The sequence below is a fragment of the Onychomys torridus genome, chromosome 18 (genome assembly GCF_903995425.1).
Source record: "Onychomys torridus chromosome 18, mOncTor1.1, whole genome shotgun sequence".
NCBI classification, from domain to species: Eukaryota; Metazoa; Chordata; class Mammalia; order Rodentia; family Cricetidae; genus Onychomys; species Onychomys torridus.
This window is the reverse complement of record NC_050460.1, coordinates 41,478,572-41,695,533: the sequence shown is the minus strand read 5'-3', so window position 1 is coordinate 41,695,533 and position 216,962 is coordinate 41,478,572. Positions and strand designations below refer to the sequence as shown.

General features: G+C 43.5%; 3 protein-coding genes and 1 long non-coding RNA gene across 8 annotated transcripts; 2 read left to right on the top strand and 2 right to left on the bottom strand.

The window, feature by feature from the left end:
- Window positions 1–564: 564 nt before the first annotated feature.
- On the top strand, window positions 565–19,682 carry Oit3 (oncoprotein induced transcript 3). Its single transcript, XM_036168379.1, has 9 exons — window positions 565–680; window positions 3,429–3,803; window positions 4,528–4,635; window positions 8,878–9,000; window positions 11,932–12,054; window positions 13,338–13,498; window positions 15,173–15,588; window positions 17,837–17,936; window positions 19,199–19,682. The coding sequence occupies exons 1-9, from the start codon at window positions 620–622 to the stop codon at window positions 19,370–19,372; spliced, it is 1,641 nt and encodes a 546-aa protein (XP_036024272.1). The 5' UTR covers window positions 565–619; the 3' UTR covers window positions 19,373–19,682.
- A 579-nt stretch (window positions 19,683–20,261) lies between these two features.
- Window positions 20,262–39,312, bottom strand: Pla2g12b (phospholipase A2 group XIIB). Of its 3 annotated transcripts, none has more exons than XM_036167569.1 (4): window positions 38,951–39,254; window positions 30,772–30,860; window positions 27,027–27,192; window positions 20,262–21,656 (listed from the first exon to the last, which is right to left on the bottom strand). In XM_036167569.1, exons 1-4 carry the CDS (start codon window positions 39,168–39,170, stop codon window positions 21,538–21,540), a joined length of 594 nt encoding a protein of 197 aa, XP_036023462.1. In that variant the 5' UTR covers window positions 39,171–39,254; the 3' UTR covers window positions 20,262–21,537. The 3 variants fall into 3 exon arrangements, with proteins under 3 accessions (XP_036023462.1, XP_036023463.1, XP_036023464.1); XM_036167570.1 differs by lacking the exon at window positions 38,951–39,254 and adding an exon at window positions 36,100–36,149 and having other exon boundaries at window positions 20,262–21,659; XM_036167571.1 differs by having other exon boundaries at window positions 21,146–21,659; window positions 38,951–39,312.
- Window positions 38,759–74,285, top strand: LOC118569587. Of its 2 annotated transcripts, none has more exons than XR_004943082.1 (4): window positions 38,759–39,343; window positions 61,847–61,949; window positions 71,733–71,968; window positions 73,821–74,285. It is a non-coding gene; the product is annotated as an uncharacterized LOC118569587 (long non-coding RNA). The 2 variants fall into 2 exon arrangements; XR_004943083.1 differs by lacking the exon at window positions 38,759–39,343 and adding an exon at window positions 53,918–53,940.
- On the bottom strand, window positions 63,130–121,223 carry P4ha1 (prolyl 4-hydroxylase subunit alpha 1). Of its 2 annotated transcripts, none has more exons than XM_036167567.1 (15): window positions 120,979–121,223; window positions 104,013–104,115; window positions 102,421–102,517; window positions 99,980–100,131; window positions 96,640–96,777; window positions 91,691–91,930; window positions 88,602–88,798; window positions 86,050–86,226; window positions 83,616–83,686; window positions 73,884–73,983; window positions 70,693–70,746; window positions 69,295–69,360; window positions 66,118–66,186; window positions 65,337–65,433; window positions 63,130–64,012 (listed from the first exon to the last, which is right to left on the bottom strand). In XM_036167567.1, the coding sequence occupies exons 2-15, from the start codon at window positions 104,086–104,088 to the stop codon at window positions 63,942–63,944; spliced, it is 1,605 nt and encodes a 534-aa protein (XP_036023460.1). In that variant the 5' UTR covers window positions 104,089–104,115; window positions 120,979–121,223; the 3' UTR covers window positions 63,130–63,941. The 2 variants fall into 2 exon arrangements, with proteins under 2 accessions (XP_036023460.1, XP_036023461.1); XM_036167568.1 differs by lacking the exon at window positions 83,616–83,686 and adding an exon at window positions 82,608–82,678.
- Between the last annotated feature and the right edge of the window lie 95,739 nt (window positions 121,224–216,962).

Genomic DNA, 216,962 nt, shown 5'->3' with positions numbered 1-216,962 from the left:
AGAAGAAGACAAAACCAGAAATTCTTGGAGAGAACACCAGCCCCTCTCAGGCCCGTCGAGACCTGATGTGTGATCTTATTGGCTCCTGGACCACCAGACGGCGGTGACAGTCCCCCAATAACCAGTCAGACTACGGGGCTTATCCCATCCCCACTGAAGGAGATTGCACAACATCATGGCTGCGGCTTCAGGAAGCCGAGTTCCTAGAAGTCACAAAACAAGATTTTGACATGAGGGGATGTCCCTCCATAAGAGTTCCCTTCTGGATAAGATACCGAAGGCTCCGTGACAGGGAATTCTTCAGGGGAAGAAAAACAAAAACAATAGGAGGATGAGGAATGGTGAGGGTCCCCCCCCCACCCCTAAAGAAATCTATCAGTACAATAGCTCTGTTGACAGTGAAAAGCAGGCTTCTATCTGGAGTCAAGGCCAGAGCAGCAGACTCCTTGTCCCGCTCACCAGCTTCTGCTGCCCCATAAGGTCCCAGCCAACGCTGATGCAGATTTTCTTCCTAAGAGCCCAGAGGGATTTTTTTCCCCTAAGTGCTTGAAAAAAAGAACAAAGAAAAAGTAGCATTAAGAGGGTTTTCCATTCTGTTCCTGGCAGCTGGATCAGAAAGATGCCCCTGTTCCTGTTGCTCACCTGCCTCCTCACCACCAGCACCCCAGTGTCGCCCATAGGTGAGTGTCAAGAATTTGATACAATGTACCTTTTTTGTTGCTGTTTGCTGTTGTATACCGAATGGTAGGAACTAGATGACCAGGCCTAAAATACTGGTCCTACAGCTGTGTCAAAAAAGTCCTCAACCCACAAGGCTATGTGCCATGAGACTTTTTGTTGCATGTTACTTTACTGTCCTGCCTGAGGGTCCAGAAATTCCACGGCTCTTTGTCTCTAAACCTTCCTACGTGTTAAATAGTGCTTGGAGTTCGTGTGAAAGGGAATTCTAATCTCTTTGTAGTGTAAGCATTTTAGAGTTTCAGCTTTAGGAATGGAAAGGATTTTTTTTTTCTTTTAGAGATGAGGGTAGGGCCTTTTCCTTCATGAATAAAAGGGACCAAACGTTCAGTCCCTGGAAAGGGTAAAGATCTGGATTAACTGTTTTTTAAGTTTGACCTTTAAAAATAAGAGTGACTCTTTGCACAGAGCAAGCAATTCTTAAGCTGTTTCTCTCAGGCTTGGCAGAAAACTGGCCAACGAGGATCCTTCTGGGCACGTCTGAGTAGCTCAGTATGTGACTGGCCTAGATTTGTCTCTCTGAGGTAACTTGGGCCATGCCCTGGCACCTTTAAGTATATACATTAAAAACAAATTTGAAGCCTGAGGAGATGTGAAAGCTACATGTAAGGCAATGTTCTGGATGGGATCCTGGGACAGGCAATGATGTAGATAAAAACCAAGACAAGGTGAATGACTCTAGGCTTGAGTTAATACTATACCAACCGTGCCTCACTGACTGGGACGCAAGAAAGGAGAGGAGAGCTGGGCGGTGGCGGCGCACGCCTTTAATGCCAACACTCGGGAGGCAGAGCCAGGTGGATCTCTGTGAGTTCGAGGCCTGCCTGGGCTACAGAGCAAGATCCAGGACAGGCTCTAAAACTGTACAGAGAAACCCTGTCTCGAAAAACCAAAAGAAAAGAAAAAGAGGAGAGGAAGAGAGAAAGGAAGGAAGGAAGAAAGGAGGGGAGGTAGGATGTAAGAAGCAAGGGTTGGGGAGCTTCCAGACACAGCAGAGGTACGGGCTGCAGAGAGTACAATCTGGACTGTGTAGGGCTCACTGGTATACCAGCCTCCAGGATGATGATAATATGGGGACTCAGATATGTCTGCTCACGTCCTGTGGTTGGACCTTGTACAGGAGCCAAGATGCCCCCGAGTGTCCTGGTGAGCCCCTGAACCTTCTTCTACCAGGTAGGGGGACTTTGAGGGGAACACACGGGGCTGTTCTCTTTCAAGCCCTGAGGTTAAGGATTGTATGAGCTAATTAGGATCCATTTGGAGAACACCACATTCTTGGCTCCACACTGAGACTCAAAACGGGATTTGGCACCGAATGAACATTTGAAAAAAGCGTGGAAGCATTTAATGTTAGAAAATATCCAGTGACTGTGTTCGCGGGACATCCTATGTGGGGTTGCACAGCAGACGGTGGGTCGGTTTCTCTTCTTCATGCCTCTGCCGTTCCTCTACCACGGGGAGGCAACTGAACTTTTCAGCAGTGTAAGAAATGACATTTAACTTTAAGGAAAACTTTAGAAATCATGGAATAGTCATCACAGGAGCTGCTGTGGATGCCATTAAAGGTTGAGCGACTAACCATTTGTTGTAAAATTAGAGCCAGGCAGATGAGTGGGATGTCTCTATGGATTTACAGTCACCTGTGGAATGTCTCTGGAAGCCTTGCTTGGCCAGAGAGGCACAGCCAGCGGGGCAGAGGAGGAGATTTTTCCCTTGGAGAGGTGAGGGAATTTGGGGACATTTCCTCCTCTTTGGAGGACACTGAATTGCCAGCTAGCACTCAGCCAGGACAGCTTAAGGATGTTTTAAAGACTTTGGGAGGAACCACAGAACTTGAAGAGAAGGTTGCTTGTACCACCTACAACTCTGCAAATGTCGTTTCCAGAAAGTTCAATATCCTAATCATTTCTTTCTCCAGAATGTCCAGTTATTCCCCACACCCACTTGCCAGGCTGCTGTGTATTCAAAGCAGCCGGCTGTGTGCCTCGGACCTGCTCCCTTTCCATGGAATGAGCTCTCCACATTCTTTATTCGGTCAAACTGCACACTGATGCAAGATGCTGACTGTCATTTTTGCAAAAGTAATTCAAGGCTTCCCTCCCTTCTTTTCTTTTTTAATTTCCAAAAACGTAACACAGTCTCTCCCATGCCTGGATAGCTGAACTGCAATATGCTTTTCCATAATCGTCTGTCCTTATCTTTATAACAAAATACCTGATTCCTCTTACACTTGATTCACTTGGTATATTGATTTAGTTTCTCATTCTTTTGTTCATTCATTCTGGTGCTGGTTGGAATGCAGGGCCTCTTGCACACCAAGCTCCGGCTGGGCACTACCAGGCATGGCACAGGCTTTTAATCCCAGCACTAAGGAGACAGAGACAGGGATTCCTGAGGCTCACTAGCCAGACAGCCTAGCCTAATCAATGGGCCCCAGGCCAGAGAGAGACCCTGTCTAAAGAAAACAAAGTGAATGGCTCCTAAGGAAGGGTGCCTGAGATTGACATCTAGCTACACACACATACACACACACACACACACACACACACACACACACACACCACACACACACACACACACACACACACTTTTTGTTTGAAAAATCAAAATGTAAGACTGAGGTGGATGTAGCTGTTGGCCTTGTGACCTGAAACACCACCAGGTGTCTCTGAGACCTCTCTCACTCCCAGCCCTAGATCCTTGTTCTGCTTACGTCAGCCTGAATGAGCCCTGGAGGAACACTGACCACCAGTTCGATGAGTCTCAAAGCCAACCCCTTTGCGACAACCATATGGACGGGGAATGGTATCGCTTCACAGGGATGGCAGGAGATGCCATGCCCACCTTCTGCATACCAGAAAATCACTGTGGGACCCACGCACCCGTCTGGCTCAATGGCAGCCACCCGCTAGAAAGCGATGGCATTGTGCAACGCCAGGCCTGTGCCAGCTTCAAAGGGAACTGCTGTCTGTGGAACACCACGGTGGAGGTCAAGGCCTGCCCTGGAGGCTACTACGTGTATCGGCTGGCGAAGCCCAGCGTCTGCTTCCACGTCTACTGTGGCCGTAAGTTCCTTCCTGTGCTCTCTTCCTTCCCCAGTAAGGCCACAGATGGAGTGAAAGGAGAAAAGCACCATTTGAATCCAAGTTATTGTGACCCAGCTTTATTTTATGTTCATTCACTCAAACATTATAGAATTAGAAGTGATGCATTTCCAAGAGCCCTCTGTTGCCTACCTGTTGACCCGTGATCAATAGGTGGACAGACAGGTGCCCAGACAGCTCACTGTCATTGCTTTTCAGAAATGATAGACAATGGGAAGAGGCAATGGGACATCAATAATACCTTTAAGTTATTTCTCTATCAGTAATACCATTAAAATCCAGGAACTTTGCCAACATCCTTGATGGCAGAGCTCAAACCAGGGCCTCACAGAAGCTGGTGTCCGCAGCTCCTGTGTACACTTTGGAGATTCCACAGTGGAGCATGACCTCCCCTGTAGTCCCTAGCTCATATGCCGTGATGTTTCTAATTTGCTGACGTCCTGGGGCCACCAGTGGGCCACTCCCACTCTGTAGCTGGGAGTCGGTTATCTGAAAGGCCCAAAGCTGCCCCCTGAACAGCTGATCTCTCTCCACTGGGTGATGTAGCCCTGAACCATGAGAAATGTCAGGATAGTGTTCTGGGAATTTGGAGCCCGTGGCTAAAGAGGAGACTTCAGGAGACTACTCGAAAGAGAGGGCCCCCCGAGTCTCCCCACTCACTGAGGAAATCGTTGTTCTTCCATAGATTTTTATGACATCTGTGACGAGGACTGCCAAGGCAGCTGCTTGGACACCACCGAGTGCGCATGTGCTCCGGGAACCTCGCTGGGCCCAGATGGACAGACGTGCTTTGGTAAGAACTACTCACCGGGTGGAAATGAGCCTTCAGGAACGAAGGAGACCTCTCAGGGCCCCGCTGCCAGCCCAGTTAGTCTCTGAGCATTTGCAATTGAGCTTGTCATCACCGGTCACAATTGAAGTGAGTTACAAGTTCATGCTATGATCAGGAGCAGTCTGCAATTAGACTGTCGGCTCTTGTGGCCGCTGGTCCCTTATGGTTATGGGGCCATTGAAAAGTGGCCAGTGTGGCCATACTTTCAGGAGGGGAGGCTAAAATCTTCTTAGACTATGGATTAGCCTATAGAAAAATGTCTGCCGTAAATCAAACAGTGAAGGGGAAAATAAATAGGAATCTCACTTACACAACTTAAGTAAAACATGGCTCTCTGAACAGATAAAAGAAAGAAAGAGAGAGAGAAAGAAAAGAAAAGCAGCCAGCATGCCTGAGGATCTGAATCTTAATTTTACTACATTTTACTATAAAAACTGACTTTTGATTCAGCCATTGGCAAACAAAAAATGCCTGGGATAACTTGAATGATTAAATTTTGTCTGTTTTTATCAACTGTAAGTACAGATTAAATGTTTCCTCTGAAAATTGGCACCCAATAAGGTGTGGTGCATTCCTGTAAATCTAGCACTGAGGAGGCTGAGACAGGAAAATGGTGAGTTCAAGACCACCCTGAGCTACATAGACAAGACTGTCTCAAAAAAATAAAAAAAGGAAGATTTGACATTCAAATTGAAATGTGTTATAATGTCATTTCAAAGTAGGTTCTAAAAACATGTATTATTTTCTTATGCATATTTCCTTTAGGTAAATATAAAAATGCAAATATATATATTGGTTTTTCAAGACAGACTTTCTTCATGTAGCCTTAGCTTAGTTCAGGCTGGCCTTGAACTCAGAGATCTACCTGCCTCTGCCTCCCAAGTGCTTGGATTAAAGGTATGCGCCACCACCGCCCAGCAATGCAAATATATTTTTATTTATTGACTTTTTCGTTTGCAATAAAGGTGGCATGCCATCACACCTATCTCTGCTGGCACTGTTTATTGCTTACACATCTTTGCCTATTAAAGCCCCAAGTTCCTACTAAGTGCTATGGGCTTCAGCGCGATGATGGTAGGCAGACTTCTGTGTTTATGTACACAGGTCAGTTTTAGTTTATGTTTAGTTGTCTTTGTAAATGAAACAGTTTTAAATTTTTGTTACACTTATTTACTGTGTATATATGCTAGTTTTCATGTAAATGAAACAATTTTAGAACTTTGTTCCACTTATTTACTGTGTATATGTGCTAGGTCACGGACAACTTGCCAGAGATGGTTCTCTCTTTCCATCAAGCTGGTCCCAGGATCAAACTTAGGTGGTCAGGGTTGGCAGCAAGCGCTTTTACCCACTGAGCTTGCCCAACAAATTTAATTAGTTTTTTAATTAGTTTTTTAATTAGTTTTTTTCAGGCAGAAAGGGAGAGAGTTAGAAAATAACAAAACAGATACACATGAACCCAGATGTAACAATAGTTAAAATTGGTTTACATTTTTTAAAAATGAAAAGAGAATTTTGATGTTCAAACCAAGCCATCTTGCTGGACCCTACCATCCTCTGCCATCCTCTGGGGTTGGCTGCGTGCTCGAATGTCGGCCTGTTTCCTTCCCACCCCATCTCCATGTTTTATTATTGCTGTGTGGATGTACCACACTGTACCATACAGAATTATTCTATCTGTACTGAAAGTTAATGTACAAACAACACCTCACTCCATGTGCAACATTTTCTCTAGGGTGTAAATGTGCAGATGGAATTGCTAGTGTCAAGATTCCTACACTGGCTAAAAATAGCAGCCCTGTGTAACAGTAGCCTAAATAAGTAGAAGTTAATTTGTTTCTCACATTAAAAGATAAAAAAAAAAAAAAAATCAAAAGAAGAAGCAGTCCCAAGAGTAAGGAGGCCAGGAGGAAGCCTTAGCATAGCTGGCCTCCCGCCCTCCCTGGTGCAGGTAGTGGAGTGGAGGTCAGGGTCCAGTTACAACCAAGCTCTAGGCAGGCCTGGTGGCACACAGCTGGTTTCCCAGCCTTGGAATGTGGAAAAAGGAGGATCAGGAATTCAAGGCCAGCCTCTTCTGCACAGTGCATTCTGGGCCATCCTGGGCTACATGCAGTTCTCCTCTCATCTACTAAACTAAAGTAGTTTTTACTTCTGCAGCTGTACATGCTGGCTTCTTTTCAGTTGTGATTTATTTGGTTCCTTTTATTTCATTCACTTTTTTTTTCTAGTTTAAGAAAATTCGTGTATGGTTTTCTGGATTGTTCTTTTATTTACCAGTTCAAAGCCTCCATCCATGCTTCAACTGTGCAGTCCACAGGCCCACTGGTTCCATTGTATGAACGTGGATCTCTCTCCCTTTGGGCCTCCGACAGGGAGCCTCCTAAATTGCTGTTGTATTTTAAAAACAGCAGGAAGGAGTCACACCATACAACAGGGCCCACGTAGGAGGTTTATTGAGAGGAGGGGAGAGAAAAGGCAGAGAAGGGGGCAGAGACAGAGACCGGTCCCTGGGGACAAGGAAGAGGGAGAGGGAGAGGGAGAGGGAGCGAGCCGGGAGGTGTGCAAGGCCCATACAGGAACCTTAGCGAATGCGCACAGGAGGTGTTTTTGGTGGCTGCAGCTGAGGTATACCCTGTCGGGACCCCAGGGCAGGCCAGTGCAGACGCCTAGATGCTGACAATTGGCACTTGCAGCAGAATCCCACTCAATTATACTGAAATGTGTATTAGTCCTTCTTGTTATGATAATGAAACTGCCGACACACTCGGTAGGTTACAAAGAAAAAGAAGCTTAGTTCACAATTCAAGGAGGGTCAATGGTACACTGTCAACATTGGCTCAGCTCCAGGGAAGGCCTGGTGGGAGATGGTATACCAGCAACACAAGCAAAGACAGGAAGGGATCCCACAAGAACCACATTGGTCACCTCCAATGGCAGTGTTCCCGGCTACCCCACTAGGCCTTGCCTCTCAAAGGCCCACCACTTCATCACATCACACTGGGGGCCAAACTTCCAACACGTGAACCTTAGGGCTTGCTTAAACCATACCCAAAGCCTAAGAGGGAGGCGCCTGTTCCAGGGCTCTGAGTGTTAAGTGGAGCTCCGCCCAGCTCATCTCCTTCCTGGGTCCAAAACCATGCTCTGGTACACTGTGAACGTTTTAGCTCCGGCCCTGGACTCACATGCTGAATCCAGGTTCCTTCCGAGGAAATAAGACACACTTTACTCTCTGCTTCCTTTCCTCTGTAGGAGAGAGATGACATATATTGTCCGTTTTATATTTTTTACAACAAGAATCCACACATAGCTCATCAGATGTTTTATAGACTGAAACCATTTCTTAAATATAATATGAAAACATTTCAAAAGAAAAATTTTTGAGACAGGGTATCACTATGTAGCCCTGGCTGCCCTGGAACTCATTATGTAGACAAGTCTGGCCTCCAACTCACAGAGATCCACCTGTTTGTGCCTCCCAAGTGCTGGGATTAACAGCATGTGCCACCACCACACCCAGCTGAGACGATTTCAGTTTTTAAAGTTGGTTTTTGAGGGTGATTTGTCATACAGTAACAGAAGAGACTGTCATTCTGAGTATTTTACTAGATATTTCCTTCTGCACTGTATCTATATTTATATTTATATATCTGCACTGTATTTATATTTAAAACAAAATATAATTTATAACCTTGCATTTAGCATTTTTTCATGACCTCATTGGAGAAAGAGGAATTCATAAAAACAAATAAGTTCACCCAGCACACAAAAGGAACCTCATTCCCCCAATAGCCTCACCTTATCACATTTATGTATGTATTGTGCATGCATGCCCCTGTGCCATGCTGTGCATGTGAAGGTCACAGGACAACTTCCTGATGTCAGCTCTCAGCTTCCACCATGTGTGTCCTGCTCAGGGGTAGCAAAAAGTGCCTGTATCTGCTGAACCATCTTGCCAGCCCCATAGTTCAACCCTGAAGGATAGGAACTCACAGGCACTCAGGCACTTTCTGCTCGGCTGAGACTGAATGAACAGAAGACAGATGGACAAACAGCTTGCCTGGGGAGACCAGGCCCATCCATGTGTCATCCATGCTGATTCGTAGGAGGGGACAGGGGTATCCAACAGCTTCTGAGAAGAGGTGGGGGATTCGGTTCAGGGGCTGGGGACAGCGATGCGGCGGTGACTCGGTTTCCCTTCTGCAGATGAAAATGAGTGTGAGCAGAACAATGGTGGCTGTAGTGAGATCTGTGTCAACCTCAAAAACTCACACCGCTGTGCATGTGGGGTTGGCCGCGTGCTGAGGAGCGATGGGAAAACTTGTGAAGGTAAGCTGGGCAAGAAGGGGGGCAACACTTGGGAAGCTGCCCTGGCGGTAGAGGCGAATAACAGTCTGTCAGCATAAGGCAGTGACAAGGGGCTCCTGGGCACAGGGGTGCTTAAGCTGTGGACAGGATTCAGTACTGATTTTGTCTTCAAGGCTGAAGAGGAGTGGGTTTTGCCTGAAGTAGAACGCTGTGGGGAATCCAACGTGGGGTAATTAATACTCATTTTTCTCAAACTTCAGTGTGCCCACAAATCCCATAGGATCTTGTGGAGGTGCAGGTTCGGACTCTGTGGTGTGGGGTCCAGCTGAGGTGACTGAGTTTCTAGATAAGGACTAAGTGCCTGAGGCTGCTGGCAAGAAGCTCAGAGTGGCGGGGAGCAGAGCATGCTCTATGGCTCTCAACCTTCCTGGGCCTGAGACTGGCCTCCCACCCAGCCCCCACGGGACCTCTGGTGGGCGGGGAAGTCTGCTTCAGCAGGCTGGGATGGGGCCTCAGATCTTAGAATTATAACAACTTCCATGGGTGATTCTTATTGTCTTAGAAAATTTGAGAAACTGCTTTTACACTGAATCATGTTTTTCTTCTTGTTAGGGGAGATTTGTATATTTTTAAAGATAAAATTATTTACTTAAAAATTTTAGGCTTTTTTATTTTATGTGTATGAGTATTTTGCCTGCATGCGTGTATTTATACATACACACATGCATGCCTGGTGTCCACTGGGGTCAGAAGAGGGTGTTGGATCTCCTAGAACTGGAGTTACTGACGGTTGTGAGCCACCATGTTTTCTGGGAACAGAAAAACAAATGTTCTTAACACTGATCCATTGCTCCTGTCCCCAAATAATCTACTTAAAAAAAACAAAAAAAGATTCATTTCTTTTTATGTGTGGGGGTATTTCGTCTGGTCTGTGCCCCATGTGCATATCTGGTGCTCAAAGAGTCCAGAAAAGTGTGTCAGATCACCTGTAACTAGAGTTACAGACAGTTGTGAGCCACTATGTGGGTGCTGGGAATCCAACCCAGGTCTTCTGGAAGAGCGGCCAGTGCTCTTAACCACTGAGCCACCTCCCTAACCCCATTGTCTACTTTTGATAACAGAGATGCTGTGTGTGTGTACACAGCTTAGTAACCAAAAACTTATTGATGTATTTCAAGGAATTGAAATGAAATTGTCTATTATTACCCTCTTACTTCTTAATTGATATAGCATTTCACATAGTTATGGGATACTAGGTATGATTCAGTAATCTGCCACTGTTTGGTGGGACTCAGGTCGTGTGCTTGTTACAGCTAAAGTGATGCCGTATCTGTTTTCACAAATCTGAGTTCCCCTAATGTTCTCTGCAGAGTGTGCCATGGAGAGGTAAATGGCATAGTTGTTATTATTTACAGAGGTCACATGATTTGTCCTTCAGGAGACAAATTGAGCTTGTGTATTAATAGAGCTCTAATTTCTATATTAAAATTTGTTGTATTCTCAGCACATACAAGATAATAAAATACCATCCCAAAGAGAAAAATTATGAGTCATGTCCAACAAAGTTTGCATTATTAATGCAGAAAACATTAACTGGAACACTAAATTGCTGTCCTTATAACAAGGCTAAATTATTTTAAATTTTATTGAATAAAGATAATGTGTGGATTCTTCCCTAAATCTTAATAATTTTGTGTAATAATTTTTGCATATTTGAATAGTAATAAAATATTCCTTGAAGAACATTTGTAATTATTCATGAGTACTTTATTGAGACTATTATGGTTAGTACTCATATAACCTTAAAACCTAATAACCATAACTGAAAAATATTTAGCAAATGATAAAAATTTTATGTGTCCATATGAGCAATACTTTAGGAATACTGTTTCTATTTATAACATTTAACTTTTATTGAAAAGCTAAAGGTATCTGTTTATTTGGTGTGGTTATTAAATGGTTATAGCTTTTTTAAAAATTAATTATACTTTTAAATTTTCAAGTAAATTTGAATAGTTTATGATATAAATAGGAAAATAGAGAAAAGTGAAGGGGGCAATACAAATGATCCTCAATCTCTGTCACTAGGTGTTCCCACTCTGAACATTTCGCTCCACCAACCCGAGGGGCTGAAATCTTTTAAGGCAATTTGGATTTTTTGGTCTATTTTTCCTTGTGCATTTTTACATCTGAAAATGCGCCGTGTGATCAGTTAGCGTTACCCCTTCATCTTACAAATATTGAAATTGCAACTTAGAGAAATAAAATGACTTCAGAAGGGGCCATTTTTCAGGTGGAGGCAGCAGGGTGCTGAGTGAGTGTGGTGAGCACCCCGGTGATCCCCAGCGCTGAAGAGAAGCCTTCTATTAGAAAGAAAACACATATTAATGTTGGGGGTTTTTTTTGTTGGTTTTTGTTTTGTTTTGTTTTTTGAGAGAGAGAGAGGCTCTCTTTATGTACTCTCAGCTGGCCTGGAACTTGATATATAGACCAACCCTCCTCCGCCTCCAAAGTGCTGGGATTAAAGACCTGTGCCACCACTGCTCGGCCCTACTCAGTCACTTCTTATTCATCAATATGTCTATAGAATTTTAACGTATATGAATATATTAAATGGTACAACAGTTAAGAAATGGCTTTTGGGTCTTAGTCATAAATATCCATGACCTCACTCTAATCATGAGAAAAACAACAGAAAAACATGGGAGAAACTGAGAGACACTCTACAAAATGCCTGGAGCGCCTCGCTGAGTGTTGCTGTGGATGGAGGGTCAGGTCACTCTTGGCGGTCACAGCCTTTAACGGGTGTTTTCTGGGTTTGCCTCGTGTTTCACCTACCACATTAGAGCGCAGGGATTCTGCCATGAATCCAGGATCAGCTCTGGTGATACGCTAGGATTCCTGCAGCAGAGGGTCGCATGGTGACGTGTTTGTTGTTGGTTCCCTTTGCAGACATTGAAGGATGCCACAATAACAATGGCGGCTGCAGCCATTCTTGTGTTGAGTCTGAGAGGGGTTATCAGTGTGAGTGTCCCAGGGGCTTGGTGCTGTCTGAAGATAACCACACCTGCCAAGGTAGACATGACCTCTATGTCTTTCTAAATCCATTAGGTGACTGTGTCAAAGTTAAAGTATAGACTGCAAGGTTTCACTCCCTGTGGATCCACACACCCTCCCCCACTCGACCTTTGCCCTCCCTCCTCCAAGACGGTCAGATTCTTATCTTTCAGAACACTGACTCTCTGAGCGCCATGAGTTCCTGAGTCACCATTCTGGAATCATTCAGAGCACTCCTGCAGGGTGTGATGGCGGCTCCTATCTGTAATCTCAGAACTTGGGAGGTGGAGACCAGAGCCCTGCCTGAGGGCAAGGCCAACCTGAGCTACACAGTGAGACTTGTCTCAAAAACAGACAGGAGTGAAAGGAGGTCTCTCTTTTTTTAAAAGTCAAAAAAAGCTAACTTTCCTTTGCTGTTGGCCTCTGAGTCCTCTGATTTCTATAGCACGGTACAACTACCGCTCAATTTGGAAGTGTTGACCCAGTCCTTATTCAACAGTTTCATGGGTCCAAACTAGATTGAAAGATGATAAATGATAGATTCTTCCCTCATTGATATGTTCTGAAAATTGTTTTCTAGTTCTCGGTGTCTGGGATAATAATTCCAGCAGCCAGCAAACACTGACCAAGCTCCTCCTGTTTCTGATTTCTTCATGCATCTCACTGCTGAGATGTATGCTCACAGGTTGGGGGGGCAACGAGGGGGGACCGAGTCTCCTTCAGGGTGTTTGCAGGGTCAGAGGACACGGGGCAGGAATGCTACAGAAAAGCAAACTCTTTTTATTATTAAATTAAAGTGGAATTTATAGTCAGACTTTACAGTTTATTGAGTAGCTCAAGGACAATTTGAAAGGTTTCCAGAGTGCAGGAACACTGTTTATCACCTGTTTAATGGGGCGGTAATTAATGGTCAAAACACAGCAGGTCTGTTGTGCCTTTTAAATCCATGTTGGCAGTGACTTTCCTGGGTTGCCAGTAAACTGTGTTGGCATTAAAGTTTATCCTTGGGTGTCTCACTCCATGGAATCATGCCAGCCACACTTTGGACAGGAGTTTGTTGAGCTGAAGCTTAATCACACTATTTCCTGCTAAAAGGAATATGTGATTTGAGGAACATCATTGACCATAATCTTGGGAGTTAGTGATCCCGACTATGTGCATCAACTTGCTTCAAGCCCTTTCCTGGAGGAAGGAACAGAAAGTGCAGGTTGCATGGAGGAGAAAGCTTTCCCCTAGAAGTCTTCCTTAGCCTTTTCCCCCAAGCCACGTTTCATGTTCTAACAGAATCCCCTCTCCCACAGTCCCTGTGTTGTGCAAGTCCAACGCCATCGAAGTGAGTGTCCCCAGGGATCTGGTTGGTGGCCTGGAGCTCTTCCTGACCAACAACTCCTGCCGAGGAGTGTCCAATGGCACCCACGTCAACATCGTCTTCTCCCTCAAGACCTGCGGCACAGTGGTTGATGTAGGTGCCCCAGTGGATACTTAGGGAATGACCCAAGTTCCCTACTTGGGAAGGCAGTTGACAGAGGGCATAAAGTGTGGCTTGTGTCAGTGAGACAGGTTCCCACAAAAGAACTGAGCTCCAAACACATGCCCTGCACCATGGTCCTGGAACTGTGAGGTATGGAATGAGCAACTCAGCCATCCCTGTTCTTACACAGCCCTGAGCAACCTGTATGCAAGGTGTTTTCCTACATCAACTCCAGTGGTACCAAGAGGCAGGATCCACCTTCTGTAGTCAATTATTTGGAGACTAGGGATGATAGGGACCAAAGGGCTGGTGGTTCTTTTGTGATAGGCTGAGGTTAAAAGGTTTATGATTTGTTTGTTTGTTTGTTTTCCAAACATGCTCAGACCCTCATACTGGAAACTCAGAGGGTACCTACCTGAGGAAGCTCACAGCAGTACTGAGATGTCAGTCAACACATAAAATGTAAATAAGGGGCTGGAGAGATGGCTCAGATGTTAAGAGCACTGACTGCTCTTCCAGAGGTCCTGAGTTCAATTCCCAGCAATCACAGGGTGGCTCACAACCATCTATAATGAGATCTGGCACCCTCTTCTGTATACATAATATGTAAATAAATCTTTTTAAAAAATCATTAAAAAATGTAAATAAGGGCTGGGCTGTATGACACATGACAGGGACTCCAGGAGTCCATGAAAAGGACGTCTGGCCTAGATGTGGGTAGAAGTGTGTGTAGCTCCCACAAGCAAAGAGGCAAAGAACCTTTTGATGGGGAACACAGGAGCAGAATCTTAAGGGATTCTCCAGGTCCATGCTAGGGAAAATTCCTTGCAGCCTGCCCTACAAGGAATCCTCACCAGAAAATGACATTGGAAAGGACATGGGGTAGAGATTGCTTCCAAAGGCTTGCTTTGTGTGGTAGGAAGAAATAGCAGGTTTGAGTCCACAAAAATAGGATTCAGCTGGGGGCTGTGATCCTGCAGTGTGCAAGACGGATGATGTACAGAGGTCTGCTTACAGGTCAGTGCAGAGGCCTTAGTGATCATTTATGAGTTCTGAGAAGTGAGTCAGAGGGCAGATTGCTGTGGGTGAGATTCAAGGTAGCTACTGGAGGAACATGGGTTCCCCACTGAGGCAAGCTGTGTGGATGGTTTCTGTGGATAACCTGATAGAATAGCCCCGGTACCACTCCCTGCTGGGAGAGTAGAAACAGGCCAGGGTAAACAACTGAAAATCCTCAGCACCAAGGCGGGTGCAGATTCGGGATGAATCCAGGGATACTTAGAAACAGCGAAATCCTAAGTCTGGAATTCCTGCCAAGAGAGCATGTAGTGCTGTCCTCTTCTGGATGCCAGAGCTTGGGATTTGCTGGTTATCTCCCTGGATCAGTTTCATACCTAATGCACCAGAGGGATGCCTGGGCCAACCAAGAAGTAGCCAGCATGCTGGCTTAGTCCGACTGTCTTACTAACCAACAAAGAGAGAAAGGGCCTGGGCGACATAAACAGCCCCCATCTCAAAACGCATTCACTCAAACCCAAAGCCCCTCTGGCATAAGGAACAAAATCTGTGATATTTGACATATCAGGTGTTTGGAGGATGTTAAGGTAAGAAGAAAGGTAACTAGAAATAAATCTCACAATCTCCATTCACCTCGGACTGGCACAGGTGGTGAATGACAAAATCGTGGCCAGCAACCTCGTGACAGGGCTGCCCAAGCAGACCCCTGGCAGCAGCGGGGACATCATCATTCGGACCAGCGAACTGCTGATCCCAGTGACCTGTGAATTCCCAAGACTGTACACGATCTCTGAAGGATACGTGCCCAACCTGCGCAATGCGCCTCTGGAAATCAGGAGCCGAAACCACGGCATCTTCCCCTTCACGCTGGAGATATTCAAGGACCACGAGTTCGAGGAGCCGTACAGGGAGACTCTGCCCACACTCAAGCTTCGCGACTCACTCTACTTCGGCATTGAGCCCCTGGTGCACGTGAGCGGCCTGGAGAGCCTGGTGGAGAGCTGCTTCGCCACGCCCACTGCCAAGATGGATGAGATACTCAAGTACTACCTGATCCAGGACGGGTGAGCACTGCCTCACTCTGTGTGTGTGTGTGTGTGTGTGTGTGTGTGTGTGTGTGTGTGTGTGTGTGTGTGGTGTGTGTGTATAATATATGGTATATTATATTTTCATAATAAATAACTATATTTACTAATAATAAATGATAAAATAATTTAATTGCAATTATTATATTTTTTAAATTATTATGTAATTTTTAAAAAGCAGATTTGAAGTACAATTGAATTTGATCATAAAACATAGCGAATAATTTTATACTTGAAATGCCTACAGAATGCCTAGGGAGAAGTTCAGTGGGGCCACTAGAAATGTGTGGTAGTCTCACGAACAAAGTCAGAACTACAGGCAAAGGACATATGACTAGGATGAGCTAACTTGCTCAGAGGGGCCAGAAGTCAGGGAGGGGGAGGGCTGTGGGAGACACTGAAACAGCTCATCTAGACTCCACTTTCAGGAAGTTTGATAGTGGGGACTGGGAAAATGGCTCAGTGCCTGAAGTGCCTATCACAAGGATGAGGACATGAGTTCAGATCCCCAGAACCCAGAAGCCCACTGCACCTGGGTTAAACAGTCTACCTAATCTATGAGCTCCAGGCTCAGTGACAGACCCTCTCTCCCTAATCTATGAGTTCCAGGCTCAGTGACAGACCCTGTCTACCTAATCTATGAGCTCCAGGCTCAGTGACAGACCCTGTCTACCTAATCTATGAGCTCCAGGGTGAGAGACCTTGCCTCAATAATTAATGTGGAGAGAGACTGAGAAAAACACCTGACATTGACCTCTTGCCTCCACACATGCACACGTGTGTACCCACATGGACACATGCATACACCCATATGAACATGAACATACATCAAACATACATACACACCAAAATAAAAATAAGAAATGAAGTGAGTAGTGTTGCAAAGAGAAGAAATTCTTGGTTGATTCTGGGGAATAAATATCGAGATTTTGGTGGCCTCACTGAAAGGTTGGGGTTTGTAGGTATGTGGTGGCATCAACAAAAATCTAACTGCTCCTCAAATTAATATCAAGGTTCTGTTCTTTCTTGGCCTAAATGGCAGCTGGGACACATCTCCTGTGGTCAGGAACTGCAGCCTCCTGAATGGGAGAAGGGTCGAGTGTATGCCACACAACATTTCTCCGGATCTTCCCTTCCCTTGTTGGCCCAGTTCCCCTGGAAGTTTCTCGTCTGCTTCAGCTTCTAGTTTTCCTTTCACCACAGCTACTTCCATGCTGCCTTGAACAGTGGGTTCAGAGTCCTTGGAGCATTGAGATCAGCTGAGAAGCCGATGCTGTTACGCTCGCTGGGGATGAGTCACCTGCTGTCTCAATGCTGGGGAAATCTGCTTATCTAGATGTTATTTGGACTCCAGGTGAAGGACTGTCACCTTCTGTTAGATAATTCAAAGAAGCTGTGCTGTTTCTCCCTTGATCCTTAGTACATACAAAAGAGAAAAATCTGTGTGTGTGTGTGTGTGTGTGTGTGTGTGTGTGTGTGTGAACATTCATGTACATGCACACATGCACAAAGACACAAAATGGGACAAATCACACAAAGGTAGTCTTGGCTTCTCAGGAGAAAATGTGCATTAATACCTAAAATCACAGCCTTAGCCTGTCAGTTAATGTGTCCCTTCTCCAGTTGACCATGACAGGAACCTCATAGCAATGTGTCAACCTGACTGAAGACAAAGACCACAGACTGTGAAGGGCAGCTTGCTGTTACATTTGGGAAAAGAAAAGAAACCATTTGAGGCCAGTTGTCACCTGAGAAGCTTAAATGTGGGTGCACAGATGGCTCATTGTCCTCTGTACCCCCTCCTGGGGCCTGTGTCCCTTATAGGATATGGGTGTTAAGTTAAAGAAGAGCCTTCTCACACTGGGAACTATATTAACCAGATTCCAACAATGTATCACCAATGGAAAGACAACCTGAGTCGCCAAGGGTCTCTCTGAAAGACACTTTGGTGCTTCTAACACATAAAGCCTTTAATCAAGCAAGAAGGGCTGTACTCTCTGAGGCTCCATGAATAAAGGATAGGAAGACATACTTAGCCCTAATTAATGAGGTCCGAAGATGCCTTTGCCAGGAAGGGCTGCTGTTCACCCTTTGTTCTCCTGAGGCTGGTGTGCAGCCCAGCACGCTCCACCCACTTTACCTCTCCCTGCACCAAATGCCTTAGCCGGGATTGTTTCCTACTCTGTGGAGGCAGGCAAGTCTGACACACTATCTGTCCCACTTTCAGCTGCGTCTCCGATGACTCAGTGAAGCAGTACTCATCCCGGGATCACCTAGCAAAGCACTTCCAGGTCCCTGTCTTCAAGTTTGTGGGCAAAGATCACAAGGTAAGCTGAACACCTTTGTCTCACAGCCTCATGCCTGAGCCTTCCTTCTCATTGACTTGATGTGTTGACATTCTAAGAGCCTGTGGTTAGCTTCTGCTATTCTCTGGGGGAATATAGTTAAACTGGCTACCAAGAAACTCGGTGTTCATACATGTTACAGTTGCCTGCCCCACCCAACTCCTGCATAAAAGGACTGTGCACAGAGAATATTTTAAGACCATAGTTTGAAATCTTTGTGGGCAGGTAAGGGGGGAAATCCAGTGTTAATGTCAGTTCAACAAAAGATTTAGACAGGAATCTCCTAGAATGGCAGCAACGGACTGGGAAGAGACTAGAACTCACAATGCTAAGCATAGCACACAATAATATGGAATGTTCCCCATGGAATGTGTGGGAAACAACCAATTACCAAGCCATAGGAAGTGAACAGCAACAGTGTAAATTGAATTTTTTGGAAGTAAGTTACCTGCTAGTAAGCCATAATCATTAACTCAGCATAAGGCTTTGTCTAAATACATTTTTGGCAATGTCACAAAAACAAAACAGTTTGCTGGATATGTTTATAGAACGTGGTCATAAGAGGGAGAAAGGGGCCCCCAAAGAAGCATAACTGTATCAATGTAGTACAACATTAAGGAGTTTTTAAATTAGGAACATGAGAAAAGCAGGCATGCAGAAAGTGTCATAAGAGCATGTGTATGTATGGGTCAAGCTGGCAAAAGGCTGGGATTGACCAGATGGAGCTTTTGCTGCTGTTACCCATGTGGAAACACAGCCCAAATGAAGCACAACAAAGCAGTATTCTTTTCCACGTTGCCACTAAGTGTCCTTTCAAGCTGTGTTGTTGTTCCAGAACTCCAGCTCAGTAGCTGAACCTGCTCTAGGCAGATCCTTCTGGAAAGGACTCCCTCCTTTACAAGAGAAGTCCTCGCCCCCAGTGTTACTCCAGCCCAGGAACTGACAGGAGACATGCTCCCCTAAGGTCTCTTCAGCATGCCAAAGTTGTGGGCCTAGGTTTTGAGGTCACCCACGTGACTGCCCCCCCTCAACTTGGCCACATTTCTCAACTTGTAGATTGGGCAATTTCCTTTTCCTAAGTCTCACTTTTCTGTCCATGAATACAAGACTGTCACTGCCATCTTGAGTTGTTGCTGCCGTGGCCGAGATGGCACTTGGGGAACATGGGGTACTGTGTATGGCTCTCAGCCATCGCCTACGTGACAGTTGGCACCCCAGCTTTTCCATCATTACCTTCCTTCCAGGAGGTATTTCTTCACTGCCGTGTCCTTGTTTGTGGGGTTCTGGATGAACGCTCCCGCTGTGCCCAGGGGTGCCACCGGCGAGTGCGTCGTGAGGTGGGGGAAGACGAGGACTCTGCTGGGCTGCAGAGCCAGACACTGACTGGCGGCCCCATCACCATCGACTGGGAGGACTAGTCCCTGCTTCCAGCCACCTTCCTCTCTGGAATGTCCTCCTAGGTCCTCTGAGAACAGCAGAGAACCTCCCAGAACACCTGGCTTCTTTAAACCATGTACTGTGAGTTAAGACAACCCTCCTACCACATGAAAGGATTGATTAGCTGGTTTTGTCTCTGGGTTTTGTCGCTACTGACCCGTGACCTAGGTGGGCTTCAGTTTCTGGGTTTGAAGAACTATGTTGTCCTCACAGAAGGACAACTCCCTCATGTTCTCTTTTTCTTTCTCACAATAAAATACCTCATTTATGGTAAATGAGGTGCTGGGAATAGTATTCTAATTTAAAAACCTAAAAAAATGAATTACTAAAACTATAACCCATGATCTCCTTAATATATAATAATTATGCCCTGAAATTCCAACCCCAGTACAGAATATTTATAGGAGAGTTGAAAGTTTATTAATAAAAACAAATTCATAAGATGCATAAGAACATTGGATGCTCTTGCAGAGGACCTGGGTTCAATTCCCAGTACCCACATGGTGGCTCACATCTGTCTGTAACTCCAGTTCCAGGATATTCGATGGCCTCTTCTGACCTCCTCCCTCAGACACCAGACATGCATGTGGTGTGTAGACATACATGCAAGCAAAACATTCATACATATGAAATAAAACGATTTAAAAAATTGTCAGCATGCATATAAGTGGTTCGATGGCTGGATTGAACTATAAGCACAACTAAATTTTGGTCCCATATGCCCTGAACATTGATATTCTGTGCCTTTGGTTAGGTAACACAATAGGAAAGGGTATCAAATTATACCATACTCTTACTTTGCAGGTGCTCAATAAATTTTATTGAAATAAATATCATAAACTACAAAGATAAATGTTATCTGCGGTTGAATACGGCTCCTTGACATTCCAGTTAACAACTGACTTTATAAGATGATAAGCAAAGATTTCTTTTTCTTTCTCAAAGCGGTTGCAATGAACAGTTCCTTCTTTTTCTCTTTAATTACCGTGGGGGTGATTGGCAATTCTGGTTCAGCTTAATGAAATTAGGAAGAGAAGAAGTGGGAATTGGGGTCAGAGAACAGAAATGCTTCTCTATAAATGGTCAATGGTGACTATTTTAGACGTTGGGATCTTTGGTCTCTGTCATACCTCTCTTTCTCTGATGTTACAGGGTGAGAGCAGCTTTAAACAAATAGAAACAAACCTAAACAAGTGATCATGGCTGTGTTCTCAATGGCCACACAAAACAGCGGGCCTTGGACTGAAGCTGGCCTGTGTGACTTTGTTGGCTAATTATGGTCCAGATTCTCAGGGCAACAGGACACCTGCAGAGTGTCATAGGTGGCCCAGGAACAGCAAACAGAGTCTTGGCTGCCTCCATTTAGAGGGTCCACACGAACTCCTAATCCATGGTCAGTACTGAGGGCCACAATTTAGGGACTGGCCTGTCACTCCCTGTCAGCTGCAAGCATGTCTTCTAGCCCTAACCAGACACATCTCAGATCTTCAAATGATTCTCACACAGCTAGGAGTCTGAGCATACCAACCAGGGCAGACCAAACTTGCCACCTGAGGCAGGCTACTGGAGGGAGAAATGGAACCTCGGGGCCCTAATTCCAGCCCACCTTCATCAGCCAAGCCTCTGCTCTCCCACCTGTTGTCTCTCGAGCCCCCGTGAGAATCCTCATTGGCAGAACTTACCAGGCCAGATTCTGTTCTCGGTAAGTGAAATAGAACTAATGGTGAGAATGGAATTCATTCATCTCTCTTCACGTTTTCTAAAAAGTGCACTTTATTAAATGTGAGGTGCTCACTGGCAACTGAAACATGGGCCAGAGGAAAGTCATTGTCTCCCAAATGTTTGGGTTCCCCCAGATTTCGCTTGTGACTATCGTGATCAGATCTAGGAATGGCGTGGTATCTGCTTGCTGTTCTGAGAACTGAATTTCCAGGCTCATGAGTCTTGACTGGGAGACCAGTGTTAGAGTGGACAGTCTTCAGCCTCTGCATCTCTTTTTCTTAACTTTCCTCAAAGGACAAGGCTTGCTGTCTCCCTTCTCCAGCCCATAGTCTCCAAAGGGTTGGAAGAAAGGACAGCCCTTCTGTCCACCACCATCTCTGAAACAGAGCCATGGTGTCACTCAAAGCCTGGAAGAATCATGTCTTCATAACTCTTCTTTCTCCTCCTCTGCACAGATGCAAGCTGCCCGCTGACTGTTCATAAAGGGTCGGCAGCCCAGGGTCCACACGGTGTTGAACACGGTGTCAGCCAGAGAATCACAGGCTGCTTGAAAAAGAGGAATAGAGACAGGTCAGCAGACGCCACCTCGTAGCATGTGAGACAGCGCATTTCCTGGGTGATCACCAGAGGATGACAGACAGAACACAGAATTGAGAGGACCAGCATACCTTTAAGAGAGGTGCTTTCAGAAAAGCCCCTCTTCAGTCCAATAAGGCAGATGTGCTTTCTGGTGCCTCACATTTGTGGTAACCCTGGGGAAAGTCATTGAAATCCCACACCATCTTGATTTTATAATACTCACTCACTCAGACTATACTACTTTGTTTCTCATAGCTTGCCCTGCTCAAGAGTGGGGTACACAATCATTTGTTGGTTGAAGAATATGTGTATGAGAGATAGGCTCATTCTCTTGGGTGTCAGAGATAAACAGAAACCAATACATCATCCCCAACTCGAGGATCTCATAGTTTGGGCCAAGAGAAGGATCAGACAAACAGGACAGCAGCTAATTATACTCTACTATGAAAACAGTAACCATAAGATGGCTGGGAACTCACGGAAAGGTTCCTGTCCCTTGGGAGAAGGTGCTCTGAGGGAAGGCATCCCAGGGGAAGACCTCTGGTTCACTCGTATAAGGGACACCATGACATGCCAGGAAATTTAGACAACTTAGAGGAAATGGAAATTCCATGTTAAACTGACTCAATAAAATAGAAAATGGAAATAGTGCTAGTCCCCCAAAAATACATCTCTCAAGGAAATCCACTTCCATGTTGCTTCAAGGGGATTTTTGCTAGATATTTAAAGAACTAACAGCTGGGCGGTGGTGGTGCACGCCTTTAATCCCAGCACTCGGGAGGCAGAGGCAGGTGGATCTCTGTGAGTTCGAGGTCAGCCTGGTCTACAGAGCGAGCTCCAGGAAAAGGCGCAAAGCTACACAGAGAAACGCTGTCTCCAAAAAAACCAAAAACAAAAAAGAACTAACAGCAATCCCTTCTAAATGCTTCCAGAAATTAGGATTATGTCTTTCATTTTATGAGGTCAATATTATGTTGATAACAAAAATCAGATGAACCAGAGGAATAATAAACCACTCATAGGTATCTCTCATGACTAAACATAACATCTTCAGCAGATACTAGTCAACTAGCCTCAGAAACACATAAGAGGACTCACACCGTGCCCATGTGGGGTTTATCCTAAGAATGCAAGCTGGTTTAACACACTAAAATCAGTATAGCATATGACCTACCAATAAAATAAAGCCACAAGCCACATTCTGCAGAAAGACTCCAACCCCTTTCCATGATAGAAACACTCAACAACCCAGGAGGATGACTTCCACACCTGCCAGAGTCACCTAGGAAGATGCAGGGCCAGTCTCGTGCTCAGAGCTAAGCTGATTCCTCTTCCCTGCAGGACAGGGAGAAGATACAAGGATATGCCGTCCTAACACTCCTGCTGGGCATTTGAAGTTCTAGCCAGAAAGGCATTCAAATTACAGTGGGAAAGGATGTGCTGGTGACATCTTATGTAAATATTCAGAGATGCACTGAAAATTTATCAGAACTAATCAATTAATTCAGTCAGATCGCAGGATAAATCAATAGGCAGAAACCAACTGATTGTCTTTCTGTATAGCATCAATAAATCATCTGTCAAGAAAATTAAAAGGGCAAGAGAAAGGGTCCTGTGGGTAAAAGCCCCTGCCTGACATAGCCTGAGTTTGTTCCCTGGAGCCCACATAAAAAAACTGGAGTCAGGAGTGGTGGCATCCACCTTCAACCCCAGCTCTGGAGGTGGAGCCAGGTGGATCTCTGAGTTCGAGGCCAGCCTGATCTACAGAGTGAGTTCTAGTCCAGCCAGGGCTACACAGTGAGACCCTGTCTGTAGCAAACACAAGCAGAAACAAAAGCTGGACCCAGTGGCTTACAGCATCATTTCAGCTTTCTTAGAACGAGGTGAGAGGCAGGCACAGGAGAATCACCTGGGACACCGACACTAGGAAGTTGTCCCGAGACCTTCACATGGGCTTCGTGATGAACACACATGCAAAAAATAAGACCAGGGCTGGAGAGATGGCTCAGTGGTTAAGAGCACTGACTGCTCTTCCAGAGGACCTGGATTCAATTCCCAGCAACCACATGGCAGCTCACAACTGTCTGTAACTCCAAGATCTGACACCCTCACACAGACATACATGCAGGCAAAACACCAATAACATAAAATAAACATAAATTAGATAAAACAAATTAAAGTTTTAAAAAGGAAATGAAGAAAACAGTTCCATTTACTGTAACATTACAAAGGAATTACCAAACAAAGTGCAAGACCTATGCTGTGAACAGGATACCACTGTGGGAAGAAAGGGATGGAGAGATGAGCAACTGGAAAGACATTCATAGTCTTGTACCGGAAAACACAATTTTGTAAAAGTGGCAACATTGGGGTTTACCCACAGATCAGACAAAGCTCCGAGAATGGCAGCTGTCATTTCTTGCGGAAATTAACAAGCCAACTGTGAAAATCCATAGAAATGACAGGAATCTGGGGTCCAAAGAGATCTGGATAAAGAGCAAGTCAAGCACACACCTTATCTCCCAGATTCACTGCAACGCCGTGGAGCTGGGGACATGGGGTGCTGGCGCAGGTCGGTGGAATAGAATCAGGTCAAAAGTTGCTAGACTACTGTCTACAGTTTAATGTGGGAAAGAACAGTATTTTCTACAACAGTGCTAAATCAGCTGGAGACCCACACAGTGAAGGTGGACCCCATTCTTCCACCATCTACAAATAATCCTCAAAATGGATCACAACCCTATACCAAAAGCTAAGATAATAAAACTCTTAGAAGAAAAGATCAGTAGGAACTTTTGACCTTGGGCATATATGACATACCACATATGACAGCAAAAACACCATTGATGTAAATTAGTAAATTGAACTTACTCAAAATTCAAGCTTTCTGGGCCTCAGAATAGTAACATTGAATAGAAGCTGCTGTGGGGGTGCCCACCTGTAACTCCAGACCAAGGAGACTGAGGCAAGAGGATCTGGGAGTTTGACATCAACCTGGGCTACATGGAGACCCTGTCTCTAAGTGGGGCAGTGAATACTTGTAAATCACTCATCTGACAAAGGACAAGAAACAAAGGGCTCTCTGATTCAATGTCAAAAGCAAATACAAAATCTGGGTGATGGTGGCGGTACACGCCTTTAGTGCCAGCACGCGGGAGGCAGAAGCAGGTGGATCTCTGTGAGTTTGAGACCAGCCTGGTCTACAGAGCAAGTTCCAGGACAGCCAGGACTGTTACACAGAGAAACCTTGTCTTGAGGGGAAAAAAAAGGCAAATAAAAAAGGTAATAAACCTGGATAGACACATCTCATAATCACATATATGTTCCACATCATCAGTTGTCAGGGAGATACTCAAGAATCTGTGACAAAAATGATAATGAATGTTGGCAAGGATGTGAAGAAACTGGAGGCTTGGGGAGATAGAATATGGTACAGCTGTTAAGGAAAACAATTTTCAGGTTATCCCACAGTTCAACATATATTAACCACATAATCAATCCATTTCTTATATATATGTATATGCAAATATATGCAAAAAATGAAAACATGGTTCCTGCAGATATTCCTATGTCAGTGTTCATGGTAGCAGTATTAATGCCAAAGCCAACCTGAATATCAATCGATGGACAGACAAAGATGACATGGGAAGACACACAGTAGACTATTATTCGGCAATAAAGAGACCTCCCAGTACGTTCTACAACAGTGGTTCTCAATCTGTGGATCGAGACCCCTTTGGGGAGTCAAATGACCCTTTCATAGGGTTTGCCTAAGACCATTGGAAAACATGAATATTTATATTTCCATTCATAACAGCAGCAAAATTATAGTTACAAAGTAACAAAAATAATTTTATGGTTGTGGGGGTTACCACAATCTGAGGAACTGTATTAAAGGGTCACAGCATTAGGAAGGTCGAGAACCACTGTTTTACAGCACAGATAAATGAAAGAAAATGACCACAGAGATCCATGTATTTTGATTCCATTATAGAAAAAGTCTAGAATAGGCAAATCAATATAGGTAGAAATTAGATTGATAGTTGCCTTGGGCTGAGCAGGAGGAATTGGAGGAAAATGGCTGTGAGATTTCTTTGGGAGATGATAAATATGGGGTTGAGCATGTGACTCTGTAGACATATTCAACTAGTATTTGAAAGAGCTAAATCATATGTAAATTACATCTCAAATACACTGTCTTAGTACCACCAACAAATACTCAGAATTTTCATGCAGAAGGAACTTGAGGGTGGAAAGCCTGGGTCTTCAACCCTGTTAGATTTCAGTGTGGGGGTCCAAGGGGAGATCTGGATGTCTGAATGATGCTAAGGAGGTAGCCTAGGGCCGACCTAGAAAGAGCTGGGCAAGCCGAACTCCAGAGTTTTATTTAGTCTATAGGGAAAAATTTTTTTCAAGTGGCTTCAACTGTAGGTGGAGACTGTCAGATTTAGGTGATATTCAAATGTAGTTGGTCCCAGAGGATGGCCCTCACTTGGATAGAACATAAAAACGGAATTTACAGTAACCTGGCCAGTGGGAGAGCAATAAGATACGTAGGAAGAAAAAATCAATAGGACATTGGCCTAGAGCAGTCACCTGACCTGAACCTACATCAACAACAGTTCTTTCCTACCCTTTGTGGACACAGGATAGAGAGTTCTCCCTTTTACAAGGCCCAATTCATTACCCGTATTCCCATATTGTAGACACGGTTCTATGAGCCACATCCCAGATTGTTCCCACAGTTAGTATCTCTGTGGCTCACAGGACCCTGGTTTTCAAGCTTTCCCATCTGGAAGCTTTGAACATTAACACCAGGTTACTATGTTCTGGCATCAGAAGTGGAGAGATTAAAACCTTTTAGACAGTAAATTAGGAAAAAGAAATTACAGAGTTGGAGCTGGGAGCTCAGTAGTCAGGCAGTGTTTAAAAATAATTATCCGAAGCGCACAGAAACCTGGAAACACACAGAAGAGGGTTTTTAAAGTTCCTACCCAGAGTAAAAGCAAATAGGAAAAGGGGGTTTAGCCAAACCACGTGGTCCTGTAGAGAGGGACTACTGAGTGGAAAGTTATTTAACAGGGGCATGGACGCTTTTTCTCCAGTCTTAAAGGAAAGGTTTTTATTCCCAGGAAGCATTGCTGTGGCCTTTTCCAGCAGGGAAGGTGCCAGCAGTACATGGACAGCAAGAACTTTCATAAAAGAGTGCCTCGACTCTCCTTCTGCCTTTCCAGCACGTTCTGACCATCTCTCCCAGTAAAGGGCACCCTGGCTCTCAGTGTGAAGACAGGAGCGAAACTCGCTGCCACCAGGAAGTGTCCTTAAGAGACCTACCTTCCACGTTGGAGACAAAGCCGAGGCTCCGCTTGAGGTCAGAGCAGATGGAGTGGAGACACCATCGGAATTTTGCATCACAGCGGTATTTGTTGGCTCCGCAGGTGTCATAGCAGACATCCAGCTGGTTGCAGCATTTGGTCATTGCTGGGATGCCCAGGTCCATCTGGAAAAGTGAAGCCGGAGAGTGCCACGTTTAGACCAAGGACCTGAGGCAACCCTGTTCACCTCACTCTGAACTAGCCACTTCTCAAGGGTGTGCCACACATAAGATCCGTTCAGAAACACCAAGGACTCGGAAGAAGAAGCTCCAAGTCATTGGATGCTGAATTTTGATGTTGTTATTAGCTTCATATGTGACTCTATCCTATTTTTTTTTTTATCTTTCCTTTTGTGAGATTAGTTATTTTCACATCCACAGCTAGATGTGGTGTGAAAACAGAAACCAGAGGGGCAATCGAGATGATGGCAGAGCACCAGGAGATTCACATTTGGTCCAAACTTTACATCGAGAGTCTGCTGAGGAAAAAGATTCTGTGACTACTCTGAACAATTCAGCTTCAAGTAACTGGGGCATGGATGGCCTTTCCAGGACCTGTCCTCTCTAGCACTGTTTTAAGGGTGTATGTGAGTTGGGGAGAAAAACAGGGTGCAGGACACTAAGTGCCCAAACACAAGAGGAATGATGTCAGAGCACAGCATGGCACGCACTAAGCATCCTGTCAACAGCTGTACCGACTGTGGTATACCATGGGAGAGCATCACACAGTTAGGACACAGGGATTGTGGGGACAGTAGAAGACTCAGAGCATCATGAGAAATGAGGGTACATAGGCCTGGGATGTGACTCAGCCTTGAGTTTTATCCTCAGAACTGAATAAACCAGGCCTGGCAACCTGTATCCCAGCATTTGTGAGGCAGAGGCAGGAGGACCAGACGTTTAAAGTCATCCTTGTCTACATTTCAAGCTTGAGGCTAGCCTGGGCATAAGCCCCTGTCTTAAAAGAAGGAGGAGGAGGAAAAGGAGATGAAATAAAATTCAAGTAGACTCAGAGCAGAAAGAGAGAATGAGCAGGTTAACGGTCAGTTTATTTAGTGCGTCAAAGGTTTTAGCAGGAAACATACAGGCATACACAGGCAGGCAAGCATGTGTGTGCACGGAAGAAGCTTTGCTGGCCTTAGAGTCTAGTTCACTGGCAGTACCTGAAGCACCGGGTTTGGGTCTCAGCACCTCAGAACAAAACTTATTTGCTGAATTGATAAATAGCTTTGCCTTCTGAGTTAGAGTTACCACATAATCCTGAGCAAGGAGGAGATAGTTTTAAAAAATAAAAACATGGGTATGTGCACACTCGGTGGTATATGAGCTCATTCAGTGATTCATGAGATCATTCAGTGATGCATGAGAGCATTCAGTGATGCATGAGCCATTCAGTGTGGTACATGAGAGCATTCAGTGATGCATGAGCTCATTCAGTGATTCATGAGTGCATTCAGTGATGCATGAGCCATTCAGTGTGGTACATGAGAGCATTCAGTATTGCAGGAGAGCAGTCAGTGGTGCAGGAGACCACAGAGCAGGTGAGCTTAGTGCTAGAGAGGGCATCTTAGCCACTTTTGCAGTTTCCTGGTAATCTGGGATTGGTTTCTTGTTTGCTAGTTTTTCCAGATGGGTTCTTATGTAGCTCAGGCTGGCCCCAGACTCATTATGGCCTTGACTGAATCCTCCTGCCTCCACACCTGGCTTTGGAAACTGGGATGTGGATGGGAGATGGTGAAATCTGCTTTCAGGGCTCGGGTGAGGAGAGTCATCCGTGATGGGAGAGCCTCTCCACCTAGTGCCTTTCAGGTCCTCTGACTAATCCAAGGCCACCTGGTACAACAAGGACTCCACTGTTTAAAATGCCCTTAAGCAAAGCAAAACAACAAAATCACATTGAAGACAGCCAGCTCTTTAGATGGGGTACAGACTGGGTACAGTCTTGATAGGCTGTCTGATGCCTGAGGCGAAGGATTCTGTCTGGACACACTAGACAAGGCAGCTGCCCATCACTGAAGTGTAGTGACTACCACTCCACTGGACTGGATGGGAGATTCCTGAACTACTTCTAAATAGTGTGAATCCATCTGTTAGTTTGTTTTTTGAGATGGTTTCTCTGTGTAGCTCTGACTGGCCTTAAACTCACAAAGATCCACCAGCTTCTACCCCTTGAGTGCTGGGATTAAAAGCATGCACCACCACTGTACTGCATTAACTGGTTGATTGATTGATGATTGATTTTGGCAGCACTGGGGACTGAACACAAGGCCTTGCACATGCAGGCAAGTGTTCGACCACTGAGCTACATCCTCAGTCCCTGTGCATCTCCTTCTAGACTGACTAAACTCACGGTTGAAAATAGGTCATTTCTCTAATCCACTCAGCTGAGAGGATGGTTTCGCTTGTGTATATATCCTTACTGCTGATGGTGAACAGGCTAGCCCCAGGCATTCTAAGGGACAAGAGCACTGTAGGGAGAGACACACCTTCCTTCAAGACATTTTAGTTTCACATACTTAAAACATGTCCAGCCCATGGCAGTCAAGCTTCTAACAAAACCAGTGCATGAATACGTATTTCTGACAGATGCATGAAAATTGCCCAGAAGATAGAGGACCTTTCTGCAGTTGGTGTGGAAATGTCAACAGCTGATCTTTTGAATGGAGGCCAGAGGACAACCTCAGCTATTATTTCCCAGGTGCTGATACTTGTGTTGTTTGTTTGTTTGTTTGTTTGTTTGTCTGTTTGTTTGAAGTCAGGGTCCATCTTTGGCCTGGAACTTTCCAAATAGATTAGTTTGCTGACTAGGGAGCCCCAAGCACCTGGCTGTACTGGCATTACAAGCAAATGTCCCCATGACCAGACTTTTTATTGTGGGGTCTGGGAACCAAACTCAGGTTCTCTTAGTTGCAAGGCAAGCACTTGCTGACTGAGCTATCACCCAGCCCAACCCCTAACTTTTGAGACGGAGTCTCTCGTGTAGCCCAGGCTGGCCTCAGATTCACTGTGTAGTCAAAGATGACCTTGAACTTCTGAGCCTCCTGTTTCAACCTCTGGAATGGCAGAATTACAGGCATGTACCGCTACACCTAGCTTATGTGGCAGTACCTAAGGGCTTCTTCATGCATGTGGGGCAAGCACTCTACAAAACCCAGACCCTTCCAAGAAACCTTCAAGGAGATCAAGCCATCGCTCGCTCCTAGAAGCTGGCAGCCTGAGAAAGGGTCAGTGGTGTGCTAACAAATCTCAGTAGACAGCAGCTGCATCAAACCCCAGACTCTGTTGATCTGACACTTTGAACAGGAAGTCTGCCTGCAGAAGTCAGCCAATATAATAATCCCTTCTTTCTGGCCAGTACCAGCCACTCCAGTCCATCACCGGAATGAATTACTAGCTTAAATAACTCAACATCATCTAGTCACCTTTACATTGTATCTTGATGCCATAAATCATAGCCAATGTTTATAGAGATGATTTTGAAGTTCATGAATACCAGAAGCTTAGCTGAGGAACAGCAGGCTTTGGGAGAAAGGACTCAAGTGTCTGCCTTGAAAATTCTATCATTTTCCCTAGATTCGTTTAAAATACCAAATCACCCTGCTTGAGTGGATTCCATAAATGATCGCTTCCATCAGTGATCATAGCTCTTGGATTGCTCTTACTCAAAAACACATCAATCAAGAAGGTAATAATAGTGGTACATACACTTCCTGGTACCTTGATACCCAGGAAATAGGAACCGCAACCATTGGGCTCCTGAGGTTTGTAGCCAGGCCTGGGCATCGGTGCCTTTCCTAGCAGGAAAAAAAGAGAAAAGTAGAAGAAATATTTAGAAGTCAAACATTTGACATTCATTCATCAAACAAAAATTTCCTAAAAGCACATTCCATTTTTCCTTTAAATATCACTGTCCCACATAAGATATTCACATTAGATTGGTAGTGAGAAGGAGGTCACCAAAAATTTCACTTTACCCTTTTACAAACTGAACTATCTCCTCCAGACAGTGTGGGGCCATACCCCACAATTCAGAATAGCACACTGTCTGGTCACACATGGACAGAATCGGTGTCATGCTGTGCCATCAAAGAGATTGACTCCACACTGAAGGAAGCTTGGGGAGTCTGGGCAGGTGCAGACCAAGCAGCACTGACCACAGAACAAAGCAAACATCCAGTGTTCAGAAACTTGGAGGAGACAGTCTGGATGCTTCACTTGTTCATGGAGCTTGAGAATCATTTTAAGATCTTGCAAATGTGTCAAAGGAGCTGGTTCAGTTGTACTGGGGGTGAGGAGGAGTCATCACATAACCTTGACCTGACTGCTTCCTGTTGTGACAGAGCAAGGGAACCACTGCCACATGCTCCTGTCTCCATGAGCTGCCCTGTCTTCCTTGCCACAGGGAACTGCCGATCCCTCTGAGACCATGAGCCAAGATAAGTCCTCCCGGTTTGAATTGCTTCTCTAGGGTGTGTATGGCAGAGATGAGCCATACTGAAGGAGTAGGATTTCTAGGTCGTGTGATGACCCTGTGTTTAATTTTTTGAGGAGCCCCCCTAATGCCATTTTCCCTAACAGCAGTACTATCCTCCATCCTACACAGCAATGCTCAATGGTTCCACTTCCCCACATCCCTGTTCTTCACTACAGGGAAGCTAGAAGGGGAATCTCTCTTTTTCCTGCTTCCTGGAGCAGAAGACTTGGGTGCCACTCATTCCCAGTAAACTTGCAGTTGCTATATTGCATACTTTCTTTGCCTCACTTAGCTTCTTTTTTTTCCTCCTGGGCTGTATATTTCCTTTCTATCCTTCATATATCTCCATACATATCAATCTCCCTTTCATATTTTACTTTTCTTTTTCTCTCTCCTGGATTCTGGCATGCCTTATCAAATATATTTTCTGGGTCTAATTTAAAATATTGAATTATGTTGTTCCATGTACTAATTTTCTTTAGATGGAATAATCTGTTTAATCAACCCATTGAAGTTTTTCTTTCACAAGTGATATTTTTCATTTGAATTCTATCAATTTCTTCCTTCAGGCTTGAGCATTCACTTTTCATTAGGTTTTGTTTGTAAAACAATACTTTCTGTTTATTCAATAATTTGAAATATTATATTATGACTTCTAGTCCTTGGGGGTGCTGATTCTCAGTTTGTTTTGGTTTTGTTTGGGCTTTGGTTTGAGTTTGGTTTTTTGTTTTTGTTTGGTTTGGTTTGGTTGGTTTTTTTTTTTTTTTTTTTTTAAGCCAGGGTCTCACTATATATAACCCAGGCCAGGCAGGCCTTGAACCAAGAATCCTTTTGCCTTAACCTCCTGAATGCTGGGACCTGTACAGGACTCTTGAATGCATGTGCCACCCTAGATGGCTAATTATCACATTTTAAATGCTGATTGACTTTTTCCCGTGATAGATTATTGATATGGAACGTAATATTTTTAGTAAGAATTATTTAAAACAAAAAGATTGATTTTAGGGCAAAATAGATGCTCAGTGGTAAAGAGCACATACTGCTCTTGCAGAGGACCCAGGTTTGGTTCCCAGCACCCAAATCCTGTGACTTCCAACAATCTGTAACTCTAGCTCCAGGGGATTCAACACCCTCTGCTGGCCTCTGCAGGTACGACATCCAAGTGCACATACCTCACAAAAACACATACATACAATTTTAAAATAAAATTAAAAAAAAATTAAAACATTTCTTTTGTTTTTAATTACCTGTATGTGTGTGGCTCTGTGAAGGGGTATGTGCACATGCATGCTGATGTCTGTGGAGACCAGAGGTTGGGAACATGCTGGGAGCTGGAGATACGGGCAGGTATGGGTACCTTTAACTACTGAGCCATCTCCCTGCTCCCTCAGTTCTTGTCCCGGGTGTATGGCTGCAGATCAGCATCAATTGCTTTTGGTGGCGATTGTTCTAGAACTGTACAGGGCCTTGAGTACTGTGAGTGTGCTCCGCCACTGATCTATGCTCCATTCCTCCACAGACGGTTTTACTATGACCGCCAAAGTCTCAAGCTAGTTAAATCCTTATAGTCACTGCTCAGCTCGGGGCTCCTCAGGCCGCAGTGAAATACTGGGTGAACAGTGACCATTTCCTGTGTCTGAAGTGTGCTTGGGTTGGAAACGTTTCAGGTGGACACTCTTCACCTTCATCACTAAGTAGATGGAAGCATCTTGATTCTTCCTTGTAATATTTGGGTCGAGACTGTATAATTTCTTTGCACATGTGGGTGAGTTGGTGTGTGTGTGTGTGTGTGTGTGTGTGTGTGTATGTGTGTGTGTGTGAGAGAGAGAGAGAGAGAGAGAGAGAGAGAGAGGCAGACAGACACACAGAGAGGTGAATGTGTGTGAGAGAGTGGTATGAGAGAGAGATAGACAGACAGACAGACAGAGAGACAGACAGAGAGAGAAGAGAGAGAAACAGAGTGTGAGAGTGTTGTGTGTATGTGTGAGCATGAGTATGTGTATAGGTGGGTAAGAGAGGGTGATGGGTGGGTGTATGGGTGTATCACAATGGGGAACAGAGTCTGATATCACTAACTGAGTCACATGGGCAAACAATTGAACTGTGTGGTATCATTCAATGTAGTCATCTCCTAAGATTAGGGGCCTTTTATCTGTTCTTCAGATTGTCCTTTTCCAAGTGTTCTACACAAGTTACCTTTTTGTATATCAGAGAAAACTTAAAGAGACTAAGGTCTGAATTCACAGACCATGCATTTTTAAAATTTTCTTCTTAAATTGTTTCTTATTGTATGTGTGTGGATGTTTTGCTTGTGTGTTTGTGTGTCTATATACCACATGTATGCCTGGTGTCCTTGGAGACCAGTTACAGATGATCGTGAACCATCCTGTGGGTACTGGAAATTGAACCCGGGTCCTCTGGAAGAACAGCAAGTACTCTTAACTGCTGAGCCATCTCTCCAGCCCCAAAAGGCATCTTTTTAATGAGTGCTGGAGAAGGTGCTTGCTGAAGACTCTGGTCACCCCTGGTCTTTTTGCGCTTAAGAAATCACAGAAGAGAAATCTCTGTGTCAGTTTGGAAGATGATGGGATGGCCGTCCTGCCTGCAGTGCTGGTGACTCAGGGTGGAGTATGAACTGTAAGAAGCTGCTTCGGTGAGAGTCTTGAAGTCTACGTTTTTATTGGGAGTGACAGTTAAATCTAGGCAGAGATAACACACCCTAGCCTCGAGCTCTGCTTTCTGGCTGGATGCTCTGAGCCTAGGCAGCAGCCACAAGCTACGTGGACGTGGAGCTTCATTTCCTGGTGTGGCTGACAAGTTGAAACTCTAGTTCCTTGGCAAATGGTGCCAGCCTTTTGTAACCTGCCAACTAGGAATGGGCCTCATCTATTTTAATGATAGGAGGCGGGAGTCAAAACAAGAATAATATTTTATGATGTGTGAAAATGATATGAAATTCAAATTTTAGTGCCCATAAAGAAGTTTTACTGGGCACAGCCACACTCATTTATTATGCGTCAGCTGTGGCTGTTTTCACGGGAAAAGGAATCAGAGACTATTGCTACAGTCTTGAGCTGAGGATGCTTTTCTAATCAAGATGCAAAAGTCAGAGGCCATAAAGAGCTTGACAAGTATGATCTCATAAAACGTCAAACCTTCTAAACAAAGTTGACATCCTAGAACACTCGAGAGACTTCGGGAGGGAGGTTCAGGGAACCCAACATGGCCGCCCCCAGCCATGAGTCCTGTGCTCCTGGCCAACGTTTCTCCTCTCATTTCGGTCAATAAAAAGACGGGGAGAAAGGTATATCACGTTCACAGAATGTCTCTTGTGGAGGGTGAGGCTGACCTCGTCTCTCTGCTTCCCCCGAGGGGCCGGCAAGGGCACCATGTGCACACACCTGGCAACCTCCAGGAATGCCCAAATGAGCAGCGAATTGATGGGAGGCAGCAAAACAGTGTCCAGTCCATCAACACATAGACTTTTTTTTCATGTCAAGCACTAAAATAGATGAAGTTGCTTCCTGAATCAACTTGTCTTGGTCTACCTAGTCCCATATCTGTTTAACTACCCAGAACCTCAAATCCTAGGACCCCCTTCTTCAGCAAACTGTGAGATCCATCACCCCAGCACTGAGACAACCTGTTGGCTCCTAAAACTGTGGGTGTTTTTCTTTTCACAGGCTTCTGAGAACCCAGTGAAGGCTGTAAAGAAAGTCCTTTGCGAGGAAAGTAGACAAACTCACAAGAGTATAGAGTTCTGTGAAATTCCAGACAGATCAAAACATCTCTAGAAAATACAAAAATGGGAATGGGACTCAGGTGGTAGAGTGCCTGCCCACCGGAATCCTTGGATTTGATCACCAGTACTGAGTGAGTAAGCCTGGGCTTGTTGGCCTGTGTTTATAATCTCAGTAGGAGATTGGAGGAGGTGGAGGCCAGAGGATCGAAGTTCAAGGTCATCCTTGGCTACATAGAAAGTTTGAAGGAGACACTGTCTCAAATATTTAAAAAGGCAGAGATTTGCTGGCGTGAAAAGCTTTGGAACGGCAGCAGGAGTAAATGGTGGAGCAGAGACAACAGAGGAGCAGCTAATAAAGGGTTAACATCCCAAATACAGAGAGAAGCGGTAGTGTCAACACAAGTGGACTTTAAAGTGGCCAAAGCTGTTTCTAAAAAAAAAAAAGAAAGTAAGAAAGAAAGAAAGAAAGAAAGAAAGAAAGAAAGAAAGAAAGAAAGATAGAAAGATAGAAAGAAAGATAGAAAGACAGACAGACAGATGGGACTGAAGAGACAACTCAGCGTTTAAGAGAACTGGCTCCTCTCACAGAGGACCTGGGTTCGAGTCCCAGCACTCACTTGGGACTCTGGTGCCCCCTTCTGGCCTTCACAGCCACCAGACACACGTGTCATACACAGACAAGCAAGCAAAATACCCATATACGTGAAACGAAATTTCAAAAAGGAAGTTTGAAGAAGGCAAACAAGCGATGGGCAGACCTGAAAAGACGCAACAAGCCGGGAAACAGAAATGGAGAGCACAGGAGGCATCACCTTACCTTTGCCAGGATGGCTTAGTGACAGACAGAAGTGCTGAGGGTGAAGCAAAAGGGAACTCGGTCCCCATTGGCGGGAATGTCACTGAGTAGAGTCATTTGGAAAGCACTGTGGAGCCTCCTCGGAAGACGGAAAACCAAGAACGGAACTGCTCCCCGGGCCAGCAACCCCACTTCTGGTATAAATCCAACAGAATTGAAGAGAGAATCTTGAAAAGAAGTCTACGCTCTCTTGCTCATTGCAGGGTAATGAATAAGACACAGAAACAACCTAAATACATGTCACCATGGGAGTAGATAAGAAAACGTGTGCACACAGTGGAGTGCTACTCCACCTTAAAGAGGAAACCCTGTCATTCTGGAACTGGAAATCATCGCACTGGGTGAATTAAATCAGAAAAGCGCATACTCTGTGATCTCAAATAAGAAAGAGAAGTCAATTTTTTTTGGAATCAGGGAAAAGAGAGCCTGAGAGGAGGGGAGATTGAGAAAAAGGAGGTCTTGGTCTAGGGGCTCATAGAAGGAGTAAGTTTTATTAATCTACTGTACAATGTTCTATGGGAACTGGGGAGATGCCTCAGTGGGTACGGATGTACACCTGCTGCTTGGTGTGCAGCATCAGGACCCGAGGGCAAATCTGTAGCATCTATGCAAAAAGCTGGGCACAGCTGCTCATGCACCTATAACCCCAAGGCTGTAAGAATACAGAGACAAGATGGCTGTGACTTCCTGACTGCCAGTGTAGCTCCACATTCAGTGAGAGAACTGTCTCCAGGAACAAGGTGACGTATGATAATTCGACACGTGGATGTCCTCCTCTGGCCTCCATGCATATATATGAGTATGTACACACACACACACACACACACACACACACACACACACACACACTGCTCCCCACGGGTTCAGGTTGTGAGTGTCAGTTTTCTGGTTGATAATACTGTCTGGGGAGATGAGAGAGGGTCTGTGTGTCAGAAGTAGCTGTCCAGGATCAGGCCTCTGATAAGCCCAGCCTGGCTATCTCTGATTCCCAATGTTGCCTGGTGAATCAGCCTCCACTTCAAGCTCCCTCCCCCCATACTTCCTCCTCAGCTTTGCCTTCCCCCGTGATAAGCAGAGATCTCTGAAATCCTGAGGAGAAACATAAGCCCTTCCTCCCTTGATTGTTTCCAGCAAGCGTATCGACCCAGCTGTAGGCAAAGCAACACATTCTGAGCACTGCTGAAAGACTAGACTTTTAACATTCTCACCACAAATAAAAGGAAAGTTGGTCAGAGCCAGTGGATATGATAATCAGCTGTTAAACCTTTCCACAATGGATCAAAGCATCAGGTTTTCTCCATAGATATCCACTATTATTTTTGTGGATTTAAAGTTCTTTTTAAAGATTGATGTTTAAGCGTCCTTTGTAGGGGAGGTGGGTTAGAGGGAATCACAGGGCTCTCACTATGTAGCTAGGCTGGCCTGGAACTCCAGCCTGTCCTGTCTCAGCCTCCCCAGTAGCCGAGATTGGATGGGGAGTCGGCTGGCCCTTCCGAGTCACAGGCTGCCCAACCAAAACTGGCTGAAGTCTTTTGATGCCATTTTGCTAGAGAAGGAAGAACAGGGTTGGGTTTCCTACTGTTTGATGTTTGCTAAACCTTGGGTATTATTGACAACGTCTGTGTTGATTCAAATGGCAGGTATTAACCCTTTGCTGCCTCTTCAGGGGAAACTAGGCGGCTTCCTGCAGTGACCTGGCCTCTGCATTTATGCACCCAACTTTGGGTAAATATGAGGGGCCCAGAATTTGACTCCATGACGTCTTCCCGGTGAGCTGAAGCACCGTTTTGCAGGTGCCTCAGTGACATTAAGCCTACTGAGAACAATGGTTTAACCATTATCTCCTGGTGGGCCGCTCTTAGTATGCAAGGACGCCATTTTTCTCTCCCCAAAGATGAGGGCCAGAGGTGCAGGCCATGCAGCATGTCTCTGGACACTCATTCTGAGTGTCTCTGGAAAGCTAGTGTCCGCTGAGAAAGTGTTTCGCAAGCATTTTTTCGGGCTAGGCTAAATAGACTTGGCATTTCCACCTGTGAGCCTACTGCGGGGCATTTGCATAAACTAAACTCAGAGGTGTGTGAAGAGCATTTGAAGGCCCAGGTGCAGCTCAGGGGTGGACCACACACTTGGCAAATAGCCCTGAGTTAAAACTCCCAGGGCCACATTAGGAAGCTGGCTTTGCAAGGTAGGCATGGGTGCCCACCTCAGTTCCCAACTCTGCCTCTGGTGTCTAGCTCTGGGACCCCTGGTGGGCAGCAGTGATGCCTGGCCTTACTGAGCGGGGCAGGGCTGGGACCCCCTCCCTTGGAAGAGTCTAGGCAAATCGCGGCCAGTCAGAGGTCTGCGGCAGAAAGACTTCTTTCCAGGCTTCCAAGATTCGGAGTTGTTTGACCGCAGGCAAAAAAAATCTCCAAAATTGAACACCAGGTTCAATTTCCTTCCCTAAGAGCATCTCAGAGACCTCGAGGTCCCTCTCACCATGCGCTCCCGTTCCACACTGCTCACTACCTTCCTTCAGCCCCAGCCTCCCAGCAAAACTCACCAAGGGCCTCTGCGAAGACTCCCAGGAGGCTGAGCGGGCCTTGAGTTGCAGATAAATCATAATCGATCGGGAGATCGAGATCCCAAATGTCAGCCCCGGCTCCTCGTAGGAATTTGTTGTCTGCCTGGATTTCTGATGTCACTATACCTGATTCGCTCAGTCTGGCAACCTGGCCTACCCGGTCGGTGTAGGACAGATGTGACCTGCTGAGCCGCTGGTGACCCAACCCCCCTCCCCTCCCCTCCCAGAGTGGGCACCCGGGGTACTCACCATATCGGCACCGGTACTGACAGACTCCGTTCTTCCCTCCCAGCAGCTCCATGAAGGAATCCACGTAGCTGTTGACCGACTCGAAGCTGCCCCGCAGCTGCCGAAGGCCCCAGTCCGAGTAAGACTCCTCTCCCTTGAGGCTGGGGTCGCTCTGAGCCAGGCTGCCCGCCAGGCCAAGCCACAGGAGGAAGAAGGCGCAGGGCAGCTCCATCCTGCACATCAGTAGGACGCTGCTCTCGTCCCCCCACCCCAGCCAGGGTCCCAGGAAGCCTGGGGACACACACAGCCCCGTGCCTGGGCTTATCGGAACAGTCAGCCTGTGTTCCCCAGAGGTGGACTTTAAACACAGCCATGGAGGCCGGGAGCAGATCTGAGCGATTAGAGAGGGCAAAGGTAAGACCGTGGGAGGGCCTGGATGAGGATGGCCCACGAGGGGACTTCCCGGAGGACCCCGAAGAGCTGGAAGGCATGATTTCACTCTGGGAATGGGGGAAGGGAGCCCCGGGATCCTCCTGCATACTTGGCTCCCCAGGCTTCTTGACTACAGAGCTTGTCCCAAGATCCCAGGCACACCCCTAAGCCACTTCCTCCTCTACACCTGTCCTGGGGAGGCTCAGGAAGGTGTGTGCAAGGCTCAGGCAGCCTGACTTAGGGTCACCTTCTCCAACAGACAGGTTGCCAGAACCTAAACTCTTAAGTGTGTCTCTGAGAGCTCAGGTTTTGAGCTTGGTTCCTGCCTGAGTCTCTCCTTGTCTCTAAGGCAAATCCTTCCATCTGGTAAGGGTCCTGATAGTCTCCCAGGGAATCTGCAGGCTACTCAGCGCTGTAGCTGTATCTATCCTAAGATCCCTAGGCCTGCAAGGTGGCCCCAGGTCTGTTCTGGGAACACTCAGCTCTCTGGTGGTGGTGTTTTTCCTTTGAGGCAGATAAAAAATGTCCAGGCTATTATCAGAAAGCCTGTTTGAGATTCCAAGCTTGGAGACTGCTCACTGAAGTCCGGTGTTTGGGTATCACTCTCGGAATGGTTTGCTCTTGGCCACGTGAAGAAATACCTATAACATCACTAGTCTGGAAGATGACACCATTGTGTACCAAGTAATCATTCGGCTGCTTTCTCGGACATCATGAAAGCTCTGTAGAAAATGTTAAATATATAACATCCTCATTTTAGATAAAAAATGTGTTTGTCTAAAGACTTAATGTCCAGAAAGGGTAGTGGTTAAAATGCATTTCCAGTGTATATTATTACTGTGTGAATTTTAAAAGAAAACGGTCTTGTCTGTCTATGCCTTTCCTGTCTCTCTCTGACTTCCTGTTTCTCCTTGTCTCCGTCTCTGTCTCTCTCTTCCTTCCCCTCCCTCCCTCCACACAGTCATACCTGTTCTAGGCAAGGTTCTTATCATTTCTATTTGAGGCATAACAAATCACGCAGAGGTTAAATGACTTCATCAAGTTGGGCCCGTGTCCAGTCAAGGCTGGGCGAGGGCCAGTGATATAACTGATGAGATCATATCAAAACAAAACTGTGGAACTCTTTTTTTCCAAAAGTAAGGAAAACTGGGGGCATAGCTCAGTGGTGGGCCACGTGCCTAGTGTGTACAATGCCCTGAGTTGAATCTCCAGCAACCCAAAAAAGAAAAAGTGTCATTAAAAAAAAAAAAGATAAATACAAAGGCTTTGTAATTTTTTTATAATTTTATTATTTTTAGTTATGTGTATTCATGTGTATGCACATGCATATGAGTACTGAAGCTGTGGAGGCCGGAGGATGTCCTGGAGCTGGAGGCTGTGAGTCACGTGACACAGGTGTCAGGAGCTGAACTCAGGACTCTGTAAAAGCAGTGTGGGCTATTAGCTGCTAAGCCCTGACTTTTTTTTCCCTTAAAAAAAAAAAGTCTGCTTGTTTGTAAATGCCATAATAATAGTGATGCATGAGAAACATGTATACAATACATAATATTTTAATAATATATTGCTATGCTGGTCATGAGAACATTACTGAAAATTCATTTACGCCACCAAATTAGACTTACCACTGCTTCAGTTCCGATTATAACTGAAATTACAACTTCAAGAAATACTTGTAATTTTTAGTTTTAGTTTCTTCCCCCCTCCCCTTTTTTTTTGCTTATGTAATTATTAGTGGCACTGTTGATAGTATTTTCCCTTCTTTTTTTAAACCTAAATATTTGTTGGGGGGGACATATTTATTATTTTAAATATTTTTGAGGGTATAGCATATGATGTTAAGGATATTAATATAGTGTTATGTGACCAGCACCAGGACTATCTCCAAAGCTTTTTTACTCCTGATGTCCAGTTTTCCCAGCATCGTTTGTGGAAAAGGCAGTCTTTTCTCCAGTCTAGCTTTTGTAGATTTGTCAAAAATCAGGTGACTGTGGTCCTGTAGAGTTATATCCATGTCCTCCATTGCTCTGGGCATCTGTGCTGGCACCGTGCTGTTCTTATTGTGTTAGATCTGTGGCATGACTTGGACTATAATGATACCTTCACAGTGTTCATTTTTATCAGCATAGCATAGGCTATCCAGGGCCTTTTGTGATTCCACATGATTTTAAGGGTTTTTTTGGTTTTGTTTTGTTTTGTTTTGTTTTTTGTTTTTTCTATGTCATTAAAGAATGACCCTGAAATTTTTATTGGGATTGCACCACATTTGTAGAATGCTTTTGGTAGGGATGGCAGTTTTTACAATGTTAAATTTCCTGATCCATGACTATGGGAGGTCTTCTAGTGTCTTCTATACTTTCTTAAACTTTTCATTGTTGAAGTCTGTTCTCCTTGTTTCTTTTTCCATTGTTACTTGTATATATGAAAGCTACTGAGTTTGTATTTTGTATTCTGCCACTTGGCTGAAAATGTTGCTCAGCCTCAAGAATTTTCTGGTCGAGTCTTTAGTGCCTCTCAGGTTTGGGTGTCTATCATCTGCACATAGGGATACTTTGACTTTGTATCTCCTTTATTACTTCTCTTGTCCTGCTGGTCTGGCTAAGGCTTGACTTGCGGCACTACACTGAACAGAAGTGGAGAGAATGAACACTCTTGTCTTGTTCGTGGTCTAGTGGGGATGCTTGCAGTATTTCTTCAGTTAGCATGATGTTAGCTATAGGCTTTTCATATATAGTCTTTATTATATTGAGATATGATCCCTCCATCCCTAGCCCCTCCATGACTTTTTAAAATAAATTTTAAAAAATTATTTACTTTTATTTTATGTGCATTGGTGTTTTGCCTATAGGTCAGATCTTTGAGTTACAGACAGTTATGAGCTGCCATGTGGGTGCTGGGATTTGAACCTGGGAGAGCAGTCAGTGCCCTTAACCACTGAGCCATTTTTTCAGCCCCCCTCCATGACTTGTAATGTGAAATGATACTGGATTTTGTCAAAGGTCCTTTCTTTATTTATTGAAATGATTAAGTGATTTTTGTCTTTGAGTCCATTTATGTGACAAGTAATGCTTACTAACTTCTGTGTGTTGAAACATCCCTGCACTTTTATGGAATGAAGCCAACTTGATCATGATGAATGATACTTTTGATGTGGTCTTGAATTTGATGTGCCATTATTTAGAATTTTTGCATCTATGTTCATCAGGGAGATCAATCTGTAATTTTCTTATTTTGTTGTATCTTTATCTGGCTTTGGTATCAAGGTAATACTGGACTTAAAAAATCATTTTGAGCTGGGCGGTGGTGGTACACGCCTTTAATCCCAGCACTCAGGAGGCAGAGCCAGGCGGATCTCTGTGAACAAAGTGAGTTCCAGAAAAGGCACAAAGCTACACAGAGAAACCTTGTCTCGAAAACAAACAAACAAAAAACATTTTGAAGCTTTTCTTTCTTTTCTGTTTTACAGAATGACTTGAGTAGCATTGGTGTCCTTTTTAAAAGTCTATTACAATTCTTCAGTAAAGCTAACTGACCTGGTTTTATTTTGTTTGCTCTGTCTGTGGTGATTGAGAGTTTTGCTGGGTATAATAGTCTGGGTTGACATCTGTGGTCTCTTAGTGTCTGCATAACATTTGTCCAGGACCTTCTGGCTTTCATAGTTTCTATTGAGAAGTCTGGTGTTATTCTGATGGGTCTGCCTTTAGATGTTACTTCTGAGCTGGTTTTAATTGGGGAAAATTATTACTGCTTCAATTTCATCCCTGGTTATATATGTAGTTTGATTTTATTTCATATTGATTTAATTTTTGGTAAGTCATATGTGTCTAGAAATTAACCCATTTATTTCAGATTTTTCCAGTTCAGTGGATGATAAGCTTTTATGGCATGTCCTTATGCTTTTCTGAATGTCATTGGTATCTGTTGTAATGTTTCCCTTTCCATCTTTAATTTTGTTAATTTGGGTTTTCTCATTTTCCCGTCTAAGTTGTCTAAGGGTTAGTATCTCTTATTTATTATTTCAAAGACCCAACTCTTGGCTTCATTGATTTTCTATGTTTTTTATTTTTGTTTCTATTTCCTTAACTTTGGCCCACATCTTGATTATTTCTCTCATTCTACTGGTGTGGGTTTAATTTCTTGTTTTTCCAGGGTTTTAAAGTACATCATTAAGATATCAATTTGAGATCTTTCTGATTCCTTTTTCTTTTTATAGGCACTTATCGATATAAAGATTTCTCTTAGGACTTCCTTCTTTTGTGTCCCATTGAACTTAGCATGTTGCATTTTTATTTTTATACCATTCTTGAGAGTTTAGAAATCTCCTTCATTTCTGCAGTGACCCATTCACCAGTCAGTAGTGTGCCATTCAGTCACTTCATCTACCTCTATTCCACTGTGTCAGAATTCAATGTCATTCCTCTCACTTTATCTACTACCTCTATTCCACTGTGTTAGATAGAAATCAATGCCATTCCAATTTCCCTATGCTTGTGGAGATTTGCTTTTATCCTAATATGTGACCTATTTTGGAGAAGGTTCCATGGACTGCTGAGAAGAATGTGAATCCTTTAGTATTTGGATGGAAAGTTCTGCAGATGACTATAAAATCCATTTGGTCCATGATGTAATTTAATTTGAATGTTTCTTTGTTGATTTTTTTTGGATGGCCTGTTTCTTATTGAGAATGGGGTATTGAAGTCACCCACTGTTACTGTTCAAGGTTAGTCTGTGACTTTATATTTAATAATATTTATGAAATTTGGTGCATTTGTGTTTGGAGCATATATGTTTAGAATTCTCTCTCTCTGTCTCTGTCTGTCTGTCTGTCTGTCTCTTTCTGTCTGTCTGTCTCTGTCTCTCTCTCCCTCCCTTGGAGGGTTTCTCTGTAGACCAGGCAGTCATGGAACTCACTCTGTAGACCAGGCTGGCTTCACACTCACAGAGATCCACCTGTCTCTGACTCTGGAGTGCTGGGATTGAAGGAGTGCGCCACCACCGCCATGCCCAGTTTGTTAGGGAAAGTTTTATTTCCCCTTCAATGATGACAGATAGCTTTGCTGGGTATAAAAGTCTGGGTTGGCAGCTGTCATCTCTGGGACTCTCTAGCTTTTGATGTTCCAGTTACCAATCTACTGAGGCTCCTTTATATGTGACTTGGTGTCTCTCTCTTGTCACTTCAATATGCTTTTTGTTGTTGTTGTTCAGTGTAGTTAGTTAGTATTTTATTCTTCCCTGGTCTTGGGGTATTTGATATCTGAAATACCTCCTGTTATCTTGGTACTTAACTCTGCTCTTAACTCTGGGATATTTTCTCTTATGATTCTTTTGAAAATGTTTACTATGCTTTTGGACAAGATTCTTCTTCTATGACTATCATCCATAGGTTTGGTCTTTTCACTGTTGGGATCCCTACTGGTATCTTATTTTACCCCTGTCTTAGTTTGATGTTACAGCCCTTCTGCCTTGCCTTCAAGCTCAAATATGCTGTCCTGTCTTGATCCACCATTGCTGACACATTCCACTGTTTTCTGTGTTTTAATCTCTTCCTATGTTTTGCTCCATCTCCAGCATTTCAGGATGGGTTTTCTTCAACAGTTCTTTGTTGAATTCCTCTGTCTTTAAAGAATTTCCTTTAACATTTATTGATTTGGGAGAGGGGCATGCACATGCCACTGTGCACCTGTGGAAGAAGTCAGAGGCTCAGGAGTCTGTCGTCCCTTCCATTGTGTGGGTTCTGGGGATCCCACTCAGGAAGTCAGACTTGGCACCAAGCACAACTACCCACTGAGCCATCTCACTGGCCCCTGAACTTGGTTTTCTTACCTTGTGTCATTTTTCTTCCTTCTTCCAGCTGTTTCTATTCCATTGGGGTTTATTTTCTTCTTAGTTTTTTTAACATACTTGAAATTGTTATTTTGAGTTCTTTGGGATTTCACTTAGCTCTCATTAGATTCCATTACCGTAGACATAGTGATTTTGGGGGGCATTGTCCTGGTGTTAGTGCTTCAGGTGTTACTGTGTTGGGATTATTTTAGCCAGTGTTATTTTAGTGGCTGCTAATGAGATGTACTCTTTCAGTTTAAATATTGGCAAAGTTTGTGTAAGGCTCGCAAGTGGCAGAGCTGAGAACGGTTCAGAGAACTCAATCCAGGGGTTGGTGCCCGGTGTAAAGTTTATATTATTTTCTGAGTATTAACTGGAAGGGCACCCACAGCTGTGTGACATCACCACTATGCAAACTCACACTAGCCAATGAACAGCAGCAGCCTCTTTAACTCCAATAACTGTTGGAGGATCAACACCCAAGGGCCATATGGTGTCTGCTCAGATCTCAGTTAATAAGGTTAGGAGTGGGAGTAGAGAATGCTGGGTAAGGATAATGGGAAGTAGATTGACTTTGAAAAGGAAAAACCGAGGCTAGTAAAGTAGCAGAGGGGATGGTTGGGATGCTGTTAGGACCCACAGATGACAGAGATGGTTAAAGTTATGGAAGGGTCTTATTAAAAAGAGGGAAGGAGGGGTTGGGGATTTAGCTCAGTGGTAGAGTGCTTGCCTAGCAAGCACAAGGCCCTGGGTTCAGTCCTCAGCTCCAGAAAAAGAAAGAAAGAAAGAAAGAAAGAAAGAAAGAAAGAAAGAAAGAAAGAAAGGAGAAAAAAAGAGGGAAGGATACAGATGAGAGAAGTAGACAAAAGAGAGCAAATGCATGAGGTATCTGAGACCATAAGAATAAAACACGCCTTGTAGTAAACAGCTGTGTTAAAATGCATGCTGTGGATATCGCTCTGTATAAATAAAACGCTGATTGGCCAGTAACCAGGCAGGAAGTATAGGCGGGACAAAGAGGAGAATTCTGGGAACAGGAAGGCTGAGGCAGGAGATGCTGCCAGCCGCCACCATGAGAAGCAAGATGTAAAGTACCAGTGAGCCACGAGCCACGTGGCAAGGTATAGATTTATAGAAATGGGTTAATTTAAGATATAAGAACTAGATAGCAAGAAGCCTGAGCCACATGGTCATACAGTTTGTAAGTATTATAAATCTCTGTGTGTTTACTAGGTTGGGTCTGAGCTGCGGGCTTGGCGGGTATTGGTGAAATTATTCAGGCCACTCCACGTAGTTAAAAGGGAGGTTTATTTTGTGGGGTAACTTACAAATGAAGGGATAGGTTGTAGGGTCTGGCAAAGGTATGGCTCAGTCCGGCGGTGTTCTCTGGAGAACTCTGCTGGGTCTACCTCCAGCGTCCAGGGTCCCAGAACCAAGAGATACCTCTCCTCTCGATCCTGGGTCTTCAGCGTCCTCCCTCAGCCCCGCCTTGTGGGCGTGACCATTACCGAAGCCTCAATGGGGGTTGGAACTTCCAGGCCATTGCTGGGATGGCTACCCACTGCAGGTGGGTGAGAGAGATTTGTCCTGACCGTGGACCATGCAGGACTGGAGAAAACTCCAGCTACAAATACAAATGCATGAGATTTGTGAGACCACAATAATAAAACAAGCCTTATAGTAAACAGCTGTCTCAAAATACAAACACAAAACTGTCATGAGACATGCACATACGAGGAGACATTCTGTAATAGAAAAAGATAACAAAACTACACTTTACAGAGTGAATGGCTGGCACAGCTGTGTGATTTGAAACGCAGTGTTCTCGGATCTCTATGTCTCCAGCAGGCTCCAGGTGGCTCTGCAGGGGAGGGGAGGTCTACATTTTTATATGTGTGCACATCTCACTTCCTTAATGCTCTTCCATCTGTTTGAGCTGTCCTTGATTGCAAGACGAGTTTTGAATTTTGAAGCTATGACTGTAGGACTATTTGTCTCTTCAATTCTGTCAATATTTACTTTATTTTTTCCATGCTGCGATGTTAGGCAATTGTGTTTGTATTGATTTCATCTTATTGAAGTGGCTGCTTTATCAGATATAATGGCCTTCATTACTTGTAATAGTTTGTTACCTTTTCACTCTCCTTACATGAGCCAAATAGGAATCCCATTATAACAGATCAAGGACGTTATAGTCTATTCATCTCTGCATTGGATATTTTTCTCAGTCTTTTCATTTTCAAACCATTTTTGTTTTTAGACATAATTCCCATCCCCTTTCCTTTTGAGACAGGGTCTAACTATGTAGCCCTGTGTGGCCTGGAACTTTCTATATAAACCAGGCTAGCCTTGAACTCACAGAGATGCCTCTGCCCCCTGAGTGCTGGCATCCAGGCATGTGACGTCACGTCCAGTACTTTTTTTTTTTAGTTTTAATCATATGATGTGTGTATGTGAGCCGTCATCCAGTGTGGATGCTGGAAACCGAACATGGGTCCTCTGCAAGAGCAGCATGGACTCTCAACCACCAGGCCGGCTCTCCAGCCCAATGAAAGACGGCAAGTATTGGATCAAGTTGACTTGAATCTGTTTCGCCAATCTTAGCCTTTTGATTGGAGGCCTTAATCCCTCCTCCCATGACTGCTGAGGATCTGCTCTGGCTATGTGCTATTGTGTGTGTCACTGCTTTTTGTCCTTCCCGTCTCCCCCCCCCCCCATTGCTTCCTTCTTTGTGTTTAGTTGATACTTTTGTAATGACACATTTTCATTCCCTTGTCATTGTGCAAACCAGCAGTTCTCAACCTTTGGGGTGTGCATATCAGATATTTACATTATGATTCATGACAGTAGCAAAATCACAGTTACAAAGTAGCAACGAAAGAATTCTATGGTCGGAGGTCACCACAACATGAGGAACTATGTTTAAGGACCACAGCATTAGGATGGTTGAGAACCACTGATGTAGGACCTTTAAGTAATTTGGGAGATTTGTGTATAGCTTACTTTATTTGCAGTTACCAGGATTTTACATAAAATACACTAAAGCTATACTGGAACAGTAGTAGCTCAGCAGCAAGAGGGCTTACTGCTCTTGCAGAGGATCCAAGTTTAGCTCCCGGCACTCACATTGGCCTCCTGACCCTCTGTAACTCCGGTTTGGGGGAATCTGATACCTTCTAGACCTGGCAGGCACATATGCTCAGGTACACGTATCCATACACAAGTATACAAACACACACACACACACACACACACACACACACACACACACATACATATACACACACAGGCACACACACACACACACACACACACACACACACAGGGCACGCACACCTAAAGATACTGAAGCTCTGTCTCAGTTTATCAATATCACAAATTGCATCTCTATCTGGTTTATGCCCCAAAACAAATTTATAATGATTTCCTGGCATTGTCTTTCAAGCCTTTTAGAAAAGTTAAAATCAAAATTAGAAGATTGTATATTTGCCTTCGCTTCATGTCGTTCTGAATGACTGTCTAGATTCGGCTTGTGGAGTCCCTGTGGTGTTTCCTGCAGGTCTGGTCAAGGGGAACGTCTTCCTTCAGCTTTTATTTTCCTAGCAATGTGTTCTTTGCCTCGTTTTTTGAAGGATACTTTTGTCAGCTGTAGAATTCTCAGCGGATGAGAATCTCTTTCTTCTTCCCACACTTGAGATATACTGCTCCTGTTGTCCACTGCAGCCCTCTGCTGAGACACTGCACGATCTTGTTGAGGATGAGCCCTGCTGGGTTCCACGAAGCCCTGCACAACCCTGGTGCCAACTGCTTGGCACTGGGGACTCCTCCCGTGTCCACAGATTGGGTCCCATCACCAATGCTCAGAGCCATGTTCCACTGCCATCAGAATTCACTGATAAAATGTTAAGTTCAAAGCTAACAGCTTTAAAAACATGAAGAAAGCTGGGGGGCTGGGGGGTGGCGCACACCTTTAATCCCAGCACTCAGGAGGCAAAGGCAGGCAGACTTCTGTGAGTTCAAGGCCAGTCTGAGCTACAGAGTAAGTTCCAGATCAACCCAGGATTATGCAGAGAAACCCTGTCTCAAGAAACAAAACAAAATGAAAGAACACGGAGACAGTGGTCTATTTTAATTAGCTTGCAAGGTACACACGACAGACAGGAGACATTCAAAATAAGTTCTTGCACACAGGACAACCTGGCTAGAGGTGGACAGTGATGATGGGGTCTACACAGTACAAACACCCTCTGCTTGCTGGCACCAAGAAGTCAGCTTTTATTTCATTTCATTTCATTTCATTTCATTTCATTTCATCTATTTATTTATTTATTGCATAGGATTTATGTGTGTGTGATCAGTGTTCCATAAGGAAAAAAAAAAACCCAACTGCTTGAGTTTGATTTAAGAAGTATATCTATAAAGCTCAAATAGTACAATTTTGATGTAAACCTTGTCATTTGCTCTAACTTCCCATTGTAAATTTACAAGCAGAATTATGTAAGAAAATAACCATTTAAAGAATTTACAACTTTTAGATTTTACAACTGAAAATGAACATTAAAAGTATAAACCTGGAACACATTGGCGTTTTGTTATATAACGCTTGAAAATATTTTCAAAAACTCCTTCAAACATTTTATAGCTCAGTGTCCAGGCAGGGCTCAGGAGCTTCATTTTACCCCCCTTGACTCAGACACCCAAATCTAAAAACAGAACAGTCCACAACACTTCAGCAGGGCCATAGAAACTGATGGAAGGTTTGTGTTGGTTGCTTACTTATTTAGAGACAGGTGCATATGTAGCCAGACTGGTTTTGAACTCCTGATCCTCCTGACTCTGCTCCTTGGGTGCAGAGTTTATAGGCTGCTGTCCATCACAGAGACATGACATAGAGACACGCCCACACTGGCCCGAAACTTGCTCTCCACCTTTGCATCTCACTTTGAAAGCCCTCCGATACTATTTTCCTTCCCTGCTTTCCCGGTAGACCCGGGAAGAGCGATTGAGGATTTGTATTTGAGTTTATAGCTCAGAATTTTAAGAGGGATATAATCAGGGGAAAACCAAGCCCAAAGTTTTCCCGGGAGCTGAGTCACTCACTCTAGGGACTCTGTCTCAGATTTATCAAGCAGGTGGAGGGCAAAGTCGGCATACAAATGCCAAGGAGGTCTTCCCAGGTTCCTGCATCTTAGTGCAATGGCTTTCCCCTAACGCTACTTGTGGTACCAGGTGTGGGAGCCGGGACCTCCGGGACGCAAGCATGCGAGGCAAGGAGCTGGTTTGATTCCCTTGACCATGGATGGAACTCTGGGCTTCAGGTTTGGAGGCAAGAGCCTTTATCGGCTGACCTTTCCCAGCGGCCCTTGCTTGCTCGTACACAGGTTATTAGAAAGGACACACAGCTCAACAGCCTCAAAAGTTTTATTTCACAGACCCAGGGACACCACCATTTCCGCCACACCTCTATCTCGCTGCCTCAGTGTTGCGAGATTCTCCACTCTTTCCCATCTGGATCCAAATGGACGGCATCTCTGCTCCCAGACCCAAGAGTGTTCTCAACCTACTTTTTTTTTTTTTAAAGTCCAAATAATGGTATTGTCCAGAAAAACTCATGGTTGAATGAATAAAAGAAGGAAAAGAAAGGACATGACTGCTCCTAGGTATGGTGGAGGAGGAGGTTTATTATAGACAAAAGGGAGACAGAGCCAGGGGCAAGGGCATCTGGGAGAGTCCAGAGTGGACATGACCAAGCTGAGCTGGGCCATGTGGGAAGAGGCAGAGGGCAGAGAGGGGAGCCAGGTGCAGCAGCCCGGAGGTCAAAGGTACACCCGGGAGGTCAAAGGTACACACGGGACGGGTAACCAAAATGTCTGGATTATATAGGGAAGAGCCTCTGGGGGAAGGGCAGCCCAGCCCCCGGGCTGGATCGGTCAGGGTAGAGTAGAGGGTGGTGTGTGCCAACCCTCATGCCCTATAACAGGTATGGACTGAAGGATGCTGGGAGAGCCTGAAGGCCAGGTTGCCTTTCATATGTTAAATAATAGGCACCCCAGCTATTTGTTCTGGCTTTGAAACTTAACAGTGGTTTTATTGAAATTACAAAGTTGAGTTGTAAAACCTTATTCTATCTATCACCTATCGATCATCTATCTATCTATCTATCTATCTATCTATCTATCTATCTACCTACCTACCTACTTATCACTCATATGTGGAGTTCAATAATAATGATCATCACTCACTGAACATTGAGTCTCTACATGGCCTGGCACTAAAAATGTTCTGTTTGTACTTCCGGTGGATTTCTCAGAGCTGGGTACAGTAGATATTGTCACCACTGTTTGTGGGGAAGCACAGTGAGGCATGCCCACAGGCTGAGGGGTTTGAGGTCAGGTTATCCAGTCCAGCCCTGCCTCATTTCCAGGCCTGTTCCTGATACTGCAGAGTGCAGACTCCTGGTCCACGGGTGCCGCCTCAGCACCACTGAGCATCTCACTCCCGTGAGGGGAGGAGTCTCCCTAGAGCAGCAGCTGTGGCTATCCCCACTCCCTCCTGTGCCAAGGTCTGATCCTGGAACCAGGCTGGCTCCAGTGAGCGCCTCTGTTAGCCTGGCTGGAAGCAGCCTAGGAATCGGTTACCCTGGAGCAGCCACTATCAAAAGGGAGATTGTGTATACTCTCCTGGTCCTTTGCCCTGGGCTTGAGAGACCTCTGAGGAGTATTTTTAGAGTATAACCGAAGGCTCCCTGCCAGGTCCTGTAGTAGCTTACCATTTTGGTTTCTCTCTCTCTCTCTCTCTCTCTCTCTCTCTCTCTCTCTCTTTGTCTGTCTGTCTCTCTCTCTCACCTTACAAAGAACTTACTGGCACACCCCCATCCCCACCCCACCCTGCCTCTGCCTTAGGAACTGCTACTGGGAAACTGAAACTGAGACCCCACCCCCCCCATGCTCTACCCCCACCCCTCATCCCCCACCCCCGCCTGTAGTATGAATCTTAAAAGGTCTTATTAATAAGATCAAACCCGAGCCGGGTATTGGGGTGAATGCTGGAAGATCAGAGACACAGAACAAGCCAGTTTCCTCACCTTGCTAGTTCCTCAGGTGATCCTGTTTCCTCAGGCTGGAAGTTTCTGAGTCCTCCTCCACATGAATCTCAGCTGAACTGTGCTCCTCCAAAGCCTGAATGTTTAACCAGCCAAATGCTTAGCTAACTAAATGCTTAACTAACTCTGGTGCCTGGTTTTCACGTCTTATATATCTTTCTACGTCACTCCCTGAGATTAAAGGCATGTGTCACCTTGCCTAGCTGTTTCTACAGTGGCCTTGAACACTCAGAGATCCACCTCCCAAGTGCTGGGATTAAAGGCGGTGTGCGCCACCACCGCCCAGCTTCTGCTAGCCACCATTTCTGGCTCTGTATCTAGTGGCTGTTCTGTTCTCTGACCCCAGATAAGTTTATTAGGGTGCACAATATTGTGGGGAACACAATACCACACCCGCCTCCTAATATTGCACCCTATTTCACTCAGCCCCCCCCACCCCAAGGCAGATCCTTACCCTCTCTATCTCGTCACCCCATCTCCCTGCAGAACAAGAGTCAGCTGGGGCCCTGGGGTGGTGACTCTGAAGAAACACATTTCACTTGACTGACAGGCTTTGGTCTGTCTCTTATTTTCTTTGATCTGGAGAGCTTTGTGTCCATGCACCGGCACTAGAAACTGTGTGGGTGAAATTCAAGGAGAGACTGAGAGGTGAGGCGCCAGGACTGCCCGGGGCAGCGGAGCGGGGACGGGGACTGACTGCAGGAAGTCTGCATCTTCGAACATCTGAAGAAAAGCCAGGACCTTGCCTGTGTTTGCCAAGGGCTTAAGTGAGGAGACCGAAAACACCCACTTCCTGGCTCTGGTTAAAAGGACTAAGATAACTAACGCCCTTAGGAGGCAGTGGGCTGCAGGGGCTGGGGGTACTTGATATTTGTTCTTAAAGTTAACTGTCTCCAGAGTGGCCCGTTGGTTTTCTTCAGCCCTTTGCCCTTCTTCCTCCATTCTGCCTCATGACAGCCTTGCTTGAGTGTTTGAGAGTGGACAGCACAAGATGGTGATGGGAGGAGAAGGCAAAGATGAGACTTCTCTGGATTTTAGGATGTGTCTCTTGCCTGATTATGTTCACATTGACTGTAGTTCCATCTTATCTAGGTCATTGTCCCTCATTACTCCTGGACAATATTTGATAACCATTCCTTTGTACATAGTCTTGTATTAGGTTAGAACCTTCTTATTTAGACAAAAGGGGGAGATGTAGTGGGTAGCCATCCCAGCTTTGACCGGGAAGTTCCAACCCCCATTGAGGCTTTGGTAATGGTCACGCCCACAAGGTGGGGCTGAGAGAAGACACTGAAGACCCCAGTTCCGGATGCCGGGGCTCTCTTGGTCCCTGGGCTCTCTTGGTCCCTGGACCCTGCACGCTGGAGGTAGACCCAGCAGAGTTCTCCAGAAAACACCGCTGGACTGCACCATACCTTTCCCAGAACCTGTAACCTAACTATCCCTTCATTTGTAAGTTACACCACTAAAAAAACCTCCCTTTTAACTAGGTGGAGTGGCCTTAATAATTTCACCAATATCTGGCTCCCGAACAGGGACATGAACCCCGGACCATGCCTTTAATCCCAGCACTTGGAGTTTGAGGCCAGCCTGGTCTTCAGAGCAAGTTCCAGGAAAGGCGCAAAACTACACAGAGAAACCCTGTTTTACAAAAAAGGTAAGTTGATTTAATAGCCATGCCAGGGTTGCAAATCAATCACTGCTCTTGGTTGTGAATGGTAGAAACTCACGTTACCTTAGGGAAAGAGGATCTACTGAAAGACTTGCTAGACAATGAGTGAGCATAAGGAAAGGTAGCCCCTGCAGGAGTGCTCCCCTCACATAGTAAGTTTCCGCAAGTGCACCCCACCCCACTGGTTGATTTTTTTTTTTTTTAAGATTTTTATTTATTATGCATACAGTGTTCTGCCTGGACTATCCAGAAGAGGGCGCCAGATCTCATTACAGATGGTTGTGAGTCACCATGTGGTTGCTGGGAACTGAACTCAGGACCTCTGGAAGAGCAGCTAATACTCAACCTCTGAGCCATCTCTCCAGCCTCCACTGGTTGATTTTAACCATTGGAGAGCTGCCCTTAGGCACCCCTCCATCTACGGTGCCCCGCACCCACCCCCCCGCATCTCCCTGTATTTTATTTTTGCTCAGCTTATGAACTGCCATCAGAGCATCAGTGTGTCTCTGTCAGTCTGTCTGTCTCCACTCTGTGAGATGCACATACTCACATGTACACACAGGCAGGCAAACAAGCACTCTATTCTCCCCTCAGGTCGAAGTGGAATTTCCTCACTTTTCCCATTGTTCCTTTGCAACTGTCTCCTCTACGTTAACTTCTTCCCCACTAACAACGTCCCTTCACTTCTTCTCTGTTCCTGTTACCTGTCGGCATTCTGAACCTCAGGCATCTCTTAGCAGCCAGCCTCCCTTCCATCCTCAACCTCTCCCAGCACTACCGGCCCCCCAAAACTAGGGGTTATCATTTTGTTCTGAACAACCTAACATTTCACCTCCTCTTTCTTAACACCTTTTAATCCAGATACTGTAATGATTCACTTGGGAGGTGTGGTTATGTGTGTACGGTATATGTGTGTGGAGTGTGCACGGATGTGCATGTGTGTGTGAAGGTCGAGTCAGCTGTCTTCTGTCACACCCATGTTACTGTTTGAGTCAGAGGCAACCCCCCAACCTGGCAGGACCGATCCGGGAAAGCTGTCTGGTGAGCAGCTCTGGGGATTGTCTTGTCCTTGCCGCCTCAGCACAGGGATTACAGGTGGGTGCTGTCCCCCTAGATGGTGTGTATGATGGGTTCTGAACTTGGGTCCTCATGCCTGTACAGCAAGCATTTGCCCTATGGAGCTCTCCCCAAGACCGCTACAACTATTTTTTTATGGCATGTAGCTCAATTTTTTTCTATATATACCCAGTCATGGGATAATGCAAATAAAGAGAAATTAATATTTTCTTTTAGTTATTATTACTTTTCTTGGTTAAGACTGCTAACTTCTTGTAACTCTTTAAACAAAATAATTAATAATAATAATAATAATAATAATAATAATAATAATAATGACAAGTTGAAACTTACTAAGGAGCTAGGGAGATGGATCAGCAGTTAAGACCACTTGCTGCTCTTCAAGAGGGCTAATGTTCAGTTCCTAGTACCCATATTGGATGCTCACAAGCATCCTAACTCCAGCTCCAGGGATCTGATGCCCTCTTCTGATCATTTTAGGCACTGCATGAAAATTCACAAACCTCATCCCCACCCCTCAAAAAAAAAAAAAAACCAACCCGCCAATGGCGCACGCCTGTAATCCCAGCACTCAGGGAGGCAGAGGCAGGTGGATCTCTGTGAGTTCGAGGCCAGCCTGGTCTACAGAGCTAGTCCAGGACAGGCTCCAAAGCTACAGAGAAATCCTGTCTCGAAAAACAAACTAATAAACAAACAAACAAAAAACAACAACTCATGACTGGACATGTAGTTTAATGCTTGCCTACCATGCACTAGTCACTGGCCCCACAAAACCAGGCATAGTAGCAAATATCTGTAATCATAGTACTTGGGAGGTAGTGGCCAGAGGATCACAAATTCAAGGGCATTCTCCACAACGTAACAAGTTCAAAGATGGCCTGGGATACATAAGAACCTGCTTCAGAACAGAAAACAATTAAAAACCCAGATTAGGTCACAAAACCTGTGGACCTGTTGAGCTTGAGCACTGCCTAGTAAAATGTCCAACCTGCCACTACTGCCCATTGGTATTTATGATCCTAAGGACAATATCACAAACTGGCTATAGAAGTCCTGGAAGATCAAGATGCCACCACCTTGCGGCTTCCCCAAAGATCAAAAGCTGTGTACAAATCATTGCCCATAGGGGCGTCTGTGTGAAGAAATCTAGGCCAGTTCCTACAATCCGTTTGGAAGAGAATCGGAGAGTGCAGAATGAGCCCTTGGAATTATGTTCCTGTTTCTTTTTATACTTGTGATTTCTTCCAGAGCCATTTTTTGATGCCTGGGATGTGGTTGGGTGTCTCTTTGACATGTCTGAGGTCCTGGATTTAATCCCCAGTGCCAGGGAAAAACCAAACCAAACCCCAGAACCATTCCAGTGCGGTCATGAGTCCTGCCCCTATTCCTGGTATGAAGTAGGATATTTCAAAATTAGCTTCACAGCCTAAGGTGATACTTGCCAGGAACTTAGGGCAGGCTCCATGCATTTGATTAGGGAGGTCCTGTTCCCACTGGGCAGTGAGGTAGGACTGTAATCCCAGCACCTGGGAGATAAAGACAGGATCAGGAGTTCAAGGTTGTCCTCCACTACAAAGCAAGTTCAAGGCCAGCCTTGGGCAACTTGAGAGTCTGGTTAGTTAGTAGGACTCTAGTTTTGTTTTCTTGGAGACAAGCAAGGTGGTTCCTGCCTACCAGCTCTAAAGTTGTTTTTTTTTTCTTGGGGGAAAAATGTCAAATACCTTTACCTAACAATAACATTTGTTCAATAGGGATTTTATTAACAAATACTTATATTTAAACTATTTAATATTTTAACCATCATTACAGAATCATGGAGCAAACAATACTTGTTTCTGATTTTTCTTTTCTTTTTCTTTTTCTTTTTTAAAGGCAGGGTCTCACTATGTAGCTCTGGCTGGCCTTGGAACTCACTCTGTAGACCAGGCTGGCCTCAAACTCAGAGAGATCCACCTGTCTCTGCCTCCAGTGCTGGGATTTAAGGCGTGCCTGGCTATTTCTGATATTTTTAAATCTTGAACTGCCTACCTGTTTGCTAATATATTTGAATGTTTTATTGGCTTTGATGTGGTGATTCACACGTGTAATTCAGACACGCAAGAGCACACACACACACACACCCCAAACCTTACTGACAAGTTACATAGAAAAAGAAATGCACATATTCGGAATACACTATCAAAAGTTTCTGACAGATGCAGATGCCTCCGTACAGCCGCCAGGACGCTGGGCAGTGGCCCTTTCTGATCTACACACTGCTCTAACACTTCAAGCATACAGCTCTCATTTGTATTTTGCAAATTTTAGTTGCAAGTCCACTTTTGAGGCCATCGTACACTGTCTTTAAAAATTCAGTTTGTTGCTCATTTAAGTACCCAGAGTCTGTGTGCTGCATGCTTCCTAAGGTCTGCAGGAGAATTCTGCAGAACTCTGGGCGGTTTTACCAACCCGCTCATGCCACTGAGGGGGAAGCTGCTTCCTTTCCAGTGTGTGAGCTTTCCTCTTCCTTACTGTCTGGACCTCCAGCACAATGCTAAACACCCCTGGGGAAAGTAGACACTTTACCATACTGAAAGAAGCATCCAGTCTTTCACCGGAAAGTGAAGCAGAGCAAGATTTCTGAAAAGCTACTAATTGGTTCAGGAAATCTGTGTTTTATTTGAGGCAGGGTGTGGCTAGTCTGAAACTTGCTATAGAGCACGGGCTGGCCTTGAACTTGGGGCAGGCTTCCTACCTGAGCCAAGGATCACAGACATGTGTTATCACACCTGGCTCACTTAAAAAAAAATTATCAGCAATACTGGAATTTGTCGTATGTGTTCTGTGCATCTTTGAAATGATCACATTTCTTTTTCCTTCCTTAACCTGCTAATATGATGATTTACCCAGGTAGAATTTGGACCATTAAACCAACCTTAGTTTTTTGAGATGAACGTGACTTTGCCATTTTTATTGCATTAATTTGTGTGTGTGACAGGATACTTGTATGTGCCCAGTGTGTGTAATGGTCAGAGTACAACATGTGGGCATCAGTTCTTTGTTACCCTGTGAACTCCTATGACTGAACTCCGGTGGTCAGACTTAGCAGCAAGTGTCTTTACCCACAGAGCCATCACGCTGGCCCCAACTTTGTGACTTAATTGTTGGAACAGGACTGGTTAGTGTATTAAGCATATTTCAACAAGCTTTGTTTTTCAGTTAAACACACATTTTTCACTCATTGTTGGTTAAATGTAAGACTATTTTTAATCTACATTCCTGAGAGATACTGATCCTTAGGCTTCCTTAGTCTGGCTAGAGATCAGGAACAATCTTTATTTTTGTGTATGTGTATGGGGGGGTAGGGTGGTTCGAGACAGCATTTCTGTGTCTCCCTGGCTTTTCTGGAGCTCGCTTTGTAGATCAGGCTGGCCTCAAACTCACAGAGATCCTCCTGCCTCTATCTCCTAAGTGCTGGGATTAAAAAGCATGTGCCACCACCGCCTGGCCAGTTTTTTTCTTTTAAAGATTTATTTATGTATGTATGTATGTATGTATGTATGTATGTATGTATGTATGTATGTATGTATGTATTTATTTAATGGATGTGAGTGCTCTATCTGCATGTATACATTTGTGCCAGAAGAGGGCATCAGATCCCATGTGGTTGCTGGGAATTGAACTCAGGTCTTCTGGAAGAGCAGCCCTGTTTTGCAGGTAGAACACTGTATGCAAAATAAATAAATCTTTAAGAAAAAGTTTAAAGAAGCAGCTTTGAGATATATATTTCATACCATCCAACTCACTAACTTGAAGTATATGTGTTTTTTTTTAAGATTTATTTATTTATTTATTTATTATGTATGTAGTATTCTATTTGCATGTGTCCTTGCAGGCCAGAAGAGGGCACCAGATCTCATTACAGATGGTTGTGAGCTACCATGTGGTTGCTGGGAATTGAACTCAATGACCTCTAGAAGAACAGACAATGCTCTTAATCGCTGAGCCATCTCTCCAGCCCTGAAGTATATGTTTTATATAGTTATTAAACACTTTAGTTTTAACTCAATGGCTTAGTCATAGCATTGCACAGTCATCAAAACTTAAAACATTCTCACCCAACATTTATCGTTTTTTGAGGCAGGGTCTTGTGTTCCAGGCTAGCCTTGAATTCACCATAGAGCAGAGGACAACTTTGAATTTCTGATCCTCCTAGCTCCACCACCCCTGGTTCGCACAACTTAGAAATGTTTTTATTACCAGCTGAAGAGGACTCAATCCCTCCACTATGGACCTCTAATCCCCCCCATATACACACACACACACACACACACACACACACACACACACACACACACACACACGGTGATACTTTGTTGTACTCTAATAAAACTTGCCTGAAGACAGAGCCAGCCACAGTTAAACATAGAGGTCGGGCATTGGTGGCACACACCTTTAATCTTTAATCCTAACACTCTGGAGGAAGAGGCAGAGTTCCACCTGGATCTCTGAGTTCAAGGCCACCCTAGACTACACAAGATTAATCCAGTCTAAGAGAGAAACAGCCAGGCAGTGGTGGAACATACCTTTATTCTCAACAATTGGATCTCACGCCTTTGCTCCCAGTATTTGGGAAGCACACAGGTCATTAATCCCAGCACTGGGAAGGTTGAGATAGGAAATGAAATGGCAGGGTGGAGTTCAGACTCCTTTCAGCTGAGGACTCAGAGGCATTTAGTCAGAGGATTTGTGGAGTTGGTGAGGTGAGAAGTGGCTGTGGCTTGTTCTTTTGTCTCTCTGATCTTTCAGTATTTACCCCAGTATCTGGCTCCAGGTTTTTATTATAAGACCATTTAGAACTCACGTTACATTCCCCCACCTCCGCTTTTTCTCTATACATTGGCTTGGTCTGGACATTTCAAACATCCAATCACACACAGATTCTTGGTGACTTCAACTTCTCTCACTTGTTATACTGTACAATAAAAAAAATCCTGTCTAGTGCTGTAGGGTAAAAACCATGGTTCTTCTAACAGCTCTCTTCTAAGCTATTCCTATTCCACTAACTTGGGGTGTCCTCTGTAGTTTATCAGGCTACTATGACACAACACTAAAGACAGATTTAAAACTCAGAAACAGTAGCTGAGCCTGATGGTACAGGCCCACAATCTCAGCTCTGGGGCCAGGGTTTTCATGAGTGAGAGGATGGCCTCAACTGCATGCTGCAAAACATTCTTTGGTGGCGTATACCATTAATCCCAGCACGGGAGAGGCAGAGGCAGGCAGATGTTCTAGTTCAAGGCCAGCCTGGTCTACATAGCTAGTTCTTGGACAGCCAGGGCTACACAAAGAAACCCTGTCTAGAACAAAACAAAAACTAAACAAAAAACCCACCTCTCACTACCCCAAATCACAAAACACTAAGAGCTACCATCCTTTGTGAACACCGATGTACCCACAGATCTGATAGCTATCAACTGTCTTTGGAACCTAGTCCACAACTTCTACACAGCACAACTTGTCTTCTAGCAGACTCCCTGGAAAAAGGATTTATCATGTCCGGTCCTGTATCAGCAGATTTGTCTATGTGCCGAGTGGATGTAGATCCATTTGTGGGTTGTTTGTGAGCAACTTACATGTGTGTGAGAGTGCAGGTGCCCAGGTATGCACATGTGGAGGCCAGAGACTGGTATAAGGTATGGTCCGAGGTGGCTTTGTTATGACAGGGGTCTGGAACTCAGCAGTTCTGATGGCTGGATTGTTCTGGAAATTACATCTCCATCTTTAAAGAGGACTGCCATGCCCGCCTGACATTATGTGGGTTCTGGGGCTCCAAACTCCAGGCTTGAGCTATCATCCCAGCCCATACTAAGTATATTCTTGTTCTATGCAAGGGTTGCTGCCAACGCCTTATATTCTAATTTCCTCTTTTCTAGGTCATGAAGTCCACTTCTATGTCCCATTTTCATTCTCTAAGATCTGGTAAATTCACGTGTATTCATGTTGGCCATTCTGACTCTGTTCTCAGATATATAGTGTGTTTCTAAACCATATGTAGTGTTAAGTTGTTTATTTTTTTTGTTTTGTTTTGTTTTTTTAAGAGTTGTCTTGAATGTCTATGTGAAGCAGTCTCACTATGGAGACTGGGCTGGCTTCAGAGTCTGGTATCTGTCATGTCTCTGCCTTGAGTGTTTGTCAGTTCTCTTGAGTTCTGATTCCAGATTGATTTTAAAGCCTATCTTGATTTCTATTTTGCTCATCCCTTCAATTGCAGGTATATCCTTAAAGGGGTTGCTTCTGCCTGTGGCCAATGTTAACTAATGCTGCTATAAATTCAGATGCTCTTGCTTTCAATTTAGAGGGCTTATAAAAAGAGCTGGTTGGAATGTAATCGTTTAAATTGTCAAATTTTTAAAACCGTAATACTGATTTTTCTTTTCTTTTTTTGGAGCTGACTGAGGATCGAACTCAGGACCTTGGGCACGCTCAACCACTGAGCTACACCTCTGGCATGTTTATTTTTAAGAGTGTATTTAGGGACTGGAGACATGGCTTGGCTCACAGGTCTAAGAGCACTACCTGCTGCTCTTACAGAGGACCAGAGTGCAATTCCAGCACCTACATGATGGTTACCAACCAACCATAATCGGTTCTAGGGAATTGGATGGCTTCTTCTGATCTCCAAGGGCACGTGGTGCATATATTCATGCAGGGAACACACTCATACTACAAAATAAGTCTAAAATCAGAGTCTATTTAGATCGTATTAAGTGCATATTGTGCACCATACCCATTAAGTACTAACTCCCAAGTGTCTCTTCTCTTCTCCACCCAGGCAAGCACCTACTTCTTTCGCATGTGATTACTCGGGGTATCTCATGAAGTGGAGAAGAGCATTTGTGTGACTGACTTCACCAAGCTTCATCCATGTTGAGCGCGTGAGTATTTTTCTAACATATAACCACCTTGTCCCCACACCTAGCTCTGTACTTAAGTGGCCTCCGCTACATGGTGATTACAAATACTCCTGTTAGGAGCCTGGGTGGAAACATTTCAACTCTCTGCCTTCTTTTCAAACGCAGAATCAGAATTTCGGGATGTTAACTTCTATGGGAAATCAGGTTGTGAAGAACTTTTATACAATGGCGGTTTTCATACATCCTAGACAACACACTTTATTTGCCTATGTTAACACTGCTGACTTCCTTAAAAGAGCTGAGGACCGAACCCAGGGCCTGCGCTCGCTAGGCAAGCACTCTACCACTGAGCTAAATCCCCAACCCCCCCCCCCCCCAATTTATAATCTAGTTGCTAACACATTGTGACAAAACTGTTTTCTGGCCTTGAATTCCCATTTTCCTTGTAGGATTTGTTGCTTCCACGTTAACTGGTGTGGGGTTTTGGTAGCGGAATGGAACTCAGGGCTCACACATGTTGCTCTATGCCTGAGTTATACCACCAGCCTAAGAGAAGTTGATTTGCTGGTCTGGTTTTGAGACAAGATCTCTCTACATAGCTCTGGCTGACCTAGACCTTACTGTGTAGACCAGGCTGTCTTTGAACTCAGAGATCCTTCTACCTCTGCCTCCCAAGTGCTGGGAGCAAAGATGTGGGCCATCATGCCCAGACAGTCCCCCACCCCCCTTTTTTTAAGTATCTTTGGCTGCAAAATCAGTTTAAAGTGCTGAACTTATTATTTGCTAAACTCTTTATGATTGGAACAGTTCACTTTAATACCTACTTTCCCAGAGAATTAAAAAGTCTCATACACATCAAGACCACACCCAGGCTTTTGAAGAAAAGAAAGTGTAAGTTTCATTATTTTAACAACTTACAATCAAAGCATGACTGTCTGAAGAAGTACACTTTTTGTTAGTGTCTCAGAGTCTGGAGCGGGTCAGGCATGCTCTATCCCAAGGAACCATGTTTTGATTGACTAAATGTCTAACCACAAATATTAAACCGTAATGTATATTAACCTGTGAGCACTGTTACTTTATATTTGAATTTAAACATGAAAAATACCACACAGAAACATTTTTTTAAAAAAGATTTAAGATCATAAATAGGTCACTGTTATAACACATTTCAGAATTTAAAAGAAAAACACATTTTGGCTTTTTATAAAACAGATTTCTCTTTAAAATCCACTCCCTCACTCGTCGTTACAAGGGCCTGTATATTTTAACTCCCAGTCTTAAGGCACAGTACTGAATCAGAACTCCAACATCACCAGCCGCTGTAATAGGACACAAGGCAGGGTGCTGGCACATGGAACAGCAAGTCTCTGGACACTATCAGTCATTGAAGAACAAGCCGAAGTCTGAGCATTTTAAATTGTGAGGCCAGGTCTGCTATGCAGAACTTTTTCAACAAAGTAATTTTCTCTAACCAGCTCAATTCACCACTGGTGAGGAGGGGGATTTGTTAGAAAATATGGTTTCTTTAACCAGTAAGAAGTATGAATGTGGAATAATAGATGGAGGTAAGCCCCTGAGGACCCAGACTAGGGTCCTAGTTGATTACTAGTGCTCAGCAACCCAGCAAAGAAAAGCGGGGTACAAGCATCTGTACCCCATGTACAGCCTCGCTTGGCCCACCATCTACTGAGATGTGGAAAATCTACAATTGGATGTTTTGTTTTTTAAATCTAACCAAAATGCTCTTAAACAACAATTATGATTCCTCATTTTAAATGTCCTGTACCCTGTGATAACTGAACTGTAAAATTTTACATAATGTGGTGATTGAGTGTTAATTAAAAAACAAAAACCCCCACAAAATAAGTGATTGTCCACCGACAAAACACGGGATGAAGTTCATGACCGAATGAATCATGGAGTGTTAGTCAGCTGTAAACTTCAGAAAGTTCTAGTCAGCAATTGTGCCAGGCATGTTAGAGGACATCAGGAGCGAGGGGAGCCTGTCTATCATTCCAATTCTGACAGGGTGCACGGCCTTCGAAATTCTTGTCCACGTTCATGCAGCCATTTGTTGGATACTATGAGGAAAAAAAATAAGATTAAAACCCAGATAAAGGCAGATGCTGCATAAACTTGACAACGTTAGAAACATCAGATTTCATGTATGTGTATCTAATGAGGCCTAGAGTGAGCTACACGTGGAACAGCATGGTTGGAACAGAATGCTTTCCCCTGCTTCCAAGTGCTACCTCCAAAATCCAAAGACCGTAAAGCGAACACGATCCTCTGATCAGCCGTTGCTATCACATACACAGACAGTTACCTTGGTTCCAAAAAGTTTTTGAGATGGGTTTTTCTGCATAGTCCTGGCTGTCCAGGGATTCACTCTCTAGACTAGGCTAGCCTTAAACTCAAAGATCTGTGCCTGATTCTGCCTCTTGAGTGCTGGGATTAAAAGCATGTACCACTAAACCCATAATATACTCTTTTAAACTTTCTACCCCATTTTCTGGAATTGCAGAATAAGCCAACGTCACTGATTTATACAAAATATCTCAACTAGGTTGCCTGCACTCGTTACTGTTACCTCCCAGGTACCCAGTCTTTAGTCAACAGTTGGCCACTTTTTCTTAGGTCTTTGAGCCCAAACCTTTTGCTGCTGCTTTAGACCACTCACATGATGGAGAAGCTCAAGCATCACAATCAGCAAGAGGATTTTATGGTCTTGCTAAACAGGCTTCCTTGCAGTGGTTATATTATAACCACTAGACACATGTAGACTGTGAGCATTTGAAATGTGGCCGCTGACATACTGTAACTCACATACTGATTAATATATATTAAACGCGTTTCTTTTCCTATTTTAGTTGTTAATGGGGGCCCATCCTATACCTGCAAGGTCTGAGAGGAGGCCTCTTAAATAATACACTAGAACCAAGTGCTGTCCCAGCCTTAGGCCAAATCTATTCCAGCACTTAACATGCCTGAAAAGTAACTGCTGTGTGCTGAGGACACAGAGACTAAGCTAAGGCAGGCCCCATTAGCTCAGGGAGAGACACTCTCTCGTCTTCCGTCTCAGTCACTCGTCTGCACTGTGCCCCGTTCTGCCTCACTCATCACTACATGCTCTCAGACTGCGACCTTTCTGGGGAAAGAAGTCCACTGATCTAATACTTCTTGGAAAACTCAAGTGAAATGGAGCACCTACCCTCAAAAACAATCTCACTAAAATGCTCATCTATGGGATGCAAATTTATATTCATATCAGGCTTAGCTGAATCCCATACAACATGAAGCCATATGGCAAATCATGGGAAGAGGCAGTTTGTTTTAAGGTGCAGGTTATAAAGTTTCAAAGTGAAATAAAGAACTCATTTTTCAGAGACTACAGGAACTATTTACCCCATTTGTTTCCAACTAGCACGGGACAGGCTGCATGGCGTGTGCTGTAATCTCCTTCTCCACTGGCAAACAGATTATACCAGAAGACAGCGGTGCCCTGTGGATAATAATCAAAATTATCACCAGACAAAATGCTAGGTCTTCACTTTTCACAGCACATACACTTTCCTGTTCCTTCTACAGTAGCGAAGAGTGTTCTCTAATTCCATGAGTCTATCACTTTGAAATGTTTTCTTACTCATATGGAAGTTAACATGGTTGACAAAAGACTGTTTAAGCTGGACATAGTGGCACACGCCTTTAGTCCCAGCACTTGGGAGGCAGGTGGATCTCTGAGTTCAAGGCCAGCCTGGTCTACAGAGTGAGTTCCAGGACAGCCAGGGCTATACAGAGAAATCCTGTCTTGAAAAACCAAAAAAGAGTTTTAAAGAACAGTCCAGCAATATGGAGAGAATTATACAAAAATCAAATCTTGGAAATTAGATCTCAATTATCACCCTTGTTCCTTGCCCAGCCTTTACTTGGAGATTAATGTAGTCTGAAAATGTAACTTGGGGCTGGAGAGACAATCCAGAGGACCCAGTGCAATTCCCAGCCCCCAGATGGCAGCTCACAACTGTCTGTAACTCCAGGATCTAACACATATGTACAGGAAAAAGACCATATAATAAATATAAATAAAAGAAAATGTAATTCATTCCTGGGCCACCATCATCTGTAGGTGCAGCTCTACTTCAGGAAAAAAAGACCCATAAAAACAAGCCCCACAAAGTGAGCTTACTTTTTTGGGCCAAACACTAGCTCCTACTTCAGGAAAAACAGTAGCTCCTCCAGCAGACACATCACTCATCTACAAGAGAAAAAAATTTTATCTTAGGTAAAATTTAAATGAAAAAAAAAATCAGAAGATTAAAAAATATATATAGTTATCATAAAGGTAACCTAGAATAAAAACACAAACTTTAATTAACTGAAAAAGCACATGCACAAGGAAACCCATCATAGTGTGAAGATTTTAACCACCACCACAAGCAGAAAATACCAAACAAAGCCCGACTATGTATTGCATCATAACGTCACCTCTAAAATAAGTGACTAAAAACATTGTGTCACCATGCCCTGCTAAACCACATATTTAAAAAATAAGGGTTATACCACTAGCCGATTGTATTTTTCAGATGTAATGACATCCTAACTACATGTTTTTGTTTTCCCAGTGCTCAAGATCCAAGCCAGGATTCTGAGCCTCAGTCACTACCTGCTCTTTTGACATAACTTTGGAGTCCCTTCAAGTGGTGCGAGCCCATGTTCCCTTACCCTGAGGCAGGTAGAACTGAGGATGGAGTTCAGAGGTAAAGTGCTTCCTTAGCAGGTGTGATTTAGAAACAGAGGAGGACACTGTATGACTTCTAAAAACAGGCTGTAAAAATGTCATGTTCATGGAAAATTTTCTGTTTGGGAGGCTGGCTACTCTCCAAGTGTGAAGATGCCCAGACCACATGGATTGGCTACAATGCTATGGGATATCTTTCTGTATGCTGTGAATATAGCTATTCACACTGGTTAATAAATAAGTTGCTTTGGCCTGTGGCAAGTCAGCTTAGAGGTAGGCATGAAATCCAAGCAGAGAGACAGGAAAAAGACAGGTGGGAAGAAGAGATGCCAGCCTGCTGCTACGTGGCAACATATAGATTAATAGAAATGGGTTAATTTAAGATGAAAGAGCTAGTTAGCAAGAAGCCTGAGCCATAGGTCATACAATCTGTAATTAATATAAGCCTCTGTTTACTTGGGACCAAGAGGCAGTACATTTGGTGTTCAAACATGGGGCAAGAATTTCCACCTAAAACTTGAGAAAGCTTTAAAAAAGAGTTCTAAGCCAGGTGGTGGTGGTGCACGCCTTTAATCCCAGCACTTGGGAGGCAGAGGCAGGAGGATCTTTGTGAGTTCGAGACCAGCCTGGTCTACATGAGCGAGTTCCAGGAAAGGCATAAAGCTACACAGAGAAACCCTGTCTCGAAAACCAGAGTTCTAAAACAGAGCCAGAGCAGCTTCCTAGTTTGTGCCTCTCATGTAGGCTATGGCGCAGAGATTCTGTGACATCTGAGCTTGGCCTACAGCATGAAGGATTCCCACCATGGTACACAGAGGCATCTCCAAGCAGATTTAGCTTTCGCTAGTACAGACAAAAAAAAGGGTGGTGGTGGTGGTGGTTTCTGGGCTACACGCTGTTTGATGGAGGCACAGACTCACTGCTTCCCAGAGTTGGCAGTGAGCATGGCTCCCAGAGCTGATGGTAAGTGTACCTCTGCCATGTTGGGAAGCTGAATGGGGCAGAATCAACAGCCAAAGCTGCTGCACAGCTTAGCAGTTTAAAATCTCTCCTGGCCAGAAAAGGATTACAGATACACAATAAGACAGATTTGGATGGAATAAACATCTAAACGGTTTACAATGTGTGTAAAAATGTACGTAGGCCTAAAAGGGAGAGGAAAATGAGTATAGGCAGTTATATAAAGAAATAAATAGTTTAAAAAAATAGTCTTTAAAGAGATAATAAAAGTAATATAAAAAATAGCCACATAAAGATAGAAAATACACAGAGTCTGGATTAAATACATTGTGTTTTCTTTACAATTTTGGACAGCTAATGAGCTAACTTCAGGAAGGCATTTGACTGTAAAGGCTGCTAAGTTAAACCAATATACATACATATACATATATAAACGCATACATACACACACACATTTTTAAAGGCATCCTGACTTCAAAATTTGGATGTAAGGATTGTTGCTTTGGAAAGGAGGCTCTGCTTTTGTTCCCACAGGAAGCACTCCAACTATACTACAACTCTAAGTATGGAAGCCCACAGAGACCATCTGCTTAAGCCTCCAGAAGATCCAAGTGCTGTGCAAATGAATGCAACAATATGAGAGATCTGAACAGGTTTCATGACATTAAGACCAATTAACATCTCTGCTACAGGAGGAAATAAGGACTTATTTAAAGCCATTCAGAACACGAATGAGACCCTAGGTTTGACCCCCACCACCACCACGTCCACCAAAGGGAAGAACACTTGGGGGTGATCTGTCATAGAACAGAAAAGTTTGATGAAATGGAACAAATATTAATTTTGGAGTTGGGCGTGTAGCTTAGAGACAGTGTTTGCTTAGCATATTTTAGGCCCTGAGTTTAATCCTCATATCTCTCTCTCTTTCTCTTTCTCACACACACGCACAAATTCTAACAAACATAATTTTTGAAACTTCAACCATGAAAATAGCTACTGTTTTGTGCTATGTCCTAATCTGAGTGCTGATTACCAGACATGTTCAGTTTGTGTAAACTGTAAAGCTACATGTTTATAATGTGTGCATATGTAGATATATTCTAAAATACTGAACATCTCCAAGTGCTAGGATGATCAATAATTTTTTTGTTGTTTGGTTTCTGGGGTTTTTTTCTGGTTTTTCAAGACAGGGTGTCTCTGTGTAGCTTTGCGCCTTTCCTGGAACTCGCTCATGTAGACCAGGCTGGTCTTGAACTCAAAGAGATCCATCTGCCTCCCGAGTGCTGGGATTAAAGGTGTGCGCCGCCACCACCAGGAAATAATTTTTAAACAACACCCTTCCCCCTCTGAGACAAGGTCTCATAATCAATGCTGGCCTCAAACTTGCTATATACCCAAGGATGACCTTGATCCTTCTGCCTTCCAAGTACAGGGACTGCAGGCATGCAGCCCTATGTCTGGCCTATGACATGCTAGAAATCAACCCAGGCCTTCCTGCACACTAGCCAAAGCATGGAGCCTCACCCCCAAGCCTTTTTCTGTTTGAGACCCAGGCTGGCTTTGACATGACTATGTAGTGGACAGGAGTGAGCCTCACAACAACTTCATGGAACACACCAAAATTAGGAAGTCATGCAATCCAATCTCAATTTAGCTGTAACTTACATAGAACAGCCACGTAGCAATTCTATTTCCTGTCCCAAGCTCTCTGAAAGCATCCGGCTCATCTTTCTGTGGATAAAGCAGTGAATATGATGGTATAAAACTCAGTAATATGAACACTCCAGGGACACAGTAGTAGTAAGTTAAAGAACATACTCCAAATGTATTACCACTGAGCTGTGCCCACACTAGCCTCAAGTGCTTATATCAGCTCACACTGGATACTTTTGGCAAAATTCAGAGAAAACAAACTCTAGACCTGTTTTTCTGAACGAATCAATAGTGTGTTCTTCTATGTAATGGTGTTAGCAGAAATTAAAGATGGGAGAAGGAAGGGAGTGTGTGGTAACAGAACAGTACTTTATGGGAGGCTTGTGACGTATAGTGATATGCCTTGGACATGACGGGAATTACATAAAGTCACATGTATGAGAGTGCAGAGCCATATGCAAAAATAAGCAGACTTGGTGACATCATACTGAGTGTTGTGAATGCACCAATGGTGCATTCTTGGTGTGCTCCACTTAAACAAGACATCAACCTTGGAGATGGCTTATTCATTTGTAAGGACCACACATGGTACACAGCGACTGAGTGAGCGTCTGCCTGCTGCCTGCTACAGTCTCAAGATGCACCTTATCCACAGATTATTTTTTTTTAATTTGCTTCTGCCATACTGAAAACCATTACCACACTGAGCAACCTGAATCCTTCTCATGAGGCCAGGTCTACACTCTAATCAAACTCCTAGAGAACGGTTCCCCTCTCTGGCAGGTGTTCAGCCAGTCTTTTCCTTCCGAAGGATGTGATGGGACTAGAGTCTCTGGGCAAACCCCTCTCAGAGCTCCAGGTGCTGACAAGAGTGTTCCTTCACACCTCATCCCCAACTGTCTGTGCAGTGTGTCTGCGGGAAGTAACCTTTCATTCTTCCGGGCTCACAGTGCACTGAACCAGTGTCTTCAATGTTCCTGAGTGCTTTTGCTATTGTTTTCTTTGGAGACTTCTCAAGATCTCCTGGCACAACTTTCAAGCAGTCAACGGGTTTTTATATGAAGACAAGACCCACAGAGGCATTCTTCCTGATCACACCTCAGTTCCTCTGCACCCTCTCCTCAGCTGGGCCCTGGTTTCGGACCTTTTCATGCTTATCTCTCCACCCTAGTATCTCATCTCCCATCAGGCTCCTGTCCCTGTGCAGTGAGATAGCCCAATCACTGCTCAGTCATTGGCTCCCTACTGCCCCCTACCCCATAACCTGCAGTTGAGCTTAGTCTCTCACTGAATTCCTCATTACAGCTGCACCATCCCCACACCCCCAATAAAGTCTGCCTGTCTTAATCAAGCAGCACGAAGATCTGTCTCTAAACATGGGGTACCTAAAGTGGATTCAGTTTCACATACCCGTGCAAAGTCAAAATGGGGTTCATACTGTCCTCCAACTCCATAATTTGCGACCTGAAGGAAAGAAACAAAACATGAATGAGAACTATTAATATTACCATTCAAGAGCCCAGAGGTTTGCAAAGATTGAGTTCCTGAGTCCAACATCTAGTATCACAAAGGGGGGGGGGGCGCGACCAAGATTAATATTCAAAAAATTCTTAAGAGCCCCCATTTTCACCTCTTATATTGTTAGGTAAACTTTAAAAACTATAAAAACTATTTTGCATGTGTGCATGTCTTCATGATTATATGTGCATCATATGTGGTGGAACCTGTGGACGCAGGAAGTGGGCATTGGGTCCTCTGGAAATGGAGTTACAGGAGATTGTGAGTTGCCATGTGGGTGCTGGGAACTGAACCTCTGGAAGAGCAACCAATGCTCTTAATCACTCAGCCATCTCTCTAGCCCAATGCACTTTAACAAACATAAGTTTTCTTTTACGTAATTTTTATCATTTTAGGTTAAAGGGAAGAAGTCCATACCAATGTAATCATTCCTGCTGGAGGGTCCTAATAATTCAGATGGTCCCCATGATGCCCCAGTAAAAGAGGCATTTGGTCTAAGTTCACGTGACAGTTATAATGTAGGACACAATATAAAACGAAAATGTAGTTTTCTTTAACCCTATCCTCCATCACAAAATCAAATGCTGACAAATGAACAGTTAAGAGCACCACCATGACACAGAAGATGCCATCTGTAAATTATACACTGTGTCCTTTACTTATGTTGTGGAAACAATTGTATCCTCTAGGAAGGAGAAATGTATCAATTCTCTAGTAGGGTAGAAGATTAGGCAAGAAAAAAACACATCAAAATGACTTTTAAAACAATGAGATAAAACACCAGGAAGATGATCCGAGACTCAATGACAAGTTAAGGGCTCTCCCCAGGCTGCCCTGCTTTGCAGTGACTGTCTGCGCAGCTGCTGTGGGAGACTGACAATACAGCACAGAAGCTGCTCTAACTCTCCCTGTAACAACTTACTACCCATCAGGTCAGGAGCAATCCCATCACCCCTCTCAAAGGCTGTCAGAACTCTACTGCGCATCACAGACAGCACAGCCTGGACCTGTGTCACCTGCCCATCGCAGTGACACACCCATGTGGCAGTCGACAGAGAGGGCAGGTGCAGCACAGACGAGAGCGAAGGTACAAATGCCGGAGAGGGACATGTGTCCGCTCTTGTCTGAGAGACTCCAGACGAGCAGCCTGGGGACTTCCTGATGGCAGGTGAGTGGAAGGAGGAGGAAGTCACCTCAGATACCTCCGAGTACGGGGAGCACAAAGGAGAAAACCAACTCAGAAGTACAGCATGTCACAAAATGGAAGTCCATACTAAAACTGGGACAAGTACATTCAAGCTTTTTTTTTTTAAATAAAAAGTACAACACGTTGGTTCATTATTTCTAATGTTGTGAACTGTCAAGACAAATAGACTCGAATACAAGTGATAACACAATTCTTCAGGGCCAAGGGTAGAGTGTGTGGTCACATGCTTGAGACTGAAGACTTAGTTGCTAGAGCACCGAGGAAGAGAACGGAAGTTCTCACTGCAGGAGGAAACTCAAGTGTTGGCTGTGGGTCACGTGACACATGCAGCAGAAAGTTGGAGCAAGCTGCAGCAGTGAGTGAGACTTGTGGGTAGAGAGGGCTCGGGTTAGGGTAAGAGTGCTTGCTGGCAGGTATGAGGCCTCGAGGTCAGGGTCCTGGCATCCACGTTTGTAAAAGCAGGGCCCAGCTGCGACTATGGAAGCCCAGCACTGGGAAGTGAGGTGAGGATTTGCAGCAGGGGCAGGAGGATCACTGGGGCTCACCGACTAGCCAACCTAACCTAGGCTCCAGCTTTAGTGAGACCCCATCTCAAGGGACGCCCAACACCTGACTTCCTCATGGTGTGCAAATACATGAACCACACATAGATTAAAACTCTATGTGTTAATGGACACCACTGAGAAAGTGAGGCTAGGTCACAGAACAGGATTTATCTACAAGTCAGTTGTCTGATGAGGGAGCAGCATCCAGAATATATAAAGAAGAACACAGATTAACAGAACAGGAGAAATGACCAATAAGCCTGTGAACAATGTCCAGTATCACATTATTCATCAGGAATACGCAAGGGAACCCGGAAACAGCAGTTCACATTCACTGTGCATGCTGCACTAACACCGGGAAAGGACAGTGTTAATTAAGGAGGTTCACGTGTTGCTGCCGCACCCACTTTGGAAAACAACTTGAATGCTCTTCAGATGTTAAGTGCAGGGCTGTCACATGAGTTCACTCTCATTTGTACACACATAAAACGTGGGAATTTCCCATGTTTTGTCCTATAAAAACTTGTATGCAGAATTAGTCACGGCAGCAAAAAAGCAGAACCTAGATATCCATCAACTGATGAGCAGACAGAGAAAAGGTGACTCCGCGAAAGGAATCATGCTGTAGACAGAATAAAGTAGGGATACATGCTGCCACATGCATAAACCTTAGCAACATAATGTTTACTGAAAGAAATCTGATATAAAGGTCACATGTTAAGCAATTCCTATATACAAAATAAGTATATTCATAGAAGTACAAAGTAGCTAATGGTACCAGGGGCTTGGGAAGGGGAATAGGAAGTTACTGCTCAGGGTATGGACAGTTTCTTGCTAGGGTGATGAAAACACCTGAAATTAAATCATGGTGATGAGGTCACAACCAAGTAAATATACCTAAACCAAGGTAAAATGTATGACACCCAATTATACCTCAATTTAAAGAATACCTTTTAAAGAGCCAAAGTTACCCCAGCCATTCATAAGGAGGCTGGGTCCAGGAAAAATTAGGGACTAGTATGATGGCTCAATGGGTAAAGGCCACCATGCTGGGTAACTTGAGTCCAGTTCTGAGAACCCACAGCATATACATGAGTATGCATATACCATGATAAAATAAATATAATTTGGAAATTTAAGAGTACGCTTAATATTAAGTTTAGTAATAGGTATCTTTCAAATTTTCAATTTCTGCAGTGATAAAGTGTTTTGAATGCTTTGGCTTACAGGGTCGCTTGTACAAGTAAAGCACTGTCTGTTCAATGCAGGAAATGTAAAAGGAAGAGTCTCCTGGAGAAGCAGGAATAACTTCAGATGCTGCGGTTGCTTACCTGTAATTCCTCTGCTGTGGAAACATCTAGTCCTGTGAGATCTTGTATTCTCATGTTAATTCTAGACACCACAGGGTCTTCATAGCCAGCCAGCCAAGCACTAGGACAAGAAAATATCAGTTTTATGGCTACTATTTCATTAGATAAAAGCCCAACAGCTGCCACTTTCAAAGCAACACAGAGGACATTAGACTTCTTCAACACAGTGTTAGAGATCAAATCCAGCCAGGACACTGCATGCTAACCCAATGTCTATCGTGACGCTTCCTTCTCATCCTTAGTTTTCTGAGTTTCACTGTGGAGTTCAGGCTGGCCTTCATCTGCAGTGCCCCTTGATTCAGTCTCCCAAGTACTAGGATAACTATGTAAACTACCATACCCAGCTGGATAATAAACTTAATAAACTCGTCTGCTTGATCTGCTCGTCTGACGGATGTCCACTAATAGTTTCTTAATGGTGACACACTCTGCAGTTAGAGGAAATCCCATGTTGCACTTCTATAAAATACTGCATTCATGGAGGGAAACTATTAATGCTGCTTCCTATATTGGGGGTCCTCCTCTTGCCCTCCCTCCTTTTCGCTCTTGAGACAAGGCCTCATTTTATTACCTCATCTCCAACTTCTGGGTTTGAGAAATCTTACCCAGTCTCCTGAACAGCTGGAACTGCAGGGGCACTCACTTATTTACACTGAAAATTTCTGAACATTTCAGAAAAATACATATTAAGCTGGAAACAATTATTTCTTCTACATACAGTATAGTAGCTGACTAGGTCAAAGGGTTTGGGGGGCTGCTCTACGATGGTGTTTTACTGGGAACAAATTCATGCATTATTTGCTTAATAAGTTTTATAATACATTGCTGGCAGGAAAATAAAATGGTGCAGACCTTCTAGAAATCATTCTAGCACTTCCTTTAAATGTTAGACATAGTTTATCACCAGCAATTCTACTATTTAGATACTCAAGAAAAACTAAATCATAAAATACAGAAATGTTCATAGCAACATTATCAGCCAAAAAGTAACAACCTTATTAATGTTCATCAATTTATGAACAGACTCATTACAAATGTAGTAAATCTAAAAACATGAATTATTGTGCCATTAAAGGAATAAAGCAAGGATACATGCTGTAACATAAAATCCTAAAAACATGTTAAGTGAAAGAAACTAGACACAAAGAGCCTCACGTTCTATGACTCCACTTATGTGAAATATGCAGAACAGGCAAATCAGTATAGAAAGCAATTACTGGCTGCCATGGGGTGGTATGGAGTGGGAGTAGGGTGGGTAGTGAGTTAACTCCATTCATGGATTCATGATTAGGGGTGTGCATGAAAAATGTTTAAGGAGTCTGGGGAAATGGCTCAGTGGATAAAGTGTCCAGGTCCTTAAGAGACAGACTGAATCCTTAGATAAGCTTGCTAGGTAGACTAGCCAAATTGGCAGACTCCAAGTTCAGGACGAGATCTTCAGTTTAAAAAAAAAAAAAAAAAAAATACAGAAAACAAAGACTCCTGATGTCAACCTCTGCTCTCCACATGACGCATGAAAAAGGAAATCCATGTTTAGTGAACGTTACTATATAAAAATGCCTGGGATTAAATGATAACTGCACAACTAAAGGACTTAGAACTGAAGTACACACTTCTGAAAGGTGTTTGACAGCTGAGGCTGAAGTGGAGGCTTCAATCCCAGGATCTGGGAAGCTGAGATAGTGCTGAGAGTTTGAAGTCACCCTCAGCTACAGAAGAAAACCCTGCCTGAAAGAACAAAACTTATAAAAATTTAAAAATAAAAACAATGCTGGACAGTGGTGGCACACACCTTTATCCTAACTCAAGAGGCAGAGTCAGGTGAATCTCTGAGTTTAAGGCCAGTCTGGTCTACAAAGAGATTTCCAGGACAGCCAGGGCTATTACACAGAGAAACCCTGTCTCCAAAAACGGGACTAACTAAATTAATAAAATTTTAAAAAATGCAAAAATAAGGCTGGAGAGATGGCTCATCAGTTAAGAGCATTGGCTGCTCCTCCAGAGGACCTGGGTTTGGTTTCCAGCAGACATGGTAATTCCAGTTCCAGGGTATCTGATGCCTTCTTCTGGCCTCTGCTGGCACCAGGCATGCCATGCATTTATGCAGACATATTTGCAAAATACCCATATTCATAAAGTAAAATTAAAATTAAAAAATTTTAAACATAAAAATAAAAAAGTGAATTTTGTGACTTGGAAGCTGTACTGCCAATGTAAGGCTGAGGTTAAACCTCAGATCTTAAAACAAGATGGACCCCAAGTTCCAGTATGTCCTTTGTTCGCTTCTGACCAGTCCATCAACATTTTCTTCTTTCTCATTAAGCTTTGATTCTACAGTCCATTGTTTTAACAGTATTCTTGCTAACCTAACTGTCCAGTAAAAAGAACAACTCTGTATCACTTTTCTATCTTTTTTTATTATATTTCATTTTGTAGTACTGAGGATGAAACCCAGGACATTACATATGCTAGGCAAACATTTTAACACTGAGGGGATATACCCAGCCCTAATTTTCTTATTTACATTAATCACAAAATAAGGCGGTATGTTCTAATAAAGTTCCATAAAGCCAGCTTTTATCACAACATGAAATTTACTGCCCAAAGACAGAAACCAACTTCTCCTTCCACTTCTCTGACAGCTACCAACTTTTTAAATGTCTACTGTTTGTTTTGAGAACGGATCTCAAGTGGTCAGGCTGGCCTTGAACTCACTATGAGCTGAACCCCCAATCCTCCCGCATCCACCTACCTGCTCTAGTAATTAATTCTACATGCACTACATCCTCCATTAAAAATCAAATAGCCAAATATCTTTCTTTTGAACTCATAACAGGGCTTGTACTTTCAATTACTTCAATTAAAAAATTACATTTTTAAAAAGCAAGATTCCTCTACTTTAAATAATCCCGACTTTTCTTTAACATACAAATCTTAAAAGCATCACAGGAAAGTTGGCTGAGGAATAAACAACAGCCTCCATTTTGGAGAGAGTTACAGACCACCACAGGAAGATGTCAGTAACACAATCTGAATACTATCACACCTCCTTCCACAACACAGCTGTGAAAACCAACATCTTACAATTAGCTAATATAAAATCATTATACTGTTCCTTTGTAAAGGCAAATCATAATGCTGGGCTTATAAAGTACTAGTTCCTAAGAGCAACATTTCCAATTTCTAATAATTTTTTTTTTTTTTTGAGACAAGGTTTCTCTATGTAGTTTTGGTGTCTGTCTTGGATCTCTCTCTGTAGAACAGGTTGGCCTCAAACTCACAAGAGATCTGTCTGGCTCTGCCTCCCAAGTGTTGGGATTAAAGACATGTGTCACCACCGCCTGGCAATAATTCTTTAAGTGCTTAATGGTAGACAAAGACTAATTAGCCAGACTGAGAATTTTAGTCTTTGTAGGATAATTGAGCAATAATACTATACACCTGCCCACTTTGATGCTCTCCCATTGAAAACCACTGTTTAATCCATTAGAGGGCAGTGGCACTAAACGTTAGGGCAGTTTTAAACAGTTTGAAATCATTAAAATTTACGCCATTCTGGCGGGGTGTGGTGGCTCCTGCCTTTAAGCCCAGCACTCTGGGGGCAGAATGAGGAGGATCTCTGTTAGCTTGGGGGCTAGTCTGGTCTACACAGCAAGTTCTAGAACAGCTAGGACTACATAGAGACCCTATCTCAAAAAAACAACAAACAAAAACCCCAAATTCTGCATATTTGCTTTAGTATTATAAAAATACTTTTAGATTCTTATACTTGCTCCTTAGCAACATGAGTAAGTTAATTTTAGGCATAAATGTCATGTTTATGACATATAAATATAATTATAAAATTAAAATAAATAAATGATTGTTGGAAATAAATCATTACTTCAGAGTGAAAAACTGAAAATTGTTTCCAAGAATAATCCACCAAAAGCAAAGACCCTTCCTCCTAGTTTAAGCAGACTGTTTACTTCACAGCAGGATCTGTGCCACAGCAAGCCGACTTCAGAGTTCACCCAACTTAACTGTCTTTTCACAGCACAGAACCAAACCTTTCAAACCTTAAATCCATCTCATCTAGCCATTGATCCAGCCGGAAATAAAAGGTAAGTATTGTTTTGGTTTTTGTTGGGGGTATTTGATTTTCCTATAGAAAAAGACAGACATGATTTACCTGCTCAATGTTACCTATAGTTTGAATTGAGACTACAGGTACCCATCATGGCCAGCCTGAACTTTTGTAAACAGTAGCAAACTTCCATGAGTGCTCTGCCAAAGAAAATTCCATTTGCTGGAATGCTGGAACCTTTCCTTCTACACAAAATGATATAATCACTTGGAAATATCTCCTTTTTGGAATGTTACAAAGTGCAGATGTTGCTAGAGCAAAAGGGATTATTACATTAACTAAAATCAGAACATATATTTTCTCCTATGAAACCTTTTCCTCATAACTTATAAGGGAAACAAAATGTTGGTTTATTTAGAACTTCAAATGTTAATAGAAACTTCAAATTTCAGGTTTCACAACTGTGTTCAGTGGCTCAGGCCTATACTAGGGTACTCCTAAGTATTAGGGAGACAGGAGGATCACATGGCAACTGTGCATCAGTAACTTAACTGAACCCCGTCTCTACACAGAAGAGGGCCAGGGACACAGTGCAGGGTACAGCCCCTGCCTAGTACATGATCCCTGGCACCACAAAGAAAACTTGACTTCAACTGGTAATGACAAGTATCTGGATCTACCTACCCACCTACCCACCCATCCATCCATTCCTTCATTCATCTGTGAAATTCTTCCTCTAATAGTAAAAAACTTATTTGTTAAAGTATACCCAATATTTCCAGTGGGAAGCTTCTTTAATGGCTAAGGTCTGTCTCTCAAAGCTTATTTTTATTTTGATACATTCCTTTAAAAATAAATATTAAAGTCACTGAAATATAAAGTTCATTTTTCACTAGTTCATTCAAAACACACCATACTTTGCCAAGACTGGTCAAAATTCTTCTCAGGCATTGGATGCTACTGGCTGGAAGCCTTCTGTTGCCACTTAGAATGTACAACATCAAGTATGATTATGCTTTTCTCAAATAACCCGACAAAGCCACTTCTCAGGGTTATAAAACTAGAATCCTTAAACAGTAAGTCTGAAATTTTGAGAGTAGTTAGCTGTAAGAAAACAAATATTTGTGAATCACTTTCAACACAAGGTATTTGAAACCAGTAAGAGTCCAATGATGTCCTTGGCTGAGAATTCCTTCACTGTGTCATTTTATATATAGAAAGTTTTTTAAAATGTCATCCAAAGCACTTCATTCATGAGAGTTTGGTTTTTTAATTTTTAAGATTATAATAGAACTGTATCATTTCCCCTTTCCTCCTTTGAAATTTTAAATATTCCTTAGAAGCATCCAAATCAGGAGAACCTAATACTTACTAGCTTTCTGACTGTGAAAATGTCAAACCCATGCGCAAGTCTCTGAAATGTAGAAATAGCTTTTGAGGATACTTTGTTTTGCGTCCTCTAAGTACACTAGGCTAACCTCAAACTCACAGATTCCCTGGTCTTGGCCTCCTGAATACTGGAATTACAAGCATGCACAGGCACACCTGGCCAAAGAAGGTCATATTTGGATTCAGTGACAGAATGGAAAATCAGTTTAGGATTAACCTGAAATCAAGATTGATTACAGTTCACAGAAGCACAGTAAATCATGTCTTAGAACAAATTCACCCAAATTAGTTTTTGCAAATCCTCACTGTCTGTTCATGTTCCTTAAGGATAACTGCTCTCATTATGAGTAGATCTAAAGCAGACCATGGCTAACTTTACTTCATCCACGTCTCTGCTAAGTTTGTGGCAAGCAGGCCACAGAAGTCTGAGCACTAAGACCTGGACACAGAAATGCTAAGTGTCTGGAGAAGCAGACGCAGCTAAAGTCCCTCCAGTTTATTACTGTTAGAGCACGTCACCATTAGTCAACCATTTACATTATCAAATGGTTTTCTGTTTCTTTGGGTCTTCATTTCTGAAAGCCTTAAGTCATGAAAAAGTCTTAAGTAACTCTGTACACTTCTCTCTTGGTAATCCATCTTCTGCTGTTAGAGAGGTCTCAACCACGGGCATGCCAGAAAACCCACAACTCTTCTTTCCTCTGCTCTTTTTGGCACAAGAGCCAAGGAACAACAGTACAGAGAGAGACAGAAAACCAGAACATGTACGCCACATTTATGTTCATGCTTAACACATGAAGGGAATATTACTTTGCCAAATAAATCAATAAATAAAAGGATTATGGCAATGTTGAATTTGTTCACCTAGCCAGCCTCTTTGCTTTTGCTATACCAATAATCTTTGTTTTTTTTTTTTTTTAAGTACTTTCTACATATTTCTTTGTACTGTTTCTTAACTGATAACTTTCAATTTAACTTTAATAGTTTCAAATTATTTCATCCTGTTACTTTGAAAGTGTTGATAACTTCTAGGAAATGATCTTTATGTTAAATATATTTAACACACAACACCACACAGATTTGTTGCTCACAATTATTTAGCGTTAGAAAACCATGAACAGGACCAGTGAGGGGTATAAATGCTGCCTAGCCTAATGTCCCCAGCTACCCTGGTTTTTTGTAATCCTGACTACTTTGCAACCAGGGTGGCCTCAAATTCGTAGAAATCCTCCTGCCTCTGCTTCCTGAGTGCATGCACCATCACAGCAGCTTACAAATTGTCCTCTGGTCTCCATATGTGCACTACATGCAGCATGTATGTGACTGCACACACATGCACACAAACATGCACACATACACATAAATAAAATGTAATTTGTCACATTTTTAAACAATGAACATAATACATGGCAATCCTACACCATTCCTCCTGCCTGCACCCAGAACCTGATTCATCCCAATCTCCTAGTCAGTGGTTCTCAGAGGAGGCAGAGTAGTAGGTTTTGGGGACTTGTCCTACCACAGCACTAACAAGCAACTTAACTTTTCCTACATTTAGTGAGTGCCAGAGATGGCACTCACCGTGCTCAAATAGCCAACAACAACAAATGACCTGATTCAAATCAACTGTCAACCACTGTGGCACTTGCCAACAGGAAGATGCTGAAGATGATGAAGCAGGATGACCATGAGTCCAGTGATAGCCTGGGCTACACCTTAGCCTGGGAAAATATGAGAGGCCCTGGGTTCAACTTCCAGTGCTACAAATAACAATAAAAAAGTTTTTAAAGGTCAAGCATGTTAATTTGAGAAATCTTATTCTAGAGTTTTAATCTTATACCCAAAAGTTCATTCTTCACATTCTGGTTCTCTAAGACAAAAATATTTATAACTGATAAAACTATAAATTTCCTGTTACATAAAAGCTTGTGTTAAAAATACTATCTTTAGCTGGGCAGTGGTGCCACACACCTTTAATCAATCCCAGCACTTGGGAGGCAAAGCCAGGCAGATCTCTGTGAGTTCAAGGCCAGCCTGGTCTCCAAAGTGAGTTCCAGGAAAGGCGCAAAGCTACACAGAGAAACTCTGTCTCAAAAAATAAAAAAAAGTCTGTAAATTCCAGCCCTCCTATGCAAAGATGGGACGTAGAGACAGGAAGACTCAATTAACTAAAAAATTCAGAGAACATCTGACTTCTACATGTCTACTCTGGGATGCGCACGCGCGCACACGCACACGCGCACACACACACACACACACACACACACACACACACACACACACACACACACACACAATTAATAAATCAATCAAAAAACCCCTTTAAAACAAATTTTAAACCCGGTGGTGGTAGCGCACGCCTGTAATCCCAGCACTCGGGAGGCAGAGGCAGGCAGATCTCTGTGAGTCTGAGGCCAGCCTGGTCTACAAAGGAGTTCCAGGACAGCCTCCAAAGCTACACAGAGAAACCCTGTCTCGAAACACACACACACACACACACACACACAAAAAACAAAAACAAACAAACAAAAAAAACCAAAACCACAAATTTTAAAAGCAGTAGCTTCAGACTGAGTTATTTTAACTAGTATTAGTACATATTAATCTAAGCAATTGATTAAACAATTACTATCAAATATATTTAAACATTTATAATGAGATGAGGGCTTATATTTATCTCTAATTGTTGCATCTGTGGAAAAGTTTAACTAGGTTTAGAATCAAACAGAATCATTTTCTGATCTGAGAAACCTTTATCACATAGGTGAGTCAATGCTGTACTAACCTTACTCAGCTGAGCTGCACCATATTCTTAAAAATTACTTCAAATGTTGCTAAAAGCAAGGAATTTGAAACTGACTTGTAGACGCTTCACTGTCCTTCCAGGCATTTCTTTCACAGTTTCTGGTGACTCACAGATGAACTCACAGCTGAGTCTACCTTGGCCCTTGCTCTGTGCAGCGCCTTTAAGGCATTCTCTCAACATGAGACACTCAGGTGGCGGTGAGCACTGCCAGAGCCTCACCAGGCACTTTACCCTGAGCAGTGATTTGGGGAACACCTGTAACTGCCTGTGTCTGCTTACTGGTCCATCATGGAAATTGAGCACAGATATCAAGACCTTCCCCTGACATCTACATCTTAGAAACAAAAATGATATTTTGTCAAAATTAGATTGTCAAGAAAGACCACTCCAAGAATTCCTCAAGTTCTCTCCATTGCTCCCTTACCTCTTAGATACTCTGTACTGTGCTGTGGTCAATTTCCCCGTCTCAGGGTCATGTACTGTAGCTCGGCTCAGCTACAAAAAGAAAAAAGAGAAAGGACAAGGGCTTACACTCCAGCAGGCCGTTTGGGCTCTGTTCATGTAGGTTGGTTTTGCCAAGCCACAGGTGATTGGAAGGATTCCGATTGGTCTGCATGGTGGGTAATGGTTCGAATCAGCAAAACATTCAGGAAGGTGGCAGAAGACCAGCCACTCCTAAGCCAGGAGGAAAATGGCCGACAGAATTTGACTGTACATGTATTTATTGTCCTTTCACTTTTTTGAACTAAAATCATTTGAGGCTGTATGGAAACGATCTGCAGCAGAGGGTTTCACAGGAACTTTCCCCCAGGTCTAGAAGTTTAATGTTCTTCAAATAGAGTTTAAAAAGTATTCTACGTGAGATCATCATTTTAAAACTTCCACCAAGACAAAACTGTTTTTCAGGCTCTCTGCATCACCTAGATCACAGAGATCACAAGTCGTTTGGAAGACTGAACTGCTCTTTCCACAGCCAACTTTTGGGCTAGTGACTTTCTTTTTAATGAAAAACTCCAGTAAGAACGGATTACTTCCCAATGGCCATGGCAGGCTAAAGTGCAGTCGCCACAGACGAGGGTGGGAGGCTCTGCAGCCCTCTACCCCAGATTAACCCACTGCTTCTTTCCTTTATTCCCACTCTCACAACAGAGGGGAAAAGAAAAGGACCAGGTAATTTCCTGGTGTTTAATACCTGATCCTAAAAATACAGAGCACTCAACTCCCGAGACAGGAGACCAGACAGACATAAACAGAACTTCTAGTTAAAGGGAGCCTGTGAAACACAAAGCATGCGTCCATGCATCACTCTTCGTATGTGGAAGGCGGCCACTTGAGCTGGAGACTGGAAATGAACTATCTGTGAATGATAAGACTTCCGGTAGGATGTTCAAATACTCTTTAGGAGGAAAAATATGCAGCATACATCTCTTACCTTTTGCTAATTCTGTAATGTACCGTCTCCAAGTCTCCTGTTATTGGGTTTGAAATGGTGGCTCGCCTCAGCTGTGAAGCCAACCATCAAAATAGTTGCATTACAAGACAAAAAATGAATCACATTTACCTAACCAGTCAGAACTTTCGGTTTTCTTTTCTTTTTCTTTAAACAAGAGGATGAATAGAGAAAATAACTCAATACCCTTCCAATCACCTTGTGTTGACCCTTGAAAGCCATTTAGTTTTTTGGTGTGTTTCTTAAAAAGTATTTTACTTGCTTTTGCACTACATGAAACACAAATACAGGCCACACAAATAGAAAAGACTGGAAATTAAATTTCTTCAATAGTTAGAGAATGTGATAAGAAGAAAAATTCCTAAAATGTAAAAAACAATTTATAGCTGTAAGAATGGCTGTTTAAACAGTGCAGGGTGGTAACACACACCTTTAATCCTAGCATTTGGGAGGTAGAGGCAGGCAGATCTCTGTAAGGTCAAGGTCAGCCTGGTCTACAGAGCTAGTTCCAGGACTGACAGGGCTATATAGAGAAACCCTGTCTGGCAAAAGAACAACAACAACAACAAACCCAAAGGCTATTTATAATTAATCATCCACTCTAAAACCTCTGATTGTAACTGCAATGAGACATGTTCACAAAGGTTAATGTCTAAAATTTAAGGTCATTTATCTTTTCAAGAGATGGTATGTCCTCAGAAACATACACAGTCAAACGGCCTTCCCGCAGGAGCTAGAAAAGCAGTGCAGCTAGGCTCGAAAGGGAAGCTGAAGGCCAAGACAACCATTTCAGACTTTCTATATTGGAGAGGATTCTGAAATGACTAAAAAGTAACGTTGTCACTGAATTTATTGATCCAAAACAATCCCAACTAAAGTATTTCCTTTGGAGACTTAGGCCTTGCATCTCAAAAGTGAATTCTTCACAAATATCCTACCAAGGAATACAGGTAAACTGGGTCTGACTACAAATAAAGGGCCAACTTAGGAACTCAAGAGCGAATGAGGAAATATGGAGTCACATTAAGAGGCATTCTGCCTGGCCGCTGACTGGCGAGAATGGCCCTGGACAGCACCCATACGCACCACATCAAACTTTGCACCTACAGTGCCATCTTTTCTTCTTTCTTTTTTTTGATAAAACCAAAAAGTATAAGTTTGGAAAAATAATAAAATTTAAAAAATTTTAAGTTTATATGGGCAGCACAAGTTGGACTTGTGGTTTTTTTTTTTTTTTCTTTTTTGGGGGGAGGCCACAGGGTGGGGGACATCTGGGAAGACTGGGTGCATGATGTGAAATTCCCAAATAATCAATAAAAATATTATGTTTAAAAAATTTAGAAAAAATAAAAAATTCAAGTTTATCTAAGTACATATACACACAGCCAGGAAGCCGACCAGCCAAACCAGCTGCAACCAACTCTTAGAAGTAAAAACCTGACGGTACCGTAACCACTACTTTTACCCACAGGCTCTCTTTGGCGGCTTTTACACCAGATGGCAGAGCTGAGTAGTCAGGACAGAGACCCCACAGCTGGCAAAGCCCAAAAACACTACCTCGACTTTTACAGAAATGTGTCAACCCCTACATATTACAAAAGAAATAATAATCAGAATTTATTTAATAACTCTACAAAAGCTTGCATTTTACCACTAATGAAATGTGCTGTTTTAAAGAACAAAATGATCGGGAAGGGCAAGGACAGAGAGATAGTCTCCACGTTCTCACACAAAGACAAGCTTCCATGACAAACACTACCCGTGTAGAGTCAGGTGTAACTCGAGCCCGACTGCTCTTCTTACTAAGATAGATGAAGGGGGCTGCAGAGAGGGCCCTGCAGTTCTGTAGAGCTTTGCTGCTCTTGCAGAGGACTGAGGTTCGATTCCCTGCACCCACGTGGCAGAACACAACAATCTGTAACTCCAGTTCCAGAGGGTCTGACACCCTCAAGCCTCTATAGGCACAGAGTGCACGTGGTACACGGACACACGTGCAAACAAAACACATACAAGAAAATGTCAAAAAATGATACAAACTAACATTAGGGAACATTTTAAAATTAGCGAGATTCCTATAAAAATATAGTATGTGTGAGACGTTTAACTGTGAGCGGTAGGTACTGAAGGCTACAAAATATGTAGAAAGAAAGGAAGAAAGAAAGGTTCTCCAGTAAGACAGCATCAGGTTTCTCATGCATGAAGAAACATCTACGGTTTTCCTTACCTACTGTTTAAAGCCCAGCCATAGGGTGTGTTCCTGGTGCTGATAACAAATGAGGACAACTAGTGTAAACCACTATGTTGGGGCAATAACACTTACAACCATCTGAAGTTATGGCCACCTTAGTTCTCCTTCCTGTCACTTGGCAAAGAAGAGATTATCACAGTCACTCAACTGAGAAGAAAAAAAAGTTACCCTTGGTTTTGCTAAGTCTTTGACAATTTCAATCTCTGCATCAGAAATAATATCGTGGAAGCGAATAATACGAGGTTTGTCCCACTCATCCTCTTGTTTGGCCGGAGCCAGAATAAATTTAGGATTCCGGTTTCCATCGTGGTAGCGGCAGAACAGCTTTTTCTGTCTCCGAGGAGTCTAAATGGAAAGAAAATAAAAAATATATTAGACGAATACCTCACTTTCTATTCCTATATGGGTTAGAAACAATAATTATGTTTGCACACACATACACAGATGGAAGAGCACATAAAGCAGCAGTATCCTGCAAATGTTTTGCATCAACCACACATTTAGGATCTTTAAAATGTTAATAATGATTCGTAGGGTTTGTGGGTGCAGCATGGTGACAGAGTGGTTACCTGGCATATGAAAAGCACTGGGTTCAATCCCTAGCACTGAAAAAAAAAAAATAAAAGATAATTTTCTGGAGAAGAGGGAGGCTTCAAATAAGAAAAAAAAAAAATGTTTCTTATTTCCATCATTCTCTTATCAAATAAATTTTAGGTATTGTAAACATCGAGTAACATTTAAATGCTTATTTAAAAGAAAAAAAAAAAGTATGTCCAGCATTGCTCCAAAATCCAAAATAACCAGGAGGTACCCAGAAAAATGCAGTTTCAAGAAGGGACACACACACACACACACAAAATAACTAAACTAAATGAAATATCCATAATTATTCCACAGTTAAAAGCTTGTGGTAAAAATAGCAGTTATGATAATATTGTGTGTGTGTAATTTTTAACATGTATATATGGGTGTATGTGCCTGTGAGTGCAGTGCTCATACAAGTCAGAAGAGTGTGTTAGTCAACTCTCCTGGAGTTACAGGTGGTTCTGAGTCACTTGACATGGGTACTGGGACCACACTCAAGTCCCCAGAAGAGCAGCAAGCACTCACAGCCACTAAAATCTCTTCAGCCCCAGTAATAGTGTATTTTTAACAGCAAAAGTAAAAATGAGTACTCATAAAAAGAGGAAGTAAATTCTTAAAGAAACCAGGCACTTGTATTATTGAGAATGAGAACAGACAACAAAGCAAATGTTTCCTTCGATCATCTGTGCACATACAGTAATGAAATGAGCTATTGTTTTGTTTTAAAGGCAAGGTCCCTCATACTCCAGGCTGACTTCAAACTCCAAAGCCATTGGCCTCAGCCTCTTGGATGTTTGAGTGATGGTTTTACACCCATGTGCCACCATGATAAGCTTCTGGATTCTTATCTTAAACATATATGTCACATATGACATTTAACTGTTAGATAACAAATAATTTGTTTTTCTCCATGTACTTCAAGAGTCAAATCCAAGGCTTTACAGCCAATCAGTCTTTTATAATGACGAATTTAACAATCTGAAAAAGGGATGCTTCTCTGACTATGGGCAGAGCTGACATTCATGAGGCATATTAACAAATGTAAATTAGCAGGATTCTATATGGATTCATAATTCCCCTTTGCTGGCTTAACCAAAGTTACTAAGGACTGGGCATGTAGTTCAGTTGGCAGAGTGCTTGCCTAGCATGCACAAAGCCCTTCTAAGTTGAATCCCTAGCAATGTATTAACTGGGTGTGGGCATAAATGCAGAAGAACCAGGTCAAAATTCCTTAGTAAGATACAAGAGTCACAAGCCAATAGTCTGTGATATAGAAGATCCTGTTTCCAAAACAAGTTCAGACAGTTCACCATGGAAATTTGAAAACTAACTAGACATTTGATATTATTATGTAACTTCTATAAATCTGTAAAGATATGTTATGGCCTCTAGTGAGTTTGGGTTCTTAAACGCCTTTAAAAGGAGGGAAGATTAATTTGGGCTCATGGGCTCAGAGATTTTAGTCCATAATCCACACCACTCACTGCATCCTTTGGGACCATGGCAGAACAGGATGCCTTGGAGAGAGTATGTGGTGCTTATATCCCCCAACTTCTGGCATTTTATCAGCGACACAAAGGGGCCGGGCCTACCACACACACTAGCGTTAGAAATGAAATGAACAAAACAGCTCCAGAAATCTAACAAAGTCTTCCTATTCTTGCCTTGCTCATTAGCTCCCAAAGCAAAAGCAAAAACTTGTTGCTCGGCATCTTTGAACCTGTCCATAATGACGAAATGTACACACCTGTGGTTAGCCTGTTAGCACTCTGCAGTGCCGAAATAGGAAGCCTAACTTTAGTTTCTCAGTGGAGAAAGAGAATTTCAACATTTCTTCAAGCGTTTACACTTAGAAATACTTACTCTAAATACTCACTAACAATGTATGTCTGCACACCGAACAGTTTTAAAGAAGGTTCCATAATCAATTCATTTGGAGAAATAATGTCTAACGTACACGTAGAGATACATTTTCATCCATAGTAAATACAGTACACTATTTTGTGCAGTCATTCTGATTTTTATCACATCTCTAGCACTATGTACAAGCACACACACACGCGCACACACACACACGCACATACACACACACACATACACACACACACACACACAATTGACTTTTTCCACTTTACCATTTTGACACCCTCCCCACGGCACAGCATTTCGTACTTCTTTCTCTCTGGCAGATAATCCACAGCAATCCCTTTTTTCCTTGGTGTAGTTTTCTGATCAGATTGGTCATCTGAAGAAGACTTGTTGGTATCTTTTTCTTTAGTCATAATATACTCAAAATATCTTAAGTTACCATTAGCTCTCTGATGTTCAGGATCTATTAGAGAGAGAGAGTATACATGGTCAAGTTTCCAGTTGTCCAATCATCAGAAAACAGTAACATAAACACAGGGATCTAAAGTTTATCATCTTAACTAAGATGCTTTTGAGAAAGACACTAATACAAGTTATATTGTAATTTATTAGTGCCAAGACAAGATGTAAACTAGTCAATCAGGACAGAGCTGCCCTATACAGAAACAGCTCTGGCAACAGAGCAGTTTTACCTTTAGGCAGCAATTCTTTGAGAATTGCTCAATCTCAATCTACTTTGAGAACTTTACTGATCAGCCCCAAACAATGTTCAATTTGATGTCAAATGACACTTTAGAGTCTTACTCAGCTAGGCACAGTGGCACACACCTTTAATCCCAGCACTTAGGAGGCAGAGGCAGGAAGATATCTTGGGTTCGAGGCCAGCTTGGTTTACAAAGTGAGTTCCAGGACAGCCAGGGATACACGGAGAAACCCTGTCACGGGCGGGGCATGTGTGTGTGTGTGTGTGTGTGTGTGTGTGTGTGTGTGTGTGTGTGCAGTCTTTCTCATCCAAGTATTTTAAGTAAGGGCAAGATCATTGTGTGGCTACAAAGTAATCACTATGGTAAAGACAAAGCAGACCCACTTTAACTAATATTCACCACAGAAAATGCAGACCCAGCTTACATCTGAGGCCTGAGTAGACTTCAGCTCTAAATTTCTAAGTAAGAAGAAAAAAGAAAACTGAAGAGATATAATTTTCAAACATGCCAAAATTCACTAACTGCCCCAGAAATTGCTAGTGATAATTTTTAGCTACTTTCCATTCAGGAAAAACCAATCCTAACAACCACAGAGACAGAAATAAAAAAGAACAGGAAGTGGATGCATCCCTTGTGGCATTAATCAAAGTGTTCAGTTTGTGAAGTATTTTAGTTCTTCTGAAACAGATCACGATATACGTTATGGTATACAATAAGAGAGAAAAGTAAATGTGTGTAGAGAGGGAATATATACTACATGGAAAAAAGTTGATACTTTTTTTCTATTAATAAATTTTCTACATGGAATATATAAAGTATAATTTAAACCAAGAGAAAAACATACCAAAAGAAAAACAAATGTTATTTGACCTAATATCTTGATTTAGTCATTAACTAAGAAATAAACCAATTATCATAAAGTTCACTTTCAGTTCATTAATCTTTTGGAGCAGAATCACTTTTCTAACATCATCTTAATCATAAAGTAATGTATTAACCCTCCTGAATGCTTAAGGGAAGCTCCTCATCTGTGAATCCAGCATATTGGGCGTTAACTGCTTAGATGCAAGATTGTAAAACATCAGAAGCAGGGGTGGGGATTTAGCTCAATGGTAGAGCGCTTGCCTAGCAAGCTCAAGGCCCGGAGCTCAATCCTCAGCTCAAACAAAACAAAACAAACAAAAAACATCAGAAGCGAACTTCTGCCATCCGGGGTTCCCCCATTGTGCTGTAAGTCTGTATTTAAGACCTCCTCCCTCCTTCAATAAATGACATTCGACATTCAAAAAAAGAAAGAAAGAAAGAAAGAAAGAAAGAAAGAAAGAAAGAAAGAAAGAAAGAAAGAAAGAAAGAAGAGGGGGCCAAGATCATGCTGGGGAAACCCACAGAGACAGCTGACCAGTACCAGTTGGAGCTCACTAACTCTGGACTGACAGCCCGGGAACCTGCATGGGACTAAACTAGGCCTGCTGAATGTGGGTGACAGTTGTGTGGCTTGATCTGTTCGTGGGGTCCCTGGCAGCAGGACCAGGACTTATCCCAGATGCATGAACTGACTTTTTGGAGCCCATTCCCTGTGGTGGGATATCTGGCTCAGCCTTGATACAATGGGGAGGGGCTAGGCTCTCCTTCAACTTGGTATGCCAGACTTTGTTGACTACCATGGGAGGCCTTACCGACTCTGAGGAGTGGATGGGGGTAGACTGGGAAGGAGGTGAGGAGGTGGGAGAAGGGGAGGGAGAAGGAACTGGGGTTGGTATGTAAAATGGAAAAAAATTTTAATAAATCAACATATTTAATAAAAAAATGTATTAAATGTTCCTTCTTCATATCGTATCAAAGGCTGCCTGAATGATTATTTTGTACATTCTGAGACCGTTTCCAAAGACTCCACCATAGCAGTCTTGGGTAGAAATCCAGGAATCGGGGCGGCCAGAGCAATGGCTCAGGGCTAAGAGCAGGCTGCTTAGAGGGCCAGGGCTCAGTTCCCAGCACCCACGTGCTTACAAGGGATGTGACAGCCTCTTCTGGCCTTAGTGATCACTACACACACACACACACACACGCAGGTGAGTACTCAGACACACAAGATACATCATTTTTTAAAAATTCTCCTATCATTTTTCTAGCGTTTGAAGAGGAAATGCAAAAAAGGATGTTCTTCCAAGGAAAGTGGTTAGCAGTTACTATGGCCACATGGTAAGTAAACATTTTCAACTGAGTTTATCTAGGTTTGACTTATTTCTCTATTTTACTCTTTTTTTTTTTTTTTTCCTGAGACAAGATCCCACCGTGTAGGCCTGGCTGTCCTGGAACTCACTCTATAGACCAGGGTGGCCTTGATCTCACAGAGATTCACCTGCCTCTGTCTCCCAAGTGCTGGAGATTCAAGGAGTGCACCACCATGGCCTGGCTGCTCCAGTTTTTAAATTCCCAGAGGAAATGGCAGTGGAGCAGAGCAACTGCTGTGATACTATCAGGTGACTGGCTCAGTTCCGGCTTCCTCTGAGAGTAAGTAGTGAGAAGCTAAAGTATGTCTGGGGAGCAAGTGCTAGACTTCTGATGGAAAACACAGGCTGGCTCTGTGGTTGGAGAGACAAGTCAACAGATCTGCAGAAAGATCGCTGCGCACCATAGGCCAGATAACATACCTAGTTCAAGAAGCTTCTTTGTGAGCAAAAGTGCCTTATCCAGGTCTCCCTGCTGGTAGACGGCATAGCTCAGATAATCTAGAACAGAGACTTTATCCAAGGCAGAAACCTCGCCTTCCTCCAACTGCATTAGAGCTTGTTCCATCCACAACTCCGTGTGGTAGTAATCTGCTTCTGTGTAGGCCACTTTGCCCAACTCAAAGCAGTCCTCAGCTGTTAGGAAAGACTTGTGTTGCACTCCTATGGAAAGAAAACACAGAGCATTGGCCATCTTCACACTGTACAACACTCACTTAGGGTCACACAAACTCTCCAAAAGTGCTGCTTCAGCTGGATTTGAACTTCTTAACCATCAGTGATAAGAAAAACAAAACTCAGCTGAGTGTGCTAACACATGCTGTTAATCCCAGCACTCAGGAGGTAAAGGCAGGCAGTGAATTCTGTGAATCCAAGGCCAGCCTAGTCTATAGAGCAAGTTCCAGGGCTGTCAGAGCTACAGAGACCCTGCCTCAAAAATCAATCAATCAATCAAAGCAAAGATTAGCCTAATTTTAAAAACAAACAAGAGAACGCAGCACAACAAGGATGACACAGCTGGTATAGAGGATGTGCCTAAAGAGCCTAAGGCCAGCCGGGCGATGGTGGTGGTGGTGCACGCCTTTAATTCCACTCGCAGGCAGATCTCTGTGAGTTCGAGGCCAGCCCAATCTATAGAGTGAGTTCCAGAACAGCCAAAGCTGTTACACAGAGCAACCCTGTCTTGAAAAAACAAACTAACTAACTAACTAATTAAAACTACGAGCTGGCTCAGCAGGTAAAGGGACTTCATCCCTAAAACTCAGAGTGGAAGGAGAGGACTGACTCCACAAGTTGTCCTCTGACTAGCACATGCATGCCATCGTACTCACATGATACACACACAAAGTAAGTAAATGTAAAAAAAAAAATGAAAAAGAACCCAAGATTTAGAGGAAGTCATGTAGCATCTATGTTACATTATTATTATTATTATTATTATTATTACTACTACTACTACTACAACATTAACATCTGTGTACAGGTTACGGTGTGGGCAGGTGTTTTCATTTATGAAGTATATACGAAACAGATGAAATTACCAAAAATGAAACATCAATCAAGATAAAGTATGCTATTGTATAACACAGCAGGAATCACACTGTCTCAGAAGCAACAACAAAAATGAGGTATCTATCTTATCCTTAAGGGGCAATCTGGGCAAGAAATGAACAGAAAGAAAAGCAAGCACTGACTAGTTCATTTTGCAAAACCAGTCCTCAGTGTCTGCTGGCCCTCCTCCTTTAGGTCTCCACTTGAGTTATGCGGACCTCCTCTCTCTGTTTTTAGCTCATCTGATAAGGGTTTACCGGTCTTCCTGATCCTCTCTTGTTTCACTGACTCTGTGTTCTGTTGCTGTCATTGCTATTTACCAATTTCAGCCGAGTCCGTCCACTCCTTTTAGGTGTCTTTCCTTCTTTGGGCATCTACCCGAAGGACTCTACATCAAGAGACACTTGCTCAACCATGTTCATTGCTCTCTGTTCTATTAGTAAAACAGCCAGAAATTGGAAACAGATGTCCATCAACAGAGGTGGTGGTATTTTATCTATGTACCCCACTAAAGTTTATCTGAGGATCAGAGGGAAAAGCCAGCCACCACAGTAAACACTGAGGTCAGGCAATGGTAGCACACACCTTTAATCCTATCACTCTGTGAGTTCAAGGCCACACTGGAAATAGAGCCAGTCTGGTGGTACATACCTTTAATCCCAGCATTAACCATAAAGGTCTGGAGGTCTCTACAGACAGACAGGAAGTGACAGAGCTGGGCAGGAAGAAGAAGTGATGTAGCTGGGCAGAGAGAGGAAGTGAGATGGCAGAGCAGAAAGGCATATAGGCGTGACTATACAGGAAGGAGGTCTCTTTGGACGCTGAGGTGTTGGTGAGGTGAGGTTGTTATCTGTGGCTTGTCCTATTCCTCTGATCTCTCAGTTTTTCACCCCAATATCTGGCTCCAGGTTTTTATTAGTAAGACCATTTAGTAATTCGTCTACAGATGACTGGATAAAAGAAAATGTAGTTCACTACTCAGCTGTTTAAAAAAAAAAAACTTAAAAAAACAAAGAACATAGCTAAATGTAACTAAATGGATGGAACTAGAAAAAATAATCATCCTGAGGGAGATAACCCAGACTCAAAAAGACAAATGTGGTATGTGTCTGAATATATGTGGGTATTAGCTGTTAAATCAGTATAAGCAGAGAGGTTAGGTATAGAATAAGGGACTAGCGGGGAGGAAAGGATCGCCCTAGGAAGGCGAAAAAGAATAGTTATGGAGGACCAGGGAGTGTGGGGGTGGGGCAAAGCCAACTGGAACGGAAGAATCAACCAGGGAAGGGAAAATTAAGGGAGGGAATACACTTGTTTTGCCCAACTTTTTTTTTTTTTTTTTTTTTAAGAAACCTGTTTGTATTCTAATGGGAGAGAGAAAGAAAGTGCGGATTTGGGTGGGTGGGGAAGTAAGAAGGATCCTGGAGGAGCTGAGAGAGAGGAAACATATCAGAATATACTATATGAAAAAAAAAAAAACAAAAAACTATTTTCAATGAAGAAATAAAATGACAAAAAAATTCCTATTAAATTTATACATTACCCCAGTGAGGGAATGAACCCACCTCTCGTGGGCAGCTCTTCCAATTTCAACTTAGTATTAAAGACAGTCCCCCACAGGCCAGCCCAGAGACCCATCTCTTCCCAGGGCATTCTACTTTGGTCAAATTGACAATTAGTACTAACCAACAAACTGATAAAAGAAACAACTTTGCTATATACATCCTTGTGCGGTCTGGTACTTGTTAATGTGCCCAGGCTGGCCTCAAATTCATGGCAGTGAAGTTTCAATCGCTGGAACTGGCCAAGACACATTAACCATAGCAGATTAAAAAAAAAAAAAAAATCCTACTTCTTAATAGTTTAGTGTGATAGAATTCCAGAAACCAAAGAGTCATATTAAGTTTTGACCCTCACTGCTGTGCGGCTGGTACATGTGTGAAATGAGCTCATGATGGACATCAACACATGGAGACAACACAGTAACAGTCTAAGTGATAATATGTGGCCGTGTTGGATGGACAAGCATGATGATAAAGGGCAGAAGGTCTTCAGCTATTCTGCTTTGGTAAGGTGATTATGATTGTTTTAGCTATTATCTATTCACAATTATTACAGAAGACTGTATGGAAACTGGGTTTTTAAAACAGGAAAGTGAGGGCTGGAGAGATGGCTCAGAGGTTAAGAGCACTGACTACTGTTCCAGGGGTCCTGAGTTCAATTCCCAGCAACCACATGGTGGCTCACAACCATCTGTAATGAGATCTGGTGCCCTCTTCTGGTCTGCAGTCCTACATTCTGTATACATAATAAATAAATAAATAAATCTTAAAAAAAAAAAAAAAAAAAAACAGGAAAATGAAAAAAAAAATCAGCACAGCAGCTGAACATGAGAATATTCCATGGTGGGCATGAAGGAACCAAGAGCAGCAAGGAAATGGAGAAATAATACAAGCCCTCTATGGGGCGATGTTCACTTCCCTCTTTAGCCTCATGTCTCACCACTCTCACAAACCAAATCCCACTCCTGATTCATGCAGGCTCCAGTGGAGCTGAGTGCTCAGTCACAGAAAGCACTTCTTAGCCGGGCGGCGGTGACGATGCGCACCGTTAATCCCAGCACTCAGGAGGCCGAGGCGGGCGGATCTCCGGGAGTTTGATTTCAGTCTGACCACAGAGCAACACATTTTACTTCTCCAGTGACAGTGGAAGAGGACAGTGAGCCATGGACTCACAGAGAAAGGGACAGAAGCAAATCATAAAATCAGATGTAACTCAAAGTTTCTCACCAAAATAATTGTGTGCTATATATAGTGGGTTTCTTCATACTGCAGAACTTTTTTTAATTACAAAAATTATGTGTATTTTGCCTGCATGTATGTTTATGTACCACATATATGCATAGTGCCCATGGAAGGCAGGAAAAGGCATCTGATCCCTTGGAAGTGGAATTACAGATGGTTATAAGCTGTCTTGTGTACTTAGAAACTTAACCTAAGTCCTCTGGAAGAATGGCCAATGCACCATCTCTTCAGCCCCATACTACAGAATATTTAATATGTGTCCATATTTAGAACATTTTAGCTTCTAGTTAATAAGCATAAAAAAATTTTATGATTAATCATCTTACAATTTTATCTACAAAGCATTTATAAGGAAAGACTGGAAAAATGACTTTTCTTCTATACTGGAATTCCTTCCTTAGCTATACCCTGCCATCAACTCCTAGAGAAAGGGAGAGTTTTCTTTTGTTCTCAAAGAATACAAAGTAGGGCTACTGCCATGGCCCATCAGGTGGATCACCAGATCCCTCCCTCCCACGGAAGGAGAGAAGCAACTCCCAGACTGTTCTCTGACCTCTCAATGTGCCATGGCACATGCAAGCACCCATATACTCTCATATCCTTGCAAATACCAACAACCAATAACTTTCTTCATAAGAAAAAAAGAAAAAGAAAAACCAGGTGTTGGTAGTCCAAGCCTTTAATCTCAGCACTCAGGAGGCAGAGAAAAGGCAGAGCTCTGAGTTCCAAGCCTGCCAGGACTAAACAGATCCTCCTACTTAAAAAAAAAAAAAAAAAAAAAAAGAGCTACAAAAGCTACATTTGAAAACTTTAAGATAGAAAAGCCAGGTGTAGTAGTATCTGCTTGAAATCCCAGAGGTTGAGACAGGAGGACTGCCATGAGCTTGCATTAGAGACCAGCCTGAACTGCAGGAGACCCCGTCACAACCTTCAAGATACAAATTACTCACATTTTCCTAGTGGGCTGAAGAGAGCAGCTGGGCCACAAACACCGATGGAGGGGAAGAATTCCCTTACCTGGAAGATTGCCCTTTGAGATGGTGTCTGTGTCCAGATTGTAGGTGTCTTGCAGACGAAACAGAGCTTTAGCGGCCCCAACCTGATCTTCATCATTAGGGAAGTACTGTCTCTGAATGGTCAGGTTAGAGATAAAGCCTTGAAACAGAAAAAACAGTGGGGAAGGCTAGGCTGTAAAAATTCACTGACTTTTAATAGAAATGCACTGACATTCAGGAGAGTATAAAAAAAAAATCTTAGAATTTTTCTACCTTAACATGAAATTTCCACATGTACATCAAGAAGAGAAACACACTGACATTGATGGAACAGACCATTAACTTCAATTCCCTAGTCCCATTAAAATATAAGCAATCTGAGGTCACTTCAGAATTACTTCATTAGTAATTGTTACACAGCACAACACAGGGAAAAGCAAACAACCCAGAGGCCAGGGATGGTAGCACATGCCTCTAAGTCAAGAACTCCTACAAGAGGATGCCAAGTGTTTGGGCCAGCCTGGGATACATAGTAAGACTCTGTCTCAAAATGCCCAAACAAGCCAGGCATGCTAGCCCGTGCAGGCCCTTAATTCCAGCATGTGGAGGCAGAGGCAGGCAGAGTCTGCAGACCAGCTAGTACTACACAGTAAAGACCCTGTCTAAAAAAATACACAGAAGGCCGGGCAGTGGTGGCACACGCCTTTAATTCCAGTACTCGGGAGGCAGAGGCAGGCGGATCTCTGTGAGTTCAAGGCCAGCCTGGTCTACAGAGCAAGTTCCACGAAAGGCACAAAGCTACACAGAGAAACCCTGTCTCCAAAAAAACAAAACAAAAAAACAAAAACCACAGAAGAGACACACAGAAAATACAAAGTTGGTGGTGTAGATCAATCGTAGAGTACCTGTCTAAAATGCACAAAGCCCGGGGTTCCATCCTCAGGACCCTTTTCCTGACAGACATAAACACTACAGGATTTATATAAAATATATTAAAATCAAACTAACAAATGAGTTACCTGATAACTATATAGCCACTAAAGAGAATGGATTATAAACACTCCTTAAAAAAAACAAAATCAAAATGTGATTAAAAATTTTAATAATACCAATGTCACCACTGGAAATAGTTTCATTAATTTACTGTCCACTACATGTATTTTGATCACTAAATATATTTGTTAATGGTAATGTACAACTGAAGACTAGCATTTATATCAATACTTTTTTTTTTTTCTCTCGACACAGGGTTTCTCCATGTAGTTTTGGTGCCTGTCCTGGATCTCACTCTGTAGACCAGTCTGGCCTCAAACTCAGAGATCCGCCTGCCTCTGCCTCCCAAGTGAGGGGATTAAAGGCGTGCACCACCACCGCCTAGCTAATATTTTCTATTTTAAAACCAACTTTTCCACATGAAATTTCTTTTTTTTTTTTAAGATTTATTTATTGATTATGTATACAGAAGAGGAAAATGTATATGTGACTTTATATATATATATATGTAAAATGTGTTATATTACATATTATATATCACATATTATTCTATTATTGCTATAATTTTTATATATAATATGCATAACTATTTACAGTGGTGACATTTGTGTTATTAAAATTTTAAATCACATTTTATTTTGTCTTTTTAAAGGAGTGTTTATAATCCATTCCCCTTAGGAGCTATATAGTTATCAAGTAATTCATTTGTTAGTTTAATTTTAATAAAATTTATATAAATCCTACAATGTTTGTGTCTTTTGGGGAAAGAGTCCTGAAGACGGAACCTGGGGCTTTGTGCATTTTAGACAGGTTTTGTTCTCTCGTGCTCTCTCTCCCCCTCACCACCACCTTCTATATATACGGGTTTGGCTGTGTGTATGTGTGTGTATAATTATGGGATGACTACCACACACAAAAAAGCCAAAGTCTCAAGGTTCACATTATAAAAGAACTATAGGCCATTACTGTAGAATGGTGTCTGTGTGTGTGTGTGTGTGTGTGTGTGTGTGTGTGTGTGTGTGTGTACACGTGTACAAAAGGTCTATTTCCTTATAAATGGTCTCAGGTGTTAATAGAACGGCAAACCCTGCTCATGGTAAAGAAGCATCCACAAGCATCTGTCATTACTTTTCATGGTCCTACAGGTAGTCATGTTCTTTCCTTACCCACAGGAAACTCACTGCAAAACTTTTGGTAGTTGCAAGAAAGCATGGCTAGTACCAAAACCTTCTAGACTGTTTTTTTTCTACATACATATACAAGTTCAATATCTTTTCTAGCTAACTGAGGTGCTCATCATGCAGCATGTGCATAGCTTTTGTAACTGAGGTACAATAGCAAAACTGTACGAACTTAGTTTTCCTTCTTCACAATTTAATGAATGAGACTTATTCTGACCAAGGATCTTAGGGACTTCTAAGTCAAGAGCTTTCACTTACAGGAACACTGTATTGCTTCTAACACATCCAAATTGCAGCATCATTACGCTTGCACTTGTGGATCATGTGTGCTCCAAGGGTTACTTAACACTGTGAAATGTGAGACCACAACAATGCCCTGAGAACAGAGGGCTGCTAAGGACTAAGGGGGAGGCGGGGAGAGATAAGGAAAGGGGGCTCACATCCCAGCAGGGCAGCAGGAGTTCATCTCACAGTCAAAAGCCACAAAACTCCAACTTACTGTTCACTTTTGAAGTTTTCCACACTTTGGAGCTATGGCTAACTGTAACTATCATGACAGAGAGGTTTCCTTTACTGCTCACTAACACTGGTAAGCAGTCTAGACAGTCTTTTATCTACACAGTTCAGCTTGCTCTCTTTTCTTTCTTCTTTAAATCAGTCGTGCAATCAACTCAGAGTTGAGCTTCTACTGCAAACTACAAAATCCCTTTACCTCCTTAGACTCCAGGCGTGGTTTTCTTTGTTATCTAGAACAACAACATTCCAACTACAATTTTATTATTTCATGTACAAAGACTTGTGAGTATTAATGCCTGTAGTTTCGGTTTTTTGTTTGTTTGTTTGTTTTTTAATTTATTGCTCACATTAAGTAAAATAACTCTAAACACAAAATACTGGGTAGAACACAGCTAACATTCCTCTTTGTAAAGACAATTCCCAATTGTTCTTACCCTTAGAAATGAAGTTATATTCCAAATAATCTAATCATTTCTGTAGATCAAAAGGTAAAACCACCCACATTGTTGCAAGTATTAGGAGTTACTATTTTTTTTTTAATCAAATGCTCCAGATTTCAACTATCTCTAGTCAAACCAAACATACTTGCAATAATTCAATTATCAACATAAACATCTGCTATACTAAGAAGAACTGGATTAGTTTTTGGTTCTCAAGTCTCTTTAAACTTACCATCTGACATATCCTTGAGGACCAGATTCTCCAACTCACTCCACTCAGTGTTCAGACGTTTCATTAACTTGAATGCATTTACAGGATGCCCAACAAACCCTTCTGGATCTTTTGTTGCTGTGTTGGTTAGTCGGTCTAACTTCTCCGCCCATCTATGGACATAAGACATAAAAGCAGTATACTAAGCCAGGCATTGTGGCACATGCTTTTATTGTTTCTGAAAATCCATTTTTTTCCATACAATATATTCAGATTTCCCCTCCCCCAACACCTCCCTACTTCCCCAGCCACCCAAATGTGGCATGTGCTTTTAATCCCAGCACTCAGGAGGCAGAGGCAAGTGAATTCAAGACTAGCCTGGTCTACACAGCAAGTCCCTCCCCATCCCCTCAAAAAGAGGGTACCAAGGAAAATCACACACAGTAAAGAACTTGGGAAAAGGGACTAATTATAAACTTTTCATTTAAAGCTATTGTCTACAATTTCCTTTTAAAATAACATTATAAAGACTCTCTAAAACACAAGATCTTACAGATAAAAATCTAACTTAATAGAATCAAAAATACAACCATACAACTTTTTTTAGATTATTTCTCCAAATGGATCTCATCTCAAAGCTAAAATTTAATTACTAAAAACTTTCATTTCCCCATACGTCCTAGAAAGCTTTAATTACTATTATAATAAAAATGAACTGGCCCTGCCTAAATTCTGTTAAGTATGCATTTAAAACAACGTAAGATTCTTAAAATCAAATTTGTATTTTTTTCTTATTTTTATATTGTGTATGAGTGTTTTCCCTGAGTGAAGGTATGTTTACCATGTGCAGGCTTGGTACTTGACAAGGCCAGAAGAGGATATCAGATCTGGAACTGGAATTACAGACAATTGTTAGCCACCTTGTGGGTGCTGGAAATTGAACCTGAATCCTCTGAGAACATCCAGTGCCCTTAACTGCTGAGCCACCTTTCTAGCCCCTTATACAATGGTTTTTTTTCTTTTTTAAAAAATACGTTGCCACTCAGGCTAGCCTTGAATTTCTGAACTCAAAAGCTCTCCCTGCTTTTTCCCCTGGAATAGCAGTGAGTACTGGTACATGCCATTGAGTCCAGCCCAATTCATGCTAATTATTTATTATTTATTATTATTATTATTTGCTTTGTTTTACTTTTTGAGAGGTCTTACTGTATTATGCAGTCTAGACTGGCTTTCATTATGATCCTCCTGCCTCTACCTCCCAAGTGCTGGACTTAGGTGTGTGTGCAGCCACGTTTAGCTAAGTTACAGCAAATCTTTAAACTCTATGTAGAAAAAGCGTTTTAAAGTGGAAACCTCAGCCAGGAGCACACCTTTAACCCCAGCAGCACTCAACAGGCAGAAGCCGGTCACTCTCAGTGAGTTTCAGGTCAGCCAGTGCTACTACAGTGAGACTGTCTCAAAACACACAAATAAAACAAGAATGTCAATACTAAGACATCAATTAAACAAAGCACAAATTCTCAGGATTAACTATAAACCTGAGTCAATAAAATTAACATTCAAGAAAAACCACACGGTTTTTTATATTAGATACCACTAATTATGCTTATCACTGTAAGCTCTACAACAGAATCTCATGAGTAGAACTAGAAAAGTAGTCAGCAGGTGGCTTATTTGGGAGATTATGGAAGATATTAGCCTGACTTCTACATCCTCATACATCCATATTCTTCTACACTGTGATGGTTAATCTTGACGGTCAACATCATGAGATAGAGAAGTTCCTCTTAAAGGATAGCTTTGGGTGTATCTGTGAGATGTTTTCAGAGACGATTAACTAGGCAGGGAAGACCTACCCTGAATGCAGCAGCACCTTCCTAAGTCAGGGAAGGAGGAAGCCTGCTATCCCCTCCATTCTCTTCCTCTGCTGCTTGTTTCAATGGAATGGAAGTACACATTTTCTCCAAGGAGTTTTTGTCAAGTTACTTTGTCACAGCAATGAAAACGCTAACTAGGGACTAGGAGATGATGGCTCAGGTGGCAGAAGTGCTTGTCACACAAGGATGGGCACTTGAGTTCAGATCCCTCAACACCCACACCAACAGTGCTGTGTGCCTGTAATTCTAGTGCTGGGGAGGTGGAAACAGGAAGATCCCGGAAAGTTACTGGCCAGCTAGTCTTACCAGGTTCAGTTAAGAGACCCTGTCTCAAAAAAAAAGTAGCCAGCCATAGAGGAAGGCATCTAATGTCAACCTTTGGCCTCTACCCTTGCACCTGCAAACATAAACATGTACATACACCTAACACACACGCTGACACACATGCACCTGGCCCAGGATTAGCCCATTCTCCCGGGCTCACTGCTTCAGACGTTCTAACTGGCTTTCATTTCCACTGGATGCTTTAGTGCAAGAGAAAACATTCAGGTAGAGGTGGAGTGACAGCAAGGAAAACACACTTACTTCTTGATTTGCTCTAACTTGTCCTCTTCGGCTTTGATATAATCTTTTAGTGATGTCACCAGGTCTTTCTCAGTATGGATCAAATCAGTCATCTGACCTACATGGGAAGAGAAAGGTTACTAAATATTCATTACTATAAACCTTTAGCTACAGGAGAATTTAATTGGAGTGGAACAGATATGTTATAAAGGATCATTTTCCCTCCTTTTTTTTCATTCACCATATAAACCAAAATTAATCCAAATAAAATTCTAGCAAGCACAAGGCCTGGGGTTCAATCCTCAGCTCCAAAAAAAAATAAATAAATAAATCAGAAGCAAACTTCTGCCCTCCGAGGTTCTCCCATTGTGCTGTAAGCCTGTATTTAAGACCTCCGCCCTCCTTCAATAAACGGAATTTTAAAAAAAAATTCTAATCATGAGGGGCTAGAAAGATGGTTCAGAGATTAAGAACAGGCGCCCTCTTCTGGCCTACAGGCATACATGGGGGAAGAACACTGTATACATAATAAATAAATCTTTAAAAACAAATTCTAATCATGGGTTCCAGTTCCAGTTTTTTAACTAATAAATTTTGCGCACTTAGATTATGTTGGGAAGTGGTACTTTCATTTATTAATTAACAAACACTACTTTCCAAGAATTACTGTTTCTTCTTTACTGCCTCTGCTCTTACACCTCAGCTTTTCTGTTCAAGGTTAGTTGGGATCAAATTTTGATTAAAAAAAAAAAAAAAACTACACACACTTGAAAAAGTTGCGAACATTTTTTAAAATTTTTATTTTTTGAAGAATAAGAGAGCTCATCATTTTATATACTGAAACCAAGTGTTAGAAATATTTATACTTGTTTTAGTTCTACAATTTTAAAAGGGTCAAAATGGTCACTAGAATGAAGAGAGACATCTCTTTTAACACTTATATTATATTATATATATGAAGTGTACAGAGACGAAATTACAAAGAGATATAGCTCAAACTTTAGGCAAGGCCTATTCTGAGAACAAGGAAGGGCAGGAGATCTTATAGTCTATGCATTTGCTCTTTTAGAGCTCCCACCACACACACACACACAAACTCTGCTTTAATCCACATACTTTGTTTGAGACAGTTTCTCTGTGTAGCTCTGACTGTCCTGTAACTCAATCTCTGTAGATCAGGCTGGCTTTGAACTCACAGAGATCCACCTGCCTGCCTCTGCCTCCAGTCCTGGTATTAAAGTCATGCACCACCACACCCAACTATCAATAACTCTTTGGTATGTTTTTCTAAATTCTCCTAAGTTTCTGAGCATAAAACCCGTCACTTTTGTAATCGGGAAAAATTAATTTAAAGGACACCAAGGCAGGCAATACTATAGTTACTGCCCAGGCACTACCCTCTTATAGTGTACTCAATAAACTACCTGTAAAAAAGAAGAGAAGCAAATAGACATAACTGGTTGTTTTTAAACTGACCATTTTAGATAGGCAAGGGGTAAACCAAGGTTAGTCTTCAGGAATAGAGTGCAATTGTTTTTCACTAATTTGAAAATACAAAAGCATTTACATTTAAAATGTAGAACACAGTTAAGTCATAAATGGGAAAGACTTACCAATTGAAGTAAAAAAGCCTGGGTGGGCTGAAGACTGAGGAAGTAGAATCCCTATCATTAAAACACACCAGATCATCTTGGAAGACTTCACAGAGTCACACACCTACAAGAACATAGCCATTAGTCTCCAGGCTAGAACTGATGTTACTTTTTTATAAATCAATTTAATAATAGCTAATTTATGATTTTAAGTTAGATGTATGGAATAACTTCAACCCGTTTGTTTTTCCTGTTACCATTAGAACAACTAAACAGTTGTAGTTTCTTTTTAAGATTTATTTTTATTATTCTTAGCTGTATGTGTACACACTGTGTAGTTATACACACAAGTACACGTGTCCTTGCAGGCCAGAGGCATCAGATGCTCTAGAGCTGAAGTTACAGGCAGTTGTGAGCTACCAGATATGGGTGCTGGGAACTGAACTCAGGTCCTCTGGAAGAGCAGAAAGTATTCTTAACAGCTGAGCTATCTCTCCAGTCCCAACTGTGGCTTTTTATTTAGTATGAAAAATAGTTTTCCCTTTGATCTAGGTCTAAAACACAAATTTCCCACAAAAATATACTTTAAACATCACCAATATATTTTAAAGATGTTAAAAATGGTTTAAAAGAAAAAAACATTCAGAGCTCTCTAGTTTTTTGTTTTTGTTTTTTTTCCTTTGGATTTTTCGGGATAGGGTTTCTCTCTGTAGCCCTGGCTGTCTGGAACTCACTATGTAGACCAAGCTGTCCTCGAACTCCTAGGGATGAGTCTGCCTCTGCCTCTTGAGTGCTGGGATTAAAGGCGTGCGCCACCACTGCCAGCCTCCCAAGTATGGTTCTAAAATTTAAAACCCAAAATTGTGGATTTGGAGGTGATAAAAATGTCCTAAAACTAAGGTGACTGAATATTTCATAACTCTGTGAAAGTACTAAATCATGAATGACGAAAAAGATAGGATTGTATGGTATATTAATTAAACATGAATTAAGCTATGCTATTTTTTTGTTTGTTAGAGACAAGGCCAGACAGGCTGGCCTTGAACTTACTATGTAGCCAAGGATGACCTGGATCTTCTGATCCTAATAACTAGGATTACAGGTATGTACCACTATGCACTGTTTATGTGGTACTGGAGATGGTGGAACTCAGAGCATGATAAACCCAGAGTAGGGTAAGTACTGTATCAACTGAGCTACACCCCCAATCACAACGTTATTATTTCAAGTTGTGGAGAATACCAAAGAATTAACACCCCTGTATATTTAAACTAGTAATTTCTCTTAAAGACAGTTTTTGAGGGCTAGCTTTGGAGGAAGAAGGTTTTGCTATTACTTTTAGGAAGGGCTAAGTTCTCTTATTATTGTGTTCTATGTTAAAAAAAAATCCAAGCCTAGTAGTACACAGCTGTGATTTCCCCCCTAATTTCAAACTTGTAGCAAAGCTTTTCTTTTAAATTTTTTTCTTTTTCCATTCTTCTGTGTGTGATGCAAATATGCATGCATGCATAGCCTGAGGCTGATGTCTGGAATCTCTTAATCACTCTTTTAATTATTCATAGAGGCAGGTTCTTTCAACCAAACCCAGAGCTCACTCATGGCTAGTCCCTGGAGCCAGCTTGCTCTAGGGATCAGGTTTTTGCCATCTAAGGCTGGAATCACAGGCAGACCGCCACACCCACTTGGCATAATACCTGCATTCTGGGGGTCTGAACTCTGGTCTTCACAGTCCTTTAACCACAGAGCCTCTCCCCACTGCCTCCTGTCTTTCTCCCCAGTCCCTGGAGCAGTCTTTCCTAGTGAGACCTACTCATGATAAGGAGGGTCTTAGTAACTACTGAACTGAACGGCCCACCTCGCTTCCCCACCCACTACACTAGCACAGTTCCTCCTCCGTAGCTACTGCATTACAGCCCCCCACTACAGTGGGGCTTGCTCCACAAGCAGGTTCCCATCCCTTAGGCTGACCTGCCAACCTGTTCTTGTAGGCATCTCACTGATCTGTCCCATGTGAATCTGTCTAAACCAACAGACTTTTCAGATGCTTAACTGAAAGCCCCCCTATTTCATAAAAGCTGAAAAGTACTTTCAGCTTCACACTTATGTAGAATCTCAGTAAAAATAGATCACAGCAATAAAATGGCATTCTGGAAGAACTCCTGTATCTCCTCCCTCAAGTTTGCTACAAGTTTCCAGATCCTTCCAGAAGCACACAGTAGTGAGATCCAGCTTTCTTGGCTGCCTTACAGTGAGTGATCTAGGGAAAGCTTCTAGAATGTAGCAGATGCAGGCACTTCCTCTCTTGCGCTCCTGCCAAAGCACAGGGCTTTTTCAAAACACTGGGCTATCTGAAAAGTCTAGAATTTTCTCAGTGTTTAATCAGATTTCTGCCATAATTCTCTTAATGAGTAAATGCTTATTTCTAGAAAAAATTACACATTTTGATTATATTAACAGAAGGCTAATCACAAGTATTGTGTAAATTTTTAACTTACAATAAATTTGAGATCTGTCAGATTAGATTTTTCATTACTAAAATATAGTTATTAAAGATTCTTTGTTACTTGCCATTTTCTTTAAACCTCACAGTAAATCAAAAACCATTAGCTTACAGAAATAACAAAAAAGCAGTTTTAAAATGGCATTTTCTTCCAGTAACTATGTTTTTTCAAACGTTTCCCTTTTTAAAAAAATATTGTTTTAGATTTATTTAAATGTATGAGTGTTTTTCTCTGGAGTATATATGTGTACTGCATGCACTGGTGCATCAGATCACCCGAGACTAGAATTTACAGCTGGGACTAAACCCCAGAGCCTCTGGAAGAAGAGGCAGTGCTCTGAAGCTCTGCACCACCTCTCCAGCCCTGAACAACTATACCTTTAACTACAGGGCCTATATAAAACCCCAAAGCACTAGGAATATGAAGAATAAGTGTCTGCTTCTTCAAAATAAACTCTGCAAAGATCAAATAGCTATAATCAAAACAGTGTAAAAAAAACAAGTTATAAAGTCTTTAAAAGCTGGGAATTTATAAGCTTAAAAATAAAACAGGTGCCAGTAAGATGCTCAGCTGGTAAGGCACTTGCCAACAGACCCGATGACCTGAGTTCAGTCCTCAGACCTCATGTGGTTCAAGGAGAGAACAGCTCCAGTTAGTTGCCCTCTAGCCCCCTCCTATAGTGATATTTTATTTGTATTGAAATGTGATTTTATTTGTATGTTAATAAAGTTGCCTTGAGGTCAGAGCAAGCCAGAACAGAAGCTGGGCGGTAGTGGTGCACGCCTTTAATCCCTGCACTTGGAAGGCAGAGCTAGGTAGATCTCTGTGTGTTCAAGGACACAGCCAGCATGGCAGACACACGCCTTTAATCTCAACCATAGAAGACCTGGAGGTTTGTTCAAACAGGCAGTGACGACGAGGTCATGTGGCTGAGTTTACAACCAATGAGAAAACAGAACAGAAAATCTATAAAAAAAGATAGGACACAGAGGTAGCTCTCTTGCGGAGAGGAAAAACAGCAGAAGCAGTGAAGGGTAAGGTTTTCCGCTCTTGCTCTGACCTCGTGGTTTTTAACTCTGCAATTGGTTCTGTGTTTCTTATTTAACAAGCCGGTTACATCTACACCCTCCTCCCCAAATATTGATACAAGCCCCGCCCCCAGTAAGTTAATTAAAAAATAAAAAGGAGCTAGGTGTGGTGGTGCACCTTTAAATCCCAGAAGGCAAGGAGGCAGGGGCAGGTGGAGCTCTGTCAGTTCAAGGCCATCCTTGTCTACACAAAATGAGATCCTGTCTCAAAAATAAGGGGCTAGAGTATGTAATGCTCTTACAGAGAATCTGAATGTGGTTCCCAGCACCCGCATCAGGTACTTCATAACCACCTGTAACTCCAGCTCCAGAGATCTGACTACTCTGGCCTCCATAGGCACCTGCACTCATAAGCATGTACACACACACACACACACACACACACACACACACACACACACACACACACACGAGGGGGAGGGGAGGAGAGAGAGAAAACAATCTATCAAAATCCAGATGGTATAAAAATGAATAGGTTTGTATGGACCACTGAAGTGGCCCAGTGGGTAAAGGCTGCCAGCAGCCTGAGAACCTGAGTTTATTCCTCAGGACACACGTGGTGGAGAAGAAAAGTGACTCTAAGTTATCTTCTGACCTCCACTGGAGCACCATGGCACATACAGGCACACAAAGTAAATAAAGTGCAATAAAAGAAAAATTTAGATGAATCTGTATTTTATAATTCTACTGACTAAAGATGCTAATAGGTAAATGGATAAAGAAATTAGAAATTCAAAAGGAGAAACTATGCTTAACAACAAAAAAAAATGTTCAAATGTATACATCTGTGATCCCAGCACTTAGGAGGCTGAGGCAGAAGTTCAAATCCAGCCTGTGCTATATAAATAGTGAAAGTGTCTCTAGCAAAACAAAAGGGGAAAAATAACCTGTAACATAGTTGTGACTATGTAAGAAAAGATGCAGAAGGAATTCATGGGAACGTAAGAGAACATTAGGTGACTTTCCTATCTACCGCTCTCTGCATATTCTGTTATGTATGTGTATGTGATGTATGTGGAGGAGAACACACATTTGGAGGTCAGACAACTTTGTCTATTTAGTTCTCTCCTTCAACCTTTACAGGGATCCTGGGGTTCAAACTCAGGTCCTCAGCAGTGTGGCAAGTGCTTTACACACGGAGCCACCTTGTCCCCTACCCATTTTCCAGGCGTCTTATCTGGAGGTCCATCTGAGGGCACACCAACTATGAAGTAGTGAGCTACGCTGTCATGGTGGCATGCCTGCCCGTTCTCCTTCTTCCCGGAAATAGACACACAACCCAGAGCAAACCAATCACTCATGAATGTAAGTGTTAAGAAATGGGGAGAAAACAGGTCTTCATGGAACTGCTTAACTCACACGTGAACTGAGTCGGACCTATGACTACTTTTCCTAGTTCTCAAGGATGTATCCAACCACTAAAGACAAAGTAATGCAGAACCAAGTATTTCTAACCACAAGGTCTCTTATTCTTTACAACTGGTGCACTGAACCAGTGAGATACCCCAATAACTTCCCAAACACCGAAGGAAGCCTCTTATAGAAGTCTTTTTTTCCAGGCTACTTTAAATTGGATTTTATCATTTGCAATATAAAGTTCAGGCCTATACAGCATCACTCCAAACAACCAGCAAGAAAAGCTAATTGTTGCTGTATAGCTATGGTTCTCAAACTGCCAAATCAGAACCATCCAAAGATCTGAGATAGGCAGGTAATTTGTACACATATCCACGTGCTGCAGACGTTGCTGGTCTGCCGACAATACTTGGAGAGCCACTGGATACAGGAAAACATTGAAATCACAACAACAGGACTCTTTCTTTAAAATGGTTTTAACTTCATCTTTCAGAAAAACAGACTCACTCTAATCTGTTTCAATATTATATCTCATTTACCCACATTCACTGAACAACCTAAGTGGCATGTTAATAGGCAGACATAGCTTTATTAATCACAGTTTTAAAAAAAAAAAAGCATAATGATTTTCTTAATTACTATGTCCTATTTCCATTTATTTTTACCCTTCAGGTCTGCAAAAGCAAATCACCACAGAATACTTAAGAGTCAGGCCTCCCAAGAGCTAATCCAGCATTAAGAAAAAGTGAGATATAATTGCCTTCTGCTCTAAATCTTCAAGTGGGGGGCAGAATTTAAATAAGCCAAAGTAAATGCAATCTCTTTCATTTTATGATATTTATTCATTTGGTCTTTCTGAGACAGAGTCTCACTATGTAGTCCATGCTGGCCTTGTGGAGTACTGAATGTAATCTCGTAAGAGGAAAAACTAAGTCTCGGGATTCCTGAGAAGACCTGCAAAGAGAGGAGAGAGAGGAGAAGATTTAAGGGATGGAAAGAGAAGACAGAAAGGATGCCAAGATAAACCTGGTATTGTGGAATAGGAATAATTTCAGGCCCAATGTGGCACTGCAGAGCTGTAACTGCAGCCCTGAAGAGGCTGGAAGACCGGAAATCTGAGACCAGCCTGGGCTACCGCTACCATGAGTTCTCGGCCAGCCTAAGCTACAGAGCAAAACCATGTATCAAAAAAGAAAAGGATTTGATTACTGCTTAGACAGTAGATTCATGAATTTTTATTATACAATCCTGTAACATACATGTATATGTTTAGTGTGAATGTTGTAATTTTAAAACAGAAGAGAAGCAACCAACTTTTCTGAAGACATTCTCAGGCAGGCCTGGATAAACATACACTGCTATCTACCAAACATAACTTTTCTGTCCTGCTTCTTACAGGAAAAGTCCAGCCCCACACACTCATCGGGTCAATCAAACCTAGTAACAGGTTTTGGAATAGTTCTACTACACTGCAAACATTTACAGTGTTATCAGCATTCACTGAGTTTCAAGTACAAGTTATTTAATGGATTACTAGAACAGGACATCTGGCAGATCCTTTCAGCCTCATATTTTTCTTCTAAAAAAGTTGCAACGTTTTAAGAAAATTCCTCCTTCCCAGACACATCACCCAAATCTTAACGGAGATGAAAGAATGCTTGATATTCTAACCTAAACTTTGCCTGACATTAAAATTTTCCACAAGGCTCCTTTTAAGTCTCTCCCTGCCTCCCACACTTTCGTCAAAGCTTTTAGAAAGCCCTAGCAGATCTCACACTACTGCTCGTTCTCCTGCCTCTGGGTTCACCTTTAATCTTGTGATAGTTTTCACAATCAACACAAACTCTGGTTCCTAATGGAGGACACTACAACGTGCTGCGTAACTGGACTTGGCATGCTTTCCCATTCCAGTAGGACATGTTTTCCAAAACAACTAAACAATTACTAAAAGAACTGGTTAAATTTCTAATCTTCCTTGCAATCCCTCAACAAACTGTAATTTGTCTTAACTTTATTCTATAAATTTCCATCATGCTTCTGATGGACAGTTATTTTAATGCTATGATCAGATTTTTAATAAAAATTTAGGAATCACTATTAAAATGCTCTTGTTCTTGACTTTTAGACTGTCTATTTTATTTTAGAGAGAGGGTCTTCCTATGTAGCCCTGGTTGTCCTGGAACTCACTCTGTAGACCAGGATGGGCTGGAACTCAGAAATCTGCCTGTGTCTGCCTGAGTCCTGGGATTAAAGGCATGTTCCACCACATCTGGCTTAGATTGCCTATTTTAAACTAAACAATAGATTTTAATTGTTTCAAGCACCTTAGAAACACAGGCATTTCCTGCCAGGTGTGGTGCCACACATCTACAATTCAAGAGACTAAAGCGTAAGATTATGAGTTCTAAACCAGCCTAAGGGTGTGTGTGTGTGTGTGTGTGTATCCTGTCTCAAAACATACCTTTCCTAATGTAGAAAAAAGTTAGAGCTCTTTTCCCAGGATACAGAGCCTAAAAATGGCAGTGTGATATATTACAAGCATTCTAAATTAATAAGATTTATCAATAATGTCTACTTTATTTGATGGCCTTTTAATTGGAAGGAGAATAAGCAACTTAAAACATGAGGCTAAAAGTGACCACCACCAAGTAATTAAAAAAGCAGTGTTTCAGGGGTGGAGAGAATCCAGCAGTTAACAGCACTGGCTGTTCTTCCAGAGTACCAGGGTCTGATTCCCAGCATCCTTATGACCACTTGCCTGTAACTCCAGTCTCAGGGGATCTGCCACCCTCTTCTGGCCTTTGCAGATACTACACATACAGTGTACAGATAAACAGGCAAAACACTGACACACGAAATAAAGTAATTTTAAAAAGCCTTAGGTTTATGAAAACAACAATAAACCCACGTAACGTAAATTAAAGCACTCAGGGTGGTGTCAGGCACACAGAAGACACTGAAACGCCGACAGTGGGGCAAGAACTACAGCTGGGTTTGTTTCCAAGGTGTCCTGAGGGACATGGAAAGAAAAACAAAGACTTGGAGAGGGAGAAGAGGACCTGACTCAAGCTTCACCAGAAATCAGATGCAGACTGTACTTTCAGAGGGAGCAAAGAGTGGAAGGAGGCTGTGGAAAGGAAGGAGGAAAAGAAACATTAAATTATGCATGCAATGCTTGATGCTGCTTAAGGATCCTGCTATATACAAACAGTAACGTTTTCTAAAATTTCTCCTACAGATAAAACAAAGATGCCAGGTGTGGTGGCACACACCTAAAATCCCAGCACCAGGAGGTAGGGGCAAGAGGACCAACTAAGAGTTTGGGGCCAACCTAGTCTACATAGTGAGTTCTGGGCCAGCCAGAGCTACTGAGACCTTGTCTCAAAACAACCAACAAACAAAAACACCAGAAAATAAGAAAAGAGCCAATAATCCCTGCACTCAGATGACTGAACCAGTAGACTCTTGAGTTTGAGGTTCATCTGAACTACCGAGTCCAAAGTTGCTGGCCTGAACTATACAATAAGACCCTGTTTCAACAAAACAAAACAAACAGAAAACCTTACAAGGACTCTCTCCTCCCTTTTTTGCCTATAATTAAGCCACTGTTCCAGACTTCTCTGTATTGATTTGCTTTTTAGCTTCCCAAAAAAGGAACTGAGTTGAATGTGTAACATTCAAGCAGCTGAGACAGGAGAATTCTGAATTCAAGGCAGTCTGGTCTATGACTTTGTCTCCAAGGGTTTTTGTTGTTTTGTTTTGTTTTTATTTAATTGGCCATGTTTGTTTTGTGTGTGAACTGTTTTGTTCACTGACTATATCTTTTTCTACTATCAGACTGCCTGGAGTACGGTAGCTTTATAGCAACTTGGCTCTTTCCAAGGGTTTTCACTTTTCCCCATCTTTAGAATCAGCTCCTCAGTCTCTGTAGGTACACTGCTGGGATACAGGCTGGTTTGAGAAGAGTGAGCATCTTAATAGTCTGATCCATGAAGATGGTATAGCCAGAGTTTTGTCATTTCAGCATACTCCCTTGTACAGTTCTGAGAAGCTGCGTGTTTCTGTGGCCATTAAGATGGTAACTGTTCAGGTAACCACCAGATGTTAAGTACCCATTAAGGAGAAGGACAACTGACCAGTGTATACTGACTGACTTTCTATCCTGTAAACTTGCTGAATGCACTCATTTGGAGGACTCTGCTTTTTGAAACAGGACCACCTGTAGCCCAGGTTGACCTCAAGCTCATCATGTAGCAGAAAATGACCTTGAAACTCCGCATCTTCCTGCCTCTCCCTCCCATGTGCTGAATTACAGGCACAAGTCCTCTTGAGCCTTTTAAAATTATCTTTCCGATCTTTTACAGATATGTTGTCTCAGAATAGTAGTAATTCTTCCCTCTTCAAGCATACTGTTAAAAAAAAGAGACAAGCCAACAACGGGAGGAGACTATTTCCTTATCATTTATGCTCTAGTTCTCCTACATATTAACCCGGGGAGAAGTATCCGCCTCCACAAAGATCTTTACACAAAAGCTCACACAACACAACACAGAAAATGGCCCAACTGTCCATCAAAATACCATTCACCAATAAAAAAGAATGTACATGGAGCAACATGGATAAATGCCAAAAGTCAATGTTAACTTTAAGAAGTCAGACTCACACCTCCACACAAAATTATTTTATATAACACCCACAAACGAATCTTAAGTCACATAGAGGAAAGGTCTCTCAGAGCAGGAAACAGAGACCTCAAAGAGCCATGAGGAAAAGTTTAAGGGTGATGGACGTTCCTTGTATTGATTATATTGACATTTTAAGTGTCTTTGCCAAACTTACCAAATTGCACACTAAACATGTGCACTTTATTGAGTGTCTGTTATTCCTCAGCAGAGTTGTTTAAAACATGTCCATTTCTTCAGATTACTATCACTCTGCTTGGTACCTATAACAACTGTTCACTGTATTCATAAGTGAGGTCAGTAGTGTTTTTCATTATTCAAGCGTAAGTAATTTATTTTCAAAATACATTTGTGGTGAAAAGAGATGACGAATATAATCTGAAATCATGCAAATTTGACAACTTCATGCAATCTTTGAATATAAGTGAAATCTTTGTATTTCTTATACTATTTATTAATGGGGGCACATGCCATGGCATATGTGAAGGTCAAAGAACAGCCTGGAATCGGTTCCTCTTCTGCCATGTGAATCAGAGGATCCAACTTAGGCCACTGGACTTGGTAGCAAGTACCTTATCCTGCTGAGCACCACCTTGCCAGCCCTGAATATGAGTAAAATCTTATGCAAGTTAAAAAAAAAAAAATAGGTGGAGGGATTCATGTCACAGATATTGAAGGTCAATCTATAACCACTTCATTACTAAGCCAGCAGCATCCCTAATAACAATCTATTAACATCTGTCCTTATGTCCACAGAGAAGAGTAGTCTTCACTCCTCAAGGAAAGTTCTCTGAGCAACAGAAGACCGCAACAGAAAACCATAACCAATCAAAACTCAAGAGCTGTGGAGCCCAGTCACAGCCCATACATCTAAAAAACACCCCTACATCTAAGGCTCAGGGAACATGGCCCAGGAGGGGTCAGAAAGATGGTAAGAGCCAGAAAACCAGGGAATTTGCCGTGAGACTCTTATCTCCTAGTAAGGTCAAAAGCTCCACCCATAAACTCCCAGCATGACCTACCCAAACATGAGCTGAGCAAGGACAACAGAATGGACAGGGTGTGGGGAGGCTCTACATAACTAGCTATAGGCAACTAAGGAATGCCGGGAGCAGGAGAAATAAGTCTTCCCCAGGGAAGAGCACATCACTTGGTTACCCAATACCAAGTGGTCAGCCCTGCAAACATACATACAAGCAACATTATACAGACTGAGGTTTTACATGTGTGTATGTATATATACACACATATATAGTCATATTATCTATGTATGTGTGTGTGTGTATATGAAATGAAAATTGATGAAAAGAGGCTATGAATTTGAAAAATGAGGATTATATGGGAGGATTTGAAGGAAAGAGAAATGTAATTATATTACAATATCAAAATTTTTTTAAAAGTTAAAAAACATGAGGTGCCAGGCAGTGTTGGCACATACCTTTCATCTCAGTACTAGGGAGGCAGAGGCAGGGGAATATATGTGAGTTCAAGGCCAACCTGGTCTACAGAGTGAGATCCAGGACAGTCACACAGTTCCAGGGCTATACACTGAAACTCTGTCTCAACCCCCAACCCCTCAAAAAAAGTGTGAGGGGATTTGTTTGAACAAAGGAGCAAAAGCAAAAGTCAACATAGCAAGTCATGTTTGGAGCCCTAAATTCAGCAAATAGGGTTCACAAACACTATAGGTTCTTGTTTTTAGAGAACTGGATATGAAAGTCCAATTAATATAAAATTAGAGTAAAAGAGAAGCCTTCAGCCTATTTAAAATGAGTTAATATTTACTAGATATTTCTCAAATAGACATATAAATACATGTAACTGTTTCCCATTCTATTTCAAATTAGAAATTATAATTCTTTCAGCACAGTAATCAATATGTGTGTGTGTGTGTGTCTATATCTATATAACACAACAAATGCTTACTTACCTATACAGAATCAAAGACACCTTCAAGACAGTGTCTCTAAGATCCAACACTAGAGCATCTCAATATATGTATTTGCCTTAGCTGAAACAATTATTTGGTTATCAAATGTCTGTACTTCCAGTTCCAGGTAACCCGATGCCTCGTGCGATCACTGTGGGCACACTGGTACACATACAGACAAGCAGACAAAATACCAATACATATAAAATAAATAAACCAACCCCCTCAAAAAACAAACAAACAAAACCACTTTTCAAAGACTGAAAAAAAAAAAAATCTGGAGAACTGGGTACAGTGTAACACACTGTAATCCTGGCACTCAAGAGGCTTCAGAAAGAAGAACCTCAATTTGTGGTCAGTCTAGACTACACATCAAGAGACTTGTGTCAAGCAAAGGAAAAGGGGACAAAACAACAGTCCAACTCCACAGCCCTTGCTCACTACATCTCAATAGAGTCTACAGCATGTGGGCTGCATTCACACAGATGAGTTTTCTTTGTAAAATGGAAGAAGCTGAGGACTAAAGAGAGCTTATGTAAAGCTCCAGGCAGCTGGTGTCACAACTGCTATCTACTACTACTACTGTATTTGGGTCTTTTGAGGGGGTGTAAAATAATCCAAAGAACAATTCATGATTAGAAAACTTGGTATGTTTCACTAACATGAAACACGAATCAAGAGAATGAACAACCTGCAACCAACCACACCCAAGTCCCAGCTTCGCCACTTACTATTCTTAATCAAATGATGAGACCTTTCTGAGTCTTTCATTTGTAAAATGGAGCTGACCATAAAAGCACCTCACAGAATTTACTTAAAAGAGAAGTTCTACAGCACAGGGAATGTGGCTCAGTGGAAAGAAAAAGTCCTTGCTTAGCATGCACAAAACTCTGGGTTCGATTCCCAGCATAGAGGAAGGAACATACACAAGTTATGTATGTGTATATAAAACTACATAGTAATTTCCAAGATAGCCAGGGCTACAAAGTGATGAGACTTTGTCTCAAAAATAAATAAAAACATTTTCCAGAGCACTTTCTGAATTACTTGAGGACTGAGTACAATGGTTGGTATCCATGGTTTGGATCTAGTTTTACAGCTCAAAGGTTCCTGTGTAGGAAGCTTAGTCCCCCAGTTCGGCTATAGACAGGGAGTGAGAGGAAAGATGAAGGACATGCAAGATGAAGGAGGTGCAGAGGTCAACTGCCAGGAGTCAGGTCTCTCTCCTAATATGTGGGTCCTGAGGACTGAACTCAGGTTTCCAGACTTGATGACAAGTGTCTTTACCCACTGAGCTATCTCATCACCTGAAGGGTAGAACTTTTAATGTTTTTGTTATTAAGATTTTAAAATTTATATATATATATATATATGAGTATTCTGGCCACATGTATGTATGTGCACCACATGCATGCCTGGTATCCTCAAGTCAGAAGAGTGCATGCAATCCTCTAGAACTGCAGTTACTGACAATTGTGAGCCACCATGTGGGTGCTGGGAATCAAACCTCAGTCCTCTTAAGTAGCAAGTGCTCTTAACCACTGAGCCATCTGCCCAGGCCCAGTGGTAGAGCTTGTAAGAGGTGGGGACTAATAGGAGGAGGTGAAGTCACTGGGGGCACCATTTTCAGAAGGGACCAATGAAGTGGTTAAATTACTGGGATGCCACTCAGAAGGGATAACGCTGTTTCAGGGTATATCAGTTCCCTCAAGAGTAGATTGTTAGGGAAAGTGAACCACACCCCTGGATCTATGTGGCTTCCTTCCTTATCCCATGATTACTTTCAAATACACTCAGCATTGTGAGGCCATCTGCTGTGAGGCCATCACTAGAGCTGACCACAAGTCAGAGCCATGTTTCTTTTCTTTTCCTTTTTTGTTTTTGTTTTTTTGTTGTTTGTTTGTTTGTTTGTTTTTCAAGACAGGGTTTCTCCATGCAGTTTTGGAGCCTGTCCTGGATCTCACTCTATAGACCAGGCTGCCCTCGACTCACAGAGATCTGCCTGGCTGGGACTAAAGGCATGTGCCACCACCGCCCAGCCAGAGCTGTTTCTAAGACTTCCAGACTCATGAACAAAATTCTTTTCTTTACGTATTATCCAGTCTCGAGCATTTTGTTATAACAACAGAAAAATGGCTAAGACAAGGCTGAGCACAATGGCATATGCCTTTAATCCCAGCATTTTGGGAGGCAGACTCAGGCAGATCTTTCTGAGTCTGAGGGAAGTTCTAGGTTCAACCAGGGCTATAATAGTGAGAACCTTTCTCAAAATATTTAATGAATTACAGAGATGAAAAGAAAACCAGTTAAAAGTTAACTGCAACCATCCAAATAAATGAAACAACTACTGAATTATAGTCTTCCCTTTATATTATTTATAATACACAGCTCAAATGTAAAATACCAGAAGCATGATATATTAATTTGATTTAATATTACTGAGAAAACTGTAAACCATCAAAACATGGACACATTTCTAAAAACAGGAAGCAGAAGAAATCTAAGGCAGAATTTATTCTGATGATAGTTATGTAAGAAGCATGAATCTTAGCACTGTATTTTTAGCCAACATCCAGCCAAAGATACTAACAATCATCCTGGGCATCCAAAAGAAAACAGGAAGAGGAATTTGCTTCAAAATTTCTATACTACTCTAAATGAGAATCTTTTATAATTTTCTAGGTTTAATCAGGCATAACATCCATTTGGCTAAAGGAAAACTAAAGAGAGGAGGATAGCTTCAATTTATATAAAAATATTTCCCTGAACACAAGTTTTAACTGATTTCACTTATCTTTTTTTTCCCCAGAGCTGAGGACCAAACCCAGGGCCTTCAAGTGCTCTACCAATGAGCTAAATCCCCAACCCCTGATTTCACATATCTAAGTCCCCATTTTTTGCATATATTTATACACATGCCACAAATGGTTTAATTTTAAGACTTAATATCTTACCACAAGAAAGGCAATAAATTCAATGTCAAAGACCATTCAAGTTATTTTTCTTATCTTCATGTTTATTTCACCTTCAGTGTTACAATACTGGAGGGAGAGGAAGGACCATATACAACATGATATGTTTTTATTGACTCACAGTACCACAGTTGAACACATTCTAACTTTCATCAAGTTTATTAGAGCGGCAGGGCGGTGGTGGCGGTGGTGGCAGTGGTGGCAGTGGTGGCAGTGGTGGTTGCGCACACCTTTAATCCCAGCACTCAGGAGGCAGAGCCAGGCGGATCTCTGGCATCAACGCACATGTTTGAAATTAACTACTCCATGCTTGTCAAATATGTAACCACTCTGCAGCATCAGAAAAATAGTAGTATCCCCCTACCAAAGCTGAGACTCACCTGCAACAATGGAACACACAGGTGACCTAAAGCTTTGTTCTTCAATGCTTGTTTTTTACAATTACAAGTTGTACCTATTTTTCACCTGCTTTGCTGAGTTAGCAAGGGACAAAATGCTCAATCCTTTTCTATCCCTGTCCCTGTTTTCAGTGTTTCAAAATGAAACTCATTTCAGTCGAACAACGTAAACAGCTTTACCCACCTAAAAGAGAAATAATCATTTCCCTAGTCTGAAAACCCAAAAGGCATTTGCCCTCAGAAAAAAAAAAAACACTAGACACAATATTCTATAATCAAACTGTCACAACCTTTTAAAGTAAGTAGTAAAAAAAAAAAAAAAAATCTATGCTTCCTACAAAAAAAAAAAAAAAAAAAAAAAAAAGGCAAAACTTCAAATGCATATTTAAGGATCTGATCTGAAATGACACTCAGGCTGAAGTCCAAAGTTAAAGAAAAATCAGAGGCCGAGGAGAAAAAAGAAATCACAGCTGTTCATATTTCAAATCAAGACAAAAAATTCAAGCTTGTACACTTTCAGCTTCTTCACTATTTCCTGCTTAAAAAATCCATTTTCTCCACAGAAATAGTCAAAATAACCCTTTTATGTGTTTTTAAAATTAATTTTCAATGTTCCTGCTATGCAGGCATGACTTTTTTATATGGTTATTTTAGGAAAAGACTAGCTCCATTCATAAGCTACATCTAAACCTGAGAAGGGAAATACGTTTTTTCCCCTCAACCTTAAAAAAAAAAAAAAAAAAAAGGCAAAAAGTTGATGAAAGAACGCTGCTGCCACGTCTCCCCCCTCCCCCTCTCACGTAGTGGCGATTCCATCCCTCCCGAGCGCATTCCAAGGAAAAGTCCAAGAGCCTCGGCTCTGGGAGAAACAGTTAAGTCGAAACTGGCAAGTTCCTTTTAATTTTTTTTTTCAGCTCGCTTCCTAAAAGAGGACCCAGCAGCTTCTCCATTCCTTTCTGTGGGAGGCTCTGCTCTCTAACCGACGGGGCAAAAAAATCCAAGAGTCCTCATTCGGTGCGGTCCGCTTAAGATGCCAGCGTCTAAAAAGTGCATTTGGATTAAGTCCCCGCTCTTGAAAGAGTCTCCTATTTCTCGTACCATCCTTCCCCCGCCCACACACACACACACTAAACATTCATCGGGAGTGGGGGGGCAATCACAAAACTTAAATTTAAAACTCTCACACAACCACGGAAGGTTTGCCTGCATGCAACAGACTGACTTTTCGACCCTACAAGGGGAGGGAGGGACGAAAAGGGGTGGGGGGAGTGAGCGGAACGAGAGGAGTGGGAGAGGAGGACAGGAGGGGGGTTGGGGGGGAAGGACCGGGTTCGTGCGTCCTTAAATTGACTCCCGGGGATGCAGAGGAAGCCAGCTTCCCCGACGGTGTGGAATGACAGCCACTTCTCAGCTCCCGCAGCCCAACTCCCCGGGCTAGGTCTAACTGCTGAGGCAGCACCCGCGACACGCCACGGACAAGTTCAGCCCTAACTTTCGACTAGGTCCCACGTCCCCGCTTCACTTCCCAAAAGCGAGAAAGGAAAAAAGAAAAAAAGGCGGAGGAGGAGTGCCCAGCCCCGGCTGCAGGCAGGCGCCCGCCGCAAGCTGCTCCCCAGCCACATGCTAACCATCTGCGGCCGTGGCAGCCCAGAAAACCCCGGCCCGCCCTGGCCGCCTTCCTCCTCCAGCTTTGGAGGGAGGAGGACCAGGTACCGCGCGCGACCCAAGGCCACAGGGAGGCAGGCTGGCTGCCCCCGGGATGGAACATTCAAGAAGGTCCCAGTCCCGGGGCGGGGCAGAAGCCGCTTTGCAGCCTTAGCCGGAGGCAGGACGGGGGCGGCGAGGGGAAGCCGGGCGAGCGGCGGGGAGGCTGGGCCTCGGGGGAGGGGTGCGTGGCCGGATCCCCCTCCCAGAGGCCCGGGGAGTGGGGTGGGGGCGGCGGCGGGGGCACCGCACAGAGCCCCCCGCCGTCGAGAGCGAGGGGACGCCCTGCACCCCCCCGGCGGCCCGCGGGGACCCGGCTCCGGTCCCCAAGGTCGGAGGAGGAGCGCCTGCCTCACCTGGAGAGCGGGCCGTGCGGGCGGCGACAGCTCGGGTGCGGCGGGGTCCTGTCGGGTCCTGTCGCCTGCGCTCGGGCCGCTACCTCGCCGCTACCCGGAGCCTGCTGCTAGCCGTGCCACTGGGCGGCAGAGGGAGCCCGTCGGCCCTTTTATAAGCCCCGGGCCGCGCCGGCGCGCCGGGGAAAGGGCGGCCGCAGCCCTCGCTACGTGCGCTCGGTCACACCAGCGCCCTGCCCACTGCGCAGGCGCGCGCCGCCCTTTCTCCCACCCACCACCCGGAGTCGCCCTCGGCCCCGGGGAGTTCCAGGCCCGGGCCGGCCCACGCGAGGACGCAGTGCGCCTGCGCAGGACTCCCGCCACGCCGCCGTTACCGTGGTTACCAAGGGGGTTCCTTTCCTCCCCCCCGCCCCCAAAGTTTCTCCATTCCGTGGAGCGCCTTGGTTTCAGGGTCAGCCGTCCGGTCTCAGAGCGTCGAAGGCAGCGGGACAGACAGAGGTGTCTGGAAAATTGGGAAATCACGCGGAGTCGTGGAGTGGGAAATAAGACGTGCGTCCCGGATGGCTGTCCGGGCTTTCTTGGCCCTTATGGTGTTTTGGTTTAATAAATGCCTATTTATACCTTTAAACACGAGGATTCCGCGCTGTCTCCCATCTATATACTTTATCAGTGAATAATAGATCCAACCCAGGCGTTGTCTGGGTTTAAAAAGATTGGGCTTTAACCTGCCTGTATCTTAGGCTCCACATCTGCAAAGGAGTCCGGTATTACTTATTATCTGTCTCTTAGGATGGGTGCGAGGATGAAATACGATTATGGATAAAAAAAAAAGCACTTACTTAGCACATGCCAAGGATTCAGGGAGTTGGAAGCTTATGTAATGGGAGCGGCCGGGGGTGTGCCAGACTGTTTAGCCTTTGAGCATTTGCCTGCCTTGGAAGAAGGCCTTAGATTTTGTTACCTACACCCAAACAAACCCACACAAAACAAACAAGCGTCAACAACAATAGAGCAGTTTGGAGATGGGGCACAACCGCACCCATGCTGGGACACTCACAAGGGCCAGCAACTCTAGCTCCAGGGGATCCAACACCTCTGGGCCTTCAAGAACACCTGGACTTACCCACCACACACACACACACACACACACAAAATTAAAATTAATAAAAGTAAATCTTTTTTAAAAACCCACTATTGAGCACGCTATATGAAGCACCTAAGTTGTGTTTGAGCTTAGTCATGGTTTTAAAGCCTTACTAACTAGAAGTAAGGACAATGTGGGAGATAATTTACCCATTGTCAGTGAAAGAATAACTTCCCTAAGACTTGTTATTCATTAAAAACTGTCTGTAAAGTTTCCCGTGTTTGCTAAAGTATGGAACTGATTGGCACTTATCGGGGAGGTGGGGTTGATTAAATAGATAAATAGCTTCAAGACCCAAAGGAACTGACTTCTGAATGTGTGCTTCTGCAAGCCTAGTCAGGGTCAATAAAGCCAAAAGCATTTTTGTAGGAAGATTCTCTTTCACTATAATGACAACACAGCTGAATTGTCCAGAGACTAGTGCACCTCTGTAATAGTTTAAGGGTAGGGTTGGGGATTTAGCTCAGTGGTAGAGTGCTCAAGCACAAGGCCCTGGGTTTGGTCCTCAGCTCCAGGGGGTGGGGGGTGGGGGGAGTAGTTTAAGGGTAAAGCATATCCCAACCAAGCCACAAATAAGAGAATTTACAGAAATATAAACAAAAATAACACACACATCTCACTAATACTTTTAAAATGTTTTTATTAAAATGTTATTCTTGCTGGGCCGTGGTAGCTCACACCTTTAATCCCAGCACTCTGGAGGCAGAGCCCAGGAGGATCTCTGTGAGTTCAAGGCCTGCCTGGGCTACAGAGTGAGTTCCAGGACAGGCTCCAAAGCTACACAGAGAAAAACCCTTTCTTGAAAACAAAACAAAACAAAACAAAACAAAAAACAAAAAAACAGTTATTCTTTTAACTTGTAATATAATTGTTTTAAAATGCATTAATAAAAGTATTTTACATGCTTTTTAACTCCCACTGTAGTAAATGCTGACAGATATGACCCATATAAAAGCTCCTTTCATCCTTAATATGTTTTAAGAGACAAGGACCAAAGACTGACTCCAGACCCTGAAGACAGTCGGTGAAACTTCACTTTCAGGAATTGACATGAACCGTGCCCCCTTCTAAGATCCTAGAAGGGATCTTAGCAATATGCCTTCGTGACTACATGCTCTTATAAACTTTGTAAAGAGTGAGGTATTATTACTGTTCTCGTTCATCCTCAGTGACTCCCCCTCTGCCCCACTTCCTCCTCACTATAGGTGGTGGAGTAGCTGGCAGGCATCTAAAACGTTTTGCTAAAATTGAACTAGGGTTACATTTGGTTTGCATTTAGTAAGATTTATTTTTGTAGCCTAGAGTCCCTTTTATATGTGGTTAGGATGTTGCCAGCTGTCCCAAGCTTCCAAGAATACTCTTCTCGCCCATTGTGCTGGCCCTCCCAGGATTATGAAAGAAAGGTGCAAGACCAGAGAGACCTCTTATCGTGTGGATGTGTGCTTTGTTCCAGAGTCAAAAGTGTGTGGCTTGGAATGTGGACCTCGGTAGTAGAGTGCTTGGTAGCATGTGTGATAGATACTATTGGTTCAGACCCTGCACTGAAAAAAGAAAAAAGAAAAATGGGAAGATAATGGAGGAGAAAGTAGAATTGAAATTAAGAAAGCATGAGGCTAATCCATGGTAATTTCTCCCCCCCCCTCTCTGTGTGTGTGTGTGTGTGTGTGTGTGTGTGTGTGAGAGAGAGAGAGAGAGAGAAAGAGAGAGAGAGAGAGAGAGAGATTTTATTTATTTTTGTTTGGATTTTTTTTTTTTTTTTGAAGCAGGGTCTGACTCTATAGGCTACAACACTGGGAAGTTACTATGTAACTAGCCTCAAGATAGCGATAATCCTCCTGCCTCAGCCCTTAAATTGGCAAGTTCCTTTTAATTTTTTTCAGCTCAGTTCCTAAAAGAAGACCCAGCAGCTTCTCCATTCCTTTCTGTGGGAGGCTCTGCCCTCTAACCAATGGGGCAAAAATCCAAGAGTCCTCATTCTGTGTGGGCCACTTAAACTGTTAGGACTAGGATTATAGGGACTGCCACTATTTTAATTTCAAGATTTAATGTTAATCAGTGCTTAGTTAAAAGGAAGTTCTCTCCTGTTAGAATTTAAAGGACTTTCCAGCAAACTAGAATGCTGTCCATTTGGAGAAATCTGATGTGCCCCAAAATTCTTTTTAGATTTATTTATTTATTATTTACACAGAGGAGGGTGCCAGATCTCATTACAGATGGCTGTGAGCCACCATGTGGTTGCTGGGAATTGAACTCAGGACCTCTGGAAGAACAGTCAGTGCTCTTAACCTCTGAGCAATCTCTCCAGCCCACCAATTTTTTTTTAAGTCATTAGATAAAACAAACTGTTGGTGATGTCTCCAGATTTAATGGCAATCTGAAAAATGAATGTGATGTCATCAAGAAGTTATAAACAAGGGCTAGAAAAGAACAATCAGACTGCAACCCACAGAACCAGGGAGGCTACATAGCAGGGGGGACCCTAGGATGACTGTGGCTTATAATAAGTTTTATAATAAGTTTTGGTTTTGCTTAATTACTGGGCAAACTTCAGTGAAACATTTCACTATTAGGATAACAATCTGTACTATATCAAGCTGATAATAGAAAAAATAAAATAAAATAATTAAAAAAAAAAAACCAAAGCTACAGAGATGGCTCAGCAGTTAAGAGCACTGGCTGCTCTTTCAAAGGACAGTGATTTGACTCCTAACTCCCACAGAGTGGCTGACAACCACCTGTAACTCCAGTTCCAGGGGATCCAACACTCTCCTTGGGCCTCCAAGGAGAACAGGTGTGAACATCATGTACAGACATGCAGCCTTTCTGAACTATTTCTATAGAAACTTGTTGCCATGCTCACTTCAGCAGCATATATACTAAAAAAAAAAAAAAAAAAAAAAAAATTGGAACAAGACTTGTTGCCAATTATTATCATATTAAGAGACAAAGAGGCCAGGCAGTGGCAGTGGTGCACACCTTTAATCCCAGCACTTCAGAAGGCAGAGGCAGGCAGATCCCTGTGAGTCCCAGGCCAACCTGGGCTACAGAGCGAGATCCAGGATAGGCACAAAGCTACACAGGAGGGAGAGAGAGAGAGAGAGAGAGAGAGAGAGAGAGAGAGAATATCAAGAGTAAAAATGATAAAGAAAATCAATACAAATCTGTGCTGGGCGATGAATATAAAAATTGCATTTTGGAGCTGGGGATTTAGCTCAGTGGTAGAGTGCTTGGCTAGCAAGCCAAGGCCCTGGGTTCGGTCCTCAGCTCCCCGCCCCCAAAAAATGCATTTTGTCAGGTAGGTATAGTTGCACTTTTCTGTAATCCTACCTTTGAGGAGGTTAAGGCCAGAAGGTGATTCAAGACCGGCCTAGGCTACATAGTGAGAGTACGTCTCAAAATTATTGTCTTCTTTTTCAGTTTGATGATGATGGTGGTGATGACGATTGTCTTAGTGCACTGACTGTTGCTGTGACAATATCTGAGGCTGGGTAGTTCATAAGTAAGAGGTTGATTTGGGCTCACAATTTTGAAATGCTTAAACTCAGCTGGCTACCTCATGTTGTATCATAACACATAACAACAGATGGTATGACATGGGACATGGGGAGGAAGGGCGAAGTATAGAGAGAGGGAAGGGAGGAGATGGGAAGAAGGATGTAAGGGGGAGATCTCTCCCCTCCCTCCCTCCTACCCTCCCTCCCTCCCTCCCTCCCTCCCTTCCTCCCTCCTTCCCTTCCTCCCTCCCTCCCTTCCTCCCTCCTTCCCTTCCTTCTCCTCCCTCCTCCTCCTCCTCCTCCTCCTCCTCCTCCTCCTCCTCCTCCTCCTTCTTCTCTCTCTCTCTCTCTCTCTCTCTCTCTCTCTCTCTCTCTCTCTCTCTCTCTCTGGTTTTTTGAGACAGGGTTTCTCTGTGTAGCGCTGGCTGCCCTGGAACTCTGTAGACCAGGCTGGCCTCGAACTCAGAGATCTTCCTGAGTGCTGGGATTAAAGGTGTGCGCCACCACCACCCTGCAAACTCTTTTAACACTGTTGTATTAGGTTCTAAAGCTCTAGTATATGACTTTGGAGGGACAAAATATATCCAAAAAACAGCAATGGTGTTCGTAACTGTTTAAAAAAAAGTCTGCCTTCATTTGCCCGGGAAAGATACTTCCTAGTAAGTCTATGTCTGCTCAGCCTGATTATCCCTGCTCTGCTAGAATGAAATTGAAAGTTACAGGGAGGTGGTGACAGGAGGCAGCGACCCTGGACTCTCCAGCCCCACCCTAAACCTGCAAGAACTCCAATCCCCGAGAACTTAGAGGAGTTGGATGTTCATCAGTCAATGACTTTTTTTCTTTTCTTTTCTTTTTTTTTTTTTGTTTTTCTTTTGTTTGTTTGTTTGTTTGTTTGTTTTGTTTTTCAAGACAGGGTTTCTCTGTAGCTTTGGAGCCTGTCCTGGACTAGCTCTGTAGACCAGACTGGCCTCGAACTCACAGAGATCCACCTGCCTCTGCCTCCCGAGTGCTGGAATTAAAGGTGTGCGCCATCACCTCCTGGCCAGTCAATGGCTTCTTGAGTAGAATGTTTAAAAGTTACAGATATCCTTAGAAAGAAAGACTCTTCTTTCGGAGCTGAGGACTGAACCCAGGGCCTTGCACTTGCTAGGCAAGCGCCCTACCACTGAGCTAAATCCCCAACCCCGCAGGAGTGATTTTAAACTGAATAGGCCAACAGCAACTCAAGCTAGTCCAGACTAGAAAAGAATCCCCCAGGGACAAGCTTCCTAGTTTTTGAAGTCAATCTAATAAGAAGTCTACTGTCAATTGTCAGCTCTTTCTCCACCCCAGGAATCATGCATGCTTCTAGGCTATCCACCCACTCCTACTTTTGAAAACTTGTTCAATCCTTGAACTCTACAACTTCCTCAAAAAACTATAAAAGGATGGTGAACGTGGTGACCCATGCCTCTAAACCCAGTCACCTGTGGCACTGGGCAGAAAGTTAGCCATTAAGATTTGTCTTCTCTTCTGAGCTGGGCAGTGGTGGCTCATGCCTTTAATCCCAGCACTCGGGAGGCAGAGGAAGGCGGATCTCTGTGAGTTCGAGGCCAGCCTGGTTTACAGAGCGAGATCCTGATACAAGGTAGACTATGCTAAATGTGATTCAGTGTGGGAGATCTCAGACTTCTTCTAAGGAAACCAATAGCATACAAGATGAGGAAAAATACACGCATTTTTAAAAACATTATTTTGTAGCAGTGTATTAGCACGGGTCCTTAATCCTAGTACTTGGGAAATAGAATTGGGGGAATCTCTGTGAGTTTGAGGCCAACCTGATTTATAAAGCAAGTTCCAAGCCAGCTAGGGCTACATATTGAGATCCTGTGAAAGAAAAAAAAGATTTATTTTTATTTAAAGAAATTGTGTATGCATGTACTTGTGTGCATGGGGGGGGGGGGGGGGGAGCTGGGGAGAAGGGGAGAGAGAAAATTTGAGCAGGCACCAGCCAGAGGAGGTCAGAGGATTGGACTTCCATGAAGCTGGAGGTACAAACAGTTGTGAGCTTCTGGTTGTGGGTCGGGAGTCTTCAGCTAGAGCAAATATTTTCATAAGCACTGAGCTGCCTCTCCAGGCCCCTTACGCATATTCTGATTAGTGAAAACATTAAGGAAATATCAGGGGGGCTATGAGAAAAGATAAAGACCACAAGGGACCTGGCTCAAGAAGTGACATTTGAAGTCAGGCCTGACTATGTGAATAAGAACAGTCTGAAAGGGGGAAATAGTGTATTCAGGGTCATATCTCAAGAAATCAGCAGACCCCTTGAGGAACTGAAAGAGCTTCCGGATAGCTGTAGTACAGTCAAGAAGGAAGGAAGTCCTAGGAGAGATTAGAGAGGTAGAAAGGGCTTATAAACATTGCTTTTTGGTGCTGCAACAAGTATAATGAGAAGGCACTTAAGTATTTTAAGCAGCAAGTAGCGTATTATTTACTTTTGACACAGGAAAATGAAAGAGGAGAAGCTTTCTTGTGACGACGAGTCACTGAGCCCGCCCGTAGGGATAGACCGAGGGAGCAGGAATGGTGGAGCCTTTCTCCCTTCTCATGAAGGTGAAGACATGAGGGGTGATAGGGTTTAGCTGCAATGGGGGAAAATTGTAACATCCTGGTACTGGGACACGGAGAAAAATGGCCGTGCTGGAACAGGGAGCTCACCACATCCTGTTGCCTCAGCAGGAGTGGATGCCACCGTGGGAGCAATAATGACTCTGTAAAAGCAGTCACTTGCTAATCCCTAGAACCCAGCATGTGTGCAAACGTGATTAAAGTAAGGACCTTTGAGCTGGGAATGCGAGCCTGGACCACCCTGTGGAGCTCATCTGAATACAGGGCTTCTCAATAGCCACAGAGACCCCGCTGTGAAGAACAAAGCAAGGTCAGGTAGATACTCTCTGTTCCTGACTCTGTTGGGGTTTTTTGTTTGTTTGTTTGTCGATTTTCGAGACAGGGTCTAACTCCAGCCCGTGCTGGCCTTGAACTCATGGCAATCCTCCCATCTCAGCTTCTCAAGCACTAGGATTATAGGCAAGATCAATATACCTGACTTTGAAGCTAAGTACCATGGTAGCTTCTAGAAGCTGGAAAGGCAAGGGACTGTATTCTCCTCTAGAGCTCCCAGAAGGAACTCGGTCTTGCTAAGGTTTTTAGATTTTTCTCTAATGAGACTTGGGCCAGAGATCTGGCATGCAGAACTGTAAGAGGGTAAGTTTAGATCAAGACACCAAACCCCGTGGTCATCTGTCATGCCATCGATAAGAAGCTAACACTGTCGGTTTTTGTGACCATGACGAAGACATGGGCTGCCGATGTTTCTGGAAGTTGTGAGTGAATTTCCTATTAATCTCTCCTCCTGGACATGGATGCCATAACTAGGATTCACCTCATACACTGCGTAAGTGTATGTGAGTTTGTGGGAATTAATGAGGAAAAGGACCCCGAGAAGAAAAAGACCCTTCCAAAAGTGAGACAGGAGCATCGAGACCTTTGATCTTAATGTTCAAATGTACATGACTTCACATATCCACAAGCTGAAGCACCAGGACACATTAGCGATGTAGAAACTGGAAACTGGCAGAATCGTGGTACCAACAACCAGCCAAATTGTTGAGACACTGAAGAGCTGGCCTCTCATCAACCGTATTCACTTTGAAGTGACCAAGGCTTTTCCAGGGATGAAATATACTCTGATGTGTTTTTTTTTTTTTTTTTTTTTTTTATCAATCTGAAGCAGATTTCTACTCCACAATAGAAACTGATCTAAATGCTAAACTTCTGACTAATCTATTCACAGTCTGGGTGGGTGGTACACTTCTGTAATCTGAGCTACTTGGGAGCCATCGAAGATAAGCTTGTAAAGGGGGCTGGAGATGCAGTTCAATAGTAAATAAAGCACTTACTTAGCATGCATGAGGCCCTGGGCTCAATCCCTAGAGATGAAAGGAACCATCGGTGATTTGTTGTGGATGTGTCTTAGTCAGTATGCTATGATGATGCATTTATCTAACTATTCTTTATCAATAAAAAATTGGGAGTCAGATATCAGGACAAGAACCTGAATGATGAGAGAAGCAGTGTAGAAGCCTCCAGTGACCTCCTACCTCTTCCATTCCTCCATCCAAAAGGGCTGAGATCCTCTCTCAGTTACACCTCACTACTTCCTGACTCTTATCTGTCCTTGGTCCTCCAAAACCTCTATGGTTAATTTTGGTCAGCTAGTGGCTAGCTCTGCCCTCTGACTCAAAGTAAACTTCATTGTCAGAATTCAGTCAAAATATCACACAACACTGTAAAGAGACACCATGAGCATGACAGCTCTTACCAAAGAAATAATTAATTGGGGCCTGGTTTACAGATTCAGAGGTTTAGCCCATTGTCGTCAAGGTGAGAAGCATGGCGGCATGCAGGCAGACGTGGTGCTGGAAAAGGAGCTGAGAGTTCTACATCTGGATCTGTAGGCCACAAGAAGAAAGAGCCCCTAAGCCTGGCTTGGGCTTTTGAAAATCTCAAAGTCCACTCCAGTGACACACTTCTCCGACAAGGCCACGCCTCCTAATCCTTTCAAATAGTGCCACTCCCTGTTGGCCAGGCATTCAAATCTCTGAGCCTACAAGGGCCATTCTCATTCAAACCATCACAGGCTATAACTGCACTATTTGAACTAACTGAATTTCTGCTCTTGGTTGTCTTGGCAAGGCCACCTCGCTAAGGAAGTCATTACTGTTATTCATCAACTGTGTCTAGGGTTTTTCTCTTCCAGACTTGTCTGCTCTTCTTTATTGTCTCTTGAAATTAGCTGTGGCCAATTAATTTGTTTGTGCATGAACTCAAAGCAGCATGTCACTGAAGAGTCTCACCCAAGTACGGATGACGACTTCCCCATAGCTGTGATAATGGAATGCCCTCCACAGTTAACCTCCCACACTCTGTATACTCTAGCACTTCCAGAGACCACTGGACCACGCTCATCTTGGCAGAATTACCTACAGCCGAGATGGAGGGAAGGGAAGGTGTGGCTGGAGTCTCAGCTCAGGGTCTAATGACCCTCCCTACCCACTCCTTTGAGGAAACATCAACAGGGATGGTTCTAAGGTTCACCTGGAAGTAGTCACAGTTGCTCTGAAGATGACGATAATAGCTGTTATGATCAGAGAACAACGTTCTACAACATCTTGACTCAAACCAAAACAAGATGAAGCCACCCCTTCTGCCACGGAGCAGGAAACAAGTAAACAGTAAACAAAGCCTGGAAGATGACAGACACTACCTTGACAGTCTCTACTAGACATACAGCTTGAGTGAAAAAAATAAAATTATAATGAGACACTAAAGTTGGGTTGTTTATAGCTGCAGCATCACCTTTTCTGTCTTTAAGGCTTCTATTCTTTATGTTTATTTCATGTGGACAAGTGTTTTGCCTGCTATGTATGTCTATCACATGGATGCCTGGCACCCACAGAGGCCAAAGAGTGCATGGGATCCCCTGGAGCTAGACTTACAGACAGTTGTGAGGCCATATGTAGGTGCTGGAAACTGAACCCAGGTCCCCTGGAAGAGCAGCCAGCGAGTGCTCTTAATTGCTGAGTCATCTCCCCAGCCCTGCCTTGTTTGCCTTAACCTACATACTTCACAAAATCTATTAGAAGAATTGTATTTGTCAATCTTTTTTTTTTTTTAAGATTTATTTATTTATTATGTATACAGCGTTCTGTCTGCACATATCCCCGCAGGCCAGAAGAGAGCACCAGATCTCATTACAGATAGTTGTGAGCCACCATGTGGTTGCTGGGAATTGAACTCAGGACCTCTGGAAGAGCAAGCAGCGCTCTTAACCTCTGAGCCATCTCTCCAGCCCGTATTTGTCAATCTTATTTGCATCTGGAATATAGACACTGTGCATTGCCTGCCTAGTGTTTATTCCCCCTCAAACTATTAAGGCTTTCCAAACTTCCCAGTCTTTCAATTTAGGGCTTAATTCCACTTCTGGCTTAAAATGTCAAAGAAGCAGAGTGTGTTGGCAAATGCCTGTTATTCCAGCACTTGAGAAGAAGAGGCAAAGAGATTGCTATCCAGTTTGATTCCAGTTTTGTATACATAGTGAGTTCTAGGCCAGGCAGGGCTACCTAGTAAATCCCTGTCTCAGAAATCCAAAATAAAGAAAGAAGGGTTGGGGAAAGAAAGAATTGCTTAAATTGGGAGTAGGGTGCAATGGTTAGTAAAATAATTTTGGGGCATATAAGACACCCGAGGCCACAAGATAACCACATCACCTGAGTTCCAAGAAGAATTGGAACACACGACTTAGACTTTAGAAGAGGAACAGGAAGTCAGCAGATGTTTTAATGAACTGTGGATAGTCAAATGAAGGCTTGCATGTCATGTCCATTTAGAGCTTCCTGAATATCTAGTACTGTAGGACCACACAACCATATGCAGCTCCTAGGACTCATACAAAGAGCCATTAGATGGTGTCTTAGGGTTACTATTATTGTGATGAAACACCACGACCACAAGCACCTTGGGCAGGAAGGGTTTATTTAACTTAACACTTTCATACCACTGTTAATCATGAAAAGCAATGAGTGCAGGAATTCAAACAAGGCAGGAACTTGGAGGCACGGGCTGGTGTAAGGAGCAATGGAGGGGTGCTATTTATTGGCTTGCTCCCTTTGACTTGCTCAGCCTGCTTTCTTATAGAACCCAGGACCACTAGCCCAGGGGTGGTACCACACACAATGAGATGGGTACTGTGGAACAATCTTTGTAGACTGTAAATATGTATTGCTCTTATTGTTAATAAAAAGCTGATTAGCCAATGGCTTGGCAGGATTTTTCAGGGCAGAGAGAATGCTGGGAAGAAGAAGGATTGAGTCAAAGGAGTTGACAGCCAGATGGAAAGGAAGCAGGACATGTAACAGAGGTAAAAGCCAGGAGCCTCAGGGCCTTACATAGATTAATAGAAATGGTTTAATTTAAGCTGTAAGAGCTAGTTAGTAATAAGCCTGAGCTATTGGCCAAGCATTTATAACTAATAATAAGTCTGAGTGGTTATTTGGGAAGTGGCTGCCAAGACACAGAGAAACTCTGCCTATATGTGGCACCCAAATGTCCAGCACCTAAATCCACATAAGACCTGAGAAAGCTTAAAAAGGTTCTAAACACACAAAAATGGAGCCAGATACAGCTTCCTAGTCTTCATTGTTTCTCATGCCAGCCGCAGTACAGAGACACACATCTCCTGGCAGTTGCTAGCATGAATAGAAGGTTCCCCCAGTCTCTCATACAGACCTCGGTATCGAGAGGCATCTCCCAGCCTTTACCCATGGGCCAGAGCCACCAGTGTGGGCTCCACCAGTGTGAGCTCCACCAGTGTGGGCTCCACCAGTGTGAGCTCCACCAGTGTGCTGCATGGCAGGTTTGAGGTTTTGCTCATGCAGACAGAAAAGGTTACAGATGCTCAGTAAAGACAGATCTAGATAAAACAAACAACAACAAACAAAAACTCTAAATGGGTTACAGTGTGTTTAAAAATGTACAAAAGCTTGGGAGAGAAAACAAAAGGTATAGACAGTCATCATATATATATATATTAAACACACACACATATATATATAGTTTTAAAATAATAAAGTAAAACCCTTAAAAAGAGAGTAAATTAGTATAAAAGAAAAAAGATGGGAAATACACAGAGTCTAGATCCTGTATGTTATTGGGTTGTTTTAAAATTTTTGACTATTAATGAATGAGTGATAACTGTTAAGAAACATTAGATTATGGAAACCACTAAATTAAACCAACCTATATATTTTAAAAATAGCTTGACTTTGAAATGGAAGTCAAAAGGTGTGTTGCTTTGGAAGAGAGGTTATTCATTTATTTCCACAGGAAATGAGAGGCTGTGGATTCATTCTAGGTTAAAGATGATCAGATTTGATGGAGGAAAATCCTGACTATAAACATAAAGAAATAAATATAGAAAAACCACAACACATGAAATGTATATTTTACCTGCTCAAACATAAAATAACAACAACAAAAAATCATCCCTGGCTAACTAATGTACAGCATACAGTCTATACTTGTGCTAATACAGATATGTATGTTACCTTTAAAAGTTTATGTATTTTCAGAGCAAAGGGATGAGACACCAATGAAAACAAATGGCCCAGGTGATCCAGCATCTCACAATGTCTCTGTTGCAATTTCCTTAGAGTTCTACATTCAGAACAGCTTCAAGACTGCTGGCTGAGATGCTCCAGCCTCACAAACTACACCAGTCAAGACTTAACCATTATCTTGATTTTTTTCAAGGTTCCTCCAAAGATACCAGCATCCACAGACAGTAAGAAGTAGTCTAGAGAACAATGCCCATATTCCCAAAAGATGGGGTATGAGTAGGTTTTGGTTATTCAGTGGATTATGGATGTTTGTCATTGTTTAGGGAGGTTGGTTAAAAGTTGTTATTGGCCATAGTCAGAAAGAAAGCTAAACAAAAGATCTCTTTCTTTTCTTTTTTCTTTTCTTTTCTTTTCTTTTTTTTTTTTTTTAACTCTGGCATGATTGGATGATTGGACACTGAATGACCTGGGAATTGAACCGAGGTCCTCTGGAACATCCATCAGTGCTCTTAACCGCTGAGCCACAAAGATCTCTTTCTGAAGGAAAAAAGGGGGATATGCTGTAGGAATGATAAAGAAAAGGGTAAAATATCAAATCTACTTTAATCTAAAATAAACTATTAATCTAAAAGTATTTTACATTGGTATAGATTTTGGTTTATTGATACAAATTCAAAGTTATTTTTGCTATACTGTATGTATGTTTCTACTTTTGTTTAGAGTATTGTGCTTATGCAGCTCATTTAAAAATGTAATGTATAATTAAGAAATACAGTTTAATAGTCATTTATAATAATCAAACTTGTAGTCATATTAGGTATGTTTTCAAGGTTAAACAGATATATTTAGGTAGATAGATTGTCTTCAAAACTTCAAACACCTACATTTAAGATGTTTAATAACATAAGGCTTTTTATGACAGTAAGACATGTCTGCCCCTGGCAGCACCAATTACCTGAACAAAGATGATGGGCATCAAAGAAACTCTATATGTAGCTTGCTTTCTTTATGGCAAAAGCTGGCCATTCGGGGGGGGGGGAAACTGCCCTTGCCTCAATTGCTGACAGTATACTGTCCAAACTGGACCAGCAGAACTAAAAAAAAGAAAAAAAAAAAAGGTGACTGCCAAACTTTGCTGAGACAAGGTAGGATAGTTCTTCATATACTAGGCCTGTAAGCCAAAGTTGGATGCCTCAACATTACAGAAGAACTTTGGGTCCAGGCAGTCAGATGTCCCTATCATTAGGTAACATTTCACCCTGCTGGGATCTTTGATGGAGTTGAAGACTAGATAGTCATAGTTAAAGTTTTCCTTAGTTATGATAAAATTATGTATAAAACTTTAGACTCATAAGATAAATAATAGAGTATTTTCTCTAATTTTGCTAAATACAAATGGACTGGATATTGTAACTGTAATTCTTATTTGATAACTATTTTGGTGCATATAATTTTACTATTAAAATCTTTCTTTTTCATTAGGCAAAAAGGGGGAAATGCTGTGGAATAATCCTCTTGCATAATGTAACTATTTGTCACTTGAATTGGTTTAACAAAATGCTGATTGGCCAAAGGCTAAGCAGGATTTTTGGGGCAGAGAGAATGCTGGGAAGAAGAAGGGCAGAGTCAGAGGAGTTGCCAGCCAGATGGAAAGGAAGCAGGATATGCAAGAGAGGTAAAAACCAAGGCAGCACATAGATTACTAGAAATGGGTTAATTTAAGTTGTGAGAGCTGGTTAGTAATCATCCTCAGCTATCAGCCAAGCATTTGTAATTGATGATGAGTCTCTGAGTGATTATTTGGGAAGCAGCTGCCAAGACACAGAGAAACTCTACCTACTGATGGGAGTCCTTCCCTCATCAACCACTAATTTAGAAAAACAAAACACCTACAGCTGGATCATACGGAGGTGTTTTCTCAGTTGAGGCTCCCTCTTTTTGGATAACTCTAGCTTGTGTCACGTTGACATAAAACTAGCCAAGACAGCGAGCGGTGGTGGCACACACCTTTAATCCCAGCACTCGGGAGGCAGAGCCAGGCAGATCTCTGTGAGTTCGAGGCCAGCCTGGTCTACAGAGTGAGTTCCAGGACAGGCTCAAGAGCTACACAGAGAAACACTATCTTGAAAAAACAAAAACAAAACAAACAAACAAACAAAAAACTAGCCAAAACAGATGGTATTATAATCCTTAATTAATTTTAGAGATACGGTTTTGCTGTAGAGACCAGGATGGTCTTGAACTTCCAGCAATCCTCCTGCTTCTGACCTCAGAGTGCTAGGATACAGGTGTGCACCACAAGACCCAGTTGCAAATGCAGCAGACCCTGGAAGGAGGGGTATCTGTTTCCCAGTGGGGAACCAGTGGTGTCAGGAGCATACTGCTTTTTAAAAAACAGTCATTACTATGAGAAAACCTATTTCAATTATTCATTCATTCAACAAACATTTGAGCACATACAATGTACTAGGAACTGTGTTAGTGTTATAAACATATTGGTGGTAATATCGCAGGTGTCTATGGAGTTTGGTGTATGATTCGTACGACAGCCCGAGCCAAATCACCTCTCCTCTTCCACCAGGCTCTGAGGTAATACAGCATCTACTGAAAATATGGAGTCGTGAATATCAAATATTCAAGTTCTATAATTAGCAGGGGAATATCTAATGGCTATTCTATCGAGCGTAGAAAATGCTTTCCATCAAGCGTTTTGGCACAAACACGTTACATTGGAGAAGAATGATTCTGTTTAGAAACAGATCTGGCTTGGCTGACTGAAAGATTTGTAGAGCTTGGCAGCTCCATGCATTCTTTCACCCAAATGAACTTATCGAGAGTTCAAACTCACCCGGCAAGAATGCCAGAAATCTCAGCTTTTTATTCAGTGAAGCGAAACTGGAAACATTTCAGGCAGGAAGGTGGCTCTTGTTTCAGAGGCCGGAGAGTCAGTGTGTCCGTGCCTGGTCTGCCACTGAGCATGGAGAGGAGATCCCTTCACGAACGGCTCTCTTTGAAGCGGTTTCTTCTTTCCTCAGATGGTTGCAATAGCATGCCCTGTGCTAATAAAATCATGCATTCCCATTTTGACCTTGGAATACGCTAATTGCTCTTTGTCTTCTGGCCTCCAGCTGAGTATCACTTTAATCTTGGGGTCTGTGAAGCATTACTGCCTGTTTGGAGAAAGTGTAGGGACAGACACCACCACCGCAGTCTACCTTTAAGTGGGAGTACAAGGCCTTGAGTCATAGCCCAGGCTTCCTTTCTAACTCTCAGGTTCCTCCCTCTGCCTTGAGAGAGGTGGCATTACAGGTGTTGACCACCAAATTCGATCCTGCAGTTTGCTTTTGAAGAGAAGCATTGGAGCCTCCCCATGTTTACATTGCAACTAGGCAGGGCTCTTTGCCAGTGGCCTACAGTCATCTGGAACCATTTCCTACCCCTTTTTACTAAGAGGTATTTCTTGTCCTACATCACATAACACAATATCCAGCAGTCTGCTTAAGGCTTACTGAACAAGCTTGCAATGTTCCAGGGTATGATAGTGTTGTTTGTTTGAGACAGGGTCTCATGTAGCCTAAACTAGCTTGGGGTTTGCTATAGATGACCTTGAACTTCTGATCCTCCTGCCTCTTCCTTCACAGTGCTGGGATTACGGGTGTGGGCCTCCATGCCTAGTTTATGGACTGTTAGAGATAGAACCTAAAGCCTCCTGTATGCTAAGTGAACATTCTCCCAAGGAACCTACACCCCCAGCCTTCTTCCGTACCTTTCTTCCTGATGTCCCTTCCTGGAATTGATCAAAGGCTGATAAATAAGCTATGCTCTCCTGTACTTGAATGCTCAAACTGCTTTATCTGTCGGCACACACACCACACAAACACTCTAGCTTTTTATGGCAGGGACAATTATTCCCCAAGGGATCTCCAACTCTAGAATGATGATGCTTGGCATCTATACTCACCCTCACACATGAGCAGTGCCGCCACAGTACTGTGCCCTGGTGGCATGTACATGCCTGTGCACAAATGAGATTGCCATTAACAGCATTCTGTGCAGCACTGGCATGCTTGGTCACACAGGAGCTGTGCTGAAGCACCATACTGGGTAGTGTGGGCGTATATGGCCATACCCAAGATCTGCTACATGATGTGCTGCAGCAGCATTGCATGTGATCTCGGCCTTTGCTGCAGCATCGTGCCATGGTAGTGTTGCCACGTGTGTTCACATGTAAGACACCCTGTGGCATCATGCTGTGGCGGCAGAGACAACACTGCCACCTGGTGGCCTATCTGCATGCATGCTTTGTCCTAGCTCTGGAATGTTGCAGTGCAGGCTTGCCTGTTGGCATGCCTGCTATATCCCCAAACTGCCATGTGGTGACATGGGCATGCCAGTGTGTATGCCTCCTGTGCCCCATGGTGGAGCATGTAGGCCTATTTGCATGCCCTCAGTATCCAGTGCCACCATGTGGAGGAGCAGGCACGGCTGCTAGGGCCTGCTGTATTCCGGTATACCAGGCTGTGGTACAGGCACAGCCGTTCTGGTCCAGTGTTGTGGCACAGCACCGCCACCTGGTGGCGTATGCATACCTGTTCATGTACCTGGCATGTTCCATTACTGCCACCTGGTGGCATGGGCATATGTGTTCAGGTCTGCTGTGTCCAAAATGCTGCCCCCTCCCAGCACGACACCCCTGTCCACTCGCCTGTGGTGTCTCATTGTGGAGTGTGCAGGCCTGTTTGCACACTTTCCATGTTCAGTGCCCCCACATGGTGGCATGGACGTGTTATTTGCCATTGCTAGATCCCCGAGTACCAGGTAGGTGCACGGACACGCTTGTTAGTATGCCGGCTGCGTCTCAGCACCGCCACCTGGTGGCACGGGAATGCCTGTTTGCAAGCAGATCATGTCCAGCTCTGCCATGCAGCTGCAGACAGTGTCCTACAGTGTCCCTGCAATGCTACATATTATGCCACAATTTGGGCACGCCTATTTGCACACCTGCTTTGTACAAGTGATGCCACATGGCTGTGTGGGCAGGCTCGTTTGCATGCCTGCCCTGTCCCGGTGCCACCACAGGGCAGTGCCGACACTTATTCCCATGCCTACTATGTCCCCATGATGCCACTTGGTAGGCATTCCTGATTGTGTGCCTTCTGTGTTCAAGCAACACCACAGGGCAGAATGGGCGCGCCTCTTTGCACATACCTGCATGTCATAGCACCTCCTCATGGCAGCATGGTTATGCATGTTTGCCTGTTGGCTGTGTCCCAGTCTTAACAGGTGGCGGCCTGGAATGCCTGTTTACACACTTACCGTGTCCTGGTGCCGCCATGTGGAGTTCAGCACACCTGTTTGCACATGTCTCAGCACCTAACATGTCTCAGCACTGCCACATGGTGACGCAGGCATGCTTGTTTGCACACCTGACATATGTTCCACCGCCGACATGGTGGTACATCACACCTGTTTGAAAATCTACTGTGTCTGCCCCCACCATGTGGCGGTGTGGATATGCCTTGCTGTGTCCCAGCACAGGCCTGTCCCTATCTGTCATGTCCCAATACAGGCACATGGCTGCACCGGCGTACCTCTTTGTGCGCCTCTGTTCACGTGCCTGCCGGATCCTACCCCTGCCACCTGGTGCCTGGTTTGCATGTCTGCTCTGTCCCAGAGCTGCCACATTGGACACATGTTCCCACCCACCACGTCCCAAACCACTCCATGACCTCTACCACACGCCAGTTTGCACACCTGTCATGTCCCAGCAATGCAGTGTGACGGCACAGCATAAATGTTTGCACACACTTCATGTTCCAGCACGGCTGACACACCCGCCAAGTCCCGTGCCACCACGTAGAGGACCAGGCATGCATCGCCATGCCTCCTGGAAGCACCGGCATGCCAGTTTAGGTATAAGCTGTGTCCCAGCACCACCATCCGGTGGCATGGGCATATCTGTTCATGGGCCTGCGATGCTCCATCTCTTTTATAAGTGTGTTTGTACTTGCTGTTTCCCAGAACCCATCCTGACAGCCAGAGTATGTATGTCTGGATGAGGGACATGTCCCCCGTGCTGGCATGTTGTGGCACAGACTCACCATGTTCCACCACCACCACATGATGGCACAAGCACACCAGTTTGTTCACCTGCAGTGCCCTGCAATGCTTCATGCCATGTGTCCATCCATGTAGGCACTCCTGTGTGCACACCTACTGTGTTCCAGCAAACTGGTAGCACAGGCATGCCTGTTTACACAAGGGATGTGCTATGTGGCAGTGTGTCATACCTGTTCTCACACCTGCTGTGTCCTAGTACAACCATGTTGTTGTGTGTGCCCTCTTGTTTGAGTGCCCGCCATTTCCCAGGACTGAGCATGATGTTTTAAGGACCTTCTGTGTCCTGGCACTGACCCCTGGTGGCACGGCCATGCCAATTTGCATGCTGACGTGCCTTGGTGAGACCTCATGGTCACATGAGTATGCCGTGTGGCAATGCAGGTACACCTCGTCACACACCTGAATGTCCCAGCACTACCATGTTGTGGTGAGGGCACACTTGTTTGCATGCCCGCCATGTCCCAATGCCACCACAAGGTGGCAAAGGCCTGACTGTTTGCACTTCTGCCATGTCCAGAGCTGCCACGTAGTAGTGTAGACATCCATGTTGGTGCACCTGCTGTGTCTCAGCATCACCATATGGTGGTGTAGTCACATCTGTTTGCACCCCCGCCATCTCCCAGCACTGCTATGTGCTGTCTGGATTCACCTATTTGCACACTAGCTGTGTGCCATCATCATCATGTGGCAGCCTGTTCTATATCCCAGTGCCACCGCATGGCAATGTGCACCAACCTATTCCCATGCCTGCAATGTCCCAGTGCACAGGCACACCTGCCGGCACTCATGCCATGTCCAGTGACACTACAGGGCAACATGAGCCTGCCTGCTTGCACACGTGTCCCAGTGCTACCTAGCATGAGCATGCCTTTTTGCTCCCATGCCATGTTACAGTGTTGGCACTGGCATGCCCGTTCTCATGTTTGTCACGTGCCAGAGCTGGCATATATGTTTGTACACTGTCTGTGCCCTAGCACTGAAATGCAGTGACCTGACCAGGCATATTCACACACTTGATGTGTCCAGTGCCAAAACATGGTGGTCTAGGCATGACTGTTTGTGGTGGTATTGTGTTCCCCAAAATATTGTGTACCCTAATAAACTTATCTGGGGTCAGAGAACGGAACAGCCACCATATTAAACATGAGGATAGGCAGTGGTAGCATACACCTTTAATCCTAGCATTCCAGAGGCAGAAATCCATCTGTTCAAGGACACAGCCAACCATGGTGACTCACACCTTTAATCCCAGGAAGTGACGGCAGAAAGCAGAAAGGTATATAAGGCGTGAGGGCCAGAAACTAGAAACATTTGGCTGGTTAAGCATTCAGGCTTTGGAGCAGCAGTTCAGCTGAGATCCATTTGGATGAGGACTCAGAGGTTTCCAGTCTGAGGAAACAGGATCAGCTGAGGAATTGGCGAGGTGAGGTAGCTGTGAATTGTTCTGCTTCTCTGATCTTCCAGCATTCACCCCAATACCTGGCTTGGGTTTGTTCTTATTAATAAGACCTGTTAAGATTCCTGCTACAACTATTTACATGTATACTACATCCCAGGGCCACAACATGGAAGCAGAGTACACCTGTTTGTATGCCTGTAATGTCCCAGTACCGCCATGTGGCCGTGAGGGCACACCTGTTGTGTCTTTGCACAGCCAGGTGGTGACATGGGCACACATTTTCATGCCTGCTCTGTTCCTGTGCCACCATGTGGCCATGCAGACACACCTATTTGCCCATGTGCTGTGTCCCCTACCAAACGCTGGCATGGCATACCTGCTCATGGACGTGGCACATGTCAGTGCCACCACACTGTGGCACAGAACACTTGCTTGTTCCTCTGCTGTGTCCACGAGGTGCCACATGAGGCAGCCAGGCCTGTCCACACATGCAGGTCCCTGCACCCCTGTGTGGGGGCATGGGCCTCCTGTTCACACGTTTGTTGTTTCCCAGGGTCACCATAGGGTAGCCTGGGCTCTCCTATTTGTGCATGTGCCATGTCCCAGCCTCACCACATGGCAGCCTGGACCCCCATCATCCACGTACCTGCTGTGCCCGGGGACAACATGTGGAGGCATGGGCATGCCTGTTCATGTGCCCACCCAGTACCCCACATGGCAGTAAAGGCACACCTGTTTGTGCTATTGCTGCATGCCAATGCTGCCTTCTGACAGCCTGGACTCGATTATTTGCACACCTGCTGTGTCTCAGAATGGCCGTGTGGCAGCCTGGCCTTAACACTTTGAACATGTGCTGTTTCCCAGACAGTATGGGTTCAAGCTGTCTGTCCACCTGCTGTGTCAAAGTACTGCCAGGGTGTCATGGGTACAGTTGTTTGCACACTGGTTGTGTCCCTGGACCACCCCATGATAACCTGGACATGACTGTTTTTGTATATGCTGTATCCCATCACAGCCACACGGAGGCCTAGGCTGTCTTGTTCACATGCATGCCGAGTCTCAGTGTCACCACAGGGCAGGCTGTGAACACCTGCTTTCATGCGTGTGTGTATCCATACCACCATGCAATGGTATGGGCAGGCTTGTTCACATGCCTCTTTGTCCCAGAGTTACCATGTGATGGCACAGGCATACCTTTTCATACACATGACATGTCCCAGCCCTACGCCATGGCAACACTTGCACACTTGTATGCATGCCTACCATGTCCCTGGGATGCCACATAATGGCCACCTGTTCACAGACCATGTTCTCGCACCTCTATGTGGTGGCTTAGGCAGGTATGTTTTCACACTTGCCACATCTCGTTGCTATAACATGATGTGGGCATGTCTGTTCACACATTCCATTTCCAAACACACCGTGTGGCAGTGTATTACACATACCTGCCATGTGTTAGTGCAAACATAAACCTGCATGGGAAAACTTGTTTGCACATTTGCCATGTCCCAGCACCAATACATGGGGACATGGGCAGGTTTGGTTGCATGTCCGCCAACTTCCAGTGCAAACTTGTTGGCACAGCACACCTGTTCACACTAGTGCCATCTGGTAGTGCTGGCTCACTTGTTTGCATATTTTCCATGTCCTGATACTGGCATCAGGTGTGGTATCCCAGTGGCATGATAAGTGATGGCATGTCTGCTTGCACCCCTGCCCTATCTCACACTCCACAGAGTATGACTTGGGTTTAAATGTCCAAAAACTTGCTGTATCCCCCGCCCCTGCCCAACCCCCCCCCCCCCCCCCGCAACGGCCACACATAGTCCGGCCTCTCCTGTTCCCATGCTTCTGTGCTCCCGGGTCAAAACATGATGGATTGGCTCATTAGTTCACATGCTTGCCATGTCCCAGTATCACCACATGGCAGCCTGGGCTCACCAGTTGGCATGCATATTTCCTGGTACCACCATGTGGTGGTCTGGGAATGCCTGTTCACATCCCTGCCATATTCTAGTACTGTGATGTAGAAGCCTGGGCATGCCTATTCACACATGTGCCATGTCCCACTGCCACCATAGATCGGCACAGACACAACTGCTCACGCCCATGCTATGGGTGACCACCAGGTAGCACAGGCATGCCTACCTGATCAGACACTCCGGCCATTTACATGTGCCTCTCGGGGATGGCGCGGGCTTACCAGTTCACACACCTGCCATGTCCGAGTGCCACAAGGGAGCAGTACAGCCATGACTCTCTGCATACCTGCTGTGCACATATGCACAGTATATATGTGACTATGTGCACTGCTACATGACAATCTGGGCATGCCTGTTCATCATCTGCCATATGATGGCATGGGCAAGTCTTTCAGCAACCATGCCACGTCCCCGTGCTGACACATGGTGGTGCAGACACACATGTTTACACACCTGCTGTGTCCCAGCACTGCCACTTGCTGGTGCAGACCCACCTGTTCATGTACAAGCCCTATCCAAGTATTCACATGGTGTCCTGGGCATGCATGCTCACACACCTGCTGTAGCATAGAGCCACCCTGTGCCAGCATGTGCATGCCTGTTTGAAGACTCCTGTTGCATGTCTACTGTGTCCCAGCACCTCCCTGTGGTGGTTTGGGAACACTGTTTGCACACCTGCCATGCCCAGTACTTCCATTTGGAATTGTAGGCATGTCTACTCATTCACTTGCTGTCTGCTGGTCCTACCACATGGCGGCCTAGGCAGGTTTATTGTTGTGTCTGCCATGTGAACACCTGTTTGCATGCCTGCCATGTTCCAGCACTCCATGTGGGGGCGTGGACTTACATGCTCAGATCTATGCTGCCTGCATTCCAACACTGCCATGTGGCAGCACATGCATGTCTTATTAGCATGCTTGCCATGTCCCAGGGCCACCACATGGAGGCATGCCTGTATGCACACCTGATGCTCACACACTTCACCGTGTGGCAGCCGAGGCTTGCCTGTTCACGTGCGTGCTGTGCTGGTATCCACCATGTGGTGTTCTGTGAACACCTTTTTTGTGTGCCTGTCATGTTCCAGGGCTGCTGTGTGGTGGCTCAGGAATGTCTGTTTGCATACCTGCTATGCCCCCTCGCAGCCACAGCATGAGGTAGTGTGAGCTTGAACCTGCTGTGTCCCAGCCCCACCACCGTGTGGTGCAGGCATGCCTGTTCATGCACTCACTATGTTCCAGTGCTGACATGTAGCAGCAAGCAGGCCTATTCATACACCAGCACCACCACATGGCAGCACAGGTGTGCCTTTTGTATGCCTGCCCTATCCAAATGGTGTTATAAAACAGCATGGGCATGCCTGTTTGCACACCTGCCATGTCTCAGTGCCACCATGTGGTGGTACATGCACAATTGTTTGTGCATCTATGGTGCCCCCATGATGCCACATGGTGGCACAGGCATGCCTGTTCATACTCATCTGTGTCCCAGTGCTGTGTTTGGAGGCATAGACATGTCTATTTGCACCCCTGCTATATCTCAGTCCTGCCACATGCCGCCTGGATATTCCTGTTTGCACACCTGCTGTGTCCCAGCACTGCAGTATAGTGACCTAGGCATACCTATTCACATGCCTGTCATGTACCTGGCTACCACATGCTGTTCTGGGCTTTCTCCTTTGCTTGCATGAAGTGTTCCAACTGTGCTATGTGGCAGCCTGGGCACAACTATGTGTATGCCTGTGGTATCCCAGCATGGCCATGTGGCAACCTGGGCTATTCTGTTCACACACATGCCATTTCCAAGCACTGCCACATGGTGTGGATTCACCTCTCTGCTCACCCGCCATTTTCCAACACCACCACTCAGGCTCATCTATTTGCATACCTGCTGTGTCTCTGGGCTGCCACATGATGGCCTAGGTACAACTCTTCACATACGTGCCATGTTCTACCAGCGCCAAGAGGCTCACCTGTTTGCACATTTGCTGTGTCCTATGGCCTGGTGGTGCTGACTCGCCTGTTTGCACATGTCCCAGAGCCAGCATCTGGCAGGGTGGGCATGTCTGTTCACAACTGTGCCGTGTCCCAGGCAGAGCAGTCATGTCTACAGGCACCCCTGCTATATCTACACACATGTACTACCATGTGTGGCCTGGGCATGCCTGTTTACAAACTTGCCATGTTCCAGTGCTGCTTCATGGCTGCCTGGGCACACCTATTCACACACCTGCCATGTCCTAGCACTTCTACACAGTGGCTTGTGCTCACCTCTTTGCATATGTACAATGTCCCAGTATCACCAGGGGCATGTGACATGGACATGTCTGTGTGTGCCCCAGGTCCACCATGTAGCAGCCTGGGCATGTATGTCACACATGTGCCGTCTCTGAACACCAACACATCAAGGTGCGGGCACACCCGTGTCATGTGTGGCTACAGTGGTACAGGTACGCATGCTCTCACTCTGGATGTGTACAAACTCTGCCATCTCATGGCATGTACTCATATATTTGTATGTAAGCCAAGTCTTAGTGCTATCAAGTGGTGCCACATGCATGCTTGTTTGCAAAATGTCCAACCCCACTATGTGGCAGCCTAGGTGTGCCTGCTCATATGCATCTTGTGTCAGTGTCCACCATGTGGTAGCCTGTGAACACCTGTTTGCACACCTGCCACGTCCCAGTGCTGCTACATGATGATATAGGCATGCCCATTTACACACCTGCCGTGTCCCAGCACCGCCATTTAGCAGTTAGGGCAGGCCTATTTGCACATGTGCCGTGGCCCCGTTCCCACTGGGTTAGTGATCTGGTGCTGCCACGTGGTGATGAGCTCCTGCCTGTTCACATGCCTCCAGTAGGCTCACCTCTTCACACCAGTACCATGCCATGTCCAGTGCTGCCACACAGCCACGTGGTCCTCTCTGTTCACACCCCAGGTGTCAATACACGGCAGATCAAGTACACCTTTCCACACCCGTGATGTGTCCCACCACTACCACAGGGTGGTGCCTGCATATCTGTATGCACGCCTGCTATGTTCTAGGCACATCACATGGCAGCCTGGGAGCACCTGTTTACATGTCTGCCATACCCTAGTCCTGCCATGTGATGACCTGGGCAAGCATGTTTGTACACTTGTTTTGTCCCACTGACACAATGTGGCAGGCCGTGCACACTTTTTTTTGCACCGATATTGTGTCCCAGTGCCAGCACATGGTGGTGAGGGCATGCCTAACCACACCCCTGCCATATCCCAGTGCCACCATATGGTAGCACAGGCACACCTATTTGTGTGCCTGTCATTTCCCAGCACTGCCACAGCGCAGCATATCACACATCTGCCACATCCCAGATCAGCCAAGTGGTGGTGTGGAAATGCCTATCTGTGCCTGCCATGTCCCAGTGCCACACCTGCATCACACACATCTGTTCATTCACCTGCCATGTCCCAGTGCTGCACCTGGCATCACACACACAAACACACACACACACACACACACACACACACACACACACACACACATCTGTTCATACACCTGCCATGTCCCAATGACAACACATGACAGCATGACAGCATGGGTAGGACTATTCATATGTCTTCTGAGTCCCAGCGCTGCCATGTGCCAGTGCAGCCTCACCTGTCAAACCCATTCTGTGTCCCATTACCGCCACCTGGCGGTGCTGGCTTGATTGTTTGCACACTTTCTGTGTCCCAGGGCTAGCAACGTGGTGGATGGGCATGCCTGTTTGCCATGTCCTGGTGCTGTGATGTAGAGGTATGGGGGTGCCCTTTTGCACCCCTGCTGTATCCCTGTGCCACAGTGTGAGGCCTGGGTATACCTGTTTGCAAATTTGCCATGTCCCAGCACTGCCGCATGGAAGCCTGCACATGACTGCTCACACATCTGCAATGTCCCAGGGCTACTACATGGCACCCTAGGCTTGTGTGTTCATATGTGTGCCATGTCCCAGGGCAACCACCTGGAGGCACAAGCATGCCTGCATGCAAACCTGAGACTCGAGGCACAGCTCCGCCAGGTCAAGTGCATGGCATATGGCTTTATTTTGAATTACATACATTTTTTTGTGTGTATGGGAAAGGACGGGTCAAGCATGTGTGGAGGTCAGAGGACATGTTGCCGGAGTTGATTCTTTTTCTACCTACTGCCTGGGTCCTGGGGATTGAGATGAAGCCGTCAGGGGTTTTGGCAAGCACCTTTCCTCCCCAAGCCGTCTTGCTGGTTCCTGGTGTGTGGAGAGTCCTTGAAATTCCTGGCAAACAGGCTGCCTATACTTTCTAGGTTGCATCCTTTATCCTCCCTGCCTGGAGCAGCACCTCCTTACCACAGAATCCTTAGAGCTGTAACTGTTCAGAGACATGGTGTGGTTGGCATTGCAGAGTGCCTCTTTTGTAACTGTTGACCAGGATGAAGCCGTACAGAAGAGCCTTGAATTCTGTTATGGCGACGTTGCTTCCACCAGCCCCGCTGGATGACAAGGCATTTCTGTTGACTTTTCTTCCTGACAGAAAATGTCCTGCTGGTGGATTGCTTGGCCCACGAAGGACTTCCCATCAAAGGCTCAGGAGAGCAGAGATCTGGGCAGTGGGTGGAGCTGTTGGTAGAGTGCTTGCCCAACATGTCTGGCTTGCAGAGCTCAGCATAAGCTGGGCATGGTGCAACATGCCTGTAATTTTAGCTCTAGAGAGGTACAGGCAGGAAGCTCGAAACTTCAAGGCCATCCTAGAGCCAGGCGGTGGTGGCGCACACCTTTCATCCCAGCACTCGGGAGGCAGAGGCAGGCGGATCTCGGAGTTCAAGGTCAGCCTGGTCTACAGAGCGAGTTCCAGGACAACCAATGGTACACAGAGAAATTACATTTTGAAAAACTAAAGAAAAAAAAAAAACTAGCAAGATCATCATGGGCTACAAAGGAAGTTTGAGGCCAGCCTGGGATACATTAGACCCTGTTTCAGGATGGAGGGAAGGAGGGGGAGGGAAAGAGAGAGGAGAGAAGATGAGGGAAGCAGAGGAGAGAGAAGGCAGAGGAGAGGAAGAGAGGAGGAGAGAGAAGGCAGAGGAGAGAGGAGGAGGAGAGAGAGGAAGGGGAGGAAGAAAAGAGAAGGGAAGACAGCATTGTGGACACCTGACCCAAGTGGACAATTCAGAAACCCCCCTCCCTCTTTTAAGATTTATTTATTATGGACACAGTGTTCTGTCTGCATGTGTGCCATGCAGGCCAGAAAAGGGCACCGGATCTCTTACAGATGATTGTGAGCCACCATGTGGGTGCTGGGAATTGAACTCAGGGCCTTTGGAAGAGCAGTCAGTGCTCTTAACCTCTGAGCCACCTCTCCAGCCCAATTCATGCTCTCTTGGGAATTTGAAACCTAAATGCAGAGACTCAGCCTGCCCAGTGTGCAACAGCATCAAGAGTCAAGGTGTTTTAGAAAGAGGGTCCGGGCTGCCCTGGTTCCTGCCTGTCTGCTGTACCAGCTCTTCCTTTCACCTTCTGAGGCACCCCAGTGTCCTTCCAGTTTGTCACACTTGCTCCTGGAGCCCTGAAAACCAAGCAAAACACCCAGGCTGGGCTTGAATGTGCAATGTAGCCAAAGATGACTTTGAGCTCCTAATGGCTCTTGCCTCCACCTCCCATATGGCGGGAATCTAAGCATGATCCATGTCTTAGTTACTTTTCTATAGCTGTGATAAGACATCATGGCCAAGGCCACTTATAGAAGAAAGAGTTTATTGAGGGCTTGAGTCCAGGACCATCGTAGTAGGGAGTATGGCAGCAGGAAGGTAGGCATGGTGCTAGAGTAGTAGCTGAGAGCTTACATCTTGGAACACAACCACAAGGCAGGGAGAGCTAACTAGAAATGGGATAGGCTTCTGATATCTCAAAGCCCACCCCCAGTGACACGCCTCCTCTAACAAGGCCACACCTCCTAATCCTTTCCCAACAGTTCCACCACCTGGGGGCCCAACCATTCAAACAAATGAGCCTATAGGGGCCATTCTCACTCAGACCACCACATTCCCCTCCCCGGCCCCGTATGTGTGTGGCTATATCATAATACAAAAGGCATTTAGTTCAACTTCAAAAGTCCTCCTCGTCTTTAACAGTCTCAAGACAGTTTACAAGTCCAAAGCCTCTTTTGAGACTCTTCTGGGGTTGGGGATGTAGCTCAGTGGTAGAGTGCTTGCCTAGCAAGTGCAAGGCCCTGGGTTCGATCTTCAGCTCCAGGCGGCGGCGGGGGGGGGGGGGGGGGAATGGGGGGGGGGGGGGGGGGGGGGGGGGGGGAAGAGACTCTTCTGAGACACAAGGCAATCTCTTAACTGTAACTCCCTGTTAAATCGAAAATCAATTTGTGTGGCACAGAATATGCATTATCGCCAGGCTGTGGTGGCACATGCCTTTAATCCCAGCACTCGGGAGGCAGAGCCAGGCGGATCTCTGTGAGTTCGTGGCCAGCCTGGGCTACCAAGTGAGTTCCAGGAGAGGTACAAAGCTACACAGGGGAACCCTGTCTCGAAAAAAAAGAAAGAAAGAAAGAAAGAAAGAAGGAAAGAAGGGAGGAAGGAAGGAAGAAAGAAAGAAAGAAAGGAAAGGAAGGAAGGAAGGAAGGAAAGAAGGAAAGAAGGAAAGAAGGAAAGAAGGAAAGAAGAAAAGAATATACATTATCATTCCAGACCAAAGAAATTGAGAGCATAGCAAGGAAATATTGGGCCAAAGCCAAATTCCACTTCCTGCTTGGAATGGCTTGAATTATATTTGCCTAAGCTTTCCCTTGTTGCATAAGCTCTCCTTTTTACAAGTTGGAAGCTTAGTTGGGTGGGGTCTAGCCTTGGGACACCACTCCCATTATTCCATTTCACATCAGGACTTTTTTTCTCTCTTTCTGCACAAACCTGGGCTACAACATTAAATTCCCTGGTGCTCTTTTTCTCCTCAGACTGTAATATACATATTACAAATGTATATATTACAAAAATACAAAAATATATTACAAATGTATATATTATAAATATACAAATGAATTTACAAATATACATTCATATGCTCATAATAGGTATTTTATATATTCTCTTCAACATAGAATATATATATTAAGTAGAGCAATAATTATTATTAATATATTATATATATAGCTCTATTTGCTCTATTTTATTATAGCTCTGTATAAAATTATAAAGAGTAATGATCATGTGACGGAGTCAATATTAAACTGTCTTATTTTGATATCCCTTTCTGCTAACAAAATTAGTTCAAAACTATTTAATTTAGTTAGCCCCAGGAGAATTTTTAAGACTTGGGCAAAGCCAGCCATAGACTTTGCCAAATATGGCAAGAATGGTCTCTAGCCTTTTGGCTAATATTGTTCCCCTCTGAAACTCCTTGAGCTGGGGGTGAGGGGTCCATAGTCCACATTGCTTTCTGTGCTATTGACTTCCAAGCTCCTACGAAGATGGCCCATTAAGCCCCACTTACAGCGTTCAGCCACAATAATGAACTTAGATTTAAATGAAAACCCAAACAAAACATAAACCGTAGGCCATCTTTATACACAGTGAACTTTGTCTTCTACTTGTTACTATAAACAAAGCGATCATCATCTTTAACTTAGGTTTAATTAACTTTAACTTAATCATCTTTAACTTAGGTTTGTTTCCAATGCTCTTGAATTTTAAAGAATATACTAAAACACACAATTCGAGTCATTTCAGTTGAGCGATTCTCCTTAACAGACATCAGAAGGCAACAAACATTCGGAGGCTGAAGAAAAATTAGCGCTTAAGAGCATTCCCTTCCAAGGAGCTATAAAAAGATAAAAACTGAATAGCTTTCACTGGAAACAAGTTGGGTTGCTGTCTTAGCCACTGTTCTGTTGCTGTGAAGAGACAAAGTGACAAGGTGACTCTCATAAAAGAAGGCACTTACCTGGAGGTTTCTTACAGTTTTAGAGAGTGAGTCCATGATCATCACGACAGAGATCAGACAGTCATGGTGCTGGAGTAGTAGCCGAGAGCTTTACATCCTGATCTACAGGCAACAGGCAGAGAGAGAAAGACACTGGGCCTGGCCTGGGCTTTTGAAACCTTAAAGCCTTCCTCCACACACTTCCTCCAACAAGGCCGCACCATCCCCAACAAGGCCACACTTCCTAACCCTGCCTAAACAGTTTCACTAATTGGGAACCAAGTCTCTAGGGTCCATTCTCACTGAAGCCGCCACAGCTGCAGACCCCACCACCTTGCAGCTTTGTTTTATCCCTAGTACATTCATGAAATCTGGGGCTTCCATGAAGATAGCCTAGATCTGTGTTTCAGAGGAAAAAGTCTGAGCCTTAATCCCCCTTGTAACTGGTTTATTTGATTTTTACCTTCTTGCTTTGTTGGAGGTGGGGTGCATTCAGACAGAGTTTTAAGTAGCTGAGGCTAGCATTGAATTCCTGATCCTCTTGCCTCTACTTCTCAAATGCTGAGATACAGACATGTTGCCCTAACTTCTGGCTCTGTAGCTGGTAGAAGAGTTATATAATTTTTTGCTTAGACATGTGTATGAAGTGTTAAGAATGCTATCATTAATGTTTATGATTGCTGTGTGGATAGGATGATCAAAAAATATCAGTTCATTTCACTTTTAAAATTAAACATAAGACAACCTGTGCCATGGCTTTAAAAAAATGGGCATAATAGCTGTTTCCAGACACTGACTTCCAAAAAATCCAAGTTTATTAGTTCCAACTGGCTCCTGTGGTTTGTTTTCCTCCTGAGTATTAGTGTCAAGTTCCTTCTTGTCCCCGAGGGTTCTAATTATGGCTCACTACCATCTTTATTAAATCTATACACACACACATAACACACACACACACACACACACACACACACACACAGAGGTTTATTATGAAAACCTCACAATACATAGCAAATATCCCATGGTTCTTATGTTTTTCTTCCCTGGACAAAGGTAACAGAAATGACTGAACACTCGGTTTCAAGTTCAGATAAGATGGGTGAAAAACACTACCATCTATTAGGAGGATCACAGTAATTTTTACGTTGGGGCTTTTTTGTTTGTTTTATTTCTTTTTAAAGTTTAATTTAATTATATTTCTCTTACAATTACTGGGAAAACCTAACTAGTTTTCTCAAAGCAAATATTCTTGATATAGTGTTTGTAGGGTTATCTTAGTAGTTTTAGTTCCTTATTTTAAGGTGATGATGGTAGGTGGGGGGTACACGTTGAAAAAACAGATTTTTGATACCTTGGTTAACTTTTAGAAAATGCACTTGTACGGATGGTTGATTTGTACCTTACAGAGGATGGGATGTTTACTCTCTTTTGACCTAATAATGACAGGCACAGATCTCGCATTAAAACTCTAATTTTGTCATATGATGGTCAAAAGTGAAGCTTCTGGGGATGGATGTCTGAATTAGCATCTCAGCCCCAGGGATGCTGAGATGACTCAGCAGATAAAGGCACCTGAGCTGGAGTCCTGGGACCTACACAGTGGAAGGAGAGAATGAAGTCCCATAAGTTCTTTGACAGTGAGAACACCCCAATGCCACAGCAATACATAAATGTAATTTTGTGGAGGGCATGAGTACTCACAGATAAACACTGGAGAAACCAGGAATGTTAATCACACAGGCTTGCCTCCTCAATGGAGGAAATGAACACCTCTTTTCTACCAAAAAAGCTGAGAGTGGATGTTATTAATGATTTGGTGACCTTTGCTACCTGTAGGGCCAGATCTTACCCAGATCCCCCAGACCGTTTATCCCAGACTCTCCCTCTTGAGACCTTTAACTTTGTTTCTAGAACTCACCCTTAGGGGAGATGTCCAGTGTACTTTATAGCCTGATGACCCTTACGAATGCTATTTTGGCCAGAGACCACACCAGATCCTAGGCCCTTAAGCTATAGAACCCATCTTCATGGTGGAGGTCACATGTATTTTTCATAAGAGTTTTGATATGGTCACACCTTAAGCTTTACTGTGCACACGGGAGTGAGTAATGGCTACCAGGAAACTTTTTTCCAAAATCATACTGTATTTAAATATGTCTGAAATAAACTACCCTAGTTCAGACTCCAGAAGTTTGAGCCAACACTGCCTAACTAAGTCATGCTGAACTGGGTTTCCTTCCTGCCTCTTGTGGCTCCCATCTCTGCTGTTAGCAGAGCTCACAGGGATCCCCCATAATTTGAAAAAAATTAAAAACACCTCGGCTCCACTACTGACCATGTGCAAGTTAAGTTTCATTATTTTTTCCTTATCAATGAAGTGGAGATAATAATTGTTTCATTCTTAGATGTTTAGTGGGAAGACAGAATAAAGCTAGGATGTTAAATGCTCAACAGTCTGCCTGGTACACAGTAAGCATTCAATAATAATTTAATAATAATAATTGGCATTTGTGCACTGGTGACCATCCATAGTGACATTAACTACAGGGAACCCTCTTCTATGCCAGACCCTGTGACATAGACACCAGCCCTATCCAAGAATTTACCCAAGAACAGAATGAAAAAGATTTGCAGGCTGAACATGGTGGCTCAGGCCTGTAACCTCAAGACATAGGAAGAGACAGGAGGATTGCCATGCATTCTAGGGCAGCCTGAGCTACAAAGGAAGACCCTGTCTCAGAACAACTAAAGACTTACCTGCTGTACTGAAGAGATATTTGTTAAGGTGTTGGTGCCAAGAAAGGGAACCTGGGCATGCTAAGATCGTGTTCTCACATGGAGCTAGCCTCTACAAGTGCATCCTAAGTTAAAAAAGATTCATTTTATGAACTTGGGTGAGGACAAAAGTCTTTATTTACCCTAATCTCTAAGTGAAATTTAGTATTTCCTTGAATTATTAATGTGGGGATATTACAGTTTTGTTAGTCATTTCTGCAACATTGTTACCAAGAGAAATAACAGCTATTTCTTTTTTTCCTTTTAAAAAATCATGTATTTAAATTTATTTTATGTGCATTGGTATGAAGGTGTCAGATCCCCTGGAAATGGAGTTACAGACAGTTGTGAGCTGCCATGTGGGTGCTGGGAATTGAACTCAGGACCTCTGGAAGAACAGCCAGTGCTCTTAACCACTGAGCCATCTCTCCAGCCCGTGAAATAACAGCTATTTCTATATTGCATTATAGTTCTTTCAGTATTTCCAAGTGCAATTAGTCCTTGTCAGCATTTTTCAGCTTTGATAGTTAGATTGACCTGCTACTAAATCTTTTTTACTATATTCATAAAGAAACACGTAAAACCAGGTGTGCTGGTTCATCCCTTTAAGCCCGCACTCACGAGGCAGAGGCAGGTAGATCTCTGAGTTTGAGGCCAGCCTGGTCTAGAGCAAGTTCCAAGCCAGCCAAGGATACAGAGAAACCACGTTTTGACTCAAAACAAAACTGAAGATGGGGAGGGAGGGGGAACTGGGGTTGGCATGTAAAATGAAAAGAAAATTAATAAATAAATATATTTTTAAAAAATGAACAAAAAAACCCAACCAACCAAACAAAAATACCACTTAAAGCATTACATCACAACTATAGCTTTTAACTATTTTGGCAATAGTATTTTACAACCTGTTTTCTATTTGTGTACTTTTATGAAACCTTCCCTACATCGCCAATGGCACAAAAAATGTTAAAGGCCTAGCACAGAAATCTACATAAAGCAAAACACAGGCATTAATATGAGAGCACATCAGACAGAAGAACACACAGATTCTGTTTTGGTAAGAGAAGCCAGATTGCCCTCATTTGAAAGGCATTTTAAAAATAGGCTATGGACTTTACTAATTTTACTCGGATGGTCAAAACGAGCATGGAGAAACAGTACTGAAGTCATAAATGAGCAAGCCACTAAATAAACAAATCATTTCACTGCCCTCAGCTTGTGTCAGCTAGGAAACGGAAACAAGGCCAGCATTGGAGTATCATTATCAAAAAGGGAATTAGTGTCCATAAAAGCATACATGTGGCTGTGATAAAACAATTGTTATCCTTCTCCTCTTACAGACACACCTGATCACGTGTCAGGAAATGAAAATGAAACAGAGCACGGCCCTTTTGACTTTTCATAGTTTACACTTCAAGCCCAGATAGGACATGAAGGTAAAAACCAAACATAACCCTGGCAAGCCACCCACATTCAACGTTTGGTGCCGGGATTAAACATCCTCGTTATTGACAGTAAATTGGCACCACAAATCTCAAAGACACTTGTCATCTCAAATGTAGAAGCAGCAACATAAAAACCCAGCTACAGACAAGACTAACTAACCTAGGGATGGTCTGTAAATGTTTTACCTCTCTGATTGAGATGATAAATGTAACTAAAATGACCCAAATCACAGGATCAGCTCCTTCCAAGATTATTTGACAGTACAAGGAATAGATTCTCCAGAAGTGTCCATGCTTGCTGTCATATAATTCATCATAGGGGGAAAATTTTAAGCATTTATTTTGTTCCTGTCATGTTGAGAAGCTACAATCTTACTCAGTAATGATCCAGAAGCCTCATAGCATCGAGAGAGAGAGAGAGAGAGAGAGAGAGAGAGAGAGAGAGACAGAGAGAGAGAGAGACAGACAGACAGACAGAGAGAGAGAGAGAGAGAGAGAGAGAGAGAGAGAGACAGACAGAGATACACTTGCTGCAATCCACCTCTCTCCCTTTAGTGGGCCTCTGATAGCAGTCCCTGCAGCAAGCCTGTGCCTGTGCAGTGGATTTCGGCCATAAGCAGCTTGGAACACGCCAGGCAGTGGCAAGGGAACCACAGGGGACCAGATCTCCGATCCCCTCAGCTACTCACCAACCCCCGAGCAGTCCACTTCCTGAGGTCCCATGCCTTCAGCCCTCAATCTCTCAGAAGCCACCCTCTCTGGGGTCCTCTACCCCCCAGGGGTGGAGACTGGCGACTGAGGATGCTCTCAAGGCAAGAAAGGACCCTCTAATCCTCTCACTGGTCCCTCTCTGCACTGGGGCCATCAGGAAGGCTGCCTCCACCCCTAATTTTCTCACCAATTCAATTAAAAGAGGTGGCCAGACCTGGTGATAGTCAGCACTCACCCTCCAACCAGCGCCTAGTCTCCTGGATAGCAGGCTGGGTGTCACCCCATCTCTCCGGCCAATCAGAGCGCTAAACAGGGATGTTTGTGGACTGATACCAAGGTTCAGAGGCAGTGACCTTTCCAGCAGAACAGGGCTCTGAGACACTTTTTCCCTCTTCTTGCTCCCTTCCCTCTCTCCGTCTTTCCTCTCCTCCCTTCTCTCCTCTATCCCTGCTCAGTCCAGATCCCCCAGAGCCTGACTGGGAGAGCAGTTGGTGATGCGGGAGCTCACTCTCAGAGTGCTGCCTAGCAGGTAGCTGGCCCAGGAGGAGGCAGTAAAGGCTAGGATGCCTCAGAAGTGTGGAGGTGGGAGATGGGCATCTGTGAGCCAGATCAGGGCATCACCTGGGCAGAGCCAGGGTTTCTTTAGCAAGAAAAGGAAGGAGCCATGTAGGTTTCTAACTGAAGGACACTCCAAGCAGAGGGAACAATACAATGCTGTAAAATAGAACAATGTAAAATCCTGAAGCATGACTGTGTGTGCTTACCATCTCCAAGAACCAGCCAGAGTCAACCTGAGAGGGTGGTATTTGAGATGACGTGAGCCTTCATTTATATGGATTTTTTGGATCCTCATATTGAAGCAGGATAGAAAGACAGGGACATTCGGGGGACATGGGCAGTAAAAGGAAATACTCAGAGCCAGTTGAAGCTACTTGCCAGCTGAGGGACAAGAGTTATAGACAGTATTTACTATAAAGGTTGACTCAATAGAGACAATATTTCATTTACATAAATGTGGTTGAATGAAACTCATGCTTTGGACACTTGTTACCCCATAGGTGGCACTGTTTGGGGGAAGTTATGGAACCTTCTAGAGGAAGCGTGTCACTCAGGATGGGCTTTGGGAGTTTATAGGCTGGCTCTACTTCCAGTCTGCTGTTTTTCTTGTGCATACAGTTGAGATGTGATCTCTCAGCCTCTTCCTGATGCAAGCCTTCCTCTCCACCATTATGGACAGCCAATCTTCTGGAACTTAAAATCAGAGTCTTCCTTAAGGTTTTGGTCACGATATTTTATCACAATGACAAAAAAATTAATTAATACAGTAAAGACTTTTCAAATAAGAATGTAAAACAGCAGTGAATCATGCTTATGGCCCAAGTATATTGCCTTTCTCTTTTCCTATCAGGAAGCCTGAGTTTTTCCAAGAATCTCACAAGAAATCCCACATATAATAAGAATTATGTCGTAACCATCCTTCCTCCTGGTATTTATGGCTACTGCTGACACTTCATGTGTCCAAAGCATGAGTCACCCATGAGGAGCCTACATCCATGTTGTTCTAACTCTGAAGGCCTCTCTGTTAAAATTCAGGCTTAAGCCTATGCTAAACCTGTTCTCCCTAATAACTTCAGTTCTGCTCAATTCATTTGGAATCCATCCACACATTTCTTCTGTGAAGTCAAGAATCCTTCACCTGAACATAGACCTCTGAACGGGACTCCACAAATTGCCACAGGTGGCAGCACGGAGCTGTCTCAGGCCCATACCCTCCTGCTACTAACAATAAAAGTGAATGAGGTATCAATTCCAGGTGTGAACAGGGCCTAAGTTACAGCACTCAATTGTGGGGGGTCCCTGCAAATGCCATGTGAGAGGCAAGACATGAAACCCAGTTTGACACAATGTAGCTGGGCTGGTTCCAACTTCTGGAGTCTGATCCCAGGCAGTTTATTTTTTAGGCATCTAAGTATAGTGCAATTTTGGAAAAAAGTTTCCTGGTAACAATGATCTCAATCCCATGTTCACAACAAAGTTTAAGGCAGATTAAGGGTGTAGGGTCAGGTGTGGTCTCGGTCATATAGATATCAGGTCACCAAGCCAGCATGGTGACTCTGCTCATGGGAAAACATAAGACTCCTTGGGCACCAAGGCTTTGACTGGTGATCCAAATTCAAATGTAGGAGTGATTTTTGTGTGGGGCCAGAGTGTTACCTGGATTTCATTCCTTTTGATCTTCATAAGTACAGTGTAGGAGACAGGTAAGACTCACTGCAGAGAAATGTAAAACAGGTTGAGACTGGACAGTAGTCAGGGAGGTCATTATGGAGGGAAAACAGTCACTTGTGGGATGAGAGTGGATAGGATAGTCGGTAAAGGGCCATTGTGCAGACCCGCAAGCTAAGATAGGCCATATACTATCTTTATAGTTTCTGGGGCAGACAGCCTTCACAGGAGGTGTTTTCTCACCCAGGTGGTCAATTGTTAATGGAGAAAACAGTAGCATGTTTTTGCTTTCTGTCCTAACACTTCCTGCTAGATAGTAATCTTAAGATTTTCCTGACAGTTCAGAAATTCATGACCCTTCCCAGAGCTGGAGATGCATTTAGATCCTATTCTTTCAAGCAAAAAAGAAAAAAGAAAAAGAAAAAAAATATGCATTGGAGTAAATTAATAAGAATTAAGGAAAGAAAAAAATTAATAAACTATAACATTTGAGTCTTTCTTAAAGTTAATACTATTTGTTTGGTATGTAACTCTGTTCCCTGCTGGTTTGGCTCTCAAGTTATTATTTTTGTCACCGCTCACATTAATTATCCACACTTCCTGTGTTTGTCGGCTTCCCATCACTGTGACAATGTATCTCAGATAAACAACTCCCTTGACTGCTTAATGACACACACATATCATGACCCCCTATTTGAGCACGGGTGTCAGTAGCTTTGATGACGGACGTGCATATTGGAGCTGCTGGGGCAGGCTTCATTCATCTTGGTTCTGTGGTAAGCCAACACACATCACGGTGGTAGCATGAGGCAGAGCAAACTGCCTACTTTGAGGTGGCCAGAAGGGAAAGATAAGGAAAAAGGAGAGGCCAAGGTGCCCATATCCTTCCAAAGAGCAAGTCCTGGGATGGGGATCTAGCTCAGTGGTAGAGTGCTTGCCTAGCAAGCGCAAGGCCCTGGGTTCGATCCTCAGCTTCAGTAAATCAATCAATCAATCAATCAATCAATCAATCAAACAATAAAACAATAAAAAAAAAACAAAAAACAGAGTGGAAAAAAAAATCAAAATGGTGACAAAGAGCAAGCCCCCTATAACTAACTTCCTTTCACTGCTGGAGCATGCCGCAGGCTACAGACCAAAACTTCAGCTCTCCAAAACTTCAGCATCTTCACCAATGTCTACTTTTCAGAATGCAAAATCTTTTAAAACACTCTACTCCTACCTCTACCCCAAGTCTGACCAACAGTCTTTGCTATTTTTGTAATATAATTAGCATACTATTCTGAGGTTGGGATTTGGAGTATGAACAGAAATCTGATGAGATAGACTCATATAAGATTTAAAAAAAAATCTTACAAGAACAGCCCTAGCTTGCCACACTTCAGTTTTTCACTAAGGAAAATCCAATGTATCTATGTCATTATAGTAATTTAAAATATGTGACCATGCTGGGTGGTGGTGGCGCACGCCTTTAATCCTAGCACTCGGAGGCAGAGGCAGGAGGATCTCTGTGAGTTCCAGGCCAGCCTGGTCTACAGAGAGAGTTTCAGGACAGGCTCCAAAACTACAGAGAAACCCTGTCTCAAAAAAAAAAAAAATACTTGAATGAATGAATGAATGAATAAATAAATAAATAAATGAACAAATAAATATGTGACTCAGAAGTCAAAAGATATAGTCCAAAGAAGGAAAGCTATGAGGAAGTGAACTAGCCATGAAATTCAGTCTATGACTCCCAGAGACCAGAGAAATCTAAACCCAAACATTTTACTAATAAGTGCTCTGGCAATATTACACAAAGTTAGGTACTCAAGAAAAGCTAAGGTTAGAACAAGAAGGAAAGAATACTACAGACTGAATTTCCTTGGTGTGAGTGCAGGGCTCTTCCTTATATATGGCTCACTGTCTTTTTTATGCCGTGTGTGATGAGAGGCAGGACTGTGTCCAGACCATCTTTGTACACTCAAGTGTCAGAGAGCATGTTCTAGCCCATTGTATAAAGTCTTCATAACAGCAGGACTGGTAACATCAGTCTAAACTGTAAGGTGGGCCAAATGTAATTGTAAACCAGTAGTTAAAAATGAAGTAGTATGCTGGGCAGTGGTGGCGCACGCCTTTAATCCCAGCACTTGGGAGGCAGAGCCAGGTGGATCTCTGTGAGTTCGAGGCCAGCCTGGTCTACAAAGCGAGTTCCAGGAAAGGTGCAAAACTACACAGAGAAACCCTGTCTTGAAAAACCAAAACAATTTTTAAAAAAAAGTAGTATAATAAAGTAATAAAGGAAAGGAGGCTATCTATTTGGGAGTAGTGGAGGGCATAGGAGGAATCAGATGGAAGGTATGTGGGAGGTCCTGGTAGAAAGAAGGGAGAAATTGATGTAATTCTATTTCAATCAAAAACATTTAAAAAGAAGTAATTTTTAAATGAATTACCAAACTAAGGCTGGGTTGGTTTTGCTGTGTCTTCTTTTGGATACCATCTTAGTTTGGGTTTCTATTGCTGTGAAGAGACATAATGACCACAGAAACTCTTATAAAGGAAAACATCTAATTGGGGCTGACTTACAGTTTCAGAGCTTCAGTCCATTATCATCATGGTGGGGCGTGGTGGTGTGCAGGCAGACGTGGTGCTGGAGAAGGAGCTTAGAGTTCTACATCATGATCTGCATGCAGGCAGTAGAAAGAGACTGTCAAGGCTGGGGATTTAGCTCAGCGGTAGAGCGCTTGCCTAGCAAACACAAGGCCCTGGGTTCGGTCCTCAGCTCTGAAAAAAAAAAAAAAAAGAAAGAAAAGAAAGAGACTGTCACACTAGACGTAGCGTAAGTATATATGAGACCTCAGAGCCTGCCTCCACAGTGACACACTTCCTCCAACAAGGCCACACCTGCCAACAGTACCACTCTTTATGAGTTTACAGGAGCCAATTACATTCAAACTACCACAGATGCCCTAGGTTGTTTTTTTTAAATTTGCATTTTATTTGTTTGTTTGTTTTCGTGGTCATGTGCCCCAGTGATCACACAATAGTCAAAACACTACTTGTAGAGGTCATTTTATTCTTCTACCATATAGGCTCCGGGGCTCAAACTTAGGTTGTCATCAGCCTTAGCACCTGTCCTTGTTTGCCTTTTATTTATGAAACACTAGGACCAAAAGCAACTTGAGGAGAAAGGGTTGTTTTTTTGTTTTGTTTTGTTTTTTGTTTTTTAAGATTTATTTATTTATTAGTATACAGTGTTCTGCCTGCACGCCGCAAGAGGGAACTGAATCTCATTGTAGATGGTTGTGAGCCACCATGCGGTTGCTGGGAATTGAACTCAGAACCTCTGGAGGAGTAGCCAATGCTCTTAACCCTTGAGCCACCTCTCTGGCCAGAGAAAAGGGTTTATTTCAGCTTACAATTCATGGTGAGGTTATTATGGAGTCATTCTGGAGATAAGTCAGGGCAGGGACTCAAGTCAGGAACCTGGAGGCCGAAACTGAAGCAGAAGCCATGGAGGATCACTGCTCACTGACTTGATCTTCTTGACTTGCTCGGTTTGCTCTCTTATGCAACCCAGGACCACCTGCTCAGGGATAGAACCAACTATAGTGGGCTGGACCCTCCCACATCAATCATTCATCAAGAAACAGACTTGCCAATCTAGTGGAGGCATTTTCTCAATAAAGGGTTTCCTCTTCTCAGATGACTTTAGATTGTTTCAAGTTGACTAAGAAAAAAAACCAAAAACCAAAAACCAAAAAACCTACCCAACACAGTATGGTTGAGCTGTCTCAACAATACCTTTTTTTGGTTCTTCTAATCTTATACTCCCATGGGATTTTAGGCTCCCAACTTGCCAGATTGTAAACTACACTTGTTTCTTTACCTCCCATCTAACAGGTATTTCCTCCACATACTGATTTCGTTTCTAATGAGAACTGGAACCCAGTACATTATGTCCTACTATTGTGTGACCACTGGTCAGCCAGCAGCAATGTCTCCCTTCTCAGAAGGGTCATAAGGTAGCTTCTGATTGCTATAAAAACCTGAGCTAGCTATGGGGAGCAAGCTAGTAAGCAGCATCCATCATGGCCTCTGCATCAATTCTTGCTTCAAGGCTCCTGCCCTGGCTTCCTGGGATGATGGACTCATAAGGTGAAATAAACTATTCTCTCCCCAAGTTGCTTTTTGGTCTTACCACAGCAGTAGTAACCCTCCATAAGACACCACCCAATTGCTTTTGCTCACTTCCAGAAGGCAATGTTTGGATGACACAGGGAAGAGAATCTAAAGATTCTCACAGGGATAAAAGAACAGCACTAAAATTTGAGAACACCACAGCCAGGAAGTCCAGGGTGTAATACTAAAAGAAGAGGACTTTTCAAGGTCAAGTGTTTTGTAGGTCTGCAGAGGAGTCCACTTGCACTGAGTCTTTCACTGGGGATTAACTAGTGTAAGAAAAGAATGAAATTCCACAAAGGACTAGGCAGAGAATAAGCACCAGATGAAGACACATACTAATACACAGGACACAGGATAAAGTCTCCATAACAGTCACGTCTTAAAGGGAGGATTTAAAGTCTGCTGAGCATAAGCAATGCCTTACATTCCCCTAAGTGAGACTATGCAACCAGCCCACAGAAGATCTGCTCAAGAGTGATATGAAGGGGGAGATGAGAACCATAGTTTTTATTTCCATTTCCATTTATATTTACATTATAATTGGATGTGTAAAGCAAAAAATAATAGCACCATGCTTTGGAAATAGCATTGTAGAACCAAAATAAATTAGAGTGGCCAGAAGGACATGGGGGAAGAAATGAAAGTTTAAACTTAGAAGGTTCATATATATAATGTGTAGATCAACTGTAGTAAGTTTAAATGTATATTGTAAATAACCAAAAACACCCATTAATTTTTTGATAATGTGCCAGTGGTGTAGAAATCCTCTAGCCAGATCAGGAAACGAAGAAAAAAGAAATTAACAATACAAGTAATGAAAGGGGAATACCACTTCAAATCCTACAGAAATTCACTCGGTAACAAGGCATCAGATGGTGTCCATAAACATAACCACTTAATGGAACAGACATATTCCTTTAAAGGTACAGGTTATAACACAATAAATAAATAAAACAGCACCCCACTCTCATATTTGAGGGGATGCAGTAAAGAAACTCCCACCATGGCTGCTTCATGATATGGTTAAGACTTTTATTGTAGATATGAAGGAAAGAATAGCCAGAGTCCAGAGCAGAGAGAGAAGAAAGTAGACTGAACATGACCGGGGCGAGGGAAGAACGGGAGAGAATAGCGGAGATAGTGAGATAGTGATAGCAAGAGATAGAGAATAGAGGAGAGAGAGAGAGGGAGAGGAGAGAGAGAGAGGGAGAGAGGAGAGAGAGAGAGAACGAGAGACAGAGAACGAGAGACAGAGCACAGTGAGAATAGTGGGTTATAAGGGTGTGAGTAGCTGGGGGCTGGGGGGAGGGATGCCCCTGAGCTGGAGGTTGTTTCGGGTAGAGGAGGTGGTAAGAAGGGCTAAGATACTAGTGTGGACTTTGAAATGTACTCATGATACTGAGGGAGCCGAGAGGCTAGCATGTGCTTTGAGAGGATGCTAGGTGCCATGGGTAGCCTGTAGGTCTCCTGCCCAGAGTTAAGGGAAATGACTCCTTTTGGCAGATGGGATTTGGTTTCACAAGTTCCCGAGGAATGCTGGCTTTTATCTAACCACCAGAAATCCTGCAGTCCAGTTCGAGTTCACCTCTGCATAGTCAGACTGCCTGTGAGACCTAACAAAGCCCACACAATTCACTGGCATTTCAGAGACTGTACTGAGAATGCAATATGGTAAGCCAGTTTGGAAACTATTTCTACAAAATTATGTATACGTACATACATAATCAATTTCAACAGTCTTACATTTATGTATTTACCCAAGAGAAATTAAAAGATACCCCACCACTCAATAAATACCTCTACAGAAGTGTTTACAGCAGCATTATTTAGAAGAGCCCCAAATCAAACCCAAATGGCCCTCAAATGAGAATGGAAAGCCCACTGAGATACATTCAAACCAAGTAACAAGAATCTTCAGTACAAAGAAATGGGTGATGATTAGCTGAAACAATATAAATGTAATATTAAGCTGAGTAAAAGAGTATAAAAACATATATGCTTATGCTTGGCCAGGCAGTGGTGGCGCATGCCTTTAATCCCAGCACTCAGGAGGCAGAGGCAGGCAGATCTCTGTGAGTTCAAGGCCAGCCTGGTCTACAGAGTGAGTTCCAAGACTACACAGAGAAACCCTGTCTTGAAAACCCAATACACACACACACACACACACACACTAAAGCCAGTAAGCTGGAAACACAAGTTAAAAAATACTCTTAGTACATTTACCCTATCAAACGCCGCAGCTTAGCAACACAGGGCAGTATAAATGTCACTTGTCTATCACATGACCACATGACTGACTGGCAGCTGAAGCTGTCCATCAAGGAAGAAAAAGACCTAAGTTGAAAATATGGTTTTTAATGTCATGTCATCATACAACAAACAGTAATAAGTCATAGGCCATCTATATGCAGTTCAGTAAAGTAAGGGCTGAAGGACTGACTCTACAGAGGGCTGGAAAGGAACAGGAAGAAATACTTTAGGTTAGTGAGTGTTCTATATTTTAGTATGGTTTTGGTTCCTCTGTTGCACTGTCTGTTAAAATTCACTAAGCTATACACTGAAGATGGATGAACTTTATTGGAGGTAAACACTATCTTGTTGCGGTAGTGCCCACGGTACCACCACCCATTCACCACCATGTCCGAGCAAGGGGCTGAACAGAGACAAAAGACAGCGGGTCATTCGTGCCAGGGGAGGCCGAATGACGTTTATTGAAGAAGGGAGGGAACCTTAAATACAGGCTTACAGCACAATGGAGGAACCCCTGGAGGGCAGAAGTTCGCTACCGAATGTTCTACATTCTTATATCTAAGCTGTTTACACCAAATGCAGGAAACACAAACAAGGAACTTCCTTTAAGCATTCAGGAGGGTGGAGACGGCAGGGAATCAGCATAGGGAGGACATCAAGGTCAAGGTCAGGCAAGCAGGGAGGCAGTTACCCAACTTGGGAGTTCCAGGGCACTACATTATCTCAACAGACTATATTCAATATTACCTATAACCCTACTATCCTACCATGGCAATCATTTTCATTTTTGCAAAAATATATTCAAAACTGGCAAAAGCATGGCTGAGCGTCACATGCCTGGGAGTTTTATATTTCAGTATTGTCTTAGGGTTTCTATTGCTGTGATAAAACACCAGTGTGACCAAAAGAAACTTGTGGACGAAAGGGTTTATTTCATCCTGTGGTTTGGAGTCCATCATACAGACAAATTAGGACAGAAACACAAGGTGTAACCTGGAGGCAGAAACTGATGCAGAGCCCATGAAGGAGTGCTGCTTACTACTTGCTCCCATGACTTGCTCCTTCTTATACACCCCAGGACCACCAGCCCAGAGTGACAATGTGCACAGCCATCTGGGCCCACCTACACCAATCATCAACCAAGAAAATACACCACAGGCTTGCTCACAGGCCAATCTGGTGGGAACATTTTCTCAACTGAGGTTCCCTCTCCTAAAAGAACTCTAGCTTGTCAAGTTGACATAAAAACTAACCAGCACAAGTATATAGACCGGAAAGACTTGTATTCTTTTTTGTTTAATGTTTTTCACTTAGTCTTTGAGAATTTCATACATATATACAATATATTTCAGTCATATTCATCATTTACTCTTATCTCTAACTCCTCCCAGATACTCCACCCATATCCCCCTCCATCTTAGGGTTTCTATTGATACAATGAAACACCATAACCAAAAGGCAAGCTGGGAAGGAAAGGGTTTACTTGGTTTACAGTTCCATATTACTGTTCATCAATGAAGGAAGTTATGTTGGGAACTCAAACAGGGCAGGAACCTGGAGGAAGGAGCTGATGCAGACACCATGGAGGCATGCTGATTACTGGCTTGCTCCTCATAGCTTCTTGCTTGGCATGCTTTATTATAGAACCCAGGAATCCAGCCAAGGAATGGAATCTCCCACAATGGGCTGGGTTCCCCCCATCAACAACTAATTAAGAAAATGCCTTACAACTGTATCTTATGAAGACATTTTCTCAATTAAGTTTACCTCCTTCCAGATAACTCTAATTTGTGTGTCAAGTTGACATAAGAAAAGCCAGCACACTCTCCCAACCTTTTTTATAACTCATTGAGTCCTAAAGTACTGCCTGTGTACACATAGGTGTGGGTGCATCTACTGAAGGAAATCCAATATACCAGGGACCATACCCCTAAAGAAAATTGACTCAGCTTTTCCTAGAAGCTATCAACTGCCAATAGCTCAATTAAGAGTTGGGATTTATATACCATGCCCCCCATCCATTCTAGGCTGTTAAAAGTCTTGATCATGTGCAGGTCTGATATAGGCAACCAAAGCACTATGCATTAATGAATGCCATGGTCCTGTCATATCTAGAAGATATTCTTGTCCTGACTCTGGCTTATAATCATTCTTTCTATTTCTTCTTCCATGATGTTTCCTGAGCCTTGGCGGGAAGGAGGATAATTTAGATGTTCCAGTTAAACTCACATTCTTTAAAAACAGTAAGCTGGGAGTTATATAAATAAAAAATACACTTATTGTCCAGATTTTCATAAGATGAGGCATCTTTATCCTCAGAGGCTCTCTCTCATAACTAGAAGGCATTAGGCATAATACAACAAACAACCATGGGATAGGGGGTAGGGGGTGAATGAGTGGGGTGGTGAAAGGGCCATTGTAAGGGAAACAAAGGCCCCCCCCACTAGCTCTGCTAATTGCAGATTCAGTGGAAAATACTGCACTCTGCCCCCACGCCCCATACCAGAAAAGTTAGCCCATCATGCTCTGCTAACAGGATGCTTGCAGGATGACCCCTGCGGTTGCATTCGCAAGATAAATTGCTTGAGAAGAATGCTTGCCAAATAACCCCTTGCTAGATAAGCTTGGAATTCGTTTACCTACCCAGACTCTGAGAAAGACCGTGGAGACATCTGGCGTCCAGGTGTCTGCACTCGGGGTGACCCCACTCCCCTGCCCTGGTAGAACTGCCTCATAAAAGGCCTGTGAGCCTCAAACTCGGGGTCACCAGCTACTCCTCGCGCTGGTGTCCCACGAGCTCGTGTTAAAGTAAAGCTTCATTTGTGACCCGATATTGGAGTGAAGCTCTCTGTTTTGAACGCCAACCCTAACAGTGGAGGAGAGCCCTAGTAGGAGAAAAGAAGATGGACAAGGTAGCTGTAAAATTCTAGAAACTCATCCCTGAATTTCTTTCTTTATTTAAAACCTCCAAAACAAACCTATAAAAGGTTACAGGTAGAACAAAGGAGCAAAAAGGAGAGGAGAAGGAAGAAAAGAAGAAAGGAAGGGAGGAAGGAGAGAGATAAAAATGAGTAGGAGAAGGTAAGATGGAGAGGAAGAAAGAGGAATGAAAATCATTTGCTGCAAAAAGATGCCTACTTTATCCACCCAAACAGCTAGGAAAGTCGTGGCCTCAATACAGAAAGCTTTTTTTGGTAAAATCTAATATATTCTGGTGGGGGGAAGAAAGGCACCAGAAAACACTGTCTCTAGCAGTTTCATCAAGACTCTGAAGCTGCCTGTCATCATAACCCTCTGCCCATGCATGAAACACAGTAGTCCCAAAGCTAGTAATGGCGGTGCAAGGATGAGCGAGGATTTGATGCTGTGTTAGGATTCTCTAGATGATCAGAACCAAAAGAAAGAACAAATGTTAAGATGGTTGGGGTTTGAGAGACGGCTCAGTGCTTAAGAGTGTTTGCTGCTCTTGCAAAGGCCCAAGTTCAGTTCCCAGCACCCATGGTCAGGTGGCTCACAACTGCCTGTGATTCTAGGGAATCTGAGACTATCTTCTGTTCTCCACGGGGACTATCTCAGCTCTTGCGTGTGTGTGTGTGTGTGTGTGTGTGTGTGTGTGTGTGTATGTATACACACACATAAATAAAAATAAAATGTCTTAAAAGGGTGGGATTAGGTTGGTTTATATATGGTCTGAGTAGTGCAGCATTGGCTATCTCCACATCAGAGAAGCTGAGAGTTGGTGGCTACTCACTCCATGATCCCTTGGTATCTCCAATCTGACACTGAGGGCCTGGAGGGTTTCTGGAGACACACTGGTCTTCATTCAGTGTGGCAAGCCACAAGAATATGTTAAAAAGGAGTCCAGCTTTGTATTAAAGCTATACCTTGACCAGACCAAGGGTCCATCAAGTGGCAAGTCATTTAACATGGACTAGTTGGTGTTACACAGCTTAATATTCAGTTGTGCCTTGCTATGAATTTTTTGTGCTCATAATTCTCCTAAAATGTGTTATATATGTGTGAACCTCCATCTCAAAGTACTTAGATAATAAAGTCACATAGACAGAACCTTCTGCCTCCGAGCTCCCAGCTCCCTTCCTAAACATTTGTTTTGGGTATCTGCCTTTTGCAAATATCCTCCTAAACTACTTCCTAAGATAGGGCCAACCCCAAACAAAGCCTTGAAAGACAAGCAAGGAACAGATAGCTACCAGACCATCTGCTAGATGACTGAAGTCCCCTCAAACTAAGGTAAAACGTCCTCTGGGAGACATCCTGTCTCCCAGGTCAAGTGCCTGGTCCCCTAGACACATAGATTTGTTTCTTGTGCAAATTAAGCTCAGACCATCTCCGTGCCTTGAGGCCTAGTAGTTCTCCAGAGCAATTGACTGAGAACAAAAGGTTTTTATATATCAAGTTGGAAGGTAGGGTGGAGCAACATTCTTGAGGAGGCAAAGAACCCTGTGGCCAGGGGAAGAAGGAACAGGCCTTTTCTGTAGAGGCAGACAGAATGGCATGACCAGGGAGAAGAGAAGAACAAAGAGGTTTAGTAGATTGTAAGGCAGAACTCTTGTAGAGTTTATTAGAGCCAGGAGTAGAGAGCAAGAAGAGGTGGAGGGCAAAGAAACAGAGGATGAAGATGAGGATGGAAACATAAGGGCTTAGTTGTTAGCAGGACAATGAGAGGGCAGTAAATGAAGGGACAAAGAGGATCTGAGTGTCAGGAGGGAACTGAAGCTATGTAGTCAGGATTTCATCCCAGAGAAATAAAGTACATGGACAAGGAGCTTGGTGCATCTAGATTTATTCCTGCCCTGAATGCCTGATGGAGCTGTAGCTGTATAGACAGAATTTTGTCTCAGAGGAATAAAGTTAACAGACATAAGAGCATAGTGTGCGTAGATTTTTTTTTTCCCTTCAGATATCCTACGCTGGACATAGTGTTTTCCCCGGACTCTGGGCAATCCATAACTCTGTCCATATCAGAAGGGTAAAGAAGCTGGGCTCTGAAGAAAGCTGAAGATCACAGCAGCGATGTCAGCTGCAGCGGCAGTAACCAGAGAGAGGGTCTCACAAGGGAGATACAAAGGCCAGCCATGCAGAAAACCTAATCTTTCCCCTTAGGTCTCCTTATATCTGTGCTGTCACTAGTAGGTACCACCCAAATTTAGACTGGGACTCCCCACCCTAATAACCTAACCAAGGAAATCCCCAAAGCTTGCGCTCTCTCACTCTGTCGATTGATTTCTCTCTCTTCCTGTGTGTGTGGGGTGTGTGTGTGTGTGTGTGTGTGTGTGTGTGTGTGACATATATGTAAGTGTTCATTGAGGACATAACAAAGTTAGATACACTGGAGTTGGACTTAGAGGCAACTGTGATCTACCTGACATGAGTGCTAGGAACTCACCTGAGGTCCTTCAAAGAGCAGCGGGTGTTCCTAACTGCTGAACCATCTCTTCAGCCCGGAAGCATGTCTCTTGGTTGATTCCAGAGCCTACAAAATTGAAAAGCAAGATTAAGCTTTGCTGTGATTGAAGCTAACTTATTGCTCTTCCATCCATCTCTCACCTGAAGGAAGCTGCTAGCACTCCAGGATGACTACTAAGTGCTGTCAGTAGGATCTAGAGTGGAGCGCAGCTCCCAACTCCATTCAGGAAACACGGGTTTGCTCTTCTTTTGCTGACATAGTTTTGGCAGAATCTACGAGAAGCTGAAAACATTCGCCCATCAAGTCCCTGCACTCGTTACTACTCAATAGGAAGATCTTAGTTAAAAGCAAAAAGTTTCAGTAGGATCCAGGGTCTCACAATACAATGACGAACCAATCTGCCTCCATCTTAGGCTTGAAAGCCATCTTATGGAAAAGACAAGCAGGGCTTGTTCCTGTTTATGATTAAACCTGTGTTTCTCAAGGATTGCGCTATGCCCCACCTGTAATCTTAATTACAAACAGTTCTGTGGGCACACTTTTAATCCCAGCACACAGGAGGGAGAGGCAGGCGGATCTCTGTGAATTTAAGGCTAGCCTAGGTTACAGAGTGAGTTCCAGGAAAGGTGCCAAAGCTACACAGAGAAACCCTATCTTGAAAAACAAAAACAAAACAAAACAAAAAAACTAGTCAATAAACTGTTCTGTACTGTCTGTTTCAGGAAACAAGGTCATTATGACCTTGTTATGACTTCCTGTTGTTATGACCATCTTGCAACCATGTCTTTGTTTTACAAGAGGTTGTTATAATGAACTTATTACATTCTGCTCCTGTAACCCTGCCTATTTGGCTGCTAAATCCCCCATTTGGAAACCCTCTACCCCTGAGCTATAAAACCCTTATCTTCTTTACCTCCAATGTTGACCTCTGGAACCCTGCCTTAGGGTGAGGTACCCATGTACACAAGTGAAGAAGCTTGCTGTAATTAATTGTTTGCCTTAATTTGGCCATGATGATTTAGATCAATGGTCTTTCTCCTTGAATCTTTGGGATTAACAACAGTATCCAAAATACACATGGGATAGTTGAAAATTGTTCATCATACCAATACATAAGGAAAGTCACAAAAATCAGTAGTGCTAATACTAACATTAATCCGATGTTGAAATGATCTAATATGAATGTTAAAGCAGTGTTGTATGACTTCCGGGGAGATGCAACACACGTTTCTATTTATCCAGAAAGGGAACCCAGCACAGACCAAAGTAACAAGTACACACCTGTTTCTCTTAGTTGAACCAATGTGGTTTTAGTGGGATTACTAACAAAGCAGCTGGACCACCAGAAAGCCCCAACCACGCATGTGTGTGAAGGTGCACAAAAATTACAACAGAGAGCCTGGAGCTCTCTGCACACCCGGCAGGCAGCTCCACCATGCGACATCTCGTTTTTCTCTACATGTCAGCAGGCCAACTTTTCCTCCAGGTCAGTTGTTTACTTCTGTTTGATAGTGCTCAGAAGGAGCTCTCCAGAATCTTCTAAGTTTCTGTTCTCCCAGACATGTGACCGTTTGTTTACCCACTGAGGCTCACAAGCCTCTCCTTCCCTTCTTGACCTGGGGGCAGGATGGGGGGGGGGGCGGAGTGGAGGAGTGGGGGGTGGAAGTGGGTAGAGGGGCAGGGGTGGGAGGGTGGGGGGATGGGTGATGTTTCAATTTGGAATGTTGCAATACTGAGGAAAATACATGAAGCCAACATAGAACTGCTTCAGTATCAGTTAAGAAATCTGTTCTATAAAAACAAAGACCTTAACAAAAGCGAAAACACAGAAGGAAATTATAAAACTGAATACAGAAGACACAAAACTTGAAAACTCACTAGATGGATTTAATTGCATAGTGAAAATGACTATATGGAATTGTTGGACTTGCAGACAGACCAGTGGAACTTACCAAACCTGAGCAAAGGAAAGAAAACAGGCAAAAAGAGTCCATGGATTAGAGTTCCGAGGCTGCAGAGAGAGACAGAAGGCTACAATAGATCTGTTGACCTCTACAGAACAGGTTTGTTGTTTTCAAACAATGAGAGACACTCTCCAGTAGGAAAAGGGGTGCCGGAGGAGAGTGAAGGGGGTATTTGGAGTTTATACAGTAGGTTTGGGGAACAGGAAGTTGAATGCTGCTTGAGGGGCTGTGGGCAGTCTCTACTTCCTGGTGTGGTTTGTCCAGACAAGTCTGTTTTATCTTTAGCAACTGTTTTGCCCAGCTATCAGGATGCAGTTGATAGTGAGTGACTGGGTTAGGCAATGGTCAGTGTCTGGCTGTGTGTTCAGGGTTTATCCAGACCGTACACACCAGAAGACAGTAGCAAAGGAGCTGTAATTCCTACTGTTGGCATTCCAGAAGGATTGAGAATGAAATAAGTACTTGAAAATAATGTTCAAAATTGTCTAAATTTAATGACATTTGTATTCAAGAGTGTAGCACAAATCTTAGAAGGTCTTATTAATAAAAACAAACCAGGAGCCAGGTATTGGGGTGAATGCTGAATGATCAGAGAAGCAGAACAAGCCACAGCTTCCTCACCTCGCCAGTTCCTCAGCTCATCTTGTTTCCTCAGACTGGAAGCCTCTGAGTCCTCATCCAGAATGAATCTCAGCTGAACTGCTGCTAGAAGCCTAAAAGCTTAACCAGCCTCACACCTTAAATACCTTTCTGCCTCCTACCATTACTTCCAGGGATTAAAGGCATGAGTCACCATGCTTGGCTGTTTCCTGTGTGGCCTCGAACTCACAGAGATCCAGGCAGATCTCTGCCTCTGGAATGCTAGGATTAAAGGTGTGTGCTACCACTGCCTAACCTCTACATTTAATAATGTGGCTGTTCTGTTCTCTGAACCCAGATAAGTTTATTATAGTGTACAATATTTTGGGGAATACAATACCACAACACAAGAGAATTAGGATAAATTCAAAGAAATATGTGGGACTACTCTTGTCTTCAAGAGAGGTGCACGGGGGATGTTCACATTGAATTGTTCCCTATCTTGACTATAGTGGTGTCCTATCATCTGTCCATGTGGTAAAATTACATGGAACCAAACACACAGAGACCCAAACAGGTTCCTGAAGAACTGGTGAAAATAAAATAAAATAAATGGACTGGAGAAATACCAATCTCTGGTATTTGATACCGAGATATAGTTATGCCAGATGCTCACATTGAAGGAGCTTTTCCTAGAGGATTGTACCTGTCCCTTCCCTCGTTGCTGCAATAAAATTCTCAGGGAGCACATAAGGGAGGAATTCTTTCCACTCATGGGTTCAGAGGACTTCAGTCCATCAACACTGGGAAAGCAGGAGAGGCCCAGTCCACACCAGAGTGACTAGGAACCAAAAGGTCACATCATGGAGACAGACAGGAAGCAGAAGGAGCAGGACTAGAAGAAGAGCTGGGCTCTGACCTCAAAGATCTGGTCCCAACAACTTCCATCTGCCACCAGGACCCTACCTACCTCTCACCCTATGCTAACCACCCTGAAACAGCCACACCAGCTTGGGACCAGGGGTTCAAATACATGAGCCCAGCCAGGTGGTAGTGTCACACACCTTTAATCCCAGTACTTGGGAGGCAGGGGCAGGTGGATCTCTGTGAGTTCCAGGACAGCCAGAACTATACAGAGAAACCCTGTCTTGGAAACAAAACAAAACAAAAACCCTAAGTCCATATAAGACATTTTATATTTAAACTAGAACAAAGCTATATAGACACTCTTGGGATGTAATTTATTTTCTAGCAAGGGCATGTAACCCTACAATTATTTGAAGATAAAGGGTTAAAAAGAAAAACAAAACAAAAAACCCCAAAAAACAAACAAACAAAACAAAAAAGGAAAACCCTGGGTGGATAAGGCACTTGTGGTCCTGAGTTCTGATTACCAAGAGCAGTTGGTGTAGCACATGTCTGTAATCTTGCTGTTGCTATGAGGAAATGGGAGGCAGAGACAGGAAACTATCTAGAAGTTCATGAACCACCCAGCTTGGTATACACAGTGACAAACAAGGCTATATGACATAAAGGATATGAGAAATGGCACAATATTCGCTAGAACAAGACAGGTAATTTTTGTTATTAACTATCAATAATAACTACCATGAATATGATATAGAAGTTACTCTGACTAAATTTAACATCACTGACTGAATCTTTTAAGTCATTTTCAGGCACTAGTGGAACATGTGGGGCCAACCTTATGAAATGCTTGAGGAATTCAGTGTGAAACTCTTGAACAATATATTAGTCAATATTTCTAACTATGTTTTACTGGTCTTTATCCAATAGCTCCAGATACTATCACTGTCATAACCAATAGTTTCCAACTGTTTCTCCATAGAGAAAGTAGAAAATGCTAACCTGAAAAGAATCCTGTGTCTATAAAAAGCTGTTGACCTTGAGTGACGGGGAGAGGTTGGAATGTTGCAGGTCCGGAGCCTAATTATAATATGTATTTGGCTATGTTAAGCTTCACTACTGAGCCGATCCTTGTCCACCTCTCTGTCAGACCTAACTAACATCCTGTGACTAACAGATAAAATCTTTGGAACCTATTAATTTAACCAAATTCATCAGACAGCATCTGAGAGATACAGCTGAACTTTTTCTGCTTTTTGGTAACCACTTGCTTAATATTTCTTCTTTTTTTCCCTGCTTAATATTTCAGCCAATCTATTTGAAAAGTGCCTTTACTTATGGCCTTCTTTGTTCTGTAAAACTAGAAAACTGCTTGGGACATGGAATTTTCGGTAACCCAAATCTGTGCTCTCAGGCCCTGATCACTCATGTTTGTCTTCAGAATCAACTATACTTTATCCCCTTTTAGATGAGAGCTGTCTTTGAGGGTTGATAATACATAATTTATACCATATTTCTATATCATTATATTTTATATTTTTATATCATTCTGCCATTATTTTCAGCATATTTATCATAATTTGGCTTTTATTAATTAAATTTTGAATGAATGCTGAATTGTATTCAAAATCAAAATAGTTATTTCAACCAGGATTGATGGTTATATTGTTATATTGTTAGGATTCTGCCATTCCAGCTACATTTCACAGGAGTTATCTAACTTCTGCAAGCGAATGGGCAAATGAGAAGAATTACCTTATCCCTACGTTTTTACCTAGGCTCTGAACCCTCCCTTTCTGAATCTTTCTCTCCTGCCCATTTACATTCCCAAGTGAGGAATCTCTGACTCTAAAGAACCTTCACCTACTGACCTCCACTCTGTTCTCTAGTACTGGGTGGGCCACTAAAGCACAGACAGGTCTGGAAGCAGGCTAGGATGCATGCAAATAAGTTTACTGTCAGAACCCACATTGGGATCATAATAATCTGGATGGCTCTCTAGCCAGAGATCAGTTTACAACCTGCCTCCTGGTGAGTCTTCCTAAAGCTGTCCTCAAACCATCAAACTATCAAAACAACAAAAAAAGGTAGAGTGCTTGACTAGCAAGCGCAAGGCCCTGGGTTGGATCCTCAGCTCAAAAAAAGAAAAAAAATTCAAGACACGGAATACAATTTGTCTCTTGTCTCCCAGAGCTTCCCAAAATCAGGGCTAAACTTAAGCATCTGGAGAGCGAGACTCCTGACCCCATAGGTGGAAGTTTCAGCTGTGGCATTTAAGGTGTACCATAGGAGAGAAAGCCCGTGAATAGAATTGACTGTCGCGACCGCCTCGACCAGCAAGGAAGACGCAACACCAAGCTCTTCTTTCAGCAGTTTATTCAGGAACCTTGAACAATCTTCTGACCCCGGGGAAACCGCTCACAGCCTTAAGTAATCACTGGGTAACCAACCCTGATACGCCACGTGGGCACTACCATTAGGTCCAGGTGTGCGGAAGCAAACCAGATTCTCAGCCTTAGCCAATCAAGGAGTTGTTTATCACAGAGAGCGCTCACCATCGGGAAGGTGGAGGGCGGAAGCCGGCGCCATCTTTGAGGCGCGGCTGTACGCAGCTCTCTACAATTGACAGATGTTGACATATGCTATTTGAGCAGTAGCTACATAAGGGCTTCCAGGTCCCTGTTTTAGAAGGTCATGCAGGCTAGTGCATGCCCTGTCAGGCCATCAAGTGAGCCTTGTTCAAAGTGCCACCTAGAAAGATAACTGGTCAGCTGACTGCCCTCATGCACCTGGTGGCATGGGGATATCAAACATAGACCTCCTGCATACCTCCTAGGCTTGGCCACAGGCTCACAGGGAACCTAGGATGCATCATGGGGCGATCCATTTCCTTCCTGTTGGACACCAAGCCACTTACTCAGTCCTGAGAGAGTTTTGGGATCCCATGTCTCCTCGTTTCCCTATTGTCGAGGTAGGGGGACAGCCTTACCCACCTCACCAGATTTAATTGTACTTTCAAGGGTACCTTGAATTTCCAGCTAAGGTAGGAGCTTTCATTTCATTTGCTCCCTCCATGTGCCTCACTCCAGACCTGAAAGAAGTGCTTCTCCTCCTTATGCGCACTGACACAGACAGGGCCTTGCTCTCTCTCGGGTTCCAGAGGACATCAAGATCCACTGCCTTGTCTCCAATTCCAGAAGAACGAGGTCTTTCCCCACAAGCTTTTCTCTTCCTGGTTCCCTCTTCTAATTAACTACTCAGCTAATTCTCACAGGATCACCATAGAGCTGGAGTCCAAGGATCATCAGATATATCCAGGTGGTAAGGAAAAGGAACAGTAATAATCAAAAGGTATTTACACCCACAGACCAAAAGGGGGCTGGACTCTGCAAAAACAGGCTTTAATATAACCATCTGTTACTGTTAAATGCTCTCAACAATTGATCACCTGTGTCTTCTGGATGCTAAACTAATAAAGGAAATAGGTGCCTTAAAATAATCTATCTCTGATAAAGCTTATCTCAGGTAAAAATTAAAAACATGTTCTAAATCTCTATCTATCTATCATCTATCTATCTATCTATCTATCTATCTATCTATCTATCTATCACTCATTGACACTAACCAGTATAAGCAGAGTACTAATCCCTACAGTGGTCACCAGCCCAAGATTTTAATTTTCTCATGGCTGCTTCTCAATATGTTTAAAATTTTTTTTCTAAGCTCCAGAAACCAGCTTAAATCCATCTGGACAAGTAAGATCTATATCAATCTCCCAGACACAAGCAGCCAGAGTCCCAGGCTGAGGGAGGATGGACAGGTCCAAGGCAGCAGACAACAGCCCACCATCCCAGGATGCCTGTCCACCTCAGAAGCCCCATTCCCTACCCCCCTAAGAGTCAACCAATGCCCACCAAGTCAGCTGGAAGCAGTTTTTCCAAGAGAAATGACACCCCTATTCCTATTCACCCACTTTTTCATAATAAGCAAAAAGTTTGGAATGTTAGGATTCTGCCACTCCAGCTATATGACCACACATGCGCAGTTCAGTAGCTAAGTAAGGGGTCTTATGTCTTACATCATTAATGTGCTGTATGATTGTGCAAATGTGTGCAGTGTGGTCATGCAATCAGCGCATGCATGGCATAGCTCCATAAGCCCACCTGCTCATGTGCAGGGGAATCCTTAAAAAGCCGGACATAGACTCCTCCCTCCTCTTCTGCTCTTTCCTGCCCTCCCCCCCCCCCCCCCCCCCCGCATGCGTCTCTGCCCCTGGCCTGGCCACACTGTCTTCTGTACCCCTCCTTCCTCCTGATAAAGCTCTGATACTGGGTTTTGTCATGCCTCTGACCTTTTCTCGCATGGTAAATGTGCTGCATTATTTAAAACCAACATATATACTTGCTTCAAAATTTTATATGTGCTTATCATATGTCAGAATTCCTTTATGTACTTATGTCAGAACCAAATTACAGTAATCCCTTCATGAGTTTAGGATTAAATCTTTTTTATTCTTTTTAAGTGTGTGTGTGTGTGTGTGTGTGTGTGTGTGTGTGTGTGTATGCAAGGGTGTGTGCACACATGAATGTAGTTGCCCACACAAGTCAGAAGAGAGCTCTAGATCCCCTGGAACTAGAGATACAGACAGCTGTGAGCCATCATGTGGATGCTGGGAACTGAACTTGGGTCCTCTGTAAGAGTAGTATGCATTCTCAAAGATCTCAACATAAAACTAGATACACTGAACCTGGTAGAAGAGAAAGTGGGGAATAGCCTTGAACACATTGGCACAGGAGACAACTTCCCAAACAGAACACCAATAGCACAGACATTGAGATCTACAATTAATAAATGGGATCCCATGAAACTGAAAAGCTTCTATAAGGCAAAGGACACATCAATAGGACAAAAAGGCAGTCCATAGAATGGGAAAAGATTTTCACGACCTCCACATTTGAGAGAGGGATAATATTCAAAATATATAAAGAACTCAAGAAACTAAACATGAATAAACCAAATGCTCAAATTTAAAAATGGGGGCTACAGATCCAAACAGAATTCTTAGTAGAAGAATCTCAAATGGCCAAGAAACAATGAAATGTTCAACACCCTTAGCCATCAGGGAAATGCAAATGAAAATGACTTTGAGATTCCATCTTACAGTTGTCAGAATGACTAAGATCAAAAACACAGTGACAGGTCATGCTGGTGAGGATGTGGAGCAAGGGGAACACTCCTCCACTGCTGGTGGGAGCACAAACTTGTACAGCTACTTTGGAAATCAATATGATGGTTTCTCAGAAAATTGGGAATTGATCTACCTAAAGACCCAGATATATGACTTCTTGGTATACACCCAAAGGATGATCCTTCACAAGGATACTTGCTCAGCTATGTTCATTGCAGCTTTATTGATAATAGCCAGAGACTAGAAACAACCTGGTTGTCCCTCAGCTGAACAATGGATAAAGAGAATGTGGTATATTTACACAGTGGAGTATTACTCAACTGCTGAAAACAATGACATGAAATCTGCAGGCAAATGGATGGAACTAGAAAAAAAAATCATCCTGAGTGAGGTAACCCAGACCCAGAAAGACAAACATAGTATGTACTTACTCATAAGTGGATATTAGCTATAAGTTAAAAGATAATCACCCTGCAATTTACAGACCCAGAGAGGCTAAGTAACAAGGAGGGCTTAATGGGGGACTAAAGGATCTCTCTGGGAAGGGGAGATAGAATAGATTTTGTAGGTGGACTGGGGGCAGGTGGGATTGGGAAAAGGATGGATCAGGTGTATGTGGAGTGGGGAGAAAATAGTGTGAGAAATGACTGGAACTGGGGAGCATTTCAGGGATGAGGTGGAAGCCTAGTGCAATGGAAACTCCATGGAATCCACAAGGGTAACTCTAGCAAAGACTCCTAGTAATAGAGGACATGGAGCCTGAACTGGCCACCCTCTGTAACCATACGGGGCCCCAAGTGGAGGGATTGGGATACCAATCTAGCCACAAAACCTTCGACCTACAGTCTGTCCTGCCTATAAAGTGTTCTGAAATAAGAACTTAGCAAAATCCTCACCAGAGAGACTTCATCTAGCAACTCATGGGAGCAGATGCAGAGTCCCACAGCCTAACATTAGGTGGAGCTTGGGGAGTCCTGCAGAGGAGGGGGAGGAAGGCCCAGATGAAACAGAGGGGTCAGGGACACCACAAGAACACGACCACAGAATCAACTGTCTGGGACTCACAGGGGCTCACAGAGCTCAGGGAGCCTGTAGGGGTCTGACCTAGGTCTTCTGCATGTATGTTATGAGTTGCTTGGTGTTCTTGTGGGATTCCTAACAGTGGGAGCAGGGGTGGGGTGTTGGGGGTTGGGGTGTCTCTGACTTTCTTGCTTGCCTGTAGGACCCTTTTCCTCCTACTGGGTTGCCTTGTCCAGCTTTGATGGGATGGCATGTTCCTGGTCTCTCTGTAGCTTCTTATGTCATGTTGTTGATGTCCTTGGGAGGCCTGATCTTTTCTGAGGGGAGGTGGAGGGTGGATGGGTCTTAGGGAGAGGGGGTGGTGGGGGGGAGAGAATGGTGGAGGGGAGAGAGGGGAATCTGCAGTCGGGTTGTAATATATGAGAGAGGAATAAAAATAAAAATAGTCCATTTATTTTTTTAAAAAAAGAGTAGTATGCATTTTTAATCTTTGAGCCATATCTCCAGTCCCTAGGATTTAACCTTACATAATGAAACAAATTAGTAAAACCTATTAAGAAAATTGGGGGCTAGAGAGATGGCTCAACAGCTAAGAGCACTTCTTACAGAAAATCTAGATTAGGTTCCCAGCACCCACATAGCAGCTCACAACCATCTGTAACTCCAGTTCCAGGCAATCCAACACCTCTTCCAACCTCCAAGGGCACCAGACATGCATGTGGTACATAGACATACATGCAGGCAAAACATGTATACACATAAAATTAAAATAAATCTTATATATACACATACATACAGTCCAGATAGATTAAAATTTTAAAAAGAAAATGAGTGTTGTGATATATTATTTTAAACAATTAAAAGTATCTTAATTCAACTTGGCCAGGTGGGGTGGCATACACCTTTAATCATAGCACTCAGCAGGCAGAGGCAGGTGGCTCTCTGACTTCAAGGCCAGCCTGGTTTACAGAGTGAGTTTCAGGACAACTAGAATGACACAGTGAGACCCTGTTTTTTTTTTTTTTTTTAAATCTTAATTCACTCAAATGGCTTTATTTTTATACTTATACATCTTATAACATATATAGCTATATATGTAAGGCTACAAATTAAAATTAAAAAAACTAATCAAAGGAGTGGAAAAATATAAAATCCTTGACTTTGCAGATGCCACTGTCCCCTGTCTGCTATAGGGTCACCCTCACCATGTTCTTCAACATCCAAGCCCATGCTGAGCCCCTGGGCCTGTCTCCTTCAAGCTGTTTGCAGACTAAGTTCCAAGGACGGCGGAAAACTTTTGTGCTCTGAGCTCTGGCCAGAAAGGATTGGGACACAAAATTCCTCCTCTCACAGAATTGTTCTAGGACGCAAGTGACCGGATGATGACCTCACAGGCCATAGTGGCACTGGCAGCAGGTCCATCTATGGGGGAAATCTGAGGATAAGAACTTCATCCTGAAGCATCCATGTTTTGGCATCTTGTACATAGCAAATGCGGGATAAAACACAATGGATTTCTCCCTGCCAGGAAGAGCTACATCCCTTACCTCCCCTCCCCTCAGACAAATGGGGCATTGGTTCTCTATTGGCTTATACCTGTAGTGCATCTCAAAGCCCACACTAACCTCTGGGATCCCTCAGTCCCTATCAACACACACCTGTGGTGCATATCAAAGTCACTGGTCTCCTCTGGCCCTAAACTTACTGACTGTTCCAGCTTGCATTCCCTCCCCTTCCTTAGCTATGTTGTTCTCTTTAAAACTTACAAGGCGGGCTGGAGAGATGGCTCAGTGGGTAAGAGCACTGGTCTGCTCTTCCAGAGGACCTGAGTTCAATTCCCAGCACCCACATGACAGCTCATAACTGTTTGTAACTCCTGTTCCTGGGGATCTGACACCCCACACACAGATGTAAATGCAGGCAAAACACCAGTGCACATAAAGTTAAAAAAATCAAAACAAAACAAACAAACAAACAACCAGCCAAACAAACAAACAACTTACAAGGCTTCTTCCCTGCTCTTCACTTCTCTCTCTGCTCCCGAGAGGTCGCCATGGCAGCTTGGGACTCCCACAAATGCCTCTGGTTCTTCTCTATGCTGGAGACACAGCCACACAGCATATTTACAATAAACCTTATATTTCTTTCTATACCATGGAGTGGTCCAGTTTAACGGTTTTGCTATGCCCTGGCTTGCAATCTGATGGAGGTAATTCCTCATTTTGAGTTTCCTCTTCCCAGGTGTGTCATGCTAACACTCAAGATGAGCTGTCACATACCACGACTCTAAAAAGCTCACTGAGTAGAACCCAGGCTTTTCTCCACTTCCTCATCACCAGGGACCACAAAATCCTCAAAATTTAAACCCAAGTCTGCAACTTCCTGCTAAATGTTCAGTTCTAGTCCAGGTTGGTGGGTCTGGAAAATCAGGAGCGCTAACAACTGGACCTACTCTGTCTTATCCTTTACACAGGGATTCTCAGGCAGCTTAGGGAATTTGAGGTATCCCAAATCCATGGCTAGTGGCTATCCAGTGATGGAGAGAGAGATTGTCAAGACTCCATATCAATTAATGAAAAACCCCAAAGTTCCAGAAGTTAAGTCCCTGAGCTAAGAATCTGAATACAAGCTGGCCTTTAAGCGGCTTAAACCGGCTTTATTAGAGGCACTAGTCTTGACCCTGCCTGCAAGAAAGAAATTCAATTTATAGTTAACTGAAAGAATAGCTAGCTCTCGGGGTAGTCACACAACCCAGAGCACCTATCTAGGAACTCTCATGTTTCTAAGCAAACAATTAGATTTAGTCACCAAGGGGTGTTAGCCTGCCTCAGGCCACTGTGGCCTCTTCATTCCTGAGGCCATAAAACTCACACTGGGAAGCAATTTAACCTCAATGTAGTCTGACTATTATCTCCTAAAATGAATCTTTGTCTCAGACACAATCATCTTTGAAGATATCAGGCTATGTTGTTAGAGACAGGCCATATAGCTTATAGCATGTTCTACTCTGAGTCCTGTTACATTCCTGTATAAAGAGACTGAGCAAAAGGACTGCTAATGTGAACAGATAACAACTCAGATGTGAAACTAGGGAAGATCTTAGAGACAGTTCTAGAAAACCCAGATTGGACTCTGTTTGTGGGCAGGAGTTTATTCATACAACATGAGTTTGGGAGACCAGGCTATGCAATAGTTACCTTAAATGAGACTGTTGAGTGTAAGCCTTTCCCCTCCAACACAAATGTCCACCTCATGGAACTAATTGCACTAACCAGAATTAGGTAAAGAAAAATAGGCTTAGATATTCCTTTGTGCTTCTACATGTACATGCAGTAGTTTTTTGTTTGTTTGTTTGTTTGTTTGTTTGTTTGGTTGGTTGGTTTTAGAAGGAAAGACAATTCCTCACTGCTATGACAAGGAATAGATGGACTATTGTTCTTAGTTTTCTTACCTCAAGAGGTAGCAATGATCCCTATTAAAGGACATCAAAAAGAGACCATGACCAGTTGGGATCTCAATAGTAGGTTCTGTCAGAGTCCTGGAGAAGTCCTACAAAAGACCACTGTAGCTGGAGAGCTTCTCTCCAGGTCCCACCAAGCCCCCGCTGATAGGAAATCACAACATGTCCACACGGTTGGGCTTGCCGGGTGGACCGCCTAATTATTTCCGGTTCAAAATAGCCATTTCCAGGTCAGAACATCTTGAGTGGCTAGGACTCCGTGGCTTTACATGGTTGCGTAAAGTGCGCACGGCCATGTAATCTGCACGCATGCGTGGAGTAACCACATGCGGTCCTGTATGCATGCGCGGCTCACTCTTTAAAAAGCCGGCGCCATTTTGCACAGGTCTCTCTCCTCTCTCCTCTTCTTCTCTTCTCTCCTCTCCTCTCTCCTCTTCTTCTCTCTCTCCTCTCCTCCTCTCTCCTCTCCTCACTCACGTGTGTGCTTCATACAGGCCTGTCACGTCTCTTCCTATCCTATATTAATAAACAGCTCTTCTGTGGATTTGTCATGTTTGGGACGTGTTCCTCGCGGGGTAAGAGTGCCATAATAACTAACACCCGCAGTCCCACAACCCACGTATAAAATAATCACCCAAACACTTATATTACTTATAAACTGTTTGGCCATGGCAGGCTTCTTGTTATCTACTTCTTCTATCTTAAATTAACCCATTTCTATTAGTCTATAAGTTGCCACGTGGTTTGTGGCTTACCGGTACCTTACATCTCGCTTGTCATGGCGGTGGCTGGCAGTATCTCTCTGCCTCAGCCTTCCACTTCCCCTAATTTTCTTCTCTTTGTCCCACCTGTACTTCCTGCCTGGCTACTGGCCAATTAGTGTTTTATTTATTACCCAATCAGAACAACACATGTAACATACAGAACATCCCATAGCAGACCACCATCCACGTATGCAATCAACAGGAGCATTTATTATTCCAGCATCCCAGGGCCTACCCTCCCACACAAAAGCAAGATGGTAAAGACCATGAGCGAGATGTGTGAGCTCCTTTTAAGCATAGGCAAGGGGAGGTCCTAAGGCAGTTAGGTCATTTTAGATATGATTGGCTCAAGCAAGTGGCATTCATATCAGTACATTCTAATTGGCCAGGGCTAGTTAGAGGCTAGTCAGGGTACAGTTTTCCATTTTGGGTCAGGCCTGGAGAAGTTCCTGGCTTTGTACTGAGCTGCGGTAGAGGCTTAGTACATGTAGACTAGCATGTACTGACTGTAGGGGCTGGCTCAGTAGCCCAGGCTTGATGCATCCTATCTCTCTTGTGTCTATTGTGAGGGGTACCAGTGATTAATTGCCCTTTCTTTGTGGCTCTTCCTCAGAAACTGCCTACTAGGGTCCATAAAGCAGGGACCAAGGCCTATTTCTCTGAGAGAAGACTGAGCAGCCTGTTATGGTATCTGCTGTTTCCATCTGTTGCAAAAACAAACTTCATTAATAAGGGGTGAGACTGTTAATCCCACTGGGCAAGAATAAGACCACTACCACAAGTTTTGAGCCAAATTTGAAGCAGGTTTTATTAAATACTGGCCAGGACCATGAATACTGGATACAGGCCAGGTCCATATGCACAATTCCCAGAGCATGGCTCTGAATTACATTAGTCAGGGGCTTATAAAGGCAAAACCCACAGGCTGCATACTTCCTGCCTTCATCCAATCAGGATGAAGCATACATCCTGACTTACTTCCTGCCTACTACTTACCACCTGCTCAGGTTTGATCAAGCACACATCCTGTGTAGATGGGGCAACCAAGCTTGTTTACAGATGTGAAAACACATAGTTTGTTATCTCACATGAACAACAGCCCCAGCATTCCAGGAAGTTATCTGTCCTTGGACAAGAGTGGCTTACAGGTTAGACACATTTTTGTTTTATAAATCTCTTAAGCACAGTAATTTAAACTTAAAACATAACTCAGTCATCACAAGACCTACACCAATATCCTAAGACTGTGGGATTCACATCCCCAACTGATAACATATGAAATGCCACTGCTCAGGGAAAATCATGGAAGAGGAGCCAGAAAGATTTCAAGTGCCAGAAGACCAAGATGTTTGCTGATATATACTGTCTTCTGTATGTGACAGGGAAGCTGCACCATAAACTCCCAACAATACGGTTGCCAGGATAAGACCAGCATAATGGTAACACCAGTTGATATGCCAATGTGAAGCAGGGAAATTCCACATGTAACATCCCAAGAAGAGTTTCAGATGTTCAGATACCTGAGGACAGAGGGAAGGTCTGTCTCCTCCAGGGACAAGCTCCCACACCGGTTGTCAAATTCTAAGTGGACACATGTATATACAAGCAAAGCTAAATGGAGTCCATAGATTATATACATATGTGCATACCTACATATGTATAAAAAGATCATAAATTTAGGAAGAGGTATACTTATACTCCTCATCACCCTAAAAAGGATCAGGAACCTACGGGTAGCATATGTTTAAGTCCTTCTAAAGTGTTAAGATGAAGGCCTTGTCTTACCAGTGACTTCTTGCTGGACTCAGAGGCCTTGGCCCTTTTTGAGCACGTAACACCATTGAGTCCCAAATCACTATCAAAAAGCTTTCTGAGGCCCAAACCTGACAGCCAGGCACTCTCTTATTTGAACATGGAGAGTTGATGCTTATAAGATCACACACACACACATCATCCCACCCCTCTTCCCCGCCCGAAAGGCACCATGGGAAATTCCATACAACGCTTTCTACATTCATGGCCTCTAAGATTGCAGGACTCAAGTCATGGATCCATGATGTTAGAGTCAAGAAATATTCTCCACACCCGGACAGCACCTTTTTTTTTTTTTTTTTTTTTTTTTTTGGTTTTTCGAGACAGGGTTTCTCTGTGTAACTTTGCACCTTTCCTGGAACTCATTCTGTAGCCCAGGCTGGCCTCGAACTCACAGAGATCTGCCTGACTCTGCTTCCACAGTGCTGGGATTAAAGGTGTGCACCACCACCACTTTGCTGGACAGTATCTTGTGATAAGACTCAGGTCTCCAGCAGGAGGCTTAGGCAGTGAAGACATCTTAGAACAGATGTAAGACTGCTAATCTTGGTTGTCAGCTTGACTAGATCTGGACTCAACTAAAACACAACCAAAACCTCCTGGGAGGGACTTCCTTGATCAGATTATTTAAAGACCCACCCAAGATGTGGCCAGCACTTTCTGGTAACAGTCCATAGAAAAGGGCATGGGAGAAATAAACTTGCTTTTTGCCTTAGCTCTTCCTAGCAATTTCATCTATCTTGTCAATGCTGCATCCCTTTGCTGTGTGAACGGAAACTGAAAAGAAGCCGCATCTGCAGAGACGAATTGGCTGACTAGACCTTTGGTACTGTGGAGAGACTGGAATGTTACAGGTCCAGAGGCTAATTACCTTATCTTGGGCTAGTTCTACTCTTAAGAAACAGCCATTGCTTGCCCATGTCTGTGTCAGAACTAACATCCTGAGACCAATAAACAAAAAACCTTCTGGAATCTATTAACTTAACAGATGGTTAGCTTTTACCAACCTAAAAGCTAAGAATGACATCATATTGGGTCCGGGGTCTTGCAATAATGGGGACAGACCACCAAATTCTATTAAACAAAAAGCAAACTTTACTCCAGAAAAAAACAAACAAACAAATAAAAAATAAAGTAAATCACTGGAGGGCACAAAGCTTATCAGTTGGCTGAGATCACAGCCAGAGTTGGATTTTAAGGCTGTGGCAGTTGGAGGGGGGTTATGAGATCCTTATTATAGTAAGGGTGAAGGCAATAGGCACAGAGTGCATGCTAGAAGTCACATAGAAACATCAGGCCTGGGATGCATGCTAGAAGTCACGTAGAAACATCAGGCCTGGGATGCATGCTAGAAGTCACATAGAAACATCAGGCCTGGGATGCATGCTAGAAGTCACGTAGAAACATCAGGCCTGGGATGCATGCAAAAGTCACATAGAAACATCAGGCCTGGGATGCATGCTAGAAGTCACATAGAAACATCAGGCCTGGGCTGCATGCAGAAGTCATGTAGAAACATCTATTAAAAGTTAACTTTGGTCCAGGCAGTTGTTGGCTATCAGGGGGAAAGAGGTTAAAAGTTAAGCCCGGGCTGTTGACAGAGGAGCTGGCTGTAAAACAGACAGCTACTGTTAGCAGTTAATCTTTAGAGCTGAAGACTGTCAGTTTTCATCTCTTAAGCTTATAATTTTATATTTCTGTATTCCTGGACCCTTCAGTCAGATAGCATCCTGGGCCTATAGAAAAGCTTCCCCCATCTTGCTATGTCTGCCTCTCTGATGGACCCACCAATGTATTTTTAAGCTTGCTTTGATTTATGACTTTCTTTGTTCTGGAAAACTATAAAACTTTATGAAACTGCTTCCGCATGGGAACATGGAGTTTGGTTTTACCCAAGCCTATGTTCCTGGGCCATAGTCATTCAAAATGGCTTCGGGAAAATCTTATCTTTTATTCCCTGTAAGATGGGAGCTGTGGTTTTAGCCTCAACAGCTGATAGCTGAACCGGTTTCTCCGGTGTAAACTGAAGACCAGCAGCTCTCTGGGAATCCTCCAGGCTGCCTTCTGCACCAGGCAGGGACTCTGAGACATCCAGCCTTGTGGACTGAGTCAGTAGGCAGTCTTTCTCCATGGATTCTGATTCATGTGCCTACTTGAATTCCTACCCTGACTACCCTCAATGATGGACTTTGACCAGGAAGTATAAGCCAAATAGATCATTTCCTCCCCGAAGTTACTTTTGGTCAAGGTGTTTATCACAGCAACAGAAGAGAAAGGACAGGATGGATAAGTGACTGGGAAGGCCCTGAGTTCCTGCTGGCTTACTCTGGGGGCTCTGATTGGCTCCTCTTGTCCTATTCCTTCACAACTTTTGTTGGGAAGGAATAATCCTCATGTATGGGTGAAATTATTAGTAGTTAAAAGGGAGGTTTATTTTGTGGGGTAACTTACAAATGAAGGGATAGGTAGGTTGCAGGGTCTGGGAAAGGTATGGCGCAGTCCGGCGGTGTTCTCTGGAGAACTCTGTTCGTCTACCTCCAGTGTCCAGGGTCCTGGAACCAAGAGAAGCCTTTCCTTTTGATCCTGGGTCTTCAGCGCCCTCTCTCAGCCCCGCCTTGTGGGCGTGGCCATTACCGAAGCCTCAATGGGGGTTGGAACTTCCAGGCCTTATGCCTGCCCAGGGGATAATGATAGCTCCATTTGCCATTGATCATATTTATTGGCCCAATCTTGGGATCCTTTCATGTCAACCATTCTACATTGAAATTTCTTTCATACCTAATGCTCAACAGCCTAGCTTTCTTACCCATGTCCAGGTGGAGGAAGCTCGTTTCTTTGGAATGAGATGTCCAGAAATATGAGGATAGAGGGCTTTTCTTGCCCCTCAAAGGAAGTAATTCCCTTATTATTCTATTTAAATTAGGTTTTAATATATCCCAAAACTTTAGAGTTGGAGGGACCCACTACTGATCTTCATAAAAAAGTTAATTTTCAAGATTCCTCTATTTGAAGTTAGGAGGTCCAGTTACTAGAGCCATATTTGCTGAAATATAGTTTCTCCATCAGCCAAGATAAAACCCCAAAACTTCCTCCTACTATAGGCGCAACAAAAATGATAAATGGAGCCCAACAAGTAGACTATTTCCATGATCAATACCATAGTGAAGGAAACCTCTAAATGTATCTCCTGAGGTTTAGCAAAACCTGTGTCCACTGCAGTGTTAGGCATTGTCTCTTACCTCACAGCTGTAGACGGGTTGTTGAATCCTCAATAACTAAATTCAATTCATGTGGGTAATTTGGTGGACTTTTAACATAATGGGTACAAACACCTCTAGACTCTCATGGCAAACCCAGATTTCAGCCTACCTGGTTGTCACCCTCCATTATATTAAACCCAAATCGGTTCATCCAGAGGTCTGAGTTCATACTTCCTAGCCAAATTGTGCTAAAGGCGTCTCATCCTGAATGGCATCAACATTCATGATGAATTTCCTAATACTGGACTACCAATCAGACCAGAAGAGAACTGAAGTACAAACCAAATGCTGGGCAATGCTGAAGGAACAAATCAAATTGGTAGCAAATGAAGAGAGACATTTCTTAGCACAAGATTCACTTCTACAAGTAGGATTTAAGGTAAGAGTGCTGGTCCAAGAGATTCACTTCCCCAAATAGGATTTAAGGTAAGAGTGCTGGTTCAAGGAGAAGAAGGTAGAGAGGTCTTCTCCAAAGAAGGCTCTGACCTAATTGATGAGATAAATTACACCCGACATACCTTACAAACTGCTCCCTAGACCAAATTTAGGGAAGAGCTTGCATCTCAAAAGGGATCGTTTACCATATTAATGCAAATGGAATCAGACTCAGCGATGGGACAGTTGCCAACGCTTCTAAATGCAAAGCAGAATGAGACTACAGCAAATGACCAAAATTAGGGAGGATAATAAACAACAAATGTAACAGGAGTCACTGTGCATTAACTGCCACATCCCTAGACTAAACACCACCACAAAAGAGCCCCTAGTACAGATAACAGGGACAGGAAAATTCACAGGCGATATCCACGCCATGTCCATTGGAAACAAATGGGTAGCACTCCAAAACCAATTTCACTTCCATTTCTGATTGCAAACAAAAAGATAGGGGCTGGTATTGCCCACAACAACAGCGGGATCCTGACTTGTCTCAAGTCAGGCCTTTAGTCTTTTTTTTTTTTTTTTTAAGATTTATTTATTATGTATACAGTGTTCTGCCTACATGTGTCCCTGCAGGCCAGAAGAGGGCACCAGATCTCATTATAGATGGTTGTGGGCCACCATGTGGTTGCTGGGAATTGAACTCAGGACCTTTGGAAGAGCAGCCAGTGCTCTTAACAGCTGAGCCATCTCTCCAGCCCTGGCCTTTAGTCTTTAACAATAAATAATGGTTGATATATGGGGAAGGTAAAGATTTTGCTGTGAAGGTGTCCAAAGTGAAGTCCATTGTCTGATTTTTCCTAAAATACAACTTTATCTTCCTATATATGAATTTGGTACAACACTAAGGAAATAGAACAGATTTACTTAAAATCCAGAAATAAGGGCTGGCCCTATGGTTCAGCAAGCGAACTATCGCTCCTCATGATAATCCAAGCCCAAGGATCTGAGTTCAATGCCCCCAAAGCCACATAAAGGTAGAGAGAACTGATTCCACAACGTCATCTTCTGACCTTTGTGGGCACATGTTCACACCCCACCACACACACAATATAACAATAAACACATTTTTGAGGGGGCAAGAAGGTATTACTTTATCTTACAAATCCTAGATCAAATAAAAATTTTAAATCCACAAATCAATAGCAGCCTAGCCATTGGGGGACACATCTTTTCTAAAATGAGAGCTAAATGCCTCCCTGTTAAATCAAAATTACACAAGAAAATCAGTGAAAGGAACAATTAAACTTGATGAACAATGAACTAATTTAAAAACTGGACAGGACAAACAATTTATTTTCTGAAGTCCATGTAAGCACAGACAGATAGGGAAAAGACGGTTGGTCTGGCTAGAGAACGGTGACAGATGCAGGCTCATTTGGTTACTCAGGAAGTGCATTTCTTTCATCCGGTCTTGCTGCACTCCTCTTAGCCTTTATTATTAACCGGAAAAAATCTTACACCTATAACTTTCTATATTTATTTTGTATATTTGATATTGCCCTTTTTGTTTGTTTTGTTTTTGGAGACAGGGTTTCTCTGTATGACAGTCCTGACTGTCCTTGAACTCACTCTGTAGACCGGGCTGGCCTTGGACTCACAGAGATCCGCCTGCCTCTGCCTCCTGGGAGCTGGGATTAAAGGTGTGCGCCACCACTGCAGGCTGTGTGTGTGTGTGGGGGGGGGATGTTTAAAGATTTATTTATGGGTTGGGGATTTAGCTCAGTGGTAGAGCGCTTGCTTGCCCTGGGTTGGATCCTCAGCTCAAAAAAAAATTTATTTATTATGTATTCAGCAATGCATGACTTCAGGCCAGAAGAGGGCACCAGATCTCATTACAGATGGTTGTGAGCCACCATGTGGTTGCTGGGGATTGAACTCAGGACTTCTAGAAGAGCAGACAGTGCTCTTAACCACTGAGCCACCTCTCCAGCCCCTCAGGCTGTGTTTTAATGTTGTTTATTGAAATATCTTCCTCCCTTCTTCATTTTAGCCCCTCCCTCTAACCTCTCAAATACCTCTCCCCTCTCACACTGATAACCTTTTTCATTGATTCTCTCTCTCTCTCTCTCTTCTCTCTCTCTCTCTCTCTCTCTCTCTCTCTCTCTCTCTCTTCTGAGTCTGTTTTTGCTGACGGTGTCTATCTGGCTTCAAGGCTGATCACTCTGCATTGGACAACCAATGAGAGGACGCACCCCTGGGAAAGGCTAATTCTCACCCCAGCGGCCAGTAGTTGTCTGCTCTCTGTCTAGGGGTGGGACCCTGTGAAATTTCCCCCCTTTCATGGTAATACATCCATGAGTGCTGCTCTAGTTCCTCTTGTTTGCACAGCCTTTTCTAGGAGAGACGGCTTCACAGCAAAGTTCCTAGTAGTCTGGCCCTTACAGGAAGTCTTTCAGCCTCCTCTTCCGCCATGTTCCCTGAGCCGTAGATATGGGAGCTGTGATGTAGATGGGGCTGGAGTCCCGTGGTCCACTGATCTCTGTGTTGTGTCCAGTTGTGGTTTTCTGTGATGCTCTCCATTTGCTGTGAAGAGAAGAGTCTTTGGAGACGGGTGGTAGCCACACTACTGGTGGGTCTAACAGTAAGATTTAGAATGTAGTGTCTTTTTTATTGACAGGATTTTTGTAGAGGGGTGTGTGTGTGTGTGTGTGCGTGCGTGTGTGTGTGTGTGTGTGTGTGTGTGTGTGTGTGTGTGTGTAGGTGCTGCAGAGGCCAGAAGGTGTGAGATCCTTGACCTAGAGTTATAGGCCTTTATAAACTACCCAAAGTAGATGCTGGGAACTGAAAGCAACGGATTCTCTTAGCCACTGAACTATTTCTCCACCACCTATTTATAGAATTTATTAATTTCCTTTTCTTTCTTTCTCCCCTTTCCTGCCCCCCCTTTTTTTGTCTTTTTTTTTTTTTCAGAGCTGAGGACGAACCCAGGGCCTTGTGCTTGCTGGGCAAGCGCTCTACCACTGAGCTAAATCCCCAACCCCCAAAAATCAATAATTCTTAGGAACATAGCATAAGAAGAAATTTTTAAAAACCCTACATAACCCAATTATATTAAATCTGAGTATACTCAGGAAAAACAGGGGGAAAATTACATGTTAAAGACAGGGCTTAACCTAAACTTTGAGAGGAACCTAGTGAGAGTCAGAAAGGTCCTAAGTGAAGCTGGTCCAGCAGTCTTGAGGTTACAGTAGCACTGGAGGCTTCAGGCATCACTACCTGTTTCCATGGTAACTCTGAAAGGTAGCCGTCATCTTTGCCATCCCTTAAGGTTTGATATAAAGATAAAAGTATAAGGTGGCCCTGGATGGAGATAGGATTTCTTGACCTACTCCAAAGATTAGAACATTGCATATTATCGTCTTTTCCATTAGGGGTTAATCTAGGTCAGCCTGTAAATTACCTGGCCACCCCTCAGGACCCCACCCCTCAGGAAGACAAAAGGATAGTAAACTTAACCTTTCTCAGCACATACACCATCCCTGCCCCTCAACCCCGAGGAGCGTGTGAGTGTGCGAGCACACACACTCACACTGTAATCAGTACACAGCTGTTACCATGTCCCTTGCTACGCCTGCCTGCCTTTCTGAATTACCCAGAGAAGTGTAAATTTTTCCTTTTTTCCATTCTTTTTATCTCTTTCTTTGGGATACTGGCTAGAGCCTGTGCATACTTTCCATAATGTTTTCTCCTTGAAATGCCAGAGGCCATTGCAGATTAGAAATTGGACAGATGAATGTGCAGGCGTAGAAGGAGTTCTGTAGGAAAGTTTCCTGTTTGTCTGATGTTTATATTTAAGGGCACGGCACTGGCGTGACCTTTAGAGTTGTTGTGAGGTTTTCCTTTCTTATGCAGCCCAGGCTGACCGGAAACTCATATTTACTCTGCGAGCAAGGATGGCCTTGAACTCCTGATCCTCCTGCCTTCATTGACTGATCACTGGAACCATAGGTGTGCATCACTAAACCTGGTTTATGTAGCACTGGGGTCAAACACGGGGCTTCATGCATGCTAGACAAGCTCTCCACCAACTGAGCTACACCCCTCCAGTCCAGACTTCCAGTCTCAACAAGAAGAGAAGCAGACAGAGCACGAGGCGTACACTATCCAGCAGCTTCATTAGGCCGTGGCCCAGCTGCTCATCTCATTCTGGTTCTACCAGGTGGTCTTAAGACTGCATTGCGTGTGGGGAGCAATATGATTCCTATACAAGGATTAGGACTGCTTCAGGGTGTAACCTCACATCCCAGAAATGCCCTCCGTCCTGAAGGGAGGCATCTCTCCTCGAAGAATTTACTGTTCTTGGAATGCAAGATAAATTCAAGTTGGCTGGCCTAGAAGAGGGCACTGTGAACGCTGACAGCTTCCGTTCCTCTTATCTCTGCTCCTTTAGCTTTGCAGAAGGATGAACCCCTGGTTATCACCAAGCTTCTGGGCACTCCTTAAATGATTAACATGCCTATGCGCAAAGATGAGCAGGCAGCCAGAAGTTAAGCTTGATACAAAGCTGAAACGTCCGGCGTTGTCCTGCTGTTAGTTACTGTACTGGCCCCAGGGAGGAGTTGGAAATGTAGAGGGAAGTCAGTTCCTACCTGATTATTATAAAAAGAAAGTGGACTCCAGTTGTTGTTGCTGTTTAATTGGGCTATATTAAAAGATAGGGGGTTGGGGATTTAGCTCAGTGGTAGAGCGCTTGCCTAGCAAGCAAAAGGCCCTGGGTTTGGTCTTCAGCTCCAAAAAAAAAAAAAAAAAGATAGATAGGGAGGGAATCGATGACCCTCTTTCTCTCTAGACGGACTCATTGTCTCTCTCTGTACAAAGGTTAGGAATGGAATCATAGGATGTAGGGTCCTGTTTCTGCTGTCATATTTCGTCCACACCTGACCCAAAACACAAACACAACACAGGGGGTGGATTTGTATTTTGACAGTGGATCTGAAGACCAGTCACCAGTTCCTGGGATGTTTAGAGTAAGACACAGAAACGGCTGTGTAGCGGGCCCCTCATTCCGATTTCCATTTTCCTATGTGGATTTTCCTTGCAGCTGCTCATCTATCCTCATCTCTGTACTGACACCCAACCGGAGAGCAAAGGAAATGACAAGAAGGGAACAGAATTCAAGACCCAAGAGCGTACTGGAGTTAGCAGCGTTTGTCCCATTTCTTGAAGGTGGCAGGATTTGCAAGGCAACTTCTGAACTCCTTACTGGACTAGACTGGGACCAGATGATAAGCAGCTCCAGCCAAGCGTCAGCTGGCTCTGCTATGGGTCAGGAGCACGCAAGATCCCTGAGCCTTGCAAAGAGCCTGTGTGAGTCAAGACCAGCTGACCACACCCTAATCTCAGAAGCCACTCAGCTGAGCCTAGCCCAGCCACACTGATGAATCATTGGGTCGCACTGCCTCTCTGCACCACGTCTCCAGGTTTGGACTGTTAACATACAATCCACTAAAAAATTGTTAATTTAAGAGAAAGTTCCTCCTCAGTAATTCACAGCTGACCGTGACTGGCTCTGTGACTTGAAACTCAGACCATTCAATAACATACCGGTGTTATCATGTAACATTTCCCATCATTCCTATACATACGTTTCACCCCAGGTCTTCAGGGCTGGGAGAGATCTAGCATCTTGGCTTTCACTGCAGAGGGGCCTCACTGGTTGCTTTGATGTCTAAAGTGGAACAATGAAAAGCCTACAGAGCCTCCTTCTGCCTGATTGGCAAGGAACCCACAGCTGAGATAAGAGACTAAAACCCATGCTCTTCTAAGGACAGATAATGATGGGGTGAGCTTCAGGACTTCCTGGTTACGGAGTCTGCAAGCACAAAGAGAGCAAGTGAGATCAGGGAAGAGTAGGTTGCCAAAAATTCTTCCCCCACCCCTCCAAATGGCTCTCCTGGCCACCGGAGTGATCCATTGGTGGTGAGCAAGCAGAGCCCCATCCCTCCGGGTATTTGAAACTGAGCTCATTACTCACCCTCAGGGTCTCTAAGATTTCTCTGCACCTGGAAGCTTCCTTTACCACAAGTGCTAAGCACATGCTAGGGTGGAAGTTAATAGCGCCATCTTAGGCCTGGGGTATGGCAGAAAGGTAGACTGCTTAGCACCCAGCATGTATGTAGACCCAAGGTTCTATCCTTAGCACAGAAGAGGAGGGGGGAGGGGAGAGGGAGAGAGGAGGAAGAGGAGGAAGTGGAAATGAAAAGAAGGAAAAGGAAGGGGTGAGAAGAAGGGAGGAGAGGGAAAAGGAAAGAAGGGAAGAAGGGAGGGAGGGAGGGAGGATATAGTATTGTCCATGTTACCGGTTTCATTGGTGCTGGGGATCAAAACAGAGCATCATCTGTCCTAGACCAACATGCTACTACTGAGCCCACTTGCTATCTCTGTTTCCCTCGGTAGACAAGTCACTTCCAGAGAACAGAGCTCACAACCTTTACCTGTAGACCACCGCCACATGGTCCCGATTCCATACTCATCTCCATCAGACTGGTTGCACAGATGTCAGTTACATTGAATCAAATTTTAGGTGTACGAGAGAAAGTGAGCATATGTAGGTATTGATTTTGGATGTCGTCACTTTTTCTTGGAAAATACTTCGTCATTGTTCAGAGACACTTAGTAATGGGATAATTCATAAGGGAACAGTCCACACCATATAAGCGTCGTGAAGTCCAAGCTCTGATGTCAGGAATGGAGGGAGGTCATAGGAGGCCAAGAGATTAAGAAGAGCGTGGGCAGTCTCTGGCAGATAAAGAACACTGTGTTTACCAGTACACAGGTCACTTGGTAGGCAGATTCTGGCACACGCTCAGGCCTAGAGGCTGCACACAGGTGGGTGCTGTCACAGGAGCCACAGGTAGGCACAAACAGGTCTACACAGGTGCCCGAAAAGCCGAAAGACAAAGGCACTGCCCTCTGAGTCCAAGTCTATATTTATTAAAAAAAAAAAAAAGCTATCACTCACAAAAGCGGCAGTTTGCCAGGAATGGTTATAAAAAAGATTATATCACTGCTAACTTTTACAGTTTCCCAGACACCTGGTGTCAACCATTATTAGATGACTCATGTCCCTGGATGTCAGGCGTCAGCCATGATTTAGTAAATGTCTCATACCTGATATACATGTAAGCACCACATTCTCTAAACACAAACTTGCCTACACAGCCCTCTGTCCTCTTCAGATATAATGCACCATTAAGCGTTTGAATTAGAAACAGAGAGGTGAGAAGTAGTGGGGAAGAGAGTACTTGGCAAAAAATTAAGTTTAGGCCAGGCGGCGGTGGTGGTGGTGGTGGTGGTGGTGGTGGTGGCGGCGGTGGCGGCGGCGGCGGCGGCGGCGGCGGCGGCGGCGGCGGCGGCGCACACCTGTAATCCCAGCATTCGGGAGGCAGAGGCAGGTGGATCTCTGTAAGTTCGAGGCCAGCCTGGTCTGCAGAGCTAGTCCAGGACAGGCTCCAAAGCTACAGAGAAACCTTGTCTTGAAAAACAAAACAGAAAAAAAAAAAAAAGTTTACTGAACCAAAATGGAGGAAGTCTTGCCCCTCCTCCCACTTACCTCCATTCCCTGGAGGTTTCCACCTCTTGGTGTAATTTCTTGATATATATGACCTACCAAAATTAAATTAAGATCAGATAAGCACTTTAAGTAGACCCATAACCCTTAGTGAAATATAAGAAGTAATTAAAATTTTCCCAACTAAAAAAGGCCAGAGCTAGTTGGGTTCAACACAGAACTCGACAAGACCTTCAAAGGAGACTCTAACACCAACACGCCTCAAATTATTTCACAATTTGAACAGAAGGAACAGAAGGGACATCTCCTAATTATTTTTAATGAAGCCACCATTACCGTGATACCAAAATCACACAAAGACCCAACAGAAAAAGAAAACTATAGCCCAATATCCTTTATGAATACAGATACAAAAATTCTCAATAAAATACTTGCAAACCACATGCAAGAATGTGGGATCTTTGCTCACTTGTGTGTGGGAGACCCCCTTTCACTTTTTACCCAGGGTACTCTTGAGGAGGGTGGAGTGAGAAATATTTAGATAGAAGGATAGAGGGGAGAGAAACAGATAGGAAACATAGAATAGCCTCGGGAGGGCCTGAATCATTATCCACCAGCCCCTTCTATCTCTTCTAAAAGGCCTTTTATAGGAATGCCAAGGCGTGGAACAAAAGACTTCTCCCTTTCCAATCACCTGGTAACCACACATGTGGTCAAGCAATCCTCTAATGCAGCTCTGCTGGGTAAAGTAAGCTCAGCTCTCACTAGAAAACCTTTGTGGGCCTCCACACAAGAGCACATCAAAAATATTATCTACCATGATCACGTTGACTTCATCCCAGAGATGTAGGAATGCCTCAACATACATAAATCAATACATGTGATTCACCACATAAATAAGTGGAAGGATGAACGCCACATGATCATCTCACTAGATACAGAAAAGGCATTTGACCCCTTCATTATAAAAGTCTTGGAGAGATTAGGGATACAAGGGACATACATCAATATAACAAAGGCAAGTTACAGCACGTCTACATTCAACATCAGCCTAAATGCAGAAAAACTCAAAGCATTTCCACTAAAATCAAGGAACAAGACAAGGTTGTCCACCCTCGTCATTCCTATTCAATAAAGTATTTGAAGTCTTAGCTAGAGCAATAAGGCAACTCAAGGGGATCAAGGGGCTATAAATACAAAAAGAGGAAGTAAAAGTATCTTTACCTGCAAATAATACAATTTTATACGTAAAGACCCTAAAAGCTCCACCAGGAAACTTCTACAGTTGGTAAACACTTTCAGCAAAGAATCAGGATACAAAATTAACACACACAAAAAAAATCAGTAGCCCTCCTATATACAAATGACAAATAGACTGAGAAATAAATCAGGTGAGCAACACCATTCACAATAGTCTCAAAAATATACTGGGATAAATCTAACCTAGCAAGTGAAAGACTTGTATAATAAAAACTTGGAGATACTGAAGAAAAACACCGAAGACACCAGAAGATAGAAAGATCTCTCATGCTCATGGGTCAGTAAGATTAAGATTGTGAAAAAGGCCGTTTCAGCGAAAGCAATCAATATATTCAATGAAATCTCCAATTCTTCATAGAAGTTAAAAAAAAAACAATCTTGAACTTTATATAGAAACACACCAAAAAACCAGGATAGTTAAAACATCCCAAATAATAAAAGAACTGCTGGAGGTATCATCATGCCGGATTTCCACTTGTAGTGACAGAAGAGAAAGTGGGGAAAAGGCTTGAACTCACCGGCACAGGAGAACTTTCTTTACAGGACAGTGATAGCACAGGCACTAAGACCAACAACTAATAAATGGGACCTCCTCCGGGCGGTGGTGGCTCACGCCTTTAATCCCAGCAATCGAGAGGCAGAGCCAGGTGGATCTCTATGAGTTCAAGGCCCACCTGGTCTACAGAGTGAGATCTAGGACAGGCACCAAAACTACACAGAGAAATGCTGTTGTGGTGTTGTGTTCCCCACAATATTATGCACCCTAATAAATTTATCTGGGGTCAGAGAACAGACAGCCACTAGAACAAAGCCAAAAATGGTGGCTAGAAAATGGATCAGAGCAAGCCATAGCAGAAATTGGGCTGTGGTGGTGCACGTCTTTAATCCCAACACTTGGGAGGCAGAGCTAGCCGGATCTCTGAGTTCAAGGCCACTTTAGAAATAGCTATGCACGGTGACACATGCCTTTAATCTCAGAAATCCAGCCTTTAATCCCAGGGAGTGACGGCAGAAAGTAGAAAGATATATAAGGCATGAAGACCAGAAACTAGAAGCATTTGGCTGGTTAAGCTTTTAGGCTTTGGAGCAGCACAGTTCAGCTGAGATCCATTCTGGATGAGGACTCAGAGGCATCCATTCTGAGGAAACAAGACCAGCTGAGGAACTGGTGAGGTGAGGTAGCTGTGGCCTGTTCTGCTTCTCTGATCTTCCATCATTCACCCCAATAACTGGCCTCAGGTTTGATTTTATTAATAAGAACCTTTAAGATTCATACTACACCATCTTGAAAAAAAAAAAAAACCAATAAACAAGCAAACAAATAAATAAGCAAATAAATTAAATAAATGGGACCTCATGAAACTGAAAAGCTTCTGTAATGAAAAGGACACCAACATTTAGGTCAGGTGATAGACTACAGAATGGAAAATATCCTTACTAAGTATATATCTGATAGAGGATTAGTATCTAAAATGCACAAAAAACTAAAAACAAAACAAAACAAAAAAAATAAATAAACTACCCTGGACATCAAGAAAACAACCCAATTTTTAAAATGTAGAAGAGAGTTCTCAGAAGATGAGACACAAATGGCTGAAAACACTTAATGATTTAGGCTCAACATCTTCAGTCATCAGGGAAATGCAAATTCAAATTGTTTTGAGATTTCATCTTACTACAGTCAGAATGGCCTAGATCAACAATACAAATCACAGCACATTTTGGTGAGAATGTGAGGAAAGGGAAATGCTTCTCCATTGCTGGTGGGAGTGCACACTGGTACAGCCACTATGGAAATCAGTGTGATGTTCTTCAAAAAGCTGAAAATAGATCTCTCTCAAGTTTCAGCTGTACCATTCTTGGGTGTATTCCCAAAGAACTCTACACCCTACTATAGAGATATTTGTTCAACCATGTTCATGGCTTCTCTAGTCATAATAGCCAGAAATTGGAAACAGCATAGATGTCCATCAACTGATAAATGGATAATGAAAATGTGGTACATTTACACAATGGAATATTATTCAGCTGTTAAGAAAAATGAAATGAAATCGGGTGGTGGTGATGCACACCTTTGATCTCAGCACTGGGGAGGCAGAGGCAGGTGGATCTCTGTGAGTTCAAGGCCAACCTGGTCTACAGAGGGAGTTCCAGAACAGCCAAGGCTACATAGAAACACCCTGTCTCAAAAAAAAAGAAAGAAATAAAGAAAGAAAAGAAAAAGAAAATGTTCAATAAATGTATGGAGCTAGAAATGGCTATGTGGCTATGATCAAAAACACTAATGACAGTCTATGTTGGAGAGGATGCGGAGGATGCAAAGGGAACACTCCTCCACTGTTGGTGGGAATGCAAACTTGTACAACCACTGTGGAAATCAGTATGGTTGTTTCTCAGAAAATTGGGAATCAATCTACCTCAAGACCCAGCCATACCACTCTTGGGCATATATCCAAGGAATGCTCAATCAAACCACAAAGACACATGACTTTATTTAATCCTGTTTACAATATTCAAGCAGAAAGATCCTGGATTAAAGGCGTGTGCTTGGGCTGAGCCACACCACAACTAGAAACAGGTTTTCCAGTAAATAATGCAATCTCGGGGTTCACGGAGTGATCAAATATATCCTGTAACAAAGGGCTGCACAGGTTCAAGTCAGAGAGGTCCCAGCACTGAGAGGACCCCACCCCTAACCAAGAAGCTATCTGCAATAGATGTTTGCTGGCAAAGGGAGAATCCGTTTTCTCCAATGAAAAGTCACTGGGATATCAACCACACACCAGAGCAAGCCCCATGCCTGGAATAGTTGGCCAACACAAAACAAACTTTACTTTCACCTTTTTTGTTTAGTTTTGCTTTTTTGCTGTTGTTAATCTTTTGTTTTGTTTTGTTTTGGTTTGGTTTTGGTTTTTCGAGACAGGGTTTCTCTGTGCAGCTTTGCACCTTTCCTGGAACTCGCTCGGTAGACCAGGCTGGCCTCAAACTCACAAAGATCCACCTGGCTCTGCCTCCCAAGTGCTGGGATTACAGGCATGCGCCACCACTGCCCGGCTTGTTGTTAATCTTATTAGTCTTTTGCCTGTTTGTTTTGATTTTGTTTTTTTTTTTTTTTTTTTTTTTTTTAGTTTCTTGTGTTTGCTTCTTTTTTTTGAGAGAGAGATAGGGAGAGAGAGAAAGCATAAAGCTTGGTGGGTAGGATCTAGGAGGAGTTGGGGGAGGAGAGCTGAACAAAACATACCTTATGAAAAAAAATTTTAATAAATAATAAAACACACACCAATAGATAGAAATGTGATTTTGCCAAGTCTAAGACAGGGCTGCATTTGCCATTGCTAATGAGAAGCAGATACTGGGCATAGGCTACAGCCAGTAAAAACTGTCTCAATTGTTTTCTGAAGACAGTTTCGCTTCTCTATGCCTGTTGATCCTGCCCACGGACTGCAAGACGAAGGCACCTGGTTCAAATTTCAGTTCTGCTGTGTATTGTCCTAAATAGAGTTGGAAGTGGATGTTAGAATATAGTCTGCTAGCTTCTTTTCAGAGGCCTATGACTTGTCCAGTTGTCCCAACCCTAACATGTCCACAGTTCATCTACAAACTTGCTGTCCTTCTGCTGCCCACACCCTCTGGACTGGGTTTCTCTTCTTTCTTTCTTTCTCTCTCTCTCTTTCTCTCTCTTTCTTTCTTTCTTTCTTTCTTTCTTTCTTTCTTTCTTTCTTTCCTTCCTTCCTTCCTTCCTTCCTTCTTTCTTTCTTTTTTGCTTGCCTTCCTTCCTTTCTCTCTTCTTTCTTTTCTTTCTTTCTTTCTTTCTTTCTTTCTTTCTTTCCTTCCTCCCTTCCTTTCTTCCTTCCTCTCTCTCTCTTTCTCTTTTCTTTTCTTTCTTTCTTTCTTTCTTTTTTTTTTTTTTGAGACAGGGTTTCTCTGTGCAGCTTCTGTGCTTCCCTGGAACTCATTCTGTAGCTCAGGCTGGTCTCGAACTCACAGAGATCCGCCTGCCTCTGCCTCCTGAGTGCTGGGATTAAAGGCGAGCACCACCACCGCCTGGCTTTACACTGGGTTTTCTAAAAGCCCGTCTCCCTGTCCCTTAGCTGCCTTCCTTCCCGAGTTCTATGAAGTATTAGCCTGAAAAGAAAGATACAGGCGTGACACCGAGAAAGAGAAAATAATCTTGGATCCATTCTGAAGGAGAAGATAAAATGAAAGCCATTTTCATCACATAGCAGACTGTCCAGCCAGGGCCTTGCACAAGCCTCACTGCTGAGGGAAGAGCTGGTTAATCGGTTGCTGATGCCTGGAGAGGAAGGAGCCATTCCAGAATCTTCCCAAAGCTCAGATTAGTAAGAGGGCAGAGACTCCTGCAGGAATAGGCACTGAATTGACCCAGCAGGTGTTTCCAGCTAGACTGCCAAGACCTGGACTGAGGGAAGAGCTTTCCTGATGTAGTCACAAGACTTGTATAGTTCTGCAGGGCCCCGTAGTCCCTAAAGACAAGACCCAGTACCTACCACACACTGCCCAGGTAGCGCCACAGCATCAAATTCAGAGTAGTTTTCTTGCAGGGAATAGATAGCCCTAACTAATAGCACTGCAATTTTATTTTCCTTTTGCCTACCTCCTTTCTTAGCAGGGTTCTCACCCCTCAGCACTTTTTTTCATGTTATCTGGATCATTGTATCATCCTTAAAATCCCTGCCTTAAGAAACTTTGGAAGACAAAGTTGTGAAAGAACACTGTCAGGAAGCCACAGGAGAGACCTGTGTACAAACTCACAGAGCCAGAGATGAATGTGCTCCTCAGAATTAGGGCTACTCTGTGGACACACTGGCATTGACTAGGTAACATCATGCACATGAAGAAGGCAGGACAATGCCATGAGGTTGACATGTGCTTGTTGGGTAACATTGATGTCTCCAGTGTTCATGTGGATTTACATCCAGGACTTCATGGATGCTAGGCAAGCATTCTATAAACTGAGGTACACCCCCAACCCACTAGTCTTAAAAATAACATCTTCACCATGTCACTCACGGTGGCCCATGCCTTTAATCCCAGCACTCTGGAGGCAGAGGCAGGTGAATCTCTGACAGTTCATGGCCAGCCTGGTCTACATAGTGAGTTTTTGGACAGCCAGAGCTACATAATAAAAAGACCCTGTCTCAAAAACAAAAACAAAACAAAACAAAACAACAACAAAAACCCAAAGTAACTTGGTCAAAGTACTGGCAGCACTGTTTATTCTGTATTTGGTAACTATGCCAGCTCTTAGCTCATGACTCAGGTCACCATTGCATAGTTGGGTGGAGCAAGGGCAATGTCACAAATCCTACCAGCCTTCCATGTGACAGATTCATGAGTCAGTGTTTACATGTTCCCCAACCACCTTGTCTCCCTTGCAATCCCTCAGCTATCCTTCCTGTAGGTTCAGGTATCTGTGCCAACTTGTTCTAGTACATGCCCACTGCTCCTGTTCCTCCCACCTGCCCGAGTCCTCAAATTTCCCCTCAAAGTCCAACTTCCACACGGTGGCAGCCAGTAGCATTACATAGTTCCACTGTTGGTTAACCTGAATCCCATTTTGTGCTCCAGATCTTATCCCCTAATAAGGGGGTTGCATGGCTGTATGATGGGACATTGTCACAGACATGGAGCTGAATCCCAGGTCACCTGCTAGAGCATCTAGGCTCTCGAGTGCCACAGCAAAGTATTAGATCAAGGACACAGGGTTAGAAAGAGAAAGACAGTGTGTTAAGAAAAGGAAAACACTCCTTACAATGGAAGTAGACTGGTGAATTGAGGTAAACACCCCTGCCCCCAAATCATGTGGCTATAAGCCACGTGACCTTCTATAGGACATTTGCATAGGACCCATCCTACTCATGTGTATGCATTTGGGCCTTTTCTTGAGAATACACTGTTGTGAAGCTCAGATAGGGAAGGGCTTGCAATCTTTCTCTGTCATTGGCGTCTTTAATATGTAATCTTGGACGTAGCTTACTCCAGGCTCTGTCCTACCACAATCCAACCTCCTTCCCAGAAATCCTTGGGGACACCAGAGGGATGATGATCTAGCTTCAACCTTGTATTTTAATCCTATCAAACTGTGACTTACTTTTAGGATATATAACGATTTCCAACTAAACTCCATATAATTCAGGGATTCCAAACAAATCCTCTTACGGAGATGCCAACATCTGGTCTCTCCAGCCAACAGATAAATAAGGAAAGAGGCCTGTGGTCCTTTTTAGGTAGGGACTATGCCCTTCATCAGCATGGCAGTAGTTAATAGATGATTTACTGTTGTCATACTCCTGCATATGAAGGTAGAAAGGACAGAAAGGTTGTAAGAGCTGGAGGTGGTGGGTGACTGCAAGGAATCATTTAGACCTACTGTCAATCAATTAGAGAGGTGGACAAACGAGTAACTATTCGTGGAACTAAAAATACCCAATGATAATTTGGCTCTGAATCTGTGCCATTCCAACTCTCCATAGGCTACAAATTATTTAATCAACCTTGTAGAATATTTAACGCGGGGCTGCCTTTCCTCTGGGAATTTCAGTTCATGAAAGGACACGGGGATTCTGATTTGTGCCTATGGAGAAAAAAAAAATTATCGAGTGAAAAAAGTGAAAATCAATTTATATCCCAAGACAGAATGGAGAGACAAATTTAAAAATGAAGGGAGGAGAGAGGGGAAGGAAGAGTGCTTCCCTTTGGTGTCTGATGTGTGTACTAGTTACCTTCTGTTGTTGTGAGACAACACCATGAACAAACGCATTCTATAGAAGACAGTTTATTCCGTGGGCTTACATTCCAGAGAGAGAGAGAGAGAGAGAGTCTACAGTGGTTGTGAAGACATGGAAACTCGCTGATCACATTTCCGTCAACACACAGGAAGTAAAGAAAACAAACTGGAAATGGGGGAAGACGATGAGCTCTCAAAGCTTGCCTCCAGCGACGTATTTCCTCCAGCTAGGTCGCATCTACTAAACGGGGTATAACCACGCACCCACTGGGGAGCAAGGGTTCAAGTGTACCGGAGCCTGGATTCCAGGGGCATTGCTCATTCAAACCACTACATCTCACTCCCTCAAAATTGTTCAAAACTCCAGCTTCTTCTGAGGCTCAAGACAATCTCTTAGCAATAGCCCCCTGCAAAATCAAAAGGGAAACATCATACCTTAAGCATCCAATGGCACAGAATATTCACTCCCATTCCGAAAGGAAGGGTTGGAGACATAATAAGGAAATACTGGACCCAAAGACAGAAGCCAACTGGGCAAACACCAATTGTTGCTCCATGTACAGTGTCTGGGACTTCAGATAGCTCCACCCCTCCAACTTTGCTTCCTGTAATCAATCTCTCTCTGTCTCTGTCTCTGTCTCTCTCTCTGTCTCTCTTTCTGTCTCTCTCTCTGTCTCTGTCTCTGTCTCTGTCTCTCTCTCTCCCCTTCCCCTCCCTCTTCTGGTTGGTTCTACTCCCAGTATGCAGCTGTCCTTGGCAGAGGTCTCACAGCTGTGGCCTCTCAGCTAGGACCCTGGCTTCCCTTTCACAGTTTCAGGCAATGGCCCCTGGGGACCTCACAGGGAACCCCCTCTCTCGTGTTGTCTGGCCTCAGCAGCTCTCTGAAAATGAAGAGGAAGATTCCCTAAAGTCCTCACTCTTGCTTTGAGGCTTCCAAACCCAGTACCACATGATGGCACTTCCGAGTTCGGCTGCCAGCTTGGAATGGGCTCTTCCCTCCTTGAACCACTTTTGAAGCAATTTCTGTGTGTTCTAGAAGCAAGCAGTCCCTTGGGCTTTTCTCCCTTCACACATGGGAAGGTCAGCTCTGTGGGTTCTTGGCCTGAGGGTATTCTTTCCAAGGTTCCAGTACAGAGCAGGAGGCCTCATCTTTCTTCTTTTCTAAGTCATTTTTTTTTTTGAGAATTTCATATATGAATACTGTATTTACATCCTTCTGTCTCTCTCCATCTCTCTTTTTTTTTTTTTCAGAGCTGAGGATCGAACCCAGGGCCTTGCGCTTGCTAGGCAAGCACTCTACCACTGAGCTAAATCCCCCAACCCCTCTCCATCTCTCTAAGTGTCACTATTGAATTATTCAGGATATCCTGCCATTCTATTATTATTGTGGTTCATAGGCATTGCAGCCAGGCGGAACTATCGATTGCTTTTCCCCCTTAGCACATTGCAAAGCTCCTTCTGGTACTGGGAGAGAGCACCCTTAGGGAGAAGAGGCCTCTTATCAATGGTACTAATCTTAGCAATTACAACCTCTTTTCAGCGAATGCCTGATGGTACCTGAAGCTTCCACTGCTCTTTTCCCTCTCACCCCTAATGATAGTTTGCATGTCTTTCTGTCTCTTCAGTAGTGGCGTCCTTCACCTGAGTAGAGGTCCCTGAAAAGAACTCCTCAGCAGGATTCAGGCGTGTTGGAATAAACCTTGAATGCAAAGGATCCACACAAGAGAGTCATTGACCACCGTGTTGATCAAGGCAATTAAAAGCTTTAAGTCATTTTTATTGATGGCCAGACCAAGAACCGGTTTGTGCCTCTGAAAAATTTCCTGGTGCCCAAGCTCAGGGGTACAGAGTTTTTAAATGCAAAAATCATCAAGACCATCATTTATATCAAAGTTAGATGAGGGTCAAAGTAATCTTGAACTATTCATTCCTGGCAGAGCATGATAATTATTTTAGACATAACGTCAATTATTTTTTACTTCTATTTTTTTTTAAGTTATATTAGTTTACTTTTATTATTTTGGTTACTACAATTGGACCATGATCCAGGCCATGGAAAACACAAATGTGTTGCCAAGGCAGATCACAGGGAGGGGATAGAGGGCTGAGAATGGTCTAATTAACACAAAATGGAGTCAGAACAAGATGATGTTACCTCAGTCATTTCAGAATAAACTCTGCCAGACCCTGACAAAGGAACTTTCTGTTCCCCTAATGCTTGCTAAAATCCCCCACCCCTGTGTTGAAACTCCAGCCCCTTCCCTGCCAGGGCCATTACCTAATTCAGTCACTCACTATCACCCCCATCCCTCTGGCTTCCATTCAGCTTTCCTAAGACTAGAGTTGTCGCCTAGATATGAATGTGCTTTCAGCTGTTAGGGGAGCAATAGTAGCCCACTAAGAGAAAAATTCTGAGCCTGAAGGTGGTGGCGCACTGTAACAGGAATCTTAAAACTTTAATCCCAGCACTCAGAAGGCAGAGGTAGGCGGATCTCTGGCAGTTCAAGGCCAGCCTGGTCTACAGAGTGAGTTCTGGGATAGGCTCCAAAGCTACACAGAGAAACCCTGTCTCAAATCCCCCCTCGCCCACCACCCCTAAAAAAAGAGAGAAAAATTCTGGTCAAGAGAGTAGATGCTCTGCCTCCGGTGGAGACCTGAAATTCCAGTTGGGTTCAGTAGATCACCTGGCCAGGGAAACACCTCCTGGCTCACCTTTAGCCCTACCAAATAGGTAGGTGGAATAACTAGTCCCTCAATAAGATACTATGTCTTCCCTGCCGCTAACATAGTCGCTTACTGGGGCATGGCCTGCGGCTTTGCAAGTCTTACCACTTTGGGGGATTATTCAGAAAAGCCTAACTTCCCATTCACTTCTTTCTCTTTTCTAAGCATGCTTTGCTTTGGACTTCCCCAAGGTTTGAGACTTCTTTGATCTTTTTTAAAAGCCTCCCCTCGTGCCATGTGGCTCCTTAGCTATCACGTCTGACCTCCATGCTAGCTTAAATGGCCTTTTTCCCTTGTCTCCTCCATTCTCCTCCTCTAGGAGGCTGCTGAGACTGACAGCTTACCTGCCCCTGGAAGCTTTTCTTTTAAACTCTAATAAAATTGTCCTTAAGCTTCCATTTGAGTCTGGTCTTAAATTCTGGGATCAAGGAGACCAAGAACCCCAAGAGAGGATCCCCACTTCCCATGTCTCACAGCCCAGCTGCGCTTGTCGCAAGCCCCAAGTCCTATCACTTAAAACCATCAGGAGAGGGAGTCAACAAAACCAGACAGGTCAAGCGGTATCACATTTAGGAACTTCCCCGTAGCTGGGTTGTTCCTGGAGCTTCCAGCGCCAGGAATAAGCATTGGAGTGCAAACTCTGAGCAGCTTTTGTTAGGCTCCCAGACCGTGTGACATCAAAGGACAATGCTGGGATTCACAGACCAGCAGGATTCTAAACGTCCCTGTGCATTCCAAGAGCGAGATTACTCTTCAGTTCCTGGACAAAATTCCACAGTATTCTTATTTCTAGGGTGCTGTATTAGTCAGGGTTTTCTAGATAACAGGACTTATAGGATGAATTTCTGTCTGTCTGTCTGTTTATATAATAAAGAAAGGGGATTTATTAGAATGGCTTACAGGCTGTGGTTCAGCTAGTTCAACAATGGCTGTCTACAAACAGAAGGTCCAAGTTTCCCCAGTAGTTGTTCAGTCCACGAGGCTGAATGTCTCAGCTGGTCTTCGGTATCCTGAAGGAGGAGGCCCTAAGGTCAGTGAAGGAATGGACTTGTTAACAAGAGTGAGAGCCAGCAGGCAGAGAGCAAGCTTCCTTCTTCTATGTCCTTTATATAGGCTGCCAGCAGGTGATGTGGTCCAGATTAAAGGTGGATCTTCTTCCCACCTTAAAGGATCTGGATTTAAGGTGCATTTTCCTACCTCCAAGGGTCTGGATTAATGGTGGGTCTCCCCACATCAAATGATTTAATTAATTAAAAATCCCGCACAGATGTACCCAGCCACTTGGGTTTTAGTTCATTTCAGATGTAGTTAAGTTGACAAAGGAGACTAGCCATCACAGGTACCATCTTCTCTCACTGGACCCCCCTCTGGGGAACTGGTTTCTCAACAGAGTCTAAGGTTAATGCTACATTGTAATGAGTTTACTGACACACTGGAGGCAGAGGCTTGAAGCAGTGGTATAATAAATGTAGCCAACCTTCATCAATTTAGTGACTAAAAGCGACTTGGTAGCTTTACTGAATAGGCACGGAGTTGTAGCTACATGGAGCTGATACCCGAGGAGTGAGCAAGGCCTGAAATGCATCATTTCTGCCTGAGACATGTCTCTCTATCTAATGGAATTACTGCTGTTTGCCAGAGCAGGGGCAGGAAGTGTACTTGATTTTAATGAGGGTGGTGAATGCCTTTCCCCCAATTGGCTGAGGTCCGATCTCATAGTCTTTTTCGATTAGTTAGTCTTAAAAGAATTGGTGACAGGAAATGAAGAAGGGACGGGGACGAGGTCACTGCTTTAGAACATCAAATTTCTGAAATGCAGCGGAAGGGTCTTTGTGTAAACAAAGTTTTTACTGGGCATATGGGGAGGGATTAAAACATTTGAATAAAAGTCTTACAAGGTGGGGAAGACAAAAAATTGAATTCCTTGTTATAAATACACGTTTTATAGTATTTGATGGAAAAGAATCATACTTGATGTTTCTTAGAATAACTGTCTCCTGCACGTTAGCTCCCAGAACTGTGCATTTCCACTTTGAGAACTCTGCTTGAGAAACAGACCAAACACTTTCTTGCCAGCACATTCAGGAATGGTTGTAAGGCTTTCAAGACCGGAGGCTGGGAGTGTAGTGGAGAACTTACCTAGTGTGCATAAGGACATGAGTTATATTCTCAACCCCACAAAAACAAAAATTCACTAAGACACAAAGGAGAGACAAAGGGATGGGAAGTCCAAGGGTTAGAGCATGTATTTGTGTCTGGATGGTAGATGCTGGAGTTTCTAAGTTCTTACTGCCTTCTACAATGAATTATACAGAGCCACAATGATAGTCACAGGAAAAGAGAGAGTTTGTTAAATAAAAAATAGAAGAGTTTGGAAGTGTACCCATTTCACTTGTGGCCTTGCTTGGGGCAAAAAGGACAGAGACAGGGCCTATGTGACCTGATATGGTCACATAATATCTTCTACTCTCAAGTTCCTATAGTGAAGACTTTCTCAAGCCTGTCCCCTAGTTTGAATAGGCTAAGGGCTTTCTTTCATGGACCTCAGAAACTTTCAACTCCATCCTGTTCCCAATCTGCCTCAAAAGGAAACTAAAAATCTGACATGAGAAAAGCCTTCAGGGCGCTGGCAAACCTAAGCCCCTTCCTGTCCCTTCCTGAGGCGATCCCTGTGCGCTCTTCCCTGGGTATGTTCTCTCGGTTGGTTATATTTCTGGGCCCCACGTTGACTGACACATTCATATCTGATCACCTCAGAAGTGATTTTACTTTATTTTTTTTACTTTTATTTTTATTTTGGAGACAGGCTTTCTCTGTGTAGCTTTGGAGCCTGTCCTGGAACTCACTCCACAGACCAGGCTGGCCTTGAACTCACAGAGATCCACTTGCCTCTGCCTCCTGAGTGCTGGGATTAAATGCGTGTGCCACGACCTCCCCGCCGATTCTAGCTTTAAGACTGCCAAGGGAAGCACTCACCCCAGGTCAAAATATGGGAAGGTTTTTTTAAAAAAAAAACAAAAAACAAAAAAAAAACAGTCATCCAGATGAGTAAATTTTTAACTGCAATGTTAAAAACCAACAAATAAATGTAAAAATATATACTAAATAAAAGTTATTAGAGTTTTAAGGAAAATGCCTCCATTCTGCCAATCATCTTGAAACATCAATTGAGAGTGAGTAATGGTGAGAAGTAGGAAAAGGAGACTCAATTAATGTGGCATACTGGGAGGAGGAATAGATAAATGGGATCAGTAGCCCCAGGTCTTATGGGGGGGGCGCTAACGAGAGTTTTCGATTTAATAGAGGAAGGACTGGGGAAGGAAGCAAGATGTGTGCTTGCTTGGACTCGTTCAACGTAAGGTTCTCTTTGCTCTGGCTTTACAAAGTGGCTCCCAGGAATCCTGCCTTGAGAGACGACCTGGACTCCACGAGATGATTGCTCTGGCTCCAGGGTGTGGCCATAGATGTTGTGGATAACTTCTTCACATGCAGGTGCCTTCTCTAACTCACGGATGCTGGAGGCGAGGTTCAGTCACTGCTCAGTGTGTGTTTGGGCAACCCTGTCATTCTGGATTCCAGGATGACCACAGGCTTGAAGGCCTGTAGAAGGGAATAATCTCCGTGTCACACCTGCCACTTAAAAGAACACAAGAAGAAAGGGAAAATGTTCAGCAAGGAAATGTATTTACTTATCTTCAAAAAGGGTGAGCCAGAACATAACCGGGTTAGCAAGTATATCAAAATAGCCTCTGCTTTAATATTTATTTATTTGTTTGTTTATTTATTTGAGACAGAGTTTCTCAGGTTTTTAGTCCTGGCTGTCCTGGATCACTCTGTAGACCAGGTTGGCCTTGAACTCACAGAGATCCACCTGCCTCTGACTCCTGAGTGCTGGGATTAAAGGCGTGTGCCACCACTGCTTAGTCTGGCTTCTGCTTTTAACCTCAGGTGTGATTGTTTTTAGCAGACACAGTGGGAGTTATGAAGATGGCAACTGTTCAGTTTAGAAGATACCGTGAAACATCATCCTAGTAGATGGTTGAATCCAAATTACACACAGAGTAAGGTAATAAATAGTGAGTGTCATCGGCTGGGCATGGTGGCACAAGCCTTTAAGCCAAGCACTGGGGAGGCAGAGGCAGGGGGGATCTCTGTGAGTTCTGGGCCAAACTGGTCTACATAGTGACTTCCAGGACAACCATGGCTATGTAGAGAGACCTATGTAGAGGTCTCAACAAAACCTAAAAAAAAATAAAATTAAAAAAAAAAAAAAAACCTTAGTATTACCTGTGTACATATTGTTAAATCATTAGGCCTTGTAAGTTTCCAAGAAAACATAAGACAGCCTTTATGACTTATGCAGGGTGTAGAGTTACTTATTATAATCATCATTAAGTTGATGTTTATAGCATCTAACAGAATTCAGTTGACTATGAGACTGGGTTAGTATTGAGAGAGTTTATTCCGAGGGTTCCTTTTATCCTTTTTGTGTATAAGCACACTGTTAGCTGGTTTCATCATAGACACCTTTATACCAAGAGATAAATAAAAGCAAATAAAATAATAGTTTAACTCTTAGCTGCTCTCAAGCACACAACGCCTTTTCCTGGGATTCCGTTCTCCTTCTCCCTGTCATAGAGAGTCAGGGGGCCAGCTTGATCCAGGGTGGGGGCTTTGGAGGAACCTTTGAGACAAATATGCTTTGGATCTGAAGTAGGTGGATAATCCCATCCCCAGAGACAGCTTTTCAGTGAGCTCAAACATCGTTCGTATGACAATTTTCCAATATTATTCTTACCCAAAAAGTATTTGTTTCTCTGGAAGACTGACCAAGTAATCTACATGTCCATAACCAGTTTATGTGCCTACAATCTGAAAAGCTTGATAAATATTCTTCTTATAAAGTTGCAGGATATTACGATGAAGAGGGAGATCTTGACTCCTTTGTTAATCAAACTTTTTTTTTTTTAGCTGAGGATTGAACCCAGGGCCTTGTGCTTGCTAGGCAAGCGCTCTACCACTGAGCTAAATCCCCAACCCCCCCCTTTTAAAATTTATTTATTATGTATACAGTGTTCTGCCTGCATGTATGTCTGCAGGCTAGAAGAGGGCACCAGATCTCATTTCAGATGGTTGTGAGCCACCATGTGGTTGCCGGGAATTGAACTCAGGACCTCTGGAAGAGCAGTCAGTGCTCTTAACCTTTGAGCCATCTCTCCAACCCGTTAGTCAAACTTCTAATATATATTTTCCTCTTTTGGCCCCTTTTAATCTTATAATTATCTGTAACACAGAGACCATCAATATAAAACAGAAACCATAAAAATACAGACATCTAAGGCACCCAGAAAGTGTGACAACAGGTCCCCCACCCCGACACTTTGTCTATATAACTGAAAAGTAGAAAGAAAGCAAGGGTACCCAGGTGGTGCAGAACTCAGGCAGACCCTGTGTGCATAGGCAAGGGAGTTCTGAGAACAGAAGGACTATCCTGTCTCCGTTGGAGGAAGCAGGCTTGGAGAACTGGAAGAAAGGACCACACGTAGCTTCTCTTTGAGTCTCCTGCCCAACATGTGCAGCTAAGGAACTTCCCACACAGAAAAACTGGCACATACCCCTGGCCACTCTGAGGTGGGGCCCTGGACTCACCAGGTGGCAAAGCTCCCTGGGTGCCTGGGGTCTCAGCAAGGGTAAAGAAGTTGGGAGGGGCTGCCCCTCTTCTGCCCACACCGGTGGCTGCCACAGCCCACAGGCTGTTCTGCCCTGACTGGAATCTTGTAGGGCTTGGCTGGGAAGACTATATGGCCCTCTCACCGTCAGCCACAGGGGCCCGTCCTTTCCTTTTAAAGATACCAGAACGATTTTCCTATTCTGAGAGGCATTCAAAACTCTTTCCTCAGGTTGGGGATTTAGCTCAGTGATAGAGCGCTTGCCTACCCGGGGTTTGGTCGGCAGCTCCAGAAAAAAACAAAAAACAAAACAACAAAACAAAAACAAAAACAAAACAAAACAAAAAACCCCTCTTTCCTCTTTATGGAAAGGGTCCCAGGTAATTAATTGGACATTTTGTGGGACAGCTGTTGCACCCTGGGGCACAGCTTCTGGGGTGAAAGTGACTTCCCAATCTAATTTATCCTACTCAATCCAGCTGAACAGTTGGCTAATTTCCTCTCAGAAAGTTCTTCCCAAACACCCCGGACAAAGGGAGTCCCTGCAACACACAGAGCATTCTCTGGATCTGCTTTGACCTGTAGATGAGCCCTGTTTGGCTTTCTGGGCATTTGCATTTACTTTGTGCTCCCACTGTCAGCCCCCAAATCCCAGTGTTTACCTTTCCCCCACACAGCCTCAGGCCCCTTAAAAGATGGCTTGGGGGTTGGGGATTTAGCTTAGCGGTAGAGCATTTGAAGGCCCTGGGTTCGATCCTCAGCTCCAAAAAACAAACAAACAACAAAACAAAACAAAACAAAAAAAGAATTTAGGGCCAACCTGGAACACAAAAAAGATGGCTTGGGCAGAGAATGATAAACTACCGCATATCTGACAGTAGAGACATTCCTTCCTAAGGAAGTCTGGTCGCCATGGTTACCGGGGGGTTGTTGCCACTGTGATCTGGTAATGACCAGAGGTTGAAAGCAACAGTGTGGCCATTACGTTTCTGTGTCTAGACCTACCCCTTTCCTGTGTCCACAGGTTAAGTTGTGCTTTGGGGGGCTGGGGCGGAGTGCCATTGGCTTTATTCCAAAGGTAACTGTGATCCATGTGGTTCATACCTGCACAGTCTTTATTCTTTGAATGGCATAGTGATTGCACCCACCTTGCCTGCTAGGTGAGCACTGATGGCTGAACACCACCACTCTGGAGCCCATCTTTCTCACGGAATCAGAAAGTATCCTTTGGGGACAATGGGACATTGTCTTTCACACAGTGCTTTTGGAGGCTACTGGACCCTCCTACTCCCAACATTATTTTTTCCTCACAGCCTTGGTGGAGGGTGTCTCTAGGGTCTTCCTGAAAGATACAACCAGGTGACAGGCAGGAGATACACAAAAGATAAATTGCTTTCGACTTTCTCATATTAAATCTTTTGAATTCCTCCCTTTTGGTTATACCAGGGACATTTTGACAGCCTACTTTCTCAAATGCTGGGCTCAGGTTTCAGTCAACCAACCAATCATTATAGCTCTGTGCAGCTCTTCAAGGCAGCATGTGACACCCAAATCTTGGTCATTGGTATCTGTATCAACAGATACAGTTAATTCCATTATTTTATTTCCTTTTAGGTTCTCCGAGATATTCATTTAGCCAGTGTATAAGCTGTCTCCTCTGGAAACAGACCTCGGTTGCATGGATCTGACTCAGAGTTTGAAAGAAATCCTGGCTATTTCCTCACAGGGCAAGTAATTGCTCAGGTAAGGTCCATTAGGCGATAACTGGTGAATGACCTTACCAGTGTGGAACATGATGTTTCTGAAGACAAGGAAAGGAGGTGGATTCAGGGCTCAAAGTTCTCAGATTGCCTTTTGTTTCTTTGTTTTTGCTCTGGTTGTTATTGTTGACAAGGTCTTGCTCTGAGCCTCAGGGTTCACGCTGAAGAAGTAGTCTTGTTACTTGGAGTTGTTAGTTACAGCCTGGTCTCTGGCAGCCCCAACAACTAGACTCTGCGACTCATCCTCAACAGGCCGATTACAAAGAAGTGACAGAGAAAGGCTTCATTGAGAAGAGAAACAAAGAAGTTCAGGGACCATCTGCATTCCATCTTCAGGAGGTGTTAATAGCAAGAGCTGTGCACAGCTACACAGTCCTTTCCATAGTGTGGCCCTGGGCATTATTTATCGAGAATTCCAGATTCTTCTCTTAGGTGGTCTGCCAAGTCAGCACCGTATGAAATCAAAGACAAGCTCCCTGCTCTGGTTGGTACCAGATTCCTTCCTTTTCCTTCACCTAGCATACCGATTCTTAGGGAAATTTCAGTTTCTTGAGGTTGTTGTACCAACAGGCTTTACAGCCAAATGGAGGGATACAAGTGTCTCTTTAGAATACCTTCATCCTTACCAGGACAGCTACGTTAACTATATTCATTCCCTCTCTCCCCAAAGCCATGATGGATAGGGTCAGAAGAACCAGAGAATTGTATAAAGAATAAGTTTGGCAATATAATTGCCTTCACATTTAAATCTGTACCCCTCTTAACAGTTCTGGTAGCTTAAGCCACGCCCCCATGAACCAGCCATTCAGAGAGTACTCAAGAGAGGTAAGCAATGGCAGAACTGTTGCTGAGGCTTCTTCATTAAGAAAATATAGACAGATTAGAAGAGCTACTATAAATAATGCTGCTGGCTTTACCTGTCGAGTTATCCTTGGCTGCCCAGTACCTGACCCAGGAAAGATGAAAGCCGTGGTATATTGCCTCTCAGGATGGCTGAGTCATAGCAGAGGTGTGTGGCTCTGGATTGTTGAGGCTGAGTGGCTAGCACAGGGGAAGCTTCTCAGCTACAAAGGCTTTGCGTTTACAAGTAATCATAATGTCCACACAAATTTCAAATGTATTATACATATGCGCTCACTCTAGCTAGAGAACTGTAGAAAACATATACATCCATGTGTAGAAGTTGCAGATATGCAGGCAGGTAGAGCCAACAGTAGTTCAACCTAATACAAAATCGTAACTTTAATTAAAATATTGAACATTCTTTTCGTGTTTTTGTTTTTAGTTATTCAATTGTGCAGTTCTTTGGTGTGAACTACTGTTAATGTCAGGAGGCTGGATACATCACCAGGGAAATTTTTTTTTTCCTCTTAGAGGCAAACTAGATCAGTTACCAGTATGGGAAATTTCCAGACCACTGTCAAGAATGCTTAGTTTTATTTACTAGATAATAAGCTAAGAGACCTAGAGAAGCTTGTTGTTGTAGTGGTGGTTGTTCCACACTGGGCATCAGACATTTGAACATGCTGAGTATGATTTTTACTGAGCTGCATTCGCAGCTCCTGGAAAGGTATTCTAATGAGGACTTCCAGGTTTTGATTAGAACATCAAGTTGGTTAAAAAAAAAAAAAAAAACCCAAAAAATGAATTTATATTGTCCTTCTTTACCCAGTTTTTGAAGAACTGGTTAGTGTCACTGTCTATCAGGTTACCTTTGGTTAAAGCTTTGGTTAGGATGATTTATTGTTT

What these genes read in the sequence shown, in the direction of transcription:
- Oit3 (XM_036168379.1), top strand. Translation starts at nt 620, where the DNA reads ATGCCCCTGTTCCTGTTGCTCACCTGCCTCCTCACCACCAGCACCCCA. An exon ending in CACCCCAGTGTCGCCCATAG is followed by an intron (nt 681 to 3,428) that starts GTGAGTGTCAAG and finishes TCTCACTCCCAG; the next exon opens with CCCTAGATCCTTGTTCTGCT. An exon ending in CGATGGGAAAACTTGTGAAG is followed by an intron (nt 9,001 to 11,931) that starts GTAAGCTGGGCA and finishes TTCCCTTTGCAG; the next exon opens with ACATTGAAGGATGCCACAAT.
- Pla2g12b (XM_036167571.1), bottom strand. Translation starts at nt 39,170, where the DNA reads ATGTGCAGGATGGAGCTGCCCTGCGCCTTCTTCCTCCTGTGGCTTGGC. An exon ending in TCAGTACCGGTGCCGATATG is followed by an intron (nt 30,861 to 38,950) that starts GTGAGTACCCCG and finishes TTTTCCTGCTAG; the next exon opens with GAAAGGCACCGATGCCCAGG. An exon ending in CTTTGTCTCCAACGTGGAAG is followed by an intron (nt 21,660 to 27,026) that starts GTAGGTCTCTTA and finishes CTCTTTTTCAAG; the next exon opens with CAGCCTGTGATTCTCTGGCT.
- P4ha1 (XM_036167567.1), bottom strand. Translation starts at nt 104,088, where the DNA reads ATGATCTGGTGTGTTTTAATGATAGGGATTCTACTTCCTCAGTCTTCA. An exon ending in CCACAGCAGAGGAATTACAG is followed by an intron (nt 70,747 to 73,883) that starts GTAAGCAACCGC and finishes TCTTTCCTTCAG; the next exon opens with GTCGCAAATTATGGAGTTGG. An exon ending in CCCATTTTGACTTTGCACGG is followed by an intron (nt 69,361 to 70,692) that starts GTATGTGAAACT and finishes CTTTATCCACAG; the next exon opens with AAAGATGAGCCGGATGCTTT.